This window comes from Acinonyx jubatus, chromosome A1 (assembly GCF_027475565.1).
Source record: "Acinonyx jubatus isolate Ajub_Pintada_27869175 chromosome A1, VMU_Ajub_asm_v1.0, whole genome shotgun sequence".
Lineage (NCBI taxonomy): Eukaryota > Metazoa > Chordata > Mammalia > Carnivora > Felidae > Acinonyx > Acinonyx jubatus.
In genome coordinates, this window is record NC_069380.1 from 114068375 (window position 1) to 114305256 (window position 236882).

The window sequence follows — 236882 nt, forward strand, 5'->3', positions numbered from 1 at the left end:
GGGTGCCTGGGTGGCTCGGTCAGTTAAGTGTCTGACTCTGGATTTCAGGTCAGGTCATAATCTCACAGTTTGTGGGTTCGAGCCCTTCATTGGGCTCTGTACTAACAGTGTAGAGCCTCCTTGAGATTCTCTCTTTCTCTCTCTCTGCCCCTTCCCCCCTCAAAAATAAACATTAAAAATAAAACAAAATAAAATAAAATATCTTCAAAGTACATTGTTATAAGTTGGTAATCTGGGTATTATAGACTATGCTTACATTTTTTAAAAAATTAATCCTAGATTATATAACAAACGTTCTAATGGGTACTGAAGATCCCTGAGAATGAAGATCCATGAAGAACCCCAGGTTTAAGAAGAACCAAGTGGGGAGGGGCACCTGGGTGGCTCACTCAGTGAAGCATCTCACTCTTGGTTTCAGCTCAGGTCATAATCTCCTGGTTCATGAGTTTGAGCCCCACATCAGGCTCTTCACTAACAGCACAGAGCCCACTCAGGGTCCTCTGTCTCCCTCTCTCTCTGCTATCCAGCCCCCTCAAAAATAAATACTTAAAGAGGAAGAAGAAGAACCAACTGGGGAGCCAGCAAAAGATTTAAGCAGGGAAATGACCTGAGTTTGTGTCTTGGAAAGATCACTCTGGCAGCTACATGGAGGGTAGAATTGAAGCTGCTCAGGACCAGAAATTCAAGAGAGGCTTTGATAGTCTGGGTGTGACTCATATGTGGGACTGTCCACACTGCCCGCTTCCTAAACCTATGGCCCCCTCACTGCTGTCAGTCAGAAATTGAGCCAAACCACATACATGGTGGCTTCAGAAGTTTTCAATAAAAATTTGTATACTTCGGAGAGGGGGCATATCACACCTTGTTTCACTTGAAAACTCAGCTCTAAACATGTCTATTCAGATTCTCTCATATAGCTGTAAGTGGTAGGTGCTTCTCAACTTTCTATCAACCAGCCCTCAACTGACTCTATTCTCTCTCTTCTTGATCTTTTAAACTCTGGGACTCCAAACTCATCACCTCTTTATTTTGTAGAGCAATTCAGCTTCCACTCTGAAATCCCAGGGAATGTGGAAAAACAAAGGGCTCTTCAGTTCCAGCATCTATCCTGTAAGAGGTTATAAATACCATTTTTTAAAAGTCTGTCCTTTTTTTTTTTAACATTTATTTATTTTTGAGACAGAAAGAGAGAGAGCATGAACAGGGGAGGGTCAGAGAAAGAGGGAGACACAGAATCCGAAACAGGCTCCAGGCTCTGAGCTGTCAGCACAGAGCCCGACACGGGGCTCGACACGGGGCTCGAACCCACGGACCGAGAGATCATGACCTGAGCCGAAGTCCGACGCTTAACCGACTGAGCCATCCAGGAGCACCAAAAGTCTGTCCTTAAGAGAAAGCTGTTAATAAGGACCTTATCAAGAGCAATACCTCTGTAATGCAGAGAAGAGAAAGAGTCATGGCTGAGAGTGAATCAGGACTGTAGAGGGGAAAGGAAGCCCATTTCCAAATATAAAGTCTCAAGGAGGTAGACCACAAAGAGCTATCATTAGGTCTTGGTCACGTGGTTAGGATGGATTGCTTGGTTCAGATGTTCAGAGGTGCTCAGACAGGGTCTGGTTAAAAACCCATGTTAACACTAACCTATAAAGAAAAGAAGGGTAGTGAAGAAGTGATCAGAGAATATACAGCAACAAACAAGAAAAGAATTTTAAGCCTGGGTGGCTCAGTCGGTTAAGCGTCCAACCCATGGTTTCAGCTAATGTCATGATCTCATGGTTTGTGAGATCGAGCCCCAAGTGGGACTCTGTGATGACAGTGCAGAACCCGTTCGGGATTCTCTCTCCCTCTCTCTCTGACCCTCCCCAGCTCAAGAATGCGTGCGCTCTCTCTCTCTTCCTCTCAAAATAAATAAAAAAGCTTTAAAAAAATAGAAAAGAAAAGAGTTTCAAGAATGAAAGAGCTGGCAACATAAAACATTACAGAGATGGTCACCTGGGTGGCTCAGTCAGTTAAGCGTCCAACTCTGGTTTCCACTCAGGGCATGATATCACGGTTGGTGAGTTTGAGCCCCATGTGGGGCTCTGTGCTGACAGCTCATATCTTGCTTGGATTTCTCTCTCTTGTGTTCTCTCTCTCTCTCTCTCTCAAAATAAATAAACTTAAAAAAAATCACAGAGGCACCTGGGTGGCTCAGTCGGTTAAGCGTCTGACTTCAGCTCAGGTCATCATCTCACAATTCATGGGTTTGAGATCCAAGTCAGACTCTGTGCTGACAATTCAGAGCCTGGAGCCTGCTTCAGATTCTGTGCCTCCCTCTCTCTCTGCCCCTACCCCACTCGCACTCTGTCTCTCTCTCTCTCTCAAAAATAAACAAACATAAACAAAACAACAACAACAAATCACAAAGAGGTCAAGTACAAGGACAACTGGAGGGAAGTCATTGGACCTAGCAGTTAAAGTGACTTTTCTTTTTTTAAAAAAAAAATTTTTTTAACGTTTATTTATTTTTGAGACAGAGAGAGACAGAGCATGAATGGGGGAAGGTCAGAGAGAGGGAGACACAGAATCTGAAACAGGCTCCAGGCTCTGAGCTGTCAGCACAGAGCCTGACGCAGGGCTCAAACTCATGGACCACGAGATCATGACCTGAGCCGAAGTCAGCCGCTTAACCGACTGAGCCACCCAGGCGCCCCTAAAGAGACTTTTCAAGAGTAGTTTTAGAGAAGTCTTCTGGGAAACACTGTTGGTTACTTATCTGAAAGCCTTTTTCCCACTCTTTTTCCTTACTAGTAAGAATTATCTCCCACTACAGACACTCAGAAATGCCAGATGCTTTCTCAATATCCCTTTTCGCAACTCTTTAAACCTAAGGGTAGACAAGTGACCTAGTTCTGGACAAAGAGACTTGGGAGCAAGTCTGGAAGCTTCTGGAAAAGATTTTCCTACTCATTTCAATAGGTATCTTCAATCCTTTTCTTCCCCACCTTGGAAGTTGTCATAGAGACTCATGCTGTACAAGCTGCAGCAGCCAACTTATGACTATAAGGGAACAAACCCAAAAATGGAACAAATACCCTAAGGGTGGCAAATGAGAAAACCTGGATCCTTGATGACACTATTGAGTGGCTAAATTAACCAAACAGGAAACTACTAACCTGTGGATTTCTTATTATGTGAGATAAATAAATGCCTTTACTCCTTAAATCACTGTTAGTCAACTATTCATTATTTACAATCATGATATGTGGTGGACATGGAAGCCAGAATTGCATTTATTCAGGAGGGAATGTAAAACCTAAAAGCAAATATTCTGTTCTCCAGTGGTTTCCACATGCCAATTAATGAACTAGCTGCATTAAAATTACATGGGGAGATTTCTTTAAAAATGGAACTTCCCAGAGCGCCTGGGTGGCTCAGTTGGTTAAGTATCCGACTTCAGCTCAGGTCATGATCTCACAGCTCCTGGGTTGGAGCCCCACGTCGGGCTCTGTGCTGATAGCTCAGAGCCTAGAGCCTGCTTTGGATTGTGTGTCTTGCTCTCTCTCTGCCCCTTCCCTGCTCGTGCGTGCTCTCTCTCTCTCTCTCTCTCTCAAAAATAAATAAACATTAAAAAATGTTTTTAATAGAACTTCCAAGGGCACCTGGGTGGCTCAGTGGATTGAGTGTCCAACCCTTGATTTCAGCTAAGGTCATGATGCCAGGGTCATGAGATCAAGCCTCGAGATGGGCTCCATGAGTCTGCTTAAGATTCTCTTTCTCTTGGGGCATCTGGGTGGCTTAATCGGTGAAGTGTCTGACTTCCACTCAGGTCATGAACTTGCCGTTAGTGAGTTCAAGCCCCACATCAGGCTCTGTGCTGACAGCTCAGAGCTTGGATCCCGCTTCAGATTCTGTGTCTCCCTCTCTTTCTGTTCCTACTCCACTCGCACTCTGTCTCGCTCTCTCTCAAAAATAAAGAATAAACAAACAAACAAATAAATAAACAGAGGAGAGAAAATAAGAGAGGTTGAAGTCAGTGTTGAGGGAAGTTCAGCATCAGCCCCAGGGCAAGGCAGAGGTGCCCAAGATATTCAGTCCACCTGGGGGACCCCAGAATGAGCAGAGACAAATCCAACTTTGTGTGGCCTCCAAGAAGGATGCTACTGCTGTTTTCATGCAGGTCTATGGGGTTGTCATCTAGATATGGTAACCGGTGGCCTGAAAAAAAAATGGGCTGCTCCACATAGGAGATAAAAAGGAAATTCTGTCCAAGCAGGTGTCACACTAATTTGGCAAGAGGCTGGGTACTGATTTGCATATGTCAACATCCTCTTCCCCCTCCCCCCCCCCCAATCAGGGCTAGTTTCAAGCCGCTCCCTGAGGAGGAGCATCAGAAAAATGCAGCCTTGCAGGAGGGATGAAAAAGAGACTTTCTAAGGAGAGAAGGCCAGGAAGGGAGAGTAGAGATGGCTATAGTATTATAACTCTAATTTCCCTTCCTCTTTGTTCCTGCAGGCTCAGTGGGAGGAAAGGAAAACAAACCAACACTATCAAAGGTCTATTTTCTGTCCAGTCCTATGGTGAAGGCTTTTACCTTAATCTTCTTAACAATGCCACAAGTCCAAGATCAAACCCAAGTAAGGCAAGTAGAGTTTGGGGGAAGAAGTGTCACACGACTAGAGAGAGGCCACATTAGGACACCAGCACAGGTCAGTCTGAGTCAAATTCTGAGCTGTTTTCCACGTAATGAGCTGAGTGGTACTTTCTGTGAGTGTCAAAGATTAATTGATCCTGTAGCCAGTATAGATGCTAAAGCGTAGAGCACTGACTTGCAGGAGAGGACTCAATTTCCCTAATTCCCAGGGCACCTAGGGACACACAGAGTGATGAGTAAGATTATCATCCACCAATAATAATAACAAAACAACAATGAGAGCCACTACCTCTTGAGATGTTACTAAGTGCCAAGCACTATTTTAAGTGCAGTATACGTATTATCTAATATTTATCTTCACAATAATCCCACAAGGCAGCCAACAATTATCCTTTCATGCACCCGTGGTACATCTAAAATACTGATCACATACTAGACCAGAGAGCTCATCTCATCAAATGTAAAAAAAAAAAATCAATAGACTACTTTCTCTAATCAAAATAGAAGTTAGCAACAGAAAGATAACAAGGCACCCATGCATTTGGATACACTTCTAAACTCATGGGACAAAAAAATAAATCAAAATGGAGTTATTTAGAAATGAAAGTTAGCAAGTTAGCTGTGGAAGGCAGATAAAGTGATACTTAAAGGGAAATGTGTGGATTTAAATGCTTATATAAGAAAATCAAATGTTGAAACAAAGTATCCAACTTAAGAAGTTAAGAAAGAACAGATTAATCCAAATGAGAGTAGGAGTTAAAATCATAAGACAAAAACAAAAATTAATTAGAAAATAGAGATACTATAGAGGATCTAGAAAACTTTTTGATAAGTTCAATCAAGAAAAAGAAACGATATAAGTAAAGAATATCAAAAAATGTTTAAAGGAGACGTATCTGAAGATAAAGCTGAAAATTTAGTCATGAGGGAATACTGTAAAGAATATTTTAGGTTAATAAATCTCAAATTTTTGGCAAAGTGGATAATTACCCTTAAAATGGAAAGGCAATCCTATAACTGAGATATTCATTATTATTATTCCTTTTCCACAAATGAGGAAACTGAGGAACAAAGAGAAATTTGTTCAGATTCCCATAGCCAATAATACATAGAGTCAGGATTGAAGGCATAGTCAGTGAACCTCCAATTCATGCTTTCTCCCTCCCTCCTACACTTACTGTGCACCTGCCTGGCACCAGTCCTTGAGCCAGGGATTACAGGACTAAGAGACAAAGTTCTTGGCCTCACGAAGCTCCCAATATAGAAGAGGCTAAGACCAAAACTAAGGTGAGTCAAGTGAAGGGCACAAAAATGAGGGGTATATTTACTTTCACCTGCACAGCTCTCTTTAAACTTGGCACCTTAGGGTCGCCTGGGTGGCTCAGTAGGTTGAGCGTCTCTCTTTGACTCAGGTCATGACCTCACGGTTCATGAGTTCGAGCCCCAGATTGGGTTCTGTGCTTATATCTCAGAGCCCGGAGCCTGCTTCAGATTCTGTGTCTCCTTCTCTCTCTGCCCCTACCCTGTGCATTCTCTCTCTTTCTCTCTCTCTCTCAAAAATAAATAAACCTTAAACTTGGCACCCTAGCTTCAGCCGGTTAAGTATCTGACTCTTGATCTCAGTTCAGGTCTTGATCTCAGGGTCCTGAGTTCAAGCGCTACGTGGGGTAGAAAGAAAAACATGGCACCCTAGTCCTGGCCCTGTTAATAAGCATAATCACAAATACAAAGTTACATGCTTTGTAAACTGTTTCTCAACTTAAAACAGGTAAGAATTCTAAACCATGGATGTGAGGAAAGGGCATTCCAGGCAGAGGGACTACTACGAGCAAAGGACAGAGCAAGGAAACAGAATGATCCCTGGTGGGAACTATAAGCAGTCTGGTATTTCTGAGGCATACAAATCAATGCAAGGTGGAGAATGGCAGAAGAGAGGCTAGAGAGATAGCCAAGATCCAGGTCATCAAAGGTACTTTATATCATGTGAAGGAGTTTAGACTTTACCCTAAGGGCTTAAGCAGAGGAGTGTCACAAGCATAGTTGTATTTTAGAACGAGCCCTCCAGCAGGATTTCGGATGGGAGTGGGGGTGGGAACAAGGTTGAAGGCAAAGAGATGAGTTAGGAGGCTGTAACAGCATCCAGGCAAGACATGAAGAAAGCTTGAACTAGGATAATGAGCGGTTGAAGTGAAGAACAGGAAATGGATTTATGAAGTATTTGAGAAGTAAAATTGGCAGGACTTAGCAGCTGATTGAATGTGGAAGAGGAAAGTGTGGAAAGAATCAAGAATGAGGTCCCTTACCACTCACTTTCTATCATGAATAACTGGAGGGCAAGTGGTAACACCAACTTCCATCCGTGTCTCAGTTCACTCATACATCTAATAATCTATCCATGTGTTTAGTCATTCATTCATTCATTCATTCATTTTTTTATTATATATCCATATGTCCACCCATCTCTATATGTATCCTTTGATCAAATTCTCATAAGTGTCAAAGTACCTTGAAGAATGCGTGTATATATATGATCCAGTAATTCCACTACTGAGTATTTACCCAAAGAAAATGAAAACGCTAATTTGAAAAAATATATGCACCCCTCTGTTTATTATAACATGATTTATAATACCCAACATATGAAAGCAACTCAAAGGTCCATCCATAGATGAAGATAAAGAAAATGTAGTATATATGTACAATAGCCATAAAAAAAAAAAAAAAAAAAAAAGAATGAGATCTTGCCATTTGCAACAACATGGATAGATTTAGAGGATATAATGCTGAGTGAAATAAGTCAGTCAGGGAAAGACAAATACTGTATGATTTCACTCATATGAGGTATTTAAGAAACAAAACAAATGAACAAGGAAAAAAAGAGATAAACAGGGGCACCTGGGTGGTTGAGTTGATTGAGTGTTTGACTTCAGTTCAGGTTGTGATTTTATGGTTCGTGAGTTCGAGGACCATATTAAGGTCACTGCAGTCAGCATAAAACCTGCTTCAGATACTCTGTCCCCATCTCTCTGCCCCTACTCCCCTTCTCCCTCAAAAACAAATAAACATGTAAGAAATATATGGAATCTGGGGCACCTGGGTGGCTCAGTCGGGTAAACATCCCACTTCGGCTCAAGTCATGATATCATGGCTTCTGAGTTCGAACCCTGAGTCTGGCTCTGTGCTCACAGCTCAGAGCCTGGAGCCTGCTTCAGATTCTGTGTCTCCCTCTCTCTCCTCCCCTCCCCTGCTCACACTCTGTCTGTCTGTCTGTCTCTCTCTCTCTCTTTCAAAAACAAATAAACATTTAAAACAATGTTTTAAGAAAGAAAATCATTATTAAAAAAAAATATATATATATATATGGAATCTATGAATAGTAAACATTAAGGGCCTCACAGTTAAAAAAAGGTGGGGGGGGGGGCACTTGGGTGGCTCAGTTGGTTGAGCGTCTGACTTTGGCTCAGGTCATGATCTCACAGTTTGTGAGTTTGAGCCCTGCATCAGGCTCTGTGCTGACAGATCAGAGCCTGGAACCTGCTTCAGATTCTGTGTCTCCCTCTCTCTCTGCCCCTTCCCTGCTCATGCTCTGTCTCTCTCTGTCTCTCAAAAGTGAATAAACGTTAAAAAAAAAAAAAAAAAGACAGAGACAAGCAACAACAACAAAAAACTCAGACTCTTAAACACAAAGAACAAACTAACGGGTGCCAGAGGGAAGGTGGGGGCAGGAGGTGGGCGAAACAGCTTAACAGGATTAAGAGCACATTTATCATGATGAACACTGAGCAATGTATAGAATTGTTAAGGGGCGCCATGGTGGCGCAGTTGGTTAAGCATCTGATTCTTGATTTCTGCTCAGGTCAAGACCTCACATTTGGTGAGTTTGAGCTCCACATCAGGCTCTGCACTGACTGTGCAGAGCCTGCTTGGGATTCTCTCTCTTTCCTTCTATTTCTGCCCCTCCCCTGCTCTCTCTCTCTCTCTCTCTCTCTCTCTCTCTCAAAATAAATAAACATTAAATTTTTTAAAAAATCGAATTGTTGGGGCGCCTGGGTGGCTCAGTCGGTTAAGCGTCCGACTTCAGCCAGGTCACCATCTCGCGGTCCGTGAGTTCGAGACCCGCGTCGGGCTCTGGGCTGATGGCTCAGGGCCTGGAGCCTGCTTCCGATTCTGTGTCTCCCTCTCTCTCTGCCCCTTCCCCATTCATGCTCTGTCTCTCTCTGTCTCAAAAATAAATAAACGTTTAAAAAAATCGAATTGTTAAATCATTACATTGTACACTCAAAACTAACATATAACTGTGCATTAATTAAACTTGAATTTTAAAAAGAATGTATGTGGCATAAAAACAGACACATAGACCAATGGAATAGAATAGAAACCCCAGAACTAGACCCACAAACGTATGGCCAACTAATCATTGACAAAGCAGGAAAGAATATCCAATGGAAAAAAGACAGTCTCTTTAACAGATGGTGCTGGGAGAACTGGACAGCAGCATGCAGAAGATTGAAACTAGACCACTTTCTCACACCATGCACAAAAATAAATTCAAAATGGATAAAGGACCTGAATGTGAGACAGGAAACCATCAAAACCCTAGAGGAGAAAGCAGGAAAAGACCTCTCTGACCTCAGCTGTAGCAATATCTTACTTGACACATCCCCAAAGGCAAGGGAATTAAAAGCAAAAATGAACGACTGGGACCTTATGAAGATAAAAAGCTTCTGCACAGCAAAGGAAACAACCAACAAAACTAAAAGGCAACCAACGGAATGGGAAAAGATATTTGCAAATGACATATCGGACAAAGGGCTAGTATCCAAAATCTATAAAGAGCTCACCAAACTCCACACCCAAAAAACAAATAACCCACTGAAGAAATGGGCAGAAAACATGAATAGACACTTCTCTAAAGAAGACATCCGGATGGCCAACAGGCACATGAAAAGATGCTCAATGTCGCTCCTCATCAGGGAAATACAAATCAAAACCACACTCAGATATCACCTCAGGCCAGTCAGAGTGGCCAAAATGAACAAATCAGGAGACTATAGATGCTGGAGAGGATGTGGAGAAATGGGAACCCTCTTGCACTGTTGGTGGGAATGCAAATTGGTGCAGCCACTCTGGAAAACAGTATGGAGGTTCCTCAAAAAATTAAAAATAGACCTACCCTATGACCCAGCAATAGCACTGCTAGGAATTTACCCAAGGGATACAGGAGTACTGATGCATAGGGGCACTTGTACCCCAATGTTTATAGCAGCACTCTCAACAAGAGCCAAATTATGGAAAGAGCCTAAATGTCCATCAACTGATGAATGGATAAAGAAACTGTGGTTTATATACACAATGGAGTACTACGTGGCAATGAGAAAGAATGAAATATGGCCCTTTGTAGCAACGTGGATGGAACTGGAGAGTGTGATGCTAAGTGAAATAAGCCATACAGAGAAAGACAGATACCATGTTTTCACTCTTATGTGGATCCTGAGAAACTTAACAGAAACCCATGGGGGAGGGGAAGGAAAAAAAAAAGAGGTTAGAGAGGAAGAGAGCCAAAGCATAAGAGGCTCTTAAAAACTGAGAACAAACTGAGGGTTGATGGGGGGTGGGTGATGGGTATTGAGGAGGGCACCTTTTGGGATGAGCACTGGGTGTTGTATGGAAACCAATTTGACAATAAACTTCATATATTGAAGAAAAAAAAAAGAATGTATGTACATAAAAGGAATAATACTTTAGACTTATTCATTTATTCATTCATTCACTAAAGTTTTATTGATATCCTCCTGTGTGCCAGATACTATTCTAGGTAATGGGGATTTAGCAGTGAATAAGCAGAAAAGGTCCTGTTTAAGGACCTAATGTTCTAGTGAGACATACAGATAGGATGCAAAGAAATACAGTAATATAATTTCAGGTAGTGAAACTCCTTTCTAATAAAAGACCCCAGAGCTCCTTGGAGAAATGGCTGATTCTAGGGCTGGGGCAGGAAATCCAGTGAAAAATCCAGTGATGGAAGTATATCAAAGGGACATAGCTAACTGAAAGCATTCCCAGTAACCAAAACTGGAAAAATTTGAGCAACCAAATGAAGTATTATTGATTATAACCTGAAGGGTAAAATAAGTAATTATGAGCTCATACTGATATAAATTAACTGACTAGGGGTGCCTAGGTGGCTCAGTCGGTTGAGCGTCCGACTTCGGCCCAGGTCATGATCTCGCGGTCTGTGGGTTCGAGCCCCGCATCGGGCTCTGTGCTGACAGCTTGGAGCCCGGAGCCTGTTTCAGATTCTGTGTCTCCCTCTCTCTGACCCTCCCCTGTTCATGCTCTGTCTCTCTCTGTCTCAAAAATAAACATTAAAAAAATTAAAAATAAATTAATTGACTAAATAAATAAATGGAGAAGAGACAAATCCCCTTTACATAATTCCAAATAATGTATGTAGATACCGTGGAGCACAACTCCCCATTCCTTAAATGTGGGCTGTACATAGTGACTTCATTCCAAAGAGTACAGAATGAAAGGAGGACAGGGATGATGGGAGAGTGATTTCATAGCAGAGAAACCTGGCAAACTTAAACTCAACCAGGTAATCAGGGTTAACCTGAACATTAATAAATCATGTCAACTGATACGATGTGGTGAGAATGTCATGTCTATAGCCTTTCTCCCCAAAACACGAAACCCTAATCTAATCATAGGGAAAACTCAGACAAATCCCAATTGAAGGACAGTCTACAAAATACCTGACCACTAATCTTCAAAAGTGTCAAGTGAGCCTAGGTGGCTCAGTTGGTTAAACGTCCATCTTCAGCTCAGGTCAATATCTCACAGCTCATGAGTTTGAACCCCGTGTTGGGCTCTGTGCTGAGAGCTCAGAGCCTAGAGCCTGCTTCTGATTCTGTGTCTCCCTCTCTCTGCCCCTTCCCCAGCTCACTCTCTCTCTCTCTCTCTCTCTCTCTCTCAAAAATAAGTAAAAATAAAAAAAAAATTTTAAGTGTCAAGGTCATCTAAAACAAGGAAAGTCTTGAGGGGTGGAGGAAAAAAAAAACAAGGGAAGTCTGAAAAACTATGTCATAGTCAAAAGGAGCCTAAGAAGACATGACAACTGAATGAAATGTGGCATCCTGAACAAAAAGAAGACATTAGATGAAAATCTGAATAAAATACAGACTTTAGTTAATAATAGTATATTAGAATTTGGCTCAACAGTTGTGACAAATGTACTATACTAAAAGATGTTGATAATGGCAGGATGGGAGGCATACTGGGTATACAGTATATGGGAATTCTGTACGGGCTTTGCAAATTTTCTACAAATCTAAAATTATTCTAAGGTAAAAATTTTAGTTTTTAAAAAGTACTTTGAAGAAAACTAAAACAGGGTATAAAATAGCAAGTGATGGAATGATGCCTGTTTTAAAGGTTTTTTTTTTAATTTTTATTTTTTTGGTAATCTTTAAACCCAATCTTTAGAACTCACGACCTTGAGATCAAGTCCCATGCTCTTCCGACTCAGCCAGCCAGGCACCCCTGATGCCTATTTTAGATATGATAGTCAAGGAAGGCCTCTCTAAAGTGATATTAGAAAAGCCTGAATGAAGTGAGGGATGAGCAGTGCAGATATTAATGTAAAGAGTTACCATGCAGGCAGACCATTAAACGCAAAGATCTTGAGATTAGGGTATATTTGATATGCTCAAGGAAAGTGAGCTTGCAGCAAAGTTGCAAAGCTACTTGGGGTAAAGGGGTGAGCCATTTTTAAATGTACTGTTCATTATTGTTAAGTACATTCACATTATTGTGCAAACAATCTCCAGAACTCTTTTCATTTTACAAACCTGAAACTTTATACCTATCATATAGAGACTTTTAAACCACAGTAAGTACATTAGTTTCCCATGACTGCCATAACAAAATTACTGCACCCTGGTGACTTAAAACAACAGAAATGTATTTTCTCACAGTTCAGTAGACCAGATGTTCAACATCAGCTTATATATATTCATAGGTCATTCTTTTTTCATTCCTGTGTAGTATTCCATTAAATGAATATACAACTTATTTAGCCATTCTCCTGTTAGTACACATTTGAGTTGTTTCTCAGTTGGGCTATTATAAATAAGGTTGTTATGAACATTCTTGCACATGTCCTTTTTGTGGACATATGTGTTCATTTATCTTGGGTATATACCTGGGAGTAGAATTGTAGGATAATAGGGAAGGTGTATGTTTTGCTTTAGTAGAAATTGAGAGTTTACATAAGTGCTTTTACCAGTTTATATTTCCAACAGCAGTGAATGGGAGTTACAGTTGTTCCCCATCCTCGCCTATACTTGGTATTGTCAGAATTTTAACATTCAGATGAGTATATAATGGTTATTCAAAGTGTTTTAATTTGCACTTTCCTGATGAATAAACAATTACGTTGAGCACCTTTTCATTGGACATTAAGCAGAAAGGAAATATGATTTGACTTAATATTCTTAAAAGATTACTCTGACTTCTGAATTGAAAACAGAATATAAAGTAAGGAGCAAAGGTGGAATTAGGGAGACCAGTTATGAAGTTACTACTGTAACCTCAGGGAAGGAGAATGATGGCTTGGATCAGGACAGTGATGATAAAGTTGGTATGAAGTAGTCAGACACAGATCATATTTAGAAGACCTAGCTTACAGAGAGCTGATAGACTGAATGTAAAGACTAAGGGAAAGAGAAGAATCAAGAGGCAGGCCTCTAGGTATCTGAGTTGAGCAAGCAGATAAATGGAGATGCTACCTGGAAAGAACTGGGTTCTAGGATTGTACAGGGAATGGTGGGCAAGGAGAGTCAAAGAATCAAGAATTCTGTTTTGGACATGTCAAGTTTGAGATTCCTATTAGACAAACAAGGGGAAATGTCAGGTAGGCATTAGATGACTAAATTGGGAGCTCAAAAGAGAGGTCCAAACTAGAGATATAAACTAAATGTCTTCAGAATAAAGAGTATTTAAAGCTTGATGCTAGAGAAAATCACTTAGAAATGAGAGTGGTAGAAAACAGATCCCTGGGACCTTGAACAGGTAGAGGGCATGAAGACAGGAGAAGGAGCTGCCAGAAAAGCAGGAAGAAATCCATGAAAGTGTTAGTGCCCAGGAAGTCAAGTAGATAGTGTTTCATTTATGTATGTATGCATGTATGTATGTATTTATTTATTTATTTTTAACATTTATTCATTTTTGAGAGTGAGAGAGACAGAGCGTGAGCGGGGCAGGAGCAGAGAGAGAGGGAGACACAGAATCTGCAGCAGGCTCCAGGCTCTGAACTGTCAATACAGAGTCTGACTTGGGGCTCTAACTCACAGATCGCAAGATCATGATCTGAGCTGAATTCGGACGCTTAACTGACTGAGACACCCAGGTGCCCCAAGTGGATAGTGTTTCAAAAGCAAGAGTGGGGAGGCATTTGGGTGGTTCAATTGGTTGGGCTTCCAACTCTTGATTTCAGCTCAGGTCATGATCTCATGGTTCATGGATTCAGTGGGACTCTGTGCTGACAGTGCAAAGCCTGCTTGAGAGTCTCTCTCTCCCTCTCTGTCTGCCCCTCCCCTACTAGTTCTCTCTCTCTCTCTCTCTCTCCCCCTCTCTCTCTCTCTCAAAAAATAAATAAAAATAAACTTAAAAAGAAAAACAGGAAGGGTGGGACCAACTAAGTCAAATGCTACTAAGACACAGAATAAATGACTACTGAAAACTGACAAATTGATACAGCAAATGGTTCCAAGGGAGAAGCTAAGAAAGGTGAGGAAGAAGGGGTGCCTAGCTGGCTCAGTCAGTAGGGCATGTGACTCTTGACTTTGCAGTTGTAAGTTCAAGCCCCAAGTTGGGTGTAGAGATTACTTAAATATAAATAAAAATAAATCTTGAAAGGAAGGAAGGAAGGAAGGAAGGAAGGAAGGAAGGAAGGAAGGAAGGAAGGAAGGAAGAAGGAAAAGTGAGGAAGATAAGCACCACCTTATCTGTGGTTGCTGTGCTGCTGTGTTGCTGGGGGGTGGGGGGCAGGGGCGGGGCAGGGGAAGCCAGAATATAATCCTTAATTGGAATGGGGAAGGGAATGTTTAGAGAGAAAAATGAAAACCTTCAGACTGTCAACATCAAATATTTGTATCTTAGGCCACCAGTCCAAATGGGCAATTACTAAATCTTCAGACTGGAAAGATCATCGCTAAGCACAAAAATCTCTCCACATCTTCCAGGGAACTACACCTAAATATGCAAAGAGAAGGGCTTGCTGGCTAAGGGACCATCCCAGGATTTTATTCCTTCATTCATCAAGTATATATGGAGCCCCTACTATGTTAGGTGTCAGGTAGTCTAGGCTCTATGGAAACAGCAGAGAATAAAACAGACAAAACTGTCCACCCTCTGAAGCTGATAGTCTCCTGTGTCCTTGCACTTTCCTCTAGCCTTCCACAACCAGAGGCCCTGAAGCTATAGGACACAACTGTGCCCTGGCCTGTGCCATCACCCCCCTGAGCCCTGAAAGGACACGTAAAACTCTCCTTTTCAGAAAAAGTAAAGAGATCAGCCCCCTTGGCAGAGGGTGAATTTTCCCCAGGGCCAAACCCAGGATGACAGCAGAGGCCCCACATCTGGAGCGCCATTAGTTTGGATGTCACTGCAATTATCACGTTGGCTGCAGACAAAGCCAAATCACAATTGAGGACAGGATTTTAAATCATGACTTTCCAGAGTCTCATTAGGTAATTGATGCTGATCACATTGCTTAATGGGGACCCATAAAATGCTTGCTATTTATATTACAAAGGGCAGAGAAAAGGCTCAAGTAACCAGATAATTGACGGATGATATGAGGGACTAGGGTGAAGGGGTGGGAAGAGACAGGGAAACCTGGTAAAGTTTCCCTGCCTGCGGATTTTAGCTTCTTATTGGCGGTGACTATTTGGCTGGATTCAGAGAAGACTCTGCCCTGGTCTTCACAAAGCCCAGAGCTGCTCTTCCCAGGAGCCAGGGACTGAGATAAGAATTGTCATTTAATAGGATTTTCTACAGCAGGCTAAATCGTTTGCTAAATGAGCAATTTCAATCATCCCTTCTCCATCCACTAGGAGGGAATTAAGCTCATTTCTCCAGCCTGTATCCCCACCTCCCATACCCTTACTCCCTCACAGCTTAGTAAGAAGGATGGTCTGGTTGAGATACAGAAGGTACAGATTATAGCAAGACACTTTGGGCCCACCTAAATTCACCAGATCATGAGGCTATAAGAGATCTGCAGCCCCATTCCCCACCCTGCATGCCCCCAAAGTATCCATTAAGACCCATGCACACCTGTCATATGCCAGTCTCTCCAGAAAGGAGATCTCAGGGCAGGCTAATTTCCCTAATACTCACCAAGAAAGGACTATAGCACTTCTTACTGCAGAAAAGTGGGGGGGGGGGGGGGGGGGGCACGACATTCATTTCTTTTCATTACTGAGATTTGGGGCTTTTTTAACAGGAACTTCCATTAAATTCCACAAATCAAGCATATAAAGCATCCTCATATCTTCTAGTTATTTGGAATAGATCTTAGGGAAAAGAAAGAAATGTCTTGGGGAGGAAGAAGCTGTACCATTTACTAACATATGAACTGAAATTGGGTTGATGGAAGATGCATCTGGTGATGGAGAATTCAGTGTTCCCAAGATTCTGTTTCTTGATTGACCTGGGGCCTCCCCACATCTGGATTCATTTCTGCTTATTCCATATGGATAACCACTGCTCTTCCTTAATTCTCTTCCTCCTCTTCCTCCTCCTCCTCTTCATCTCCTCTTCTCTCTCTCTCTCTCCCCCCATCTTTCCTCTCCCTCCCTTTCTCTTTCTCTTTCTCTCTTTCTCCTCTTGTATGATTTTTCTGTCTCCTTTTGCACTGTAAATGATAGATGGTGTCCTCATTAAGAGTGAGGGCTTTCTCTCCAAATTGATTTACAGATTCAACACAATCCCTATCAAAATCCGAACTGGCTTCTTTATAGAAATTTAAAAGCTAATCCTAAAAACACATAGAAATGCAAGGGACCCAGAATACCCGCAGTAATCTTTAAAAAAAAAGAACAAAGTTGGAAGACTCACACTTTCTGAATTCAAAACTTACACAAATCTATATTAATCAAGACAGTGTGGTACTGATATAAGGATAGACAAGTAGATAAATGGAATAGACCTGAAACGTCAGAGTAAACCCTCATATTTATAGTCAGTTGATTTTCAAATGATTTTCACATTTAGAGTCACTTGATTTTATGTCAAGACAATTCTATGGTGAAAAAATAGTCTTTTCAACAAATGGTTCTGGGACTACTAGATATCCATATGCACAAGAATGAACTTGGATGCCTTTCCTCATACCATACACAAAAATTAACGCAAAATGGACCACTGACTTACACACTAAAACAATAAAACTCCCAGAAGAAATTATGAGCAAGTCTTTCTGACTTTGGGTTAGGGAAAGCCTTCTTCGGTATGGTAACAAAAGCACAAGTGACAAGGGTAAAGGAAAAAGCTAAGCTGGATGTGACTTAATCAAAATTAAAATTTTTTTGTGTGTTTCAAAGGATACCATCAAGAAAGTTGGGGGGGGACACAAAATGGGAGAGAATATATATCTCAGAATTATATATCTGATAAGGAACTTGAATCTAGAATATATGAAGAACTCCACATCTCAATAACAAAAGACAACCCAATTTTTTAAATGGGCAAAGGATCTAAAAAGATATTTCACTAAAGGAGGTAGGCAACAAGCACATAAAAAGATGTTCAACATCATTAGTCGTCAGAGAAATGAGATACTACTTCACACCACTATGATGGCTATAATAAAAAAGATTGATAACAACAAATGTTGGATGGATGGAGAAATTGGAACCCTGATGCACCTCTGGTGGGATTGTAATATGCTACAGCTGCTTTGGAAAATAGTCTGGCATTTCCTCAAAAGACTGAACAGAGACTTACCATATGGGCCAGCAATTCCACTCCTAGATATATACCCAAGGGAACCAAAAACAGGTGTTCATACAGAAATTTGTACATGAATGTTCATAGCAACATTATTCATAACAGCCATAAAGTGGCAGCAATCCAAATTTCCATTAATTGATAAATGGGTAATGTATCATAGTATTGCATGGTATTTCCATGCATATCCACACAATGGAATACTATTATTTCATTTCACTAATGTTAATGGAATATTATTTGGCAGTGAAAAAAATGAAGTATTGATAAACACTACAACATGGATGAACCTTAACAACTTTATGCTAAGTGAAAGAAGTTAGTCACAAAGACCACATATTGTATGATTCCATTTATATGAAATGTCCAGAGAAAGTAAATCTAGAGAGACAGAAAGTACACTAATGGTTGCCTAGGGCTGAGGATATCGAGAGGAAATGGATAATAACTCCAAATGAGTACAGGGTTTCTTTTTGCAGTGACAAAAATATTCTAGGATTGATTGTGGTGATGGTTGCACAATTCTGTAAATATAACAAAAACCACTGAATTGTGCACTTTCAATGGGTGAATTGTATAGCATGCAAATTACATCTCAATAAAGATGTATATTTATATGTATTTACATATATATGAAGAAAAGCAACAAGAAACTCAAAAATCAACTAAAAATGCTGTATCAAATTGTTACAACTAAGTGATCTCATTGTTGTATTTTTTCAATGTTTATTTATTTTTGAGAGAGAGACAGATAGAGACAGAGGCAGAGAGAGAGGGAGACAGAGGCTCCAAGCAGGCTTTGTGCCGACAGCAGAGAACCTGATGCGGGGCTCAAACCCATGAATTGTGAGATCATGACCTGAGCTGAAGTTGGATGTTTAACTGACTGAGTCACCAAGATGCCTCTCATGGTTGTATTTTTTTTTTAATAATAAAAAAAAGACTCTCAAAACAAAAAAATCTGAGAGCTTTGCTAGCACATTTTAGTTCTGGCACCTGTTGACTCTGTGACCTTGAACAAGTTACTGAATTTCACTCAGCTCAGCTTTCCCATCTGTAAAGCTTTCTCATCTAGGGCAGATCACTGTGAGGATTAAATAAATTAAGATGTAAAGGGATCTGCCATATAATAAGTACTCAGTAAATGGAAAACATAAAGAGTCAGGGAATAGCAGTAACTAGAGAGTGAAGAAAGGAGAAAAAATAGTTTTTGTGGGCCAAGGCCACATCCATACATTTATGTCTAATGTTTGGCTGGGCTCTTGGGACATAAAGAAGTCCCTGACTTTGAGGAGCTGGAAGTCTAAGGAATCAGGCATTCCTGAAGAAAAATAATCCCAACAAAATGAGCCAGGCGCTATGATACAGTTATAGACAATTTGCTCAGGGTCAGAGGCAAAGGCTTTTAAGGGAAATGAGACTTCAAGGGTTGTCCAGACAGCAAAGGGACAAATGGATCCTTGTCCCTTTCCCCACCATTGGTGACCAAAAGGATGTGAAGTACCCCTTTGTGGGGAAACTGGATAGAACCAACCCAACACAGGCAAAGGCAAAAGTCAAAAGAGCAGTGGCCAGGATGGGCAGTGAAGCTGGCACAGGAGGTTGAGGCTAGGGCCTGCCTCCCTGGCCTTCCAATAGGTGAGCTGAACCTTAGGAGCTCCTCCTCTTTCCCCTTGTTCCTAGCACCTCTCCACCCTTAAGCCTCGAGATCTCCTTTTCCCTCTCAACAGCCTTCTTTTGGGGAACAGCCCAGTGATCTGTGGGCAGAGCATGACACCTCCATCATTCCTCCCTCTAGTGACTCATTCCTAAGACTGGGGGTGGCAGGAAGTGCCAGAGCCCCAGAGCTACAGCCCCATCCGGATTCTGGCAGCTTAGAGACATCCTATCTTTTTCCCCTCCTCCCCACTCCCCCGCCACCTCCCTTCCCAGAGCTAGAAGCTCTGACTCTTGACATTTCTGGGTAAGAAACACCCACCTCCCCCAAAACTCTTCTTTCCTTTCCATTGCCTCTTCTAGTCCCTCAACTCCAGCCTCTATGGGGCTGCTGGGTTCCCAAGAGAAGCAGGCACAACCCAGACCTAGGTACCCTTTTCTGGTGGAGGTCGTCAGGCAAGGTTTATATCCCCATGGCCAGGCCTTTGAGGAACAGGGCCTATGCTGTAGAAAATCTTCCAAGCAACACTTAAAACCACAACAAAATTATTTTATGACATGTTAAGTGCTTCACAAGTTTTGTTTCATTTATTCCTCCCAACAACTAGATGAGAAGATACTATTATCACTGTCATTTGGCAAATGAAAAAAATAAGGGAGAAATAATTTAGAAAGTAGCAGAACGGGGATCGAACCCCAGGACTCAGATATTGGGCTCTGAACCACCAGGCTCCTCTGCCTGTTTTGGGATGGAGAACAGTGTAGGCCTCTTTGAGCAGAGCCTCTGAGTCTTCTAGGGCAGCACATGCATCCCTGAAACTCTCTGTACAGCTGCCCTGAGGTCCAGAGGGGTAGAGGGCCTTGACCCCGGCCTTGCTCCTAATTCCCCATGGCTCTTGCCCCACTTTTTACTCCTGAGTAGTGAAAATGTGGTGGGCTACTCAGGATTCTCATCCCTCTCAAGAGGTTAACTTCCTATTAAACTCCTAGGACAAACATCAATGAGATTCTTGGGTTCCCAGGGGTTACCTAGAAAGAGGGAAAAAAAGGAGCATTGCTTATAGGTTCAGGCAGCAGAAGGAGGTTACAGATACCCAAGCATGGGTCAGTCCAGGCTTGCAGAGAGAGCAGACATCTGTCACACCAAAGAGGCATGGAGATGGCCCACATGACAAGAGAATAATAATACCCTTGAATTATGTAGTGCTTTAACATTTCTCAGGCACTTTACAAAATTTGGTCCTCGAGATGACCTCCTAGGACCCAAGGAGGAAAAAAAGCATCTTTTATAAGCTGTCACCACCTATCAAGTTTCCCCCCTAGAGAGGGAAAGGCAGGAGACACACAAGGCAGTGAGTGAGTTAACCAAACCCAAGCTCCACTGGGTAATTGATAGTTTTTATGGTGTCTTTATCCTCAGACTCCTCAGATATCATATTTCCACTGGATTACCACATTTACATAACAGTGCAGGGTGAGAGACCCTGATAAATCTTCTCTGCACAGGGATGAATACAGTGGAAATGTACTTTGTTGACAGCGATTTGTTTTACTACACTACTGCCCTTCAATTTAGGGAGGAAAGAGCAAGGCTATTGCCCTATGAAGGGAGGGTGGAAAGGAGGGAAAGGAGAAAGGGAGGGAGGAAGAGGAGAGATCTGAAAAGACAGATGAATGAGAGGGAAGACACAGGGAGAAAGGGAGAGCTTTAGGCAAGATGGAAGGAAGGATAGAAGGAGGGAAGGAAGGATAATAGCAATGAGAGCTCACTCTGTACTAGGCACTGTGCTAATCGCTTCCATGGATTAACTCCACTAATCCTCACAGCAACCCAGTGAGAACAGTCTGTTATTATCTCCATTGCACAGATGACAACACCCTAGTTGGGGGCAGTCTCCCGACACCCCATTCTGTTACCCCCATTTCATTTTCTTCATAGTATTTGCCACTATCTCCAATGGGGTTATTAACTCACTTAAGTACTTATTGCCTTGTTCACAGCTCTATCCCCAGTACCTTGAGCAGTTTCTGACCCAAAGAAGATTCTCTTTTTTTTTGTTTAATGTTTATTTATTTATTTTCAGAGAGACAGAGCACAAGCAGGAACAGGGCAGAGAGAGAGGGAGACAGAATCCCAAGCAGTCTCTGCACTGTCAGCACAGAGCCCAACATAGGGCTCTATCTCACGACCCATGATATCATGACCTGAGCCGAAATCAAGATTTGGATGCTCAACCAACCAAGCCACCCAGGTGCACTCCAAGTAGATTCTTAATAAGAATACTTGTCGTAGGAATGAAGGGATAAGAAGCTCCTGGGGAATGAGCACCACCCTGCCTCCCACACAGGGTGATGTGATGGCAAAGGTGGACTGAGGGCAGGTACTGGAGGTGCTCTCTCTTGCCATACACACGGAGGGAACTGTTATCAGCTGCTGTGTATTTAGTGAAGAAGAAATGCATTTTCTCCTCCATACTTTCCAGCTGTTTTCTTTTTTAACTTCCCTCAGATGTTCCGCCCCTTTCTGTCCCACAATTAATTTGGCATCCACTAATTGTATCCTCCTCACTTTCTGTCTCTTATTCTTTTCTTTTTTTCTTCCCTCTTGCTTCTCTTTCCCATGCTTCTCTTGAGAAGAGCTCATCCAAATGAATTGAAATTGGTAATTTCAGAGGCCAACTTCTACTGTTGCATGTCCAGTCTTGTCCCAAAGCCTTCTCCCTGCAAAGGGCATTTTTCTCCATCTATAAAATGGACAGAGTTTTTTTACAGGGTTTTTGAACCAGTGCTGGTGGGCCTGTGAGGGAAGGGTACCAGAACCACAGCACTGACCTTCCTACATCCTTATCCAGAGAAGCCTCACCAAAGCCTTGAGGCCACAGGAAGCTATTACCCAACAGAGAGCTATTTCCTGTCCCAGCGTATGTGCTATTTAATGTTATTTGCAGTAAATATGAATCGGGAGATAACGAGCCTCGCTTTCCCTCTCTCTTTAGGATCTTGAAAGTTCCTCAATCCATTGAATAACAGCGTCTGCTGAGGGTATAAATGTCAAGGCCAATGGATAAGTGTAGGAGGACCATGTCACCACAGGGCTTGCAGTGTATCAAAGTGGCTAGGAATATGGGTCCCAAGATTCAGACAGCTTCGAGTTTGAAGTCTGGCTTCTCTATGAATACACTACAGGTGGCAACGGTGGAAGTTGGGTGTCAGATGAGTCCTATGGTATTTTCCCCAAATCAGGCATTCTTGCTAGGCCTACCAGAGCCTCCTGTACCAAATCCTTGTAGCACTTGGCAAGTCGAGGTGGGATTATTTCTTGCAGGAAAGTTCAACCCACCAGAGTATGTGCTCCTCAAAGTCAAGAACTCGGTTTTTTCTCTGTATCCCTAGAGCCAGGCCACATGCTGGACATAAAAGAAGGACAATGTCCAGACTTTCCTTTTCTTCCAGAAAATGGAAGGTACTTATTTTCTTCCTCAAGGACACTATTCATTGAGACTTTGATATGCTTAACACCTACTGTGTGCTACATACCCTAACTATGTTATCTTCTTTTATCCTCATAATGGCCCTTGAGTTAGGGACTGAGAGCATATGCATTATCTCTCCCCTCGACTATGGAAAGAGGCTCCTTCTGGAAGAACACTGAGTTCTTCTTCATTTGATACCCAACTTCTGCCCTTCCCATCTGCGGTATATGCATACAGCAGCCAGAGTGATCCTTTTAAAGTCATGTCACTGTTCTGCTCAGAACCCTTCAATAGCTTCCCATTTCATCAGCATAAAATCCAAATCCTAACTATGTCCTACAAAACCTTACATTACCTCCTTAATCCCCAGTGCACAAGCTTAATGACCTCATGCCCTACCATTCTTCCCCTTGCTGCCTGACATATTCTCAAACATTGCTGTGTACACTCTTGCCTCAGGCCCTCCTGGCTGTCCCCTGTGCCTACAAAGCTTTACCTTGATCTCTCCATGGTTTGGCCCCCTGCTTATTTCAAGTTTTGTTCAAATGTCACTGTATAAGGGAGGCCTTCCATGACTCCCCTGTGGTGATTTTAAAATATGTCCACAAAACCTCTGAGACTCCTCCCTTCAAGAGACAGAACTTCATCCCCCCCCCCATCCCCTTGAGTATTGGCTTGATTTAGTGTCTACTTTCTAAATAATAGAATACGGTAAAAGTAACAGCATGTGACTTGTAAGACAAGGTCATAAAAGGCATTGGGATTACCCTAGTCTGGCAATGAGAAACCATCAGGCAAACTCAAATGTGGGGACATTCTACATAATACCCGATCAGTACTCTTCAAAATTGTCAAGATTATGAAAAACAGTGCTTGCTTTGGCAGCACATATACTAAAATTGGAACGATTCAGAGAAGATTAGCATGGCCCCTGCACAAGGATGACACGCAAATTCATGAGGTGTTCCATGTTTTTGCCATCAGAGAAATGCAAATCAAAACTACAATGAGATATCACCTCACCCCTGTCAAAACGGCTAAAATCAACAATACAAGAAACAACCAGTGTTGGGAAGGATGTGGAAAAAAAGGAACACTCCTGCACTGTTAATGAGAATGCAAACAGGGCAGCCACTGTGGAAAACAGTGTGGAAGTTCCTCAGAAAGTTAAAAATAGATCTACCCTACAATCTGGCAACCTCATGAATTGGTATTTATTTACCCAAAGAAAACAAAAACACTAATTCAAAGGGATACATGCACTCCTAGGTTTATAGCAGTATTATTTACAATAGCCAAATTATGGAAGCAGCCTAACTGTCCATCGATTGATGAATGGATAAAGAAGATGTGGTGCGTATATATGCAATGGAATATTATTCAGCCACAAAAAAGAATGAAATCTTGCCATTTGCAACATTGTGGAGGGAGGTAAAGAGTATTATGCTAAGCAAAAAAGTCAGAGAAAGACAAATACTGTATGATTTCACTTATATGTGGAACTTAAGAAACAAAACAAATGAGAAAAGGGGAGAAAAGACAGACAAACCAAGAGACAAACTCTTAACTATAGAGAGCAAACTGATGGTTACTAGGGGGGATGTGGATGGGGGAAATGGGTGAAATAAATGATGGGGATTAGGTGTGCACTTGTGATGAGCACCAGGTCATGTATGGAAGTGTTGAGCCATTATACTGTACACCTGATACTAATATTACACTGTATGTTAACCAACTGGAATTAAAATAAAAACTTGAAAGAAAAGACGATGAGGGGCACTTGGGTGGCTCAGTCGGTTAAGCGTCCAACTTCAGTTCAGGTCATGATCTCACAGTTCATGAGTCTGAGCCCCGCATTGGGCTCTGTGCTGACAGCTCCGAGCCTGGAGCCTGCTTCGGATTCCGTGTCTCCGTCTCTCTTTCTGTCCCTCCCCTGCTCGTGCTCTGTCTTTCTCTCTCTCTCTCTCTCAAAAATAAATAAACATTTAAAAAAAAAATTTTTTTTAAAAAGATGATGAAAAAGAAAGAGTAGGAAACTCTTATTGTTGATCAAAGAAGACTAAAGAAACATACTGACTGAACACAACATAATCTCCTGGACTGGGTACTGGAACACAAAAGACATTAATGGAAAAACAGGTAAAATCTGAATAAAGTATGTAGTTTAGTTAATAGTAGTGTACCAACATTAATCTCTTGATTTTGAGAAATGTAGCATGGTTATATAAGATATTAACATTAGAAGAAGCTGGGCGAAGTATGTACGGGAACTCTCTGTACTATCTTTGTAGCTTGTCTGTAAATCTAAAGTTATTAAGTTTTTTTTAAAAAGACATTGTGTCTTCCCCCTTGTTTTCCGTCTTAGGAACGCATGTGCTGCCATGTCACCGGGATACTCAAACAGCCCCAGGAGGAGGGTGAGCACCTGAAGTGTCCAGCGAACACCCATTGGAGTGAACCATCTTGGAACAGAGTCCTCCAGCCCCCTGTTGAGGTTTCAGGTAACTGCAGTCCCATCTGACATTTTGACCGCAGCATCAAGAAAGTCCCTGAGCTAGAATGACCCATCTAGGCCATTTCTGAATTCTTGACCCTCAGAAACTGTGAGACAATAATTTATTGCTGTTTTAGGCTTCTGAGCTTTAGAGTAATTTGTTACGCAACAATAGGTAACTAATACATCTAGATAGGGGCGCCTGGGTGTCTCAGTCGGTTGAGTGTCCGACTTTGGCTTAGGTCATGATCTCATGGTTCGTGGGTTCAAGCCCCACATCGAGCTCTGTGTTGACAGCTCACAGCCTGGAGCTTGATTCAGATTCTGTGTCTTCTTCTCTCTCTCGGCCCCTCCCCAGCTCGTTCTCTCTCTCTCTCTCTCTCTCTCTCTCAAAAACAAATAAGTAAATCTTAAAAAATTAAAAAAAAATACATCCAGATAGTATACATTTAGATAGGTAACTATCTAAAATAGCCTCCTTCTAGTCACACTCAACCCTCCTTTCCAACCTCAATTTGCTTTATAGCACTTACTTAGCAGGTGACACCACATTACATGTTTATTTAACTTTTGTCTCTACCCTAGAATGTGAGCTGCATGCAAGGGGAAACTTTGTTTAGTTTATATCCCCTGCACCTAGAACTGTGCCTGACACATAGTAAATGTTCGATAAGGAATACTTGCAGTTATTATTTTTGGATAACAAGGGGTTAGGTAAAAATCCTTCTCGATCCTCACCCAGAAAAGACAAAAGCAAAAACAAAAACAAAAACAAACCCAGCCCCTGTGGGTGGGGCTGGAGGATGGGGGCCAAAGTGGTTGAGGTTGAGGCAAAGTAGAACTAGGAAATGTGAGCAGAGACAAGTCTGAAACTCTGAAATCTGACTGAGTTCTTCATCTACTGAGAGACCTTAGACAAGCCTCTTCTTCCCTCTGGGGCTCTGTTTCTCCAAACATAAAATTCGAAAGACTGGGATGACCTGAAAGATCACTAAGATTTCTTTTAGCTCTAATAGTCAAAGATTCTATGGACTATCCCAGGGTGGGTTGGGAGGAGGTACAGGAGCTCAGTTCGGGAGATGGAGAAATGGAGAAGGATGAGCTCCTTCCTGGAGCTCACCTCCTGGAAACCTTTTCCCGTGTGATAATCTATTCCTTTGCCAAGGCCCAGCTCCCTACCCCTGCAAAGCCCACAGGCTGCCAATAATCCATTAACCAAGTCTTCATAACACGTTCCCCACACTGTATTATAACCCGACCTTTGTATCCGGGGGTGTCAGCTCCTAACAGGAGTAAGTAAGCCTGTGGGCAACACACTCAGGCTTGCAATTCCTGCCTTGGGAACTTAGATCCTAAAGGAAGGAAGGAAAGAGATAACAGGGGAGGAGGCAGAAGAGCAGGGATATGCAGGTCTGAAACCCCTTAAACCTCTGCCTTTTCTCTCCTCTCCTCCAGTCTTGGCCTCACCACCAAGAGAAGCATGCACATCAGCTTGCCCACCCCTTTGCCTCACCTAAGTACTAGGTCAAATGCCATTTATTTGAACCATATTAACTTTCCCCTGCTCTTCCCTCCCTTAGCCCCCCACCCTTTCCCCATAATAAACATACCCTGAGTCCCTTCCTAACATCTGTTCCAGGTATCTGACAGCTTCCTGATATTTAGTATGAAGACAGGTTTGAGGGGCATTTTTTCTCCCTAACAGCTCATGGAAAGGCTTCAAGAACTTGCTGTGTTCTGAGAATCATAGGTGGTGGGATTATGTTTAGGCTGTAAAGTGAGGTTGGGAACAGTGGGATGAGGCAGGACAGGTAGGCAGGAATAAGCCTTGGTAGAGGATTTTGTCCCATAGGCCATGGAATTCTGAGGAATTCTGCATAGACTGGAACTCACTGCTCTTCCATTCAGCCCTCCTTACTTACATCCCTTCCTATCTCTCTCTGCCCCCAACCCCTGTCCCATTTGTCTCATACCAAAATGTTAATAACACCCAAGATTTACCGAGAACTCTCACTGTGTAAGTTTCCTGTTCACATTACCTCATATCCATCGTTCAGTACTGATGAAGTAGGCATTATCATCCCCACTTCACAAGTAAGGAAAATGACCCCAGTAAGTGGTTTGCCCTATTGCAAACTAAGGAAGAAGCAGAGCCCAACTGCTCAACCATTACACTGATTGGTCCCTGCTCTCTACCTTTTTTCTAATCTCTTCTTTGGGGGAGATGTCTGTAAGAAGGTCTTTGAGGCCTGGAGGCAGAACTGGGAAGCGCGAGTACAGGAACCAGACAATGCTGGAAGTGGGATCTCTGGGTTCTGATGGGACCTATCTCACCCATCCTTGCTCACCTCTCTGCTTGGCAGGAAGTGTCTCCCATTGTCCCCATTTCCTGACTTGACCCACTTGCTTACTCCAGTTCCCACATCCTTTTTCACCTCCTGACATACAGTTTGCCCTTGTCTTTCGGTTTCTAGGTGACACATTTGTTCTGAAAATGCCTAGAGGGACCAGGAAACTCTGGAACCTCTGCAGATAATTCAGATGTCTGGAGAGTATGGCTGTACCTACCCTGTCTTCCCCCAACTCTAACAAAATGGGTGTGGACTGACCCTGGGTTTCCCAGGCTCTTCAGCAAAGGTTAGCTCCTCTCTACCTCATCTCCCACTACCTACGCCTGTGCCCTGTCACAGGCTACGTATATATATAACCCCATGCACTTCCCCAAATATGGCAAATTCTTGAAATCTTTGCATGTGCATTTTCTCTCTTTGGAATGCCAGCATCTTCTCTACTCCAAGTTTTTCTTCAGGAAATCTCCTAATTATCCTCAAGCTTTGCTCAAACATGATCTCCAGCCCCACTGATTTCATCATCACTCAGGCCATCATTTCCTGCCTGGACTGCTCCCTCACTAGTCTCTAGGATGTCTCCCTGGCCCTACACCATCCAGTGCCCACACTGCACGCACAGTAACCTTTATAAAATGCAAACATGATCTTATCACTTCCCTTCTTAAAATTTTCAAATGGTTTCCCATGCGCTGAAGGTAAAGTCATAACTCAACCTGGTTTGGGTGCTTCTTGCACCCCACTCCCACCCACTTCTCTTGCTTCGCATCCTCCAGCCCTACCCACCACCCTACTGGTAATCCAGCCAGATTTCCTGACACTTTTACTCAGGTCCTTGAAACTTGCCTGTTCTCTCTTGACTACATAATGTTCTCTTGGCTGGAACTCCCTTTCCTTCCTTTTCCCCCAGCTGATTTCTACTCACCCTTGAGGCAGATCTTGGCCTGGACTCACTTCACCACAGAGCCTTCCAGAACCCCCCTGATGAATCAAGCTGCCTCTGCTTTCTTGCCCTCACTGCCCATTATTTCCCCTACGACAGCATTTATCTGGTCCTTTACTACATATTTGTTTGCTCATGTGTTTCCCACACTCAACTGGGCCCGACCTTATTCCCAGTTATAACCCAGAGTCTAGTGCCGGTAGACTTACAGAACAATTGTTGAATTGGTGAGTGAACAAAGCCTTCCCTGTCTTCACAGTGCAGACTCAGGCACCCACTGCAGTTTCTGCTACCACCACATCATACATACTATTCTGGATTATGGGTGATTGTTTCTCTGGGTGTTCCTCTCTCTTTATGGATGGGGATGGCACCTTGAATCTACTCCAAGGCCTAAAACAGAGGTCAGCACTCACCTTCCATTGTCTTCCTCTATTTTTTATTCTTATTTTTAACAAGTTTTTATTGAGTAACTACTACATACTAGATACTTTAGATACAGCAGTGAACAAGGCAGCCAACACCCTGCCCTTAGGCTCACATTCTAGTGTCATATATGGGTGTCTAGTGAACAGGGGGTTCAGTGGATCTCAGTCCTACTGGGAAGCCCCTGAGAGCTTTTGTGTCTGCAACTACAAAGCAAGGAGCACAGCCTCAGGGGAAAGAGAATATATTTTCTTGGTGACATCTGGACCTCCCTTTGTTTAGGTCTCCACGAGACTAGCCATCAAGCAGCAGCAGGAAGTGGGGGGGAGAGAGGAGGATGGAAGATGGTCTTGCAGCCCAGTGCCTACAACCACTTCATCCAGGCAACTGGCTTTTTTCTCTACCCTGGAACAGAGAAATAAAGAGATCCACAGAAGGAAAGACATAAATGGATAGAAATGACAGAGGAAAAGGTAAGGAGACAAAAAGTCAAACAGAGACATGAGGAGGAAGAGGAGTCAAACACGTGGACAGGGAAGGAGATGAAGGCAGAGATAAAAAAGCCTGCAGGATTGAGCCCTGCCTGTCTCATTTGGGTCACTGGGGGGAATAAAGAGGATTCAATTTTGAGCTCTTGGGATTCCCTGAATGATCCCTCAAGTTATCTCTGGCCCCATCTGGCCTAGGAGGCTTCTGCCAGGGACCTACCAGCCTTCAAACCAGAATATACTCCATGCGACCCTCAGGAGTAGGGACAGGCAGTGATGAAAAAATACAGTTGCTCTGGGAACAGCAGTCCCTTATTTTCATCTTTTTCAGTAAAGATCATAGAAAAGACCCTGTGTTCACCATCTGTTTCCTAACTGGGGGCTCCAGGCTTTGCTCCCTGAGATGTGGGCCTGACAATATCTCAATCTGCAGGCACAGCACAGAAACTCCTCTGAGCTGAGAGCTGGGGAAGCATCCCCCACCCCCAGGAGCCCCCAGATGCCAAGCACGAGCCTGAGTTGCTAATAGTGAGTGCCCTGCTTTTGCCAGCAGCTTCAGCTGCTCGCTCCTGAGGCTGTGATGCCATCTGCTGCTCAATTTAGGAAACTGGATGACTGTCTGCACAACCAAGGGAGAGCAGGGCAGTTGGGAAGGGGGCCCACCTAGGTCTCAGAAGAGCCATGTCTTTGTCTCTGGACGGACCCAGTAACAGGCCTCAGTGACAGAGCAATGGTCTGTTCACTGTCACCATTCTCCTTAGACAAGGCAGGATGCCTCTCTTTCACAGTGTTGTCTTAAGGTTAAATTGCCCAGAGGGGTCTCAGCCTGCCTTTGAAGTTCTATAGCTTTCCTCAAAACATTTTGTTTTCTTTGCAGGTTTAAGTAAGATTATTCCAAGTTATATTAATTGGGTGAATGAAATAATGAGGCCAGGCCTAAAGGAAGTGGGGGGCTTTGAAGAAATGAGCTTGCTCATGCAGAATCGAAATAAGGCCTTCAGACTCTCAACGGGTTTCTGAAGTTCCTGCCGTGTGGTACCTTTTCAGGCCTCAACCAGATAGGGTTGTGAGCTCCAGTGTTATAGGGGCCACCTATAATGCCTGGCAGCTATTTTTGATATTTCTTGAAGTAATGGTTAGCTTGAGATTTCCCGCAAATCAGTTGAGGTAGCCAACCTCGGAGGTGATCCCCAATGATCTCCATGTCCTGAGAATCACCCACTTATAATCACCCTTCCACAAAGTACAAGCATTAATCTATGACCAACAGAATAGGACAGAAGTAATGGTGCGTAATTTCCAAGATTAGATTAAAAAAGACACTGTGGCTCCCTTCTCTGCGGCTGTTCCTCTCTCCCTCCCCTTCTCTCTGCCTCTTTCCCTCATCACTTATTCTGAAGGAAGCCAGTTGCCTTGTTGCTAACAGCCCTATGGAGAGGTTCATGCAGTAAAGAACTAAGGCCTTCTGTCAACAGCCACATGAATGAGATTGGAAGCAGATCCTCTTAGGAAGCCTTCAGATGACTGCAGCCCTGGCAAACGGCCTGACTGCAAACTCATGAGCGACCCTGAGTCAGTTCAGCTGAGTTATTCCTATTTCCTTACCCTCAGAAACTCAGATAAATGTTCAAAGTTTGGGGTAATTTGTTATGCAGCAACACAATAAATCTGTCATATGGTATTATTATTATTATATCATGGCGTATCATCTGCATTATATCACTCCATTTCCTTGTAACATCTAATATGTGGACCCCACCCCCTCAACCTCTTTAACCTCATCCCTTACTTACCCCACCCTCTCCCCAGCTCAGCCTCACCCAAGGCTCACTCCTGCTTCACTCAAGCCCTTTGAATTTGCTTTTCTGTCTGCTGGAGCCCCCTCCCAGCTACCCCTAAATCTCTGCACGATTGCTCCCTTATCTTGTTGAGGTCTTGTATTCACATGTAGCCTTTTATTTTTTTTTCTTTTAATAAATGTTTATCTATTTGTTTTGAAAAAGAGAGAGAGTGTGGGGGTGGGGGGCAAAGAGGGAGACAGAGATTCCCAAGCAGGCTCCACACTGTCAGCACAGAACCCCATGCGGGTTTCGATCCCACGAATCTTGAGATCGGGACCTGAGCCAAATCAAGAGACAGACACTTAACCGATTGAGCCACCCAAGTCCCCCACATATAGCCTTTTCAAAGTAGCTTTCCTTGACCCTCTGCACACCTGAACTACAGCTCCCATGTGTGCCTATTCTTTTCCCTAATTTATTTTTATCCTTTGCCCTTAATGATTATATAACATATATAATAAAATATATTTCACATATTTATCTTCTCATTTCTATCTCTCCCCTTGAATATATGCTCCATTTAGGCAATAATTTGTGTTTTTGTCTATTTTGGTCACCGCTCTAGCCCCAACACTTGGACTAGTGATTAGTGATACACATAACAGATGTGTACATACTCAGTTGAATAGGGACAAAATGTTACAATTCATCAATTGTAGTATGTATATCCTCTAGATGCCTCATATCACATGTCATGTTATGATGTCACATATATATTATCTTAAATGCAGTGTAAGGCAGTGCAGAGAATAGAGCCACATATAAGGAGACCTAGCTTTGTTGCTTGCTGGCTAGCTACATTACTATGAGCAAGGCATGTAACCTCTCTGAGCTCAGTTTTACTCATTTGTAAAGTGAAGTTATTATAACCTCCCTGTCCTACCTATAATGTAGATATAGAAATCAAATAATGAATGTTACAGTATTTTTTAAAAATCTAACACATAATATAGTTTCTGAAATGTTTTCTAAAGGCCATGTCACGTGTCTCAGGATATGCTCTTGGGGATGGGGGGAGATAAAAAGGTCAAAGAGGTTTGGGAAATTTGGTTCCAATATTCTTTTTTTTTAATGTTTATTTATTTTTGAAAGGGGGGAGCACAAGCAGGGGAGGGGCAGAGAGAGAAAGAGAGAGAGAGAATCTGAAGCAGGCTTCAGGCTCTGAGCTGTCAGCATAGAGCCTGATGCAAGGCCCAAACTCACCAACCCGTGAGATCATGACCTGAGCTGAAGTCAAACGCCTCACCAACTGAGCCACCCAAGCGCCCCATTGGGTTCCAATACTCTAATGACTCTTCTTGGACATTCACACTATTAGCATATGAAAGGGTCTGAAAATCCTGCATGTAAGGTCTTTCCCAACGCACCTGGCTATACTTGGTCTTGATCTCTGTAATACATAATACACCATCTTTGTCATCAGGATAACATTGCTCCTTTAGAGCAAGAAGGAATTCTAAAGTTCCTAAAACAAATCCCAGTGAGGTGGGCAATGAGATCCAACAGGTGAAATGGAGACTGGGAGGTGGGAGGAGGAGAAGAAAAAGGAAAAGGAGGGAAGAGAGAGAGGGGAGGGAAATCAAGAACAAGGAAAGGGGAAGGAAGAGGAAAAAAAAATAGTGAAGGAAAAAAAGGACAACTAAACTCATCCCCTTTGAAACGAAAAGAGTTCTGCAGAACAAAGGCAACCTGAAATTTCCCAGGAGTGGATGGCAGGAAGGGATCGGAGGGAGCTATCTACGAATTCTGATGCTGCCCACGAAACCCAGTTTATTCCTTTGAGTGTTGCTTCTGCCAATTTCCACAGGTGGAGCTCGGGCTTCCTTTTTGGCTCCAAGGAACCTCTGAAGCGATTTCTTCTTTATCAGAGAGGAGGAACCAGGTAAACCAAAACAGCAGCTTCTCGATTTAGTGTACTCACTAAGTGCCTGAAATGGCAGCTGCCATTTTTCCTTTCCTCACAAGCAATAAGCTTTCTTGGCAGCATCCATCTCCCCAGAGCACGCCTGACTTCAAAAGGAAGAGGAACTGCAATTCCTCCCGCAAAGATTCCCTAGGCTGAGTGGGAGAGGAAGAGGCGGGCAGGTTTATTCTTGACCTCCAAGTAGGCCTACCCTAGCCCAGTCCAGACACTAATAGAAAAGGAGATTCTGCAGCGCCCTCTGGCATCCACTCACACTTTCAGCCCTCATGGCTAGGAAGTCCTTTGTTATAGCTCATTTCAGTCTTTTCCCTGTAACTTCATTTTTTACTGCCTTTGCCTTACCCCAGAAGAAGGGAGTGATTTGACTGTCATAAGTTGCATGTATAGAACAACTTACAGTATAACCAGTATAGTTATAACCCATATCTTTGGGCATATGATTGGTGAATACTATTCGAGGAATTTCATTTCCACCAACTCAGAAACTGGGCTCTTTTTTTTTTTCTTAATGTTTATTTCTTTATTTTGACAGAGAGAGAGATAGAGTGAGCAGGGGAGGGGCAGAGAGAGAGGGAGACAGAGAATCCTATGCAGGCTCCGCGTGATGTGAGGCTCAAACTCACAAACTGTGAGATCATGACCTGAACCGAAATCAAGAGTCAGACACTTATAACTGAATGAGCCACCAGGTGCCCCTCTTTTTTTTTTTTTTTCCTTGTGTGATTCGTAGTGGGCTAGGGAGTCATGAGAAAGGAAGTGACATAGGTTGAGCACCTGCCTGGTCCCTTATATATGACATCTCATTTCATCTTCACAACAACCTAAAATGTAGAGACTCTAATTCCCATTTTATAGGTGAAGGTACTGAAGTCCAGAGGTCACTTAAAGTCAAACAGCTGACAGGTAGGTGGTGGAGCCAGAATCTCATCGACATCTCACTCCCAAATCCATGTTCTCTCTACCCAAGGGGCTTGACTAGATCACACAGAAACCTGGGTCTTTGGTTGCTTTGCATTCCTTGTGAATATTAGGTTTATCCCCTAGCCCTACAAACATGCAGGGTACACTTAACATCAGAAAAGTGCAGGGGCATCTGGGTGGCTCAGTCAGTTAAGCATCCTACTTAGGCTCAGGTCATGATCTCATGGTCCCTGGAGACCCGCTTAGGGTTCTGTGCTGACAGCTCAGAGCCTGGAGCCTGCTTCTAATTCTGTCTCTCCCTCTCTCTCTCTCTCTGCCCCTCCCCCACTTGCAGTCTGCCTCTCTCTCTCTAAAAATAAACATTAAAAAAATTTTTTTAAAAAAGCACAAGTAACTCTCAAGTCTTTGCTGCGACCAAATCTGTACTCACTCTACCTGATGTCCACCTGCTTCACCAGATTGTAATCTCCATAATGGTAAGGATCATGTCTATCTTATTCATCATACTATCCCTCCCTAGTGCCTACCACGCGGCCTGCTACTTGGTAGATACTCAGTATGTGTTGACTGAATGAATGATGACAGAAAGAGAAGACTCCATAAAACAAGGTAAGAGAATGTGAGACAAACATTTAAAAGGCCAACATTCAATTTAAAGAAGGAGAAAAGAGGTAGCTAGGAAGAGGGTGAGAGACAGCAAGATAAGAAAACTCAGCACAAACAAGCAAGATAAAAATAGCCTCTTGCCACTGTCCTTTTAAAATTACTTTCTATATTTGAGCCTAAGTGACAAGTGAAATCTCCTCTGTAATTTCCCATGTGTTCAGCTTAATGAACTTCTGGCAAATGGTTTCAGCATCGGAGGGCCAATTTGGACATCATGGGGGTGGAGTTGGTGAGAAAATGAAGGGTATGGAAATAGATTGAGTCTAGAAACCAAATGAAGAGGTGATTGGAGGCATGTGAGGAGGGAGTCAAGTCTTGGAACTTGCTCAACATCAAGAAGGACTGAGAATTGGTCTTGCTCTAGCTGATGTCATTGTGATGTTTCCCTACATGCTACAGAAGGAGTCCAGAATCCCAAGATGGCCTTGCAACGATTCTTTGTGTCACACTGCCTATCTTCTAAAGAGCTTTATTTGTTTATATAGAGAGCATTATATTAATGATTTAATTTTAGCCATTGGAGGGAATAAAGAAACTGTCTTTTTCATGTCCATAAATCTTGTACACAGTAGGCATACCATAAATGTTCAACCAAATCATTATGAGGGAGTGAAGTTAGGAAGTAGGACAGGAATGCATAGTCTACTCCTCTGAATCTGTTCAGACTGCCCACCCGGATGCATTAACTTTCTCTGTATACTAAGGAAGGAGCTCTGAGGGGCCACAGGACCCAGAATAAAAAGTTGTTTCTAGTCCTTAAAATTGTAAATGACCATGCAGACCACAATTTTAATCAGAATGCATGTCTTTCAGCTCCCCAAGTATGCTTTTTCGTTGTTGTTTTAATAGCTTTATTGGTATATGTCATATATCATACAAGTCAGCCATTTCAACTATAGAATTAATGGTTTCTTATTACACTCACAGATAAGTGTAACCATCACAATTTGAGAATATTTCACCACCTCAAAAAGAAACCTATAATCTTTAGCTATCACCCCCTCCTCTTTTTTTTAATGTTTATTTTAATGTTTATTTTTTAATGTTTAATGTTTTTTAATGTTTATTTGAGAGAGAGAGAGAGAGAGCATGCGCATGTGCGCATGAGTGCGCACATTAGCAGGGGAGGAGCAGAGGGAGGGGTAGAGAGAATCCCAAGCAGGCTCTGCATTCACCTCACAAACCATGAGATCATGACCTGAGCTGAAATCAAGAGTCAGATGCTCAACCTATTGAGCCACCAGGTACCCCAACCCTCCTCCCCTTTATTTATTTTCTGTCTCTACAGATTTTCCTGTTCTGGAGTTTCATATGAATGGAATCAAACAATATGTAGTTCGACGTCTTTAACTTAATGTAACATTTTCAAGGTTCACTCATATTGTAGCATGAATTAGTACTTCATTCCTTTTTTTGACCAAATAATATTCCACTATATAGATACTCCACATTTTGCTTATCCATTTGTCAGTTAGACATTTGAGTTGTGTTTTAGCCCCTATGAATAATGCTGCTACAAAAATTTGTTTTTGTATGGACACACATTTTCATTTTCTTGGGTATATACCTCTAAGAGTAGAATTGGTGAATCATAAACTAACTCTATGTTCAATCATTTGAGGAACTGCCAGACAGTTTTTCAAAGCAGCTGCACCATTTTACATTCCCACCAGCAGCATATGATGATTCCAATTTCTCTATATCCTTGCCAATCCAACTATGCTTTTGAGAAATAACAAGGACAACTGCAGGGATCCACTCTGATCTAGATAGCTATTACAGAGAAACAGCAAGAGGAGTAGAGTCCAGGGATGGAAGAGGGATCCCTCTTCTCCTGTAAGCTCTTAGGGACATCCAGAGGGAACACTGCCATCTTTAGTACTCTCTGTGACTCCCCGCGCTGGGTTAGCTGTCTTCTGACATCTGCCAAAGGATACCTATACCACTGTCTCTTTTCCCCACTAGATTGTAAGCTTTGGGCAGGCAGTGATCTCTAGTGCTCTGACTTTATCTGCAGCACCTGAACAGGAACTGGCAAATGGCAGATGTTCAGTAAATGCTGATTGGCTGACTGACTGAGTAAACGATTAAACATTTCTTTACCTGTGATTCTTGTCCAGGGAGGAGAGGAATGGATCAACCTCAGGGGCAAAAGCCTTCAAGAAGGGAAGCAAGGAAAGAATAGATGGAGGAGAAAGGTAAAGTCACACAAGAAATTTAGAGACCTAGTGTCCCTTAAGGCCAACCTTCTGATTATTATGAGGTCAAACTCGGAGCTAATGGACCTACCCTAATCCTTTTTTGCCTTTCATCTGGCTGCATTTTTTTTCTAGAAATTTTCCTTTTTCTTTTTTGTTATTATTTCTAACAATTTTGTCTTTGCAAGGATAAGAAAGTAGAAAAGTAGTTGCTATTACAGGTAAAAGACCACATAAATCAACTCACCAAAACAAATTCAGAATTTTAAAGAATGGAGGTTAAGAAGGTTGACTATGAAGGATTTTTTTAACTAAGAAATGCAGAAACCATAATCTAGGTTTTCCTCCTTATCACACTGAAAGCCCTATATCTAACAAAGCTGACTATATTTTCAGTGACATAACAACATGACCCACCACTCAGCCTTATCCATGATGGCTGGCCTTCTTTCCACACAAATCCTGCCTCTTACCTGACTAATCTGTGTCCAGTAGTCACCAGGTCATTGGGTCCCTCTCTCTCCTTAGGTCCTGTATCTGTATAGCCTGAATCACTTCCTGTCTCTTCTCTGAAAGCACAGACGCATGCATATATTCACACAAACCTCATCTTTCCTTTTCATGAATCCTCAGGGTAGGTCTCCTTCTCCATTTCATGTGTTTGGAAGAAAAGAAAGCAAAATATATGAGATGCCAATGCAATTTCTCCTTTAGCAGAGCTTCACAGGACAATTACCCACCCAATCTGCAGGGTTTTATAGCTCTCATAACCATCCTTTATGAATACATTGTGACAGCCGGATGCGGGCACTGATTATGGCAGCAGTCTTCAGCTACATTCCTATTTAACAAAGCAGAGCTCCTGCCTACCGGCTCAACAGTGTTCATGTGCCTTTTTTTTTTTTCAACGTTTTTTATTTATTTTTGGGACAGAGAGACAGAGCATGAACGGGGGAGGGGCAGAGAGAGAGGGAGACACAGAATCGGAAACAGGCTCCAGGCTCCGAGCCATCAGCCCGGAGCCTGACGCCGGGCTCGAACTCACGGACCACAAGATCGTGACCTGGCTGAAGTCGGACGCTCAACCGACTGCGCCACCCAGGCGCCCCATGTGCCTTTTTTTAAATTATTGTATTTATGTAAGTCTTTTTCCAACCAGAGACTATGTCCAACTCGATCAAACTCGAGGATTTGGGCTTGCCACTTCTCCAGTCTCTCTCTGGCCTTAGAGTCTAGTGTCTCTAGCTGCAATCAATTTAGCACTCACTCTAGCCTTTCTCAGCAGAGGTCTGTGAGGATTGGGGTGCATAGGAAACACATTTTTTTTCCCATTATGATCGCTGGGAGAAGATAAGAAAACATGTTGGCAGATGCCAGGGGCAGTGGCTGATTCCTAGGGGTTTGCCTGGCAAAGGTGTCAGGTGCAGTAGATGAGCAGGCCTGGTAGGATGCCGTGGGGGCAAAGAAAGGGAGGGACTCCAGCTTTCCCCACCGTTCGGCAGGACATAATAGTATTGACTCCAGCTAATGAGGAGAGGAAGTTTTAGTGTTCAAAAGAAATGCTGGTAACCGGCAATCTGTCCACCTTGAAAATGTAGCTTCTTGGGCTGATTGTGCCACGGTGCCAAGTAACTCCGGCAGAGGAAGCGAGTATTCTTTAAATACTGCAAGTCAGCGAAGGATTCTACTTCAGGGCACCAGAGACGCTGTCCCACAGGGTTAGGCTGTAGGAGTGCCAGGCATAATCTACCCGAAAATCTCCTGAAAAGAACCGAAAAACAAGGCGACCTGATGGGCAAGCCATCAGCCGAGGGACGACCCTACTAGAGAAAGCCGGAAAAAAGATCTGCGTGGGAGATGAAAAAAGCTTACGCTGCACTTGCAGAAACCGAAAGGTGCCACACTTGTACGGTGAACCGCCACTCGGTGTGGGCAGGCAGGAAGCACGGCCTCCCCGGGACACTCCAGGTTTTGTCTTTAGCACGTCCAAACCCAGCGCCCCCTTCCATACGTAAACAACAAACGGGATGGTAGTCAAATACAGTCCTCGTTAGGATTCCTACACTTTCTACGCTGGGGCTCTAGCTTCTGTAAAGAGTATGCTCACCTCGGCCACCGCTCCCGCATTTTTCTAACTCGGCCTTTCCTGGGCGGGGCTTCCGGGCCCCGCCCACTGAGGGCCTGCTCAGCGTCAGCCCCGAGGCGGGGCTCCCCTCGGGTTGGTGCTGTCCTTTCCCCTGCGGCCTCTGCTCTGGCGGCAGTACGCGGGCCGAGCTCTAGACACGTGCGGGTAAGTAAAAGCCAAGTGGGCAGAAGCCTTGGACGTTTACTAGTTTGGGGCGAGAGGCAGCTGTGGGGAGGCTTCTTCCCAGGCACAGGACGAAATAGGGGTTCGTTCCATCATAACCCCGTGTTTGGAGGGCATCTTGAAGAGTCGCTGGGAGATGGTAGCCCTAGAGTCGCCCCTTGTTTTCTGCCAGCCCTCTTATCCCTGGAGAGTCTCCTACAGCTGGTCTCCGAGATCCTCGCTTCCCTGGCGCCAGAGCGCGGAGCTTGGGAAGATTTGTGATGAGCACGTGTCCGGGTGGAGCTCGGTCAAGTTCTGCAACCCAGACCCCTAAAAGGGGCAGGCTGTGTTTAGATTAGTTTTTAGACCTGGACAATGAGCCTATTTTACCTTTTCTCCCAATTGTTTGGGGGTGGTTAAAAGTGAAATTAAAGGATGGCTGGAAAAACATATGGTCTTAGATACCCTACTCTTATTATGTAAATAAGGTAAATTATAATTGTGAATGGGTAGGAATGTTTACTAACATTCTTGCAAACACTTGAGTTACTGCTTTCAACAACAATTGAGGTCGTTGGTAGGAATGGCAGCATGTCTCCGTTTCCTTTCATACCCATTACTGCATCTTGTTATTTTTCTGGAGTACCGCTTTCATTGTGCTTCAAAAGGTCTCCTAACCACGTTTTCTCCAATCTAGTTTTAACTAGCCTTTCTGATTTGCACTGCCCATTGCTCTACCAAGGTAACATTTCCCCTTTTACTCCCCCTATTTATCATATCCTTGTCTGGAATGTAGCTTTTTATAACAGCAAGTATTTATTGACCACACACTCTAAAACATATTATATAGGCTTATATAAGCTTCTTAAGCCTAACAACCATCTTTTGTACAGGGTACCATTGATAACATTCCTATTTGACAGATGAGGAGACTGAGAGGTATAGAGAGGTTACTTGTTCACTGTTTCGTTTTTTTTTTAAATTTTTTAATGTTTATTTTTGAGAGAGAGGGAGACACAGAATCTGAAGCAGGGTCCAGGCTCTGAGCTGTCAGCACAGACGCGTGCCGGGGCTTAAACTCACAGTTGTGAGATCATGACCTGAGGAGAAGTCACATGCTTAACCAACCGAGCCACCCATGCACCCCACTTGTTTGTTCACTGTTACATAGTTGTTAGGTGATAGCTTATACTTGTTGACTAGACCATTAATATGCTCCTGTTGAGGGGTTCCTGGCTGGCTCGGTTGTAAGAGCATACAGTTCTTGATCTCAGGGTTGTAAATTTGAGCCCCCCCACCCCCCGTTAGGTGCAGATTATATAAAACTTAAATCTTTTCTAGGGTCACCTGGGTGGCTCAGTCAGCTAAGAATCTGACTCTTGGTTTCTGCTCAGGTCATGATCTCACGGTTCATGAGTTCAGCCCTGCACTGGGCTCCGGGCAGACAGTGTGGAGCCTGCTTGGGATTATTTTTGCCCCTCCCCAATTTGTGCTGTCTCTCTCAAAGAAATAAAACTTAAAAAAATCTTTTAAAAAAATGCTCCTGTTGAACTGCTGTGGTACATAGGTAAAAAACATGTGAAAATAAAGCTAACCAAGGGAAAGCTTTTTGTTTTATTGTCTATTTCTCTGGCTCTGAAATAAGTTATGGGGTTTTGAGGGTAGAGGTCTTGAACTTTACACAAGTGTTCACTACTGTTAGCTGCCTAACCCGGAGTACTTGGATTGCAGAGGGGCCATCCATGGGCTTTGGATAGATGCAGCCCCAGGTGAGTGCAATTTCATTAGCCTGCCTTTGGCCCCAGCTGTAGGCAGCTGCCTAGGTTGCTGTGTACCTAGGCAAGTGTTACGCTGCTGGGAGAATAGCAGCCGTGATAGCTGGTTGGCATTCTGGGCCTGGTTCATTCCAACTCTATTGTTAACTATACCAGGATGCCAGCATAATTGTTCATTCATTAAGGTGAAATCTGTAAGGGCATGACTTGGCAGGGAGAAACCTAAAAATCCAAATCTTTCTGAGTGGTTCTGGTTCAACAGGTTTGTCTAGTTGAACTTGCTGGAAACAGAACAAAGGTAATCAAGCCATGAAGGGATGTAGAAGTATAGGGAGGGGGCAACTTTTTATTTTTTGAGTGCCTACCAAGTGCTCTGAATCAGGCTTATACAGGGAAAAAGTGCATGGGATTTTTGCAATTTTCACTGAAATCAAAGTGCATGTCCCCCACTCCACCATACAAAGCTAGTCTCTCTGAAGGGAGTTCTATAGCTGCAGTGATCTATAGGGATGCTTTATTAAGGAAATGTTACGTGAATTTGCTTTAAAATTCTAGGCATTCTTCTCTAGCTCTTTAATAAAATATAAAAATACCAATTGATTGAGAGGCTCTACATAGTAGGCCTAGCTATAACCGTACTAATTTCTGCTTTAGGCTGACAGTATATTTGTGTTGGTTTCCCACAGAGTTGTTGCCCCTTCGGGGCAGTAAAATAACGAGTCTCTTTTGTAGTGATTTTGTTTTGGATTGCTAATTCTCTGAGAAGAGATGCTTCTCAGTTCTAGGCAAACACACAGCACTCATGGTGGTGCTGGAGATTGTCCAATAGGGCTGACTTAGTTGCTACTTCTGTGAAAAGTGACATCCTAGTTTCCATAGGAGGAACTCCTGAGGATGTTGGGAGGTAGGGGAGTTATTTATAAAAACTAGTTTTGTTCCAACAATTGGCTTTCCCTAAAAAGAGTTCTCTTAGTTAAATGTTGAGTTCCTTGTGTGAATACCTCAGATGTTCATTGTGAACAGCCTTTAACATATGGGGTTTAAAGAATACTAGTGATACCTAGAGGGTTTGGGGGAATGGTTAGCTTTAATGGTAATTATAGGCAAGAAAAAGACAATAGGAAATAAAATAATTCTGGAGGTATTGAAAATAGGGTAAATCGTAAATGGCAGGCAGCACTGCTTCCATTTCTACAGAAAAGAGGTTTTAGGAGCTGCTGTTTTAGTTAACACTGTTTAGTGTTCAACAGTGAAATCTTTTTCTTTTTAGGATGACTTGAAAGTAGGGCATCCTTGGCCTTACAGAAGAGAGTAAATTCACGGCATGTGGACGGTCTGTATGGCGTTCTCAGGTAAATGTCCCTATTAATTCCAACACTGACTACTGCCTATGTGGCAGGCCTATTTGCTAGTTGGTATCCGTTAGGAAACAACTGGGAGGCAAAATCACCTGTATTTGCCCCTGACAAATTCGGCCTCTTAGCAGTGAAAGGCTAAGTGGGATTTTGGTGGTTCTAGTCTGAAGGTGTATAGGATCTTTGAGATGATCTGTATCGTTCCATCTGAGGAATGTACAAGCAGATTATAAAGCCCAGGATAGGAAGGATGGCATATCTTGCCTGTTCGCAGCTAGATCCCAATCATGGCACCTGGCACATAGCAGGAACTCCTTGAATGTTGGACAAAATGACTAAAAGCATGGGAAAGGGGTTCTTGTTTCCTATTTGTCTAAAAGGCTTGGCAGCAAGGTCTGCTATCAGTGCTTCCAGGCTTCTGTTTTGCAGTCAACGTTGAATTCATTGGGATACCTGTATCCGTAACTTCTACTTGGGGTGCCTGGGTATCTGAAACAAAGAAAGCTGTTTCAGGAATCATCCAGCGGTTGTCAGCTATCCAGGCCAGCATGATGCCTTGGATGGTGTTACACTGTTGGAAGAGCAAACGCTGACCTTCTTGAGGTCTGGCTTCAAGCACTGTTTTGGTGTTGTGGCTGATACTCTTGGGCAGTGTTTTGCACCTCTGAGAGTGGAGTAACTCCTCCTGTGGAGTTGGTCCTAGTCTGGGTGCAAACAATTTTTTTTTCTTTGAGGAAAGGACCCTGTCTTAAGGATACTTTATCATTCCTTTCCTCTTTGAATCCTAGATGCCTTTATCTGAGTGAGAAATCTGCCTCCATCAGAATCTCAGATGTCTGACAGCCCTGTGTGACACCAGGATAGGTAATATATGCAGTCCTTTGTCATGTAGGTTCTAATTAACTTTCAGCCTCAGATGGGTGGTGTGAAATAATAGAAAATATATATATTGGCCTCTGCTCCCATTCTTGACACAGAGCTGCTAAAACTCTTGAAATTCCCTAAGTGGTAAGAACACTAGGAGCATCTTTTGTTCTAATATTTGGTTTTTCATATTGATGCCTGACTGAGCTCTTAAATCTAAGAACCTCCTGGGTGATTTAAATGTCTTGTTCTAATGAGGTGGTAACTAGAAAGACCAAGCACTGATTAGAAACTTGGAATTTTCAACCCCACTTCCATTCTTCAGAAAGGGGAAAGGGGCTGGAAATGGAAATAATTGATTATTCCCACATGATGAAGCCTCCATAAAAATCCCAGTAGTATTGGGTTTAGAGAACTTTCATGTTGGTGAACACATGGAGGGGAGGTGCTGGGAGAGTAGCACATCCAGAGAGGGTATGGAAGCTCAGCAACCCTTTCCACATAGCCTTGCCCTATTCATGTCCCATCTGGATGTTTATATCCTTTCCCATATCCTTTAAAAAAATTTTTTTAAATATATTTTTAAATATTTATTTATTTTAGAGAAAGAGAGTGCAAGCCGGGGAAGGACAGATGATCCAAAGTGGGCTCTGCATGGACAGCAGAGAGCTCAGCGTGGGGCTTGAACTCATGAACTGCGAGATCATGACCTGAGCTGAAGTCAGACGCTTAACCAACTGAGCCACTCCAGCACCCCTACCATATCCTTTTAAAATAAATTGGTTAATTGTAAGGAAACCGTTTTCCTGAGTTCTGAGAGCTTTTGCAAATTTATCAAACCTGAGGAGGGGATTTGGGGAATCTGTGATTTATATTGGTCAGAAGTACAGGTAACAACCTGGACTTAACGATTGGCATCTGAAGTGAGGGAGGAACAGTCTTATTGGACTGTGCTCTTAACCTGAGGGATCTGATGATACTCGAGGTATATGGAGAGTCAGAATTGGGCTAAAATGTACGACACCCAGCTGGTGACACAAATTTGCTTGGTGTGGGAGAAAATCCACACACATCCGGTGTCAAAAATGTTGAGAGAGTGGTAGTAGTGTGAGAGTAAAGGAAAAATACAAAGTGAGGTTTTCTTGGGGCACCTGGCTGGTTCACTAGGTAGGGCATGTAACTCTTGATCTCAGGGTCATGAGTTTAAGCCCCATGTTGGGTATAGAGCTTAATTTACACAGAGAAAAATCTTCTAAAAAGTAAGGTTTTCTTTACAGGTGGAAAAATTTACAAGTTCTAAAAAATTATAGGAAATATGAGAACATTAGAGAAGAATACTAAATCAAAAGTCCAAGGCCTAAACTAAGCTCTTATTTTCTAGAGCTCTGCAGTACAATACATGAGGCTATTTCAACTGACAAAAATTGAATCTGTTTTTCCATCTCAGTATTTAGTGACTGCCGTATTGGACAGCTCAGAGAACATTTCCACCTGTGTGGAAGGTTTTATTATACACTGCTGTTCTAGGGCAGGGGTTGGTAAACTTGTAAAAGGCCAAATAATATTTTAGACTTGTGTACCATATAGTCTCTTATAACTACTCTCAATTCTGCAGTTGCAGTATGAAAGCAGCCATAGTCATAGAAAGTGTCAACAAATGAGCATTACTGTGCCCCAGTAAAACTTTATATTTTTTAAATTTTATTTATTTTCAGAGCAAACAAGCAGGGGAAGGGCAGAGAGATGGGGAGAGAGAATTCCAAGCAAGCTCTGCGCTGTCAGCCCCAGAGCTTTAAGTGGGGCTCAATCTCAGGAGCCATGAGATCATGACCCTGAGCTGAAATCAAGAGTCGGATGCTGAACTGAGCCACCCAGGTGCCCCCAATAAAACTTTATTAATAGACAATTAAATTGGAATTTTGTAAAAATTTTCGGTGTTACAACAAAAAATTTTCCACCAATCATTCTAAGCTTGAGAGCCTTTCGAAAACAGATTGGCAGGCCAAAACTGGCCTGTGAACTGGAGTTTGCCAACCCTGGTCTAGAAAATGAAATCCAGGCCTTGGGAATTGATAGCTCTCATTAGTAACAGGCTGAAGCTAGTACCAACATGTCTCTGAAAAATTCCATGTTACCAATACCTTTGCCTTATAGCAAGCCTTTATCATGTGGTATTAAATACCTTTTATTATTTTTAAATGTTTATTTTGAGAAAGACAGCAAGAGCACAAGCATGAGTGGAGGAGGGGCAGAGAGAGGGAGAGAGAATCCCAAGCAGACTCCTCCTTGTCAGCATGCAGCCTGACCAGAGGCTCCATCCCATGAACAATGATATCATGACCTGAGCCAAAATCAGCAATCAGGCACTTTAGAGGAGTAAAATGACTTTAGTAAATTATCCAAATAGAATGGTTCTCATTTTTTGTATTTGGAGTTCGTTGTGTATACTTTTTACATGGCTTACTTTTGTCATAGCAGTTCTCTTCATTTTTAATGTACACCTAAAGGAAAGGTCCTAAGAAAGAACAGCAGTCTTCGGTTGCAGCAGAGCCTGATCACAGTTTCGGCCCTCGGTAGTGAAACAAATGGTCCCGAAGAAAAGAGGAAATCTTTATGTCATGAAGTCAGAGTTTAAAATCTGGGATCACTGGGTTCTTGGGTAGCTCAGTCGATTGAACTTCTGACTCTTGATTTAGGCTCAGGTTATGATCCCAAGATTGTGAGATCAAGCCCAGTGTTGGGCTCCACACTGAGTGTGGATCCTGCTTAAGATTTTCTCTTTTTTGGGGCACCTGGGTGTCTCAGTCAGTTAAGCGTCTGACTCTTGATTTGGGCTCAGGTCAGGATCTCACAGTTCATGGGATCAAGCCCTGCTTGGGATTGTGTCCCTCTCAAACTTTAAAAAAAAATCCCCCCCCCACCTCAAAAATACAAAAAAAAAAAATCAGGGCACCTGGGTGGCTCAGTCGGTTAAGCATCTGACTTTGGCTCAGGTCATGATCTCATGGTTCTAGCCCTGCATCTCACTCTGTGCTGACAGCCTGGAGCCTCTTTGGATTCTGTGTCTCCTCTCTCCACTCCTCTCTTGCTCAAGCTCTGTCTCTCTAAAAAATAAAATAAGATTTAAAAAAAATTTTTTAAATACAAAAAAATTAAAATATAGAACATTAAGTAAATAGATAAATAAGTTAATTAATTTTAAAAATCTGGGATCACAAGCTCCTGTGAGCATACAGATTGCCTTCCTGACCACTGTAAGTCTACCCAGGTGCAGAGAGGGGGTCCCTTTGTTGCTACTTGAAAGATAATTCATTGAAGTCAGTGACTGTATTCAATACCCCAGGAGGTTTCAGTGGCTTAATCATGCCCATTAAAGTAATATAATGGGATTTCCTAGTTGATGAGTGAAGTTAATTAGTCACCTACTACTCCCTGTTGAGTTGATTTTTTTTTTTTTAATTTCCTGGTAAGGAAAGAAAAGATGAAGTAAAACATTTCAAAGGACCTTTTTAACCCTGAGCTGCCACCTCTTGTCATAGGAAGCAGTAGACACAGTGTCCTTCTTCATTGCTCTGCTTCAGTTTCAAGCCTCAGACCTGTACCATATCAAGAGGAAAAACTAAAGCAGGATGGGTAGGGGGCTGAAAGTATTGAGTGCCATTCCTGGTGCCTATCAATAATTTACTTCCTTTCCTTCAGGGTTGAAATTGCTGTCAACAGACTTTTGAATTAAAATTTTGGATCACCTCTCAAAATTTTAATCAGGAAAATAAAACCCTGGAGAAATAAATTCTGCAGGCCCCAAAGGAACATAAAAATGTGGATCAGTGCCTAGGAATTCACACAAAAGAAAACAATTGGGGAAGAGCAACTAATTAAGTACTTAAAAGAAGGACAATGACTTCTTGAATCTTGTTGCTTAATTAGGGTTTTATGAACAGCTCCAGTTAATGGACCTGTCAATATTCTCTTGGAAAACAATTTCACTGAATTAACAAATCAACGGTAATACTTAGAATGTCTGCTTAGCAGTTCTCTTTACTGCTATTTAGAAGGCCTGTTACTTTGGCCCTCCTGTACTCCAATAAAGGGCCTTTAGAATATGAGAACATTCTGTACTCCTTGTTAAGGGTGACTTTACTACTACCTCAAAAAAGGCTGATAAAATGGACCTTAAAATAGATTATAGAATAGTTGTAGATTTACAGGAAAGTTGTAAACATAGTACAAAGAATTCCCATGTACTCCACAACCCAGTTTCCTTTCATAAGAACATTTTACATTAGTATAGACATTTGTTACAATTAATGGGCTAATATGAATATGTTATTAACTAAAGTCCATACTTGCAGATTTCCTTAGGTTTTACTTAAATGTCTTTTGTCTGTTCTAGAATCCCATTGAGGATATTACATTTAGTTCTTATATCTCCTTAGGCTCATTTTATTTTTATTTTTAATATTTTAATGTTTATTTATTTTTGAGAGAGAGCATGAGCAGGGAAGGGAATGCTCTAGTTCTCAGATGATTTGATTACCCTATGAGCTCACAGCAAAGGATGGGAATTTTTATCAGATGCCTGTAGAAGGGAGCAGCCAAGCCCAGACAGGCCCTGGAATCATAATGGGTTAGAGTGTGGAGATGCCCTCAAGGCATAAAGCCTCTGAGTTATAATCTGGAAAACTTAAGTCCTACCTTCTACTACCTCTACACTCCTGGCACTCTGTCCTTTTCTACACTAGGGTTCCATTTCTTGCCCCTGTATAATAGGACCTAATCATGATCTATTCCTCCAAGGAATCTTTATATTTAGTTTCTCAGATCCCTAACTTCTTTCTTCTGTAATCTCCAGGGCTGAGTTAGAGGAAGAGAATGACATATGCTAATCACACATCTTGTCAGAAGACTATTTAACCCACCCTTTTTATGAGTTTAGAGGCTTTATTAACTGAACTCCTAGACACTGGGGATAACCGATGAACAAGACTTAGTCCCTGCTTACCTTAACATGGCCTATCAGGGCAAACACAATCTAGCCCTTACCCCTCTTATCTTCATCTTTACCACCCTCAGATTCCCTTCAGGCCACACTGACTTCTTTCAGTCCTTGATAAGCCTTTTGCTACTAGGTCTCTATGCTTGGTATTTCCCCTTCTGGTTCCATCTTTTTTTCCACTTTGTCTCCTTTGAGATCTCAGCTCATATCATGTGTAGAGAAGCCACCTTCCCTGGGTATCTGAGTAACCATTACATGTGTCATTGCACCTGGCCTACCACAGAGCTAGACAGTCAGATGCCATGTGTCCTTTGAAAGGTATTATTCACACCAGCTTCTGTGGGTTTACATAATTCCCATAGAGCCAAGCAGCCTCAATTGTACTGACAACTAAGGACCTTTAGCTAGCTGATAAATACTACCTATGCGTCAAAATGTATCTAAAATATAGTAATGCTATAGGCCTATCTATCCTGCTTTTCAATAATTTGCCAGTAATTGAGAGTATGGACAGCACTGGTTTTATTCTTTAATAGTTTGAAACAAAAATACCATGAAATCAAAGATGTCCAATTTCCAAAGCATTTTCTAGTGGACTCTGAAGATGTAACCTACTGCACAACTATTTAAAACTCAATTAAATTTCAGGGGCGCCTGGGTGGCTCAGTCAGTTGAGCATCCTACCTTGGCTCAGGTCATGATCTCACGGTCCGTGAGTTTGAGCCCCGCGTCAGGCTCTGGGCTGACAGCTCGGAGCCTGGAGCCTGCTTCAGATTTTGTCTCCCTCTCTCTGACCCTCCCCCGTTCATGCTCTGTCTCAAAAATAAAACATTAAAAAAAAATTTTAACTAAATTAAATTTCAAAAAGTATTGAATGAAAATAATGCATTTGCAGAGGATTTGTTCCAATTTGAAACATGCGTTAACTGAAATATATGTGTCGCCTTTTGTTACTTTTTTTGGTAATCTATAAATGTCTTCATAATTAAAGTGTGTGAAACAGCTTTGTGTGTAAATTATAACTAGAAGAACTTCTCTTACTAGCAATCCTTACACTAACAAGTAGGTGCCAGCTTAAAACTTACGTTATGACCAGACTTAAATGGATAATTTTAACAAGTGTACTCTGGGGTTTTATAAAAATAAATAACCTTTGAATCTATGGTTTTGTCATTTTAGGATATTCATGTAAATATACTGCGGCACATGTGGTGCTCTACAACGACAACATTGCATGTTGATCATGTGCCAGAATTGCTAAACTCATTCTACATATCTGAATCCTCTCAACAGCCCTACAAGGTAGTGCTGTTACTTGCCCAAGGTCACACAGTGGGTCCAGGAACTACTGTGTTCAATTAATCTGGCTCAGAAACTGGTATTTGATTTGGAACTTTCTTTTTTTTTTTTTTTAATTTTTTTTTTTCAACGTTTTTTTAATTTATTTTTGGGACAGAGAGAGACAGAGCATGAACGGGGGAGGGGCAGAGAGAGAGGGAGACACAGAATCGGAAACAGGCTCCAGGCTCCGAGCCATCCGCCCAGAGCCTGACGCGGGGCTCGAACTCACGGACCGCGAGATCGTGACCTGGCTGAAGTCGGACGCTTAACCGACTGCGCCACCCAGGCACCCCTGATTTGGAACTTTCAAGTATGGTGCCCCCAGGTCTTCCCAACTAATTCTAATAATTGCTTGCTTTCTTTAGTCATCAACCTCACTCAGACTAACGAATAATGTCTTGCAGGGACTACTGAAATGGCTGTTTCCATCTGGTTTCTTAAAACTATTTCAAGTGCCAAATACCTTCTTTCAGGCTATCAGCATCTTGGCCACTGTTGCTGAAGCTTGAGCTTCCTTTTGCTCCTGACATTTAAAGAACAAATACAGCCAAACCCATTAGCCTGTTTTTAGCCCCCATCTATTTCATTCTGTCATATCACCTGTGAGTCTCCTAGATTTTTTAAAATGTCCCTCTCTGGGTGCCTGGATGGCTCAGTCGGTTAAGCATCCGACTTTGGCCCGGGTCATGATCTCATGGTTGCTGGGTTTGAGCCCTTCATTGGGCTTTGCACTGACAGTGCAGAGCCTGCCTAGGAGTCTCTCTCTGCTCCTGCCCTAGTCGCCCTCTCTCAAAATAAATAAACTTAAAATGTTCCTTTGGAAGGCCTTAATGGGTCACACATTCCCACACACAGGTTTGCCCTTTGATAGAATTTCTTACATTTTTATTAAAACTATTCAGTGCTAGCACTACTAAACTGTAGGTTCAGTGAGGGTCAAAATAAGGATATCAAGACCTTTAAAAATTCCTCAAAGGTTTACTTTTTTATTTAAGTTTATTTATTTAAAGTGAGAGAAAGAATCCCAGGCAGACTCCGCACTGTCAGTGCAGAGCCCGCTGTGGAGCTGGAACTCCTGAACCGTGAGATCATGCCCTAAGCCAAACCCAAGTTGGACACTTAATGGACTCAGCCACCCAGGCACCCCAAAGATTGACTTTTTAAAGGATGGGATTCAAGTTGGGTTCTCATTTTAGTTATGCATATATAGTAGTATACTTGCTAAAAACTTGCATAAAGACTTTATAGATAAATATAAACAAATTATTACATGCAAGAAAGTCATTCCTAGATTATTTCAAGAATAATCTCCCGGGGCACCTGGGTGGCTCTGTCGGTTGGGCCACCGACTTCGGCTCAGGTCATGATCTCACAGTTCGTGGGTTCAAGCCCCATGTCGGGCTCTGTGCTGACAGCCCGGAGCCTGGAGCCTGCTTCAGATTCTGTGTCTCCCCTCTCTCTACCCCTCCCCTGCTCGTGCTGTCTCTCAATAATGAATAAACGTTTTAAAAAAATTAAAAAAAAAGAATAATCTCCCTACATGCTAAAACCCCATTTGCTAAAATTGGTGAGGGTCAACATTCCTAACCTGTTAAAAGTATCTTACTCTAAATGGCTGTGCGATGCTTAACGAGGAACTCTAGAAGTGATCTTATTAAAAAAAGAAACCAGCTTTGTTCAAAATTACTATCAGAAGTAACTAGCATAAGAAAATTATGAATGGGGAAAGAAGTAAAATAAAAAAAAATCACTTGTATATGAGGGGCGCATGGGTGGCTCAGTCAATTACGTGTAATACTGACAAGACCTTAAATGTAAATCCTGTGTTCAAGAAAGTTCAACATAAAGATAAATCTCCTAAAGAAAACTAAGTTTATAAAAATTCCACTGTAACAGGATGGAAAAGTAAGAATAACCATAACTATTGTTAAAACTTAGTAATAAAGTTTAACTAGCCCTATCAAATGTTAAAATGTTACAAAAAGAGTAAAACAGTGATACTGGCACTTGGATTACTCAATGAATAGAACCAGATAAAAGGAAGTCCAGAAATAGACTCTGAAACAAATTACATTTAGAAAGTACAATAAGAAAGCACAATTTTTCCTTTATATAATTGCAAAGTGTAGTGACTTTGCCTTCTAAATTAAAAACCATGAGGAGTACTTAAAAGGAACGATGTGACTATTTTTAAAATTCTAGGGGCACCTGGGTGGCTCAGTAGGTTAAGTGTCCGACTTCAGCTCAGGTCACGATCTCGCAGTCTGTGAGTTCGAGCCCTGCGTCGGGCTCTGGGCTGATGGCTCAGAGCCTGGAGCCTGCTTCCGATTCTGTGTCTCCCTCTCTCTCTGCCCCTCCCCCGTTTGTGCTCTGTCTCTCTCTGTCTCAAAAATAAATAAACGTCAAAAAAAAATTTTTTTTAAATAAAATAAAATTCTATATATACGGGCAATTTGCTGACTTATTTAGTAGAGCAGGTGACTCTTGATCTCAGGGTCATGAGTTCAAGTGCCAGGTTGGCAAAGAGATTGCTTTTATAAAAAGTAAAGGGGCACCTGGATGGCTCAGTCCAGTTAAGTGACTTTTGGCTCAGGTTATGATCTCACTGTTTTTGAGGTGGAGCCTGCTTCAGATTTGGTCTCTGTCTTGATCTCTCTGTCCCTCCCCCACTCATACACTGTCTCTGTCTCTCTTCCTCAAATATAAACACGCATTAAAATTTTTTTAAAAAGTCACTTCTGTATTCTATTGGTCAAAGCTGTTTCTATTTACAGTGCCCTTCCAAATGCAGATAGAGGTGAAATTGATTCCATTATTATAAGAAGAGTGGCAAAGAATTTGTGGCCATCTTTGATAGCAAGCATATATATACACACACATTTATAAATATATATGTGTATATATGAACGTACACACATTCATATTCACATATGTGTATATATATGAATGTGCATACACATAAAAAATGTTTCTTAATAGAAAATCCTTAGAATACACAAGAGATGGTTGATAGGTGGATTGCCTTTATGTTAGGGGAACAAGTTGGGGAAAACTGTTCTCTGAAACTTATTACATGTATACCTATTCAAAAATTCCTTCTTAAACCCCCTCTTGCTGCCCCTCCAAGTAGACTACAGCTCTGCTGAAGGCAGTACCACATAATGCTCAGAAGCTCTGGGTTTGGACTTATATAGAACTGGGTTCAAATCTTGCTTTTTGTTGCTATTTAGCTGCATCATGTGCAAGTTTTTTAATCTTAGTAAAACAAGAATAATGGTACCTTACTCTCAAAATTATGGTAATTATAAGGTATTATAAGCTGCTTAGTGATTATGTGGCATCAAAATGTATGTCCTCAGTATGTCTCCTAGTTAAAACTGAAAGGTCTTCATTATCAGCTCAAATCCAGGCTCTTTCCTGGTATTAAAGTCATGTAACATAGTTGTACCAAGCTTGTCACTTAGACCTTTCAAGGTCTTAGCAGAAATTCTTGCTTTTGCCTCATTATTTACCACACCTGGTGCACACCTCACCCACTCCCAAGTTACCCAAACCAATATAGAGCTCTTGGTCCATCTCTACTCACAGCCAGGCCTACCTTGAGGCCAGATTCCTTGTCCAATCTCCATCAAACTACGATCCTCAAAAGGTAGGCAATTTGTCGTTGAATCCACATCCTTGTACTATGTCCTTCATGAAACAGGCATATGATAAGCTGAAACCTTGTATTAACTTTGGTTTCCAATGTGTCTTTGCTGGTGAGCCAGTAAGCAGATCCTCAATAAATAATTACTCAATGAAAAAGTTTGATTTTTCTTTGTATGATCACCAGATGGCATTACAGCCTTATACAAAAGCATGGGTAAGTGTGTATCTTAGTGCTAACATGCATTCATGTTTCTCCATGAGGAGCAGAGCCTCTTGTTCCATCTAAGAGCTGGAAACAACAAAGGGGAGTCTTAGCCTTTGTTGGAATCAAAGGCTCACCAATTAGAAAGCAGATGTGGTTTTGAATGGAAGGAAGATACAATATTCACTGAAGAATTTGGATCCCCCAAAATTTCATTCCAGAGCTAACTAGTAGGCTTAAACATTACTTACTCAGTTGTTTATTTATACATCATACATGGAGATGTGGGATTATAGTTCCACTCTTCATGGCTATTTAAAAGTTTCTCTTGTTTGACTCTAGCCCTCAGACATAACTTAGTCACAAAATTGAAGTCACCTAACTATAATTCCCAAGTCTTCAAATCTAATGAAAACTCCACACCATCCTCTCTGCCTCTTGTTAAAATAAAAACATACCTCCTTTTATCTGGATCCTTTTCTTTTAAGAGTGTCCATTATGAACTGTCCCTTGTCTAACCTCTTTTTTCAACCAAAGCTTTCCTAAAATACCCTTTCTGTCAACATTTTTTTAATGGTTAACTTTGTTTATTTTGAGAAAGCAAGTGTGAGTGGGAGAGGGGCGGAGCCTGATTTCACAAACTGTTAGATCACGATCTGAGTGGAAATCAGGAGTCGGACACTTAATTGACTCAGCCACGCAGGCAGCTCTGTTCTGCCGTCATTTTAATTGTGCTCAAAACTCTCATAGGAAAACAAAAAATTCAACCCTGCTTTCTCCAGTCTCTTCATAGCCAAACCTTTTCTGCACTGGGTAATTTCCAGCTTCCTGTTTCAATACCTTAAGTACCTACAGTCTGACTTTCTCTCACTGGAAGCAAGTCCATAATGTTAAGAATGATGTTCACGTTGCTAAATTTTTTGTTGGATGCTTTTAGTCCTAGTCTTCCCTATTGATAGCATTTCACCCTGTTGATGACTTGGTCCTTTAAGTATTTTGGCTGTTAAGGCAGTAAAATTTGTGTGCCTTCCTACTCTTCCCAAACCTTTCTGCTTTTTCCCCCCCTACCTCTGTGTTCACTTGGGTCTCCTTTGCCATGAAGCTCTACCTGGTTAGTTTCTCAAGGTCCTAAGGCCTCTTTTTTTCATTGGGCTATCTCCAGCTTATCTTTCAAATATCATTGCTTCATTTATACCATTTACTCAAGTGTGCCAGTAACCCACACTTTTTCCTCCATGAGCTCAAGACCCATAAATGCCACTCCTTTAAAATTGATGCCAAACATCTTAAGCCTGCCCTCCTGGTACTCTTCCAGAGCCAGTTAATTGCACTGCTAACCATACAGTTGTCATTCATCCACGACCCTTCCATCCCTCAACTTCCATATTCAGTCAAATTGACAAGAGTTGAGTTCTGGCCTAAACTACTCTTCAAATTTCTACTGGTCTCTGGTCTTCATCTTTGCCCTCTCCACTATCTTCACAGAGTACCCTGAATGATTTTTCAAAGATGCGAATCTGATTCAGCATACTGAAGATTTTAAAAATTTGAGTGCTGTTAATTAGTATTTATGTTCACTTATTTACCTCAGCCATCTGGTGACTGCCTGTCCCTCTGCATTTAATTTTGAAAACCCAGGGAATTGGCCCTTAACTCCAGCTCTACCTGCAATTTCTCAGTCTTAGCTCAGGATTTTCACATATGCAATTCGGGAACCTCCATCAGCCTCAGGATTGTTTTACCTTCAGTCAAGTTCGAAGTGGCGGCGGCGGTATTTTCGATGGGCTGGGTTCGCTATCTTCCGCCTCGATGACGCTCCACGGAATTACTGAGATTAAAAACAACGAAAATGGTATGGGTACCCTCGCCTGGCGCTTGCTGCCACTTGTCGGCAAATACGGAGGAAAATAATCAGAAGAGTAATCAGGTCTAACTAGCCACTCCTGCGACTCGCTTCTAACACATACCCTTATTTAAATTTTGCATCATGCAGTTCAAGGGTTAGGGGAAAGCCTTTTTGGGAAATGGGACTCGAACCGGTAAACAGGTTCTCTATCCATTTCCCGCCACAGGCGGGCTACAGGATTAGAGAACAACGACCGCCATCGGCGCGAGCAGTATACGGTCACTGAGTAGGAGGAGGGGCCTGGCGCGCGCAGAAACGGGACTTGAGAGGGGGTGGGGTGGGGGAGAACTCTCTCGCGAGAGCGGGTTTGTTCTTGCAGCCGCTCCTGCCACCTCTTACCCTCGCCGTTGCTGCGGGGGATTGTGGGAGCCTCCGCGTCCCGCTCGCTAGGAGAGAGGTATCTCTCCTTTTCCCTCTCCCTTTCCTTAAGGTAGGCGTGAAGCGGGTAAGAATCGGGGTGGGGTGGCCGGGGGCTCTCCGCGTCCGCCGGGAGGAGGCAGCGACGGCGACAGGGGCCGTGGGGAGCCGGCGGCGCGCCTTTCTTGCTCGCTCCCGCTCGCCCGCTCTGCCTCCCTCCTCGCTGCGTATGTGAGCCGCCTGATCGGCGGCCGCCATGTTAGGAGCGCAGTGGCGGCGCAACCAGCCTCCTCGGGCGGCGGAGGTGAGCGGTCTCGGGGGGAGACACGCGGCCAGCCAAGGGCCGGGGGTGCGGCGGGAGAGTCAGGGGGCGCAAAGGGCAGCAGATCGACCGAGCTTCCCGCGTCCTAGGCTTGCTGTGGGCGGGGGCGGGACGACGAGCCCGTTACACGCGGACTGCAGCGCTAAGGCGAAGGGAGGAGCGCTCGAGGCCTGAGGGACTGACTGTCCACTGGGGGCCTGCCGTTTGGGGAGAATAGTTAAAGCAGAGAAGTCTTGGAATAGGGCCAGCCCCAGATAGGTGTCTGTTTTGTTTTGTTTTTCCTGTTTGCCCCTAAAAATGTGCCGCAAAATGGAGGATTTCGCAGACTCTGAAAAGCTTAGTCGTTTGAGGAGCGTTTCTTTATTCTCTTGGTTCACGGCCTTCCCTGTGCTCTTCGCCCATCGCTTCATAGCGCCCTCTAAGACTCCCCTGTCCCCCGCCCACACACATGCGCGCGGGATTTTAGCTGGACCTCAGAAACAATTCCTCCCCACCCCCATCGCGTAAAAATGGCCGAAAAATGAAACGTTAACGCTTGTTTTTCGTACTGCGTCGTGGAGAAAGCCTCCTGCAGTAGGCTGCGAGCCAAGATACTTCTTCTTGTTTAGAGAGTCACCTAATATTTCTTTTCTCTTTATTAAAATATTATCAGTCTGCGTTCATCTAGAGAGGATCGTATGTTGTGGGACCTTCCGGTTTCCAGACAAAGGGTTTGGAGTACCGTGGTGTAGGCGCATCGTTGTTCTTTTCATTGCTAGCTTTGTGCCTTGTTCGGTGTTTTACAGGGACTTTTCCCATGTGCCATGGAATAATTCTAAATGTTTTTCCTGCTCTGTGGCCCTATTCTGTGGAATATTCCTATTGGATCAGTTACAGTTTTCTAGCCAGATATTTCTAGAACGTTTATGGCGATTCCGAAATTTCTAGTCTTCAAGCGCGCTGGAATAATGTGAGAATCGTTGATTCCCAGGTCTTAGTCATGAGATTTTGTCTTGATGATGCGTTCTGTGTGGTGACTAGAGCTTGGTTTAAAATTTTTAAGAAGTCGATAAAAGACAGTTTTCTTCCAGTTAAATTGAAACAGTTGTACTCGGCGGGAAAATTTCTATTTTAGACTATTTAAATAAAGGTTGAAAATATCATTTGGAAAAGTCAATGGCTCAGTCATATGCGCGGTCTTTCGTCATAATTTTTCAACGGTAATACTGTCAGAAATGAAAGTACAGATAGATTTTGTTGTTGTTGTTACGTAAACTCTGTATTCCTTCTGCACTTAACCTGAATCTTTTTGCAAAGTTGAAATTGAACACAATTGAAGTACTAAATGATTGTTGTGCTTGGTTATGTAAGATTAGGAAGAGATCTTTAGCCAGATGCTGTTTGTGGTGAAGTGCTTTAAATTTACATTTCTGCCCTTGAACTTAACATTTATGTGGTTATAACATGAACGTGTGTTTTACCCAGAGAGGAAATTTTCCCTTTATCTTCACATAACTCCCTTCTCAGCTATATGTAAGTGAAGTTGCCTTTACATAGCCTTTTGAACTAATTGGAAAGGATTTAACCACTCTTGACCTGATGACTATGTACGTTAAAGGAGCCTTTAAACATACTCATTTTATTAACACTTTTAGGGAAGCATAAAGGCTAAGTAATAATACAAGTCTGCTAATGATAGGCAAACAAATTTTAACAACTGAGGAATGTAAGTAAATGGTCTTACATGACTTCAGAAATAAAATGTAATTCAAATCTTTAATTTATGAGAGAAGATTAAAGCCCAAGGAGGTGGTGGTAATAATAGTCAAATGGGCAGTGCTGTAGGTTTATTCTAGAACACTTGCATCTTGATTGGATATGTGATTCAGACTCACCTTATAATAAATAGGCTTGAAAATGGAAGGGCTACAAATGTCCATTGCTGGATGAATGGATAAAGATGTGTGTGTGTGTGTGTTTATGTGTGTATATATATACACACACACATATACACAATGGAGTATTACTTAGCAATCAAAAAGAATGAAATCTTGCCATTCGCAACTATGTGAATGAAACTAGAGGGTATTAGGTTAAGCGAAATTAGACAAATACATGACTTCACTCATATGAGGACTTTAAGATACAAAACAGATGAACATAAGGGAAGGGAAGCAAAAATAATATAAAAACAGGGAAGGGGACAAAAACATAAAGACTCTTAAATATGGAGAACAAACAGAGGGTTACTGGAGGGGATGGGAGGGGGGCTAAATTGGTAAGGGGCATTAAGGAATCTACTCCTGAAATCATTGTTGCACTACATGCTAACTTGGATGTAAATTTAAAAAATTAAGAAAAACTAAAAATAATTAAAAATAAACTTTAAAAAGTGGAAGGGCTATACTTACAGGAATTTATTCTAAGAGAATAGTATGTAAAAGATTTGTGCACATATGGAGCGCCTGAGTGACTGTCGGTTAAGCGTCTTACTTGGGCTCAGGTCGTGGTCTTGTGGTTCGTGAGTTCGAGCCCCATATTGGGCTCTGTGCTGACCTGCTTGAGATTCTGTGTCTCCCTCTCTTATCTGACCCTCCTCCGCTTGCTCACTCTCTTTCTCAAAAATAAACAAAAAATTTTTTTAAAGATTTGTGCACATAAATGTTAATCTATGCTATTAAGCTTACTAAAACTCTGAAAGATTCAACACTTAGAGATCTGCTAATTACAGTGTGGCCATCAGATGGAAATCTATATAGTTTTTTAAAAGAATGTTTTAGCAAGAGTAATCATGGGAAAATGAATATAATATTACTTGGAAAGAAAATCAAAATTTTGGTGGTCCCCAAAATACTTTTTTTTGGTTGTTTCTTAAAGGAATTTAGGAATAAACATAAAAATAGAGATGTACCAAAATGTGTGAGTTCTGGATGTTGGTGTTAGCTTTATGGGTGATTTATATTTCCTTCAATTTGTTTTTCTGAAATTTCCACAAGAAATTACACATATTTTTATATGGGGAGGGTGGTGAAACTTTTTTGTACATGGTAGACTGCTTAAAAGACCAATACTTTATGTTTTGTTTTTTTAGGACCTCGTGTATTTTTGAGGGGAATTAAGATAAAAGTGAGCCAGCTTCTTGAAGTCTGAAGTGCAGAGTATTCAAAAGTGACAAAAAGTGGTGTTTATTCTGTAACATACTCTGGTTATTATGTGTAGACAAATGGAGGAATCTTAAGGCATCCTTATGTAAGAATATTGAATTTACCTTTATAGAAACTAATGGTAGTTAGGTTACAATGTGAAGTGCAGCCATTAAACTATTTTAAGAATGATCAAAACCAAAGAATTGGGTGATGGTTTCTTAGATATTACTCTTAGTACATTTTTCAGTTAAAGATACTTTTTAAAAATATGTATATACTTTTTTTTAAATGCATACTTTTTTTAGAGTTGCATTAAAACTGTCCTACACTTGGGGCAACAGGTTCTGAGTGGACTTGACTTTGGGATGGATAGTACTGAGTTTGTTGACGGTGGAGTGGAAGGGTTGTAGACAGTACAGATTTGCAAGTTTCTTCATACATATATATACACACATGGTTATTCCACGGATAACACTGCAAAGAAACAAAGCTCTGTAATTTATAATTCTTACCTATATATCGGGCCTTGTTGGATCATTAAAATTAAGAGTTCTGAAATTCGTGATTTAAAAATAAAAGTTTACACGTAGAAAATCTTAGTGGATCATTAAAACTAGAACAGAGAGAAAAGCCAATGGTTTGAGAGAATTGTAGGGATGTGGCCTTTAAAAGATACTTATAAGTGGTTTTTAAAGTTCTCTAGTTTTTGACTCACTGTAGCATGTATCTATTATAAGCATAAATATAAACTTATAGTACAATAGGAGTTGTATGATAAACTGCTATGTTATCTTTCCTGGCTTAAATACAATTACTGTGGCAGATCTGAGTAGATAGAGTGCCTTTGATGTGATGCAGCTTCCTTATTATTTCCAGCTGTCTATCTTTGATGTTCTGTGCATATATAAGGCTCAAGACTTGGAAATTAAAATTTATATGAAGTAGCAGTGAAATCTTAAGTTTAATTTTTTTTTAATTTAATTAAAATTTTTGTTTTAGGGTCACCTGAGTGTCCGTTAAGCGTCCAACTTCTCAGATCATGATCTCCTAGTACGTGGGTTCGAGTGCAATATTGGGCTCTCCGCTTGTCAACGTGGCAGCCCGCTTTACATCCTGTCTCCCTCTCTCTCTATGCCCCTCAAAAGTAAACATTAAAAAAAATTAAAATTGTTTTAAGTTAAAGAGGAGGACTGAGGCTTTTCAGTAAGGTTATGGCAGGAGAGGTGTAAGGCCTTCGTTTTGAAGGATGACAGGATAATTTAAAGGTAGATTGGCATTAGAGAATGAAGGAGGAAGAGGAGGTTTAATTTGTTCACTTCCTCTAGCATCTGGTTCTTTTCTTCAGTGTTGTTTAGGTGACTACCAGTCTTTAAATCTGGTGTCATTTAAAGTTAACATCTGATTCAGTAGCAAAATTCAAACATTAATTCAAATCCAGCTTTGAGTAGAAATGAATGAGACACTAAAGTTGATGTATGAAACGGGGAGTACAGTGTATGTGTAAGGTTTATAAGCTCTTTATTGTCTTTGGGTCAGTCCTTTTGCATCTGAAGTTTTTCTCATTGGTTGTTAGGATCAGATGATGTTACATCAAAGTAGATGATTATTACGGTGCTAACCATGTGCCAGAAACCATTCTAAGTGTTTTATGTGGACTAATTTATTAAATGTTTACAGCCTTGTGAAATGGGTATTGTTTTCATTCCCATATTACGAATGACAGCAAAACAAATGTTAAGTAACTTGTTCAAAGTCAACTATTTTGTAGTAGGACTTGCATCCAAATCAAGGTATTTGGGCTCCAGAAATCTCAGTATATACCAAATCAAAGAGTTGAACAAATGTTTGTGGAAACCAAGAGAATAGAACATGAAGAGTGGAAGGGAAAATCTTAAGAGTGCGCAATGGCAGCTTGAAAAAACCACTCGTTTTGCTTTCTCTTTTTCTTTTAAGTTTATTTTGAGAGTACAAGCCAGGTGGGGCACAGAGAGAGAGTCCCAAGCAGGCCTTTCAATGTCAGTACTGAGCCTTACGTGGTAGGTCGATCTCGGGAACTGTGAGATATGACCTGTGCTGAAATCAAGAGTTGACGCTTAACCAACTGAACCACCCAGGGGCCCCTCATTTTGCATTTAAGTAGAGAAGTAATCTAAGCTAGTGTCAAAATCAAAATGAATCCAAAATGGTAGGTAAATGGAATAACTTTCTATCCTGTATTGCTTTAATCTGAAAATGTTTAATGTGTGATTGAAAGTTGCTAAGAAAAAATTTTAAGTCTAGGAAGAAGAAGAAAAATACTCTAACCCTGAATAGGAATCCCTCCTGATTAACATGTTTTCTATTTTAGCAGCTGAAGGCACTTTGCAACAAACACTTTTATCATTAGCCTAAGGATCAAGAAGTGGGCTAGAAGTTGAATCCAGGTCTGTAAAATGGATTAAGAATGATAATCATAAAGGATCTTTAAAAGGTTAATACTGGTTTTTCAACGTTCTCAGCACTACATTTTATAATGTTTTGTTTTCCTCTGTTGTATGAGGCACATGCTGCTTTACACAAAACTGAAATGAATAGAGCTATTACTTTATTTCCTGAGAATTTTACTATTCATTTTATTTTTTAAAAACCTTTAAAAAGTTACTCAAAGGTAAGCCATACTAAAGTGAGATTGTGGCACTCAAGAGCCACAGATTAAAGTATAAGGTTTTAAGTGGTTTAAGCTCTCTATATAAAAGATTGAATGGTTTCTCAGATACTAAAATATATTACTATATATATATTAATTTTAAGTATGTTCTACACCCAGTGTCGGGTTTGAACTCATGACTGTGCCATCAAGAATTCCATGCACTACTGACTGGGGCGGCCGGGTGCCCCTAAAATCCATTTATTTATTTTTATGGTTTGTTTATTTTGAGAGAGGGGGAAAAACATGAGTCAGGTAGGGGCAGAGACAAGGACGGAAAGAGAATCTCAAACAGACTCCGCGCTGTCAGCTTGGAGCTTGATATGAGGCTGGAACTCATGAACCATGAGATCATGACCTGAGCCAAAGTCAGACACTTAACTGACTGAGCCACCCAGGTGCCCCCATTTTTTAAAAATCAAACCCTTAAATGAAATACAAATTAGAAAATTTATTAAGAAAGTATATAGAGATGTGAACTAACATTAAAATGAAAATTTACTAACTTTGAAATGGAAACTGTTAGTGAATTATAAGGCCATTATAAAATTAATACGTGAGAAACTTCTAAATATGGAATCATTAACCTAACTCTATACTATAATTGGAAATGAGTCAGGTGCTTGGTTTAAAAATTCTGACCACAGGAATCCATGCTTCTGTGTGATTGATGACAAAAATTAAGCAGCTGTCTTTCCAAATAATGCTTCTTTGAAATTACTAATAGTGAACTATCCCTGCCATCTATCTATTGGTGACATGATTAGGATATTTTTGCTGTGTTGGTAGTGTTGGTTGCTAGCTTAAACGTTATTTGGTGTATTTCACGTGAATAATTTAACAAATCACAAGGGTGTTTCCTTCCATGGAAGAAAATTTCTTACATCCCTTTCATGTTTTTAATTCAGAAGGGGAAAAATACTATAAGAAGCTACAGTTTTCTAGCTGTTGCTTATAAGTTTTTATAGGATTAAAGGTTTAAAATAATGCCAATATAAAGGTTTTCTTTTCCTGAGTATTTCTACAAACTTTTAGGATTATACATATGTTAAAATTAGTTTTTAAGAAGCGATTATTGCACAGAATTGAGAATATAGCTAAAGTTCCATATGGTAGTAGTTAGATATCTTTAAAAGAGCATTTAAAATTTTTGAATTTAGAAGCTGAAGGCTTTTTTCTATGTTTTAAAGAACTGAAGACCCCTTATGCTCATTTTAGTAACCCTGCAAAATAACCCTCTGAATGAATAATAGGACTAATAAGAAATTGTTATTTTACTTAGGAAATCTAGATGTGGAACAACCATTTGCTTCCCTTCACCCTGAACTAAAGTAAATCTAATGAAGATGGTTATTCATCGAAGGGGGACAGTTGAATGTTACTAACTGAAACTTCTTAACCATACATACAGCTCTTTGTTCAGATGTTGAGCATGAAGTTAACATTTTTAGTAACATTTACACTTAGATCATGAACTGGGCTTAAACATTCTAGCTTAATTATTTAAATTATTGATTATTTTATTTAAATCAGGTTTCCTGATTTTAGGGTAGAGGTACTACCCTTTTTTGGGAGTGAAAGGTTTTTTGCACTGATGGGCATTGAGATTTTAAATGGACATACTGGATTTTGACATCACATTCTAGATTAGTTATCTCAAACTACTTTGAACTTTATTAACCTCTATTGTAGCGTACTATGAAAAGGTCATTTTGTAATTATGGGGAAAAGACATAACAGTACAATAAGCTAACCTTTAAAAAAAACTTAATTTAGTAAACTTCTCAGTGTTGTGCTGACTTTTTAGTAGGCAGTAGGTCTTGCTTAAATTTAAATTAGCCTTTTAAAATGAATTGTCTTTTTATTACCACTGACCACAAAGATAGTAAAGGAACTGTTTTCATAAGTGCTCTTTGAACAGTGCTGTCATGTCTGATTTCTCTCAGTTTCTTTGTTCTAATTTTAAAAAAATAAGAATTTCACTCAAAAGTCTGACTTAAGTCACTTTTCACTTATAATGTCTCATGTCCTTGTGTGGGGCTACATTTAAGTTCAAACTCTGAATCTCAAAAATATTAAGGTTATTCTTACAAGATTACAAGTTGTCATGGGATTTACATTGTTTGTCTTGCTCTTTTTCTGAGTTTTTCTGACATCCATTTTCTGTTTTGTCTTAAGGTTATCTTTTACCTTCTCTTGTTTCCTTTTTGCAGATCTACCCCTTTCATACATGCTACAAAGAAAAGTAACTGAGATATTTGTAATCTAACAACCATTTCTTTAAAGTGTGATCAATTAAATTTTTACACATTTACTAATATTATTGTATAATTTCCCTAAGGGAAAGGAATAGTTCTTTAAAACAAACAAAAAAAACAACTGGTTTTTCTTTATTATGCAGCTTTGGCTGTAACATGAACAGCAAATTAATAGTAATGTTGATGCTTTGAAATACTGATTTTGAAAAACCCTCTAATGGTTTTGACCTTTTAAGAGAAAGTATACGTGAAAATTTAGAGGGTCCTAAATGTTTACACGGTATTTCAACTGCCATCCTGTGTGGCGTTTATCAGACATACCAAAGAAACTCATCCAAAAAAGTCCACTTACTCTTGTCTTTATTTTATTATTCTTAAAGCAGAAGTAGTTTACATTGTAGATCTCATCAAGAACTAGTTTCTTTAGTATCTTTTCCCAATTTCATCTTTCTTGGTGTGTAAAAACATCTTCTGTAATTCCAGTCACCTCTGATAGCATTTGTGTCTTTTTAACTTTGTTACATCTTTTTGTAAAATCTAAGTCTTGCCTGCAACTTTTTTTTTATACTTCCTCTACCACTGTATGTCCAGTGTTTCCTTGCTTTATTGGATCATTGGTGGAATTGGTCCCATAATAGACTTGTAACTATTGAATATTGCCCAGTTTTTAATGTAATAAAGCTTAATAATATTAAACCACCATTGCTCAGGTGTATGGGTGATCAAATGTGTGAAACTTAACAGAGCAATGCTTCTTAATAGAATTATGTGGCAAACAACTTGAGTTAATCTCTGTATATAGTTGTGATGAGAGGTAATTGTTTCATCAAGAACAATTGTTACGTACATCGTTTGATATTTAATGAGAATCATTTGTAAATGCTTTGCAAATTCCTCTGTACCAATTTCTGAGATAAAATAATGATTTAAGGAAGATAATGAAAGTAATTTCATCCAGAAACATGTCTTGGGGGATTGTATTCAGAATTTAAAATTTCCAGGTGATTGAGCTGTTCTTGTGAAAAGTTAACAAATCTATATAAGCACAATATCATTTTCATTTTTATCTGTTTTGAGCTCTGGAGGTTCTGTAGCCATGAATATTAAATGAGCTTTGATGGATGCTAACTTAGGGGGGAATTTCACTTCTTTAAATCACCTGTACTTCCTGTACCTGGGTTTTTTCTTGGGAGTTCTCCTATTTCTACATTGACCCTACTTAGTTCTCCTTACTTTTTTAAGATTAGAAATGAAATATGCACTGCCTGATATAGGATGGACATTAAGGAAGGCAGTTAGTTATATGGCTTAAATTTGTGCAGAAATCCTTAAAGTAGGAAGTCACTTATTTTCCTTCACATCTGTCTTTACCTCAGATTGATTTTGCTGCATAAAAGTCTCAACTATTATGTTTGGTCTTAGATCTTATACTAGGTACTTGACACCGAAGCTTCATTTACTTGTGATTTTACTTGGTTCTTTCTGATAGTAATAAATAGGTCTCATTTTCTAAAGCAGAATACAACTGATTCATCTTTGACTTGCGGACCTTGGTTTTTTGTTTTTTAGTCTTTTCCTGAAACTTAAAACATCATACTATAGGGTGTATTTTTATTCTTCCAAAAGAAGAGACCCATCTATATTTTTATTTGAAATTTTGATGTGCTCAGACATCTAATCCTTCAATTGAAATGTTTTTAAATTCAGTATGAAATTCCCTTTAATAAACTTTAGCATGAAAGACTACTTTTTAAATATCTATATGCAGGCTCTGCATACATCTGGAATCTGTTTAAGATATGTAATAAATTCCTTGTAAGTTTGAGATCTTAAATGTTTTTTTTTTAATCAACATGATGCATAAGTTTTTTTTCTAAAAAAAACAGCATCTACTTAAAGGGATTTATGACTAAAACTGCTTATTTTTCTACAGAGTTGTCTGCTGGTTCTCAGCTTGAAGAAGATTCTACAGTCCTTATTGATCCTTTTTCTTGGCGTTACCATTTTTTGAAGCAAAGTTAACCTAGTTTGCTAGTTTGAGCTTTCTTTTTGGCCATCTTTAAAAAAATTTTTTTAAGTCTATAAACTAGACAAGAGATAGTTCTACAATGTCCAAGTCATTCCAGCAGTCATCTCTCGGTAGGGACTCACAGGGTCATGGGCGTGACCTGTCTGCAGCAGGAATAGGCCTTCTTGCTGCTGCTACCCAGTCTTTAAGTATGCCAGCATCTCTTGGAAGGATGAACCAGGGTACTGCACGCCTTGCTAGTTTAATGAATCTTGGAATGAGTTCTTCATTGAATCAACAAGGAGCTCATAGTGCACTGTCTTCTGCTAGTACTTCTTCCCATAATTTGCAGTCTATATTTAACATTGGAAGTAGAGGTCCACTCCCTTTGTCTTCTCAACACCGTGGAGATGCAGACCAGGCCAGTAACATTTTGGCCAGCTTTGGTCTGTCTGCTAGAGACTTAGATGAACTGAGTCGTTATCCAGAGGACAAGATTACTCCTGAGAATTTGCCCCAAATCCTTCTACAGCTTAAAAGGAGGAGAACTGAAGAAGGCCCTACATTGAGTTATGGTAGAGATGGCAGATCTGCTACACGGGAACCACCATACAGAGTACCTAGGGATGATTGGGAAGAAAAAAGGCACTTTAGAAGAGATAGTTTTGATGATCGTGGTCCTAGTCTCAACCCAGTGCTTGATTATGACCATGGAAGTCGTTCTCAAGAATCTGGTTATTATGACAGAATGGATTATGAAGATGACAGATTAAGAGATGGAGAAAGGTGTAGGGATGATTCTTTTTTTGGTGAGACCTCGCATAACTATCATAAATTTGACAGTGAGTATGAGAGAATGGGACGTGGTCCTGGCCCCTTACAAGAGAGATCTCTCTTTGAGAAAAAGAGGGGCGCTCCTCCAAGTAGCAATATTGAAGACTTCCATGGACTCTTACCGAAGGGTTATCCCCATCTGTGCTCTATATGTGATTTGCCAGTTCATTCTAATAAGGTGAGTTAATGCAACAGATACTTCTAATTTCTTTTACATTGTAGTGCCTATTCTGTATTTACCTATATCTTTTACTCTAATTCTGTAGTCTGGTGACACTGAGTTGATCGAGAATTTTTATACTTTTGAGAACACTTTATTTGGAAAGTAATTGTTTTTGAGCATTAAACCAGGGCTTTACATTAATACAATCTGCCTAGATAACTTCTGGCCACAAAGCTGTCATCCACTGGAATTATCTTGTTGGTTTTTGGCATCAATATGTTCTTCTTAATCATATATTTAAGCAGGTTTTTTGTCTGCTTTGTTGAATTGTTTTAAGTATTTTTATTTTTTTTGCAGTCAATGTGCTCTGCCATTCAGGATGCTAGATTTCAGCTCTCCATCTGTCTTGATTGCTGATTTGTATGTAGTAAAGATGTATTCTTGAACAATTCTCTTTTTTTCCTTATCTGTGGCTACAGGGAAAGAGTTAATGTAGAGCCCTGGTGTTTGTTTCAGTATGTTTCATATTTTAGATTAGTTCATTCTTCTTTTTTAATTTCCCTTTAACCCAAACTCTCATACTATGACTGAAATTTTTCATCATTTTTTTTCTCCTTTTCCACAACTTTCTTAAACATGCTTCAAAACTCACTTTTTATTATCCCATGTTGCATCTGTCCCTTTAGAGACTTGGAAAAATCAACTACTGCAGTATCCTGCTCTATGTTCCTCATAAGCATATTCTTTTTCTGACTAGGCTTAGACTTCTGGTTTAGTCATTTGAGCAATAAAAAAATATATATATGTATATATATATATATCTAATTCTCCTTTGCTTTAATTATCACATCCAGCAAAATGGGAGCTTTTTCAAAATGCCCTTTTAAATATGTTGTCCTTTCTCTTTGAATGTTTTCAATATTCCTCATTCTCACCGAGGTTTTTTTTTTCGATATATAGTGCAGTTGACTTAAAAGTCAACAATTTAGCACTCCACTAGCTTGATCTATGATCTCTGACCGTCCATATTTCCTGATGTGCTGTATAGTTATTCTGCTTCACATGTTGCTACCATGAAATTGATTTGATGATTACGATGACAGGGTTTTTTCTTTACAGTAACATCTGGAAGGGTCATTTCCTTCTCATATGTATCCCTTTAAAATGCATTTTTTAGTGACTTGATTTTTGAGTAAACTAAATCACAGATCATGAGTGATTTTGTTTTTAATATTCTATTTAAAAGTGTTACCAGTCACTCCCTTTTCTGTATTTGGATCTCAGTATTTTTGCCTCAGATAATTAAGAGACTTACTATATTTGAATTTACAGAGTACTTTAAAAAATATCTTTAAGAAGTTAATTCTTAGGTAAATATGTATTTCTATAATACAGAAGTCTTTCGTATTAATGTATAAAGTACAACACAAAGAACATTTTAGTCTGCAAATAAAATGAATTAACATTGAATGCTAAATTTAAATTCATAGATTAATTTTCAATGAAGACCTAGAACCCCTTCAAAAAAAGTTAGGAAATTTATTTGATAGGTGTCTTTAGTGTTGTCTTTTTTCAAATACGTTGAATAAAGTTGTCACCCTGGTGGGAGTTGATTTAATGAAATGGTCCATAAAACTTTGGTGACTCCGTTTTTTCTGTTACTTGTTGCCTTTTGCAGAAATAGCAATATGATCATTGTTCTCAGATAGGATCTCTAAATTCCAAGGAAAATAGCTAGTTACAGTGTCTCAAATGACAGTGATTATAAAGGACTTAAAATCTTAGCTAATGGAGTCATCATACATCAAGAGCTGTTTCTGGATATCTCCTTATTCTGACTTTGAGCAGTAATTTGCCTTTGTTGCTTGCACATAGAAAAAACAGTAAAGTGACACAAATGCACTACAAGAAACTACAAGAGGGCTTTAATGAGAGAAAAGTTTCTGTTACTATATGTGATTATTCTTTTCTCCAATATTATTAACAAATAACTATAGTTAAATGGATCTAAATTAACAAAAGAACATCTTGAAAATATCTGATGAAACTTTGGATTCGAGTAAGATACCCTAACTAGTGCAAGAGGTATTTTTAATTTGTAAAAATGCTTAGGCCCTAGCTAGTTTTGGTATTCTGTCACAATATTGGGGACATTTAAGAATTACTTGAGGCTCTTTGATTGATTGATTGATTGATTGATTGATTTACAAAATTTGTATTCGTAAATTGAACCAATTTTAAGAATTTTAAGCATTTGGGTTCTCTTAATGTATTCTAGTTTCCTTAACATAGCTGATGTTTTCTGGGTATCTGCATTATTGAAAAAATTATTTGCCTTTAGTTGTGGTCCTTTCTCATTTCATTGACTTGAGAGAAAATTCCTGTGGTGAAAGTAGATAATGAAAATTTTTTAACATTTCATCCTGCTCTCTGGTATTGCTGCATAACTTGGAAAATCTGTTCTTTTCATTTAGTGGTAATAGTAAATAGCTTACATGATCAAAGCTTCATCTTACTGTGTGAAATAAACTTTTAGGTTTAAAACTTGATCTAATTTGTCATCATTTGATATTTTAAATGACTTTCAGTGATGGTGTTGCTTTTATTTCTTTCTAGGTCAGTTTAGAATGTCAAGTAGCTTTTCTACACAACCTCAAAGTTCCCTCCTATTCCTTTCACTTAAAGAAAAGTACCCATTACAGCCTTTTCACTGTCTTGTCACTTGAGTTCACATTTTTCCTTTTAGTATTATTCTAGAAGCCCTTAAATTATTCTTTATTCTGCCATTCCAGAAGTGCTTCTCCAAATTATCCTTTCTTTGTATAATTTAGTTATCTCAAAGACATCAAGGCAAATATAGTTTTCCTACAGAACTTCTGCATTCAAAAAGGGAATCCTTTTTCTTTATTAATCTGATGTGAAAATTACCTCAATGTAGAATCCAAGGATACAGGTTTTTTTAAAAACAATTTCGCCTCTTAACCCTCACCTTAAACCAAAGATGGGGTGTCATAGTGCAGGTTAGGAATGGGTGGGCTTGGGAGGTACCTAAGGCTTCTTTGATCTTGGCCTGCCTTCTAGTGCTTTGAAAGACCAACCACAATTTACCATAAATTTGAACCTTTAAAGAGCATAGAGATTCGATACAAATAGTTTTCTGTTCAACTGCATACCCTTTCCATCTCCTGAGAATTAGAAGTGTGCCTAATACAGTAACTTTTACTCCTCTCCCAGTACACTATTTCTCAAGGACATTTTAAATAAAATCTGAATATTTTTAGTCCAGAAAATTCTAAGTTATTTGTTTAATCCCTCTTCTGAATTGGGTGAACTTTACTTATGGTGCCTCTTGCTTACAGCCATTTTTAAAGTGTCCTCCAATAATTCAGTAGTCTATTGTTTTGCAAGTACAAATTTTTTTATATCCCAAATAACTGGTGGTGGAGCCAGCTGGAGAGATTTCTTCAAGTTCCTTAGCTATTAGACATGATTTTTAAGAGACAGTCTAGCTTGTAGAGATAGTGTCCATACTTGTTTCATGGGATTTTAGTTAATGCTATTAGGGAAGAGGAAGTATGTAGACAGTTGTAATAGACTTTTTTTTTTTTTAAAGAAATATCATTCTGAAGCTTTCCAAGAACGTATGTCTTGTAATTTTGTTTCTTGTTTTAGTTCAGCTCTAAGTGATACCCCCTTTTAAAAACATTGCCCGTGTTTTTATGTTCCAAATGTAATCTGTTAGGTAGTGTGGATATTACAAAAATTGCCTCACTTTGTGGGAATTTATGAAACAATACTTATAAAGCAGGAATTCTAAAATAAGATAGCTTTTAGTACACTTTTTTCTTTTTTGAGCACTTCTTATGTCCCTGGCAATGTTCTGATAAACAGTTTACTTTTATTAATTTACTCATTTTTCACAAAATTCTAAAAGAATATTGAATCCTAGCAAATTTCAATAACATGTACCAAGGATTCATATCTACTAAGTGACACCTTGATAATGGATCCTAGGCAGTCTGGCGTCAGAGTCTACTTTTCTTAACTCTCCTTGTCTAAAATGTTGATCATTTATATGTGGATTTATAACTAAAGAAAGTTTATTTGCTTAAAATAGGAAAAAAGTTAATCCCTTAAATTCAAAATTACCACAGAGGAGTACAAATACTAAAGAACATAATGTTTCCCTCTCTAAAATTTGGAAACAGAAATTCCTGAAATTTGCTTCTTTACTTTTAGGAAATAAAATAGCAACTTAGTTTTTTTTATAAACGGGGTTTTTTTGTTTTATTTTTTTGGAAAAGCCATTCCTGTTGAATCTTACCTTTTTATGGCTGTAATACACTTGGAAAATGCCTCAAGTCTGGATTAAATGAAATATTCTATTTTTAACTAATTGTTCACATAACATTTCTAGAAAAGTAGAAGCATGGATATTTTATCATATTTAGAGTTTTATAAAGGCAGTTATATATATAATCCAGTTTGATCCACAGCAAAGATTAGACTGTCTAGCTGATGTCAAGGTCAGTTATTCTTGATCTTTATTAACTCTGTCTTTTCCCTGTCAGGTCTATTAGTATGTTAACTAAGTTACCCAGTTTTTCCAAGAATGTGCATGGCGTATTTGAGGGCAGGATCAAGCTGCAAGGATTAAGAGAAATGGTTTTAAATTAATTAACTGTGACTAATGAATGGTCACATGTTTCTACAGCCTATGATACTGCAAATAGATTAACTTTCTAGAATTTGAATGGTTCAAATGAAAATATTTTAGCTTTATTTTTGTTAATTCTACTAATTTACTTTACTGCAGGAGTGGAGTCAACATATCAATGGAGCAAGTCACAGTCGTCGATGCCAGCTTCTTCTTGAAATGTAGGAGTTTGAAATACCTTTAAAGCATCCATACCGTGAATCAGAAACAGCCATTGATTGGTTTTGGGAATTCATCATTTGCTTGTAATATCCACATTGTTATCACTGCATAGTTGATACTGACCAGGCATTACTAATTGAAAACAAAATGTTTAGATCTGGAATCTCATTTGAAATATTAGGTGCAGTGATAGTGGTATTTTATTATTTAATACTACTTGTAGGGCAAATAAACATTGGTTCTTTTCTACAAATTGAAAGAATTTAAAATAGACTTAAGGATGGGCTTGGATGTGTACAATAGACTTAAACATTTTCAATAACCATGATACATGCTCTAAAAATACAGAGTAGAAAAGGGGAAAAGTCATTAGAAATCACAAGTTAGTTGTCAAACAAAATCCTTCAAGATGTATTTTTTGCTTTTGACTTAACCTTTGGTTATGATTTAAGCTGCTGGAATGGAATTGGATTCCTAAAGAATCTCCCTGCCTAAACAGCACACATAGCCATTCTTCACTAGAGTGCCAGTTTTCACATATGTTAGCTCTGTTGGGTTTTCTTTTCTTTTGTAGTGCCACAGCTCACCTCTATAGTGGGTACTGGTATTTAATATTGGAGAAGGAAAATCTGTGGTCGGTTCTCATTTCCCTGTAGATGCACATTTCCAATTCTCCATGCAGCGCTTTCCCTACTTACGACTTACCAAATAGATTAAAAAATTAAACTTCAATACATATTACCTACTTTTGCAATACTGAACAAGATTATTCTTGTTCATTTGGATTAATTTGATGTTTTTGGAAATATCTATGATGTTGTAAACTGTGATATATCTAACACTTAGACTCTCATTAACTCTACTAATAAATAATCTCTTGTTTTAAAGGCCAAACAAGGCTATTTGTGAAAAGGACAGTTTTATTTTAAAGTTAATTTTCTGGTCTCTTTAAAGCTACCCCGAATGGAATCCTGACAATGATACAGGACACACAATGTAAGTTAAAATTTTTAAGCTGTTGTTTGTAAAGGAGATCATTATAAGGAATTCAGGTTAAACTTTCAAAATTTATAAACAAAAAATATTTCATGAATATCTTTATCGAATATGGGAGTTTGGTAAAAGTCATTGGGTAAAAGATTCTTTAGAAACTATATTATGCTAGTAATTTTTATTATGTTATTTTTGTAGCTTTTTCCCCAGTTACTTCACATAAAAATGCCTACAGAGATTGGAATTACAATCATAAAAGGGGTGTTTTAACAATAAATCTTAATTACTTCTGATAGACCTCTTTGTCAGTTTTTATATTTTATGTCTCACATTACTAGGGGTGATCCATTCATGTTGCAGCAATCAACAAACCCAGCACCAGGAATTCTGGGACCTCCACCCCCCTCATTTCATCTTGGGGGACCAGCAGTTGGACCAAGAGGAAATCTGGGTGATTATAAAATTTGTTACTTTTCCTTAAGAACTTTCACCATAAAAATTAAATGTAGTGATTAGAGGCAAAAGAAGGCTCATTGAAATGTTATTAGAAAATAGCATCACATTAAAAGACATGGTTCTCCTGGTATTTTTGATAAACTCTGGTTTGTGTTGAAAGATGGCCAGTTTTCATACTTATTATAAGACTGAAAAAAGTAACTTTTTCTCCATAAAGGTGCTGGGAATGGAAACCTGCAAGGACCAAGACACATGCAAAAAGGCAGAGTGGTCAGTAATACAGCTTTTGATTTTACTTTATTTGCTGTTCGGGGAAATGTGATTTAACTTTTTCCCCCCTTGAGAGAGAGAGAGCCTGAGTGTACACATGGGGGAGGGGTAGAGGGAGAGAGAATCCTTAAGCAGGCTCCACAATCAGTGCAGAGGCTCCATCTCACAACTGTGAGATCATGACCTGAGCCGAAAATCAAGAATTGGACAACCCAGCCACCAGGCACTCCTTGCCCCCCCCCTTTTTTTTTTTACTTACCTTTCAAATCCTTGTGAATTGAATCTGTGTTGTAATCCTTTATTATAGGGAGACGGCTATAATTTGAAAATAATCAGCCTTTTATATGACTTTGATAAACGTTTTCATTTTCATATACCCATACTATAGAGATTACACCTTGAGTGTAACAAATTTTGCTATCCAGTTAATAAGCACACAGTATTCTTTTTTAAAACCAGTCCAGAGTCTGTTTTCTGAATCTTCAAGATATACTCCAGTGAATCTGATTTCCTGTGTAGTTACAAAATTCTCTAGAATGTTATGAGTTGTTTTAAATCTATTCTGGTTAGACTATGAAAGTCCTTTCGTCTTAATTCTAAAGAGACCTCTTGACTTGATTTTTTTTTCCTAATGGATAGGAAACCAGCCGCGTTGTTCATATCATGGATTTTCAGCGAGGGAAAAACTTGAGATACCAACTATTACAGTTGGTAGAACCATTTGGAGTCATTTCAAATCATCTGATTCTAAATAAAATTAATGAGGTATGAGTTGAAATCAGTGCCGTATTCATTACTAATATACTTCTTAAAGGTTTTTTTTATGATTTTGTATTTGAAAAAGAGCTCCGTGTATTCTTAAGTCATTAACATGGAATGTGATAGAGAAAAAAGCAAATAGTTGATGCACGTCAATAATATTAAATTCTAGTCCTAACGGATTATTGAGTAACTTTATTAATTGTGATCCTTAAGCAGTTAAATTGTCATTACGTTACTATATGAGCTATAAAAGGATGGTAATTCTTTGGGAAGTGATTCCACACTTTTATCAAAATAGTGCCAAGTTATTATTTCAAATCCAGTAGACATAATAAATCACAGTTGAATAGCATGAAGGTAATAAAATCTGAGATGACCTTTAATAAAAGAGCAAATAGCAATTTTGGGATTTTTGTTCTGCTTTCAGACTCTTAAAAATGCTTCCTAATGATTAAATATATCTAGAAAGACTTGGGTGGTGTTTCTGTTTTGTTTTAGAAATATTAATTTTGTGCAATTTTAGGCATTTATTGAAATGGCAACCACAGAGGATGCTCAGGCTGCAGTGGATTATTACACAACCACACCAGCATTAGTATTTGGCAAGCCAGTGAGAGTTCACTTATCCCAGAAGTATAAAAGAATAAAGGTAATAACAATTCTTTTCCCATTTGTACCACCAACATTTGTACATCATTTTAATGTTTATTAACTAGCTATTTTAAGTTGCTACTAATAAATAGGATTATCTTAACTATCAGTAAGTAAGTATGGCATACCTACCAACATTTGACTTGCCTTTTGTTTGTTTACCTATTGTTGTTTTCTGTTTATTATTTAGAAACCTGAAGGGAAACCAGACCAGAAATTTGATCAGAAGCAAGAACTTGGGCGTGTGATACATCTCAGCAATTTACCTCATTCTGGCTATTCAGATAGTGCAGTTCTCAAGCTTGCTGAACCTTACGGAAAAATTAAAAATTATATACTGATGAGGATGAAAAGCCAGGTAATACCACAGATAAAAGGTTTTTAAGATTACTTTTCAGTAAATCTCACTTTTAGGGGTTTTTTGTTTGGTTGTTTCTTGTTTGGGTTTTTTGTTTTGTTTTGGGGTTGTTTTGTTTTTTTTTTTTTTTGGTATATATTTTTAGTGAGGGGAGGTAATTAAATTCATCTTCTCATAGATAAATTTTCTTTTTAAAAATTCAAAAAAAAATTTTTTTTTAATGTTTGTTTATTTTTGAGAAAAAGAGAGGGAGAGATAGAATACGAAGCAGGTTCCAGGCTCTGAGCTGTCAGCACAGAGCCTGACACAGGGCTCAAACTCAGGAACCATGAGTTCATGACCTGAGCCGAAATTGGAAGCTCAACTGACTGAGCCACCCAGTCTTCCCTCCTAGATAAATATTCTTAGCCTAACTGATAAATGGTGATTTCTTTAAGTCCTACTAGATTTTCTTAATGTATAAAGATAAATACTGAAAATTATAAAGTGGGAAGTAAAGATTTCCTTCTCTTGCCTAGACTAGTAACGCTATTTGTTTTTAAAGTTTGCTTTCAAAAATATTAGTTTGTGTATAGTTATGCTGTTTTTTCTTCCCTCAAGTGGTATTATATCATTCCTTGTGTGGATTACATTGACTAAAAACTATAACAAATTGAACTTCTTGAGTTGGTGGATATTTAGAGTTGCTAGTTTTTTGGACTGTACCATTGGTGTTGCTTTGGACTTGGCAGCATGTGAATTTTTGCATATTCAGATCATATAATTGAAGGATAAAATTTCAGAATTAGACTTTTGGATCCTGATGTCTTTTTTACTTTGATATTGCCAAATTGGTCTTAAAAAAATAGTACCAATTTATAATCACACCAGCATTATCCAAGAGTGCTTTAACTCTGTAGATGTTTTAGACTTCAAATTAAGTGAATTGAATGGGTGAATTAAGTTGTTAACTTGTATTTTTCATTTTAAAAATCCAGAGTAAGGAGAATGTTTATTTTGTTAACTCTTTTTTTTTTTATTTTTTAATGTTTATTTTTTAAACATTTATTTTTAATGTTTATTTTTGAGAGAGAGGGAGGGAGAGACAGAGTGGGAGCAGGAGAGGGGCAGAGAGAGGGAGACAGAGAATCTGAAGCAGGTTCCAGGCTCCAAGCCGTCAGCACAGAGCCTGACATGGGGCTTGAACCCACAAACCATGAGCCAGCCACCCACCAAGCCAGCCAAGCCAGCCACCCACACCTCCCCTTAATGTGTATTGTTTCTGAGCGAGAGAGTACGCACCAGCGGGAGAGTAGTGGGAGACACAGAATCTGAAGCAGGCTCCAGGCTCTGAACTGTCAGCACAGAGCCAGACATAGCGCTTGAATTTCCCAACCATGAGATCATGATCTGAGCCAAAGTCTGACACCCAACCCACTGAGCAACTCAGGTTCCCCTGTTGTTAAGTCTTTTTTAAGGGCATTCTGAGTTTGTATCTTTCCAGACTATTTTTTTTATTGCTTTAATGTTTGTTTATTTTTGAGAGAGCACAAGCAGGGGAGGGGCAGAAAGCAAGAGTTGGGTACTTAACTGACAGGTGCCCCTGTCCAGACTTTTTATTTTGAGAGAGAGTGTGACAGAAGGGTCAGAGAAAGGGAGAGAGAATCCCAAGTAGGTTCCACACTGGCAGCACAGAGCCTGACGCGGGGCTTGATTCCATGACCCTGGGATCACGACCTGAGCTGAAATCAAGAGTCAGACACCGAACCTACTAAGCTACTCAGGTTGCCCCCATACTTTTTTAATTAATTTTTCTTACAGTACTTTGAGTAATAGCTTCTAAGCTAATTACTTTATCTTTTTATTTATATTACAGAAAACATATAGATGTTTTAATATTTAGTGCTACTTTGTAATTGGGTGATTTTTAACTTTTACTGGGGTCTCTATTAAAAAACTAAATTTTCCTAACAGATGGATTAAAAAAAATAATAAGCACCAGAGTTAAATGCAGTTCTTTGAAAACTAATGTTCTTTTTTTTTTTTTTAAAGGCTTTTATTGAGATGGAGACCAGAGAAGATGCAATGGCAATGGTCGACCACTGTTTGAAAAAGGCCCTTTGGTTTCAGGGGAGATGTGTTAAAGTTGACTTGTCAGAAAAATATAAAAAATTGGTACTGAGGGTATGTAGTACTGGATTTGTCATCATTATAAAATCTATCTCACATATTTTAAGCCACAGCATTTTTTTTTTTTTTTTTTTTTTTTTTTTAAGATACAGAACAACACCAAGCTGAGGGCGAGGGGGCTGAGAGAAAGGGAGAGAGAGAATCCCAAGCAGGCGCCATGCTGTCAGGGAAGAACCTGACTCAGGGCTCGATTCCATAAACTGTGAGATCATGACCTAAGCCAAAATCAAGGGTCAGATGCCTAATCAACTGAGTCACCTGGGCGCCCCACGCCATGGCATTCTTATAAACATTTTTGTTTGCTAAGAATAAAGGATTTGGTTTTTAAAAAAAAATTTTTTTTTAACGTTTATTTATTTTTGAGACAGCATGAACGAGGGAGGGTCAGAGAGAGGGAGACACAGAATCCAAAACAGGCTCCAGGCTCTGAGCTGTCAGCACAGAGCTGGATGCGGGGCTCGAACTCACAGACCACAAGATCATGACCTGAGCTGAAGTCGGCCGCTTAACCTGACTGAGCCACCCAGGCGCCCCAGGATTTGGTTTTTTAAAGACACCAACCTTTTTCCCCCCGGTGTTCTTCAGAAGTGTTTTGTTTTTTTAATGGTATTGTGTAAGAAATGCCTTTATTGCTTTATTCTATTTAAAGATTTTATTTGAACAGAGCTCTGCTACCAAAATATTTATTATCCACTGCTCTGCCGCTTTGTTGAAATGTTGATTATAATGAACTGCTGACCCTAAGCAGCTTAAATTCTAAGGTACGGTTACAGAGCTTGAATAAGCTTAGTTGATGATATAAAGGATGGTTATCAAATGTTAGTTAATTGGATAATCATATAATCTGCAAATGAACATATTCTAATATATTTATTTAACTTCTACAAAATTTTGTCTTGTAGATTCCCAACAGAGGCATTGACTTACTGAAAAAAGATAAATCTCGGTAATATTGTTTTGTGTGTATATACGCTAGTATTTTAAACTTTTGTTTTCCAACTCAGAATTAATTGAGGGGTATCCTTTTGATTTCAGGAAAAGATCTTATTCTCCAGATGGCAAAGAATCCCCAAGTGATAAGAAATCCAAAATTGATGGTTCCCAGAAGACTGAAAGTACAACTGAAGGTAAAGAACAAGAGGAGAAGTCAGGTGAAGATGGTGAAAAAGATACAAAGGATGACCAAGCAGAGCAAGAACCTAACATGCTTCTTGAATCTGAAGATGAGCTTCTTGTCGATGAGGAAGAAGCAGCAGCACTGCTAGAAAGTGGCAGTTCAGTGGGAGATGAGACAGATCTTGCTAATTTAGGTGATGTGGCTTCTGATGGGAAAAAGGAACCTTCAGACAAAGCTGTGAAAAAAGATGGAAATGCCAGTGCTTCAGCAGCTGCAAAGAAAAAGCTTAAAAAGGTAAAGGGAGATTGTATATTGACCTGTTTGAACAGAAAACTAGATAAGATAAATGTTTCGTATTTACATTAGCAGGTCAGATTAAAGAGAATTAGTCACATATTCGAAAAAATCAGGTAAATTTTTAAAAGTAAACTCTGCAATAAGGTTAAGTAACTTTTAAAATAGATATAAAAAAGTGTCAACTCACAGGGAAATTTTTAGCAAGGAAGGAAATTGACTTTTATTTGTGTACTGTGGTGGTAGTGTGTAAGTACTGGTAGGCAGCCTGGTAGTCGAACTTTTAAAAAGATGGGATATGAGTTTAAGTTAACTGACCCAAGATACTTAAAACATTCAGCCACTCATTTAAAAAGTGTTAGACTTGAAGAATTTTCCTATTTGAGAACGAAAAGCTTGATCAGATAATTAAATATCTGAAGATACTCAATATTTGAAGACCTTCTTTGAGAACACATAAAAGCATTTAAAGTGAACTCAAATAGACAAACATATGCATAGCATAAAGAGGAGTAAAACAAGAGACTGGTGTACTGAATTACCTATGATGAGGATTAGAGTATTAAAATGCCCTTGCATTAAATGGCTGTTACAATGAGATCTCAGTAATCTTGGTCCATTGGTTTTTGTAAGCAACGTTCCAGCTATTAGAAAACGAATTTTTATCTCCAGATTTTGATGGCTAGGTCAGATAAAGTTATTTTCCTTGAAGTGGATTGTTGCAGAATCCATTTGCAGTCTTAAGAGCTGATAATTATTGAGCATTTATTATATGCTATAAATTTTGTAAGCTCTTTTTATATGCTAATTAATTTAGTCCTCAAAGTAACTGTAAGTAGTAGATACCTTTGTTGACTCCATTTCATGAATGAATAAATTTGGCATAGAGAAGTTTAATAAATTGTCTACAGTCATCCTGCTTGTAAGTGGCAGAATCTAAACTTTAAACATAGGTCATGCTCTAGAGCTTGCTTTTTTTTTTTTTTAACCACTACACTATTTTAGACTGCATATTCTCTAAACAACAGTTGTATCCTAAGATACTGTCTTCCAAAGGATACCATTGAACTACTTTTATCAAATCACATTTTTGATACATAATCCCTTGTAGCATAATAGTTACAGCAAGTGTAGAATATAATGTCCTTATTTCATTTATTTTCTGCTCTTTTTGTGAGGCAAGCCTTTATTTAGTTTTAAAACTAAGGTTTTTTGTTTAAAAAATCTGATTTTGGGGGAGCAAGTCAGTATTTTGAGAGAATAAATAAAGACAAAGACGCTATCCCTTTCCCTTCAAGTAAAGCAAATGGAAGGGATGCTGCAGGATAATTGTTGCAGAGTAAATTTGTCTTTCTTAACAGCGTCGTTTCCCAGGGAGTATGGAAGGTTTTGTCACTCTAGATGAGGTTGGTGATGAGGAAGATTCGGAACGTCAGAAACTTCGTAAATCGGGCATGACATTTAAATCTGGTGACAAAAATGATGATGGTTTGGTTGAAATTAAGGTGGACAAGATCGAGGAACTTGATCAAGAAAACGAAGCAGCGTTGGAAAATGGAATTAAAAATGAGGAAAATACAGAACCAGGTGCGGAATCTGCTGAGAATGCTGATGATCCCAACAAAGATACAAGTGAAAATGCGGATGGCCAAAGTGATGAAAACAAGGAGGACTATACAATCCCAGATGAGTATAGAATTGGACCATACCAGCCCAATGTTCCTGTTGGTGAGATTTAAGGCTTTGTTCTTCCCCTCTCACCCTCCCCAAGTTATTAAATAAGATTTTTAAATTGGTCTTACATAAACTCTGATACCGTTTTAAATCTTTTTCTCTGCAGAACATTTTGTAAATCTTAATACATTCTTCTCCACTTAACCAACTCTCATTTTGTATTATCTTTTGTTACCATTTCATAATATATTCTTTCTCCGCGTAAAGGTTTCTGAGAACTTCACATTGCTTTTTCTTTATCTTTTGTATTTCTGCCTTTTTAAGAATGCAGTTAGGTGGGACCTTAACTGTCAATTGAGTACAATTAACTACTGATATCATGGCTTTTGTTTTGTTTTAGCTTAGGTTATATTGGACTTCTCACCAATATTATCTTGTTCAAATTACATTGACCGGAAACAGAGATTTGACAACACTAATTAAATCTTCAGTTTACTAAATTTGTAAGAATGTATGTTTGTGTTCTAGGTATAGACTATGTGATACCTAAAACAGGGTTTTACTGTAAGCTGTGTTCACTCTTTTATACAAATGAAGAAGTTGCAAAGAATACTCATTGCAGCAGCCTTCCTCATTATCAGAAATTAAAGGTAAGGCTGAACCTAAAATAGAAGGGTTCTTTTATGAAAACTAACAAATTATGTAAATTTGTATAAAGTAAAATGTGTGTGGTACTTTCTGTAGACCCATCCTAGAGATGACACATTTACTTCTTTATTGATGGGCCTTAAACAGTTTAGTGGATTCTAGAAACATCTCTTGAGCCTTTTTCTATGGTACATTCAATTGAATAATTTTCTAGCCATGTTCTAAAATTCTGATGTAATTAAAGTTACTTAAATATTCTTGACTAAGCGTTGTGAGAGTGTAATTTCTCTAATTGGGAAGATCCTGGAGGCCTGAAATCCCAAGTGGAATTATGAAAAGCTTTTTCAACTTCTATAAAGTGCCATGTCTCTTGTTTATTAATAATGATATTTTGTGAGTTATATGACCAATGAGAGATAAAGGTAAAAGGATAAATGAATAAATAATAAGCATAACAAATTTCTCTTACTAGATTTTGAAATTCAGTGTTGTTGTTAGTGACTTTTTTAAGGACTATTGAAACAGATAATGGTATAAAACTTGAAAGAAGTTAAAGAACTGAATTACAGATAACCTGGTTTTTTACACTGCTTTCTAATACAGAGCTCATTGTATACTCAGTCATCAAATGTGCTCTGTATGTTGATTTAGATGGATAAAGATAGGCTTGAATTTAGGAAATAATTCCAGTTCTTGGCTATGTCACTAGTTTTAAATGTAAATGTTCTTTGCTATCTGTATGTATCTTCCCATTATGCCTATGAAAAAAGAATGGTGGTTAATCCCATTAGTAGCAGCAAACAAATAATACTTGTTTTGGTATTTAGCTGTATGGAGGCAGAAACTGTTACAAAGAAGAGTATTAAGACACAAGTTGTATCCTGGTATTTGATACTTTATAAATGATAGACTTGTAAATATTTTCTAGCTATTTTAATTTTCTAGATATTTGTTCTATTGGAGGTGTTCTAAAGAGAGGTGGCTCTCTTTATTCTAAAGGAACTTTGTCAACTTCATTAAAATTTACCATGCACTACATTTTTGCTGATTATGATAATGACTTGATACTTTCCTGAGTGTTTTTTCCCTTAAGGATATAGTGGCTTTTAACCCTCTCAGCAATTTGGAGAAACTGTGATAGAGTTGAGAAATTCTACCCAAAAGTCAAAAAAACTTTGGATCTTTTAGATTTGTTGAGGGAAGGTTACTTATTAATGTTTTAGTATGTCCAAGAACCCTAGAAGTTACAGGTGTGTAATACAGGGGCCACTGCTTTTGTAAATGAGGTATTCTGGGGGAACACAGTCAAAGTCATTCAGTTAAGTACTGTTTATGGCTGGTTTTATTGCTGTAACAGCAGAATTGAGTAGATGAAATAAAGAACAGCCCACAGACTTAAAATAAATACTGCTGGCTGGCCCTTTAAGAAAATGTTAGTTTAATGGAAGGCACACTGAATAAATGCATGTTATTTTAACTAATCTGTGTTTTTGGAGCAGTGGCAGTTCTATGCAAGTATGGTCTTTGTTTTCTTAACTGTGTGAGTTAATATTAATTGCAAGTTGAAATAATCTTTTTTTCACATTTTATCATTCTCCCCCATATCTTGTGTACTGTGAACTAGTTTAGTTTTGTACACTGACTTAACAAGAATAATTGAATTTGTAAAATATTGGTAAGGTTGTAGTTAAATTACACTCAAATTCTGAATAAACTTGGATAGAATATTTCATTTTGGAATTCACTTAGGTGTTTCTTATGTGATTTAATCCCTGTAATTTTTTTTTTCCTTTTCAGAAATTTCTGAATAAATTGGCAGAAGAACGCAGGCAGAAGAAGGAAGCTTAAGATGTGCAAGAAGCTTAACAATTTCAAAGAAAATAATGGTTCTTTGTTTTTAATGTTAACCTTTTTTAAATACAATACTGGTAGTTAGAAGAAAACTATTGTACTCTTTTGTTTTAGTGGAAAAATATTAGATGTCTGTTCATGTGTTAAGTGTTACAGCAAAAATACATATACGGTTAAGTTAATGAAGAATTGTTTTTGTTTTATCAAAATGGTAACAGACAGAAGTACTTTGTAGAGACTGACTTGTAAGTTACTTAAGACAACTTGCACCACTAAGAAAAGAGAGACCTAGAATCATTCAGAGAAATGAAATTTAGTTCCACGCTTCAAAGAAATGTCAAAACTTTTGATTCCATTCAATAAAGAACAAAACCAATGGTATTTTTATTACTTTCATCTGAAACATTCCGCATTTTAATCTGAGCCTTTTGCAGACTTCTCATCATTTGGAGTTTGAAGGTTTTTGGTTGCGTTTTATTTGGATATCTTCATTAATATGAGATTGGCAATTATAATGCAGGTGCAGTTTTCTTTTAATGTCATGCTGTTGTTTAGGTAATAAGAAATACTAAGTAATTGGCTTTAGATTTTTGTAATTTTTTTCCCCTAAGTTCCTGCTAGATTTCGTATTCTAGTAGTCAATGTATTTTCAGTGAAATGTAAAAATATTCCCGTTCCCTTTGAGCAGTATTAATTTCTTGAGATCTTATTGCTTGTCACTTGAATCCTGTAGCTGTCATACATCTGGTATAAGCAACATTTGATTTTTGAAGTGTGTAGACCATCTCTTCATATTTCAAGATGTAATTTTACATTTCTGCATTTTAAAAAGTTTGGCCATAAACTAGACGCACGCTTCTAATTCATATACCTGCACATGTGACCTTTGTGAACAGAAATTTGCATGTATAATCTGTGTTTACTTGTAACTTTCTGGTAATATACTGCTTATATCTGTGGATTCAAGTTTCTGAAGTGAATACCAATAAAAAAAAAAAAAAACCTAGGCCAAGTTCATTGGTTATACATATTTGGAATGTTAACCAATATTTTTGTCAGTTGTGGTTTTTATTCACTGTTACACTCTTTTGCATGCTTTAACAAATTATTACATTTTTAATCTAGAGTGTTCTAAAGACTGCTACTAAAGAACTGAGTTTTAAAGTTTTTGGTGCTGGTGGATTTCTTGTTCCTGTTACATGACAAAAAGTGGTGTGTGGAATGGGGCTTTTAAAAACCTTTGGACATTAAATGCTAAGGGTGAAGAAATGGTAAAAACTTGTGTTTAGGCTTAAGTATAAAACAGTAAAGTTGGGAATAACATGGAATATCAAGAATTAGTTCTACTAGCTTTTCAAAATCTGTTGGGATTCTTGGTATAAGGGATTTATTACCTATTGTTAAAAAATAAATTTTTAATTTTAAAAAATACAAGAATTTCTAGGAATTCTTTGAAACTCTTAGATCCAGGTGTATTAAAAGATGAATCAAAATTTTATGGTATACTTCTCAGAGGCAGTTAATGTTTTTCTAATGTGACATGTACAAAAAATCCTTGCCAGTTTACTTCTGTAGTTTAATTTTGGCCTTTACTAATTACCAGCTTTTAATTCCAACTTAACTAACAGCAAGCAACCCAAAGTATTTTATGTGCATTGGAATCCCTAATTGTTTCCTGTCAGTGATAGCTTTTTTCTGTAGGTCCTACTTTGTTGGCTGTACCAGGCTGTACAAAAAAAAAAGTTTAATGTCTTCATTTGATAACATTTAGGAAGTAGAAATTCTCATACATAAATTACCAGTGATAGATAAATCTGTAACAGCTATTTCCCAGATTATGGCAAACCTTTTTTCATGGGAATGTTTCCACGTAAACTTGCTGTCAAGTTTAAGAACATTTTGCCTGACACCATTTTAGCCTTTAGGTAAATCCTCTGTGAGGGAAAATTTTAGAAACCCCTTAAATTTGTAGTAGTAGTATTTTTTAAGGCTATATAGCTCATAAATGTGGGATCTCAGAGTGACTCTGATAAGGCTTTCATTGACTAGCTGTAAAACTGATTAGGGTACCCTAAAAGTTTCACTTGAAATTTTATTAATGAGCAGAGTGAATTTCTGGCCACCAACTACACCATCTCCTATAGTCTAAATAAGGTTCTAAGGAAAATTTTAAGGTACTCTATTCCCTGAATTCCTTCTTAGAGGTTTCCTCGTGCCCCTCTTTTAGGGTGATGGGGAACACAAAATACAGCCTGTTAAGTGTTAATGGCAGGTATTAGAGTTATCAAAGAGGAATAGACTTTATTTTTTGCCTAGCTTTGTTCATGATGGGTTTTCAGTGGGTTTGAACAGTAAAATGTAACGTTACTGAGTAAAGAGAATGATGTGTAGTGGAAACCTGCTGGAACACTGCAGAACATTATTTAAAAACAGTGGGGTGCCTCAGTTGACTCAGTGGAGCATGCAACTCTTGATCTTGGGGTTGTGAGTTCAGACCCCACTTTGGGTGGAGAGATTCCTTTAAAATCTTAAAAAGGGGTGGGGGCACATCCAACTTCCAACTCAGGTCACCATCTCTCGGTGAGTTCAAGTGATTGCATTGGGCTCTGGGCTGACATCCTGGAGCCTGCTTTCGATTCTGTCTCCCTTTCTCTCTGCCCTTCTGCTCATGCTGTGTCTCTCTCAAAAATAATAAACATTAAAAATTTTGAATCATGAAATGTTAGGTCCAGTCAGTGTGGGTTATTTAAGATTGCTTGTACTTGGGCTGGGAGCAGCTCTGTGTGGTCTCTTTTATTGGTCTCCATTATAGAATATAGCTTAGTATAGCTGAAAGCTCAAGTATTGAATGGTAATGAGTTTGGGATTATGTTCTCTGGCAACCCTGAGCTGTTTGTTAGCTGGGGTTAAAATGCCCTTCCAGGGACACCTGGCTGGCTCAGTGGGTAGATCTTGTGACTCCCCCCCCCCCCCCCCCAATGTTTATTTGCAAGAGAGAAGGAGACAATCCGAAGCAGGCTCCACACTCAGTTGGCAACACAGAGCCTGATGTGGGGCTTGAGCTCACGGATTAGGAGATGTGACCTGAGCCAAAGGTGGAAGCTCAACTGACTGAGCCACCCAGGTGCCCCTGAGCATGTGACTCTTGATCTTGGGATTTTAAGTTCGAGCTCCACATTGGGTATAGACGTTACTTAAAACCTTTTTAAAAGCAGAATGCCCTTCACTTTGATGCTAGTCCTGTGACTGTTAGGCGTGAGGTCAAGATTTTTTAAGAGTTGGGGCACTTCAGTGGCTCAGTCAGTTGAGCATCTGACTGTTGATTTCAGCTCAGGTCATGGTCTCAGTTCATCAGAACAAGCCCCATGTCAGGCTCCATGCTAACAGTGCAGAGCTTCCTTGGGATTCTCTCTCAAATTTTTAAAAAAGATGCTTAGAGTCAACACTAGTAACAAAATGATAGTGTGAATTACTTTCCTTTAGTTTGGTTCTCAAATGTTAGCATGCATCAGAATTACCTGGAAATTTTGTTAAGACATGGCTGTGGGGCACCTGGATGGCTCAGTTGGTTAAGCATCTGAATCTTGATTTTGGCTCAGGTCATCTCAGGATTCATGAGATCAGGCTCTGTGCTCACAGCTTGGAGCTTGCTTGGGATTCTCACTCTACCCTTTCCCCACTCAAGTGCTGTCGTGTGCTCTTTCTGAAAATAAAATGTGGCTGGGTCACTAGGCACTAGCTGGGTTAAATTTCTAATTTGCTAGTTTAGGGGTAGTCTTGATAATTTGCATTTTTAACAAGTTACCAGGTGATGGTGATGTCACATAAAGAGGCCACACTTTGAGAATGATGGTCTTACCTGTAGCTAAACAGAAGTATTTTGGTTAAGCAGTTGAAATCGAGCCTGCTTTAGGAACTCCTTTGGAAGTGCTGCTTTTGCTACTGTTGCAAACAACTACAGGAAATGGTGGGAAATAATCACCATTTGGAAGCCTGTGCAAAGCATTTTTATAAAAACTAATGGGAGATACTCCATTTCAGAACTCCATTTCAGAACCCTAGATACTGCTTTCCCAAGTGTGTCTTTTATCTTTTGCTCAGAACATTCGAGTCGTAATTTTCTGAGGACTTGGTACAATCACATTTCAAGGAAAGCTAGTGCGGCAGAAACAAAGTCTTGGGAATTCACTATTTTGCCTAACTGGATGTTTCTTTTCCTTTTTTCTCTTTTTCCACTGTGAATTACAACATAGTAACTAGTGAAAAAGCTTAGTAACAACTAGTTTGTTGAAGTTTCAAGTGAATAGCAAAATGAAAATAGCTACCTCAGTCCCTCAAGTATGTATAACTTGCTGATTGATTAACTGTCTTTGATACTGGGTGAGGCTCAAAGTGCTCATTATTAGGTAAAAATCTGAAGGTAAAAACAGGTATCAGATTACAGAGATTAAAATGAAAAAATTATGGGTGAGGACTGTTGGAATGTAATACTAATTTTTAAGATTATTTTAACGTACTACAGGATTTATCTTAAGATTTTTAGCACTGGCCTTTCTATGAACATAAAATTCTAGCCTTAGTTTATAATTTCAACATAATTTAAGAACTCCGTAAAGCCAAATGTACAATAAAGAATGTGAAAATTAATGAAAAGGAAAGGCAGTCTATATTGGATGTGGTAGACAAAAAAATGGACATTAATGCCCACCCCAGTAGCATATGTAAACTTGGAGTGGGATGGCATTAAGTACATCTTTGAAGACCTCTGAGCCATGATGTCCTTTTGCTCCATACGTGGTAGCATTGATAATGAAGTATTGGCCCCAAAGACCTGATGCAAAGTGCGTCAGCTCTTTGTGCCGAGAGCACCAGGGATGTCCTACCTTTGATACAGGACAGTACTCAGGTTTCAGTCTTTGCACTTGTATATGCAGTGTTAAAGCAGGACCAATTCCTATTTGCTCAACTTTGCTAGCTTTCAATCAGAAGTAGGGGTTTCTCGGGGTGCCTTGGGTGGCTTATTTGGTTAAGCGTCCAACTTCAGCCCAGCTCGTGATCTCACAGTTTGTGAGTTCCAGTCCCACAACGGTCTCTGCTGTCAGCACAGAGCCCGCTTCCTCTGTCTCCCTCTCCCTGCTCCACCCCTGCCTCAAACTCTCTTTCAAAGGTAAATCCTAAATAGATAAAAAACATTAAAAAAATATTTTTAAAAAGCAGTAGTTTCTCATTGGCTATTTGACTCCAGATTTAAATGACTTTTGTGGGGCGCCTGGGTGGCACAGTCGGTTAAGCGTCCGACTTCAGCCAGGTCACGATCTCACGGTCCGTGAGTTCGAGCCCCGTGTCGGGCTCTGGGCTGATGGCTCAGAGCCTGGAGCCTGTTTCCGATTCTGTGTCTCCCTCTCTCTCTGCCCCTCCCCCGTTCATGCTCTGTCTCTCTCTGTCCCAAAAATAAATAAACGTTGAAAAAAAAACATATTGGGAAAAAAATAAATGACTTTTGTTCCATTTCTAAAAGTTGGCTATAGCAGTGCCTGGCTGGCTCAGTCGGTAGAGTATACGAGGCTTGGCCTCAGGGTTGTTAAAGTTGAGCCTCACGTTGGGTGTAGAGATCATTTAAAAAGTTTTTTAATCTAGTTGTTTTTGAGAGAGACAGAGCACGAGCAGGGGAGGGGCAGTGACGGAGACAGAATCTGAAGCAGAGTCAGGCTCTGAGCTGTCAGCACAAAGCCCAATGTGGTACTCGAACTCGTGAACCGTGAGTTCATGACCTGAGCTGAAGTTGGACGCTTAAACGACTGAGCCACCCAGGTGCCCCAAGGGTGTAGAGATCATTTAAAAATAAAATCTCCTGGGGCACCTAGATGACTCAGTTGGTTAAGCATTGGACTTCGGCTCAGGTCATGATCTCGCAGTTCACGAGTTCAAGCCCCACTTAGGGCTTTGTGCTGAAAGCTCAGAGCCTGGAGTCTGTTTTCTGATTCTGTGTCCCTCTCTCTCTGCCCCCTCTCCCCCCACTTGTGCTTTGTTTCTCTCTCACAAAAATAAAACAATAATTTTTTTTTTCAAGTTGGCTGTAAACATCAAAAGGCTTTAGCAATTGGATTACAGCTACTTTCTTGGCAACTACAAATCTATATGGACTTTCGTTTTCTATTTTTATTGCTCCAGTTGTATCAGGATAATCCCGTTTATCCTTTCTTTATGTGCATTCTGTAGTTTATTTTGCGGTGTCATGAGAGCCTGTGGGTGGGAAGGTATTGCAGTTCATTAGTGTGATGGATGGTGAAGCTGTAGTGATACCTCTTAATTCATTTTTCTGATTGTGGCTACTTCTCACAAGCAGCAGGTATATCTCTGGCCTGGCTTTTTTTTTTTTTTTTTTTTTTTTTTTTGAGAAAGAGCACAACCAGGGGAGGGGCATTGAAAGAGAGGGAGAGAAAATCCCAAGTAGGTTCCACACTGCCAGCATGGAACCTGGCACGGGGGCTCAAACTTACAAACCATGAGATCATGACCTGAGCCACAACCAAGAGTCAGTTGTTTAAATGAGCCACGCAGGCACCCCATGACCTGTCATTTTAAGCAGCAGCTTTGAGCTGTGTAAAGCAAGCACAATGGGTTTGGCCAGTCTTAGGGGAATTGCCTCTGCCCTTCCAACTTCCAGTATTCTGTAGTATGTAGACACACATCCACCTTCTGCAGAAACCTTTACCTACTCTGCATCTTCACCTTACTTTCTAACTCCTGTTCATTCTGCCTACTCAACCTATACAAATTTGATCCTCCTTTTAACTAAGGATAGGTTTTTGGGGGGGGGAGGGGTAAAATCTATATAACAATTTATCATCTTAACCATTTTTAAGTATACGGTTCAGTGGTGTTACATTCACTTTGTTCTGCAACCGTCCTCCATCCCCATAACTCTTCCATCTTGTAAAACTGAAGCTATCTATTAAGCAATAACTCTCCACCCCTTCTCCGGGCCCCTCACAACCATTGTTACCTTGTTTGTAGGATTTTGACTCTCTTGTTTAAGTGGTATCCTACAGTATCTGTCTTATTGTGACTTATTTCACTTAATGTACATAGGTTTCATCCATGATGTAGCATATTGCAGAATTCCCTCCTCAGAGACTAATACTTCATTGTATTTATATGCCATATTTTGCTTACCCACTAATCTGTTAATAGGCATGGGTTCTTTCCACATTTTAACTGTTAGTAATGCTATGAACATAGGTGTACAAATAATGTCTCTGAGAGCGGGCTTTCAATTGTTTTGGATATATACTCTGGAGTGGTATTGCTGGATCATATGGTAATGTTATTTTTAAATTTTTGAGGAACCTCCATGCTGTCTTCCGCAGCAGCTGTACCATATTACATTTCCACCAACTGCACAAGGGCTCCAGTTTCTCTACATTCTTGCCTTACTACGTTTTGCCTATTTGATAGTAGCTGTCCTAATGGGTGTGAGGTGGTATCAACAACTTTTCTAGGAAAAGATCATGCCAGTTACTGCCATGTGATGTCTATGTCTACGACGCTTCTGGCACATGGTAGGTGTTCATAATTTGTTGCCTGATGCTCTTGTGTCCTCATCTGAATTATAAATATTCAGAGCAGGGGCCATTGCTAACCACCACAGTACAGTGCTAGGTCCTTTCTAAAGACTCGGTGATGCTGGGGTACATACTCTTCCCAGCTTCCACATGATACAAATGAGCATAGGGACAAGACCATTACCAAACTGCTAAAGGAACATAAGATAGATTTTATTTAAGGTGTGATTTTTTTTTTCTGTTTATAAATGCAATTGAGAATTCAGACTATATGGGGCACCTGGGTAGCTCAGTGGGTTAAGCGCCCGACTTTGGCTCAGGTCATGATCTCTCTGTAAGTTCGAGCCTCGTGTCAGGCTCTGTGCTAACAGCTCAGAGACTAGAGCCTGGTTCGGATTCTGTGTGTCTCCTCTCTCTCTCTGTCTCTGCCCCTCCCCCAACTCGTTCCCTCTCTCTGTCTCAAAAATACATAGAAACATTTAAAAATAGAAAAAAGGGGCGCCTGGGTGGCTCAGTCAGTTAAGCGTCTGACTTCGGCTCAGGTCATGATCTCGTGGTCTGTGAGTTCGAGCCCCGCGTCCGGCTCTGTGCTGAAAGCTCAGAGCCTGGAGCCTGTTTCAGATTCTGTGTCTCCCTCTCTCTGACCCTCCCCCGTTCATGCTCTGTCTCTCTCTGTCTCAAAAATAAATAAACGTTAAAAAAATTTTTTTTTAATTCAGAAGACAGTAAATCTTTGGGAATCTAAGGTACTTTTTATTCTAAGGTTTTGAAATCTAAAGAGACTATTACAGATACTGCTATGCCATCAGATATTTGCATTTATACCCACATACACTTATTCTTAAATATATAATTTTAGAAGCTTATGTGTGCTATTTTGCAGTCTTTTTTTAAAATCAAGTATCAAACCCTACCAAGGGATATATGCATCTTTTTAATAACTAATATTTTATTGTTACACCATAATTCATTTAAAGTTTAGAGTGGGAGCTTATTTACAGCCATACTGGGACTTCATTACTATACTCTCTTCTGGTTCCTACTTAGATCTCCATCTCAAGTTAGTATTCATTTCACTAACTAAACCAAATAGGTTTCTGCACTGTATTTGAACTGGACCTCTAATAGTCTCATTGAAGTGTCTGTCCTTATAATTGGCAAAATGTTGATAGTGTCTGCTCTACTAACAGCACTTTGCATTCATAGACCATCACCACCACTATCCAGACATAGCATGAGCATTTTTGCAAATGAGCAGAGGGTCCTTTGAAGGATATCCAGAATATATCAAGGAAGTACTCTGGGCCCGTCAAGCTTCCTCAGCCACGATGTTGAACCCTCACTGTGAGCTGGGAATAGTATTTGAACTATATTCCCAATTTTTTTGTCTTTAAGTAAGCTCTATCCCCAAGATGGGGCTCAAACTCCCAAATCACAGTCAAGAGTCACATGCTTTTATCTACTGAGGCAGCCAAGTGCCCCAGGAATTGAAATCTTAACCCCTTTGTGTGAGAAAGACAGTGCAAGCCTTTAAATGGTTCAGATTAAAATAAACCAGGATTTACTAGAGTCCCTGGGTGGCTCCAACTCTTGATTAAGCATCGGTTAAGCATCCAACTCTTGATTTTGGCTCACGCCAAGATTTCATGTTTTGTGGGTTTGAGCCCCACATCGGGCTCTGCACTAACAGTATGGAGTCTGCTTGAGATTCTCTCTCTCTCTCTCTCTCTCTCTCTCTCTCTCTCTCTTTTTTCTGCCCCTCCACCATTGTCACGCTCTGTCTCTCTCAAACAAACTTTTAAAATAAATGAGAATTTATCAAAGATACTTTTCAATATTACCAGTATAATCAAGTAGTTTATACAAAGTCACAAATTCTAATACTTTTTGATTGGCTTCCAAGTGTCTGGTTCAACTACAGATTATATAAACATCTATTTTGGTTTTGTTCTCCTCACCTGTTCATGCCTCTTCCAGTCTCAGGTTGATAGTTTATCTTTCAGGTTCCTCAGATGAATCATATTCCACAGACCTGTAAAACCACACCATCTCCTTCTTCCCAGAGATGTTTGCCCAGCAAGCAACAAAGCCAAACCTTTCCTCCCAGTTTAGACTATAGCTCTGAAAATGTAGAGCCAAAGACGTTCACCCAGGGGCTATGGCAGAACAACTGTGTTCACTTCTTTGGGGCTTTGGATTGACCAAAAACAGAATTTTTTTTTAAGGTTTATTTATGTTTGAGAGAATATGAGCAGGGGAGGGGCAGAGAAAGGGGGACAGATGATCCAAAGCAGGCTCCACACTGATGGGAGTGAGCCCGACATGGAGCTCAAACTCACAAACCCTGAGATCATGACCTGAGCCCAAATCAGTCACTCAACCAACTGAGCCACCCAGGTGCCCCCCACCTTTTTTTTCTTAAGCAGATCTTCAATGAGTGAAATGGCCCTAAACGTGAGTAGCCCTCTTCTAGATTCCTTCCCGTGGAGGGAACTTTTTTTTCTTTTTTTCTTACTTTTAGTAGACACTAAAAGCATGTTGGGGTTTTTTTGTTTGTTTTTTGTTTTGTTTTGTTAAGTAAGCCCTATGCCAACATGGGGCCAAACTCACAACCCCAGACCCCCAGGATCAAGAGTCGAAACCTCTACCAACTAAGCTAGCCCAGGCACCCCTCTGTGCTTTAAAAATTTTTTTTTCTTTACATTTATTTATTTTTGAGAGACAGAGTGAGACAGAGCATGAGCAGGGAGGGACGGAGAGAGGAGACAATCTGAAGCAAGCTCCAGGCTCGGAGCAAGCGTTCCGCACAGATCCCAACGCGGGGCTCAAACCCACAAACCCACGAACCATGAGATCATGACCTGAGCGAAGGTGGACACTTAACCCACTGAGCCACGCAGGCGCCCCCGGTCTGTGCTTTTAATATTCAAATTTTACAAAAGTAAAAAAGTAAATCTCAGTCCTTTATCTTCCTTCCCCAAAGGTAAGAAATTACTTTTTGTGCCTTTCTAATACAGTGTATACCTATTCAAACATCCAATTTTTTTTACACATACTATACACTATACATTGATTAGTATCAGTAAAAATATATATGTTGAGGCTTGCCAATGATGATTGCAAGGATTAATGTATGGAAGGCAGTGCAACCAGGATAATGGAAGAGGAAACTCTTGGACCTTGAGGTCCCACTCTTCTATATTATCTCTGGACAGAATATTTCCTTTCTTAGCTACAAAGAAGATTTCATATATTGCCTGGGGATCATATACACATAATTTGCGACTGTGCGCAAAGATCTAGCTTCAGAGTGTGTGTATGTGTGTGCCTGAACCTGTCTAAATGCAGGTGCTTGTAGACGAGTTAGTATCCTTCTGTTAGTTTGTCTTAGCTTATTGTTTCTATATATATTTTTAAAGTTTATTTATTTCGAGAGAAAGTGGGGTAGGGGCACAGAGGAAGGGGGACAGAATCCCAAGCAGGTTCTTCTCAGTCAGTGAGGAGCCCTACCAACTGAGCCACCCAGGCGCCCCTGTTGTTTGTTTCAGGATCTCTGGATGTCATTGGGTGGGTGTCACTGTTAGTGTGACACTGTGTATCACATACATACACCCAACAAATGGGCTGTTGTTATCTAGCTTAGATGTTCCTGTTTCGTGTCAATGTATTGGAGGTAACGTAGTCTGTAAGGTGTATTCTTCAGTCCTCAGCTCCCCCACTCACTGCATGCCAACATTCTTGAAAGACGGGTGTCCGGCACAGGCTCGGCCCAGCTCCAGTCTCCCAGAAAGAATGCGACACGATTTCCCGACTTCCAGTATACCCGTGTGCCAGGTATGCAGAAGAGGTCGTTGCGCATGCACAAGTGTGCAGCCTGGGATATGAAGGGAACGTTGGGGTCGCTCGTTCTCTCGCGCGCTCTCTAGTGGCTTCAGAGAGCAGCGTTGACAGAACGAGGGGGCGGAGCCGACGGCGGCGGAAGTGAAGTCACTTCCGGGCTGGGGTGTTTGTTTGGACTGGAGAAGGGAGGCGGCGGGCGAAGCGCGCGTCGAGCGGGGGAGCGGCGCTGCCTGTGGAGATCCGCGGAGGCCGACCGGATTCGTTGGCTGCCGTCCCCGCTGCCGTGCACTGGGTGAGGGGTTCCCTCGGGCGGAGCGGCCAGAAGGGTGCGGCGTCCCCGGCTGTCGAGGGACAGCACCTTGGCGACGGTTGAGGGTCCCCTGGGTTGTTGGCCACCAAGCCTTGTATGGCTTCCTTACTCCTTGCGTCTTTCAGTCGGATCTGAGGGCTGAGCTGGGACCGACTTAGACTCTTTCTTCTTTGAGAAATGGCCGTCGCTTTTTTTCTCATTGTCATTATTATTTATGATTTGGATCTCGCAGCACTCTATCCGGGTCCTCGGTAGCGCGCGAGGGTTGCCGGGATAGCACTTTCTCGTGGCCCCCCCTTCCTCCCTCCACTTTCTTCACCTCCCCCCGGGTACCCTTTTCCCCTGCCCCCCACTGCCGCTTCGGCAACAAAGCTCATTGTTTCTCCCCAGTTTACGCCTGCGCGTCGCCACGCGCGGCCCATACTTGCTGCGCGTGCGCGCTCCTCCCGTTGCCGGGGTTGGGGAAGAGAGGGGCGGAGGGACTGGCGGGCTGGCGAGCGTCCGAGGGGAGCTTTCTACAACCGTCCACTGGCCAGTACCTTTCGGATCCGCTTTCTCCCGTTTCTTCACCTTTCCTTACTCCTTATTGTTAGTTATATTGTTTCCCATGCTCCTGATAGAAGGGCTGGAATCCGTGCTCCGGAGTATTGGAAACCAGATGAACTTCAACGGCCCGTCTAATCACATTCTTGGATTCCGGTCCTCCTTTTTAATTTCTCTTCCACTATACGCTTACTCCCCACTGCCACTAAAATTATATGGCTTGCGGTGAAGTTTGTTTTTTCAAAACATTTGTTGAAGCAGCCGGCAGTGGTATTTTCTGGTGACTCAAAAAGAGGCCTTTTCTGCTTCCTTTTGTTGTCTTGCACTCCCTGATTTTGCAGCCCCATCACCTCATGGAAACCACAAACTTTAGAAAGAATTTGGCTTTCAGTTTGCCGTGGGAAAAAGTCTAACAGCTGACAGCTTTTGACGTTACAACAGAAGACAAATTCCCATTTTCGTGCGCTGGCTAATCTTGTAGTCTCGTGGCATGGTTTTTCACAAATTGCAGTTGAGCAGGTGTTGGTTTGCATTTTCAAGTTACGTTTATAAATAAGAAAAAGGTTTCTGTAAGGATTTAAATATGATTCCCAGTGTTTGCTGGTTTGTGCTTCTGATTCCAATTTGTGAAAGGATATTTGGGGCAAATTAGCTTGTTTATGCTGCTTGTTAATTGTGAACTTGTACAAAACTTAATTCTTTCTCACAAATAAGTGTCTACGATAAATAAAGATAGGTAACTTTACAAAAATTACTGCCTATTTATCTCTTTCTTTAAAGGATGGTTGTTAAGCAATGGAAGTAATGTTTAAAGTCCTGGGAGCTTAGAGAGTTTTTTAATAATGTATATTACTGCTTAGGGTAGATGATCTCTACCCTCTTTGGAACAGAGTAAGTTTATCGTAGGCTTTTCCTTCAGTAGGCACTGTACACCTTGTTCAGGTTTCCCCCTTTCTGACTGTAGAGAGTGATGCTCCACTTTTAATAGAAAATGTAAACATTTATAAAATGCTGTTAGCATAGCAATTTCATTGATAATGTGGGAGGTGAAAGAAGGTAGAAAATAAGGCTTCAGCCCCCTTTCTTTTGTGATTTTACATATTTTTGTAATTTACAGACTTTATTATAACCTGTGAAAAAGGCAGAGCAAGTTTTATCTTGCCCGTTTTGAAATTGAGGAAATACAAGTTTGAGAAATTATTTTATTAGGCACATATTTCCACAGCACTTAGTAATGCCAAGCATTGTTCTAAGTGTTTTTACAAGTATTTAATCTTCACCCTCCCTAGGTGGTAAGTACAACTGTAAAATAAAGCTAACAAGTGAGAGATGTGAATTAACTTGTCCAGGGTACACAGCTAGTAAGAGCTGGAATTCAAACCCAAGTAGTCCAGAGATTATGTGCTCTTAACCATTTTACTGTTTAGTGACATACCCAGGATCTGGTAGGTTGTTAGTGGCGTATCTTAGTTTCGGACCCAGTGCAAGATTAAAGTTGCCCAGGCTATACCCTCTTGCATAGGTACATTAGTAATTTGCATGTGATACAGCCTAAGTTTCAGTTCCAGTAACAGTCTTTTTTTTGTTGTTCTAGATTTCCTTACTGTTTAGAGCAGTGCTGTCCAATAAGTACTAATAGCACATGTCTGTTGAGCATTTGAAATGTGGCAGTGCAGCTAAAGAACTAAATTTTTTATTTTATTGAGTTTGAATTAATTTATTTTTATTTAGCCATACATAGCTGTTGGCCCCACCACATTCGATAGTGTGGATATAGAGGTTTGAATTCCTTCTGCTTATTTTTTGTGTCAGTTTTTATAAATAAGGCTGGTGTTTCTGATGTTCTTTGAGCTTTTATCCAGTAGTGATGATAGGCAGTGCTGACCCATCCTTACTCTCACCAGATCACCTTTGTTATACCTTGTTAAGATTACGATTATAGTCCTCCTTCCGGCACATTGTTTCACTCCTACAGGTTTTTGGACATGTGATTTTTTTTACCTTATACCTTGCTCTAACAACCTTTAATTGCTATAAATGTTTAATAAGCCCCAAAATAGATAATACTGTTATGTGCTAGGCTCTATGCATAGATACTATTATTATTACCATTTAATAGATGGGAAATCTGAGACGCTGAAAGGTTAAATAACTTGCCCTTGGGTTCCAGAGCCATTGCTTTTAATCATTATACTGCCAAACATTAAAACAAAAAATTCAAAGCTGCTTACAAACTTGAGTGGAAAACAAGCAGAAGCAGAGGTTTCTTTATCCTCTTTCACTGCTGGAGAAACAACTAATTATAGTAATGTGTGTGTATGCAAATAAGGTTAAGGAGTCACAATTGTTCAAAATAGAGTCCAATGGAATAAGAAAAGGTGTCTGTGGAGTCAGATTAAGGAAAGAAGAGAGAACTGTATTTGAATTTTAATGTGAATACTTTAGAGATGAAACTAGGGAGAAGTTTCTAAAACTCAAAAGATTTCTATAATTTAAAATTTCATAAAGAATATAAAAGAATGGACATTGCTGGAAACCATATTTATTTGTTTACTTTAATGTTTATTTCTTTAGAGAGAGAGGGTGACAGCAGGGGAGGAGCTGAGAGAGAAAGGGAGAGAATCCCAAGCAGGCTCCACCCTCAGCGCAGAGCTGGATGCAGGGCTTGATCCTACAACCCTGAAATCATGAGCTCAGCTGAAATCAAGAGTCAGATGCTTAACCAACTAAGCCACCACACGCCCCATGAGCAGGATCTTTGCAAAAGAAAAACTAACACAATGAAAGCTGGAATCTTTGCAGATAATAGAAAAGACAGAAGTCTAAGTCTGTCCCATTTAATATTATTTAAATAGAAAAGCAAAAGACATTTTGAGACATGCAACAGCTGAGAAATTAATACTTTTGCATGACCTTTTGAAGAAACATTAAAGATGTCAAGTTAGGGGAAGATTGTGAATAAAAGAAACAATGATAATAATCTAGTAAAAATATAGACAATAATGTTAATTGTGTTTGGTTAAAAAATTCTAAAAGATCTATACCTAAAGAAAAACCAAACAGTATGGAACTAACACTGCTTAAATTATTTCCACAAAATAAAGGAGATGGAGTGGGAGGAAGGAAATGGGATAAGTAAAATCATTCTAAAGGTTCTTTCCTTGTCTGGGAGCAGGGATTGGGTTGGAGACCCTGAACAAGGAAAAGCATTCTAAATGTCTTGAATTGTTTGGAGGTGTATAGAGCATGTTTTTAATGAATAGGAATCTATGTAAATCTATTTTAATTTCACAATAGATGTAAGTCACATTATCATGCTCTACACCTTAAACTTACAGTACTGATCTCAATTATATTTCAGACACGGGAGAGAAAACCAACTGAGATTCCTTAGTAGTTTGTAAGTCATAGAAAATAAATCTGATATTTTTTAAAATATGAGTTTATTACACTCACTGGTATGCAGAATTCCTAAAAATAGGAAAATAAACACTACAGGAATACAATATGAGAAACTATAAGAAAAATATAAAAATTATGATGGAAGACATAAAACCAACCTTCAGTTATCAAAAATGATAAATCTCTGAGACTGGTTCAAATAGTCTAACTCTTAGAGTATAGGACTTGAATAGACCACTTTCAGAATTTAACAGATCAAGTAAAAAAAAAAAAAAAGACCATTTATGTATCTATATTTAGATTTAGATATAAATGTAGATATGTAAATACATATTTTTTTGTACCTTAGAAATAGAAGTCATACATTTCTCTCTTTAGACCCAAGGGGTTTGCAAAAACCATAGTTGTCTGCAAACAAAACAATAATAAGCCCCAAAAGTGAAGGTTTTTCTAGCTGCATTTTAAAATATTTATTTTTGAGAGAGAACACAAGCAGGGGAGGAGCAGAGAGACAGAGGGAGGCACAGAATCTGAAGCAGGCTCCAGGCTCTGAACTGTCAGCACAGAGCCTGATTTGTGGTTTGAACCCACTAACCATGATCTCATGAGCTAAGTCAGACTTAACTGACTGAACCACCTAGGTGCTTCACTGGCTACATTTTATAACATGATGAAGTCAAACTAGAAATCAGGGCATCAAAGGGTAAACAAAAGAACCATTTGGAAATGTAAAAATATTCTTCGAAATAATCTCTGGCTCATTATAAATTAAATAATTTGTAAATACCTAAACTTGATGAGAACTAAATTCAAAATACATGGAAAATTTATAGATACAAATCATTTATTAAATGGAAGGTTGAAAATAAACACGTTTGTCGACTTAAAAATCAGAGTAACAAATTGGTAGAAATTTAGTGAAGGGAAAATAAAGTGAAAAAACAAATTGATAAAATAAAAATATGTAGAAAAAATGAATTAAAGTAGGGGCTTTGCTTCTTAAAATTGAATTTTTAATAGGTATCCATTCAAAATTCAATGGATGAATGTAACAGTGTCTCTCCCCACCCAGTTATCTCTGTAGGCATTGAGTGTTGTTTTTTGACAGTTCTTTTTTTTTCTTCTTTAATGTTTGTTTATTTTTGAGAGACAGAGACAGAGTGCAAGTGGGGGAGGGGCAGAAAGAGGGAGACAGAATCTGAAACAGGATCCAGGCTCTGAGTTGTCAGTACAGAGCCTGACATGGGGCTGGAACTCATGGACCGTGACATCATGACCTGAGCTGAAGTCGGATGCTTAACCAACTGAGCCACCCAGGCGCCCCTTAACAGTTCTTACTGAGCTATAATTCACTGCCTGTAACTCATTTAAAGTATACAGTAGAGTTGTTTTTAGGATATTCAGAGAGTTGTTCATCCATTACCACAATTTTAGAACATTTTTGTTACCCCAGAAAGAAACCTCATACTCCTTAGGTGTCATACAGTATGTAGTGCTTTGTGACTGGCTTCTTTCACTTAGCATAATGTTTTCAGTGTTCATCCATGATACAGCATGTATCAAGTATTTCATTTCTTTTTATTGTCAAATAATATTCTGTTGTATGGAGATACCACATAGTATTTATCAATTGGTGGACCACTGGGTTTTATTCACTTTTTGGCTTTTATGAATAATACTGATACGGAAATTTGTGTACAAGTTTTGTGTAGGGCATATATTTTCATTTCTCTTGGATGTATACTTAGTATAAATATCGGGTTCCATGTTTAATCTTTTGAGGAACTGCTAGACTTTTTCAAATCAGCTGCATCATTTTAACATGCCCATCAGCAGTAAACGAAGGTTCCAATTTCTCCACGTTTTCACCAATACTTATCTTTTTTATTACAGCCATTCTAATGTAAAGTGGCATCCCATTGTGATTTTGATTTGCATTTCCCCCACGATTAATGATTTTGAGTATTTTTTCATGTATTTATTGATATTTGTATGTTCTTTGGAAAACTGTTTGCCCATTTTTAAATTGTGTCATTTTTATTGAGTTGTAATAGTTCTTTATATATTCTAAATACAAGTTCCTTATCAGATATGATTTGCTTCTCTGTTTTGTATGTTCTCAGAGATTCTGTGCATTTGAAATGCACAGATCTTCCTCTTAATACATATATAGGAAGAGTTTATTAGACTCACGGGTATGCACATTGCAAACCTGGAGTTTTTTTTCTAAGATAAATCTCTAAATGAGGAAAAGGAACATATAATCAAATTATATGTAATGAAACAAGTTAGAATAGTTACATTCTTTGCAATTTTATAACAAAATTAAAATTGCGGAGAAAATGAAATTTTAATGAAATATAAATTACTGTAATTAACCAAAGAGGTAAAAAACCTGAATACACTAATCATAACGAGAAAAACAAAATTAAAGGTTGTTAAAGATATTTTAAGAGCACTGAGCCCATGTAACTTTAGATTCGTATGTCAGGATCCCATCATTCTTATTATTCAAACTATTCCTGAATAATAACAATGGAAATATTCTAGTTCATTTATGTTTGTAAGCTGTTTTCTGCCAGGGTCTGGCATTCTAGCAGTTTTCTTTCAGTTTAGTTTTTTGCTTTTTATTACTGAGAATATGATTTTTCTTGTCACTTTTTTGAAAATAATGTTTTTTGTCTTTTAAAAATTCCCTTTGATATTCTACACTCTTGTATCTTGGTTTGTAAATATTTATCTTTTCTTTTCTTCTTTTTTTTTTTTTTTTTTAATTTTATTTTTGAGAGAGAGAATCCCAGGCAGGCTCCTCACTGCCAGTGCGGAGCCTGACACAGGCTCAAACTCACGAACCATGAGATCTTGACTGGAGCCAAAATCAAGAGTCAGATGCTTAACCTACTGAGCCACCCAGGCACTCCTGGCCTCTGTGGTTTCTAATGTGAAATCAACTGTTAATCTTGGTTTGAGGATTCCTTGTATGTAAAGAGACACTTGTATTGCAGATAATCTCTTCTCTTTGTCTTTCAGTAATTTGATTATAATGTGTCTTAATTGTGGATCATTTTGAGTTTTACTGCATGGAATTTGTTGAGCTTTTGGATATGTAGAGTAATACATACAGATTTGTTATCAAGTGTGAGGAGTTTGGGGTCACTATTTTCTTTTTTTAAAGGTTTTATTTTTAGGGGCACCTGGGTGGCTCAGTCAGTCGTCTGTTTCTTGATTTCAGCTCAGGTTGTGGTCCCAGGGTCATGGGATCAAGCCCCACGTTGGGCTCTGTGCTGAGCATGGAGCCTGCTTGGGATTCTTTCTCTCTCCCTCTGCCCCTCTTCCCCTGCCCCTCTTCCCCTGCTTACTTATTCTCTCTTAAAAATATATATATGTATATATTTTTAATCAATCTCTACACTTAATGCAGGCTCAAACCCACAACCCTGAGACCAAGAGTTCCAGGCTTCACTGACTGAGCCAGACAGGCATCCCAAGAGGCCGTTATTTCTTAAAATATTTTTTCTGGCCCCTTGTCTTCTTCTGAGAGTCCCATTATTTGTATGATAGTTGCCCACTGGTCTCTAAGGTTCTGTTCATTATTCTTCATTGTTTTACTTCCCTCCCAAAGCTCATTAATGTCAATTGATTTATCTTTAAATTTGCTGATTTTTTTTCTCCTTGATCAAATCTGTTGTAATCTTTTGGTAAATTTTTCATTTCAGTTATTGTACTTTTCAACTCCAGAAATTCCGTTTGGTTTCTTTTTAATAATTTTTCTATATTGATATTCTCTATTTTTTTCATGTTTATTTATTTTGAGACAGAGCACATGAGCAGGGGAGGGGCAGAGAGGGACAGAGAGAGAGACTCCCAAGCAGGCTCTTGCTCAGTGCAGAGCCCAATGCAGGGCTTGATACCATGGCCGCAGGATCACGACTCAAGCTGAAATCAAGAGTCAGACATTTAACCAACTGAGCCACCCAGGTGACCCCCCACCTTTATTTAATGTTTGTTTATTTATTTTGAGAGAGACAGCACTAGCAGGGGACTGGCAGAGAGAGAGGGAGAATCCCAAGCAGATGCTGCACTGTCTTCACAGAGCCGGATATAGGGCTTAAACCCACAAACTATGAGATCATGACCTGAGCCAAAACCAACAGACACTTAAGTGACTGAGCCATCCCATCACTCCTGATACTCTCTATTTGATGAGACCTCATTATTATGGTTTCCTTTAGTTATTTTGTACTTGATGTAAAGTCTTATAAGTCCAATGTCTAGGCTTCCTCAAGGAAGTTTGTTTTTTCCTGTGTATAGGCCATATTTCTTACTTCTTTTCATGACTCCTCATTTTCGTTGAAAACTGGACATTAATATTATAATGTAGTGCCATTAAAAATCAGATTCTCCTTTCCGCAGGGTTTTTGTTCTGCTTGTTATTGATCTGTTTAGTGATTTTTCTGAACTAATTTTATAAAAGTTTGAGTTCTTTCTGTATGTGTATGGCCGTTGAAGCCTTTTAGCTTAGTGGTCAGATAGTTATTTAAAAAGAGATTTTTCTGAGGTCCCTGGCTGGCTCTGTCTGTACAGCATGCAACTCTTCATCTTGGAGTTGTGAATTCAAGCCCCACGTTGGGTGTAGAGATTGCTTAAAATAGAATAAAATAAAAATCTTTAAAAGATTTTTCTTTGGGTGCCCGGGTGGCACAGTCGGTTAAATGTATGACTGTGGCTCAGGTCATGATCTTGTGGTTTGTGAGTTCGAGCCCTGCGTCGGGCTCTTTGCTGACAGCTTGGAGCCTGGAGCCTGCTTTGGATTCTGTGTCTCCCTCTTTGTCTCTGCCCTCTTCCATTCCCTCCCTCTCTCTCTCAAAAATAAATAAATGTTAAAAAAATTTTTTTTAAATACAATGTTTCTTAAATACCTATGAACAAAAAAATTCAGTCTTTGTAGGTAGATTCTTGTTTATGTTGAGGCATACCTTCAACACTCAAGCAGTTTACAGCTTTCTTAGCCCTCATTTTATGTGCATATACTGAAGGTCAGCCAGAGTATAGGGCCTTCACAGGTCTTTTGTTTTTTTTTAATGTTTATTTATTTATTTTGAGAGAGAGAGTACTTGCGGGAGGGGCAGAGAGAGAGGAGGAGAGAGATAATTCCAAGCAGACTCCGTGCTGTCACTACAGAGCCTGACATAGGGCTCTATATCACGAACCATGAGATCATGACCTGAGCTGAAATCAAGAGTCAGACGCTTAACTGACTGAGCCATCCAGGCACCCCTCAGGTCTTTTCTGAGCATGCTCCCAGCACTGGACTTGCCCAGGGCCTTGGTTCCCTAGAATATGCAGGAGCTTTTCAAAGCCCTTATGCCCAAAGTATTTACTTCACCCATCTTTTCTCCCATGCTTTTTTCTTGGTGTTTTGTTTGCCACATCTCTTCTTCCTTGCCCTAGGTGGCTTTGGCTGCTATATTTGCCTTTAACTGTTTTTAACAAATGCCAATCCGACACTTTAGAATCATAAATTTATATACACAATGGAATACGTGGCAATGAGAAAGAATGAAATATGGCCTTTTGTAGTAACATGGATGGAACTGGAGAGTGTTATGCTAAGTGAAATAAGTCATACAGAGCAAGACAGATACCATTTGTTTTCACTCTTATGTGGATCCTGAGAAACTTAACAGAAGACCATGGGGGAGGGAACGGGAGAAAAAAAAGTTAGGGAGGGAGGCAAACCTTAAGAGACTTAGAGACTGAGAACAAACCGAGGGTTGATGACAGGTAGGTGATGGGTATTGAGGAGGGCACCTGTTGGGATGAGCACTGGGTGTTGTATGGAAACCAATTTGACAATAAATTTCATATTAAAAAAATAAAATCATAAATTTTATGGTATTTGGACTATATACCCAACTTTTAAAAAAATATTTATTTTTGAGAGAAAGAGCATGAGCAGGGGAGGGCCAGAGAGAGAGAGGGAGACACAGAATCAGAAGTAGACTCCAGGCTCTGAGCTGTCAGCACAGAGCCCAATGCAGAGCTTGAACTCACAAACTATGTTTCATGACCTGAGCCAAAGTCAGACATATAACTGACTGTGCCACCCAGGTGCCCCCTCCCCAATTTTTTTTAATAAGCTCTATACCTAGCATGGGGCTTGAACTCAGGACCCCAAGATTAAGAGTCACATGCTATATGAACTGAGCCAACTAGGTGATCCTATATACAGTTGTTGGTTTGTTTTTTTTTAATGTTTACTTTTTGAGAGAGAGACAGAGTGTGAGTTGGGGAGGGGCAGAGAGAGAGAGGGAGACACAGAATCTGAAACAGACTCCAGGCTCCAAGTTGTAAGCACAGAGCCCAACATGGGGCTCGAACCCACGAATCATGAGATCATGACCTGAGCTGGAGTTAGACACTCAACCGACTCAGCCACCCAAGCACCCCATCCTATACCCAGTTTTTAAAAACAGCAGAACATGCAGAGGATCCAGTATGAAGAATGTGGTCCAAGAAGGGTCAAGAACAAGTCATAGAAAAAAAATTTAAAATCTGATACATCACGTTATAGTAGAATACCTTATGTTCAATAATTGTAAGTTGTCAACATTCTGAAAGAAAATGATCCTTACCCCTCTGGCTTTCACCTGGCTGGCTGTAGCCAGAAATTTGGTCAGCAGTTGTTCCTTCCCTCAGCTGTCTAAGATACAAGATTAGTGTTTGGGCTCCAGTTTGTTCTTTTTGGTTTCAGTTATGATTTGTTTCCCAAATATTGCTTAATAAAATAGTTTTATTTAGTCCTTTATGGACTCTTTCTCTAGGATTTATGCCAAAGCCACAGCTTGTTTGATGAAGTGATAATGAGCAAAAAAGCTGACCTAGAGCCTTGTCAAATACAGGGATTGGGCCCTTTTTGCTAAGCACTGTTGATACTTTCTTTGTTTACTGGTAGGCATCAAAGAGAGAGGGGAGTCCTTTGGGATTCTCAGACTATAGAATTTCCTGAGCACATTTTTCATGGTTTACATAAGCTTGTGCTCATAAATTGAATGGACTTAAAAAAAAAAATAGATTGCCTTTACATGTAGATATAATTTGATTACAGAGGCATATTTATTTAATTTTTTTTAAAGAGACATTTTATTTTTTTAATGTTTATTTTTGAGAGAGAGAGAGAGAGCACAAGCAGGAGAGGGGCAGAAAGAGAGGAAGACCTAGAATCAGAAGCAGGCTTGAGGCTCTAAGCTGTCAGCACAGAGCCCAGTGCGGGGCTTGAACTCACAAGATTGTGAGATCATGACCTGAGCCGAAGTTGGACGCTTAACCGACTGTGCCACCCAGGTGCCCTTGTTTTGCTATTTTTTTGAGAGCACATGCATGCAAGTCGGGGAGAGGTCAATAGAGGGGGTGACAGAGGATCCAAAGCAGGCTTTGCGCTGACAACAGACAGCCCAGTGTGGGGCTCAAACTCACAACCCCGAGATCAAGAGTCACATGCTTTACTGACTAAACTAGCCAGGTGCCCCTTTCTTAGATTCCTTTTATGGACTTAACCTTAAGAGTACGTATGTATAATGAAAACTCCTACTATTCATATAATGTGAATTTAGTCTCTTAAGCTGGGGCTGGGGTGTTTATATCCTGAAACACACAGGTATTTTCTGAAATACTGAATACTACTGACAGTAGCATCATGGTAGTGACATCTGTATTTGTTAAGAGGTCCTCAAATATAAGTTACTAAGAACTGCTGCCCTAGTTATTTATTATTGTATACATGTGAAAGAAGCAGAGACAGACTGAGATTTATGTGCTAAGGTGTGGGTAGAATGAAAATAATAGAAGGCACTATAAAAGCAGACAGGACAGAAAACAGAGAATGAATATCTTTGATAAAAAAGTTTTAAAAAAATAATGAATTAGGACTGGCAATACATATAGAGCAAGTGCTCCCTGAACCTTACCCAAGGAAAAAACTATTTGTGGTAGGATGTTTTAGTTTTTAGCGTTTTTCTTGATTATAACTGGAGTAAGAACACCTGAAGTTTTTTAAACTCTATTCTCATATTAGGTATGCTGATTTCTTTCTTTGGCACAGGTCACGCTGCTGTTTGAATTTATGTACAAGTGACTCATGTAAACTCATTTTTAGCAATTTCATACTTAATGAATTGGTAGAATATTGTAGAATCTGACCCTTAAGTTTTACACTTTTAGCCAGCAGTGTATCAGCTGGTTTAGATCATGTTATCATTTAATGAATAGTATATAAGAAACCCAGTCTACTGTATTAGATATTGTTGTGTTTTTACTCACATAGAAAGAGATTAGATGCTTGAACTAGTTGGAGTCTGGTAGTCCTTTGTGGCTGTGCACCTGCTTGCTGTTGCTTTGAAGGTGGGTGAGTCTATAGCCCTGGGAAGGAAGAAGTCATAGAAGCTGACTTATCCATAACAGGTCTTTAGGTCCATTGGTGCAGCAAATTTCAAGGCTAAGAGAGGAAGACTGCTTCTGATCCCTGTAGGAAGGGGAAGCAGGAAAAGAAATCTCAACATGGAAAAGGTCTCCCAGGAAAGCAAAGGAGAAAAGCAGGCTGCAGTGCAGAATGCAGAAGAAGCCCATCCTTTGGGAAGTGGTGAAGGCCAGGAGCTTGGAGGAAATAGTAGAACAGGTTGGGCCTCACCTGCCCATGATGTTAGACAGGATATGCCCAATAGGCTTGTCAGTAACCTTGATATGATAGATGGAGTTGCTGATGATATGGAACGGTTCATGGAGGAGATGAGAGAGATAAGGAGGAAAATTAGGGAGCTTCATTTGAGGTACAGTTTGCACATTCTTATAGGACATCCCCCTCATCCTGACTATCGTGATGAGTTTTATCTTATGCCTTGAATGCTGAGGTTAATATTAATAATAAAACCTCCTGCTTCCCAAAGTAACGTTTTCTTGATGTACCCTTTGCTGTGAATTTGGTGTTCTGTCATATTTCTTTCTTTCTTTTTTTTTTTTTTTAATAAAGTTGTTTTTGTTTTGTTTTGGAAAGAGAAAACGGGAGGGGCAGAGAGAGGGGGAACAGAGGATCTGAAGCGGGCTGTCGTTTTTCTGTTTGGATATTTCATTTTGAGTTAGTCTGGAAGTTTTTCTGTCAGCAGGGGAGTTTCAGAAATTTGCATGGAAAAGTTTATTACATACTGTGAAGGTAGTAAAGCAGTTTAAAAAGCAGTCTGTAGATAAACTCTCTCATTTAAAAGCATGCATATTGGGGCACCTGGGTGGCTCAGTCACTTAACCATCCAGCTGTTGACAGTTGTGAGATTGAGCCCAAAGTTGGGCTCAGCACGGAGTGTGGAACCTGCTTGGGATTCATTCATTACCTCTCTCTCTCTCTCTCTCTCTCTCTCTCTCTCTCTAAACAAACTTTAAAAATAGATGCACCTGGGTGGCTCTGTCAGTTGAGAGTTCATCTCTTGGTTTCAGCTCAGGTCATGGTCCCAGGTCATGGGATTGAGCCCCTTGCTTAAGATTCTCTCTCTTCCTCTCTCTCTGCCCCTCTCCCCAGCTTGTGCTCTCTTTCTAAAAAAAAAAAAAAAAAAGAAGAAGAAGAATAGCACGCATATATATATACACACACACACACACACACACACACATATATATGAGATTACTTGGCTTGAAAATCATTGTACAGTGGACAGATCCAGACATGGAGAAATTCGACATGGACCCAGAGATACAAAGCAAATAGAGAGTGTGGTATGAAGTCTAGAGATCCACAGCATTCTTTACCTTGGGACTGAGGAACTAAGAGGTTATTAAAAGTCTGTTTTCATTTGCAATCTCTGAGCTTTTTAATATCACCTGTTAAAAGTAGAATTTGCTTTTCATAAAGTGACTTGATTTAGATCTTCCAGACCATGCTTGTTTTATAAAGCAAGAGATATCCAGTATTTAAAAAATTGGTTGATTTGGGAATTACGTTCAAGCTGTTGATTACTGTCATTTGCTGTTACCAGAAAGCACTAGATGAATCTAGGCTATTCTCAGCACTTTCTTAAATATTGAGATCATTTGAGAAAAAAAAAAAATTAAACTTTCCAATTGCTTGGTTTATCATGTGCCTTAATACATCATGTGCATGTAATACCTAACCACGATTCCTGGAGATAATAGCTGCTCACTAAGAACCGAAAGAATGACTAACACAATTAACTATTGTTTTTCTTTTAAGGTTAAAAACGACAACTAACGCCAACCATGAAAGATCCAAGTCGCAGCAGTACTAGCCCAAGCATCATCAATGAAGATGTGATTATTAATGGTCATTCTCATGAAGATGACAATCCATTTGCAGAGTACATGTGGATGGAAAATGAAGAGGAATTCAACAGACAAGTTAGTTTTATGTACAAACATACTCTCTCTTTTGTAGCCCATAACAGCCCTCAGTACTTGACCCTGAAGCGTGTTTTATTTCGTCCCTTATATATGAAATATATGAATTAATGTGCCACTACTCCTCTTTTATTTGGATGCTGATTACTACCAGGTTTATCTGCTCACTGAAATAATTTAGGGAGTTTTTTTCAGCATTCCACCCCAGATATTCTTATTCAGGAGGACTAGGGTAGAGCCTAGGAAACTTTTTTTTTTTTTTAACGTTTATTTATTTTTTAGGCAGAGAGAGACAGAGCATGAACGGGGGAGGGGCAGAGAGAGAGGGAGGCACAGAATCAGAAGCAGGCTCCAGGCTCTGAGCCATCAGCCCAGAGCCCGACGCGGGGCTCGAACTCGCAGACCCTGAGATCGTGACCTGAGCTGAAGTCGGACGCTTAACCGACTGAGCCACCCAGGCGCCCCGAAACTTGTTTTTTAAAAGCTCCAAGATGGGGTGCAACTAGATGGTTTATTTGGTGGATCATGCGACTCTTGATCTCAGGGTTGTGAGTTTGAGCCCCATATTGGGTGTAGAGACTACTTGAAAATAAAACTTAAAAAAATAAAGTTGGTTCCAGTGTACAGTTAGGTTTGGAATCCATTGCCATGCACCAATCAGATTGCTGTTAAAAGAGTAGAAAGCAGGAGGAGATAGTCCTAGCTACTGGGGTACAGAATTGTGTTGTGTTTCACCTGAGGTTCTCAATCTGATGAGCCTGAAAATCTGCCACCACTGTTCTCTTTAGAGAATGCTCAGACATTGATGAATGTTGTCTTTTGTTTCCATATTTCTGGCATCTGTTCCCATGTTTTGTCTAGTTCCTCCCTGATCATGGCTTTGGTAATCAGTAGTCAGCTGGATTTCACCATATCCAGTAATGGATATTCTGGAGTAAAACAGTGTAGTCTTAATTCAGTGAGAATCATTTGGGCTGTTTTTGTTAGTTTGGATTTGTTTTTAATTACCCATGCCTTGACCCTACCCTGTACAGAATTTTAGTCATTTTTGGTTGGGTTTAGGGTTTTCGCAGTTGTAAAGTATCACAGGTAATTCCAATAGGCATTCCTCAATGAAAGCACTCCTTTATTTAATACTTCCCCACTTTCTGCTACTACACATAAAGACAGCAAAACCTTAAACAGATCCTCCCTAGTCTTACAGTAAACATTTTTTTTTCTTGGCACAGGAGCAGAGAAGAAGGTTAAAATAGTGTGTTTTTAAATGCTTTAAATTGCTTTTTTTTTTGTTTCTGTTTTTTTTCTTTGTTTGTTTGGTTTTTTTTGTTTTTTTTGAGAGAGGAGGCATGCACATGAGCTGGTGAGGGGCAGAGGAAGAGAGAGAATCCTAACCTAAGCAGGCTCCACGTCCAGCACGGAGCCCAGTGCAGAGAGCTCAATCCTACAACCCTGGGATCATGACCTGAGCCAAAATCAAGAGTTGGATGCTCAGCCAACTGAGCCACCCAGGCACACCTTAAATGCCTTAATTCAGGATATTTTAAATCATTCCTAGTGACACATTCCTAGTGACACATTACCAAGTGTGCTATCAGTGATGCTTTATTTATTATAAATCCAGATAGAAGAGGAGTTATGGGAAGAAGAATTTATTGAACGCTGTTTCCAAGAAATGCTGGAAGAAGAAGAGGAACATGAGTGGTTTATTCCAGCTCGAGATCTCCCACAAACTATGGACCAAATCCAAGACCAATTTAATGACCTTGTTATCAGTGATGGCTCTTCCCTGGAAGATCTTGTGGTAAAAAGTTATTTTTCATCTTTTTAAAAAACTAGCTCATCTTTCCCTTAAGTGGAAAAGCCAGCAGTATCTGTTTAACAAGAGTTCTACATTTCTTCCCCTTCAGAAATTGTACTGCTTCTTTCTATGGAAGCAGGGGCCTCTCAGTCTCACTTATGACTTAGAGTGACTTCTGGCAACACTCTGGAGCTAGTCTGAGACTGCTAACAGACTTCTTGCCACTACTTTTAGTTTTGATAACTATATTACCCTAGGATATGTAAATATCTTAAAGCTTCAATCCAAAAGAAGTATATGGTATGTCCATGTGACTTGCCTATACAAAAGTAGCTTGATGAAGAAGTTTTGCTCATTAATTTTTTCTTAAACATTTGGCGAAATTTGCACATTTTTATCTGAAAGGTGAAAATTTGGAGATTTTTTTTTTTCCTGCCCCAAGATTTTCATTGAGTTACCCTAACTCCATTTGGAACTGGGATTTAATATGGACTTTTACAAGCTTTTGGCAGAAAAGGAACAAAAACCTATTTACATTTTTACCTACTCTCTATGTCTCGTTGCTGGGGACGGTAGGTACATTTGCAGTAAATTTTTTCAGGAATTAAGATAAATAGGCATCAGTGCTAGAATAGAACGTGATGAATCGTTTGCTAAAATTAAGATAAAATGATCTAAAGTCATAATGGTGACCTTTCTGTCCATATTGACAGTCTCTACTTGCTTTTACAATATAGTTCTCTGGGATTTACTCCTAGACTCACAAATATTTTTTGCAGTTATTTTTTGTTCACTGTGCATTGATTTCCTAACCTGGCGATATATCCTCATTACCTGTGAAGGATTAAAACCAAAAATAAGTCCCTTAGCTAGATCCCAGACTTGCAAACCAGTTGTCTAGGCATAAAAAACACTCCTAGGGCATACTGCCAGCCTGCCCCATCAGGCATTTGGGAACCATTCTTCTAAAGGGCTGTATGGAGAACACTGAAATTTACATTGTAGTACAGATTTGTTGTAGTAAATGACAACCCAGTTGAGCAGATGTGTGATCTCAATAGTCTGTTGTGATATGCTTGCTTATGACTACATTAGTCATTCCACAAATAATCCTGGTTGCTCTGATGAGTGAAGTCCTTTGCTGGTCATAATGTATAACTTTAATCTGGACCCAATACAATTTCATTGTCTAGAAACTGGCTTGTTCTTCTTGGTCTATTTGAGATTGTTCTTGAATGTGCAATGCTTTTTTTAATTTAAACTTCACACTTTTAAAGTTTAGATAGATTTCCTTTGAGAGAAGTGAGAGTATGTCCTGTCCAAGGAAATGGCTGTGTATAAATTATAAAATTAATATTAAATTGTTGCTTCAAGATGTTATTTAATATACTTTGGTCATGAAGTAAGTGGCATAGGGGGATCATATTCAATCTAAAAGCCTACCAGTATTCTGACATTTCAGGCTCTGTAATACATTTTGATTTCTTTTCATCTTTATCAACTATGGTGGAGGCAGATTTCCACCTATTGTGGAATGTCTGACATGTTTGCTTAGGAAAGTCAAGATTTAGAGATCTAGAATACTGGCTCTTAAAGACTTTGGCCCATTCTTCCTCTAACTGATGCAGAAATAGGGTTCCAAAGAGAGTGACTTATCCAGGCTTTCATAGGAAGTTAGTTTAGAGCAGAGCTGGAATTCCATCTTAGGGTCTTCTCATTCCCCATGTAGTTTTCTTTTCCTTTTACAAACCTTGCTTCCTGTAGTAATTAGAATACAGCAGTTTTAGAAAGACAACTCTATATTTTCAATGAGGATCATAAGCAAAATTAATCCATAAACAATTCCCCAATCCACTTTAATCATCATTTCAATACTTGTTTAATATTTTTGCATAGTATGAAACTGTTAAAATCAAATATAGTTAAATGAACAGAATTCCTTATTCAGTGACACCTTTTTAGTTTGTGTGTAGATAGTGGGTTTCTGATTACACTTAAGCAAATTTAATTTCAATTTTTACTTTCTCTTTAGAAGGCTATAAGTTTTCATATATTATGTATGCGTATATATATATATACACATACCTAATATACATACATAATATATATAGTTTACTTCTGGTTCCTTCTTTCCCTTCTATAGATAAGATTTTTTGGGTTAAGTTTAACTGTACAATCTGAGTTCTTTTGTCTTACGTTTTTTGGAAGATATTTTTGCATGTGGATCTGGGCTGAATGCTTTTGAGTGTCTGAAGCCATCTGTTAATGAACTTGATTTTTTATGTACTTATTTTCCAGGTCAAGAGCAATCTGAATCCAAATGCAAAGGAGTTTGTTCCTGGGGTGAAGTACTAAAATATTTGAGTAGACGGGGCCCTCTTTTGGTGGATGTAGCACAATTTCCACACTGTGAAGGCAGTATTAGAAGACTTAATTGTAAAAGCTCTCTCTTGTCACTGTGTTACACTTATGCATTGCCAAAGTTTTGTTAGTCTTGCATGCTTAATAAAAGTGCTGAGACTGTTATTAAGTAATAAGCTGTCAAACATTTACTGAAAATAGAATTGGCCCCATGGCTTGATGTGAAGACAGCGAGGAAAGAAGCACCAGTCAAGATGTAACAAAGCGCCAAATTAAAATGACCTCTAAATCTTCGTGAATTGCCTTTTTTGAGGCTAAACTGGTCCCTGAGCGTTAGCTAACCGTTGTTAATGTCCAAACTTTTTTTTTTTTTAACGAGTAAATTTAAGTTCAAGTTGTTAGGCAAATTTCTCAGTTCAGAGAAATTACTTACTAAATTTGCATTTGTCACTATCAAGAAGAATTTCCTTTTTCTGAAGAAGGCCTTGTTAATTAATTTGAAACAATTCATTATAGACAAGTAAGTCTTTGGTTACTGAGGTTATAAGGTAATGCTCATGATGAGAACTAACCCTGGCTTTTATGGTATGTTATCACGTAAAAAATGTGAATCCTTCTAGTATTAGATCTGAGGAAGTATTGCATCTTCTCAGGTGTCACTGCATCATAGCCATGCCTATGTGAAGTGCAACATTTGACCCACCATAATCCAATTGAACAAAGAAATTGTAACATGATTTGAGTGGTGCTTTTCCTTGCTTTGTTAACCATCACTACAATGGTCTGCAGCACAACTTTTCTTTTAACAAAGCTAGAACAGTTTTGGCTTCTTAAACTTCATACTTGGGTAGGTTAAGCTGCCATACGTGTTCAGTGTGAATAGTGTTTAAGTTGAAAATATTGTAAAAAAATTATATTTTTTCAAAAATATTTAAAAAAATAAATAATAGTAGAACTGAGCTGATGGTTGTGTTTATTGGTGCTTGAGTGCAGACTCTCCTGTGGTGATTGATACTCACTATATTGTGGGTTCAGTACTTCAGGACAACCCTACTGGCAAGAATTGCTAAGAGAGCAGGCTTTATTAAATTCCATAGTGTCAAGTGTGTCATTACGCATGTATCTGTCCAAAATGTAGCAGTAAAACAAACCTGATCTCCCCTTCTGTAAGCCACTGTGATTACCTCAGGCTGCAGTCAGTGTCAGGGCAGTTATGGATGTCCACCTTAAGAAGGTTTTTGGCTAACCAGTGTAATGGTAACCTTACTCTAGTATAATCTCCATTGGCTTCTGCCCTTCACAAGCCGTTGCTGTTCTGATTGGACTCGTATGCTATTTTGGTTCACCTGGACCATCCCTGTTTTCCCCTCACAAACTTATTTATATGTTTGTTCCTGAGGTGAAGTATTAAAGGAGTTTGTTCCTGGGGTGAAGTACTTTATTTTGGGATAATCATTATCTTGGGACAGGCTGTCAACCAACTAGCAATTCCCTGGTTCTACATATAATTCTACCTTATGGCCCTACTCAGTTATGCTTTTCTTGAGTTTGTTGGGCTCAGAATTGAGAAGGCCATATAGTCAGTCTGGTTCACATTCTTTGTGGGGGATCCTTTGGTGTGTCCAAATGCCCCAGTGTTTTTTAATAGCTACCTTAAAAGACAATAAACAAGTAGGTTGTTGTTTTTTTGTGGTTTGTGGTTTTTTTGTAATCTCAAGCACCTGGCTGGCTCAGTTGGTAGAGCATACAACTCTTGATCTCAGGGTTATGAGTTCAGGCTCCACATTGGGTGCAGAACTTACTTTAAAAACAAAAAATAATCTCTACACCCAACATGGGGCTTGAACTCATGCCCCCAAGAGTCAGATGCTCTACTGACTGAGCCAGCAAGGCACCCCAAAACAAGTGGATTTTTAAGAAACTCTGAAGCAGAAATGATTCTACTTGGCTCTCTTTCTTTTTGGAGCTTTGATACAGCCAGTCCCCTATGTCTCTTAATAGCTAAGTACCACAAGTGGCACAGCTGGCTGCCAAATGTATGAAGCTTACAGATCCTTTTTTCTCTAAGCTTAGACAGGGGCAGATGAGTTCACTTCTACATAATGCCAAATTATAGTGCAGTATAACTGGAGATTATAAACTCCAGTAATGATGTAAGCTAATGATAAAGAGCAAAGACTATGGGGCACCCTTCTTCCCCTGCTCATGCTCTTCTCTTTCTCTCTCTTTCTCAAAAATAAATAAACATTAAAAAAAATAGAAGTTCAGTTATTAAAATTAAAAAAAAATTTTTTTTAATCTTTAGTTTTGACAGAGAGACAGAGCATGAGCAGGGGAGAAGCAGAGAGAGAAGGAAACACAGAATCTGAAGCAGGCTCCAGGCTCTGAGCTGTCAGTACACAGAGCCCAACGTGGGGCTCGAACCCATGAACTGTGAGATCATGACCTGAGACGAAGTCGGACGCTTAACTGACTGAGCCACCCAGGCGCCCCACAGTTACTAAAATTACTAAAAAAAAAAAAAAAAAAGCAAAGACTAGCCAGACTTCCTAGATGTGAATCCATTGATCATGGACAAGTCGCTTTTCTATGCCTTAGTTTCCACCTCTTTAAAATGGTAGAAATAATGGGGCATATGGCTGGCTCAGTCAGAAAAGCATGTGACTCTTGATCTCAGGGTTGTGAGTTTGAGCCCCACAATGGGTGTAAAGGAGTACAAAAAAAATTTCTTAAAACAGTAGTAATAACAGTATCTATCTTAGGATTGTGTGATTCGTTAATACACATCAAGCACTTAAGATAGTCCTCAGCACATAGAAAGTTCTGTTTAAGTGATTGTTATTATTACTATTAAAAGAGTATTCTAATTTTTTAAAATGTTTATTTTTGAGAGAGAGAGAGAGAGGGAGACACGGAATCCAAAGCAGGCTCCAGGCTCTGAGCTATCAGCACAGAGCCTGAGGTGGGGCTCGACCCCACCAGCCTCGAGATCATGACCTGAGCCAAAGTCAGATATTTAACCAAATAGCCACCCAGGCATCCCTAGAGTATTCTAATTTTGTTGGAACTTTTTTTTTTTCAAATTTTAGTTAAATGCTACTTAACATACAGTGCAATATTGGTTTCAGGAGTAGAATTCAGTGATTCATCACTAATATACAACACCCAGTGCCCATCCTAATAAGTACCCTCCTTAACACACATCACCCACCTCCCTCTATCAATCCTCAGTTTATTCTCTATTGTTAAGAGTCTCTTATGGTTTGTTTCCCTCTGTCTTTCTCTCCTCCTCCCATATGTTCATGTTTTGTTTCTCCCACATATAAGTGAAATCGTATGGTATTTGTCTTTCTCTGACTTACTTAGCATAATACACTCTAGCTCCTTTTGGAACTTTTCTTGTCAGGGAAACTACACATTAAAACTACTTAGCTGTTTAACTGGAATCAGACGTCTGCATTACAGGTAGAGATGGAAAGTTTCAGAGCATCAGCTATTCCATTTTGAAGCCCTTTGGACAGATCACCCCATTAGGACCTGTGTGTCATAGTTTTAAGGTAATTGAAATCATCCTGTTTTGATTTTGGGGTTCTTATTTTATGATCATTATTGAAACAAGGCAGCATATATGAGAGGAGCCCAACGGAGGGCTTGAACTTGCAACCCTGAGATCATGACCTGAGCTGAGATCAAGAATCAGACGCTTAACCACTGAACCATCCAGGTGCCCCTGAGGATTTTTCGTGTTCTTGTGCATTGTCAGTATTTCTCAACCTGTTCCATGTCATAAAGTATTATTTTTTTTTAGCATACTGGAGTGCAAGGATGGGGCTATCTGTGGCTAGAGTTTATGGTTCATGGGCTGCAGTTGACCCATTTCCTGCCTAGATACTCAGACCGCTGAAGGGGTCAGTGTGTCAGCATACTTGTAACTTCTTAGTGACCCACATCAGTTGGGAAGTTCTACTCTCATTATGAAATAACTAAGGAATTCCATTCAGAATCCATATTTTCACTTTGTACCCATCTACTTTCCCCTTAAAGACTGTGAAATAGGTCACAAAATTGGAAATTGAGTAGTTTTGTTTTTCTTTGGTTAAAGCATAAGAATATGATTTTTCAACCCTCCCACAAAAGACCATCTAACACATCCTACCTTTCCTAGAAGTAATTTTTCAGACTTTGGTGCACGCAGACCCAGTATGTATATTATCTGGAGTGTCTTCTGGAACTGGATGCTGGGCTTTTGACCTTGAAAATCCTCTGAAGACTGGGCAGATAGGAATGTATTTCAGAAAGGCAATCCTCTTTACCATGCTCATCCCAATGGGGAAGTCATAGCTCTTGAGGCTGGTAGACATCTCACTGTTGGCATGGGCCCCAGCTTTCCACTGTATTAGACCTCGTTCCTCTGGGCTCCCTGGAAGAGGACAGAGAAATTACCAGGGCCAGCAACACTCCACTACCTCCCCTTCCCATAACCTAGTCCTAAGGCAGACTTCTGGAATCCATGGTCTTCATTCTCAATTATTTTCTGGGACTGAAAAGTTACTGAATCCACAATTCTCAACTCCTAAGTTGGCAAGAGCTCGAGGAAACCCTAAAAGGTACTGGTTATACTTAGTATTTATTGTGTATCTATAGTGTACCAGGCTCTGTGCTAAGTGCTTTCATTTCTTTATCTCATTTCTCCAAAACATTCCTGTGGGAAGTATACAGGTACTATTATACAAATTTATATGATGAAGAAACAGGCAGAACGGTTAAGTAATGGTCAGTTTACATCTCTAGTGTGGAGCTAGTGTGTGCTAAGCTGATGGGGACCAGATAGTGCCCAGACCCGCTTTGGGGCCAAGCAGGGATATTCACAAACACTATAATCATTATTAATATTCAATATTATGATTCCATATTTAGAAAATACACTTGCTTTTATAATACAAACCTCAGAAAGTCAAGCTACTAAGTAAAATCTTTGTTGGTAGTATGGATACATAAAAGATTATTTACATCTACGGGAGTATTTCCTCAAGAGGCAGGAAAGCAGTGCGTGAGATCTCTGAGGTTTTTACAAGAGAACTGAGGTTAGAGAAGACTGATACAGTGTGAGTAGAAAGAGACTTCCACTAGCCCCACTAGCATTTCTTGAACTAAATTACCCCTCTTAGTTTCTGCTGTGGATGGGGAAAGAAAGAAAATGCAAGGCGGCCCATCAGCAAAATGTCCTCACACAGAAGAAAGTTGTATACAGGTAATTCCATGATTAAGGACCGGCTTCTGATTTAACCAGACCTGGGTTTGAATTCAGGTTGGCAATTAGGCAACTTGAATCAGGCAAGTGATTTGATCACTCAGCTTCAGATTCCTCAACAATGCACACTGAAGGACTATTGACGATTATGGAGCTCCTGGGTGGCTCAGTCGGTTGTGTCTAACTCTTTGATTTTGACTCAAGTCACAATCTCACAGTTGGTTGTGCAGCTGAGCCCCTTGTCGGGCTCTGTGCTGACAGCACAGAGCCTGCTTGGGATTCTCTCTCCTTCTCTGCCCCTCTCCTGCTTGTGTGCTCGCATTCTCTCTCTCAAAACAAACATTAAAACAAAAAAGGATTATGGGGCATAACATGTATAATGATCCCTGGTAGTGATGGTTGCTGATAGGGAGTTGGGTTGAAGGATGGGAATGTGAGAATCTCAGCAAGGCAGTCTGAGGCTATTAAAATCTGAGGTAGCTTAATCCAGCTACCCAAATCACAAAGTCCGTCAGTATACAGTCCAGCTGATGCCCTCTACCTCCTCAGATTCCATGAGCATAGAGGCTGCCACTTCTCTTTCTCATGTCCACAGCCAGCCTTCTAAATGGGGAGGAGCGGGTACCACCTGTTAGTCCGTGGGGTAACTGCTACCAAGAGTTCTCTCATCATCTGATGCTGTCTGGAATTCCTAAAAGTGCCATGGCACTTAGGCCTTGCCTGCCCTCCAACCCTGCAGCTGTGTTCAGGCTGGGAAGTGGTGGGCGATGGAGGGCCATCATCCTTCTACTTCCATCCCTCATCTTCCTGGAATGATGCAGTCTAACCTCTGCCTCCGTGGGGCTTTCCCTGATCCACCAGATCCCCCGAAACCCTCTACAGAGGCAGTATGGTGCAATTGTTGGGACACAAGTCCTAGACTGCATCAAATGGACTTGGTAAAAATCCCAGATTTGCAACCTGTTAAATCTTCAAATGCTGTGAACTTCGGTAAGTCACTTAACCTCTCTGATTCTGTTTCCTTGTGAAATGGTGTTGATAGTATCTACCAGGATAGTCTTTGAGAATGAAATGAGACACATAGTTTCATGCCTGACCCATAGTAGACCTTTGGTAAACCTTAACTGTGCTTGTTACTCATTAAGCAACTGGTGACAGTTTTTATATTTTACAGGGAACATAAACATGAGCCAGGAGGGTTCTCAGGGACTCACTAAGTTATCTTCCACAATCCCTGCAAAAAGCCGTAACATCAAAGAGAAATAAATGTTAGGGGCTCTTCTAGTAGCCAGTATTATTTGGTAGTGGGTGTTGCCAACAAACTGATGCTTCATTTGTATCTGCCCTAATCTAAGAAAGCAAAGGCTACCAAAGGCACCCCTCAACCTGGCTATCAAGAATTGGAAGGAAACAACTCACAGGGCCCCAGAATGACTTCTCTAGACCCATCCTCTTCAAGACCTATGAGGCATGACTGTACCACTGTCTAGTCACTAGTCTCTCCGTCCAGCCAGTGGGCATTCCACCAGCCCAAACTTCCTGTTTCTCCTTGCACGTCCTGCATTGCATGGGTCCTGGCCACACTTCTGATCGAGGGACCATTTGTTAGAGTGCATGTGAGCCCAGCCTAGTTCTGTTTCCCTCCCAGAGGTGACCCATACCTGGCACTGTGTTGTCCAGTATGAAAGCGAGGCACCCACCCACAAACATCTCTGTGGTCAGCAGCACAGTCAGAATCTGATCCACTTCAGGAATGCCTGTGGAATAGGTCAAGGGCCAGTGGACATCTTGGTCTCACCTGAAGACCAGAGCTCAGGGACTTTCTCCCCACTTGTGGAGTTTACTGACTTCCTTGAGTGGGCAGGGAGATGAAGTGGTACAAACCCCAACTTTCTAACCTATCTGTACCCTGTCCCACCCTTGGATTCAAATCCCAGTTTTGCCAATTGCTACTTATTTTGGGACAAATCATTTAACTTCTCTGAGCCTCACTTTCCTCTTCTGTAAGGTGGAAATGATAATACTATCTGTCTCCTGGAGCTGTTGTGAATATTAAATGAGCACATGTAAAGCTCCATAGCTGTCCATAGAAAGTGTCTTAGTAAAGGACAGTTGCTAATCACTTCTCAGCTTCTGGTTCACATCTAGAGTTGGGCAGGATCTGTGGTTCTGTCCTATGGTGCCTTTGACCGAGGGAGCTGTGCCCAAAGTCGAGCCCACCATACCTCCCCTATCGACCGAGATACTCAGACTAGCGGAGGCACCTGTGTTGATGACGCCGGGGTTGGACTCCAGGTAATTGGGCAGCGTGAGCCCGAAGAACATGGAAAATCCGAGCACGAACAGGTTGCGAGAGGAGTTCATGTCCACGAACTGCAAGTTGGATAGCCCCACAGCCGTAATCATGCCTGAGGGCGCAAGAGAACTGCTGAAGGCGTCCCGCAGGCCCGATGGGCTCCACCACTCCGCGACCGCGCAGAGACCCACGGCGCACACGCGGCACTCACCGAAAAGGGTGCAGAACATGCCCCCCAGGATGGGGTCAGGGAGCGAGGCAAAAAGGGCGGTGAATTTGCCAACAGTGCCCAGGACTAGCATGATGCCCGCACCATATTGAACCACGCGCCGGCTGCCCACCTGCAAGGGAGTCGGGGGGCAGGGTTAGACTCCAGGCGCGAAGCCTGACGGGATGAGTCGAGAGGACAGGAAGGTGGGCGGGTCCTGTTATAAAAGTGAGCACAAAAGGGCCGGGGCTTGATGCGGGGCGGGACCTCTCGAAGACAGGGCGTGGCTAGGCCAAAGTGGGGGAAGCTTGGGGCAAGTCTGTGGCACAGGGAATGGGGGTGGGGCTTTGTGCCGCTCCGGCTTGTCTTGGCACCTTGGTAATCCCTAGAACGCCAATGTTGGGACTAGACGAGGTGGACCCGTTGCCTGTGCCCAGCAGACCTGCGATAATGCAGCAGATGCCTTCCGTGAAGATGCCCCTATAAGGAAAGGGTGAGTTTGGGCCTCGGTCCAGCCTCTGCCCTGGCTTATGTCCTTCCATCACCCTGGGCGGGCTGCTCGCCTTCTTGGGGACTGGGCAAGCTGCAACTATCTGTCCGTAGTACTCCCCACTCCAGGCCAGAGGTGGGTCTGGGAGCCAAGAGCCCACGTCCGAGCGCTAGTCCCAGGGCCCTGGAACTTACTCCCTTAGGCGACTCTGGGCTTCAATTTCCTCATCTGTAAAATGGGCACAATAAGGGTACCTTGTCTCACAGAGTCGTTAGATTGCATAAGAGAATACACATGGGGGGCTATGCACATGAAAGGTTGTCAATGACCGCAGTTTCCCTTAGGCGTCTTTATCTCAACTACTGGTGACACTCAGAGTGAGTGATGGGAGTATTCCATTTCATAAGTAAGGAGAATGAGATCTGGAAAGTATTAGTGACTTGACCAACTCCACACCTTTGAGACTCAACCTTGTCCCTACATTTGCTTCCTGAATGGCCCCTGAGGGATCAGATATTGTAGAGGGCAGGTGGCCATACCTGTTGATAGCATGTACTGGAGGGGGTGGTGCACCAGCCAGGCGGGCACAAGCATAGTAATCTCCGATGGATTCAATGATGCCAGCCAGTGTGGCACTGAACATTCCCAGGACAGCAGCCGCAGTCACTGTGGGCAGGCCCCACTGACCTGGATAGGGAGGAAGAAGGGAGGATGGGTGCAGTAACCTCTGGGATGCAGGGAGTGGACAAGACAGTATGTGGGGGTTAAGATATCTCACGCTGGGGTGGGAGCTATACAGTTGTGGGAGCTTATTTGGGATCACTCAGAGTCATGAAGCTGGAGTGAGGCTTTGAGGAAAATACCACTCTGCCTGCCACACTATAAATGTACAGCTAATGCCAAGTGCATCACTGGCTGCGTTGGGATCATCAGGGACCATCATGGATGGTCTTAGCTGGAAGCGGAAGGGCCCAGGTGGGGTGTCTCACAGGGGTAGGGGATGCGGATCCAGGGCGCAATAGCCATGATGTCCCCTCGGGCGTCCGTTCGTGCCTGGAATCCATAAGCTGTGGGGTCTGAGGGCAGCACATTCGTCAGGGTCAGGATATAGCAGAGCAGCCACACGGTCATGATGGCCAGCACAATCTGAAGTGGGGTGGGGTGAGGGGAGCATTGAGGGCCCTGGAAGTCTTGGTCCAGGCTAAGCAGCCCCTACCGCAGCCCTAGCTCCAGCTCCAGCCCCAGCCCCAGCCCTAGCCTTCGCCCCCACACCAGCTCAGACCTGGACCCCAATACCTACTCTAGCCGCTGACTGGGACCTCACCTGTGCTCTGGCTCTAGCTCCTCTGCTGTCCTGGACCTGACCGCCCCCCAACCTTTGCCCTGGCCCCAGGTCCAGCCCCTGCCCTAGTCCCAGCCCCAGCTGTCTGTCAGCTCCTCACAGGAAACATCTTGAAGATCTGGATGCGGAAGAGAGTGAGGCCTTTGCCCCAACGGTAGACAGGCAGCAGGAAGGTGAGGTTACGCAGGTACTGGGAGAAGAGGACGATCAGGAGAATGGAACTGGGGGCAGAGGCACAAAGGAAAGATGGCTGGTAGGCTGGACTGGGGCCAGGACACGAAAGGGGTGAAAGGGCTGGGGCTGGGAAAGGATCAGGCTTAATGCCTGCTCACCAAGCTGAGATGCCCCAGTGGGAGCCAGCTCGGTCGCCAGCAGCTTGGAAGACAGAGAGGCCAATGAGGGAGACCGTGGGGGTGACCGTGAGAGGCCCTATGTAGCTGAGCAGGGCCCCAGGCAGCCCCATCAGCCCGATCACCACCTCCACCATGCTGGATACCATGATTGCACCCTGGACCTGGAAAAGCAAATAATGGTACTATAAGTCACTGTTTAGAGGCTATGACCTCTACATTAAAAAAAAAAAAGAAAAAAGGTCCTGGACCACCTCCTTGAATCCTCCAACTCATCATTGGCCCTCACTCCCAACTAGCCCCCTACTCAGGTCCAGATCTCTTCTACCCAGGTACAAACCCACCTCACGTATCCGTGGGTGCCAGATATGAGAAGTGTTCAGGGGAAGACTCCAGTTACCGTAGATCTCCTCTGGGATCAGAGACAGGGACACACACATAGCCAGGGAACACAGAGAAGAAGAGAAGGTGCTGCCATGAATGCAGTCTGGTGTCTGGACTCAGGACAGTCGCCCAGACTTCCAGGCCCCTGGGCCTCCCCTCTCCAGCACAGACCCCAGAAGTGTGCCTACCTTCTGGGGGGCATTTCCATCTCTCCAGGCCCAGGATGGCTTTCGCTGGGACCAGAAATGCAAAGGCGCTGGCCTGGAACAGCGGCAGCCTGGAAGGAGAGGCAAAGAGCAACAGGGCAGGGCCAGGGGAGGGCAGGGACACAGAGACAGCAGAGATGGGGAGAGAGGGGCACAGAGAGAAGGAAAGAAAGAATCACATCCAGGGACAGAGACACAGGGACAAGGGCAGGGCAAAGCTGAGAGAAGTCGCTGTGGCCCCAGGCAGGCCTCTAACGTTTTGGGGGCCCAAGGGAGAAAACAAATGCAGTCTCTGGCCTACAACATGCTCCCTTTCCTTCCCAACCCCACTTCCTGCACTGTGAGGGGCCATGTACAGGGAAGCAAACAGCTCAGCTCTTGCATCCAAGCCCCACTCACAACCTTCCTCCATCCCCCCATCACAAAAACAACCATCTTGTGGCCACCCAAGCCTAGAGCTGTGCACACAGGGGCAGGGGCCCCTGGGCAACAGGCCACTGAAGAAGCCCACATAGGCCCTAAAAGGGAGGAGTGGGTGGTCCTGATTACCCAGAGTAGGACTTCACAGGAGGAGAGCCCAGCTAGGGTATATTCCCTTAAACCCGCAGACTTCTCGCCTTTGAGGAACGTTAGGGGCCTAACGTGGGATCCCAGCTTATGGGCTCTAAGGCTGGCTTGGGAGTAGGAGTAGCAGGTGGTGACAGATAGCAGCTTTTTCCCCCAAAGAAACAGCCCTCAGAGAAAACACCTTCTCCCACTGTGTGGATCACTGTGTGTGTTGAGGGTGGGGAGGCAGAGGCAGGACAGCTCACCGGATGCCCAGTGTGGTCTGGATGAGGGTGGTGATGCCCACGCAGGTGAAGATAGTACCGATGAGTTGGCTGACCATGTACTGGTCGCGGCCCACACACAGTGCCTCAGCCAGGAGGAAGGGCACAGCAATGGTGCCACTGAAGCATGTCAAGTAATGCTGGGGGATGGTGGGCGGGGGGGAGAGTGTATGAGGTGGAGCCCATAGGGCTCAAAGGGAAACAGGGGCGTCCTAACCATCCTTATGCCTGCCTCCGTGGGCCTGAACCCATGCTGCCCCTGGCAGCTCAGCCAGGGCTGATACTCCTGCAAGGGATTCCCAGAGACCTACGCCTCACCTCTCTCTGGGTTAGTAATCTGCCTCCAAGTTATTCCTGTGGCTTCAGTGGAGTGAGTCCTCTTCCCTGTGACTGCCACTCTGCCTGGCAGGTGACATGTTCCTGGGGATAATGTCTCAGGCTCCATCAGACCCCCTCCCCACCCCTGCTTGGTGACCGTCACTGTTGCTGACCTTAGGTTTCTCTTCCTGTTACCCAAGATAAACTTGTTGGCCCGGAAAGGGGTGGGGATTCTGGGGAGCATGCAGAGTGGGGGTGGGGAAGCCCTCCCGAGAAGCCCACCTGGAAGCCCAGCAGAATGCACAGGTACCAGGGTGGCACATCCTCAATCTTGTACAACATGTCAAACTTGGGTTCTGTAGGCAGGGACATCGTGGGATCCCTCGTGGAGGTCCCTGCTGAGCCCAGGGACTCATGCTGGGGCAGCAGAGAGAAGGAACTCAGGGTGGAGTGATGAGGACCAGCTAAGTCCATTCTGCTCCAGAATCAATCAGGTAGCCCAAGTGGCTGTCAGATCCTCAGAAAGAGGTCCAAACCACACCCTCTCTCTCGGTTCAGCCACCCAACTGCCACTTGGCCTGGCTACTCCCTGCTCGCTCTTCACATTCCTTTGTGCAGGGATGAGTCCACTCTGCTGGCTCCTGGAGGGCTTGGGACCAGGGCATTCCAACCAAGGGGATGGGCCCCTAAGTCAGAATGCCTTGGGGAGCAACAGAGGAGGGGACCAAGAAGGCTGAAGTCTGTGGACAGACCCTCTTGGGCACACTGTGGTTTCACTCTTGCCCCCTTGGAGGTCCTCGGGGTTTCCTTGGCGGTGGGAGAGGTTGGGTCCCTGCTGGCCCTCAAGCTGGAGTCCGCCAGTCCTAAAGCTGATGACCCCTGCACCCACTGCCACCCACACACCATCCCCCAATTGCTACGTTCAGCTTGGGATAGTCACTCTCGATCAAGTTCATCAGAACTTTTGTCTCTTGCTTCCCGGGGAGAAGGCCTAAGAAGGCTCTCTAGCTCCCACCCAACCCTGCCCCCCACCCAGGTCCCACCCGTTCCCCAGCACCTGTGTCTGGCCCTCGGGGTCCTCCTGGGCCCTCATCTTTGGGGCACAGGTGTGAGCGGTTCCTGAGGAAAAGAGGGGATTGGCTTTACGAAGGCCAAGAAGGACTTTAGTCCACACATCAGACATTGTTTGAAGTAAATCTGTAACCAGATGCCCAGCTCTGATTGCGAAAGGAGGACCTGGGCGGAGATAACGTATTAACTCTGGCCATGGTGGTAAAGGCCACCCAAGCCTCTGCCGTCTGAGCACGCCCTTCCCTGACTGCACCTGAGCCTGGGCATGGGACCTGTTCTTGTTTCCAAGAGAGGGTCAGAGTGCTGGTGAGGGGTGGGCAGTCTGGGAAGTTTACCAACCCCAGGGTGAGGTGGTAGTAGCGGGGGGGCATTTACTAGGTCACACTCTGAACAAGACTCTTCCTCCCCACTTATTAATAACAAGTTAATAATTATCATTACCATAACCACAACCACTGTCTTTAATGAGGAATGACTGTATGCCAAGCAATTGCTATGTACTGCCGTGTTTAACCCCAGGCGCTAGGCGGTATTAACCTCTTTTATAGCTGAAGAAACAGATCTAGGAGATGTGATCTGACCAAGGCCACATAGGTGCATGATTTTAGAAAAACATTCCAAAAACTCAGGTTGGCCTGAACTCTGGAGCTCATGCTATAAATCAGCCATTAAATTTGATAAAGGCCTGCCCTCCCCACACAGCCACTAATCCCTCAGTTTCTCAGAGGCCCAAAACAGATGGGCCAGCCTTGCCTGTTCCCTATGTCAAGACAATGATTCCCTTCCCCTCCCGGGCAGGACTGGCTACATAATTCACAGGCCGCTGTGCAAAATGAAAATTTGGGACCCCCGTTCCAAAAGCATTATGAATTTTAACACAGCAGTAGTAGAATATTTAACCAAATATAAGGCCTTTCTAAGCACTGGGCTCTGTGTGAGTGCGTGTCACTGAAACCTGCCCTCGACTCAGCCTGTCTTCTCCTCCTGGCAGGCCTACCAGCCTGATCATGGGACCTGGGGGCTAAAGGTGGTTGGGAGGGTCTGAGGAGCTGAGGCTCTTCAGCTGGTGGGGATGGACCTAAAGTTCCTGGTTCTGCTTCCCTCTGGGCTGCCCCAGCCCCAGCCCTCCAGGGCCCACCTACTTCTGGGTTGCTGTGCCCACGGCCAGGCCCTGTTCCAAGGACCCACAGGCAGCAGTGCTCTCCACCTGGGCAGCAGCTTCATCCCACGGCCGTGAATCCGTCGTCAGCTTCTCCAGTCCCCAGCTGTTCCTCTGTCTGCCTATCTTCTCTCTCCCTTCTTGGCCAGGTTTCCCAAAGTCGTCTGACCAGTTTGAAGCTTCAAACTTCTCCTTAGCATTTTCCTCCCCACCTGCCTCTCTCCACCCCAGTACTCCCCAGGGGGCTATGGATGGAGACTGAGCTCCACCCCTTACACTTAGGTGCACAAGTCCCACAGACATTCAGTTCAACCCAGCCACATGCCACACACACAGAAACAAGGCAGATATGTTGTATGGTTTCAGGTACACAAACAAATGGATCCACTGCACTCAGACTGTGCTGCAGTGTATCTAAATCATTCCATGTAGGGGCACCTGGGTGGCTCAGTTGGTTGAGCGTCCGACTTCGGCTCAGGTCATGATCTCACAGTCAGTGGGTTCTAGCCCCTTGTCGGGCTCTGTGCTGACAGCTCAGAGCCTGGAGCCTGTTTCAGATTCTGTGTCTCCCTCTCTCTGTGCCCCTCCCCTGTTTGTGCTCTGTCTCTGTCTCAAGAATAAATAAACATTAGAAAAATTAAAAAAAAAAAAACTTAAAAAAAAAATAAATAAATCACTCCATGTAATCACAGGGCCACACAGATCCATGTCATAGGATCCCATCTCCACACCCAATACACTGGCAGCTCAGCTGGTTCCTTGGGCCCTGGCTCTCTTCCTGGTGACTAGGGGTTCTCTCCTGGGGTGAAGGCCAGGGAGGAGGGGCCTCAGGCAGATAGGGACCAGGTAATGGAATGTAGGGGACCAGGCTGCAGTATAGCTCATAAAATCTGGAGGGGTCAGGTCCTGCCTGGGGCACCCCTATTCCTCCAGCAATGACTTCCCCCCCAATTCCCCAAATCTGAATCCCCTCCCAGCCCTGTCACTACTCAAACTTGGACTTGGTTTGAGCCTCTTTTATTTTCTAAGCCTTGGTTTCGGTGTCTGTCAACTGGGGATTAGAGTGTCTGTTCTGTCCACCTCCCAGGGCTTCAGCAGATCAGAGAGACACCCACAAAAGAAACTACAAGGTATAGCACTGCCTGCCCACAGGTTCCCAGACTTAGGTGGGGCCCAGGTGGAACCATTTCCTGCATTGCTAAGGAAAGGTCTCAGGCTAGAAGAATTTCTGGGGAGAGCAGGACTTAGAATCAAGATACTGAATCCAGCACGTTCCAGGAACCCTGCCCTCCCCAGTCCCCGGCAGACACCTAGGGCTCAATCATGCCAGCTAGGGTCAGAGGTAGAGTCTGGAAACTGAGCAGCTGCTGGGCATAGACCCAGTTAGACCAGTGTTCAGGGAGGGGCACAGATAGCAGAGTGCTAAGTAGGCGTGTCCACAGGTAGTCTGCTCATGGAGTTTTCCTTTTCTCTCATGATGGATCTGGGTTTTATCATTCATATAACAGATTCCATATGCCTTTGACAGCTTGCTCACATTTCTAGCCATGACAGGTCTCACCTACCTCTGGAAAACTGTATGGAAGTGTATTTGGCCCTCTCTAGGTACAACCTCAGCAGAAATACCAAAGTCTGACTTTCCAGCCCCATGAGCACCTTTTGCAGACGGAAGGAATCAAGAAATGGAGGTCACTGGGTTTTATTTGAGTCCAGAAGGGAAGGCCTCGCCTCACACACACGAGGCCCCAGTGTTCTAAAGCCTGAGGAGGGGGGTGGTGGCCATGGCAGCACAGAAAAGCATGGCCTCCCTGCCCTCCAGGCAGCCTGCACAAAGGAGTAGGACAGATCCAGAGGAAGCCCAGCTCCCTTCAGGGGCTGACCAGGAAGGGGAAGGAGCAGTTGGACTAGAGCTCTGTCTTCGTGACAGGTGCCTCCTCTGAGCAGGCCCCCTGGGGGCCTCCACACAGCAACGCCTCCAGAGCCTCTCGGCCTTGTTGGTGGGCTTCGTAGATCTGGTCTTCTCCAAACTCCCCCAGGTAGTGCAAACATGTCATGGAGAGCCTAGGGGAGCCCAGCAAGAGCCTCAGACTTTGCCTGCCCCACAGGGGGCTGATCAAGGCTCCAAAGTCTCCATTCCACCCCCCATTCCTGCCATCACCTGGTGGGCCAGGGGCCCCCTGTGATCATCACGCTGATGTTTGGCTCTGGCCCCTTGCTGAGTCCTGGGCCCGTGAGACGTTTCACCTGGTTCACTTCTCGGACCCCGTAGCTGGAAGCAGTGGGGAGGAGAGATTCAGCATTAGTGGGAGCCCTGCCAGCAAGGGATCCATCCCCACATGAGGCTGAGCACACTGGGCATTTGCTGAAGCCAGAGCCCAGATTCTGATCTTCCCTGATGGAAAACTGAGGACCAGAGAGGGAAAGCCTCTGGCCCAAGGTCACACAGCAACCATATATCCTGGCCACCTACCATTCTACTTGCTCCTAGCTCCAGAGCTCAGACTGCCTCACAGCCAGCCCCCTACCTTAGACCAGGGCCCTAGTGGATTGTGTGTCTGGCGTGAGTGGGAGAATGAGAACCTCTACCCATTATCCCTTCCCCTGGGGGAGGGTGGTAGGGACCAGACTTTTGACTCACCCCTGCCAGGTCTGGGAGCAGCTCCGGTCCAGGATGTCTGTGTATACTGATTCACTCAGCTCCTGCTGCCCTCCTGAGTCCCGGGTGTGAAGCTTGGCCTCTGCCTTTGCCAAATGTTGCCACATCTAGAACAAGGAGGGGCTGAGAGCCAGGACTTTTGGACTGCTCAATGGTGGGAGAGGGGCAGACAGGAGCCTGGGTCTCCGGGAGAAAGTGAGGTGAGCCTTTTGAGCAGGAAACTCCTGTGAACAGGCTTCATGGCCCTCCCACAGGCTCGGAAAGCTGAGACTGGGTCTGCTGAGATAGGATCCACTTCCCTGGAATGGGGTGGGTGGGAGACTCTGAAGTGGAAAGTTAGGCCTGAGCACTGGGCCTCCTTCCCCAGGGCACACCTGCCCATCAGCACATGATATTTTATTTTATTTTTTTAAGTTTATTTATTTTTAAGAGAGAGAGAGAGAAAGAATCCCAAGCAGACTCCTGCACTGTCAGTGCAGAGCCCGACATGGGGCTCAAGCCCAGAAAATGCAAGATCATGACCTGAACTGAAACCAAAAGTCGATGCTTAGCTGACAGAGCCATTCTTCTTCTTAAACCACAAGAAGGAAAGAAAACAAGAAAAAAAAAACCAGAGCCCAGTCTTCAATGACACGTGTGCTCATAGGCTCCCCTCCCCCCATAGAGATATTCAGGCATGCTTGACAGGCTTGTGCATGAACAAGAGATACACACATACTCATATATTCATGTACTCAACCCACATGCACACATGCACATATACACCAGTGCTCCCTGGTCATATTTTGGGAAGAAGCCCCAACCTGAGGATAAGCCTGGAAAAGAAAGAGTCCAAGGGGACAAGCTCGTGACTCCCTAGAGTCTCAAGATATTGTGGAATGGGTGTCCCAGATAATCTGCTCGCTGTTGGGCAGAGAGATGGGTAAACTGAGGCATGGAGGTTTAGGTGAGGTGAAGGTGGAAATATCATGGAAGGCTGAATCTAACTCGATACCCTGGGATTGAGAGTTTAGAAATCAAAGGCCAGGGGCGCCTGGGTGGTTCAGTCAGTTGAGCGTCCCACTTTTGATTTCGGCTCAGGTCATGATCTCACATATATAAATAAATATTAAAAAAAGAAAAAAAGAAAAAGAAATCAAAAGCCAATAGTAGAATCTGAGGTAGAAGGAGGGGACTGTCTTCAAGAGGGGCCTGGATAGGGTCAGGGGAACTGCTGGGGGGAGGTACTCACCTGGTAGGCCACCGCCCTGCAGGCATCACAGCGCAGGTGAGCAGGCATATGAGCTGAGTACTTCTCCTCATCGTCCAGCTGCGGGGCAGTGGCTGTGAGTGGAGGCCTGTCTCCAAGGCCCCCTGGGATGCCCCAGGCTCCCAGCAGCAGCAGTGTCAGTGTCAGTGACAGCCTCATGGTTTGTGGAGCTGGCTCAGTGAGCATGGGCTGTGGTTGGGGTGCAGGTGTGCATGTGTATGTGTGCAGTGGGGGCCGCCCCGGAACTCCTGACCCAACCAATGGGGAACCAACACCTCACCCCTCCCACTCTCTCCCTTCCCCCAGGGCCCTGAAGATGCCACGTGTGCACCTCCTCTAGTGGGATCCTTGCTTCAGCCAACTCAACTCCATTTCACAGATAGGGAACAATGATGTAAGGAGGGGGACTGAGCGTGGGCAAGAACACATGGGAGCTGATACCTCCCATGTCCTGGGATCTGGCAACTCAGTGGGCACTGTCCTGAGTACCTTGGGGGAAGAGGTACTTGGTTAGTGTTATTTTTATGAGCACATGAAGGCTCAGAGAGAAGTGACAAATCCAAGACCATACAGCTACAAGGGCCATACTGAAACTGGAATCCAAACCTGATTGACCCCAAAGCCACTGGTCACTCAGCCACCAGGAGGAATTAGGTCATAGGCATGGCTGCCAGCCTAGGGCTCCCTCCCTGGGAGGCAAGTTTGCTGAGGCAAGGATGCCACGGCACACGAAAGACACACATGAGCTCCTTCCCTGAGCCTGAGGGCCATACCAAGGCATGGAAGAGCATTATGGGGGGTGTTAGGGGTTGTGATAGGAAATCAGAAATCAGACAAGTTACACTAGTCATTCCGACCATCATGGCTCATTGGGTCAGTGATTTATTGCACACCAGGATGAGGTGAGGGGACCAGGAGCAGCCCAGGGCCCTTCATGTCATCAGAACCAGCATCTCTGGCCATAAGATGATGTTCAGGTTATTCTGACTCATAGTTCTCCTGGTCAGCTTCCAGTCCAAGGCAGAGAGGCAGACAGGTAGATTTCAAGGGACCCAGACCCCCCAGAGGCCTGGAACCTAAGTAAGGCATCCATCTCTGTCCCCAACAACTGCTTCTAATGGGAACTCTTCTTCCACAAACTCATCACATCATCACTTATCAGTTCAACAAGCTTCTGCCAATTCAAGCTCAGAACTCCACACAGACCCCCATGCAGAGCATCTCCTACCCCATTCATCTCTCTCGGGTCTCCTCAGAGGCTCCTACAATCTCAGGGCAATTAGAACACAGGCCCTTCCTTGCTGTGCCCAGCCTGCAGAGCCACCCCCTCTCTGGGCATGGTTGCCACAACTGTTACTGAGGCAGTTGAACCAGTTGAGGCTCCATGTCTCTGTCCCCGCCCTCATCCCGACCCCAGGGGCATCCCTTTTACTGCCAGCCTTAACTCATCCTCCATTACACCCAGAACCCAGAATGGTCAAGAGGCTCTGCTTGTAAGTCCTTCCTGATGATTCACTTCATCTGCTTTCCACTCTGGGTGGGGATGGCTTAAGCCCCCCCACTCCTGGCCCTAGGATGAGCCAGCTCAGCTCTGAGGGCTTAGAGAAGCCAAGTCAGATGTTGAGGTTAAGGGGAGGATGAGAGTTGGGGCTCCCAGTTGGAGACTACAGCTGCCTCCCCACCCAACCCCCATCCCCAGGCTGACTGTCCATAACCATAACCACTTCCATGTTACTTCCTTGCTCTGCCTCCACCTGCTGTCTCAACAGCTCTCCTTCTCAGACCCTGCCTGGCCTAGGGGCTGCACTGGCCACTTTCCCACACAGTCTCCCAGGCCAAGGCTCACACCCTCTTCCAAAGAATAACAAAGTTTCTAGCCAGAGTCCTTCTCCTTCCATCCCACCAGTGCTCACTAGCCTGCTCCACCTCAGCTGGGTCCACCATTCAGGGAGGGACAGACAGCTCACTACCTCTGGGAGCAGCCCAGCCCTCTGCTGCTCCTATTTCTTGTTGCCCCTAGCAAACCCCAACAGCCCCTCAAATTGGCTCCTGGGGACAACTCTTGAGACCCCTCACTTTTACACACACACAAACACACTACACTCTGGGAATGCTTGGGAAAGGAGTATACAATTTTGTTGGGGGAGGAAGTAGGCAGCCACTTTCTGAATTCCAGCTCCATCAGTCCCAAAGTTTCAGATACATTCTCTGAAGGTAACTTCCGGTCTGAAGACTGGATGCGATGAGTAAAAGAAAGAGGTGATAGAAGGAAAGAAGGGCAGGGGACTGGATGCCAGAACCTCCAAGGCTACCAACCGGCCCCAACACCATGGGGGATCAGACCTCACACTGGGAACAAGGACCCTTTGCCGGGCTGGGCTGAACCTGAGCTGTTGGGTGGAGCACAGAGGAGCAGAGGGGGTGCGGGGCTGGGGGTTCCACTCACTGGCAGATAATACATCCCGTCCAGGTGCCCCGCCTCAGAGGCCCAGGGTAGCGGGGGGCCGCTGAAGGCCGGCGGGCCCGGGGATGGCGGCATCGACAGGCTGGGGATAGGCCCATAGGCGGGCGGGTAGAGGCTGGAGCCCAGGGCCAGCGGGGTGTAGACGCGGCGGGGTGGCCCTGGGGGCGATGGCGGCAGCAGCACCTCTACATATTGCCCGCTCTCTGGGTCGAAGAGCAGCCGTAGCCGAGGCTGTCGCGGCGCCTCCACAAAGTAGTATCGGCCGCTCTCGGGGTCCACCAGGACCTTCCCCGGATACGCGGTCCCAGGTGGCTTCCGCGCCCCCTGGAAAGGGCCTTCTGGGGACCGGTCCATCGGTGGCGCTGACGCGGCGCGGGGCTGGGGCGGGGCCGTTCTGCCTGCCGACGCCTGGGGCTCCCGCGGGAGAGACGACTGGACAGCAGTCGCGGTCTCGGGGGCCACACGAGGCGTCTCCAATTTGGGTGCTATCCCAGGGCTCAAGCTAGGGTTCGCCTGAGGGGAGCTGGGACAGGGTGGTCTGGATGGTTGGGGCCCGGCTGGCCCTATGGGCGACTGCTGGGGTGAGGTGCGAGCGCCTCCTAGAGGGCTGGTCCGCCCCTGGCCGTCAGGGACCAGGCGCTGGACCTCCGCATCCCGGTTCTCTACGCCAGAACCGCGCACCAGGACTCCCCCAGGTCCCTCCCGCCGGCGGCCCAAGGCCAGTGCACCAGGCAGGCGGATCTCAGTGCGCGCGAAGGGTTTTGCCGTGCTGTTCTCTGCTCTCCGCCTCAGGACCCCGTTGGGCTGTGAAGCGTCCCGGGGGACTGTGTCGGGGGACGGCTCTGGGGGCTCGTAGGGGTGCGTCACGACTGGCAGAAAGTCCTTCAGATAAACAGAAGTGTAGTGAGCTGGGGCTGGGGACTCCAGCGCCTGGAACTCTTGTGTCTTGGATGAGCCGCCCTCCTCTCCGCGGGGTTCCGCCGGAGGCGCAGGCAGCCCCGAACCTGGTGTTCCCGGAGGAAAGCTTGGCGCGTACGTGGTCTTCACCATCTTGCGCACGTCGCGGGGCCGTGGAATGGCCACGCGCGGTCGTCCCGAGGCTGCTTCTCCAGGGCCCGAGACTTCCCGGTGCACATCGGCATCCAAGGTGCCCACGAGGCGACTGAGGGGCAGCTCGGGTGCATCCACTTCTGGCGACGGCTGACTGCCTCGGAAGGCAAGATTCCGCATCTCCCGCGTGGACGGACTCTGCGCGTCTGTGAGCTCGGGGGTCCTGGGGGCGGACGGTCTAGGCAGCGCCAGCTCCTCCTGTCCTATCCCATTTAGAGCTTCCGATGTAGGTACTATCGATGAGCCCTGCAGTGTGGGATCCCACGTCTCTTGGGGAGATAGGTTCCACGTCCCATTAGTACGATCTGGAGCCTCCAGTGAGGACAAAGCCGGCGGGGACGGGCTCCTATTGCCCTCTGCGGTATTCCCAACTGCAGGTTTCGGAACCTCCCACAGGGAAGGAGCTTCGGGGGATGGGCTTCTTGTTCTGGCAACACCCTGATTCCACTGAGAACGGATCGGTGGGGAAGGGCTTCTTCTGCTGACAGTTTCCTCGATAGCAGGATCCTGATTTCCCCAGGCAGAGGACGCCTCGGGAAACGACGGGCTACTTACTCTCCGAATAGCTCGATTCCACGGAGGCAGATTCTGGGGGGACGGGCAGTGAGGACCCCGTACGGTCCCATTTGGAGCCTGCCACAGTGGGGACGAGTTCCTAGGTTTTCCAGCCTTACTCAGAACCTCCCGGGGGTCCCTAGACTCAAAAGGCGGAGACGGTTCTCTCAGGATGGTTCGATCCAGAGTCTCTCGCGGGAACCGAGTCTTGAGTTCCTGACTGTGCGCCTCGTGAATCTTCTCCCCTGACTGCAGGAAGATGCTGGAACTAACCGGACCCAGCGGCTCGGTCCCCGGCGCGGGCTTGTCACGCCGAATCGCGCGCTCTCGGAGGCTAGGCCACGGCCGTGGTGCCCTGGCGGGGGCTGAACTATGATGCACGCGTGGTGGCCGAGACCTGGCCTCCTCCAGGACCTTTCGGGTACTGCGGGCCGTTTCCCGGGTCGCACACTCCAGCCGCCCCGTGGGCCCGAAGGTGGCGCTGCTCCGGGCAGGGGCCGCAGGGCTTAGTTTTCTGGCCAGTGCTGTCTGCACTAGATCCGCGGCTTCCTGCAGGCGGCCCAGAGACTCATCCAGGGAGCCAGTGCGCAGAAGCAGTCGGGGGCGCGGCGCGCCCGCCTCCCGCGGGGGGCTCCGGGGTCGGGGGCGCAGCTCAATTTGACGCTTGGGCACAGTCCGGGGTCTGGCGGGCTCGGCACGTTCCTCCAGCGCCACCTCCACACACTCGAACTGCGCTGGGGTCCCAGGACTTGGCCCGCGGGGCCGCAGCTCCAGGTAAGTGGCCCAGCGGGAGCCACCGTTCGGGGCCTGAGGCGTCGGTGTTGCTGGAGCAGGAGTCGCGGGCCCGGGCGGAGAGAGGCTGCGGAAAGCTCGAGCGGTGAGCTGTTGCACCTCGCTATCCGCCGCGTCGGAGCGGCTGAACAGGGCCCCGGCGCCGAAGATGACTTCCATCTCCCCCGACGGCAGCATGCGCAGCTGGGGCTGGGGTGGCCGCGGGCCGGAGCCCGGGCCTCGCGGGAAACCCGAGCTGGTCCCGAGCTGCTGGCGGCTATTCTGGGCGCTGACGGACAGGCGAGGCTGCGCACCCGCCCCCAGCGCAGGGGCCACCCCGGGCCAATTCGCTCGGCACTCCGCGTCCGGCCCAACGTCCGGGGGCTCTGGAGAACCCGGAGCCGTGTGGTAGGAACCTGACGAACCGCAGGAGTCCTGGCGCCGGGCGGGGACCTCAGGCAGGAGCCCTGGGAGCCCAGGCAGGGCTGGCGGTGCGAACGCGGTCAGCATGGTGAGGCTGGACGCCGCGCACTACCTCCCTCACGTTAGCCTCCGCCGGTGCCGCGGACGCCCGCACTGTCCCCGCCCCGCCCGCGGGTGTCGTGGGGTCACCGCGCCTTAAAGCGGCCGCGTCCGCTCGCGAAGCGGTGGCGTCGCTAGCAGGAGAGACTTGGGCCCTAGGCTCTACCTTTCCAGCTTTCTCCCCTGGCGCGGGCCAGAAGCCTAGGGTGCGTCGCCAGACTTTGGCTGACATGAAGGTGAGGGAAAGGCAGGTGTGCAACTTGAAGCCAGGGGCTAGGCCCATCTCCACTCCTCCACAGGCTAGGAAACAGGCTGAGCAGGGGTCTGCCTAACAAGGACCATGGTGGTATGGATTAGAATGTGAGCCAGGGGGCCAGGACCACACTTTCAGACCAGGCAACTCAGATCTTGTGAGCAATTTCATCTTCTCCTTAGCCCTCAGTGTCTTCCCATCACCTCAGTGCACCCCTTCTCCCCAGCCTTATCACTTGTACTAGCTAGAGTTCATAAGGGTGTACCCACCACCTTCCTTGACCCATCAGCCCACGATCCGATAGAAAGCATTGCTTGGTAAGCTCCCTCGACCCGGAAAGTTGTGCCAGGGCCTCAGGTAGGTGCTGTCCCTGGCTGGACCCATTGCCTTTAGTGGGAACATCCTGGATGGGGCTGGAGTGCATAGCTCTAGCATTCCCATTCTGCCTTGGCACCTAGAACAAGCCCTGGATGCCTATGTGGGGGTCTCCTAGGAACCTCTGGGGGTAGCTGTGGCCCCCTGTATAAAGACTCTGAGGCAGAAAGAGCTCTGTGCTCTCCCAGGCACTTGCAAGGCCCTCACTCCAGCACCCTGGGGACAGGAACAGATTGGGAAGGAGTCACCACCTGTCATAGCCCTGGGACAATGACAATGGGCACCATTTACCCTTAAACTTCTGGCTTCGAGTTCCTACTATGATTCAGGCTCCAGGTGGCCTTGGAGCAAACGCATCAGCACCCCCATCCCCATTGTACTCATCCTCACACTGACCCAGGTTAGGCTAGACTTGACAGATCTGACTCAGCCTCTGAGTGGGTCTCCTGCCTGGGTATGTCTCCATGATCACCTAGCCATCAGAGATGGCTTGTGAAAGGATCAAACCTGCCTATCATCTAGCCCTGCATATGCAACTTTAGTGAGTCCTAGACCCTTCGCAGACTTCCCCCACCTTAAAAATAGACATAGCATGGTCCTTTTCCCTTCCTTCCCTTTGGGAAGACTCGAGCTTCTGTTTGGGGGAAGTGTAAGAAGGTGCAAGTGTGATTCACAGGTATAACATAACATTATATGATGGAAATTGATTTCCCAAATTGTGGTCCTGGAACCCATGATCTTTGATGTCTCTGGTCAGGACTTCACACACACACACACACACACACACACACACACACACACACACACAGCCCTTCCTGCTCTATAGCCAAGTTGGGAGAGTTAAATTTACCAAGGCACTGGGAGTGGGGTGGGGTGTTTACAGGTAACCAGGGGTAACCAGAGCTGTTTACATAGGGAGGGATTAAATACCAAGAGTAGGAAGGACAGTGCCTATTAGATAACAAAGTAGTCCTCCCCTATGCTATACCACCACACTTTCACTCCCCCTACTATCCAAGGGAGGGAGGGAAGTGGCAGGGGCTGGAGACTTGAGCAGCATCCTTTTCTGAGCCAAGGAGTGGCCTGGAAAGTAGTGGTCCAAGGCCTGTCCCCCACCCAGTCCCTGGTAACTTGATTCTCCCTTCTGTCATGAAGGCCCAGGAGGCAGGCAGGGAGAAAAAAAAAGAGTGCCTTCTGCCTCTTCTCTGGGAGTCAGGGCACCGGTGAGGCCTGACGTGGCAGAAGCAGAAACCTACAGGGATGGGGACCCCCAGAGCAGAGAAGGCAGAGGTCCAGCATTACAGCTACAGAACAGGAAGGTGAAGACAATTTTATTTTTCCCTGGGATGTTGGTGGCTCCGGGCCTGACGCGTCCCCAAGGCTTTCTTATGCTTCTGGTCCAGCACTTGGGCCATGTAGTTCTCCTGTTGCTTCTGGATCCGGTAGTCAGACATGTGATTCCTGCAATGGAGCTGGCTGGGCATGGGCTGGGGACAGTCTAGGGTAGGGACCAGAGAGCTGGCTCCCTACTTCCATCGACAACCCCCAGCCTAGCCCAGACACCTCACCTGAAGATCTGTTTCTGCTGGCTGATAACTTGCTGCAACTCCTTAATCTCATTCTCTTTGCCATTAAGTATATCTTCTTGCTTTATAATGTGAGACTCAATTTCTGTGGGGGAGAGAGGCAGGGAGAAGGCGTGGTTCCCATCCGAAGGGCTCCTTCCTGAGATAAGGCATTCATTCCCTTATGGGTCTTTTTAGAACTTGGCTCTCCTGACCCAGGGGTTCTCCACAAGTAGCTGTTAACATCATGGTAAGAATGAGTTTATTATGGCGTTTTGATAGGATGGTGACTGAGCGGCACAATGTCTGCTGAATGTGTCAGTGACTTTACAACTCTATTCTGGACCAGGTGACTCACATGAGGGCAGGAAAAGGCCTCTGCAGAGAGGTGGACAGTGCTGCCCAAAGGCAGGAGGATGAATGGCTCCTGTCCCTAACTCCTGCTGATCTTCACAGCTATCACCTCCTTGGCAAGACACTTCCTAGTTTAAAGTACAACCTCTCCCAATAGTTCCTATCCCTTTTTCCTGCTTTCTTTTTCTTCTTAACACTTATACCTAATATACCACATATTTTACTCACTTTTCTTCTCTACTAGAATTTACATCCATGAAATCCATAATGATAAATATTATTTAAATTTACTGCTTTAACCCTAAGGCCTAAAATCGTACCTGGCACATAGAAGGTGCACAATAAATTTATTTGTGGAATGAATGACCAGGATATCCTCTGGGGAGTTAGGACTTAGAAACATCACTTAGTTCAGTCATCTCAATCCAACCAGACGTACTGAGGGCCAGCTGGATGCCCAGACTTGTGCTAGGGCTTAAGGAGAGAAGACAGGGCCCCTACCCTCAAGGAGGCAGCTCCTGAAAGAGAGTTAAAACTCAGGAACTGATCAGAGAACAGAGGGTGATGTTTTGGCAGTGTTAATATTGATGAGACAGTATTGCTACTTTGGGCAAGTTGCCTCCTCTTCTAGACCCATTTTCTCACCTGTAATATGGGGACAGGGACAGCACAGGGGCATGAGGTGAGAGGAGACAGTGGTGACAAAGCTTACCCCAAATTAAGTGCTCATTAGATGCAAGGATGATTTTTGTGTCTTGCATCAAATCGAAAGAGGTTGTAGGGATGGGGGGGGAGGCGGTGCTTCATTTACATAAACTGACCCTTAGGGAGCTCTGGAAAATTCTGATCCTCCTACAAAGAAAATCCCACCACCTTTAAAGATTAGACAAACATTAACTAGAACACAAGGTCTAAAAAATGTAGAAATGCTGAAGTATTTAAGGTTTCAGAAGAGAAGATTTGGTAAAAAGTTAATGCACAGCATAGAAAAGAGGAGACAAAGACACAGGAGAAGGAAGAGAATGAAAATGAGCTCACTCGGTCATAGGACCATTCCTATTGAACCTTCTTCCCCAGGTCACGCAGATTGATTGATTGTGAAGTTGTTTTGGGAAAAGGCATCAGAAATTTATGTGAATCTTTTAAAATAAATTAGAGATGAATTTAAAATAAATAGCACCCACAGAGAGAATGGTTAGAAAATCCCTTTGAGAAAAATAAGAAACTACGTAAGTATAAAAAACAAACTAAAACCACAAAAAGGGAGGTTCCCCAACCTGGCCAACAGGCCAGGGGGAGGCTCAGGTCATGAGATTTGCTCAGGTGAGGGCTTGTGTCCCACTGGAGGGGTCTGGGACATTCTGGGGGAGGGCAGCCAGGTTCCATCCCCATAGCATACACACACACACACACACCTTCCACTAGCAGACATAGAACCCTGTGGCCTTGGCTGATCGCTAGGAAATGCTCGAGTACCACCAGAAAAGAACTCTAGGTTTCTTTTAGGGAAGTATGGGGACAGGCAGAGAGATAGGAAGGAGTGGGGTCTGGTGGCCTTGGGTACAGAGGCAGTGACTGCCTGTTGGGCCCCAGGAGGCCCTACTGAGAGCCCTTGGTCAAACAGCCACAAGGCCTGTCAGCCCACCTAGTCAAATCAAGATATCGGCCTGTTGGCATCTTATTAGTAAGAGTACTCACCAAGGGAGAGAGAGGGCTGGATTGGTGGGTATGGGGTGCCCAAGACTTCAAGTGACAATCCATCAGAAGGGACTCTGAATCTCTTTTGGAATTGGGCTCTGGTCTCTGGCCTACTCAAAATCTGCTGCAATGTATGAAGCAGATGTTGCATGTGGAATTCAGATCTGTTCCTTAAACCAGGTAAGGGGAATTTAGTGTTCTGGGAAACTGAAAGGCATTCCTGGGATCTAGAGACACTGGGTGGCTGACAGAAAGTGCCCCACAGCTCATGGCACCAAGTGAGCCAACAAGGAGCCACATACATCTGCACAGAGCAGAGATGAAAACTAATGGCCTATGGACATATTATACTTAGCCTATACAATAGTTTTAAAATTTCTAAATCACTTGCCAACACTAAAAAGTCAGAAAAGTTTCCATGAAAAACTGGCTTCCAGTTTCTTTTTTAAGGGTCTGACAATACTGCCCCCCTCCTCCCCAGACCAGAGGCACTAAGCCCTTGAGAGAGGGCACGGCTCTTCCTGTCACCACAGTCCCTACCCCTTCCTACTGGGTCCCTAGCAGTCAGCTCCCAGATAGGACTGTGCTTGCCCTGCTGTTCCTCTTGTAACAGGTATGAGTGAAGTACACTATTTCTAATACCCATCAAAAGTGGGAAAACAAAAGTTGGACTATAAGGTCGTATGTTTCAAGAAAAATGGGAGTGAGCCCATTCCTTTATGGCCATGAAGAATATTGTACACCAACTGCTTCCCTCATTTCCGTGGCCTGCCTGGTCCCTGAAGGCCTTTGCGATGGTGTGGCCCACCTGGGCCTCCTGGTATCCTCAGCCAGGGGCAGAAGTTGGGGTGAAACCCTGCCCTTGACACAGGCACTGCGCTGTTAGGGAAGAGCCCATGTATGTAAGCATGGGGGGGAGCACGGGCCTCCCGCCTACCATTGCACTTGGTGATGAGCTGGTCCTTCTTACTGGATTCTTGCAGGGCTCTGCTCTTGACACTGGAGAGCCTGAGTGGAGAAGATAAGACAAGAGAGGGTGGGAAGGCTGACAGGCAGCCTGGACCCCCAACCCTTCACAACCCTTTGAAAGGCCCACTCACGCTTTTTCAAAAGCCAGCTTCTCTTTCTCCAGCTGTTTAGATAGTACCTCTACCTCTCCGAGGGCAAACTGCAACTTCTCCTCTTCCTTGGCCAGGAGGACCTTGGTCTTGGCATGGGCAGCTTTCTCTTCCTGCAGGAACAGAAAGCAGTGACCTCATTACCCCTGAGCTACCCTAGGTCTCCTAGGTTCCATTAACAGCTCCATTTCTCAGACAGGCATACAGAAGCCAGGGTACAGGAAGATTCTGTCCTCACTACTAGGGCAGGAAGCTGTCAGAGGCCAATAATAACTGTGCCCATCCACAGGGATCCCAGGAAATGGGGGAAGATCAGGAGCCCACAGAGGCCCTTACTTACCACCAGCTTCTTTTCCACTGCCTGGAACTCTTCTTTACTGACAAAATTTTCATCCTGGAGAACCATCTGCAACAGAGCCTGGCTCAGGGAGGGCCTGGGGCTGGTGTTGAAGGGGTACTCTCTAGGGACCAGGACAAAGGTTAGACAATGGGATGATACCCAGGGCACCTAGGATGAGACTTGGGCTCTGAACAGGGAGAATTTGGTTCCATAAGAGTCACAGAGGCTCAGCTCTAGGTCCTGCCCTCAAGGAGCAACCAGTTTGATATAGGAGATAGCCCATGGCCAGTACTTCTAACACAGTGTGCACTATGATGGAGAAGCACAAAAGGCTGTGGTGCCCAGAGGAGGCCCCTGGTCTGGGGAAGGGTCAGACCTGCTTCTGGAGAAGGGGTCATCAGACATGAGCTCTGACTGGTAAACAGGGGTGGGCAAGAAGAGGGGGTGGAACAGAAAAGTGTTCTAGATGGTGAGAACATACATGCAAAGGCCAGCTGCAAAGAAGAGCTGGGTACCCTCAGGGAATTGCAGGTAATTGAATGCCTAGAGCTGCACGCACCCCTCAGGGTGAGAAATAGATGTTAAGTCAGTTTTGTTTCTGAGATGGAGATATCTCCCAGCTCTCTTATCAAGATAGAAAATAAAAACAGAAAAACCATGAACTTCAGCTGGCCAAGACTTTACCATGCCTGTCCAGGTAATCTGTGGCTCCAATGCTTTGAACTCATGAACTAGGATTTGACTCAGAAGGCAAAAGCAAAGGGGCATTAAAGGGTCGCAGGCCCTTAAGTTAACATGTGCAAGGGACAAACCTGTGCTTACTGCACTCAAAATGGCGCTGCATTAGACCCTGGGGAGGAGATGTCCATAATGGAAAACGCGTTATAGTTTCAATACCTGCATCTGAGAACCCCGGGGAAGCCAATGAAGTCATCTCCAATTAGAAGTGGGGAAAGTGAGGCTCAGTGAATACACGGGGAGATATCTAGTAGGGCTTACACAACCAGGCAGAGAGTAGAAAGCAACTTAATTTTGTTTAAATTCCCTGGAAAATAATCATGAAGACCTTGACCCTTTTTGGCTCCACCCCTACCAGCCAGAACATACTCGGGCCCCGCCTCCTCCTGATGACGCCATTGGCAATGTGCTCTAAGCTCGCCTTCGGCGTCGGGACAGGGTCTGGCCCCGTCCCCGCCATTTAGGTGTCCGGTCCGGCCCTCCCCCAGCTCTTCGGGCTGCATACCACATTCCTCAGCTGGTGAATCAGTTCCTCCTGAGACTCGATCACGTCCCGCAGTTGATCGAAAGCGAGACACACTGATCCTGACCCCCCCTGCGACCACCCGAGGGGCGTCGCCATCTTTCCCCCCCGCCAGCTCGTTGGAAATGTCTCTGGGCGCCTCACCCACCGACGTTCACCAATGAGAATGGGACGCCATAGAGCACCTTGGCAACCGGGGGCGGGGACTTTCTTTGTTAGTAGGGATGGAGCCCGCCTCTTAAAGCAGCCACTCTCTTAAAAGCACAGCCTTCCCGTGGAGGAAGTTCTAACAACCCTTAGGGATTTAAGTTTATAGTTTATGTGCACACCTGTTTTATCTTGTGTTCGTCACGCAGACCTGAGGAGCAGACGGGGCACGGTTTGGTGAACAGCCCTCACTCAGACAAGGCCCTTAGCCTTATCCCAGGGCCTGTTAAACTGCAAGACCTGTGAAGCAAGAGCCAGCTAAGGCAACTCCTGCATTTTTAACGTTAACAGCCCTCTTTCTCCCACCCTAATCTCTGGATTTCACCCAGAGTATGAGACTCCAGGCTCCTGTGATTTCTTTTACAAGTACGAATACATTTAGTGTTTAGGTAATCTGAACCCAAGCAATGAAGGGAAGCACAGACCAGAAAAGGAGAGTGGCCTCACCTAAGATGAAGAGTCCTCATACTCTGGTACCAGGTTGTTGGTAGCCACATTGGAGCCAGGTGCCACCATGTCAAAGTGCCAGGGACGGCCCTGAGAGATCAGGAGAACTGAAGAGGGGCATGCAAGACACGGAGAATGGAGGTAGACAAGGATAAAGTGATCACACATCCCCATTGAGGATATAGGGGGATCATCACATCCCCATTGAAGGCTTTCTTCAAAACCCAAATAAGATTAAATAAGCTTAGGAAAAATCGGAGCGAATATTCACTGAGTATTCACTATTCTGTGGCACCATTAAGCTTTTTCATGTGATCTTCACAATAACTTTGGGAAGTAGGTTATAATACCCTTAACCAGGTTCTATGAGAATGAGTAACTTGCCAAGGTCAGGTTTTAACACAGAAAGTTTGATTTCAGAGTCCATGTTCTTAACCATGATGCTGTGTTACATTTTTGTTGAACATATTGGATACTAAAGTTATGGAAATTGAAACCCCCCAGGCAAGAAATGACTATATTAAGGAGTTTGGAAAAAGTATTATCAGTGACCAGGAAGGGAAGCTGAAAATTCAGGTGGGCCACTCAGGCTGCTCCCCAAAGCTCCTTAAGGACCTATTTTGGGGTTGGAATTTGTGGCCTGATAAATGTGACCATTCCTGTGAGTCTCCCAGTGGTAGCCCTTGTTTTATCTTTCCTTGTTTCTTGTTTTTGTTCTCACATCCTTGAGAGCAAGGCCTTTTCTGTTGACCAATCTTAAAGGGCCTAGAGCAGTACCATCCAATAAAATGTAGGTGATGGATATAGTCTATATCTGCACTGTCCAATACTGCAGCCACTAGCCACATTTGGCTGTTTAGCCCTTGAAATGTGGCTCATGAGACTTGAGGAATTGTTTTAAATTATTAAAAGTTTTGATTAGTTAACATTTTAATTTAAATAGCCATAGTGGCTTGTGGCTACTGTGTTGGACAGCAAGGGCCTAGAAGGTGTCTTGTAGGTTGCGTGGCTCAGCACAGCGCCTTCTTGGGAGTTTTGTCTATTGAATGTGAGTGTTCATCTGAATCACCCTGGACAAAGCTGCACATTCCTCTGGGGCAGAAATACCTGGATTCCCCCCTTGAACTGTCTCTTCTCTCTCAAGTCTTTAATGAGATGCTACTTCTTTTTTTTTAAGTTTATTTATTTATTTTGGGGGAGAGAGAAAGCATGAGCAGGGGAGGGGCGGTGGTTGGGGGAAAAAGACTGAATCCCCAGCGCAGAGCCTGCTGCAGGGCTTGAACCCACGAAACCATGAGATCATGACCTGAGCCGAAATCAAGAGTCAGACTCTTAACCAACAGAGCCACCCAGGCACCCCTGAAATGCTAATTTGATAACCCTTGCCATTCACATTCACCTCCAGAAGTTGGAATAGGCTGCCCCTCAGGGCAAAACTCTGGAGTGTAGTAGTCTCCACCAGCCAATTCCCCGGGGAGGGAAGGTTGTGAGCAAGAGAGAACCCTGGATCCAGGTCTGCACCCTGCATACCAGCATGAACATGACAGACTGTCCTCTGGTTGAGGACTGCCACAGACTCCCCCTCTGTATGTCAACAAACACTCCAGGCTCCTGGCCGGCCAGGGCTCAGTAAGACTCAGGATGGCATGACATCACAAACAGCTCTGTGATCCTGCCCCGGAAAGTGTTGCCTTTCTGCACAGGGTTGTCCTTCTGGTTGATGTTCCCATTTTCTGTTGCTGTATAACTAACCACCTAAAATTTACAGCTTAAAAAAAAAATCATTTTGCTCAGGAATCTTCCATTTAGGCGGGGTTCAATAGTGAAAGTTCATCTCTGCTCCATGATGTAGTATCAGATGGGATTTTGGTGGGGGGACTGGGAAAGGAGAGGCTAGAAATTCTGTTTCCGAGGTGGCTCATTGATATAACTGGCAAATTTAGTGCTATCAGCAGGGAACGCATTTGAGCCTGAGGACCAAGTTTCTTGTCCCTCTCCATGGGCTATTTAGGCTTTCTCATAGCATGGTGATTAGGTTTAAGAGAAAGCATCCAAAGTGATAGGAAATGGAAGATGGCCGGGGCACCTGGGTGGCTCACTCGGCTGAGTGTCCGACGTCGGCTCAGGTCATGATCTCACAGTTTGTGGGTTTGAGCCCCGCTTCGGGCTATGTGCTGACATCTTGCTCAGAGCCTGGAGTCTGCTTCAGATTCTGTGTCTCCTTCTCTCTCTGCCCCTCCCCTGCTTGCTCTCTGTCTCTCAAAAATAAATAAATGTTAAAAAAAAAACTAACAACAAAAAAAAGGAAATGGAAGATGGCCACTTCCTTAAGGCTTAGGCCTAAAAAACAGTACAGTGTAATTTCTGCTATTTTCTATTTGTCAGGAGGCCTCAGGGCTCAGATTCAAGGAGAGGGGACACATCCCACTGTAGTTCCAAAGAATTTGGGCTGCACTTCCAGCCAATGTGCAGATGACTTGTCATTTCTTTAAGGTTCAGCTCAGATAAACCCAGAATGAAACTTAGTCTAGTGGGGGAGACAATCATCAAATAAATACTTACTTAAATCCTAAATTAAGTCATTATCCAAATAAATAACATTATAGCTATGACAGGTGCTGAGAGGAATGGGTATTTTTTTAAAATGTTTACTTATATTTAAGAGAAAGAGAGAGACAGCACAAGCGGCAGAGGGGCAGAGACAGGGAGAGAGACAGACAGAATCTGAAGCAGGCTCCGGGCTCTGAGCTGTCAGCAGAGCCTGTCGTGGGGCTTGAACTCACAAACTACAAGATCATAACCTGAGCTGAAGTCAGACGCTTAACTGACTGAGCCACCCAGGCGCCCCTGTATTTTTTTTTTAAGTAGGCTCCAGGCCTGACGTGGGACTTGAACTGACGACCTGCTATTAATAAGAGTCATATGCTCTACCTAGGGGTGACTCTGCTGACAGCACAGAGCTCGCTTTGGATCCTCTGTCTCCCTCTCTCTCTGCCCCTCCCCAGCTTGTGCTCTCTTTCTCTCAAAAATAAATAAACATTAAAAAAAAAAAGTCATATTCTCTTTTAAATGAGCCAGCTAGGTGCCCTGGAATGAAAGTATTTTAAAGGGAGATTTTGCCCCGTCTGGAGTGTCAGGGAAGGCTTCTGTGTGGAAGTGGGATTTTGAGCTGAAACCTATTAAGATAAACCAGGAGGCACTTAACAAAGCAGGCAGGGGCAGGTGAGTGGGAAAGGGTTTCAGAAAGAGAGAATAGTATATGTAAGGTCCCTGGGGCAAAAGGGATTGGCAGAGTGTAGTAATTAAGAGGCTAGTATGGGGGCACCCGGGTGGCTCAGTCAGTTTAGCGTCTGATTCTTGATTGCAGCTCAGGTCATGATCTCATTCTCTTCTCTCTCAAAAAATAAAATTAAAAAAAAAAAAACCTCAAAAAAAGAAAAAAAGGCTAGTTTGGCAGAAAAGAAAAAGATAGATGTACAGGGCAAGCAGGGTCAGTGGCCAGAAACTTGGTAGAACCTTGTTAAGCATTAGACCCCATAAAGAACTTTGATGGTTTTTATTCTTGGAGCAAAAGAAAGCTACTGAAATATTTTAAGCGAGAGGGTGACATAATTTATGCTCTGGGAAGCTCTCTCAGGTTGCAGCAAGGTGTACAGATTGGAAGTGGCCCTGAGTAGATGCGCAGAGACTACTTAAGAAACTATTGCAGTTTTTATCAGAAAAAGCGGCTGGTAGTTTGGGAGTCAGATGGTGTCAGAGGAGATGAAGAGAGTAGTTGGATTTAGAATGTTCTGGAGGTCAAACTGATAGGATTTAACGAAGGAGGGGTTACAAGACAAAGGAAGCCAAGGTGTTTGGTTGTCTACTGCTGCAAACTACCCCAAAATGTAACGACTTAAAACAGTAACTATATTGTCATTTGCTCATGACTCGGCGGTTTGAACAGGGCTTGGTGGGACAGGTTATTTCTGTTCTGCCCATCAGCTAAGGTGGCCCAAACAGCTCAGCTTGGATCTTCTGTCTGGGTTCTCAGTCCTTGCTGCCAGCTCACTTGTTTGGTTCTCCTCTCCTCTCCTCTGCCTGGTTTCTCCATGTGGTTAGCTTAGTGGTCTCAGGGTGGTTGGACTTACATGGCAGCTGACTTCTCCTAAGTACAAAAATGGAAGCTGCTAGTTTTGCCACATTCTTTTGGTTAAAGATCAAAGGCCAGTCCAGATTAGAAAGGGGACTATGCAAGGGCACAAATATTAAGCATGGTCCTTTGGGAGACTTCAAATTAAGTCTACCACACGGTTTCTTGGCTTTCTGACTTTCACACCTGGATCAATGGTGGTGTTATTCATGGAAATGGGAGCACTCAGAGTATTTTTCTGTCTTCTCTTAAAAAAAGAAATCACTGCAGGGACGCCTGGGTGGCTCAGTCGGTTAAGCATCCAACTTGGGCTCAGGTCATGATCTCACATCTGTGGGTTCGAGCCCCGCATCAGGCTCTGTGCTGACAGTGTGGAGTGTGCTTGGGATTCTCTGTCCCTCTCTCTCTGCCGTTCCCCCACTCTCTCTCTCTCTCTTAAAAATAAACATTAAAAAAAATCACTGCATTCTGTAAGAAGGATGATTATATTTCAGGTCTCTCTCCCTCAGAGTTGATTTCACTGAAGCCTCAAACTGGATCACATTCCTGTTAAAGAACCTGAAGGTTTTCTTGATTTCCCCTTTGACATTCATCCCACTGGGGAGCTAACTTGTCTGAAGTTAGCTTTGCCCTCAGATATGAGCTCCAGGAGCTGGAGCTGTGGTGCTGGGTCTCACTTATTCCCCAACCCCCATCCCCAAAGCTCAGCCCACTGGACACACAGTAAGTTCTCCATCTTTGCTGAATTGAATCTCATCTCTATCTTTCTTCAAATGAAAGATATTGTTATGAACCATGTACTCTATATTTTGAATTTGTGTTTTTGTTTAGTAATCTCTACGCTCAAAGTGGGGCTTGAACGCATGACCCTGAGATCAAAAGTCACATGCTCTTCCGACTGAGCCACACAGGCACCCCCATGTACTGTATTTTTTTTTTTTTTTTAGTATTTATTTTTGAGAGAGAGAGAGAGAAAGAGACCGACAGAGTGTGAACAGGGGAGGAGCAGAGAGAGAGGGAGACACAGAATCTGAAGCAGGCTCCAGGCTCTGAGCTGTCAGCACGGAGCCCAATGCAGGGCTCGAACCCACTAGACGTGAAATCATGACCTGAGCCGAAGTTGGACGCTTAACTGACTGAGCCACCCAGGAGCCCCTGTACTGTATTTTTTAAACCAAGACTTTCCTAAATATGGGTCGTTGGGAACAAGGCCATTAGGGAACTGGGATAACACCTGATTTGGGGGCTAAGTAGTTTAGCTCTGTATGTAGGCTATAATATCCTGCAGCTGCTAGCATCTGATAGACAAGAAATACAGAATTGGTGATGCCACCAATGTTATCTATTGTTCTAAACATCAATAATTCCACTGATGGATGAGGAAGACTGTAGCAGAGGAGAGACACTAAGCCTTCTCTAGTCCAACTGGCTCCAAGGGAGTCCAGCATTCTCTGGTGCCTAAGGGTGCCATGGACAAGGGTAAAAGAACAAAGGAAAAATATAGAGCCATTCTTTTTATATAAAATCGTTTAATTTCTTTCTCCGTTAAAATACACTCAATCCAGATGCAGTGGATCAGGTGACCAGAGTTCTCAAGATTCGTATTCCACCAGGAGCTGATTCCACCTCTGTCAAACCTGGCTCTGGTCACAGAACATTCACATCTTTAATTCCCAATACTGAGTGTGATGCAAGTGACGTCGTCAATATCGAACACATGGGTATATAGTTACGTGGTGGTCACTGCACGAGGTATCAACAATGCAGGCTCAAACATAGGATGTAGAGTAACTTGGCCCTTCCCCAAAATAAATAGATTAGAGCACTAAGCTTATACCATAAATAAGTCCAAAATAAATACTAATTAAGAGCTAGCTTCTGTGAGGAACAGGGCATGCAGAGACAATGAACTTGCAGGTGTGGCCAGTTGTAACAGAAAGCTTCCGGAATCCCAACAATGCCTCCTCACAAAGTCAGTCCTGAGCATGAGGATGAAAATGAGAACAATGCAAGGCTTGGCCAGGCTGCGGGATCCCACGTTCCAGTGGGGTTTGGTGTTCAGTATAATTTCTAACAGTTTCCAACAGAAAGCATAGCAGTGGCATTTTCTTACCAGTCACTTGTCCCAAGTTGTGAGGCCTGGAGCTGATCAAGGAAATTCAGAAGTTTTCTGGTTTGAGCAGATGAACCTCAGGGTTGCTAATCTGGGGACATGGATTCCTTGAAGTTGCAGTGTCCTCTGTGTGAGAAGGGTTTTCACCCTCCCCTCCTCACTGCTGATCAGGCAGCGTGAAGAGCACTTTCATTCTCATGAATGGGAGCTTCACCTTCTGCTTAAGCCACGAGCCCTGCTTTGCCCCACTTCCCCACCTCACACATCCCCATTCTGCATTAATGCTCACAGAAACATGTAGAGCTGCACGCCAAGACAGCAAGAATAAGCCTTACCTAAAGAGTTTATATGTGATCAGGAAACCTTCCAGAAGATGGGAGGCAAGAGGAAGACGCTTATTTTACCACCATGTGGACAACCCATCTAAAATAGAACCCAGGAAGTCATAGTTTAGCCATATTTTGGACCATACGAAGTAGATTAAACTATTCTTCAGCCAAAGGCAAATACTGTTCTACTGAGGAAAGCCAGATGTGAGTGTTGTAGTCTATTAGGTAATAAACACAACACTACCATCAGTGCTTTAAAAACAGACAAGAGACCTGACATTTAATGGAGTTAGTTTTGCCTCTATTTAGTATCATCACAGATAATTCATCTCTGCCATGAAATCTATGTCAAGTCAATTTAATTATGGCCCATTTTCTAGCAGAGATTGGAGTTGGGGAGAGAAGAGCTTTGATTTTCATGTGTATAGGAAAACTTTCCATCGGCCTGTTTGGCTCACAGGCATATTGTATAGTATAAATCCCCTCAATTACTCAGAAAGGATCAAGGAAGTCCCCCAAACCAGGAAGATAGATCTAGTTGGGCAGAAAAATCTGGCGTTTCTAGAACTGCTCCCTCCCACAGCTGAGCAGTTGCCCCCTACCAGCCACCAAAGATCCACTCTTCACCTCTAGACCCATCTCCTGACCCTGTGGAATGTCCATGTTGAACCATACTAGACACATCTGCCTAAATTATGGCTATGAATCTGAAAGGAGAAACTCTATTTTGGAAATCAGTTTTAATAAGGGAACTTTTCTTTCATCCTGGAGTCCAGACTACAGTCACCTACTGATTTTCCAGGTTCTGATTCATAATGATCTAGGCAGTTCAATCCTGGCAGCTCACCTTGGCCAGGCTAAGGGATCCCATGTTCCAGTGGGGTTTGGAGGGCCAAGAGGGCCCAGAGGGCCCAAGAGGGACAAGAGGGCCCAGAACCACAAGGCCAAGGAAACAGCTTACTTCTTCCTTGTCATCAGTGGGAGTGGCTACCTGCCTTTGAGTGGCTATTCTGCTTTGTATACAGAATTATTTTAGAGAGGGTCTTGCTTCTAAAGACCAAGGAAGAAGTGTCCTGAATGAATGCAGGACTGCCATAAAAAGGATACAGGGTTACAGTGTCAGGGGGGACCAGGGCATCCTAAGATTATGCCTTAACAATCTGGCTAGAATCACCAGACAAATGGGAATGATCTCACACTTCCTTCTTGATAATCAGCCTAGCTCTGCCACTACCAATTGTATGACTGGGTCAACCATTCATCCTCTCTGGGCTAACAGTCTCTTTCATAAAGAAAAGGGGGGGGGGGAGGGTAACATGTCTCCTTCACAGCATTATGAGGAGGCTAAAGTAAGAAACTATATGTGGGAGCCCCTGCTTCATACCAGGCACCCAATAAATGTTGACTACATGGAAAAGTATCTCATATAACAAAATGTAGGGCATTGGGTTAAACACAGTGACTGCTTGGGACCAATACCAGACCTCCAAAGCCACAGAAACAGGGTCTTTCCCTTCTAGATCTAGGCTTGAGCAACCATCCTGGTTGGCTGGCGATGCCTATTCTTAGGTCGGACTTCTCTGGGGTGGAGGGACTCTGGTCAAATGTCATGCTGCAAGAGGAAACTCAGTCTTGCATTTTTACCTTTATCTCCGTACCCCTGCTCTCTGCTGCTGAGTTGTCCATGGAACTGTTTCACCCAATAGCTTTTACTTTCTGGACCCTCGACAAAAGAAAGGGTTAAGGAAGTAAAAGAAACTCAAATCAGGCAGTTTGCTAATGCTAGTAACTTTGAACAGAGATAGGCAAATGGGAAAACTATTGTCCGTAATAGCTGACATCTCTCCACATTCCCCTTAGAAAATGCAAGCATGGTGGGCCCATGTTCCAAGGGCGGAATGCTAGGGGACATGATGACTTTCATGAGGGGAGAGGGATCATTCTTCGTGCACACTGTAAACAACTAATATTAAGCTGCTTTGGCTACGCCTAGGAATGGCTGGGCATTGAGATTTAACTGAAGAAGGGAAGGAGGAAGAATATGTAGATCTGCTCTGGGATGCCTGAATCCCAATCCTAGAGGCAGGGTAGGCACGGAGCAAGGGGACTACATCAAACGCTCTGCCGTTAATTCAACTTAGATGAACTGTTCATGGCCCCTGGAGCCAATCCCCAGGAAAGATTCTGCGATGACAAGTCTGACTCCATGCTCAAGTGCCTTCAACTCTGCCCACCAAAGTTAGCAAGTTGTAAAATGGTCATCATTTCTTAATTTTGTATTATAAAATGGAATTAGGAACATAAATAGTAACAAGTAGCAAAACCCCGACCCTGTGTAGGGCCATCATCCTCTCAGCCACCTCTGCGTAGGCCGATAAGTTTGGAAAGTTTTTCACAGTTTTCAAGTTTCAGTGACTCTGCCTTCTGTTTCAATCGTTCATCTCTGTATAATCCTGCCAAATTTGTCAATTCCGACTCTGAAAGATAAAAGAGGTAACAGTTCATCAAGAGAGTTAACCTCCTTTGTTTCATTTCAATATTTCTGGAGTCAAAGCCCCTTTTACTTTATTTCATGCTTTTCCTTTTAATTAAATTTAGGACACGCTTACTCATTTATTCAAGAAACCTGAATCCAGCAGCTATACTACACCAGGTGCTAAGGATTAAAGGACACCTGTGGTCCCAGAGTCCTACAGTATCCGTGCTCAATTATAAAAGCGCCGGACTTAGTTCTTATCAATAGAACATTTGGCACCAGACTTAGGAAACATGCACGTGTGCAGTAAGAGGAGACTCCGTTTCGTGGCCTTCCTACGAATGGCATTCAGATGGCAGTCGGGAGAGAATGGAGGCCAATCGCCCGTTCCTGTCATCTGAAACAAAGACAGCTGCTCCATTCTGTCCCCTGCATTGCTGGATCATAACTCATACATGCTAACTGACACAGAGCCTCCCTCCGGTGGGTATGCCTTCTATAGAAGGCCAAGTTGCTGGCGGCTTTCTTCATTCCCTCACCACATGTGGGGTCTCTAACTCAAAGGCCAAAGGCAGCTGGGCTCTTAAAAGTGAAATCATCTGGATCCAGTGACCTTTGGCTCCTTGACTAAATGAATTTCATTTTCTCTTCATGGTGGAGAAGGTCATTCTATTTTTAACCAGAATATAATCTCTGCTGTCTTTCCCGACTCAACGGTGGTTTGGCTGCCTCTATTTTTCATTCCTTTGTCAAGTTTCAGAGACGTTCTTAGGAAGGAAAGCCTGAAAAGCACCCCCAGAGACGTGTTGTGTATTAACAGGATGGAACGCTTGGATGGGCCGTGTGGCTTCTGAAAGCCTCCGACAGCAGGCAGCTACTCCGTGTTTAAAGGACCATACTTGTGAAAATGCTATTTTAACCATTTTGAAATATGTCTATCCATTCTGAATCATCCTGCCAACAGATTTTGTTTTTCTTGGTGGAACGAGAGGCACCTGTCTCTGATTAATCAGCAAACTGACTAGAAATAGGAATTAATACTTAGCCAGGGGGAACAATGGGCATTGGTTTCTGAATAAGTTTCTATCAACACAAAACACTGTTTGGCATTTCTGCTCACAATGATTCTATTTGCACCAAGTAAGGCCCAAAGTGCAGATTAAGTGCAGGACTCCAGGGTGAGGGGTGGCCACGCATGAAAACCCTCCCTCTACAATGGAGGCTCAGAGCCTGGGCCCTAGCCCAGCAGTTGCTTGGCAAGCAGTGTGCCTCCTGGGCCCAAGAACAATGCGCTCTCACCCCTTGGCGAGGGTGCCCGCACTGCCTGCTAGTAGGAGCTTGCCTTGGCACAGTCATGCTCGCAGGCTCTCTGGAGAACGTATGCCACACCCAAATGAGAGCCCTCCGCTCCTGAGGCCAGCCCACTACACTAACTCCATTTCTCTGGCTTCTCTGGCATGTGGGAAACCTGTTCAGGAGGACTCTGTAAAATGAGTCTATGCCTTTGGTCCTCTGGAGTCACAGCTATGCCAGTATACGGAACAGATTTCTGTGGCTTTGTTTTTCCTTGCAATGATTTCCTTACGTTTTTTGCTTGCTGAGCTTACCTAAATGCCTTATTGCCTGGAATCTCACTCTACAAAACACTAAGGGCTCATGATTCTTACTATTTTCTACACTCAAGCCCACTCTAAGAGGCTGATAAAGGATAACTGTACATATACGAATGCTTTTCTCAAACTATCACACAGCTTTTCATAAGGTTCATTAAAACCAAGTTTCAATGCTCCAGAGGTTGAGACCCCTGCTCCAGAGCAATGACTTTGCAACAATGTCAGTGTTTCAAGGAACCAGTCCCAAATGCCCATTACTAGGCTTAGAAAAACTTCTCTCCAAACTGCCAGTGAATGCTTTTGTCCTTCAATGAGTAAAAGGTCAATTCAACTAATATGTTACTTTTGACATACTTTGTCAAAATTCAGTAACTTCTAAGTAAAAAAAAAAAAAATCTGTAGGAGGGGCATCAAGAGAACAGCTTTTCTTCTTCACAAAATGTTTCCCTTGACCTGTGATAGAAGGACAGAGTATTGAGGCTTCCAGGGAAACTGACTCAGGAAAATTGCTTCAGAAGCTCGTCCCAGAACCTCTCCCAAGAACACTGCTCTCATGTGGTCAGGAAGACCACAATGGATCCCAACCATCCTCAGGATCCAGCCACATGAGACAGTTCTGCATCCAGGCTAGCAAGACTATGCAAGGCCTGGACTCCATCAGGAACCGGGTATTTAATATGTGCCAGATACCATGCTAAGCATTATACCCATACCATCTTCTATAACCCATACAGCATCTCTAGGAGGAAGTGCATTTCATCCCCATTTCAAAGCCTAAGCTTCTACCCACTGTGCTACCCTGCTCCAGGGCATGGAGAGAAATGCTCCTCTGCCAGGCAGGGCCAGGATCTCAGCTCAGCTCTGTCAGGCCGGGAGGCAGATCCTGCCTGTTACTTTTGTCCCATCACCCCAGTGGCATGGCCACTTCCCCTGGCATTGGGTTTATTATCTAGATTCAGCTGTGAAGGAGTAAACAGGGCAATCAGTGTTCATCGTAAGGGATTACTCATAGAAATTCACTCAGATTAAGCATTCTAAGGCAAAACAGAGAAAAGAGATGAACAAAAGATTTAAAAAGACAATGGCTAACTTTGCTAAAAACAGTTTCCATTCGGTATGTTGCCAAGAGTGAACTTTGTTCTCAAGTGGGTTTATTTTTACAACCTCCAAGTGCTAAATTTAACCTTGTTGGCTGCACTTGCTGCTGGATCCGGAGGACAGATGCCGTTCATTCTCAGATGGCATTTGGGTTGTGCGGAGACTCTGGACAGCCACCATCCTTAAATGCCAGAAATAGACGTTTAAAGGGTGTGTGCCGATCACCCCCTGTTCGGAACTTGTGGGTACATGCATCATGCTTACCCACTGGATTCTTATTTATACCCAGAGAGGACCAAAGCCCTGAAGCTAGCCTCAGGGAGATGGGGAGATAAGCCAAAAAACGACCTTGGATGTAATCCTTACCATAAGATCCAGCTGGGGAGTGTACGTGGGTGGGTGTGTGTTTGACGAATGTGAAATACAGGTTTTCATCCAGTTCTTGTGCAAAGCAACAAATTCAAAACCCTCCAGGGCACAGTACAATGGGGACTTTTAGGACACACACTGTGGCCTTCACCTGACTTAGATCCATGTTTTAAATGCCTTTCTGTCAAAAGCCTTTTCTTGCTCCAAAATTCTTTCCTGATCTTTGAAACTTGCAACACCTAGTTTGACATGAGGTAGGGTAATTCCTGACCCCTCAGGTTTTTCAGTATTTTTCAATAAATTTTTGAAGCAACTTCCCCCTGCTTAATTCATCCCATGGTAATTGCCTATCAAGCTCCTAGTGCACGTGAGGGTTCAGGTGGGCTCTGCCCTACTGAAATAGAGGGCAGAGACAAGGTCCCTAAAGGCCAGGGTAAGGACATTAACCCCCGTCTGTGATTCTTAATCCACAAACATTTTCGTTTTTTCCAGTCCTGAGAATCCTCTCTTTAAAAGCTATTGGTTGGGCACCTGTTCTGAATCAAGGACCATGCCAGGGGCCTGGAACACGAGACTGGTAAGCCATGGCTCCTATCCTCAGAGAACCCACAGTCCAACAGTGAGATGGACATTTACCTACAGAACACTAACACTGAAGACAGTACTGTGTTAGCAGGATGAACAAAGTGTTTTAAGAACACACAGGAAGGAGAGATTAACTTGGGGGTAGGGTGGGGATGCATGATGGGTCAGCAAGGGCTTAGCAGCACTGTGACAGAAGAGCTACTTTCATCAGGCACTGTTAGACATTTAATAATACCCAGTAATACTGTTTTAAAAAATGAGTTAGTTTGCTTTTTAAAAATTAACCAAAGCCAAGTTTTTATAAGATACGGGTATTAAGGTATGCATGTGTGTGATGTGCACATGATTGTGTATGTGTATCTGTGGAATTCAAACGGGATGAAAAGTGAACCTGTTGGCTGAGAGGCAGGACTACCCCTGCTACCAGCACTCCCCATTAACACTCGGTTGGAACTGGAAGCCACCTGGCAGACCCTTTTACCCCCACTGTCTCCAGAGAGGGAAAAGAGTTCAAGGCCTGCTCAAACGCACCCTTACTGAAGGGGCAGACCCAGGAGGGGTCAATTTTGATCTATGTGGCCACAGCCAACTAGAACTGGCTTTTGGTCTGGCTCAAAAACTTGGTCTGGATCGATCAGATTTCCCTGTAGGGAGTGTGGAATTAGGAAAGTGGACCAATCGAGCTAGGACTGAGAACTTATGGAAGAAGCTTGTGATGTAGAAAGGGGCCAATAACTAGTGGGGCTGTGGAAACTGGGAGAGTGATGAGGAGGGCAGCAACCAAAGCCAACCAGGGCAAAGCCAGGTTATGAAGAAGGAAAGCTTGAAGAAGCAAAGGCAGGCAGCTGGCAGAGAGGAGAGGCGGGCAGATGAACAGAGAGAGGTGGACACTCAGAGACACACAGATAGGCAACTAGGGCTGACTGACTAAGTTCCTAAGGTTTCCAAGTCCTGGCCACGTGGATCCTGTCAATTAACTTCACTTTTTTGTAGTATCCTGAATGGGCCTCTGTCCACATAAACAGGTATGACTCAAACAAGGAGAAAGAATGGATCCAGAAGCTGGGAATGCCTTGGGTTGGAAGTACGACCACCAGTGAAAGCCCCTTCTAGAACATCTTACTTTGTTGTTTCTCCTTCCAACAACTTGTCTGGATGTAATCAATGTAATCCTTCTCTATCGTCTTCTCCAGGTCCCGTAGAGAGGCTCCTCTGTAGGCCTTCTCAAAGTTTTTATCCACAAAGTAAGGCACCTGCAGGTTCTGTGTTTCTCTAGAGATGGTGTAGCCCAAGGTCCTGAGACAAGGAGAGAGAGTCTCGGGTAAGCTTTTTATATTTGGCAATATCACTCTTAGCACTGGCTGCATAGATGTCATAACCATAATCACATTTTCATAGGGCAGACACAAGTGTCAATGTCTAATACACCTAACATTTATAATTTCCCTAGCAAAGTAATGACTGTAATGTCATCATTATATGAGCATGTCATACTGTGAATTCAGCTTTGGTATGGTTACTTTATTCTCTTAAAGGATTTACCTCTCTTATATTGCTTTCTGTGCTAAAAGTTAAACGCTGAATGTTTAAAAAAATTTTGTATATTGTGCAGGACCTAGCATGGTACTTGGCACAGAGTGGGCTATTGGTAAATGTTGGTTGAATGAACTGATTGTTACAGTAAACTATTCACACATAACCAAATAGCTTAGAACCAACCTAGTATCAATTTTTAGGACATGTAAAAAGTACTTCACACATAGCTGCTAAGTGAGAACTGCAAAAATATCAGACAAAGATTTTAGTAATGCTTTTGCACTAACTCTCTGTGGGTCTGATCTGTCCAATGGCATATGGTGCTCAGAAACATCAGCAGGTCTGGGTTAACTAAATACTAACCATAAGGAAGTATAGAAGGGATCTCAAATTCAAGTTAAAACAATGTGATAGCAATATGCAAAATCCAAGCTAGTTTTACTCAACCTAGACAAATTCCATCTCGACTGAGGTATATTTGACATTTTCTCAGCTTCCTCCTTTCATCTCTCTACTTAAGGATCTTGCTGAATGTCTCAGTGTTTAGGCCATGACTTCTCCCACCTCCATCTGGGAAGGTGTTAGCAGGGCAAGTTCCTCCCTGCCGCAGTAGCTGCACAAGAAAGGAGGTAGCAATGGCAAATGGGAAACTGGGAAGTAGGAAAATAGAGGGAATCAGGCCAGTGTGACCTGACAGTAATAACTTCTCTCTGATTCTCAGCTTTCCTTTATGTAAAATGAAGATACTGATCTAGAATACAGTCTTCATTCCACAGTGATCACCAGAAAAGACTTTTTTTCCCCATTATGCCCCATGGCTTCCACATTTTGTAAGTTTTTAAAAAAATTTTTTTAGAGATTTTATTTTAAGGGACATCTGGGTGGCTCGGTTAAGCGTCCGACTTTGGCTCACGGTTCGTGGGTTCGAGCCCCACATTGGGCTCTGTGCTGAAGCCTGGAGCCTGCTTTGGATTTTGCGTCTCCCTTTCTCTCTTTGTCCCTTCCCTGCCCATGCTCTGTCTCTGTCTCTCAAAAAATGGATAAATGTTAAAAAAAATAATAATAAAATATTTTAAGTAACCTCTAAACTCAATTTGGGGCTCGAACTCATAACCCCGAGATCAAGAATCTAATGCTCTACTGACCCAACAAGGTGCCCCCATTTTGTAAGGTTTTTGTCTGCTAAACTATAATAATGAGTAATGACTCATTTCTCATTTAACTTAAAATAATTAATCCAGTGATTCTCTAACGTTAGTATGGACCAGAGTTATTTGGAGGGTTTATTAAAACTCAGATTGCTAGTTCTCATCCTCAGAGTTTCTGATTCAGTATACATGGAGTGAAGCTTAAGAGTTTGCATTTCTAACAAGCTGGCAGTTGATGTTGATGATGCTGGTCTGGGGACCAAACTTTGAAAGCTGAATTAGTTGACATAATTAATTGAAGAAACAAAAAATTCCTCTCTGAGCTCATAATTTGCATGCAATACAAACATTACAATGAATTTCTATATTTTCAGTAAAAGCAAAGAAATGTGATACTATGGTTTGACTTTGTAGCCTCGTCATGAATAAATGTCCTATTCTTGCAATTACTTAAATAGAAAATAGTCACTAGATCTCAGATACTCTTTTCCTGACCCAGAGGGGTCCAGCGATTCAATCACAAGCTCAATTCGGTCCTTTCTAAATCTCACATGGTATGACAAGAATTTAATCTGAAACTGAAGTTAGTCTACTAATCTTTCAGAAACCAGTTGCTGCTGTTCTGCGGCTGATCAGATGATGTCGCTGTAAAACAAAACAATCCATGTCCTGAGCACACAGGAAACTGCCTATAGTATTTTTGAGTCTCGGCTCTTTACTATCCAGCTGTTCCTTTAAACACAAAATCAGTGTTTTCTACAAAGGGGAAATGAAATGTTAGCATCGTACCAGCAAAACGTTCAAATGTTTCACCCTCCAAATTGTTGTTAAGAAAGATTTAAAAATATTTGACTTACGATTTATAGAATAGACTATATGGAGGATTAGCAGCTAGCAGCTGAGTAATAACAGATATAATCACAATCACCAAAACTGGAAGTAACTGAATAAATGCAGAATACGTATTCTGGAAAAGAGGAAACAATATTTGGTATAAGTGGTCTTCGTTAATATAAAGCTTACAGAAAATAGGATAGTTTTCCCAAAGAAAATACAAATTACTGCAATGTACTGCACAAAGCCCAAGGCTTCTAGAAGTCTGTACTTTCTGCTGAGAAGTACCAAACACTCTGTTCTCTGTGCTGAGAAGGCTGAAGGAGACCCACCCAAAACCTATATTGACACACAGTAATTTTCATGCAGCCCCCTTTTCTAAGACCAGTGAAACAGACACTGCTGGGTGAGTCTGCCCAGACTGTGACCCTCAAAGGGCCATGTTAGTATTATGTAGCTTTGTTGCCTTGGCCACAGCTGAATGGACTGGGGACATCTAACCCCAGCAGGGATAATCACATTTTCCCTCCTAGGAATTTGGAATTGACATTCACTTTTCACTGCTAGGCAGTCATCTGAAGGACACACACTCTTAGGCAGTGGAGGCTGCTGTTTGCAAGAGGAAGTAGAACAAGCCAGGCTGCTTAGAGAGAATAAAACAGATGCAGAGAGGCAGTAGAAGTGGAGACAATCTGGCCACAAACAGTCTGGCGGTATAGGTGCCTGACTGTACCTTAGTTTCTGGTTCCTGTCTGTCATGAGGCCCAGCTGTGCGTCCTGCCCTTGAGCTTCATGAGACCCCCTAGATCCCTTACTTTAAATTCCCTTTAGTTCTGCGTATTTTGAAGGGGGTTCCGATTTTCTGCAGGGAAGAAAATCTTGATGAAGACAGCCCCCCAGGAGAACTGATTTCCTGGAACAGCCACCAAAGGATGGGTGGGGAAGGAGGTACCATTCGGGCCTATTTGAGCCAATTATCCACCTCTTCCTACCACTGCCTCTGCTTTCCTAAAACACATTTTATCAACATAACTCACATTGAACTTCTAAATCCTGATCATATGCACCATAAAAGTCAGCTCAGTACAAGTGTTTATGAGCAGCAGTTCTGCTGTTCTCCCTCGGTACCTGAGGCTTCTCTTCTTCTTCTTCTTCTTCCTTCCGTGCCTGCATCCTCTCATGTCGGTGCCGCCGGCGATAATAGTGACTATCATCTGTCACATTTGAAAACATATGAATGTTTCCTGGAAAAGAAAGAAAAACATAGCAGGGCGCCTGGCTGGCTCAGTCGGTGGAGCAGGCAACTCTTGATCTAGGGGTCATGAGTTTGAGCCCCACGTTGAGTGTAGAGATTGCTTTAAAAAAATAATAAAATAAAATAAAAATAAAATAAAAATCATGCTTGCACATGCAAAATTCAAAAAGAAAGAAAAAAAAGAATTACATAGTATAGGATATGGCAAACACTCTTTCCTTGCTTTTTCTAAGCTTGTTCCCAGTTTGTTCCCTCCCAGGTTCTTTGAGGGTAGAGTATTGTCCAATTTTAGTCAGTAGAAAAATAAAATAGTAGGTAAGCCAAGTGAACCAGTTAGAAATGGAATGTGCTTAGCTCTCCTGCCTTTATTTACATAGTCCTTTGTGGGGCACCTGGGTGGCTCAGTCAGTTAAGCTTCTAACTCTTGATTTTGGCTCAGGTCATGATCTCACGGTTGTGACCCCACATCAGGCTTTGCACTGGGCGTGGAGCCTGCTTAAGATTCTCTCTCTCTCCCTCTGACTTTTTCCTCCACTCACTCACATGTGTGCTCTCTCTCTCTCTCTCTCTCTCAAATAAAATAATAAATAAATAAATAAATAAATAAATAAATAAATAGTCTTTTGTAACTAGTGAGTGAGAGAACCCCAAAAGGCCAGTAAAGAAAGAACATTTGGGCCATGAATCCTGTCTGATATGCTCATGTCTGCTTCCTTGCCCAATATTAGATTATGTCACTAGTATCTTTAATAGCAACTCATAAAATTCAATTTACTTCCTGGACATTTAATTATTCCAACTTCCAACTCTCTAGGGGTATTTTTCTAACTTTTATCTTTATATAACTGCTATTTTGCAATAATGATAATAGGCATCTTGCTACTTATTTATAAAGCACTTAAAAATCTAATTCTCGCAGCAGCCCTATGAAGCAGAGGTTATCTGCCCCATTTCTCAGGTGAGGAAATAGGATCAGAGAGACCAGGTGATTTGGTTAAAATCATGCACAGTTGGAGGCTGGAGACCTGCCTCAAACCCAAGCTCATCTGATTCTAATTTCTTGCTCTTCCCACCATACCATAGTCTCTCTATTCAGATCCTTACACAGGAACTTGCTGAGATATAGAGATAGAGAGAGATAAAAAATTTTTTTTTTATTTAAAAAAAATTTTTTTTTCAACGTTTATTTATTTTTGGGACAGAGAGAGACAGAGCATGAATGGGGGAGGGGCAAAGAGAGAGGGAGGCACAGAATCGGAAACAGGCTCCAGGCTCTGAGCCATCAGCCCAGAGCCTGACGCGGGGCTCGAACTCCCGGACCGCGAGATCGTGACCTGGCTGAAGTCGGACGCTTAACCGACTACGCCACCCAGGCGCCCCAAGAGAGATAAAATTTTAAGTGATAATTTTGAAATACTAACCTGTAGGAAAATGTCCTCCAAAGAAGACATTGAATAGTTCTTCTGGAGTGATGTCTGCTTCGAAGTCCCTGTAATAGCTGTAAGGTCTGCCTCGAGGGGCAGTAAAAGTCACCTGTTCATCTCCATATTCATCATAGCGGAGTCTCTTGTCAGGATTACTCAGGACTGCAAAGGCATTTCCTATCGCTGCAATCAAAACCCAAAAATACCTGAGTACACAGTCTTTGCTGTAGCCCAACAACTCTGGGCTGTTCATTGCTGCTACAGTGATCACCCTAGCTGAGGGTGATCACTGTAGCAGCAATGAACAGCCCAGAGTTGTTGGGTGCTGGATGACTTCACAGGGGCCTAGGGAAAGTGCTTGGGCCTAGAGAGTTCACCAGAGTTCTTGCCCTTGACATTTTCCACAATATAGTTTGATAAGCCAGAAGCAATACTGGACTCAAAATGAGCTAAAAACTACTGCTTTCATTCATCAAAAATGTGTCCTTATTTCACTTGAGAGCAATTACTTTATGGTTGGAAACAGTTCATACATAAGCAGTTGTATTCTAGCATGAAGTCATAAACAGTTTCCTGAATGAAAGAGTCAGTACAATTACAGCTTGGCTAAAAGCAAAGTCCTTGGGGCACCTGGGTGACTCAGTTGGTTAAGTGTCCGACTTGATTTTGGCTCAGGTCATGATCTCATGACTTCATGAGATCGAGCCTGAGTCAGGCTCTCCGCTCACAGCATGGAGCCTGCTTGGTATTTTCTCTCCCTCTCTCTCTGCCCCTCCTTCCTCAAAATAAATAAACTTAAAAAGTAAATAAATAAAAGCAAAGTCCTCACTAATCACAGTCTCGTTTCAGCTTACTTTAGAAAGCGGTCTTTAGAAATTAAGAAATATAGGGGCGCCTGGGTGGCTTGGTCAGTTAAGCGTCCAACTTCGGCTCAGGTCATGATCTCGCAGCTTGTGAGTTTGAGTCCCGCATCAGGCTGTGCTGACAGCTCAGAGCCTGGAGCCTGCTTTGGATTCTGTGTCTCCCTCTCTCTTTGTCCCTCCCCTGCTTACACTGTCTCTCTGTCTCTCTCTCTCTCAAAAACAAATATTTAAAAAATTAAAAAAAAAAAGAAATTAAGAAATATATCTCCAATGTCTCAGTGATGGATCAAAAACTGAATAGATTACACAAGCTGACCATCATCTCCCTATGCACAAACATACAAATTTTGTCTATTTCACTTAAACATAAAATCAATACCACTAATCAAAGAAACCTTGAAAAACAAATCTTTTTTTTTTTAACATTTATTTATTTTTGAGAGAGACAGAGCATGAGTGGGGGAGGGGCAGAGAGAGAGAAGGAGACACAGAATCTGAAGCAGGCTGTAGGCTCTGAGCAAGCTGTCAGCACAGAGCCTGATATGGGGCTTGAACCCATGAACTGTGAGATCGTGACCTGAGCTGAAGTTGGATGCTCAACCGACTGAGCCACCCAGGCACCCCGAAAAACAAATCTTTAAGACATCCCCACTCCCTACCTTTAATTCAGTCAACACTATCAGAAACATAGTCAGAAGGAACATTTCTTCATGATTCTTCTAGTGAGGGAATTATATTAAATGTTTATAGCAATAAAAAAGCTAAGCAGAAAAAAAACCAAAAAAGGCTAACTAGAGTTGCTTCAACATTACATCCCTTGAAATCTGACAGATATCTCATAGATATGACATTGATCTATGAGATACTTTACATGAAGATGTAAAGACAATGTGGGTTATTTGTTTCCATGTAGAAACTGTGGGGAGGATAAGATTCACAATGGCACATCAATAAAGGGAGATTGTCCTTTGACATAAATGTTGACTTTTAAAGTGTTCTCAGAGCTATCATGTTTTTCTTAAGAAAAATTCCAAATCAACAGAAACGTTGAAAAAATAGTGAAAAACACCCTTTCCCTTGATTCATAAATTGTTAGCATTTTGCCACATTGCTTCCCTCAACTTTCCATACACACATACACACATACATAAATATGTATAGTATGTATACATTTCTTTTGCTGAACCATTTGAAAGTAGGCTGCAGATATTATGCACTTCATCCCTAAATATTCCAGCATGTATCTCCTAAAACAATCTTCTACATGATCACAGTACTGTTATCATAGCTAAGAAAATTAACATCAATTCGTGCAATTCATGCAAGGTCTGTGTATTGCATTTGCTTTTATATCCCTTTCATTTCTTTTCATCTAGATTAGTCCCTCCACCTTTTCTACTTTTCATTATATTCACTTTTTTGAAGAGCATGTCAGTGTTCTTTGTAGAATGGCCCATATTTTGATTGTTTCCTCATTATTATTATTTTTTTAATGTTTATTTATTCTTGAGAGAGAGAGCATGAGTGAGGGAGGAGCACAGAGAGAGAGAGAGAGAGAGAGAGAGAGAGAGGGAGAGGGAAACACAGAATCCAAAGCAGGCTCCAGGCTCCGAGCTGTCAACACAGAGCCCGACGCGGGGCTTGAATTCACAAACCGTGAGATCATGACCTGAGCCAAAGTCAGACGCCTATCCGACTGAGCCACCCACACGCCCCAATGATTTCTTCATTATTAGATTCAGGTCAAACATTTTGGCAAGAATACCACAGAGGTGCCATAGCACATAATGTTAGGTGGGGCCAGTATTGGTGACAATAAGTTGGATCACTTGGTTAAAGTGGTGACAGCTAGATATCTCCAATGTAAAGGAATTTTTCTGCTTTGTCATCAGTAAGTATTCTGGAGGATGATACTCTGACATCATGGGTCCTATTCAACAAAAACCCATCACAAGCAGTTTTAACAACCATTGATAATCCTTGACTGAATCAATGGCTTCACTGGGGGTGAAGCTGTTAAGTAAGATTTTTATTTATGTATTAAGTATAAAAACATATTGTTACAAAGAAACCAAATATTTTTTTTCTGAAAGAAATTAAGATAAGTGAATGAAAACAGGAGGGAGCCATGCTGATTATTACTATTTAAGAGGTGAAAGGAAAAAAGGCCCTGTTTATAGCATTATAAAACAATTACAGGGGAGGCTGAAAATGACTTGTGACCAAATATCATAAGAAGGGCAGAATTAAACATTAATTCAGGATCAGACCTTTGAAAGCATCTGTCGCTCCAGGAGCACAATTCTTGTCAGGGTGAAATTTCAGGGCAAGTTTTCGGTAAGCTTTCTTAAGCTCTTCATCACTGGCATTTCGAGACACTCCTAAAATCTCATAGTAATTTCTGCATTTCTTGATCCTAAAAAGACACATCAGAAACATGTATGTCTACAAAGTCCCCTTTTGTGCAATTCACTGTAAAATAGTACCTTGATCCTCCGGTATGTGAGCCCCAAAACAAACCCAAGACAAACTTAAAAGAAAATTGGCGAATACATTAATGAAACATTCAAATTGATTAACAATGTCCTCCTCCCACCAAGAGCGTAATGCCTTTCCAAGTATTTTTACATCTAATATTTTATTTTTCCTAAATCCCTGCAAGAGGGTAGAATAAACATGCTCATCCTTAAATCAAGGTGCAGGCTAAGCCCCTGAGAGTTGAATCACAGGATAGCAAAGCCAGAAGAAACATCTAATCACCCTAGTTATTTCTCTCTCTCTCTCTCTCTCTCTCTCTCTCTCATTTTCCTTATGGCTACCTTTTAAAACTTTGTTTTAAAAAGTTAATATATAGGGGCACCTGGGTGGCTCACTCGGTTGAGCATCCAACTCTTGGTTTTGGCTGGGGTCATGATCTCATGGTTTGTGGGTTCCAGCCCTGCGTGGGGCACCACACAGCGTGGAGCCTGCTTGGGATTCTCTCTCCTCCTTGCTCTTTCTCTGCCCCTCCCCAGCTCATGCTCTCTCAAACACAAACAAACAAACTTAAAAAAACTTACTGCTTCCCCATTCCCTGCCCCTCAATCTCCCACCCTACGGACAACCACTATTAGAAGTTTTCTGTGAATGCTGTGTATAGCATGAGTATGTGTATAGACACGTCTCCACATTTTTCTAAACCTAAATAGGAGCATATTGTAATTACTTTTATACATCATTTTTTAAAAAACCAACAGTTTGGGGCACCTGGGTGGCTCAGTCAGTTAAGCTACCAACTCTTGATTTCAGCTCGGGTCAAGATCTCATGGTTCCTGAGATTGAGCCCTGGGTCATCTGGCTCCACACTGATAGCATGGAGCCTGCTTGCGATTCTCTCTCCTCTCCTCTCTCTGCCCCTTTCTCACACACTCTCTCACTCAAAAATAAATAAACATTAAAAAAATTTTAAAAACCAACAGTTTAGCTTAGAGATTGATCCATAACATACAGAAACGAGTACAGGATAATAATGTAGACCAGAGTGGCAGTCCTGGACTTTTTTTTTTTTTAAGTTTATTTATTTTTGAGAGAAAGAGATAGAGCGTGAGTGGGGGAGGGGCAGAGAGAGGGGGAGACAGAATCTGAAGCAGGCTTCAGGCTCCGAGCTGTCCGCAGAGCCCGACGCAGGGCTCAAACTCATGAACTGAGAGATCATGACCTGTGCCGAAGTTGGACACTTAACCAACCGAGCCACCCAGGCACCCAAAGTCTTGGACTTTTTGATCTCTGAAGTTTTGTTTGTTTAAGTTTATTTACTTATCTTGAAAGAGAGAGAAAGCATGACTTGAGGAGGGGTAGAGAGAAAGGGAGAGAGAGAATCCCAAGCAGGCTTTGCACTGTCAGGGCCAAAATCAAGTCGCACACCACCCAGGTACCCCAATCTCTGAAGTTTTTATACTCCTAAAAATTACTGAAGTTCCCCAAAGAGCTTTTGTTTATATGAGTTGTATCTATCAATATTTATCAAATTAGAAATGAAAACAAGAAATTTTAAAACATGGTGATGATATAGCTGCATATCAGGTAGCCTCTCAAAAATTCCACAGTACAATCACGAGAGAATGAGAGTGAAAAAGGCAAATAATGTGTTTATATTATTATTAAAGTTGTTGTAAACTTGCAGACCCCCTGATGGTTTTGGGGTTTCCAAGCCACACTTAGAGAAATGTTGTGTTAGAGCATGAACTCTGGAGTCAGGATGCCTTGGTTGGGATCTTATCTTGCTGTGTACTTAACCTCTGTGCCTTGGTGTTATCTTCTGAAATGGGCTAGTAATTTCAACTATGCATCATGAGCTGTTATGATTTAAATGAAGTATTCATCAAAGTGCTTGACAGCATGTAACACATAAATATTGGCCATTATATATCTATGTCATTCTTTTCAAAAGCTGCATATTATTGTATTTTATGGATTATATATATCCCCTAATCACGGGCACTTAGGATGTCTCCAGTCTTTTGCAACTACACAGTCCATTTAGGCAGAGCCTTGCTGAAGAGTTCAAAGTAAGTCAGCATCGCAGGCTGGACTGTAAAGCAGAGTCTGGAATGTCAGTCATGGTCCTTTCCCAAGAGCTGCCCATGGGGATCCTTTGGGTTCCCAGCCCAGTTTCCAATCCCTGCTTCCGTGGCAGATACTTCTCTGCCTCTTTCTCTCTTTTGTATAAACTTTTATTTGTCTAAAAACAGCTTTATTGAGCTATAATTCATATATCACAAAATTCATTCTTTTAAAATATACAATTTATTGATTTTTAAGTACATTCACAGAGTTGTGCACCCATCAACACTATCTAATTCCAGAAATTTTCATTACTCCAAAAGAAACCTCATACTCATTATTAGTCAGGCCTCTTTCTACTTCCCAACCTCTAGCAACCACTGTCTCTATAAATTTGCCATTCTGGACATTTCATATAAAAGGAATGATACAGTATGTGGACTTTTGTGTCTGGCTTCTTTGACTAGCATGATGTTCAAGGTTCATTAATGTTGTAGAATGTATCAGTACTTGGTTCCTTTTATTACCAAAAAGTATTCAGTATTCATTGTATGGATATTCCCAATTTTGTTATCCATTCATCAATTAATCAGCTTGCAGGTTGTTTCCATCTGGGGGTATTATGGATAATGCTGTTTGAACATTCATGTTTTATGTGGAAGTATGTTTTGATTTCTCTTGGTACACACCTGGAAGTGGCTAGGTCATGTGCTATGTTTAAACTTTCTGAGGATCTGGCATTCTATTTTTCAAAGTGGATGTACAATTTTACATTCCTACAAGCGATATACAAGGGTTCCAATTTCTCCACATTCCTATCAACACTTGCTATTGTCCATCTTTTTGATTATTGCCATCCTAGTGGGTATGAGGTGGTGTGGTATCTCATTGTGGGTTTGGTTTGTATTTCCCTAATGACTAATGATAATGATACTGAGCAACTTTTCACATGCTTATTGGCCATTTGTGTATCTTCTTTTTTTTTTTTTTTTTTTTTTAGAGCCATTTGTATATATTCTTTGGAGGAATGCCTATTTAGATCCTTTGCCCATTTTTATCTTTTTTTTTTTTTTTTATGTTTAGAGAGGGTGCATACATGAGTGGGGGAGAAGCATAAAGAGAGAGGGAGAGACTGCTCCGAAGGGGGCACACGAGGGGCAGGGAGAGACTCCCAGGAAGTCCTGGGAGAGGCTGGAACTCGCCAGCTGTGACATCATAACCTGAGCCGAAATCAGGAGTCAGACGCTTAACCAGGCATCTGAGCCACCCAGGCGTCTCAACACATTTATTAAAGACAATTCTTTGTTCTGTTAAATTGCCTTGCCTTGTTTTTTTTGTTTTTTGGTTTTTTTTGCCTTGTTTTTTTTAAAGTTATTTCTACAACCAGTGTGGGGCTCAAACTCAGGACCCCAAGATCAAGAGTCACATGCTCTACTGACTGAGCAAGCGAGGCATCCCTGCCTTGGCACTCTTGTCAAAAAAATCAAATGACCCTAAATATAAAGACTTACTTCTAGACTCTCAAGTCTATTCAATTGATCTACATGTCTATCCTATGCTAGTCTACGCTATCTTCATTATTATAGCTTTGAAATAAGTTTTTGAATTGGGACGTGTGACTTCTCCAACTTTGTTCTTTTTTCTTTTTTTTTTCAATATTTATTTTTTTGGGGGACAGAGAGAGACAGAGCATGAACGGGGGAGGGGCAGAGAGAGAGGGAGACACAGAATCGGAAACAGGCTCCAGGCTCTGAGCCATCAGCCCAGAGCCTGACGCGGGGCTCGAACTCACGGACCGCGAGATCGTGACCTGGCTGAAGTCGGACGCTTAACCGACTGCGCCACCCAGGCGCCCCCAACTTTGTTCTTTTTAAAGACTGTTTTGGCTATTCTGGGTCCCTTGCATTACCATATGAATTTTAGGATGAGCTTGTTAATTTCTGTAAAAAAGGCAGTGAGGTGATGGGAGGGTAAGTGATGGGTATTGAGGAGGGCACCTGTTGGGATGAGCACTGGGTGTTGTATGGAAACCAATTTGACAATAAATTTCATATTAAAAAAAAAGGCAGTGAGGAATTTGATATGTTGAATCTACTGATCAATTTGAGTAGTATTACCATATTTCCAATATTAACTCTTACAATCCATGAACACAGGCTATCTTCCCATTTATTTAGATCTTTAATTTCCTTAAATGAAGTTTTGTAGTTTTCAATGTACATCTTACACTTCTTTCATTAAATTTATTCCTAAGCATTTTATACTTTTTTGATGGTGTTGTAAATGAAATTGTTTTCTATTTTTGGATTGTTCATTGTAGGGTATAGAAAAACAATGATTTTTGTATACTGATCTTGTATTTTGCAACTTTGTTGAACTCATTTATTAGTTCTAAGAGTGTGTGCATGTGTATCCCTTAGGATTTTCTATATTGTATCATTCATCTGTGAATATAGTTTTATTTCTTTCCAATCTGCATGGATGATTTATATATTTCTTTTTCTTACCTAAGTGCCCTGGCTCGAACCTCTACTACAAGGTTGAATAGAAGTGACTAGAGTGAACATACTTGTCTTTTTCTTGATTTGGAGATCATGCAATTGTTTACCATTAAGTATGATGATGTTAGCTGTGGGTTTTTGGTAGATGGTATTTATCAGCTGAGAAGCTTCTATTCCTATGGTGTTAAGCGCTGTTATCATGAAAGAGTGTACGAAAAAAAGAAAGAAAATGTTGAATTTTGTCAAATGCTTTTTCTGCGCCTATTAAAATGATCATGTGGCTTTTGTCCTTTATCCTATTAATATGGTGCATCACACTGATTTTCATATGTTAACCTCCTGGGATAAATACCATTTGATCAAGGTATATAATCCTCTTCATACGTTTCATACGTTTTTATATGTCGCTAGAATCTATACCCATAAGGGATATTGATTGATAGTTTAGTTTTCTTATGATGTCTTTTGTCTGTTTTTAGTTATAGGGTAATACTGGCCCCCTAGAATGATTTGGGATGTATTCCTCTCTCTTTGTATTTTTTGTAATAGTTTATAAAGGATTAATTAATTCTTCTTCAAACATTTGGTTGAATTCACCAGTGAAGGCTTCTGGACGTAGATTTTTCTTTGTAGGAAAAAAAATTTTTTTTAAGTTTATTTATTTATTTTGAGAGAGAGAGAGACAGCATGAGTGGGGCAGGGGCAGAGAGAGAGGGAGAGAGAAAGAATCCCAAGCACGTTCTGTGCTGCCAGTGCAGAGCCCGACTATGGGGCTGGAACTCACAAAACCATGAGATCATGGACCTGAGCTGAAACCAAGAGTTGGATGCTTAACCAATTGAGCCACCCAGGCTCCCCTCTGTGGGAAATTTTTTTATGTTAATTCAGTCTTTGTATTTGTAGTAGGTCCATATGCTTTTTTCTTTTTTTTTTTTTAATATTTGTTTATTTTGAGAGAGAGAGTGTTCACATGCAGAACCAACTGAGCCACCCAGACATCAGTCTTCTTCTTTTTTTTTGAGCGGGGGTAGTAAGTGAGCAAGGGGCAGAGAGACAGAGAATCCCACGAGGGGTAGAAAGAGAGAAAGAGAGAGAAGTGGGGCTCAACTGAAGTGGGGCTTGTGTTCACCCAAAGCAGGGCTCGAGCTCACCCAGTGTGGGACTTTAATTCATGAACCATGGATCATGACCTGAGGTGAAGGCAGATGCTTAAGGACTGAGCCACCCAGGCACCCTAGCTTCTTTTTCTTCTTGAATAAGTTCAGTAGTTTGTCCCTTTCTACAAATTTGTCTGTTTCATCCAGGTTATCTAATTTGTTGACATACATTTGTTCACAGTATTCTTTTAAAATCTTTATTACTATTGTAAGACTGGTAGTGATGTCCCCTCTTTCATTTCTGATTTTAGTTATTTGAGTCTTCTTTTTCTTGGTTAGCCTAGCTAAAGATTTGTCAATTTTGTTGATGTTTAAAAAAAACAACTTTCAGGGGTGCCTGGGTGGTTCAGTCAGTTGGGCATCCAACTCCTGATTTCAGCTCAGGTCATGATCTCAGGGCTCATGGGATCAAGCCCTGAGTTGGGCTCTATGCTTTCAGCAGGGAGCCTGCTTGTATTTTCTCTCTCCTCTCCCTCTGCCCCTCCTGCAGCTCACTCTCTCTCTTTCTCAAAATAAATAAATAAACATTAGAAAAAAAAAACTTTTGGTTTTATTGATTTTCTGTTGTTCTAACCTCTATTTCATTTATTTCCACTGTTTTATTTCCTTCATTCTGCTTGCTTGGATTTAGTTTATTGTTTTTACTCTTTTTCTGATTTGTAGAAGATTAGCTTATTGATTTGAGATTTTTAAATATAAATGTAAATATAAATGTAAATAAATATATACATATATATATATTAACATTTAGAGCTATAAATGTCCTTCTAAGTATTGCTGTAGCTGTATCCTATACATTTTGGTATGTTGTATTTTCATTTTCACTCATCTCAAAGTATTTCCTAATTTTTCTTATGATTTCTTCTGTGACCTATTTGTTATTTACGAACATACTATTTAATTTTCACATATTTGTGAATTTTCTAAATTTGCTTCTGTTGTCGATTTCAGAAACATACACTGTATGATTTTAATCCTTTTATTGTCACTTGCTTTGTGGCCCAACATCTGATCTATCCTGGAGAATGCTTCATGCATACTTGAGAAGAAATAGATAACACATTTTGTCAGGAACTCTACATTAAAATCACTCATTTTGTCCCATCACAGACTCACCTTTGTACCCCAAGCAGCTGCTCCTCAGTGTAAGTGGAACTCCCCTCACCCTGCCGGGTTTGGTTCCACTCATTCTCAGACTTCTTTTCCTTTTGCATTTTCATGCAGTTACAGCAACCACAGGGGTCATGACTTTCAGGAGGTCTATCTTCTGGGTATTTGTTTCTTCTAACTGCATCAATGTAAGCTGCAAAGCAATAGCCCCTCCATTAGGTCTCATTCTGATCTGCAATCAACTTTGCTACCTGCCCCAACTATCAGGGAGGCTGCCTGTAGGCATGAGTGTGAGGGCCAAACCTCTGAATCATAGTGACTTTTAAGCATCCATATAAAACTGAACAAACATCTTCCTTGAGAAGACAATATAGTAAATATGAAAGCAACCGTGAAAAACATACAATGCCAGAAACATGAAGCATAATAACGTCCACAGCAAATATTCAGCAAATATTTTGAATCCGAGCCAGAAAAGGGGCATAAGAGGCGTGTGCTCAATAGCTTGCCTTTCAGGAGGTGTCTGCCCAATACTCTGCCTTTAGTGCAGTGCAGGAGAAGCCTATTTTTCTGTGATCCACGGTCAGATGTGACACTGCTCATAAAATAGTTTTTTGTTGTTGCAATGCCTCCTACCAGTAAGATTTAAAGTAGGGTGAGTTCAGCCCTATTATTATTATTATTATTATTATTATTATTATTATTATTATTTAAGTTTTATTTATTTCAGCAACCTCTACAGCCCACATGGGGCTTGAACTCAGAACCTGAGATCAAGAGTCACACACAGGGGCACCTGGGTGGCTCAGACAGTTAAGTGTTTGACTTCAGCTCAGGTCATAATCTCATGGTTCATGAGTTTGAGCCCTGTGTGGGGCTCTGTGCTGACAGCTCAGAGCCTGGAGCCTGCTTTGGATTCTGTGTCTCCCTCTCTCTCTGCCCCTCACCTGCTCACGTTTTGTCTCTCTCTCCCTCTCAAAAAATAAATAAACATTAAAAAAAAAATACAGTCACACATTCTTCGACTGAGTCAGCCAGGCCCTCCTCAGTTCTTTTAAACTAACATCTATAGAATAAGACACTTGGCTAGGTAGATCAAGGAGATGTACAGATAAGACTTACTTCTGACCACAAAGAGGTTATAGTTTGAAGGGAAAACTTTCAGTTAACACCTGAGAGGATGTAAAAAAAGGCCATAGCAATCCAGTCAAAGAAGGCAGATCTGGGAAAGGCTTTAAAACATCTCTCCTGCCGAAAATCCCTTAGTGACTACCCAAGGGACTGCCCTTCCCCCAAATTTCATATCATAGTCCCAGCCTACCTTTCCAGCCTCCTCCCTCACAACATGCTTGCTCCTTTACAGTCTATGCTCTAGCCAGATCAAACACCTTTCAGATCAGCAATGCTTTCTCTTTCGTCTGTGCCTTGTACATACTGTTCCCTCTGCCTGCAACATTCTTCCTCTAAGTCAGCCTAACTCCAACCCATCCTTCATGCCATCATATATAACACTTTCTCCATAAGGCCTCCGCTGACACCCAAGCTGTCAGTGTGCTTCTCAAACCTACGATCTTGCTGTATAGCCCAGGACTTAGTGGCTCTATTTTATAATTGTCTGTTTACCTGTCATACTCCCTCAGTGGACTCAGAGTTCTGTGATCTCAGGGGCCCAAATCGATGTCACATCCCTGATGCACAATCAGCATAATGCTGGGCACTTAATAGGTATTGAATCAACACTCTTTGCTTGACTGCAGGATGGAAAAGGTCAGCCTACGGGTCCTGATGCGGGCTGCAGGGACAGGACCAAACGGAGAGGGAGAGTCAGGCGGCCTAGTTTGGCGGCGAGGATAAGGGCCTGAAAAGCAAGTCCGGGCGGAGGGGGTCCTCATCACTCTGCTAACCTTCTGGACACCTAAGCACGGACGGGGCCCAACCACCGTGGGCCCTAGGTTGGGCACTAGCGGAGGCGGGGCTGGGGGCCGGAGGCAAAAATGTCATCACGGGTGACTCTGGGCTCCTGGACGGTGCCTTTGCTTGAGTCAGCGCTCCTGATTTCCAGATCTCAGCCCCTGCCCTGGGGGGTCCCCCGCCTAATTCGGAATACTACTCAGGCTCAGCATCTTATCATAGGCCTCCATCCCTTACCTCAGGCCCAAGAACTTAGCCCTCAAGCATCTTAAGGAGCCTCATCCCTCTCCTGAACTTTGCCTTGTCCCACCCTCCGGCAAGGACCTGGTACCTTCTGTCCAGCGCTCCCCGCTGCCCAGAGTCGCAGCCATATCGGTCCCCAATCAGCAGGTCGGCCGAGCCTCCCCGGCGCCCGAGGCTGAAAGGGACGGGGCAAGAAGCGCGGGGCATTCTGGTCATTGTAGTCCAACGCATAGGAGCTGCGGTACATTGGACTACAACTCCCGGCAGGCTCTGCGCGAGGGGCCAGCCGAATTGTAGCTGTACGAGGGGCTTGGTCTTTGGAAGTGAGGTTTGTGGTGGTTTGTTGCTGCTGGTTGGCTGATGGGCTACTCGGACCACACTTTGCTTCTGTGGAGTGGGGATAATGGCTTCGGCCTCGCCTAACACTAAGGACATTCAAGGAGGCGCGATGAGATCCTGCCTGGGAAAGATGCTGCAAACTAGTCTAGGGGTTGATAGTATGACTATTCATCTCAGGGATGTCTTTTAAAAATATACGCTAATGCCTGTTCTCTGCAAATTGTGTTAGGTCCTGGAAATTGAGAGACAAGTTTTGGGGATGCGAATCCAATCCTGATAATTTAAGAGCCAAGAAAATAGAAAAGTGAGGTCGATTTACGTAGTTAGAGAGCAGTCTGGATACACCCCTTTTCGTCCATCTGCTCTAGCACAGCATCATTAGAGGGACCTCTAGGTCCCTCTAGGGGCAGGGACAGAGAAAGAAGAAAAGGGCAGGCACTGGAGCCGGCGTTAAATCCCCTATCTTTGCTCTTCCTTATCCTTCATCCATCCCATCCTACTCCAGGGCACCCCTGAGACTTTTCTCCTCTGTTCCACCCCAGTCATTTCCTTGGCCATTCCTTTCTTTTCAGAAAACCTTGGAAATTAGTAAAAGACAAGTGAAATATTCCTGCCTTTTCCCACTCAGGTCTGCATGGGGACCACCAGCAAAGAATAAAAGCAGTTCTCAGTGTTGTTACAGACTCAATGCCTGCAGCTGAGTTGGGATGGCTAAAGATCAGGTTTCAAAAGTGAAATGTGATCATATACATCCACAAACAAAAAATTACTTAGAATTCATTGAGATCTTACCAGGAAGACCAAAACAGTGTGCCAACTATGATCTCAAGCAGCAGCTATTTAGGAGGTTGGGGCGGGACAGGGAGATGAACAGCCTGAGACACAAACTGATAAGGTAAAATCCTCCAGTCCTATGGAGTTCTCTGCATTCCGTGCAGTCAGCTGTGGCCCTGGGGTGGATGAGATCAGTGTGCTCACAGAAGGGTGGGTCCTAAAGAAGCCACTTGTGTTCTGCAGACAAGGGACCTGATCAGGGATATACATTAGGTGGTTGAATGTAAAAAGGTTATTTATTTGGTTTTGGGAAATTAAACAGACTGCTCTAAAATATGGACAGGGGAAGGTAGGGTATGCCTCTGAGTCCGGGGGCACAGGGCTAAGGTCTGGTGGTACTGAGAGATGTCAGAGTACTATGAAGTTAGAGGTATCTGGTTGGGAGTGGGGGTGCTAGAGCACTGTAGGGAGTAATTGGATTGAGAATTATGGGCCTACTTAGGTGTAGAGTCCAGGATCAAGAATGCTGGACAAGATTTGGAAAGCTGCAGTTTTGTGGAAGTGTTTGATACCTCAACAACCTTTCTCATTATTCTCTAAAACCTCACTTCCCACTCCTTTTCTAGACAACTGACTTAGTCCTAGATCAGTAAAAAATGACTCAGCATGGCAACCTTCTCAGATATTGCCATGCAGATGTACCCATTATCTCATTTATACCTCAATTAACACTTCTGGATGAATCTTTCTATGACTGTAGCACTAGGACTAACTTAGAACTCCAAACCTCAACATTTAGAACACTTCTGTGCCAACTTTGGCTGAAGCACACCAACCACTCAACAAAATAATTGCCATTATCAAATTCAGTCTCTGGTAAAAAAGGAAGCTATGGGCTCAGAAGGTTCAGGATGGTGGTGCTTGGGGAAAGTAACCAGCAGGAAGAGTGAGGAAGCAACTGGGAAGGAAATGAGAGAAGAGAAATTGGGATCTCTAAGGCAGTTCTCAAGGAGGACAACGTAAGTGTAGAAAGAAATTCAAAGAAGTGATAACGGACACCCACAAATCCAGAGGGAGGCTGCTGAGCAGAGCCACACAATGATTTCCAATAGATTCAAGTAGAATTGAGTAGCAGTAACCTGGCTTGGGGGAATTGTGTGCATGAAGTAGGCCAAGAGGCCTGCGATGATCCTTTATCTGCTAAACTATTTTACGTAGGGCTGGCCTCAGATATCTATCAATTTTCTCTACTTACTTTTAGAAATATTTGTTGAACTGTAGTGAATTTTTGGTGGTGATACTGAGGTTTGCCTTGTGCCCTATATGATTGAGATGCTGCCCCATCTAGCCCTGGAAGAAAGATACTGAGTAAATGATCCCTGTGTCCAACTGGGCCTGTGTGCCTGAGTTGATTTGTCAGTTGCCCTCCCATAAGATGGGGGAAGAAGCAAAAGAAAGACACCCATCCCACCACCTGTTTCTGCTTTGAGCCCTTCTAATCCTATGTTAGAATAGGGAGGAAGCTATCTTGTAAATGGCCACCATCCTGTTGTCTAGACATCAAGGAAGAGATACTGTCTTAGGGAAGCTGCAGGGGCTGCAGGAGGCTACGCTCAGATTTCCTGTCAGAGGTGGGGTCTTGTATTTGCATAAATAGTAGGATCCTCCAGCAGAACTCCCTCTAATATAGTTTGCTAGAGAACAGGATTCAGCATTAAGTGAATTCATCCTTGACACGTTCTCAAAAGATAGCTATTTAGCAACAGGAAAATCAACATGGCTAATGTATGACGGCAATGTCGGTTTCAGAGTAAAAGCCATGCAATCTCATATTAATACCAGTTCACCTCCTCTCCCCAGATATAAATACCTTATGACTAACAGCTCATATTTGCAGGACATTGTCCAGAGTCAGGGGGAAGTTTGTGGCCTTAGAATGGAGACATCAACTGAGTTACCTAGAGTGAAACTCATGTTCTTGACCTAATTAGTCCAGTATGATAAGCAGCTGAATTAAGTGTCCATGGCAGCCAGAATAACAATAACTGTTCCAACAGAATCCAATACTTCTAGACATTGTTATGTCATCAGGAGCGTTCTATCTCAATGATGGAGTTTTTTTTGTACCGGATCCGACTAGGAAGTCATGTGCTTTTTGCAGTGTGGCTTGAATAAATATATCTGAGCTATATTTTTAATGCTGTAGTATTGCTGCTATAGGTTGGAAATAGACTTTAAGACTCTGAGATTTGAATGCTGAAGGTTTACTGGTGATTGCTCTTGGGAAGAAGAGCTGTGAGGAGTGAGGGAAGCAGGGTTGGGCAAAGGAGAAAATTGAGGGAAGAGGTTCACATCCTCCTGCCACCCCCACCAACCAGTCATCAACCAGCTATGAGCCCCTGGCAGCCAACACTCTTAACAGCTGCAAAAAAAGTGCCCTGATCTTGAAATGGGACCGGGATGGTATTACTCCACATTGTCTGCTGCAGTTGCCGAGTATTTTTACTTCCCAAGTATCTCCACATTTACTCTTCCAATTTACCTACCAAGTAGCTACCAAGGGCCAGGTAGGGATCGTTCTTCCCTTAATACACAGGGAAATCTAAGTTCGGAGAATGTAGAAGACTTGATCAGACTCCCCTAAGACTTGTCTCTGGTTTTCACCCAGAATGATCTCTACTCAAAAGATTGTGTTCATTTTTTCTTACATCTAGACTGTGTAATATGAGGAGCAGAAAAGATAGTGAAGGCCAAATAGTCCAGCCACCTTGTTTTAAAAGTAAGAAAACAGGCTGGGAAATGGGGAGTGATTGTGCCAAGTCAAGTTGCAAGTGTGTTTGCACAGCCCAGCCTGGATTTCCTGCACTCAAGAGCCAGTTTTTATGCCCTCCAATGTGTTGGGCCCGGTGTGCCAAACAGGAACTATAGATGTGAGTAGATTTCAAGCCTTGTCCTAGAAGATTTTAGAGTCCAATAGATTTTTCAGTCCACTTGAATCGTTGCAATGAAACAGAGTGAAACGTTTTCTTCTAGGCTTTCTCTCTCATATCAGTTTGCAGAGTCTAAATCCAGAAGAAAATAGCATATTGTTGCTTCTCTTTGTTTTGTGAATTGCCAGCTAGCAGATATTTAGAAAGTTAACCACTCAGAGGCACCTGGGTGACTCAGTCAGGTAAGCGCGTAAGTGTCCAGCTCTTGATAACTGCTCAGGTTGTGATCTCACAATCGAGCCCCACACTGGGCTCTGTGCTGAACAGAGCCTGCTTGGGCTTCTCTTTCTCCCACTTTCTCTTTGCCTCCCCTGTGCATGCACATGCTCTCTCTCTTTCTCTCAAAATAAATAAATAAGCTTGAAAAGAAAGTTAACCACTCTGTTCAGACATACACAGATGAGTCTTCCATTGAATTTCCCTAACCAAGACACATTTCCAAACCAGGACATGGTAGAGGTTACTAAGGAAATAGGTAACTGCTTCCTCTTCCTCCTTCCCTTTAAAAGACTTTACAGTGTTTGTTACCCTTTATTTTATTTCTAGGACACAAAGATAATAGGGTAAAGTGGATGCATTTTGGCTTATGAAGTCACAGACCTATCCTAGTTGCAAACCTCACCCATGTTATTCCCACAGCTTAGGACCGATGTAAGACATGTCTACCCTGGGGCAGGCAGAGGACATTTGCCCTCATATTATTCAGCTCTCACTACTGGAGTTTCCTAGTCAGAATGCACTGTGCCTCTCATGTTCTCGCCCTCCAGGTTCAAAACTTCTTTCCTGGTAATGATTGGTCACTGCTTACAGCTCCCTTTCTCTCCCCTGTATTGAAGTGATTAGTTAGTCACCTCATTCCTACTTAATAATCCAGGTGAACTGTGGGGGACAGCTGGTTGGCTCAGTGGATAGAGTACATGACTCTTAATCTCAGGGTCATGAGTTTGAGCCCCACGTTGAGTGTGGGGTCTACTTAAAATAAAAATAAAAATAATAGTAATAATAATAATCCAGATAAATGGAGGTGGACCTTAGAAAATGTTCTGTCCACCGCCCAGGTTTCTCAAAGAGCTCCTTACAGGGGCAGAAACTTGGATACATGCCTTGCCTAGGAAAAGAGGCCCCAAAGCTGCTAGAACCCTGTTAACAAACACACATGAGAGCATAGACCTTCAAAGAAATTAGACTGCAGGCCAGAAAATAACTTTAATTCAAAGTAGCAAGGACCACTCCTCTTCGTCATTTTCCTTGCTCTTGCTATACAGACTCCTCCTTCCTGTGACTGCGAGCAGGTGGGAGGAGCAGGCTATGTTTCTAGAATGGCTGCCCATATGGGAGTCTCTCCTATTGGTAGCTTGCTCCTAGATCTGGAGGAATGCTAGTATCCTTTAGATCTTGAAGTGTGAAATAATAAAATAATTTATGTGTGATTCATTGCCTCTAACAATCCCATCGCCTTCCTCTTTACGGTCACAGGGCAGCTGCGTCATCTTTGGACCCATGAGGACCCAATGTTGCTTCTATAGAACCTGCAAAATAAATAGAGTATGAAAAAGGGGGACCTTGTCGGGAGTGGCAGCCTAGGGAAGAAGAGAGAGGAGCCTGGGTCTTTGAAAGTATCTCCTTTCTGGCTAAGGAACTAGAGCCTGAGGGTAAGAGAAGGAGGAGAAGGGAGGAAGGAACCAGGAAAAATGTACCTTCTCTGCTGTGGGGCATCCTTTGCTGTTATTCATGTTGATATTCTTCATGGAGATCAGGGTGATGCTGTCTTTCTCCCCATTGGCTGTAGAGCAGCTAGGGGTAAGAAAGAACATGGGTTGTAAGTGGAGGAGCAGGAGGGCAATGTGGTGGTCAAAGAACTGTGGGGTCAAGCATTGGAACTTTGAACATTGTTTCTATAAACCTCTATTTTGGTGGTGGAACATAATGAAATGAGAGTGTGCTTTGAAGCCCAAAACACCTGTATATAAATCTTAGTTTTGGGGGTGCCTGTGTGGCTCAGTCAGTTAAGCATCTGGCTTTTGATTTCAGCTCATGTCATGATCTCACACTTTGTGAGTTCAAGCCCCACATCGGGCTCCTCGCTGACAGCACGGAGCCTGCCTGGGATTGTCTCCCTCTCTCTCTGCCCCTCCCCTGCTCTGCTCTCTCTTTCTCTCTTTCTTTCTCTCTCTCAAAATAAATAAATAAACTTAAGCAAAATCTTAGTTTTACTACTTGCAACTTGTATGATCTTGACCAAGTTACAAATTCTTCAAGTCTCAACGTTTTTAAACATACAAAACACAGTATATCCTCTTTGAAGAATCGCTGTAAGGATTTGAGATAATATTATAAAATATCTACCAGAGTGCCTGGCCCATAGAAGGTGTTCAGTAAGTGGCTCCTTAAATAAAGTGTTTTCTAGTTTATTTATTTATTTTTAAATGTTTATTTACTTTTGAGAGAGAGAGAGAAAGCACAAGCAGGGGAGGGGCAGAAAGAGAGAGAGAGAGAGAGGGAGGAAGACACATAATCTAAAGTAGGCTCCAGGCTCTGAGCTGTCAGCAGAGAGCCCAACTCAGGGCCCAAACCCATGAATCGTGAGATTATGATGTGAGCCGAAGTTGCATGCTTAACCGACTGAGCCACTCAGGCACCCCCTAAGTGCTTTCTTATTTGAATAGGTTTATTAGAATCTGAATTCCTATACTTTTCCCGTGGGGGTTATAGAGACAGAGCCCTGGGGCTGAAGAGTTCCAGTTCATTTCCTGTCACCCGATTGTTTTATTTTAGGGTTGCCCCTGTCCTGCCCGCCCCTAGCCCTGGCCTCAGTGCAAGCTGTCAAGATTCCATGCGTGCTTATGCGTGTGTGTAAGAAGAAGTCAGGAAGTATCAGTTCTCTCTCAGAATGGGGGACTGAGAGGTCAAATGAATGATTCCTCCCTTCCACCTCTGACAGTCTTACCTTTCAGATAACCCTGAACTCCCAGGTTTCTGGGGATCTGTAAAAAATCCAAAGGCACAGATTGGGAGTCACATGCTGCAACCCAGAAGACCAGCCTATCCTTCAAAGCCCACCCAAGTGGATTACCCTCCCATTTCATTAGCGATGCCTATGTGCCATTCTTTTCCTCTACTACAGGCTCAGTGTCCATCCCAAAATGTAGCTCTGGGTCCCTCAGCTGAGGGGAAAGTGGGGCCCTGAGTGGCAGGGCATGTACCTTCAGACTCCTTGTTCTTCCGACACTTAAACCTTAGACTGACCACACTCACTAGGATGATCACCACAACCACCAGGATGACAATGAAGCTGATAACACCTGAACAGGGAAAAGGACAGGGTAAAGGAGAGTCAGAGGAGGGGTCAGAAGGGGGTGATAGGAGTACAAATCCCCTTCCCGGCTAAGTGCTGTGTAGGTAGGCTCTGAGAGAAAAGTGAATTCCCCTTCTCTGCCTAACGAATGAGCTCTCAGCCAGCTGATCCTGGCCAGAGTGAGCCCCACAGCCTGGCCTCAGCCTCTCATAAGAACATGGAACTCAACAGAGCCCCAAAGAGCTTCCTGGAGGGAGGGCCAGGGGAGGCTCTTTCCCACCAGGGCCTTCCTCATCAGCCAAACCCTCCTAGAACAAATAGGTGAGATTTAAATTTGTGTTTCTAGATCCAGAGTCCAAGTCAGTACAGGAACTGCCACTCTCTGCACCTTCTCCCCACTCTTACCAAACGCGGCCACAGTGAGCACCGTCTCTGATGTGGGGGTGGGTAAGATGGTCGAGTCATCTCTTGTCCTCAGGCTCATGGTGGTTGATGTGGGAATAACATCTTGAGAAGTGTCTAAAATGGAGTGGGGATGGGTGTATCAGTGAAGGGACTGGCATAGCCTACCAGAGAGAGAGTTAGCTCCCCTCCCACTTCCCCAGGTAAAGAATTGCAGAAACAGGTCATGCCCTCCCAAAAAGACTTCCTCCTTGCTACTCAGACTAGTTCTCAGGAGGATGGAGGTCAGAACTGGGTGATGTGGGTTCGGGTGAATTGCACTGCTGGTTGCTCATGTTACTAGTTCCAGGGGACTCTAGGCTTCCCCTGTTATTCTTTTCCCACCATCCCCTCAGGGCCCATTTATGTTCCAGAGACAGAAAGCCAAAATGGGCAAGGTAGAGCCATCTGTTTTTTGCCAAGGGTTGAAGTGAGAGGAAAAAACACACTAGATATTTATCCCTATGCACTAACGTAACAAATCGGGCAAAGGGCACAAGTTTCTGGCCCTCTTCAAAGGTAGTATGATCACCCATATCTTCCCCCTTGTCAGCTCCTTTTTTTTAAAGATTTTATTTTATTTTTATTTTTAAAGTTTTATTTATTTTTGAGAGAGAGAGAGAGAGAGAGAGAGAGAGAGAACATGCACATGAGTGGGGGAGGGGCAGAGAGAGAGAGGTGGACAGAGGATCCAAAGGCGGCTCTGCGCTAACAGCAGTGAGCCCAATGCAGGGCTCAAACTCACAAACCATGAGATCATGACCTGAGCTGAAGTTGGACTCCCAACTGACTGAGCCACCCAGGCACCTCTAAAAGATTTTATTTTTAAATAATCTCTGTACCCAATGTGGGGTTTAAACTCATAACCCTGACGTCAAGAGTCTGAAGCTCCACCAGTGGAGCCAGCCAGGCGCCCCCCGTCTTCCACTCATTGTACTGCAGGTCTGATAGCTATTCCATTTCCTTATCCACACCCTCACTGCCAGATAAGTTTGTGAGTGTAAAATAATCCCAGAGCCAAGGGTTAGGATGACAGAAAGGGTCAGAATGCTCTTCACTGAGAGCGTGGACAGGACATACTGCTACTGCTTGGGACACCTGGGTCCGTGCCATGACACAGCAGGGCCAGGACGGAGGCGTCCACTCTCTCCCAGCTCTTCCTCCACACTGCGGTGTGAACCCAGAAGCATGTAGCCCTTGTCCAATCTCTTCTGCCTCCCTTTCCATCATTTTGAGTTCTACCCATCTCTTTCCCCTCCATGGCTTTATCAGTCCTGAGTCCAGGCTCCTTTTATCTTCATTGTGATCAGGTCCAAGGCTCTGTCTCTACTTCCCACCAAACCTCTCTTATTCCCAAACCAGGCTGCCACTGATGTGGATCCTGGCCCAGAGACGCCTCCTCGAGGGGCAGAACCTGGGCCTCCTGAAGAGGGGGAGAAGGACCCCAACCAGTCATGACCCAGTGCTTTTCACCCCCGGCCCCAAGTACTCACCAAGTCTTGATGTGTACTTCTGTGGCTGAGACTGAGTCAGGCCCAACAGGGACTGGGAGTGACCATCCACGGTGCTCGTGCTCTGTGTCCTGGGTTTACTGGCTGCATCGAGGACCTGTGAGGGCTTCTCCAGAGCTGCCGTAGATAAGGAAGCATTTGTGGACCTGCTCAGGGCCTTGGCCAGCTTGTACACAGAGGGCCCTCTTTAGTTCAAAATTCTCATTTTCTTTACTGCTTTCAATTCCAGAAGGAGCCATCCTCTCTTCTACCTTGGCCTTTACCTGTACAGTTCCCACTGCCTGGAATATACCTTAGCACTGTCTACCTCACAATCTTCCTCTGGTTAACTCCCTCTTGGGCCTCAGCTTCTGAGGACACTGTAGCATGTCTTTCCTGGCTCCCAAGGAAAGGTTGGGAAAGGCTCCCAACCTGGCTCCCAAGGAAAGGCTTCCAAGGTTGATATTTGTCCGGGTTCTTGCAGCAACTTTTTTTTTTTTTTTAATGTTTTATTTATTTTTGAAGGAGAGAGAGAGAGACAGAGTGTGAGTGGGGGAGGGACAGAGAGAGAGGGACACACAGAATCTGAAGCAGGCTCTGGGCTCTGAGCTGTCAGCACAGAGCCTGATGAAGGGCTGGAACTCATGAACTGTGAGACTATGACCTGAGCTGAAGTCGGACTGTTAACCGACTGAGCCATTCAGGTGCCCTTCTTGCAGCACCTTCTCCTTCTGCTCATCACAGCCCTTCCTACCCTGCTTTGTGGTTGTCAACATGAGATCCTGTTTACTTGTCTGCTCCTCTACTAGTCTGATCCCTCACTGGGCCCTCCCTGGAGGGCATCTGGATCTGAGCGGCAGAGTACCTGAGGTCTCAGTGCTGGCCAGAGGGCTTGGGCTGCTGGGCTCTGAGGAAGGGCTGTCTCCTGAAAGGACAGAGCAGTGGGAGGTGGAGGGGGGCAGGTTTGGTGACACCACACTCCCTCATCTATTTAAGAACCCTTGAGTTCCAAGCAGGTCTGAAGGGCTGGGCAGGGGGTTAGGCAGGGGGCAAGGACTGGCCCCTCGGCAGCCACACTTACTCACCTGTGTTGGAAGAAAGTGGCTCTGTGGTCAGACTTTGACTGCTGAAGGCTCCTGAAATAAATCATCTGAGGCTGAGGGTCGCTGCCTCCTATTGCTCTGTCTCCCTCTCTTCTTCCCTGTAACTGGAGTTTTCTAGTCTTTCTCCTTGCCGCACCCCTGACCCCCATCCATTCATTTCCCTCCTCTTTCAAGGCACATGTGACTAGGCCATGCTCAAATACATCCAGAGATGAACTCAGCCTTGGATGTCCCGAGAGCCCTGGCCCCAGCTCTAATCACCTGAGATCTGTGCTCTCTCGCCCTTCCTAAGCTGCCAGGCCTAAATGCCAGAGCAGGCCCTGTGTGTTTGGTCTTACCCTGAAGGCTAGATGTCTGTATTGTCATGGGTTGGGAATGGTGGCCTGCAAGAGAAAGCAAAAAACACTTTGACTAGCTTGGTGAGTCTCTTGCCCAGTGCAGAGCCCACAGAAGAACCCAGGCTTTCCAAGCCTCCCATGCTGGAAGGCAGACACACTTGGCAGAGGGCTGAAGAATGTGGCTCTGGCTCACAGTGCTGGTTTCCTCTAACCACGACTCAATAGCACCATCACCACCACCTTGTGGTTCAGTGTCCCAGAGTCCTTTCCATCTCTTTAATCCCGTGTGGGTTTTATACCAACCTGACATGAGGTCAGGTGAAGGTTATTTCAAACTAGTGATTTGTCCAAGGACAGAGGGCCAGTGGCCTGCTACATCTAGAAAAGGACCTAGGACTCCAGGTCTGTAGGCTGACGTTCCTGCTACGCTACCACTTAGCCATACATTTTCCCCGTGCATACTGTCATCTTGGTCCTGCTCCAAGGGAAGGGGATGGAAAGATGGGGTGAATAAAATGAGGCTAGGGGCTGGGGTAGGTCCTCCAGCTGGAGGTAGGGGTCCACACAGCAAGTAAGTTCTGAGTATAGATAGGAGCCAGGGAAGCTCTGAACAAGCAGCCAATTTTACCCTCACAGGCAGAGGCTACTTCAGAAATGGCCATTGTTGCCCAAACCCAGGAAGAAGCTAGTTACTAGGAGGCCCCAGTCGGAAGCCATCATTGGCTTTTTTTTTTTTTTTAATGTACATGTGTATGTCTGTGGGCCTCCGTGTAGATGTGTATGTGTGCTTGTGTGCCCATATGTGCATCCCCTTTGTGTGTGGGACCTGAGAGGTCAAGTTGTGTTTGCTCATTTTCCACAGTGAAATCATTCTTGAAACCTGTGAACAATGTGAAAGGAAAACAACGTGGGGAAGTGGAGCCGCCCAGCTGGGTTCCCGTCCCTCTGCTCCTGCTGGGACTGTAGCCTCTGGCCTGGCCCTCGGGCTCCCAGGCCCCTCATCCACAGGGAAGCTCCATGCCTGGGCCTGGGTGAACAGATGCAGCTGGGGGCCAGGGCCCGCACAGCTTGTGGTGGCTTGCTGAACTGTTTATTTTCCTTAGCCACTGCCTCCCTCCATGGGGCTATCACTCGGACAGTGTGGAATTAATCGTTTCCAAGCCCAAGCTTGCCCAAACCCTGACTGTATTTTTCCAGGGCACCAGTCTCTGGTAGCCCCACCTGCTCACTGGGTGGGGTGTCAGAGGGGTATTAAAACTCATAGGTGTCTGAGGCTAGAGAGAACTCTTCCCAGCTGAAAATGACCCTGGAAGAACCCTTTCAAGTCACATCTTAAAAACACCTATCAGTTACTGATCAAGCATATCTAAGGTACCATCTAAGTCCTATAAAGTTATAACATTAGCTTTTAGTGGGTGGACACTGTGCAGTGCCTTCCCGCATATCTGGAAGCAAAACTAGCATCTTGGAAGGAGTTCCAAAGTCACAAGCTCCAAGTTCCAGTAGCCTGTGTTCTCTGTCTTCTGGCCCTGACCCCCTACCAGAACTTTCCATCACCAATAGATTCCTCTGTGTGAAGAGGAACTTCAGGCACATCTGTTTCTACAGGCCATGGTGCCTCTGACCACTGGGCAGAATAACCCCGGCCACATAAATTTCTTATTTTCCCGTATCCCCTCCCTAATCCCTACCTGCTTCACGACCTTCTAGCCTCTTCTTCCTCCCCCTCCACCATCCTCCTCCCCTGTTTTCCTCAGCAGCATAATGTAATAGTTGAAAATCACAGCTTTTGAGTCTGACAGGTTTGAGTTCAAGTCCTGACTCTACCACGTACTGTCTGACCAGGTTCTCAGTCTTCTCTTCTTTAACGTACAAATGAATTTCATACCTCAAAAGTGGTTGTTAGGACAAGAAAACTCAAATGCTAGACTTTTTAAATTTTTGCCCCATTCTTTCCAACCCTCCAAGTCTCTGTGGATCCAAGTCAGGTCACCTTGTGGGCCTGTATATCCTCAAAAGGATTCTTCAAGGGAGGCAGTAGGTATGCTGTGATCTTGGGATGAGAGATAAGGAAACTCAGGAGGCAAGTGTGGTTTATGTAGAGTTTACACAGGGCATTCTCAGCCCTGCCACCTGCCATTTGCCTGGGACAGTGTCCCCTCATGAATCTTGCCTTTTAATCTCCTCCTCTGCCATTTCTGCAGTTGCTACAATAAGCCTGGTGCCCCTGCCCCAGATCAAGCGTGGGACTCTGCCCACCCCCAGGAGACAGAGTACCAGAACTCAGTCCCCCCTCACCCCCCACCAAGAAAGGGCCATCCTCTCTCCCCATCCAAGCACTTTGCACTCTTTTCTGCTACTCTGAGGGCAGACTCCTAAGTCTTCAACAGAGGCCTCATGGAGAGTGAGGTGGGGGTGGGGAGGGATGACCAAAGGGAAGTTGCTGCCCTGTGAGTCAGAATCTCCTGGATTTCTCATGGTTCCCAGCAACTGCTCCTTAACTAGAACACCCCTTATGAGCTGCTTTACCATTCGTCAGCTAGCAGAATTGGGTCTCAGAGGTATTTCCATTCATCTCCTCTGGAGGGCATCTCATCCAGCCCCCTGACCGAGGATGTTGTATACATCCTCTTTGGCAAATAGTTCTTTGTATCTATCCTGCATCCCTCTTGCTGTGATTTGAGCTTAAAGTCAACATTTGGAATTCCCAGGTTGTTACTCCTCATGTAAAAGAAGAAAAAGGATCCCCTGTAAAGCCCAAGGTGTAGACAGTTTTGTGCTAGAATACTCTGGAAGGAGCTTTCCGGCCTCAGTCTCACATCAAGACAGTCAATTCCCACATTTCAGGAGGCCAGCCTCTATGGGGGCTCCAGTTCACCCTGGAAATTTTCCCACAAAAGGATTTAACCACATGTCTACTTTACCTTTGCCTGGTAATGACCCCCTCCCCCCCCCCCAATTCAACTCCTTCGTTCCCTTCATGAGAAGCGTCTGGAATTTCCCTTGGGCACAGGCCTGAATGGAGAGCATGTGAGGTATACATTGTGAAGAAGGGACAGTCACCCGGGACTGCCAACCGCTGGAGGGGAACTGCTGAAGCGGAGTGACAAATGCCTCTTACCTTGGAGTAGGAGGAAGCCAAGGATCACCCAGCACAGCTGCATTGCTCCAACGGTCCCCATGTCAGCTGGGTCTGTGGCGGGCAGGCAGCCGCTCCACGGTGGCTCTGTCCATAGTGGAAAAGAGAGAGGGAGTGCTGGGGCGGGGTGGGGGGTGGGGGCTGGCTCTCTAGCAGCTTCCTGTCAAAGAATAGAAGGAAACAGATTGGGACTGGCTCCAGGGGCCCTGATTAGCCTGCAGCCCAGACGGAGGATGTAAGGCTGAAGCGGCAGGCACTGTGCCTGGGGCTCTGTGGGCCAAGCTAGAGCCACTATGGTGTCCTCTAGGGCCTTTATACAAAGATCAGCGATGACAAAGTGGCTCTGTGACCCCTCTCTTTCCCTCTGAGGGGTCCATCAGGTCCCTCCACTTATCACCTAGAGGCTTTTGGATGTTTTCCTGGAGTCTAACTCCAATCCCTCCCCAGTCTGTTTCAGACCAGGTCCTCCTGGTCTCTCCCATGACTGAGCCCTAAAGCTGGGCCCACCAGCTGCCCAGGCTTTGTAGACTCTGAATATGTCACACTCTCCTTCCTCCTCAGGGCTCCCAATGCAGATGGGACTCCCAACATCTTTCAGGGAGGCCATACAAACATTATTATTATTATTTTTTATTATTTTTTTTAATAATCTCTACAACCCACGTGGGGCTTGAACATACAACCCTGCGATCAAGAGTCACATGCTCCACCGACTGAGCCAGGCAGGCGCTCCTATTGTTATTCTTTTTTTTTTTTTTTTTAAGTTTATTGATTTATTTTGAGAAAGAGAGCAGGGGAGAGGCAAAGAGAGAGAGAGAGAACCCCAAGCAGAGTCTGCACTGTCAGTGCAGAGCCCAACGCAGGGCTCAACCTCACAAACCGTGAAATCATGACCTGAGCTGAAATCAAGAGTCAGATGCTCAACTGCTCAACCAACTGAGCCTGAGCCAGGCAGGCAACCACCAACCCCACCCCCCCCCCCCCCCGCCATTTGTTACTCTTAATAGAAAAACAAGGGGACTACATTTCTTTTAAAAAGAAAATATTTTTTTAATGTTTTTTTATCTTAGAGAGAGAGAGAGAGCGAGCAAGAATGGGGGAGTGGCAGAGAGAAAAGGAGACAATCAATCCAAAGGCGGCTTCAGGCTCTGAGCTGTCAGCTCAGAGCCCAACACGGAGCTTGAACTCACGAACCACAAAATCATGACCTGTGCTGAAGTCAGACACTCAACCAAGTGAGCCACCCAGGCGCTCCAAGAGGACTACATTTCAAGCCTCCCCCGTCCTCAGCTCTCCCCTCACCTCCCCTCTCCTGGAATCAGGTGTTCCCTGTGTCCCAGCAGCACCCTGTCTTTAGCATCCATCCCGTGGCACTCTCTTGTGCAGATGCAGGCCAGCAGTGTCCCTAGGACCTGGCACAATGCCTGTGATATAGCAGGTCCTCAGAACATATTTACTGAACTAAACTCAAAAGATTTAAGAGCAGAGAAATGTTACACACAATCCTACTTCTTTAATAGAATTTTATCAGATTGTGGATTTCCTTCCACTCTATGCATTCCCGGTGGTGACAATATGCACATATATATGCAATCATATATTGCATTGATTGGTGTCCTTTTCTCCCTTCGTTTTAATTTTTTTAATGTTTATTTATTTTTGAGAGAGAGTGTGCATGTGTTTGTGTGTGTGTGTGCATGCACACATGAGTGGGGAAAGGGCAGAGAAACAGCAAGTCACAGAGACAGGCTCCAGGCTCTGAGTTGGCAGCACAGGCGCCTCAATTTTTTAATAAATATTTTATTTTATTTTATTTTATTTTTTATTTTTTAATGTTTATTTATTTTTTGAGAGAGAGAAAGAGAGTGCAAGCAGGGGAGGGTCAGAGAGAGAGGGAGACACGGGCTCCAGGCTCTGAGCTGTCAGCACAGAGCCCGATGCCAGTCTTGAACCCACCACCATGAGATCATGACCTGAGCCAAAGTTGGATGCCCACCTGACTGAGGCACCTAGGTACCCCTAAATATTTTATTTCGGGGAGACTGTTTGGCTCAGTCAGTAGAGCATGTGATTCTTGATGTCAGGGTCATAAGTTCAAGCCCCATGTTGGGCCTGGAGCTTACTTAAAAAATAATAAATAGAGGCGCCTTGGTGGCTCAGTCAGTTGAGTGTCCAACTGACTGGCTCAGTTGGTAGAGCATGTGAACTCTCGATCTCGAGGTTATAAGTTGAAGACCCATGTTCGATGTAGAGATTACTTAGAAATAAAATTTTTAAAAAATAATTTTTAAAGTTTATTTATTAATTTTGAGAGAGAGAGAGAGCAGGAGCAGGGAGGTGGGCAGAGAGAGAGGGAGAGAGAGAGAATGCCAAACAGGCTCTGCACTGTCAGTGGGGCTTGAACTCATGACCTGCAAGATTGTGACCTGAGCCAAAACCAGTCATCCCTCATTCTTTCCCTTGTGCATGCACCACCCTCCCTTCCAGTCTGGAGACCAGATCACCCCTGGGAACTCTCCTCACCCGATGGCTTGATCTCAAGAGGCAAGATGTAGCCTCTTGATTCCCTGTCTCTCAGCCAAGCTGTTCCACACTCTGACATTCAGGGATCCCACTCAGATCTCCAAGCTCACTTAAGCCCAGGTCACTGGGCTGTGGACCTTCCCTGCCAACTGAGTGAGACAAGTGGCTGGCTGGCCTTGAATCCAACTAGGAGACTGACACTTCCCAATGCCATCCAAGACCTCAGCCAGAGGGAATGTGGCTTTTGCCACAGTCCAGGGCTTCAACCACTGCTCTTTGCTTCCTGCCTCCTCAAGACACATGTCCCAGTGCTCTCACAGACACCACCACTGGGGCTCCAAGTCCCTGAGTCCAAAAGCCCGGTTCCTGATCCTGCCGATGGCTAACCTCTCCTTTCCCTGGTGGGCACTTTTTGTGACTTGAACACATTGAAGCACACACATTCTTAAATGAAATTACATTTCAGGCAAATGCAAAGAGGCATATAGAATTCATATTTGTAAAAACCAAAGAAGAAAAAATCCAAAGAGAAAAAAAAAACAGCCTTGCATGGGAATGATAAACATCACATTCAACAAGATGGTTATCCATGGGGTAAGAAGGAGGGGTGTAGTCAAGGAGTAGGGCTTCTATGTTATTTGTAATATTTTAGTTTTTAAAAAACTTTGAGGGGCACCTGGGTGGTCCAGTCGGTTAAGCATCCAACTTCAGCTCAGGTCATGATCTCACAGCTCGTGGGCTTGAGCCCCTTGTTGGGCTCTGCTCTGACAGCTCAGAACCTCGAGCCTGCTTTGGATTCTGTCTCTCTCTCCACCCCTCCCCCACTTGCACTCTAGCTCGCTCTCTCTCTCCAGAATAAATAAACGTTAAAACAAATTTTTTTTAATAAAAAAATTTAAGGGGCGCCTGGGTGGCTCAGTTGGTTAAGCGTCCGACTTTGGCTCAGGTCATGATCTCGCAGTCCGTGAGTTCGAGCCCCGCGTTGGGCTCTGTGCTGACCGCTCAGAGCCTGGAACCTGTTTCAGATTCTGTGTCTCCCTCTCTCTCTGACCCTCCCCTGTTCATGCTCTGTCTCTCTCTGTCTCAAAAATAAACGTTAAAAAACCTTAAAAAAAATTTAAAACAACTTTTTTGAAATAAATGTGACAGACTCTTGAGCTGGACAGAGCTGGTGGTTGGAACAAAGAGATTGAGTACATTATACTCTACAATTTCCAGTGTGTTTGATATACAGTTTTTTTTTTTTAAATCAAAGAAACAGTGACTTCAGGAAATCAGTTGGGGTGGGGAGTCGGCATGTCATGGTGGAGGGTGGGGCGTAGTGGGGGTGCTGGCAAGGTGTCTGGGATTTAGTGGAAGAGGAGTAGGCAGCTAGACCCAGGCTCCTGAAGCTGGCAGGGAGCATGGAGGGAAGTGCCAAGATCAAGATCCTATCACAGTTCAGGGTTGGGACAGGGGAGTCCTAATATTCACGAAAGTGAAAGCGCGGGAGAGACGTTGAGGGTGTGTGCGCAGAGGGTGTGTGCCTGGTAAACCCCATAGACGTGGCAGCTCCGGGTAGGGGCCAACCAAGCTGGGGTGGCAGGTTCTTCCTTGCCCTGCTGGCTGCCAGTCCCCAGGGAGCCTTGCACCAGGCGGACAATGCACCAGGTAGACTCTTGGCTCACCCCCCTCCTTCTAGGCTGTCTGACTCCCTGCAGGGGCCCCAAGCCTTTCACCAACCTGAGCTTCTCTTTTTTCTCCACCCCTGCCCTGAGAGCTCCAGAACCTCAGGGAGCCCAGAGAGCCTTAGACTTTCAACTGGGGGTGGGTACTGAGCTTTCTACACGCAAAGCAACAGTGTTTGGGTGGGACGGGGTAAACAGTGTGACTGAGAAACTAAAGGGAGAGTGTTCTAGATAGCCTTCCCTGGACGGAAATTGCCTTTCCTTGGGGAGGGCCAGGCTGATGACTCAGGTTTAGGGGAGAGGCTCCACTCCAGAGGGTCTGCCCCTGATGGTCCAGCTGGGGAATAGGAGGCTAGGGAGAAAAGGTTTCTTGAGCCTATGGTGACCTAATCAGCCAGCTCTGGTGTTTATAGTTTGGAGGTTTGCTACCTTCATGGCAATCCATCCCACCCCTACTCAACAGTTAGAAGAGTGGAGACAGACAGACATGACCCCCAACTTCTGGCTGGGATCCTGGAAGAGGTAGAGGCTGGCATGGATTCTCCTCAATCCATCCTGGACAGAGTCAGGAATCCACACGGGGCACCCCCTCCCCTGTAGGTCCAGATCCTGAGACCCCCAACAGGATCATACATTATGGGCTGAGGTATCCCCTTTGCTTCATCCCAAGCTTTGGGGGTTCCTGACTCACTTTCCTTTCACCCTCCCCCAGGGTACCACCCCTCTGCCTTCTGTGTGAGTTGAGGGTGATGGGAACCTGAGATGCTTGACATATTGATTCCCTTTTCCCAGGGCTTGAAGAAAGAGCTGCTCACTGCCCACTGGCCAGGATGTGGGATAGCAGCCCCTAGTGTGCTCAGATTCCTGACCTAGGACATATTATCTATTTAGGAATTTTACTGGAGGCCTGGGAAGAGAGAGCATTGGGAGGCGACGGACTTGGTGGGCTGAACTCTATATGCCAGACTGTAATGAAGACCCTCTCCATCCCTTTCTGAACAACTTTGTCTCCCTATCTCTGTTTCTTTTTTCTCTGTATCTATCTCTCTGTATCTATTTCACTCCTATCCTTTTATTTATCTCTCTCTTTTTCTTTCTCTTCTTCTCTTTGTGTTTTTCTCTTTCTCTCTGTATCCTGCCCCCCCCCCACCCATCTTTTTCTTTAATTCTCTCTCTTGCTACCTGTGTGTTTATCTGTATGTTTCTCTTTGTCTGCATGTCTTTACTCTGTCTCTCTCTTTTTTTGTCTCTGTTCCTCTTTGTCTGCCTAAGGCTCTCTGTCTGTCTCTCTCAGTTCCCTCCAGGTGTCTATCTCTCTCTAACTTGCTCTTTTTCTGTGTGTACATGCCCATGTCACCCTCTCCCTCTGCCACTCCCCTACCAGGCTGGCCGCCATCCCTGGTCTTCTCCAGCTGTGAACGGGTCAGCGGGGCAGGAGCCCCAGAGGCAGCTCCCGGATATGCTGAGTGGGGCTTGGGAACCACCTCGAGGAGATGGGCTGCCCCTGCTCACTGTCATCGTCACTGCCTTTGTCCTGCTGGCAGTCTGTATTGTGGTGGCAGTCCACTTTGGGCCAAGGCTACATCAGGGCCATGCCACTCTCCCCACAGAGCCACCAGCCCCGAAGCCAGAGGGTGGCATCTACCTCATCCACTGGCGAGTGTTGGACCCCTGGGACAGTCATGAAGATGCCCAGCAGGAGCCTCCTGTCCCTGGCTCCTACCCTGTGCCAGATGGGCCTACGCTCAGCATTGAAGAAGTCACATATCTATAGGAGGAAGACTTTGAAAAGCTGGACTGACCTGGCTCAGAACAAGCAACTGGACAGAGAATTAGGGCAAAAGAAAATTGGGTCTTGGGCATCAGAGCTTTGGAAGGGCACACATGGACTCAGCAGGAGCTGCTCTCCCTGCAGAATATTTATAGAGAAAGCCCTGATGTGGACAGGAGAAATAAAAGAAACTTGAGGGCTTTGCCCAGAAACATGCTGCTGTGAGCATTCCGAGTGCCAAAGGCCACCTTTACAAAGCTACCCTCTCCTTTTCAAGGACCATCAGATCCCTGACCAAGTCCTCACTCTCTCCTCTCATCCCTAATCTCCTTTGCTTTTGTTGTTAATGTGAGTCCAGCTTGAAAGATTCCACCACCCACTCCACCTCTGTGCAGGGATATCAGAGTCTCCCTGTGGAGGTCCCGTCCCCAAAGCCCCCAGGTCCTGTGAGGGCCAGCCAAGGAGAGGGAAGGCAAAGAACCCAGGGGTCTGCCTTTTCCGGGACTCAGGAAGAGAAGGAAAATTTGCTGCCTTTCACTGATTGAAAGACATCCCTTTGGCTTTTGGTGTCTAGGCCTTGTCAGCAACTTCCGAGGCCCTTGCAAAGCCCCAAGCACCAATTCTAGCTCCTCAAAATGCTTTTGAATGCCTTCCACTGTGTTGGGGCAAGACCCTGTCTCACCTTCCCAGTGTGGGATGGGGGGATTTGGGAGATTCCCATTACCTCCCCTGTTCTGTGTGTATAGGCCTATTGGAACAGGCCTAAAACTTATCCCTGGACATTTCCCAAATCCGGAACCTTCCAGTCAGTGGGAAAACAGGAAAGGAAGAGGAGCTTTGTGGAGTTTGTTTAAAGGAAGGAAGGAGTGAGGAGAGGATTTATAGGGGGTGGGGTGCGCATAGGAGTTGTTAAGATGCAGGAAGACAGAGCTGAGCCTCCTGGTGGCTCTCTGGAAAGGCACCCTTGCCCTGACACCTTTGAATCTCACTCGTGTGCTGTCAAGAACACGCAGACAGGCATTTATGGAGAGACCTCTGGGTACTTTACCCTGGAGAACGCTTGAGGACAACAGACCAACACTGGGCACTGCCCTTGGTGAAACCCTAGCACAGTCAGGAAGGGTAGGAAATAACAGAAGACAAAGAGGAACAGAGGTGGAGATTGTAATGTATACAGAGGACTGGCTTGCCTCCTTTGGGACTGGTGAGAGGCAACTATAATGTTAATAGCTGCTCCTTCTTGTAGTCCAGCTCTGTGCTGAGCACCCGGCCCATCTGTGGACCTGTGGATATTATATTGTTCCCTCCTCACCTTGGGAGGAAGAGCCACTGTTATCCACATTGTATAGTTGGGGATATCAAGATACCCAGGGGGACACAGGTACTAACCAGTGAAGGCAGGTTTGAACCTGAGCTGTCAGACTCCACAGCCTAAGCACCAAGTTGGGGGCTGGATGGGTGGGGGAAGGTCATTTTGGAAAGGCCCTTGATTCTGCCCTGGTTTCTAGGTACAGGAGTGACTGATGTAATGCTGGAGGATCCTCACATCTTGGGGACAGAATGGCTAGGACAGCTGTGAGGAAGAGGAGATTGCATCCCCCTTTACTCCCTTGGCTGTGTCATCCTTGGGGGCAGTTGGTTCCTTCTGGCAAATGTGTGCCTATGTGTGGAGTCTTTCTCCACAGAGACGATGTACACAGAAATTCATATCGAGTGTTTGTGATAAAAACAGAAGTGAGGGGCACCTGGCTGCCTAAGTCAGTAAAACATCTGATTCTTGATCTCAGGGTTGTGAGTGCAAGCCCCACATTGGGTGTAGAGATTAATTTAAAAAATTAACAACAACAACAACAACAACCAGAGGTGAGAGGTAGGGAACAAATCCTGGGTAGAACAGGTGGAACTGGTAGAAATGGGCTGCCTGTCTTCCCAGAGAGGGGCAATTTTTCCACTACAGCATTGCTACAATGGCTCAGTTTTAACAGTGATGGCATAAGATACAGCAGGTGCTTGGCTGTGTTGTCCAAGGTCCCCCAGAGTGTATCCCATCTCCACACACAAATGCTCTTCTCCCCCCACCCTTTATCCCTTTGCAGGCTCTATCATCTGGGGACATTCATTCAGTGCCCCCAGCTCCTTTGAGCAGCCCCTTGCCTGGGATCCAGCTGTGTACCCCTCATGGCATCTGCACACCTGCTCAGGACGCTCTGTATTCCCCAAGCCTCCCACTAGGGACAAGAGCCATAAAAGGACAGGCAGATGCCATGGGGTGCGCTACCTTCTGCACCCTCAGCCTGACTGCTGGGCTCTGTTCACAGTGAAATGATACTCACCACCACTCTGTCCTGTCCTAGAATAAGGAGGGGTATAAGGAAGTATGTCTGTGCAAGTGGATTTGGACATTTCAGACAATAAATGCCATTCGCTTGTATCAGAGTCCAGCCAGAGAAAAATGGCATGCTCAAATTGATAATCTGAGGAGTGTTTAAAAGGGGAGCTGTTAGACATAGTTTTATTTTTTTTAATGTTTATTTTTTCTTGAGCATGAGAGACAGAGCATGAGCAGGGGACAGGCAGAGTGAGAGAGGGATACAGAATCTGAAGCAGGCTCCAGGCTCTGAGCTGTTAGCACAGAGCCAGACATGGGGCTCAAACTTACGAGCCGTGAGATCATGACCTGAGCCAAAGTCGGACGCTCAACTGACTAAGCCATCCAGGTGCCCCAAAGGGGAGCTGTTTAGAAAGGGCAGGTATAGGGAAGCCACAAGTGGACATTACCAGGACCTGGTAGGCCTGAGCAGCATGGGGAAGGGGCAGGTAATGGAACCTGGGGATAGACAGGGCTACTGAGAGCATGGCAGAGCCGTGACTTTAGGTCAAAGATGCAGAGAGCCCATAGTGATCTTGATACTGCAGGGAGGGATCTGGGGGAGTAACTACCCCTATATCACCCTCCTCCTTCCCTCTGTTCTCCTAGTGGGGCTCCTCATGGATTGAGCATGAACAGAATCCAGAGAGCAAGGGACCCTGGTGATGCCATCCCAGGGAAGAGGAGGCAGAGAGGGATAGAGAGACAGTCTAGAAGGTCCAGTGGAAGACACCTGATGTGTCCCTTAAGTTTACCTGGCATTTAGAGTTTACAAAAAAGTTCCAGACAGTCATAGTCCTCACAACAACCCTGTGAAGTAGGTAGGGCAATGATTATAATCCTATTTCATAGATGAGCACACTGAGGTGCAGAGAGGCAAAATAACTTGCCCAAGGTCATAGGATTCATCTTGAGATGTTAAGTTCAGGGACCATCTCTGAGAGGGTCCTTGTGGGAAGACATGGTTCTTCTGGCCATTCAGCTGCTGAAGAAAGCTCCTCAATCCGGAGTCTTGGGAATCCAGAATCTTGGGGAGCGTTGGGAGTGCAGACCAGGTAACCCTGGGCTTCAGAAGACATCTGTACGGAGTGGGAGAGGCTGTTCCATGCCACTGATGAGGAGATTGGGCTCTTGGGACAGCACAGAGGGATTGCGTACCATTGAGGTCCCCACACTGCCCACAGTGACCTCCCTTTCCTCTTGCCGAAGGTGCCGGAGAATCTCCTGTGACAGGGAGAAGTTGCTTCCCTCTTCGGGTTCTGGAACAGGGATGGAGAAGGTGTGGATGAAGACCTCATATGTTCTCATTTTAACATACCCTAAGGACTGCTGGGCAGATCCTCCAAACCTTCTTCTCCCGCACATCCCGGCACCCCCTCCCCTTCACTAAACTCTGGGGCTAGAGTTTCATGGAATTCTAGAGCTAGAAGTGGTTTTAGAGATAACAGAATTCCACCTTCCCAGTTTTCAAGATGATGCACAGAGAGAGGCAGGGACCTGTCAAAGTCACACAGTGATGCAGTAGCAGAGCTGAGGCTGCAGCCCCGATGTCTTTGCTCCTGACCTGGGGCTCTTCTGCTTCTTCTGGCATCCCTAGATGAAGTGAGGCGCCCCTAGAACCCATCTCTTTACACTCCACCCAGGACAAATAGCTGAACACCTCAGAAAGCAGTTGAGTGCCCTAGGTGGAGAGGTAGGACCTCTCCCAGGGAGGAAGAATGCAGGGCTTGAATGCCTTGACCACTTGGGAAGGCCCAGGACCTGGTGCTGTCGTATCTATTTCTAACCCCTCAGGACACCTGACTCTTCCTGCCCTATAGCCTATCAACCCCTCACCCTGGTAGACAATGAGGCGGCAGTTGTTCTGACACTCAGGGGTGTCTGCCAGGATGTCTTCAAGTATTCGGCAGAAGAGTTTGGCCTGCTCAAGCCGATCCTCCCGGCTAAAGCCAGCTCGGCCATCCTGTGACATGGCAAAAAGGGTCTGCAAGGGGGTGGCATACTCCAGAACACAGATGCCTGCCTGGAGGAGGTGAGAGGAATACAGGACTCAACTAGGGCCCAGGCAGACAGACTCTGGACCCTAGTGCCACTACTGGGGCCCCCCTCCCTCAGCCTGTAGAGATGGAGCACTGGGAGGAGGTTACCCTGATGGGATCTATGCTGTCTGGTGGTCTTTGCTCCTAAAATCAGGACCAGGACTTTGCTAAATTTATCCTTCACAGATCCTCCCCCTCAGATCCCAGGGCAAGGCCCATCAAGTCACCTGCTGTCAACTGCTCCAGCTGGAAACGAATTTGGGAGCTGGGCCCTGGGGTTCAACCTGTTCTTGGTTTCCCTCAATCTATGTGAAATCTTTCAGACATTTTCAGAACCTCATCTAGGACAGCTCTATGGTCAAGTGCAAGGTATACTCAGGTTGAAATCATCCACTGTCTTGCTGGTTCTCTGAGTCTCAGTTTCCTTATCTGTAAAGTAGGGGTCATAACCATCCTTACCTCACAAGGTGGCAGTGAGGGTTAAATGAATACCCTCTGGTATGCAGTAAGTGCTAAATAAGGGTTACTTATCATTGTCCCCATTCAGAGCTGAATCTTGGCACCAACTGGAGAAATTGAGGCTCAGAGAAAGGTAGTGAATTTTTATCAGTGCTTGGCCAGCGGTCAGAATTCTGGTGCTCTGGGCCTGACTCCTCCTTAGCAGCACCCACCTCACTGCACACTCACCTGTTGCCCGTTTTCCAGAAGCGCATAGACGCTGTTGGTGTAAACCCGGCCCTTGATGCCAGCGCGGTCAGCGCTTTGCTGGGGCAGCTCATACAGGAAGCGAATGTTGGGGTCGGCCACACTCATGTCATCAGGCACTCCACAGTCCAGTGGGAAAAGGATGTGCAGCCGATGGCTCCCTGTGCCCCGTAGTATGTTGTTGTGCAGCTGATTGCATGTGAGTACCCGGGCCGGGAGCCCTGGGGTGGAAAGGCCCGAGAGGTCATTCCTACTAACCCTGTCTGCCACCTGACCCAGGATAGAGACCAGGTCATTGGTCCCCTCAATGTGCGGGTTCAAGAGAATGAAGGGTCCAGTCCACTTGCATTGTGCAGGAACCAGGAGGGGCGGAGCATTCAGGAACCCTTTCCTTCTCTCCCTCCACCCCCACCACCTCTCTCTCGCCTCACTTGTCCTTTGTCCAGATTTCTGGGCCTGCCCCACTCCTTCCCACCACAGCTTTTAGGGCTTTGAGAGGCAGGAAGAGCCCTGGGAGGTTACATTGGCAGCATTTCCAGCTGCACGGAGTCTGGCCCTATCTCCAGACGTGTTTCCTAGCAGAAGCCCTGGTGACAAGGGCAGATAGCAGTGAGATACGGGAGAACTGTGGTCTGGGCCAGCAAGTCAGAAGAAATAAGACCTGACACATGGGCTCACAGTGGAGAGGTCAAGCGTCCCTGCTCTGGACAGACCTGGGTTCAAATCCTGTCTCCTCCTCTCACTAAGCCATGTGACTTTGGAGAAGTCTCTTCACCTCGCAGAACCACAATTTTCTTATCTCTAAAACAGGAATGTTGCAGGCGCCTGGGTGGCTCAGTCGGTTAAGTGTCCGACTTCGGCTCAGGTCATGATCTCACAGTTCGTGGGTTTGAGCCCCATATCAGGCTCTGTGCTGGCAGCTCGGAGCCTGGAGCCTGCTTCGGATTCTGTGTCTCCCTCTCTCTCTGCTCCTCCCCTGATCTCACTCTGTCACTGTGTCTCTCAAAAATAAATAAACATTAAAAAAATAAGATAAAATAAAACAGGGATGTTGGTTATTCGTTGCCCACAGGGTATGAATTAAAAGGCAAAATGCACAGGAAGGACACAAAGCATGCAGTAAATATTCACTGGAAGAATTCGTGGTTAATGAGGGAGAAGTCACTGTTCCCATGGTTAACAAGGGAGAAGGAGTATGGCTCTAAGTGCCATGCTCCTTCCTGTAAATCAGGCATAATAACATCCTTCATACCTACAGAATTGCTCTGGGAATCAAATGATTTGTTAGGAATAAAAAGTCTTTGAAAAATACAGCAAGTTCTAGAAACACAAGAGGTTTTATGTCTAATTGTATGTCTTAGAGACCTAGAGAGAGGGGCATAGAGAATGACTCACCTGGCAGGATCAGCCGCAGGTACCCAATGTAATATGACCATGCCAGCCCATGGGCCACGTTGAAATTCTTTTTTTCACAGACTGCAGAGACCTCAGCTGGGGCTAGGCCCTAGACAGCAGTACAGGGCAAGGAGGCCTCCATGAAGGGTAACTGGAGCCCTCCTCCTCAAGAAGATTTCCCAATCTGCTGCCAACTTACTTCCTTCTCTGCCATTGCTGGACCCACTGTTACAGACCTTATAGGCTCTACTCTAAGGACCAACCTCTAAACTAATCCCACTCCCAGTGCTGAGGTCAGAGTAGGTCATGCTAGTTGCAGCCTCCATTCGGCTACACCCTCCACCTCTCTCTGTGTCTTACCTGGAGGTCCAGGAGGATGTTCAATGCCTGTGAGAGGCCCAAGAGGGCAAGCATCCAAGTGAAGGGCAGGTCTGTGCTGGGGAGGGTGCTGTAGAAATAACAGGACAGCAGCAGCAGGGCCCCACTGCGAACGGGGCTGCCCAGGCAAGCCTTCGTAGCTCTCCAGTAGCTGCCCTGGTACCTGCAGGTGACAGTCAAGCCCCAGGCTCCAGCCCAGCTCAGCCAGAGAGATTCAAGGAGGGGCAGGGTCGGGGGTCAAGGGAGTGAGACACATTGGGTGCCCAGTCACCACAGGTAATAGAGTCACCTGGAGTGGAGGTGACACAGCTCCTCAGTCAGATGGCAGACCCCCGTGAACAGCAGTCCCAGCTGCAGGGAGGCCAGGTGGAGCACCAGCCATCGGAGAGTATGGTCCGGGGACTCCCCCAGCCTCCAAAGGGCTGCCAGGCAGACTGCCAACAGGACCAAAGCCGCCTTCTGGGCCCCCATGCCCCTGGGCCTCGGGATGGATGGGTGCAGGCCAGTGCGGGACATCTGTGGGCACCAAGAAACCCACTGTTGTTACCCTCTCACTCCCCTACCGCTTTGGGATAGCTTGCTTTCTCCCTGGTGCCCAGCCAGAGCCAGAGGCTGCTCTTTGAGAAGCCTCTAGGACAGGCCGGACATACAGCATCCCAGAGCTCCAGTCTAGGAGAGACTTGTTGAAAACAGAGCAGGAAGACAAGTGCATGTGCCCCCCCCACCCCCGGCAACACACACACCATACCCAACCCTGTGACACCACAGGAGTAGTGAAGAAAGAAAGCAGCAACCGTCCCAGACCCAGACCTGAAAGTGTCCTGTGAGGTGCCACCCACCTAGAGGCTCTTGGGGACCTGGACTTCCCTCTTTCCAAAATCCACCCCAGGGAAGACTTTAGTCAGCAAAGGTGACACCACAGTTCAAGGGGGGCAGGCAGGGCAGCCAGAAGACTTCCACCCAGCTCTGGCTCTCGGGGGCCTCAGCCTCGGAGCCCTTGCTCCACTGCTCCTGATCCTACCTACCTTCTACCTCCGAAACCCCGGGCTGTTTCTGGAAGATGACAGGGAAAGAAAGCCCTGTGAAATGGCTCCCAGCGATAAAGGCCAGCCTTTCTGGGTACAGCCTGAAAACGAAACATTAAAAACCAATCATAACTTTTTCCACAGCGCTCCAGCCCTGGCGTCTTGCCAGACCACAGCTTAGGGGAGGAGGGTATTTCCGGCTCCCCAGGGAAGGAGGAAGGGCCCCAATAAGCCATGCCCCAGTCTTGACATGGGGAGGCAAGCTTGCAAAGGCCCTTGTTCCATTGCCCTTTGCTACCCCCGAACCGAAGGTGTGCACAAACCCGTTACAGTCCCCCGTGGCCACAACCCTGACCACCTCGAGCCCTCATGATCAAACACCCTCTACCAACACCCAGGCAGGACTCCATGCGACCAGACCGACACTCCCAGACGCACTACACCATGCTTCCCTGCCTGATTATTTTTATTCTGATTTCCAGATGCAGATCCTCTTTTTCTGAAGACTGTGATATCAGGAAGGAGGTGGGGAGAATGAACAGTTATTTCCTGTAATGACAGCCTTTCTAGTAAAGGGCTTTATGGCAGCAGAAAGCCCACAGGGGAGTGGAGTTTTGGCTCTCCACAGGAAGCAGCCACGCCTATGACTTCTCAGAGAGAACCCTGCAGTTCCAGCCAAAAAAGCAGTCAAGTGGAACCTCATCGACATCATCATCATCATAAGGTATTCACCACGCACCAGATATTATGCTAAGTGTTACATATATTATTTACTTAATCCACTGAGCAACCCTGTCAGGTAGGTATAATACTATTCCCCATTTTGCAGACGGGTAATCTGAGGCTCAGTGTGGTGAATTGCTTGCTCTGTGCCTTGATTTCATGAGAAGGGATAGAACATTGACCAGGACCAAGTTGCATGCTTAAGATTTCCCCTGGGGTGGCAGAGGGAGTGTCTCAGGGCTGCTGTCTCGCAAACTGATAAGCTGATTTGATTTGAGGATGGCGCAGACCTCAGGAGTGGGATTGGGGGGCACCCACAGAGGGGCAGCAGTGTATTCCTGCCCAGGTCAGAGAGTCTGCGCCTGGACCCTTCCCCACATCGCAACCGGAAACAAGATGACACCCCACATTCATACATGACACTGGCCTCCCAGGAACAAGGAGGTTTCCTAAAAACTCTTGTTTGTGAAAATCACTTCCTACAAATGGAGGAATTCCTTAAACCTTCTCTTTCCTGTAAGTGGCTCACAAGGGGGCCCCGTGAGGCGAACAAGGACTCAGCTGCTTCAAAAGCAAAGAAAATGAAGGGTGCCCAGAAGAAGGCCTGAGCAGAGCCCTCCCAGAGCACAGCTTCACACCTGTCCCAAGAGTCAGCTGTGCCCAGCAACCTGTTCCCCCAGGCTGCCCAAGACCCACCCCTTCCAGGGGTCACCCGCCGCCAGCTCTGCGCCCCCACACCGGTCATCGCTTCCCCCGCACCTGTTCTTCATCCCACCCCTTCTGCTGGAGGAAGTTCCTCCATTTGATAGGCCAGGTAGGCACTATGCATCATAAGCCTTAAAAAACATGTGTGATTGTGGACGTAGCAATCCACTTCCAGGAACCCTTTGTCAAGGAATAATCAGACAAGCGCACAAAAATGCCCATTTTTTTCAGATGTTCATAGCAGTGTTGTTTACACGGAGAAAAACTGAAAGTTATCTAAATGCCCAACAGTTGAGGACTTGTTAACTAAATTGTGATTCACCTTACAGTAGAAGGTTGGGCAGCCTCTAAAAATGATGATGTAATTTTGTATTTATTGACCCTGAAACAGGCTTATTATATATTTCTTACTGGAAAAAAGCAGCATACAGGACAATTAATCGCATTTTAAGAAACTTACTTTGCATGACAAAATGTGTGGAAGCACATAGTTCAAAATGCTAACAATGATTATACAGTAGGAATGTAGGGGATTTTTAGTGTATTTTTCCCTCTTTGCTCATTATGTTTACTTGGGTTTCTTTTCCCAATGTGGAACATGTATTGGTTGTTTCCTGCTTCGAGTATGCTTTAAAAGGAAAAAAATCCCAGCATTGCCTCAGGGCCTATGGGATAGGATTGCTGGAGAGTCTGTCAGGCCCGGTCCTGTTGTGACATGCACAGCAGGGCAAGACAGTGGGTCTTATGCAACTGCACCAGTGATTAACTACAGCTGCAGAGGCGGAGGGTGGGCTTCTGTTCTTTTTCTGAAGGGAACCTGGAATACCCAAATCTAGACTTCCAGGAAGAAATGCCATTTCAGCTGAGCTTGGAAGGAGCAAGGGAAGAGTGGTGGAGAGGAGTGCCGGTGAGAGCATTCTGATAGAGCAGCTGGTGCGAAAGCCCTGGGGTGGGCAAGACTTTGGTCCATGGAAGAACAGAGAGAAGGCTGGCATAGCTGGAGCACGAGATCATGTTGGGGTTCTGAATTAGTTTCCTAGGGCTACTGTATCGAAGCACTATAAATGTGGTGGCTTAGAACAACAACAAAAGTTTTTTAAATTTTATTTATTTTTTTATTTATTGAGAGAGAGAAAGAGAGGGTCTGAGCAGGGGAGGGACAGAGAGAGAGAGAGAGGGAGAGAGAGAATCCTAAGCAGACTTTACACTGTCAGCGCAGAGCCTGATGCAGGGCTCCATCACCCAAACCGTGAGATCTTGAACTGAGCTGAAATCAAGAGTCGGATGTTTAATCAGCTGAGCCACCCAGGCACCCCCAAAAAACAGAAATTTGTTAAACAGAAATTTATTCACAGTTCTAGAAGCTGGAAGTGTGCAATGGCAGGGCCATGCTTCCTCTGAAGTCTCTAGATAAGGATCTTTTCTTGCCTCTGCACCCTTCTGGTGCCCCACCCACCCACCCGCCGTCCGGGCATTCCTCGGTTTGCAGCTGCAACCGTTCAGTCTCTGCCTCTGTCACAGGGTGTTCTTCACCCGTGTGCCTCTGTCTTCACCTTGCGTCTCCTCTTATAAGGACACCAGTCCTGTTGGATGGGGCCCACCCTGATGACTTCATCCTAACTTGATTACATCTGCAAGGACACTATCTTCCAGGTACTGGGAGGTTAAGACTTCAACATATCTTTTTGGAGGACACAATTCAACCCATAACAGGGTCAATGGTGTAAGAAGGGGATGGGAGAATGGGTCTGTGACCGGGGCCTCGGGGCCTACAGCGTGTCACAACAGCTGTATGCATGGGATCTTCCTCACCACTTCCTCTGTTCTGACAGACAGAGACCTCGAAGCTCTTCTGGGCTGACCATCTGGCATCCAAGGCGGAAGCCAAGGGTCAAAGCAGGGAAGTTAGGCCCAAGTTTCAGGCTGCCTGGCTCACAGGTTGCTGCCCTCAGGCCAGTGTTGCAGAGAGTAGCATTCTGTTCCACAGTCGCCCTTCTCTTAGGGCCTCCTCCTCACTTCCTGGTAGTTGCTTCTTCCCTCCAGACACTCCACAAGTGCTTGTCTGGGCCGGCACTATGTGTTTCTATTTCTAGCCCCATTACAGTTCCCATGGACCTTGTCATCAGTGTTCCTGGGAGAGAAATAAACCCCTAAACACTCATTCAGGGGACCCTGAGCCTGGGACAGAGTGTGAGTGGGATTGGAAGGCCTCTGGCTTCTGAGGTTGCCCACACAATCCCTTTCATGTGGAAAGGTCCCGGAATCCTGCTAGGATAAGGACGACATGGGGTCATATGGTAACTCTATGTTTAACTTTTTGAAGAACCAGCAGACGAGTTTCCAAAGCGGCTGTGCTATTTTGCATTCCCACCAGCAGTGCATGAGGGTTCTAATTTCTCTACATTCTAGCCTATACTTGTTTCTTATCTATCTTTTTGATTATACCCATCCTAGTAGGTGTGAAGTAGTATCTCGTTATGGTTTTGATTTACATTTCCCTGATGGCTAATGATGTTGAGCATCCTTTTATGTGTTTATTGCCATCGTATATCTTTTGCAAGAAATGTCTATTCGTATCCTTTGCCCATTGTTAAAATTAGGTTGTTGGTCTTTTAATTATAATAATAATGTATTATTGTAATTATCATAAGAGTTATTTATATATTCTAGATGCAAGTCCCTTTTCAGATATGTGCTTTGCAGAAATTTTCCCCTATTCTATGGGTTGTCTTTTCACTTTCATTGTGGTGTCCTTATATCACAAAGTTATTAACTTTGATGAAATCTAAATATCTATCTTTTCTTTTGTCACTTGTCCCTTTGGTACTATATCTAAGAAGCCATTGCCTCATCAAGGTCACCAAGGTTCAAACCTATGAGCACCTGGGTAGCTCAGCTGGCTAAGCATATGGCTTCAGCTCAGGTCATGATCTCATGGTTTGTGAGTTCAAGCCCTGATTTGGGCTGTCAGCGCAGAGCCTGCTTTGGATTCTCTGTTCCCTTCTCTCTCTGCCCCTTGCCCTGCCTCTCTTTCTCTCTCTGTCAAAAATAAATAAACATTAAGAAAAAATTTTTAAAAACAACAACAAAGATTCAAACCTATGTTTCCTTCTAAGAATTTAATAGTTTTGGCTCTTACATTTAGGTCTTTGGTCCATTTTGAATTTTTTGGATGTGGTTTGAGTGAGGGGGTCACAGTCATTCTTTTGCCTGTAGATATCCAGTTGTCCCAGCACCATTTGTTGATAAGACTATCTTTCTCCATTGAATTGTTTTGGCACCATTGGCAAAAATCAATCGACCAGGAATGTGAGATTTTTTTTGTGAATTCTCAGTTCTTTTCCACTGATCTGGAAGTCTATCCTTATGCCAGTTCGTACCATCTTGATTACTATAGCTTTGTAGTAAGTTTTGAAATCAGGAAGTATGAATCCTCCAACTTTGATCTTCTTTTTCAAGGTTATTTTGGCTATTCTGGGACCCATACATTTCCATATGAATTTTAGGATCACCTTGTCAACTTCTGCAAGGATGCCAGCTGAAATTTTGACAAGGTTTGCACTGAATCTATAGGTCAATTTGAGGAGTATTACCATCTCTTTTTTTTTCCCTAATGTTTGTGTTTATTTATTTAGAGAGACAGCATGCAGTGTTGGAGTAGGGGCAGAGAGAGAGGGGGAGAGAGAATCCCAAGCAGGCTCCAGACTGTCAGCGCAGAGTCTGATGCAAAGCTCAGTCTCTGAACCGTGAGATCAGGACCTGAGCCGAAATCAAGCATTGAAAACTTAACCAACTGAGCCCCCCAGGCACCCCTCTATTCTGCTTTTTCACTAAGGAACATATCATAGGCATATTTGTGGGTCAATAAAAATAAAGTCACATCATAATTTTTGGTGTGTGCCCAGTATTCTTTAGTATAGAATTATGAGTCATAATTGAAGGAGCCACCTGTTATTGGGCCCTTAGATTCTTTAAAATTTTTCTCTAAAAAAAATTTGCAATGAACATAAGGAGGTGCATCTTTGTGCGCTTTCTTTTCTGATTATTAGGAACGATTCTCAGAAGTGGGATTGAGGGGTCAAAGATTATGTGTATTTTTTGAGCTTCTGATGGACAGTACCAAAAGGCTCACTAGATGTAGGCTGTTTGCTTTAGAAGCAAAATAGAGAAAAATGAGCAAATAGGTAACAACCCAAACTTTCAACACCACGGGATCAGTTAAAATAACGATGGTACATGCATAGAGCAGTGGCAGGGTAAGCAGCTGCAACAAATAATGTACATTTGCTGACACTGAGGGACACTTAGAGGATACTTTGAAGTCACAGAACTGGTTACAAATAGTTCATATTAAGTAAACTCTGGTGCCTCCACTCAATAAATACTCTATGGCTCTTTAAAAATTGAAGCAGCTCCCTGAGGGGCTCAGTCTGTTAAGCATCTGACTTCAGCTCAGGTCATGATCCCACAGTTTGTGTGTGAGTTTGAGCCCGGCGTCGGGCTCTGTGCTGACAGCTCAGAGCCTGGAGCCTGCTTCGGATTCTGTATCTCCCTCTCTGCACTTCCCCAGCTCTCTCTCTCTCTCTCTTTCTCTTTCTCTCTCAAAAATAAATAAACACTAAAAAAAAAAAATTGAGGCCTCTCCTTATGAACTGATATGGAAATATCTGAGAGATAATAATGAGGTGAAAGAGCACACTGCAGAACAGTGAATGTGGAAACAACACGGTAGCTGTGCACATACATTTGTAAGAAGATGGTGAAGGTGGTGAACTTCAAGGAGGGCCACTGAGTGGGCACAAGTGAGAGAGGGAGACTCACTTGCAGCTGCATGTCATTATGTGCTTTTGTACCTTTTAAATTTTATATTGTGTGCATTATTACCTATTCAGACATTAAATAAAATAGCAGTAAACCACAATATTTGTATTATGATCCCATTTTTATTTTTTGAAGTAGATATGGATATTTGCACGAGAAAAACTCTGGTTGTAAATACAACATAATGTTCATAATGGTTACTTTGGAAGGAGATTTGGGGTACCTGGAGGTTTAAAGAGATATCCACAAATCTTTGATATTCCTCCCTTCAAAAGGTGGAGACTAATCCCCTCACAAGTATGGGACTAACTAGACCATAAGTCAGTGTGGCTTCTTCTTTATTCTCTTTCTTGGATCACTTGTTCTGGGGACAGTCAGCCACCATGTCATAAGATACTCACGCAGCTATGGAGACGTCTAAGTTGTGAGCTTCAAGGCCTCCTACCAACAACCAGCAACATCTTGTCCGGCGCACAAATAGGCAACCTTGTCAGTGAAACCCCCAGCCCTGGTCAAGCCTTTAGATCATGGCAGCTCTGGCTGACATCCTGATTGCAATCTCATGAGAAATCCTGAGCCAGAACCACCCAATTAATCCACTCACTCCAAAATTCCTGAATCTGAGAAACTGTGAGATAATCAGTGTTTGTTGTTTGAAGCTACTAAGTTTGGAGGTAATTTGTTACACAACAATAAATACAATAATACAAGGTAATTTTCGATTTTCATTTTATTTTATTTAGAAATGTTTACTGAAATGAACACATATTGTGTGAGTAATCAAAACTGAGAAAGAAATGAGCCAGAGAACAATGGAAAAACAGCTAAGAAAGAAAGAAAGAAAGAAAGAAAGAAAGAAGAAAGAAAGAAAGAAAAAAAGAGAAAGAGAAAGAAGGAAGGAAGGAAGGAAGGAAGGAAGGAAGGAAGAAAGGAAGGAAGGAAGAAAGAAAAACAGCTCAGTCTGAAGTTCATTAACTCAGCTGCATGATCCTTACATGGGCACACTCTGGCCTTCTAGCAGTTTGAGTGAAGCATCCTAAGGGCTTTAAAGGACCTCAGGTGCACTTCGACTTGCCATCAAAAGGCTGCTGCCTCCCTGGCCTGTGTTCATGGGAATGTAGTATCTGCATCAAGGAAGGTGACCTTGTGGATCTCCCAGACCCCACATCAGATCAGAGCTGGGCATTAGACACCGGTTTCTAGAAGCTGTTGAAGGGCTGGAAGTTGTCTCATCCTTCTTTTGGGGGGCCCTTGTCTCCTAGCACCTTCCTCAGTTGTGCACTCCAACAAGACTGGGCCTTGTCAGTGTCCCAGACACTCCATGCTCTCTCTCCCTGCCTAGATGTCTCTTCCTGTCCCCTGCGCTGTGCACCAAGCCTCCCCCCTGACACTGCATGATGCTGCATTTCCCGGCAAGCAGACTAAGCTCAGGACATGAGCAAAACCCTCCCAATTGTTTCCCCCAAATTTTCTTTGGGGGACATCTGAACAGCCTTGAAGCTGTTCTCCTTTGCCTGACCACAGAGAGATCTCCCCAAGAAGACTTCTCAGACCCCATGCTAGGTGAGGGCCTTGCCTTCTGCTCTGTGTCAGTCCAGATCTTTCCTATTTGGGCCTTGTGCATGTTTTATTGTTACTGCTGGTTCGGTTGCTGGTTTCTTGTACAGTCTGTAAGCCTTGGAGGGCAGCATCAACCTTGCTTATTCTCTGCTGTGGCCCCAAGGCCTGACGTAAGGTAAATGCTCTGCATGCAGTCATGAATGATGAACAAACAAATGAACTCAGGACACCTGAGCAATCTCTTCAACTGTCTGAAGGGCTGTAGAAGACAGAAAAGCCTTCCTCTTTGTAACCATAGAAGGCAGAACTAGGACAAATCCAAGTGAGTATCAAATTTTGGTTCTTTTTTTATTTTTTTTAACGTTTGTTCAGTTTTTTTTTTTAATTTTTTTTTCAACATTTATTTATTTTTGGGACAGAGAGAGACAGAGCATGAATGGGGGAGGGGCAGAGAGAGAGGGAGACCCAGAATCGGAAACAGGCTCCAGGCTCTGAGCCATCAGCCCAGAGCCTGACGCGGGGCTCGAACTCGCGGACCGCGAGATCGTGACCTGGCTGAAGTCGGACGCTTAACCAACTGCGCTACCCAGGCGCCCCAACGTTTGTTCAGTTTTGAGAGACAGAGAGAAACAGAGCATGAGCGGGGGAGGGGCAGAGGAGAGAGGGAGACACAGAATCTGAAGCAGGCTCCAGGTTCTGAGCTGTCAGCACAGAGCCCAACGCAGGCCTTGAACTCACAAACTGCGAGATCATGACCTGAACTGAAGTCAGCTGCTTAACCAACTGAGCCACCCAGGTGCCCCTAATTTTGGTTCCAAATCAGGAAGAATCTTCTAATAATATAGGCTGCCTAGGAGGTGGTGAGCTGTGATCACCAAAAGGGTTTACAAGAAGCCTGGTGGGCTCTCTGTGAGGGATGGGCTACAGAGAGAATACTGGACAGAATGTGTGAGTTCCTACGATCCCAGACAAGCTGGGCTATTGAGGAAGTCATGAGGGTGTCTTTTGGTGGGGGAGGGGCAAGGAGGTAAATTTGTTTTTTCCACTTGAAGAACTTGCTTGTGATGGAGACTGAGTACAGCTGGTCTGGTTCACCCATCCACATTTTCCCATCCCAACCCGTCTTTTCTCAGACCCATGAAAGGCTGTGTGGCTGGCACTGGTGACACCTGGTGGCCATTTGGACTAGGAGAGAGGCAGTCCTACCACCTACATGTCCATCTGGTTCATGGCTATATCTCAGGGTCTTCTACAATGCTTGGTACAGACGAAGCCCTCACGTTTGAGGAATGAATGAATGAATGAATGTAGATGGTAAAGAGGAGGAAGAGATTGCCTGTATGGGTCTGGAGACCTAACCAGGAGGACCACCCAAAACAGCAGAAATCTGGACAATTGATCCACTCAGAGATATACAGACAGAAAGGACTTTGCTCTATCTCCTTCCTCCCTCCTCTGTGCCTGTCCTGTGTCCTGGGGGCACATGTGAAGTGGGGGAAAAGGCTATTTGGGAGAAAAGGCTAAAAGACTAAAGTTAACCCAAAGCTGCTCCTGCATCTGAGCTTAATTTTGCTCTAGAGCTATGAATAGAGACCTCTGGGCTGGGTTAGAAGTGCCTGAGTCAGGCTCCTTTCAGAGAGAGGACATTGAGGCCCAGAGAGGGCAGGAACCAGCCTGAGGCCCTGCAACCGGACTATAGCAGGGCCAGGACCCCCAGCTTCAGTTCCTTAGGTCAAATCATGGCATTTGACCACCTAAGATAGAAACAGAGAAGAAAGGAACAGTTGGTGTGGAGCCTAGAGGAACAAGTACAAGTTCCTTAGCCTGGCAAGCAGGGCTTATCTGCCGTTGCTGACTCTCACACGCGCCTCCCCTTCCAAGGGAGGAGCTCTGCCACCACTGTCCCCCCCAAACCAAAGTGTATCCCCTTCTGACTCATTCAGAGCCCTCCTCTCAACTGCTCTGCTTTATACCCATCCCTTCAACTGTATGGATGGGCTTAACCTCCCTGAGCCTCAGTTTCCTAATCTGCAAAGGGATTGTTTAAGGTGTGAGAGACACTGCATGTCAAATGTTTGGCATGTGGTAAGCATTCCATAAGAATCATAGCTGCTATTACCGTTGCCGTTGTAATTAAGAACCAATTCAAGTCCTTCCCACAACCCCCAACTAGATGGAGACATCTTTGAGGACAGCAGTTAGAGTACCTTGACTCTGTACCCAGAGAAGACCCAGGACCCAGCAGTGGTCTGTGTTGGCTCTAGATGGCACCTGATGGCTGGTTTCCCTTAGTGCCTTCCCTACAGGCTGGGCAGGGGCTGACCCTGCTGTCTGAGGCTGCCTCTCTGGCTTTCATTCCTGAGGCTGTAGTGAATCATTGGTATGGAGTGGGCTTGGGATTTCACTGATGGGCCAAAAAACAAAAGACAAAGTGCTGCCAGGGGTACAAAGATGCCATCCCCAGATGTTCTGGACAGTAAAGGGGGGGGGGGACTCAAAACCCCCAGCAGATGAGGAAGGATAGGTCCATGGGGCCACAGAGAAGAAAGCTGATATACAGGCACAGGTTCTCCTTGGCTTCCTTGGGGCGTGTGTGTGCCCCTAAATGAGACCCCTGTGGGTAGTAGTATGAGGGGAAATGGAAGGGCCCACTCCCCAATCACTCTCTCTTCTGCATCCTCAGGGCTGGTTTATTCTGGGTTGTTCTTCTTTCTCACACCATCATGCCAGGTCCTAGGGTTGTCTTGAACAGGAGTATTCCCAGATATTCATTCATTCAATATTCAACCAGTATTTATTGAGTCCCTTCTCTGTGTCAGGCACCTTGCTATTGGAGCTTATGTTCTGGCTGGAGGAACAGACAAAGGAGCAGACAAACAAAAGTCCATTTCATAAGTGCTACTTTTTATGGGACGCTTGGGTGGCTCAATCGGTTAAGTGTCTGATTCTTGATTTTAGCTCAGGTCATGATCTCAGACTTCATGAGATTGAGCCCCACTTTGGGCTCTGCACTGACAGTGCAGAGCCTGCTTAGGATTCTTTCTCTCCCTCTCTTGGTCCCTCTCCCACTCGTCCTCCCCCCACCCACCCCCCAGCTCTCAAAAATAAATAAATAAACTTTAAAAAACCCTGCTGTTTTAGGAGTAAGCCCAGGGCTTGTAAAGGGCAGGAGAGAGGTGACCTTTAAACTCAATCAGAAGGACATGGGGGAGGTATACTCTCTAGGCAGGGGGAACCCGTGTACAGGCCAGGGGGCACAGAGACCTGGCATTTTTCAGAAGCTGCAAGAAGTGGGTCAACCAACGGAGACTTGTTAAACATGGGTGACACTTCCAGGAAGTCTGATTTGGTGGGCCAGAGTCCGCCTGGTCAACAAGCTCCACTAGTGATTTCAATAAAGGTGGGACTGTGGCTCAACATGTGAGAAAGGCATTATGAAAGATGGGCTGGAGGTCACATAGCCATGCTGTGAAAAGCTGGTAGGTCAAATCGAGTTTCATCTTTATACTAAAGGAACAGGAAGGCCACTGAAGAGCGTTCATCCTGGGAACTAGAGAATCTTTACAAAGATCCGTCTGCAATGTGGAAAATGGGTGCAAGAGAACTGCTGGCTGAGATGGCCTTCCAGCCTGGAGTGGATGTTGGCCTGAATCAAGAAAGAGGCAGTGGGGACAGAGAAGAGGCTGGATTTGGGAGAGGAGGTGGAACCGGAGCATCCACAGGACCCGATGATGCTTTGGCTGTGAGCTAAGGGAAGGTAAGCAGCCAGAGGACAAGGGAATGGGTGAGAGAACCCAAAATTAGGTAAGGCAAGTTGGAGGAATGTCAGGAAGGGAGGAAGGGATCCAATGTGGAATCTGAAGGGTCTGAGAGGGGCAGGCCACGGTGGGCGTGCCTGCTGCCTGAGGACGTACAGGATAAGGGTGGGGAAGGTACGGCACATCGGGGACCCCCAGCGCCCCACACTCGGGTGCGCGCTGAGTCCCCAGTTGGACAGAGGTCAGACGGGCCCAGACTGCAGCTAGGTTCATACCCTTCCTCTATCCATTTGGTCTCCTCCTCCGGCTTCTACCATTCCCGGCATGCCTCGGGGGCGATGACTTCATGGGGCGCGGGTGCCAAGGCCCCGGCCTCCGCTAGGTGGCACTGCTCCCGTCAGTCCTCGGCCCCGCCTGCCGCGCTCTGTTCTCCGGGAGGATCGGGAGGACCCGCCCGGCTCCGGCTCCGCCTCAGCCTCCGCCTCCGCCTCAGCCTCCGCCTCCGCCTCCCGCTCCGCCTCCGCCTCCCGCTCCCGCACAGCTTGGGCGACAGGTCTGGCCCTGTCCTGCCAGAACGGTCAGCCTCGGAGCCAGGGCCATTGGCTGGCTGGCTCTGGACCACCCTCCGGGCTTTTGCCCAGAGATTGGGTTTTTGCACGTTTCTCAGGGTGCGCAGGTCCGAAACCTGGGCACCATTCTTGAGATCCCTGCCATCCTCACACCCACATCCAGGCAGTTGTGGAGTGTGGTTGGCCTTTCTGCCTTCTCCAGAACCCTTCCCTGAACTCTGCCCTCTCTCAGATCTGCCAGCATAAGTAAAGAGACTCCAGAATCAGCTCCTAGTTCTGACCTTGAGCAAACAATCTTCCTTTGCTCCAGATTCCCTTAAGATCAGATGGAAATAGTAATACCATCTCATAAGATTGTTGGGAGCCCTAAAGAATCATCTTTTTCATTATAAATCAAGTGGTCGATACACATCAGCTATTTGAATATTTCTTTGTGTTGCTGGAATACACTCACTGACCCAAACTCTTCAATGGCTTCTGACTGCCCTTAGGATCCAGTCCAAACTTTTAGCTTGGCCTACAAGGCCCTTTCAGTCTCATTTCCTGTCATTTCCCATCTCTTCCTCCCCCACATCCTTTGTTGTTTTATCATAGAATTCTCTGTGCCTTGACCTGAATACACTTTTCCCATTTTCTCTCCTCACTTTTGAAACCCATCTCAAAAGCCTTCCTGTCAAATACTTCCCAATGGTCCCAAAGTTTTAAGATGCCCAGAACTGGCATTATCAGAAACAAAATGGAAAGACTAAGGAACAATATGTCACAATTATAAATATGTTTGAGCCCTCTGTGCTTATAGGGACAAAAATAGCTGCGGAAATGATTGAGCTGGAATATTAAAAGCAAAGAGGAGGAAGAAGGAACAAAGAAAAGAAGTTTCCCCCACCCTTTAGGCCAACAGGTGCCCAGGCCCTGAGGAGGCCACCTCCCCAGGAACCAAATCAGGTCTCTAGACAGAACAGGTTTATAGCTTCTTGGAGGCTATTGCTACACACCTATTTAAGCGGCTTTTCCAGATGTGGAAATGGATGCCCCCGAGTCACCTGCCTATTGACATCTAGTACCCTGAAAACCAGAGGCTAGCACATGTGAGGAGACCAACCAGATCTGGGACAATGCAAACTGATGGAGGTCTGAACCCGCAATCTCTGTGGGTAATCTGGACCCCAGCAGACCCCTGTAAATAACCTGATAAGCCAATGCTTACACCCAATGTCCTTCAGCACTACCCCCTCCTAAACCAGGTCACCCAAAGCCTCCCCTGAATGACGCCAATCTCATAGAGGTGAGGGACACAGAGTGTTAAACCTCTTCTGAATCATCTGAGTATTTCGCCAGTACTTACTAATATGTGTTCCAGACCTTGGTCTGGGTAATGGTCAATAGATGGGACAGATAGAATAGTGTCATTTTTGCCCTCTTGGGACTCATAGTCTAATGGCAGAGATGAGTAAGCCATGAAGACAAGATGTGACAAGTGCTGTGGGAGGATTATGTGAACTGAGGACAGGCAGTGTGGTGCAGTGCTTAGAGGCCTAGATGGGCAGCAGATGCTACTGTGAGAGTGCTTAGTGCTAAACATGACATGACTCTTGATCTTGGGGTTGTGAGTTCGAGCCCCATGTTGGGTGTAGAGATTATTTAAAAAATAAAATCTTAAAAATTTTTTTTACCCAAGAGGCTGTTGAAGATGCAGAAGTCTAGTGTCCAGCTTATCCTCTAAGCCTTCTGCAAGCTTCCCAACAAATATGAGCTACCCTCATTAAATCTATGTAGTTATCATTCATAGTACCCCAGAGTAGAGATAAGCATCCTCCCCTCCCCCTCACAGGTAGCCTGGGTACATCGCCTGAACAGAGGACAATGGAAAGGGAAGGGTGAACAATGGGAGAAAGACATGGTGGAATGCACCTCTCGAGGAAGTAGCCCAGACCTTTAGGATGCCAGAGAACACCAAAGGGCCCAGCAGGTGGAAAAGGGCTCCTTGAGGACCTGTCTTGGGGGTCTGTTTGCATGAGAATGAGAAAGCATCAGTTATCCAAATCAGAGAAAGAGAAGGGGCTACCAGCCCTCCTTGACACTGTCAGGTTGTGTCCCCAACTCTCAAGTTGATCAAACACACAACCGCTGATACCAAAGAGTATCAAAATAGGGACCACAGAAGTGCTTGGGTCTTCTTTCTTGCTACTGCTTTTCTTTTGACCCAAACTTTTAGATCTGCTAGGGTTTCTTATTCTGGAGTTCATTGGGCCCTAGGGAGACAAGAACTCATCCAGAGGCTAAATATAAAGCCAGTCCATCAACTCCCATCTCTAACTAAGTTTTGCCAACTCCCATCTCTAACTAAGTTCTGTGGGCTTTTGCTTCTCATTACAGGATAAATATATGCTCATTCACAAATAAATTAGAAACCATAGATAAGTAACAAAAAGAAATTTTTCAAATAAATTTTATCATTTTCCTTAAAAATATGAAAACTTTAACAAAACATATTCTGGACATTTGCTCCTATCACTAAAACCTTCTTCTGCTGCACAGTTTGTAATGGCTGGACTGTTGTGTTTGAGAGACGTGTGTGTGTGTGTGTGTGTGTGTGGCGCCAATCACCTAAGCATTAGACTCAGAGCTTGTTTCTGCTTCTCTCGCTCTTTTTTTTTTTTTTTTAATATTTTTGAGAGAGAGAGAGATAGTGGATGGGGGAGCAGCACAGAGAAAGGAAGAGAGAGAATCCTAAACAGGCTCCGTGCTGTCAGTGCTGAGCCCGATGCGAGGCTCAGACCCACAACATGTGGGATCATGACCTGAGCTGAAACCTAGAGTTGGACGCTTAACTGATGAGCCACCCAGGCGCCCTGAGTTTCTGCTTATAAATAACACTGAGAGGACCATCCTTATCACAAAATCCTTGCTAGACTTCTTAGTTATTTCAAGACACATTTCTGGGTGTAGACTTGCTGGATCAAAGGGAGCCCATTTTTTACTATATTGCCAAAATACAGATGGGCCTATTTAGTGTCAGATTTTAGGGGTCAAGTTAGGAGATAACACTGCTAGGAGGTGGAGAGGGGTGGTCAGGAGGAGAGGAAGCCAGCCTGGGTTTGCAGCTATTCCTAGGGAGCCCTGGGTTGTGAAACTAGAAAATAATCATGGAATCAGTTAGTTTCTCTACTCCATCTTCCCTGTATGCTGTCCCAGTTCCCCACCAACCAGGGCCTCCCCAGGGGTCTTTAGGAGGAGATGGATAGGTCCCTGAGGAGTGGAGGATTAGGGCCAGCAATGCTAAACTGATGACCTAAACCATTCTGCTTTCTCTCAGCATTTGATTTTAGGCATTGTGCTAAATGATTTACAGCCATTATGTGATTTAATTCTCACCAAAGCCTGAGGAGGTATTATTGTCTTTATTCCCAATTTATGGATAAGGACACTGAGGCACAAAGGAACTAAGTGATTTGGCTAAGGCCATAGAGCCAGCAGGTAGTAGAGGAAGAGCTCTGAAGGTACAACGTTTCTCCCACACCCAGCCCTGCTCCATGGACTGCCTGGAATGGATCCAGACTTGGTCACCCTGGGAAGGAGGAGCTTGGCAAAAGAAGGCTTGAAGCTTCTGCCTAGGCTACCTCCCAATGTTCTCCAGGAGTTGACCCCGGGATAAGGGAGACTTACACAGAACCCCATCTGGCACTGTTGACCTTTGACCTTTAGGTGGATTGGCTAGCTCTAGAAAGGATGGAGGAATAGCTGGGTTGGGAGGGATTGGGGAATTAATCCCTTTGTAACCCTAGGAGGGTCTTGAATAATTGGCCAGACAATGATTGATGATGGGAGGTATTGAAAATCCCAGTGGGTGGACCAGCGATGAGAGAGGGGCCTGGGAAAATCTGCTGATACAAGGAGGTCAAGGGAAGCTGAACTATCAGCAGGAGGGGAAAGATGGACAGGTTTGGAAGTGCAGCCTGCTTGGAAGTAGAGAGCCCTGGTTTCAGAGTCCCAGCTTGGGCTTTCAATGCTAGCCCAGCCCTTTTGTTGCCTTGTCACTCTTAGCAGTTGGGGACCTTAAGCCTTCTTTACCTTATCTATAACAGTATCTTCTGCCCAAGACAGTTGTGAGAAGTTTGGTGCCTAATAAACACTCAATAAATGCTAAGCTATTTTTATTACCAAGTGTTGAAGATCTGGTACTGTGTGTGGTAAGAAGTCATTGTTATGCATTGCTTGGCCACTTCTGAAGGCCCAGCCCAGACATTCCCTCAAGGGTGGGGGATCAAAGGAGGCCTGAGGGTCCTGAATGTGAAATTGCCTTAGGAAGCTCCTGTACAGTAGCCAGGAAGAACTTTATGTTGATTACTAAACCCTAGAGGCCCAATCCCAAACTTAGCCAATTACCCTACTGGCCCCTTCTCTGGGAGGGGTCAATAGTCCCCCTGGGGACTTTGCAAGAGAAGTACAAAGATTTGGGTGGAAATAGGTGAGAAAACCACATTCAGAAGCTGGACCAGGTGAGAATACCCCACCTCAGGATGCCAGCAGAGAGCAGCCGGGTCTCCACAGATAGATGCAGGGCCCAGAAGGAGTGGCAGGTGCCTGCACTCCCACCCCTCATGCCTCCTTCTCTCCTCCACAGAGTTTGACAGACTGTGCATGGAATCAGGGAGAAAAAGCAAAAGCTATGGAGGGGCTTAAAAATGACCTCTCCCGCTACAGAACTCAAGGGAATGAGCTGAACTGGCTATAGAACGGGTTGAGATTATTAGACTACAAGAGAGATTTTGCTTCTCTCCCAACAGCAATGTTAAGTGATGCTGTTGGAGGAGGGTGTGGCTCACCAAGGGGACCCCACACACATACACACATGCTTGGCTTCCTGTCTGGTTTTAGTGTCAGCAGCTGGCCACACTGATCTTGCTTTGGTCACCCTGTGAGTGTGACAGGCCTCAGTTCAGCCACCCATTCCCGGGAGCCTAGCAGTATTTGGACAGGCCTGGTACTCTCAAAGGGCAATTTGTTTGCAGGCTGTGGTCTACAAGATGACGAAGATGTCTTTGGGGGAAGACAGGAAGAACTGGCACAGAACAAATGCTGGCCCTGGGACTTTTGAACCACGAAAGCTAGTGTGGCAGAAGGAGAGGCCACAGCTGTTTCCCCCTGGCTCACAGGCTTTTGCTCTGCCTCCAAAGGCAGCCTCACTTCACCCAGGCCAGGTTACCTACCACCTCTAATTTAGGTTTCAAATGAGACAACTCCTTCCCAAGACTCCTCTGAAACCCACCAGCTGGATTAGGATCCCTCCACTGTGCTCCCTGTGCCTATCCCTACTAAAGCCTTCGTTCCTTCACCTGGAAACTGATTATTCAACTGTAAAATAAAAATGATATTCACTTTGTAGGATCGCTGAGAGGATTTAAATGAGGCAAAGCTTAGAGTCAGGGTTCAGCAAAAATGATTGCTATTTTTGTTGTTGCTATAGAGTTTATGCCACAGGATTATAATTTTTTTGTTTGTTTATTTATTTTGAGAGAGAGAGAGAAAGAGAGAGGGAGGAGCAGAGGGAGAGGGAGACAGAAAATCCCCCAAATTTGCTGATAACGCAGAGCCCTATGCATGTCTCAGTCTCACAAACCGTGAAATTGTGACCTGAGCTGAAGTTAAGAGTCAGACGCTTCACCGACTGAGTCATCCGGCGTCCCAGGATTATAATTTCTTTTTTTTTAATGTTTATTTGTTTTTGAGAGAGAAAGAGAGACAGAGTGGGGGTGGGGGGGGCAGAGAAGGAGGGAGAGAGAGAATTCGAAACAGGCTCCAGGTTCTGAGCTGTCAGCACAGAGCCTGAAGCGGGGCTCAAATTCACCAGCCGTGAGATCATGAGCTGAGCCCAAGTCCGACACCCAACCGACTAAGCCACCTAGGCATCCCTAGGATTAAAATTTCTTATGTATATGTCCCAGGATTATAATTCCCCATGTATCATGGTCTCACTTAACCATGAGCATCTTCAGGTCAGTCTTATTCATTGTATCCCAAGATTCAGGCAGGAGGCTTGGAACACAGTAGACACCCATTCATTCATTTACTCAATTATTTATTCATCCATGGAACAAATATTTATTGATCCATCACCTGATATGTGCCAGGCATAGTTTAGGGGTTGCTAAGTGCCCAGGAACTATTTGTTGAAAGGATGACAGAAAACTGAGGCACTCTTGAAAAGATCACCCTCAATTTCAGTGGGGTAGTAGGATTCAGAATCTCCACTCTATTTCCTAATGTTAAATGTTCAGTGTGTGGATTTTCCCAGCCTTTGTACTTTGGCCTTCCTTCTAAAGCACACCTGAAGCCAACAGAAAGCTCTGGCTACAAAAACGCAGAAATGTAGGTCAGTGGGCAAAAGCACAGTCTCTGGAGTCTGATAGACCCAGGTCTGATCCCAGCCACACAAATCCCTAGCTCTGTGGCCTTGGGCATGTTACTAAACACCCCCCCCACCCCTCCCCCGGCATCATTTCCTCATCTGTAACATGAGGAACATAACAGTACAGAGATAATGATCTGCATAAGGTGCTGAAACAAAGTGTCTGGCATACTTGGTGAGTGAGTGTTCAATAAATAAGATTATCCAGGTTCTCATTGTTAGAAAAGAAGGAGGATGAGTTGGGAGTAGAAGTTTTATTATCTTTGGGTCTCTTTTCAAGGGATTATTCAGGAGTGGGATTGGATGCCATCATTAAGGGAGAGTTGCTTCAATGGGTTGTTTCAGCATGGCCAGAGGATAGAGGATGGTGAAGGTCATGGGGAAGGAGACCAACTAAGCTTTAGGACCAAATACTGTGTGTTTTTGGGCAGGATCAAGTGTCTGTCTATAACCTAATTACCCTCAGCTATTTGGGTTATGTGTATGACCATGGCATGCATAGTTGCTGTGATCAAATGAAAAATTTGGGGAAATATTTTTAACGTGTAAAAAAAAATATGTTTCGTGTAGAAGGGGCTCTTCTAAAACTTCACAAATAAAAAATTACAATTGGCCAATAAATATGTGAAAAGGTGGGGCGTTTGGGTGGTTCAGTTGGTTAAGCATCTGAGTGGATCTCAGCTCAGGTTGCGAACTCAGGGTTGTCAGTTCAAGCCCTGCTTTGGGGTCTGTGCTGGGCGTGAAGTCTACTTAAAAAAAAATGTGAAAATAAATTACCATTTATTTATTACTAATTAAGTAAATGTAAATGAAAACAGGTTTTCATCTTACAGACTAGCAAAAAATAAACAGATTAAGGTCAAATATACAATTTTAAAAATGAGTGAAGAACTTGAATAGATATTTCTCCAAAGAAATACAAATACCCAATAAGCACATGAAAAGATGTTCAACATTATCAGCCATCATAAATATTATTTATTATTATTATTATTTTTTAAGTAGGCTCCACACCCAATGTGGAGCTTTGAATTCACGACCCTGAGATTAAGAGTAGCATGCTCAGGGGGCGCCTGAGTGGCTCAGCTCGTAGAGAGTTCAACTTTGGCTCAGGTCATGATCTCACTGTTTGTGAGTTCAAGCCCCGAGTCGGGCTCTGTGCTGACGGCTCAGAGCCTGGAGCCTGCTTTGGGTTCTGTGTGTGTGTGTGTCTCTCTCTCTGCCCCTTCCCAGCTCATGCTGTCTCTCTCTCTCTCTGTAAAATAAATAAACATTAAAAAGTTGTTTTTAAAAGAGTAGCATGCTCAGGGTGCTTGGGTGGCTCAGTCAGTTAAGCATCCAACTCTTGATCTCAGCTCAGGTCATGATCTCATGGTTGGTGGGATCAAGCCCGGTGTCTGGCTCTGCACTGCAGCTCAGAGCCTGCTTGGGATTCTCTCTCCCTCCCCCCCCCCCCTTTATCCCTCCCCCACATACATGCTCATGCTCTCTCTCAAAATAAATAAATAAGCAAACTTAAAAAGAGGGGGAAAAAAAAAAAGTCAAAAGCTGCAGTAAGGGGCACCTGGTGGTTCAGTCTGTTAAACATCCGACTTCGGCTCAGGTCATGATCTCACCATCAGTAGGTTCGAGCCCCGTGTCAGGCTCTGTACTGACAGCTCAGAGCCTGGAGCCTGTTTCAGATTCTGTGTCTCCCTCTCTCTCTGACCCTCCCTGTGCATGGTCTGGCTCTCTCTGTCTCAAAAATAAATAAACGTTTAAAAAAAAAAAGCTACAGGGCGCCTGGGTGGCTCGGTCAGTTAAGCGTCCGACTTCGCTCAGGTCATGATTTCACAGTCCGTGAGTTCGAGCCCCGCATCGGCTCTGTGCTGACAGCTCAGAGCCTGGAGCCTGTTTCCGATTCTGTGTCTCCCTCCCTCTCTGCCCCTCCCCTGTTCATGCTCTGTCTCTCTCTGTCTCAAAAATAAATAAAACGTTAAAAATAAATAAATAAATAAATAAATAAAAATAAAAATTAAAAAAAAGCTGCAGTAAACTTTTTCAACATTGGCTGCAGTAAATTTTTTCAATAAAAGCTGTCTGGATGTCTCAAAAAAGAAATAAAATAAAAAATAAAAATAAAAATATATAAAAATAAAAACTGAAAAAAGGAACATGCTCTACTGACTGAGCCAGCCAGGCATCCCAATAATAATAATAATAATAATAATAATAATAATAATAATTTAAAAAAACAGATAACAATAAGTATTGGTTTCAATATGGAGAAACTAGAATCCTCATACACTGCAAGTAGGAATGTAAAATGGTACAACTGCTTTGGAAACAGTTGGTCAGTTTCTTAAAATGTTAAAAACTGAATTTTCATAGGATGCAGCAATTCGACCTCTAGCAATCTACCCAGGAGAAATGAAAACGTAAGTCCACACAGTCCTGGCACATGAATGTTCACAGCAATGTTATTCACAATAGCAAAAAAGTAGAAACAGCATTTGTGTCGTTTATTAATCAACTGATGAATGCACAAATAAAATGTGGTATATCCACACAATGGAATACTATCTAGCAATAAAAAGGAACAAAATACTGTACATGCTATAACATAGATGAACTTCAAAAATACTATGCTCAGTGAAAGAAACCAGACACAAAAGAACACACGCTGTGATTCTATCCATATGAAACATCCAGAAAAGACAAATCTATAGAGACAGGAAGTAGATTCTTGGTTACCTAGGGCTGGGAGTGGGATTAAGGAGTGACTGGAAATGGAATGATATAAATATTCTAAAATTAGTTTGTGGTGATGTTTGCATAATTCTAGAAATATACTAAAAATCATTGACTTGTACACTTGAAATGAATGAATTTGATGGTGTATAAGTTATATTGCAAAAAATCTTTAAAAAAGAAAAAGTGGAGGGGGCCTGGGTGGTTCAGTCAGTTAAACCTCTGACTCTTGATTTTGGATCAGGTCATGATCTCACAGTTTCGTGAGTTGAGCCCTGCATCTGTTAGCACAGAGCCTGTTTGGGATTCTCCCTTTCTCTTCGCCCTTCTGCTTGCGCTCTCTCAAAATAAATAAATAAACTTAAAAAAAAAAGAAAAGAAAAGGATTGCATTTAATGACCAACATATTATTGGAAGTGTTGGGAAATAGGTAACCTCAAGGCTTTTCTAGAGAACGATCTCTCCATATACACAAAATTTTAAAACATGCACATCTTTTGACCTAGCACTTTCACTTCTAGGAATTTATTCTAAGGAAATGGACAGTTACTTGGGCAGAGACATTTGTATGAGGATATTTCCTGCGGTATTGTTTAGTATACTGAATATTTGGAGATGACACAAATGTCCTCTATCAGGTAATTGATCAAATAAATATGGAAGGCTATGCAGCTCTTAAAGAGAGCTGGGTAAGTCTTTATGGAAATATGTTTATTGATATGCATTTTTATTATTATGGAAAATTTTCAACATAGGCAAAGGTAGAAAAAAGATTATAAGGAGCCCTCATGCAGTCATCCCCCAGCTTCTGCAGTTATTATGAAGTCTCATTTCATTTGTACCCCCACTTGCTTATTTCTTGTATTATTTTGAAGCAAATCCCAGACATGGTTTCATCTGTAAGTATTTCAGTATGTATCTCTGAAAAAATAAAAGACTCTAATTAAAAAATCACTACAGGAGCACTTGGCTGGCTCAGTTGGCAGAGCATATGACTCTTGATCTTGGGGTTGTGAGTTCAAGCCCCACATTGGGTGTAGAGATTACTTAAAAATAAAATTTTAAACAAACATCACAATATTATCACACTTCAAAAAATAGTAATAAATCTAGGGGCCTGAGCCAAAATCAAGAGTCAGACACTTAACCAACTGAGCCACCCAGGTGCCCTTAGATATCTTTTTTGATAGTTTGTTTAAATCTAAATATAAATAAGTGCCACACATTATGATTGATTGATATGCTTCTCAACACTTCTTAAATATTTTTAAGTTTTGGGGTGCCTGGGTGTCCCAGTCGGTTAAGTGTCCCCCTCTTGGTTTTGGCTCAGGTCATGATTTCACGGTTCATGGGTTTGAGCCCCATATCTGGTTCTGTCAGCCAGGGCCTGCTTGGGATTTCTCTCTCCCCCTCTTTCTGCCCCTCCATATCTCTTGCTCTCTCAAAATAAATAAACTCTAAAAAATATTTTTAAAAATATTTTTAAGTTTTATTAACAAGTAATCACATGCCATACAATTCACCCATTTAAGGAATACAACATAATAGATTATAATATATCTGCAGAACTGTACATCCATCAGCACAATCAATTTTACACTTTCATCCCCCTGAAAGTAATGCCCTCCCTTTGGCCATCATTCCCCAATTCTCTCATCTCCCCATATCTGCTTTATATCTCTATGGAATTGCCTATTCAGATATTTCATGCAAATAGAATCACAATATGTGGTCCATTGTGACTGGATTCTCTCTTTGAGCATGTCTTCTTTTCTTTTTTAAATTAAAAACATTTTTTAACATTTATTTATTTTTAAGAGAGAGAGTGTGAGCGGGGAGGGGCAGAGAGAGAGGAGGACAAAGGATGCAAAGCAGGCTCCATGCCTGAGATGGGGCTCAAACTCACAAACCGCAAGACCATGACCCAAACTGAAGCTGGACACTCAACCGACTGAGCCACCCAGGCACCCCACTCTGAGCATGTCTTCAAGATTCATCTATGTTGTAGCACACATCAGGACTTCATAACTTCTTCTTGCCAAATAATATTCCATTGTATGGATATACCACATTTTGTTTACCCATTCATTAGCTGATAAACATTAGGGTTGTTTCCATTTTTTTTTTTTTTACTGTTATTAATAATGCTCTTTGAGTATGTACAAGCTTTTGGTAGGGACTGTTACGTGTGTGTGTGTGTGGTGATTCTTAAATATCCCCTGGTTTATAAGTTTCCTCCATGTGTGTATGTGCGTGTGTGTGAGATTGTGTTCACTTAAAATTTATTTGCTGAAGATATTGTGATGTTTGCATGCAGTTTCTCACAATCTGGGTTTTCCTGGTTGCATTTACAAGGGGGTAGTCTTGACCTCTTTTCCTTTGCATTTCCTGATACTTTATAGTTAAATGTAGAGATTTGATGGCAAGACTGGGGTGCCTGGCTGGCTCAATCGGTAGAGCATGCAACTCTTGATCTCGGGTTGTGGGTTTGAGCTCCACGTTGGGTGTAAAATAAAATAAAATAAAATAAAAATAAAATCTTACAGAAAAGATTACTTCATAGTTGGTTGTGGTATACTTCTATCAGAAGGCACATATTGCCTGGTCGTCTCTTCCTAACATGTTAGCATCCATTTACACTCCATACCTCAATCAGTTAATTCATTAGAGATTTCAAAATGTTGAAATTCTAACAAAAGAAAAATTTTAAGTCCATTACAGAATGGAATACTACCCAGACATAAAAAGGAACAAATGTTGATACATAAAGTTAGATGGATCTCAAGGACATTATGCTGAGTGAGAAAAGTTCATCTCAAAGGTCACATATTATGTGATTCCATTTATATAAAATTCTTAAAGTGACAAAATTATAGGGTTGGGAAATAGGTTAGTAATTGCCAGGGGTTAGAGACGTTGGGGTGAAAGGGTGGTGGTTGTGACTATGAAGAGGTGCCGTGAAGAAAATCTCTGCTATAATGGAAAAGCTCTGAATCTTGATTGCATTGATGGTTACAGGAATCTGCACATGGGATAAAATGACATCAAACTTTACACATTGTAGCAACACCAATTTCCTGGTTTTGATACTGTACTTTAGGTAAGATGTAACCATTGGGGGAGACTGGATGAAGGGCATGTTGGAACTTTCTATACTATTTTTGCTACTTCCTGTGAATCTATAAATATTTCAAAAATAAAGTTGAAAACAGTAAATTTATAGAATCTTATGTGTATGAGTTCACTTATGTAAAAACATTTTAAGTAGCAGTTGTTATTTATTATTATCCTCATCTTATATTTGAGAAAACTGATGTCCAGTTAAGAGTTGATTGTCAAAGTCAGCCTGTATTCTTAAGCACTATGTCCTGCCTTGTGTACGCTTAGCCATACAATATTACATTAAAAAGTTGGGACAGACACACAACATTTGTTCCAGTGATTATTCCTGGGAAGGTAGAATTGGGGAAGAGGGTTTAATTTTCAGTTCATAGGTTTCTGTATTGTTTGACTCCTTTACAGCAAACATATGTTACTTTTATAATAAAAATATAAGATATATTTTCAGTTGGAGGGAAAAAAAGGAAAAGCTAGTGAGGCACCCCCTCTTTGGCACCCTAATGATGGACGTGGGTTATCCAACAGTCACTACCATTATTCTGAAAGGTAAAACTTGGCAGGATGGGGTCCCTTTCCCTGCCCTGTTTTGTGTTCATCCCTTTGGCTTTCCAGCTTCCTTTGGGCCCAACCATCCCTCTAAATCCGTGTGGCTCTTGGATTGCACATGGGGCTGACTGTAGGGAAAGGACGCTGTTTGGTTTTGTTCCCCGCCCCACCCCTCCGGAGGGCTGAGGCTGCCCACGCAGCAACCCCGGGACGGACAAAGCCAAAGGCTGCAGGGAGGAGCTCGGCTCTAGCGGGGGTTTTCTCCCTTGCGACGGACGCTTCTCAAAACCTTTCTCGCCTGTCAGGTCCCCCGTGCTTGGTGTCCAATGGCTTACTTTTATGGAAACAAGAATCTTTCCAAAGGAATTCTTCTAGGGCATCGGTAAAAATAGACGTTTAAAAAGCGGTAATGTTCACGCGGAGGTTCACCGCCAAATCCCAATTTGTTCCCCGGAGGAGTGCTAATGTTACAAGGTCGCAAGACTATAGCATTAAAGTTTTGTCTGCTTTCTTGTTTAAACAAGATGGATTTCAACCAAAGTTCAATTTCCTTAATGTAAACTGGAGGGAAATCAGCACCACCATCATCTAGAGTGGGCCCAATTGGCCTGAAACCTTTTGCATGTTCTCATTTCATGTTCTTTACCAGAGGAGAGGAAGGGAAGGCCACAGAATGCCCCTGAAATCAATGGGGTTATTTAGGAAATCCCACAGAGGACAAATAATTTTTTTTCTGTTTCCTTTGTTGTTATTACTTGACATGGAACTCAAACTCATGAACCATGAGACTATGACCTGAGCCAAAGTAAGATGCTTAGCCAATTGAACCACCCAGGGGCCCCACCTTTTTTTGTTGTTGCTTTCAATAACAAAACAAATCATGCTGATTATTTTAAATGTAAAAAATGTAAAGCAAAAAGTAAAAGAACTTTCCCTCACTCTCCCCATGCAATTCCCCAGGAATAACTAAGTAATCACTGTCAAAATTTCCATTTTCATCTGTCTAGATCTTTTTCTTTTTTAAGTTTATTTATTTACTTAAGTAATCTCTACACCCAACGTGGGGCTGTAACTCAGGACCCCTAGGTCAAGAGTCACATGCTCTTTGAACTATAAAAGGCACTACTGGGGCGCCTGGGTGGTGCAGTCGGTTAAGCGTCCGACTTCAGCCAGGTCACGATCTCGCGGTCCGTGGGTTCGAGCCCCGCGTCAGGCTCTGGGCGGAGGGCTCAGAGCCTGGAGCCTGTTTCTGATTCTGTGTCTCCCTCTCTCTCTGCCCCTCCCCCGTTCATGCTCTGTCTCTCTCTGTCCCACAAATAAACAAACATTGAAAAAAAAATTAAAAAAAAAAAAGGCACTACTGTCTAGGTCTTTTTCTATGCATATTCCAACACATGTACACACAGACACAAACACAGACACACACAATCAGAATTTCATGAAGATTAAAAAAAAAAAACTTTAATTGAGGTATAACAAACTGTGCAAATCTTGGGGCACCTGGGAGGCTCAGTTGATTGAGCTTCTGACTCTTTATTCCGGGCTCAGGTCTTGATCTCACGGTTCATGGGTTCAGGCCCCACGTTGGGCAGGCTCTGTGCTGACAGTGAGGAACCTGCTTGGGATCCTCTCTCTCCCTCTCACTCTGGCCCTCCCCAGGTCGTGCTCTCTCTCTCTCTGTCTCAGAATAAATAAATGAACTTGTAAAAAAATTGTGCAAATCTCAAGTGTACAGCTCCATAACTTTTATATATGTATACGTCATTGCACATTTCACTGCAGTTTTTGTTTTTTTTTTTAACTCAACAATATTGTGACATTTATTCCATAGTGGGACGTATGGATCTAACTCATGCTTTTCGTGGTAGCATAGTATTCCATAGTATGAATCTGTAATCAGTGCTCTAATTAGCCTCTCCCAATTGATGACTAGTTAGGTTGTATCCAAGTTTTTGCTTTTATATGTTATTAGATTTTAAAACTCTAACTTTTTTACTTCATGTAAGAATAATACATGCTCAGTATAAAACACTGGATATTTCAAAAATGTATGGCTTAGAAAGCAAAAGTCCTTAGGGCACCTGGGTGGTTCAGTTGGTTAAGCGTCTGACTTTGGCTCAGGTCATGATCTTCTGGTTCATGAGTTCAAGCCCCACATCAGGCTCTGTGCTGACAGCTCAGAGCCTCATCAGGCTCTGTGCTGACAGCTCAGAGCCTCATCAGGCTCTGTGCTGACAGCTCAGAGCCTGAAGCCTGCTTTGAATTCTGTGTCTCCCTCTCTGTGCCCCTCCCCTGCTTGTGCTCTGTTTCTCTCTCTCTCTCAAAAATAAATATTTAAAAGAATTTTAAAAAAAGAAAGCAAAAGTCCTTCATAATCCCCTCTCAGGTAACCAGCAAATACAGAAGTTATTTTCGGCATATACCACATATATCATTTATATTGTGTTATCTCTGTATGCTATTGAAAACATAAATAGGGTTATACTTTTTTTTTTTTTTTTTTTGCTGCTAAAGCCATTGGATTTTGAATTCTGGGTCCTTGTCTGCTTCCCAGCAGGGAAGATGCCAGGCCCTTTTAAGCTATAGACTCTGAGAACCAGGTTCTCAGAAATCAGGAATTCAATTGCCACCTGTTCTGCCTCATTGTTCTTAGACCTTCCCATTCCCCCTCCAGGACAACCTTTCTCCCCAAGGGTCCTGTACTTCTCTGGAACTCTGAGTCCATTTCTGTTCTTATCTTTACAAATCTCTCCCTCACCCCCCAACACACATACATGATAAATATATGACTTATCCACATCCTTTGCTATGTAAGCCACTTTTACAGATACATATATCCTTTATTTACAAAGTAGGCTTAAAAACTAACAGAGTCACATTTTAAAGTTGTTTCATCTTTCCCTTTGAATAATGCCAATAATACTAGTGAATATACAAGTTATCCACCAATGAATACTAAGAGATTCGGTGGACAACTTGTATATGCACAGCCTTCCATTCCAGTGTTCCTTATCTTCCCACCTCCTCTCCAGGACACAGAGGGAGTTTGGGAGACTGTCTTTAGATTGAATGGCCAGACTGTTTTCCAGGCTGAAAGCCTCCAAGAATGCCCCTGATTAGAGTGTGGGCTGAGCCTGCAGTTAGGGATCCACTCTATGGATGCACTCTCATCCCTTTGTTGTTGGTTCACAGGAAAGAGCAGTGGTTGAGGGCTCTTGGAACCCAAAGCAGGACACCAATCCCAGTTTCACAGGGACTGAGCTTGTACACTTCCCTCAAGGAAAAAGGTGAGCAGAGACCAGTCTTTTATGATGCTGCTCTTCTCAGGAACATTGTGTCATCATCATCATCATGGGCTACTTGATGAACACTTCCTTCAGGCCAGGAACTTGATATATACATTTCATTATTTAATCTCATAATCCCATGAAGGTGTGAATATGGCCCCTATTTTACTGATGAGAAAAGCCAAGTTTCAAGAGGTCAAGTAACCCGTGCAAACTGCACACTATGAATAAATAACAGATTAGGTCTCAAACCCCCTGACAGCAGAGCCCTGGCTCTAAATCACCATGTCACTGTATGACACTACCTCTCAGCACCAGTGACCTCAGTAAAGGAAGAAGCACAAGTGTGCATAACCAACTTCTTTTTTCAGACGATTTCACCAGGAGGAAGCCCACATTTGCATAATGGTATCTTCTCAAGGACAGAATAGGGACAGTATTTCTCTTTCTTACTAGAGATTTTGAACCCCTCTATACATGATTTAGACTGTGGTTCTGTGACATAAAGTCTTGGAATACCATGGAATGCTTTTGTTTGTTTGCTTGTTTGGTTAAAGAAGCGGCCGTCTTGCCCAACGACAGGTGAGTATAAAGGTTGTTTTCTTGAGCTGCTCATTATTCAGCCAGTCATTCATGAATTCATTCAACAAGTGTCTTTGATATGCCAGGCACTGGGGATTAAAAGAGGAACAAAAGAGACAATATCTCTGCTCTCCAGAAACTGACAGTCTATTGAATGAGACAGTTGTCCAACAATTACAATAAAATATGATCAATCTCTGATGGTAGGACTCTAATCTAGGGGCACCTAACCTAGTCTGGAGTGACTGGTCAGGAAAGCTTCCTGAAAGATGACTTTTAGGCTAAAACTAGGCTGCCAGCAAACATAAGAAAGTGTTATAGGAGGCAGGTGGCAAAGCTAGTGTCATTTCTTTAGTTAGCAGTTCCCATGAAGTAGGCAATGGATATAGGGCCAGACCTCAACAACAGAATAAATGCTGGTAGCAGCACACCCCAAAACATATGTAACAAAAGAGAGTGGCTGTACAAAAAGAATGTAAAATCTGGTACAATTCCTTTGCTACCACTATTCTGATTTTTGACCTTCAAAAAATGAGCTATTTCAAATGCACAAAGCCTAGGGGCGCCTGGGTGCCTCAGTCGGTTAAGCGGCCGACCGACTTCGGCTCAGGTCATGATCTCACAGTCCATGGGTTCGAGCCCCACGTCGGACTCTGTGCTGACAGCTCAGAGACTGGAGCCTGCTTCAGATTCTGTGTCTCCCTCTCTCTCTGACCCTCCTTCATTCATGCTCTGTCTCTCTCTGTCTCAAAAATAAATAAATATTAAAAAAAACACACAAATGCACAAAGCCTAGCTTTCCAAGGAAATAGATTGATATCTAATAGATAATCTCTAATAGCCTCAAATGGTGGTGCTCTCTCAGAGTTTGGAATGTGTGGGAGACATTTTTATGTTTTAAAAGTACACCTTAGAAAATATCACCAAAAGGGATCATACCGATGCAGCTATAAAACCAACTCATGTTTACCGAGTACTCCTTCCTCAGTCATTCTAATAAGACACAATGAACTTGCCTATAGAGGCTGATATCTAAAAATAAGGAGTTCCCAAATTGTTTGGGCTGTACTCTTTACTCAGAGCATAGCAATCATCTTCTCTCTGGCAAGAGAAAACTTTAAATACAAAAATGCTTGCACTACTGGGTTCACAGCCAAGAGGGGAGATCAAATGCAGTGTGCTCACAATTTCAGTAGGATAATGGAAGGTAAACTGAGGGCTCTAAGATCCATGTGGGTTGACAGGGAGGAAAAATCACTCCAAGGAGAAATGTATTCTATAAGAAGATCTAGGGACGCCTCGGTGGTTCAGTCAGTTGAGCGTCTGACTCTTGATCTTGGCTCAGGCCATGATCTCCTGGTTTGTGAGACCCTGGGTCAGGTTCTGTGCTGATAGTGTGGAGCCTACTTGGGATTCTCTCTTTCCCTCACTCTCTGCCCCTCCCCTTTTATCTCTCTTTCTCTCTCTCTCTCTCTCAAAATAAATAAGTAAACTTAAAAAAAAGATCTAGGGGCGCCTGAGTGGTTCAATCGGTTAAGTATCAGGCTCTTGGTTTTGGCTTGGGTCATGATCTCTTGATTTACGGGTTCGAACCCCACATCCCTCTGTGCTGATAGTGCGAAGACTGCTTGGGATTCTCTCTCCCTCTCTCTCTGCCCATCCCAAGCTCTCTCTCTCTCTCTCAAAATAAACTAAAAAAAATTCAATTTTGTTTTACAATATATATAGCGTGTATATATAGAGATATACACAATTTACATATAATAAAATGCACAGATGTTTAATGTTCAGTTCCATAGGTTCTGATAATTATATATGTATATGTGTGCATGTGTGTGTGTGTAATCTCCATCTAAAACAATATATAGAACATTTCCATTATCCCAGAAAACTTCTTTGATCCCTTTCTTGATAAATCACCTCCCCAGTAATGGCAACCACTTTTTTTACTTCAAACACCAAAAATTAGTTTAGTCTATTTCTGGACTTCTATAAGTAAAATTGTATAGTTCATACACTTTTGTAACTTTCTTCTTTTGCTTAACATAATCATTTTGAGATTCATTCATGTTATTGAGTGTGTCAGTAGTTCGTCCTTTTTGTTGTTGTAGAATTCCTTTATATGAATGTCATAATTTGTTATCCCATTCTCCTACTGATGGACATTTGGGCTTTCTCCACTTTTGGACTATATATGAATACGGCTGTTATGAACAATTTGTGTATAAGCCTTTTTGTGGACATATGTTTTCATTTCTCTTGGGTATATACCTAAGAGTAGAATTGCTGGATCATATGATAGATGTATGTTTAATTTTATAAGAAGTTACAAAAACACTTCTCAAAACTATCATTTTACACTTTCACCTGCAATGTATGAGAGTTCCAATTGCTGTACTTCCTTGCCACCACCCATTGTAATCAGCGTTCTTGAATTTAGCCATTCCAGTGGATGTGAAATGGTATCTAATTATGATTTTAATTTGCATTTCCCTGAAGATTGATAAATTTCAAGGTATTTGAAAATAACCCTTGGTCAAAGGGGAAATTAGACACCTGGGTGGCTCAGTCGGTTAAATGTCTGACTTCTCTCCCTGCCCCTCCCCTGCTCATGCTCTGTCTCTCTCTCTCTCTCAAAAATAAATAAACATTGGGTGTTTATTGAGCCAACTGGGTGGCTCAGTCGGTTGGGCATTTGACTTTGGCCCAGAATGTGATCTTGTGGTTCATGGGTTTGAGTGCCATGTCGGGCTCTGTGCTAGCGGCTCAGAGCCTGGAGCCTGCTTCAGATTCTGTGTCTCTCTCTCTCTGCCTCTTCCCCTGCTCATGTACTGTCTCTGTCTCGAAAATAAATAAACACTTAAAAATTAAATAAATAGATATACATCAAAAAAATTTTAAAGGGGAAATTAGAAACTATTTTACACTCAATGAAAGTGGAAGACATAACAAAAGTGTGGGATGCAAAAATAGTGTGCTTTTTAAATTTTTTAAAAACATTTATTTATTTATTTATTTATTTTTAATGTTTATTTATTTTTGAGACAGAGACAGCATGAACGGTGGAGGGTCAGAGAGAGAGGGAGACACAGAATCCGAAGCAGGCTCCAGGCTCCAAGCTGTCGACCCAGAGCCCGATGCGGGGCTCGAAGTCACAAACCATGAGATCATGACCTGAGCCGAAGTCGGAGGCTCAACCAACTGAGCCACCCAGGCGCCCCAACATTTATTTATTTTTGAGAGACAGAGAGACAGAGCACAAGTAGGGGAGGAGCAGAGAGAGAATGAGACACAGAATCCAAAGCAGGCTCCAGGCTCTGAGCTGTCAGCACAGAACCCGATGCGGGGCTCGAACTCACAAACCGTGAGATCATGACCCAAGCCAAAGTCGGTCATCCAACTGACTGAGCCATCCAGGCACCCCCCAAATAATGTGCTTTTAATGCTTTATTAGAAAGTGCTTGTATTTTAAAAAAGGAAAAATATAAAATCAGTGATGTAAGCTCCTACTTTAAGAAGTTAGAAAAAGAACAAATTATATTCTTAGTAAGTAGAAGAAGGAAATAAAAGAGCAGAAATTAATAAAAGAGAAAATGTAAAGAGAAAATACAAGGTCAAAAGTTGGTTCTTTGGAAGGATTAATAAAATTTGATAGTTTTAATCCTAGCAAGATTTGTCAATAAATAAGGGGAAAACAAAAATAACCAACAACAGGCAATCAAAAATGGACATCTTTATAGATGCTATGGATAGTAAGAGGAACTATAAAATATTATGAGTAAATTTATTCTAATAACTTGGACAACTTAAATGAAGTGGACAAGTTCCTTGAAAAACACAATTATCACAATGGATATAAGAAAAAAGAAAAATCTAAATAGCCCCATACTTATTAAAGAAATTGAATTTATATCAAACTCTTACTGCGAAGAAAATTCCAGGGCCAGATGGCTTCAGTGGTGAGTTTTACCAAATATTTATTTAAGGAAGAAAAAAATAACAATCTTACACAAACTCTTTCAAAACAAAGAAGAGGGAACACTTCCCAATTTATTTTATGAGGCCAGAATAACCTTGATATGAAAACCTGATGAAGATACTAAAAAAAGAAAGTTATAAACTGATATTCTTCATGAACATACATGCAAAAACCTATAACTCTTTGATGCAGCAATTTCATTTCCAGAAGTTTATCCTAAAGATGCACTCTTAGAACTGTACAAAGATTAACTGTAGGACATTCACTATTGGGATATTTTTAATAGTAAGAATTAGAAATAACTCTACAAACAACAATGTTCCCCCAAATATGACAAGTTAAATAAATAAGGTCCATTTATATGACAGAATACATAGCCATTAAAATATGGTAGAAATGTGTATTGACACAAGAAAATTCACTATATATTGTTTATTCTTTATTTTTTTGTAAATTTTTAAAGTTTATTCATTTATTTTGAAAAAATAAATAAAAGTAGAATACCAAAGATTTCAGGTACTCTCACCATTAAAAAAAAAGCAAGGCAATGGATATGTGCATTATCTTTTTTAAAAAATACTTTATTTATTTGTTTGCTTTTAATGTTTACTTCTTTTTGAGAGACAGAGAGAGTACAAGCGGGTGAGAGGCAGAGAGAGAGGGAGACTCCGAATTTGAAGCAGGCTCCAGGCTCTGACCTGTCAGCACAGAGCCTGATATGGAGCTCAAACTC

General features: G+C 43.3%; 12 protein-coding genes, 3 long non-coding RNA genes and 2 other non-coding genes across 48 annotated transcripts in view; 8 read left to right on the plus strand and 9 right to left on the minus strand.

Annotated features, from left to right (window-relative positions):
- SIL1 (SIL1 nucleotide exchange factor) overlaps positions 1 to 55548 on the minus strand; it is a 285078-nt gene extending 229530 nt beyond the window's left edge. The window contains exons 1-2 of one of the 4 annotated variants that reach the window (XM_053221646.1): positions 55531 to 55548; positions 55236 to 55321 (exon numbers count right to left, since the gene is read on the minus strand). Coding sequence is in view for 3 of the 4 variants with exons in the window: in XM_053221628.1 (XP_053077603.1) it covers positions 1021 to 1103 (83 nt within the window). In the remaining variant the exon portion in view is untranslated. Of the gene's footprint in view, positions 1 to 1020; positions 1109 to 37630; positions 37651 to 39132; positions 39168 to 55235; positions 55322 to 55530 lie in introns of those variants that run through there. The other 3 variants (XM_053221630.1, XM_053221633.1, XM_053221628.1) reach the window with 3 other exon arrangements.
- Positions 23646 to 23752, plus strand: LOC113604588 (U6 spliceosomal RNA). Its single transcript, XR_003426564.1, has one exon. It is a non-coding gene; the product is annotated as a U6 spliceosomal RNA (small nuclear RNA).
- LOC106967915 (uncharacterized) lies at positions 39182 to 44109 on the plus strand. Its single transcript, XR_001429028.3, has 4 exons — positions 39182 to 39315; positions 42358 to 42439; positions 43231 to 43306; positions 43910 to 44109. It is a non-coding gene; the product is annotated as an uncharacterized LOC106967915 (long non-coding RNA).
- Positions 42962 to 43161, plus strand: LOC113604602 (small nucleolar RNA SNORA74). Its single transcript, XR_003426576.1, has one exon. It is a non-coding gene; the product is annotated as a small nucleolar RNA SNORA74 (small nucleolar RNA).
- MATR3 (matrin 3) lies at positions 55322 to 84438 on the plus strand. Of its 10 annotated transcripts, none has more exons than XM_053221591.1 (16): positions 55708 to 55829; positions 61551 to 61626; positions 66081 to 67167; positions 71969 to 72030; positions 72986 to 73027; positions 73363 to 73475; positions 73698 to 73750; positions 74390 to 74515; positions 75036 to 75161; positions 75354 to 75521; positions 77553 to 77684; positions 78593 to 78636; positions 78726 to 79101; positions 80607 to 80829; positions 81304 to 81425; positions 83221 to 84438. In XM_053221591.1, the coding sequence occupies exons 3-16, from the start codon at positions 66256 to 66258 to the stop codon at positions 83269 to 83271; spliced, it is 2550 nt and encodes an 849-aa protein (XP_053077566.1). In that variant the 5' UTR covers positions 55708 to 55829; positions 61551 to 61626; positions 66081 to 66255; the 3' UTR covers positions 83272 to 84438. The 10 variants fall into 10 exon arrangements, with proteins under 10 accessions (XP_053077579.1, XP_053077595.1, XP_014919694.2 ...); XM_053221580.1 differs by having other exon boundaries at positions 55742 to 55829; positions 61551 to 61673; positions 80463 to 80829; XM_015064200.3 differs by having other exon boundaries at positions 55751 to 55829; positions 80463 to 80829.
- Positions 84439 to 94548: 10110 nt separating this feature from the next.
- Positions 94549 to 114450, plus strand: PAIP2 (poly(A) binding protein interacting protein 2). 2 transcript variants are annotated; one of them, XM_027076576.2, is made up of 4 exons: positions 94549 to 94673; positions 109169 to 109332; positions 110954 to 111133; positions 113429 to 114450. In XM_027076576.2, exons 2-4 carry the CDS (start codon positions 109195 to 109197, stop codon positions 113483 to 113485), a joined length of 375 nt encoding a protein of 124 aa, XP_026932377.1. In that variant the 5' UTR covers positions 94549 to 94673; positions 109169 to 109194; the 3' UTR covers positions 113486 to 114450. The 2 variants fall into 2 exon arrangements, with proteins under 2 accessions (XP_026932377.1, XP_014919655.1); XM_015064169.3 differs by lacking the exon at positions 94549 to 94673 and adding an exon at positions 94816 to 94971.
- LOC106967867 (protein BEX5-like) lies at positions 103799 to 108785 on the plus strand. Its single transcript, XM_053221805.1, has one exon. It carries the CDS (start codon positions 107491 to 107493, stop codon positions 107830 to 107832), a length of 342 nt encoding a protein of 113 aa, XP_053077780.1. The 5' UTR covers positions 103799 to 107490; the 3' UTR covers positions 107833 to 108785.
- SLC23A1 (solute carrier family 23 member 1) lies at positions 111018 to 127534 on the minus strand. 5 transcript variants are annotated; one of them, XM_027076567.2, is made up of 16 exons: positions 127380 to 127534; positions 126224 to 126285; positions 125449 to 125583; positions 124831 to 124988; positions 124001 to 124089; positions 123773 to 123840; positions 123411 to 123592; positions 123179 to 123299; positions 122726 to 122882; positions 122276 to 122423; positions 121621 to 121726; positions 121250 to 121379; positions 121007 to 121150; positions 120404 to 120499; positions 117648 to 117911; positions 111018 to 112888 (listed from the first exon to the last, which is right to left on the minus strand). In XM_027076567.2, the coding sequence occupies exons 1-15, from the start codon at positions 127459 to 127461 to the stop codon at positions 117667 to 117669; spliced, it is 1923 nt and encodes a 640-aa protein (XP_026932368.1). In that variant the 5' UTR covers positions 127462 to 127534; the 3' UTR covers positions 111018 to 112888; positions 117648 to 117666. The 5 variants fall into 5 exon arrangements, with proteins under 5 accessions (XP_026932368.1, XP_026932370.1, XP_026932371.1 ...); XM_027076569.2 differs by lacking the exon at positions 120404 to 120499; XM_027076570.2 differs by lacking the exon at positions 117648 to 117911.
- Positions 127535 to 129079: 1545 nt separating this feature from the next.
- On the minus strand, positions 129080 to 131995 carry MZB1 (marginal zone B and B1 cell specific protein). The gene is made up of 4 exons (XM_015064157.3): positions 131284 to 131995; positions 130035 to 130159; positions 129555 to 129665; positions 129080 to 129457 (listed from the first exon to the last, which is right to left on the minus strand). Exons 1-4 carry the CDS (start codon positions 131485 to 131487, stop codon positions 129301 to 129303), a joined length of 597 nt encoding a protein of 198 aa, XP_014919643.1. The 5' UTR covers positions 131488 to 131995; the 3' UTR covers positions 129080 to 129300.
- A 156-nt stretch (positions 131996 to 132151) lies between these two features.
- PROB1 (proline rich basic protein 1) lies at positions 132152 to 138004 on the minus strand. Its single transcript, XM_027076566.2, has one exon. It carries the CDS (start codon positions 136709 to 136711, stop codon positions 133646 to 133648), a length of 3066 nt encoding a protein of 1021 aa, XP_026932367.1. The 5' UTR covers positions 136712 to 138004; the 3' UTR covers positions 132152 to 133645.
- Positions 138005 to 138421: 417 nt separating this feature from the next.
- SPATA24 (spermatogenesis associated 24) lies at positions 138422 to 143838 on the minus strand. Of its 5 annotated transcripts, none has more exons than XM_027076575.2 (6): positions 143324 to 143575; positions 142427 to 142492; positions 142069 to 142199; positions 141906 to 141976; positions 138920 to 139022; positions 138531 to 138838 (listed from the first exon to the last, which is right to left on the minus strand). In XM_027076575.2, exons 1-6 carry the CDS (start codon positions 143327 to 143329, stop codon positions 138604 to 138606), a joined length of 612 nt encoding a protein of 203 aa, XP_026932376.1. In that variant the 5' UTR covers positions 143330 to 143575; the 3' UTR covers positions 138531 to 138603. The 5 variants fall into 5 exon arrangements, with proteins under 5 accessions (XP_053077704.1, XP_026932376.1, XP_026932375.1 ...); XM_027076574.2 differs by lacking the exon at positions 143324 to 143575 and adding an exon at positions 143670 to 143828 and having other exon boundaries at positions 138589 to 138838; XM_015064143.3 differs by lacking the exon at positions 143324 to 143575 and adding an exon at positions 143670 to 143828 and having other exon boundaries at positions 138650 to 138812.
- A 175-nt stretch (positions 143839 to 144013) lies between these two features.
- Positions 144014 to 147152, minus strand: LOC128315354 (uncharacterized). Its single transcript, XR_008298123.1, has 3 exons — positions 145872 to 147152; positions 144342 to 144448; positions 144014 to 144045 (listed from the first exon to the last, which is right to left on the minus strand). It is a non-coding gene; the product is annotated as an uncharacterized LOC128315354 (long non-coding RNA).
- Positions 147153 to 149982: 2830 nt separating this feature from the next.
- On the minus strand, positions 149983 to 178766 carry DNAJC18 (DnaJ heat shock protein family (Hsp40) member C18). Of its 5 annotated transcripts, XM_027076573.2 has the most exons (10): positions 178652 to 178669; positions 175669 to 175755; positions 175050 to 175218; positions 173433 to 173619; positions 166387 to 166532; positions 163251 to 163436; positions 161703 to 161818; positions 160598 to 160707; positions 158180 to 158352; positions 149983 to 153392 (listed from the first exon to the last, which is right to left on the minus strand). In XM_027076573.2, the coding sequence occupies exons 3-10, from the start codon at positions 175054 to 175056 to the stop codon at positions 153268 to 153270; spliced, it is 1050 nt and encodes a 349-aa protein (XP_026932374.1). In that variant the 5' UTR covers positions 175057 to 175218; positions 175669 to 175755; positions 178652 to 178669; the 3' UTR covers positions 149983 to 153267. The 5 variants fall into 5 exon arrangements, with proteins under 5 accessions (XP_026932374.1, XP_014919562.1, XP_014919556.1 ...); XM_015064076.3 differs by lacking the exon at positions 175050 to 175218 and having other exon boundaries at positions 178652 to 178766; XM_015064070.3 differs by lacking the exon at positions 175050 to 175218 and having other exon boundaries at positions 178564 to 178728.
- Positions 158230 to 217820, plus strand: LOC128315353 (uncharacterized). Its single transcript, XR_008298121.1, has 3 exons — positions 158230 to 158377; positions 203843 to 204084; positions 214683 to 217820. It is a non-coding gene; the product is annotated as an uncharacterized LOC128315353 (long non-coding RNA).
- On the minus strand, positions 180851 to 189625 carry ECSCR (endothelial cell surface expressed chemotaxis and apoptosis regulator). Of its 4 annotated transcripts, XM_015064090.3 has the most exons (10): positions 189472 to 189625; positions 186351 to 186395; positions 185995 to 186045; positions 185775 to 185834; positions 184913 to 185047; positions 183384 to 183497; positions 182887 to 182985; positions 182631 to 182667; positions 181381 to 181477; positions 180851 to 181212 (listed from the first exon to the last, which is right to left on the minus strand). In XM_015064090.3, exons 1-10 carry the CDS (start codon positions 189530 to 189532, stop codon positions 181204 to 181206), a joined length of 708 nt encoding a protein of 235 aa, XP_014919576.1. In that variant the 5' UTR covers positions 189533 to 189625; the 3' UTR covers positions 180851 to 181203. The 4 variants fall into 4 exon arrangements, with proteins under 4 accessions (XP_014919576.1, XP_014919586.1, XP_014919581.1 ...); XM_015064100.3 differs by lacking the exon at positions 185775 to 185834; XM_015064095.3 differs by lacking the exon at positions 186351 to 186395 and having other exon boundaries at positions 189472 to 189611.
- Positions 193366 to 197853, plus strand: SMIM33 (small integral membrane protein 33). Its single transcript, XM_027077000.2, has 2 exons — positions 193366 to 193662; positions 195064 to 197853. The coding sequence occupies exons 1-2, from the start codon at positions 193654 to 193656 to the stop codon at positions 195451 to 195453; spliced, it is 399 nt and encodes a 132-aa protein (XP_026932801.1). The 5' UTR covers positions 193366 to 193653; the 3' UTR covers positions 195454 to 197853.
- Positions 197961 to 203881, minus strand: STING1 (stimulator of interferon response cGAMP interactor 1). Of its 4 annotated transcripts, XM_015064053.3 has the most exons (8): positions 203753 to 203771; positions 203361 to 203461; positions 202625 to 202851; positions 202318 to 202498; positions 201958 to 202066; positions 200545 to 200783; positions 199655 to 199841; positions 197961 to 199077 (listed from the first exon to the last, which is right to left on the minus strand). In XM_015064053.3, exons 3-8 carry the CDS (start codon positions 202849 to 202851, stop codon positions 198887 to 198889), a joined length of 1134 nt encoding a protein of 377 aa, XP_014919539.1. In that variant the 5' UTR covers positions 203361 to 203461; positions 203753 to 203771; the 3' UTR covers positions 197961 to 198886. The 4 variants fall into 4 exon arrangements, with proteins under 4 accessions (XP_014919539.1, XP_014919546.1, XP_053077677.1 ...); XM_015064060.3 differs by lacking the exon at positions 202625 to 202851 and having other exon boundaries at positions 203753 to 203881; XM_053221702.1 differs by lacking the exon at positions 203753 to 203771 and having other exon boundaries at positions 203361 to 203489.
- Positions 217821 to 236882: the final 19062 nt, after the last annotated feature.

Coding starts and splice junctions, on each gene's coding strand:
- MATR3 (XM_015064208.3), top strand. CDS start 66,256: ATGTCCAAGTCATTCCAGCAGTCATCTCTCGGTAGGGACTCACAGGGT. Junction 73,476..73,697: donor TGGACCAAGAGGAAATCTGG/GTGATTATAAAA, acceptor TTCTCCATAAAG/GTGCTGGGAATGGAAACCTG. Junction 78,637..78,725: donor CTGAAAAAAGATAAATCTCG/GTAATATTGTTT, acceptor TTTTGATTTCAG/GAAAAGATCTTATTCTCCAG.
- LOC106967867 (XM_053221805.1), top strand. CDS start 107,491: ATGGAAAAGGTCTCCCAGGAAAGCAAAGGAGAAAAGCAGGCTGCAGTG.
- PAIP2 (XM_027076576.2), top strand. CDS start 109,195: ATGAAAGATCCAAGTCGCAGCAGTACTAGCCCAAGCATCATCAATGAA. Junction 109,333..110,953: donor AAGAGGAATTCAACAGACAA/GTTAGTTTTATG, acceptor TTATAAATCCAG/ATAGAAGAGGAGTTATGGGA. Junction 111,134..113,428: donor CTTCCCTGGAAGATCTTGTG/GTAAAAAGTTAT, acceptor CTTATTTTCCAG/GTCAAGAGCAATCTGAATCC.
- SLC23A1 (XM_027076567.2), bottom strand. CDS start 127,461: ATGAAGCTGCTGCCCAGGTGGAGAGCACTGCTGCCTGTGGGTCCTTGG. Junction 126,286..127,379: donor GTGGGCACAGCAACCCAGAA/GTAGGTGGGCCC, acceptor TCTTTTCCTCAG/GAACCGCTCACACCTGTGCC. Junction 122,424..122,725: donor GATCCGCATCCCCTACCCCT/GTGAGACACCCC, acceptor CTCCCTATCCAG/GTCAGTGGGGCCTGCCCACA.
- MZB1 (XM_015064157.3), bottom strand. CDS start 131,487: ATGCTCACTGAGCCAGCTCCACAAACCATGAGGCTGTCACTGACACTG. Junction 129,666..130,034: donor TGCTCCCAGACCTGGCAGGG/GTGAGTCAAAAG, acceptor CACTGCTTCCAG/CTACGGGGTCCGAGAAGTGA. Junction 129,458..129,554: donor GGGGGCCCCTGGCCCACCAG/GTGATGGCAGGA, acceptor GGGCTCCCCTAG/GCTCTCCATGACATGTTTGC.
- PROB1 (XM_027076566.2), bottom strand. CDS start 136,711: ATGCTGACCGCGTTCGCACCGCCAGCCCTGCCTGGGCTCCCAGGGCTC.
- SPATA24 (XM_027076574.2), bottom strand. CDS start 143,786: ATGGCGACGCCCCTCGGGTGGTCGCAGGGGGGGTCAGGATCAGTGTGT. Junction 139,023..141,905: donor GCTCATCACCAAGTGCAATG/GTAGGCGGGAGG, acceptor TCTCCCCCACAG/AAATTGAGTCTCACATTATA. Junction 138,839..138,919: donor CAGCAGAAACAGATCTTCAG/GTGAGGTGTCTG, acceptor GACTGTCCCCAG/CCCATGCCCAGCCAGCTCCA.
- DNAJC18 (XM_015064076.3), bottom strand. CDS start 175,708: ATGGCTGCGACTCTGGGCAGCGGGGAGCGCTGGACAGAAG. Junction 158,353..160,597: donor TATAGTCTATTCTATAAATC/GTAAGTCAAATA, acceptor TCCTTGTCTCAG/GACCTTGGGCTACACCATCT. Junction 153,393..158,179: donor TTGGAAGGAGAAACAACAAA/GTAAGATGTTCT, acceptor TTTATCTTTCAG/AGTCGGAATTGACAAATTTG.
- ECSCR (XM_015064090.3), bottom strand. CDS start 189,532: ATGGGGACCGTTGGAGCAATGCAGCTGTGCTGGGTGATCCTTGGCTTC. Junction 186,396..189,471: donor TGGCTTCCTCCTACTCCAAG/GTAAGAGGCATT, acceptor TTTCTCTTGCAG/GCCACCATTCCCAACCCATG. Junction 183,498..184,912: donor GAAGTACACATCAAGACTTG/GTGAGTACTTGG, acceptor ACTCCATTTTAG/ACACTTCTCAAGATGTTATT.
- STING1 (XM_015064050.3), bottom strand. CDS start 203,596: ATGGCTTATTGGGGCCCTTCCTCCTTCCCTGGGGAGCCGGAAATACCC. Junction 200,784..201,957: donor CCTGCGGCTGATCCTGCCAG/GTGAGTCATTCT, acceptor TTTCCACCCCAG/GGCTCCCGGCCCGGGTACTC. Junction 199,078..199,654: donor CCGCCTCATTGTCTACCAGG/GTGAGGGGTTGA, acceptor TCCCTGTTCCAG/AACCCGAAGAGGGAAGCAAC.